Source organism: Globicephala melas, chromosome 9, assembly GCF_963455315.2.
Source record: "Globicephala melas chromosome 9, mGloMel1.2, whole genome shotgun sequence".
NCBI classification, from domain to species: Eukaryota; Metazoa; Chordata; class Mammalia; order Artiodactyla; family Delphinidae; genus Globicephala; species Globicephala melas.
Window position 1 is genome coordinate 69,740,269 of NC_083322.1, and position 288,358 is coordinate 70,028,626.

The window sequence follows — 288,358 nt, forward strand, 5'->3', positions numbered from 1 at the left end:
ATTACCACCAGGAAGTGGCTAAATCTGGTAAAGGTTTCTTTAAACTTAAAGGAACAAAACTGGGGGAGCAACCAAAATCTTAAGAGCAAATAATTTAAGAATTTCTATAAATCATGTAATTAGTTTAGCGGGTCTAAAGGATTTTCCCTAAGTCACCATCTTCTCAGGCTCAGAATAATACATTTAACTTGAATCATAATTATTGCCTCCGCTTGCTCAACATTTTACCATCTGAAGGTCCTTGAAATCAAATATCCCATCACAATAAAAGTATTTTCAAGTCACGCAGTCTTAAGGATTATGTTACCACTAGGTGGCAATGTTGACCCAAAAGTGCTAGAAACCTAGGCAAACATCCTCTTTTTAACCATATTTTGCGGTTTATTTAAATTTGTTTTTCAAAGATCAAGACATCTAGAAAGGTTAGAAATTGCACTACTGTGCAGTGAAGACCAAGAACTGAAACATGTAAATGTAGAAAATCATCAATGAAAGACAACTGGAGGAGAAAGAAAGGGAGCTGCAGGAAGTAACAGACTGTCTGAAACAGCAGGCGGCCCAGGAATTCACGGGATGGACCTGAGAAAGAATTCAGTGAGTCTGGACCACCAGAGAATTCCTGATCGTGGTAATGTCCCCAAGGAGCTCGCTGCCCTGTAGAACTCGATGCTAATATATCTCCTTTGCTTAGTAGCTTGAGAGGGCCCAAGGGAAACATATATTATGAGGTCTGATTGCAGGCAACCACATCGTTCATCAGAATTTTCCTGACTTGCCCTGTACCTGATTCCTAGCTATTACCTTCAATGTCTGGCTTTGCCTGTGGGTTCCTGACCTTGCTGTGCTCTAGGACTTAGGACTTCAGCCCTCCCCTAGGAATCCATGCTACTCCCCCTACAGCCTCACCTTGATGTTACCTCCTGGACCTTAGAAGAACTTGACCCTAACTCAGACGATACTTGCATCCCTTTCCAGACCCCACTCCTGCCAAATCTTGTTGCACCTTAAAACTCTTTGCTTTGAGCAAAGAATCATCAATTGTTAGAGCTGGAAGTAATTTAGAGGTATCATCACATCAATCCCTTTTACTTTTCAAGAGAAATCAAGGGAAGAGGAACAACAATAATAAACACTTAATAAATTTCAGGCAGAAGTGAATTTACTGTCTCCTGGAACAAAAGTCCTGAAGCGGGCGGCTCCCAGGGGAGTTGATTCAGTGGCTCAACGACATTATCAGAAGGCAGCTTGCCTCCACTTCCTCTACTCTGCTGTCCCCAGCGTGTTGCCTAAGAGGTCTTTGTGGTACCAAGAAAGCTGTCTCAACTCCAAGCACCACATCCTCACACACCAATGGCCTAGGCCATTTTCCCCTTGCACATCTCTTACTAAAAATGAAGAAAACTTTCACAGAATCCCACTAGCTGATTTGCCTTCACAATTCATTAACCAGTACTGGGTCACCTGCCCAATCCTCCTTGAGTCTCAGATGAGGGAATGGAAGTATCTTAATGGGTTGTGACAAATCAGAATCTGACTTACCTGGAGGAGGGGCGGGTGCTGGAAAACAATCTTAGGTACTGCCAGGATACAAAAAAGGGGAAATGCATCTTGGGTCAGCCGGCCGGCACTGACAGCTGCACCGGGGCAGTGAAACCAAGCACGAGGATATTGACGTGCTTGAGAAATGGGAGAGATGAGAAAACAGGGACATCCAGGCAACTCAGAGTCAAAGAGCATCCCTTAACATAGGGCATTAGTCCCACAATGACCTTCACTAGTCAGCCGATAGGAAGCTGACGGCCCCTGCTACGTTTCACATCAATTTCTCAGCACCGGCATACCTTGCTCAGTTGCATGCAGCATCATTCACTCGTCAAGCTGCCATGAGCAGAAGTTTCTCACAATGAACCTGATGAGAGTGGAAGGTCAAAGGCAGGCTTCTAACAATTCATCCATTGATTCATGCACTGAGATTGGGCAGGCATTACTGCAGGCTCACTTAACAAGAGTTACACTCCATCATTCGGTAACTCTAAAAGCCCTATTTTATAGCTGAACCAACAAGTGTCAAGAATGAAGAGAAGCCCTCCTAGAACTCCCTCTAAGCCAGTGGTTCTCACACATGGACATGCATCAGAAGCATCTGGAGGGCTGGTTAAAATACAGATCGCTGGATCCATGCCTAGAGTTTCTGATGTAGTGGGACTAGGATGGACCCCCAAATTTGCATTTCTCACAAGCTCCAGGAGATGCTTATGCTGTTGGTCCAGGGATCACACTTTGAGGACTACAGCTCTAGGAAAGTCTGAGAGACTCCAAAACTGTCCTTGGAGCCTAAAGCTACTACAGCCTTGGCTGTAACCATTAATGTAGTTGAAACTTTCTAAATCCCAAAGGCTGCCACAAGGCCTAGCTCACTCACACACAGTTGATTTAACTTTTACATATTTCAAAGGCATTACATTATAGCTGGTGGATCCTAAACCTTGGGTACATTTCTAACTCTCTCTCTCTCTCTCCCTCTCTCTCTCTCTCTCTCTCTCTGTCTGTCTCACACACGCACACACACACATACACACAATTATTCACTTATTTATTAATTAAAGAAAATATTTACTAAATGCTACTGTATGCCACACACTGTGCTAGGCTTTTCTAGAAGAAATTATTACACATATAGGCCCTTCCCAAAAGGCCTTATATAACATTATAGAAGACCAAGCATGTTCACACATAGTTACATGGGTACCACAAAATGCAAGCTTGCAATGAAAGCCATAAAGGAATTACAAAGTGAGATGAAATTTTGGAAGGTGAAGCAGTGTTTTTAACTCAGGAGAATAAAAGAAGATTTCAAGAAAAGATGGGCTTCCCTGGTGGCGCAGTGGTTGAGAGTCCGCCTGCCGATGCAGGGTACACGGGTTCGTACCCTGGTCTGGGAAGATCCCACATGCCACAGAGCGGCTAGGCCCGTGAGCCATGGCCGCTGAGCCTGCGCGTCCAGAGCCTGTGCTCCGCAACGGGAGAGGCCACAACAGTGAGAGGCCCGCGTACAGCCAAAAAAAAAAAAAAAAAGAAAAGATGTGATAGTTAAGCTGGACCTTTAAAGAAAGGGTAGAATTGGGACACAGGAGACCAGACAAAGGCCACTTCAAAGTGTAAACATGAGTCAACATAAGAAAAAGTGTTAAGTATATAAGGAAGATAAGCAGCTCAATATTACTGGGGTGAAGATGCCTGAAGATAAACTATATAGGGAAAGTGTTGGAAAGGCTTTTTAACACCAAGATAAGAAAATGAGTGAAAGTTTTAAAACAAGGAATTGAAATACTAAGGAATATTAACCCAGCAATAAATAATATGGGAAAGACACACTGTATGAGGGAAGGACTTGGAGTCAGTTGGGAGCTAGCTACTTTTAAAAAATAATCAAGATATAAGAATAAATAAAAAATTCAACTGAGAATTCCCTTGAGATAGTTAGGAAGTCATTCAATGCATGATACCTATTTTTAGATGAAAAAATTAATACTAAAATATCTATACCTGGCCCATACATGCAAAGAAACCCTAGACTAAAATTTAACTTACTAAAAAAGGCATTTATTCAGGGCCACTATAATAGAAAAGAACAGCATATCAGAAGTTAAAACCTTCTTGAATTTTAGAGGAAATCACGTATTTAATGCTTTTTTTTTTTTTTAGCATTAAGTAAAATGAACCGGTTGTGACTTTCTCATGGTGATATCACAGTCAACCAGAAATGCCATTTTGTAAACAGCAGCTTTACACCTATGGGGGTTTTTTTCAACTAAATTTCCCCAGAGCTTTTTTTTTTTTTCTTTTTTTCTTTTTTGCGGTACGCGGGCCTCTCACTGTGTGGCCTCTCCTGTTGCGGAGCACAGGCTCCGGACGTGCAGGCTCAGTGGCCATGGCTCACGGACCCAGCCGCTCCACGGCATGTGGGATCTTCCCGGACCGGGGCACAAACCCGTGTCCCCTGCATCGGCAGGCGGACTCTCAACCATTGCGCCACCAGGGAAGCCCGAGTAATTATATTTTTATTTTAATAGTTACATATTTATTTTAACATGTGATGAAAAAATATAACCAGCCTACCGGACCCCTTAGTTCACAGATATTATTTTTTTAAACATATATAATTTTAAACATGAGCCAACCTAAAGAAAACATTAAGTATATAGTAGTATTATAGACCTATTAAATACCAACTATTCCAGACCTGTTTTGTCAGATCTTTGACACCTCTGGGGATATCATATGGCCCTAAAACAAGAGCTGGAGATGGTCATTTTATCTCATGCCAGTATGGGGACCACGTAAAACAGGGATTCCACTTAAGGGCTGTGAAGGGGAAATTACCTTAAAGTTCTTTTAGTATTTTCTTTTTAAGCCTGATTTGATCGAGAAAAAAAAAAATTGCGGAGACCTCTGGGCGTGCAAACGTGTCCTGAAGCCCCTTGAGGTTGATGTTGCTGTTTCTCTTGACGAGGTTACTCCCAGGATAACAAACAAACAAATCAATCAATATAATAAAATAATAAAAGCTGTCATTTTTTTCAGAAGCAAATGCTGCTGTATAACACCAACAGTCCACGGTTGGTGGACTGTTCAGTCCACCAACCATGGAATTCACATGGAATTCACCCCATGAATTCCTGAAAATTAAAACACTTCCCTCCTCATATGACAAGACTCTATGTATTAGTCAGCTTGGGCTGCCATAATAAAATACCACAGACTGGGTGGCTTAAACAGCAGAATTTTTTTCTGACAGTATGGAAGCTGTAAATCCAAAATCAGGATGCTGGCAGTGGTTGGGTTCTAGTGAGGGCTCTGTTCCTCGCTTGCAGAAGACCACCTACTCACCGCATCCTCAAATGGCCTTTCCTCAGTGTGCACGTGAAGAGAGAGATTTCTCTCTCTCCCTCTTCTTATAAGGTCACCAATCCTATAGAATTAGGATCTCACCTTCAATGCCTCATGTGACCTTCATTACCTCTTTAAAGGCCCTGTCTCTTCTACAGTCACATGGGGGTTGGGTCTTCAACATACGAATTTTAGGGGAAACCAATTCAGTCCACAGCACCCAACTTTATAGCCTTGCTGTAATTTCCCAAGGACTCTACCTCCCTCTCAACACACACACGATTCTCCACCATCTGTCCCAATGAATCTGGGAGTCCGTTTTTCCAGCTTGCTTTCCATCCACTTTGATAAAGTGAATTTTGATGAAGAGAACTACTGTACTTGGAACCACAGGACTCCAAAGGCTCTCCCAAGAGCTGTAAATCAGCAAGAATTCTAAGCTACTGCAGGTGTGAACTAACTGGCAGTTTTCCCCAACCCTTCTATGTCGTGGCAGCCACAGCGATTCTTGGAACACATTGAGATTCTCCACTTCTATCTGGTTTACAGACAAAACACTCAAACCCAGGAAGATAACCTTGTTGAAAATGGTGGCCACCTCAGCCAGTTCTCAGATGCCCGCACTACCCTGACCCCATAAATTCAATAAATTGAAATCATTTTCCTGATGAAACAAGATAAAGCCACATCTGCCAGCCTTTCACTGCACTCATGATCGGCTCAGCTTTGATGCTAACCTGGGAGCTTCACCCTTTCTCTAATAGTATCTGAAGGCCTAGTCAATTTATTCTCAAGCCTTTTTCAAAACACAGATATTCTCTGCTTACTTATAGGTCATTCAATACTGGCTGAAGGTTTAAGCATTTAATTGTGTTATTTGTGTGGTGTGCTGGATGTTAAACTCAAATAGCTCTGCCCTTTATATCAACGACCTTGAGAAGTACATCAGGAAAAAAAGTAGATTGCTTTTATTTCTAAGTCATACAATACCCAACAAACAGCAGCTTAATCAAAAGTTAATAAATTATCTCATATAAGCCAAGACTGGAGAGAGGCAACACCTGGCATTCTTTGAACAGGCTTCACTGTGTTAGGACTGGTGCCTAAGATTCTCCTGGCCTCTTCTTTGGGGCCCCCAATATTAAATCTGGCCTTAGATTCTCTTTTGATCACTCAAAGAATATTGGTTGAACACGACCACATTCCAGGATGATGCTAGGCCTTTCTGGGGGAAATACACACAAAGGCCCTGCCAGTAAGGCCTTATAGGACAGCAGAGATGAGCAAACATGCACACACAGAACTTCAGTGAAAGATTGCATTGAGAACCAGAAAGAAGATATAGATAATGTGCTGTGGAAATATAGAAGCTGAAATAATCACTTTAGTCAGGAGGACCAGAAAAAGGTTTCAAGGAAAGAGGTAATAGTTGAGATGAGCCCAGAAGTCTGAGTAGGACTGGGACATGGGTTGGGGGTGAGGATAGAGTAAAGGCCACTCCAGAGAGAATAAATGCCATGAGCCAATGAGCATCACGGGAAAAGCATTAGGGACCTTGGGAGGAAAAGCTGCTCGGCATTGCAGGTGTGTGAGTTGCCTGAAGACACAGACATCCTCAAGACGGGAAGAAAAGGGTGATAAAATCTCCCACAGAAGTTTCCATCACCCTCCTACTTGTCTCATAGCCAAACACTGTGTCCCCGGGCCACCCCTGGCCATCAGTGAGGCTGGGAAAGTGACTCTTTAGCATTTCCAGTCTTTACAAAGGAGACAGATGTGAGAGAAAGAAGTGGGCGAGTGTTGGAGATTAGAAGTCAGCAATGTCGATCACAACAAGATACCTCATCTTTCCGGACCTCTGCTTCCTTCTCTGAAGCAGGGAATAATGGTGCCTTCGTGGGCCTATTATGAGGATTAAATGAAATGCAAAGCACCTGGGTGTCCCAGCAGCTGACGTATAACAGGGACTACATGTGTTCCTTTTCTCTCCTAGTTTATGTCCCTCCATCATATATAGTTTCTGCTCCGGGTAAATATGGAGCAATGCGACATTTATGATTATAACAGGTTAACTGACAGGCTAACTTATTTTGCTCTCACTACAGAGTGAGTCTTCTCTTTCTTATTCTAAAAGGGTAGTCAAGGTTTTTCTTTCCTTATCTCAGAGGTTTTGTGTTACAGGGATGCATGCAGCATTGTCTGGTATCCCAAAATCCACGTCCCACCACCACCCTACCTCACTCCTACTGGCCTTGGTTATTTATTTATGGAAAACTCAACCCACTCAGAAGAATTATACCAGATAGTCTGAGGAGTAGGAGGGATGAAAGAATGGAGTTGGACTAGAAAACGTGGGCATGTCTGAAGGAGGCATAAGATTTTGATGGTTTTATCTCAAGATTGGGAAGGGGGTGAGGGCTTTGCTGGTCTCTACAGTATACCTTAGTAAGGCTCCTCGTCTTATCTCAGCAAAGCCCATGATAAGGCTTGACCAAAAGGCAGACAAGCTAAGCAACTTAAATGTCCATCAACAGAGGAATAGATAAAGAAAATGTGGTACAAATGTACAATGGAATATTACTCGGCCATCAAGAAGAACAAAAGAATGCCATTTGCAGCAACATGGATGGACTTACAGATTGTCATACGGAGTGAAGTCAGACACAGAAAGACAAATATCATATGATATTGCTTATATGTGGAATCTGAAAAAAAGGTACAACTGGGGCTTCCCTGGTGGCGCAGTGGTTGAGAGTCCACCTGCCAATGCAGGGGACGTGGGTTCGTGTCCCAGTCCAGGAAGATCCCACATGCCGCAGAGCGGCTGGGCCCGTGAGCCATGGCCTCTGAGCCTGTGCGTCCAGAGCCTATGCTCTGCAACAGGAGAGGCCACAACAGTGAGAGACCCGCGTACAGGGAAAAAAAAAAAAAAAAAAGGTACAACTGAGCTTACTTACAAAACAAAAGTAGAGTCACAGATATAGAAAACAAACTTATGGTTACCAGGGGATAAGCAGGGGAGGGATAAATTTGGAGATTGGGATTGACATATACATATATACATATTGTACATATCCCATATGTATAATATGTACATATCGCATACATATTGGGATTGACATATACACACTACTGTAATAAAATGGATAACTAATAAGAACCTACTGTATAGCACAGGGAAATCTACTCAATACTCTGTAATGGCCTACATGGGAAAAGAATCTAAAAAGAGTGGATATATGTATATGTATAAGAGTGGATATATGTTAACTTTACTGCACATCTGAAACTAATACAACATTGTAAATCAGCTATACTCCAATAAAATTTTTTTTAAAAAAGCTACTTACCTTCATGGAACCAAATAGGTCAAGATAATTTAAATACCAATATTGAATACTATAAACTCAGGAGACCACAGGGCCTTATTTAAATGCTCTGGACAATAAAATACACCTGGGATCACTCATATGACCCTGGGGTCAAGGTAAAGAAGACTCCAAATGACAGAGAAGTCCCTACCTACCTTGCTGAACAAGAAAATAAGTTAAATTTGATTTAAACAAATAAGAGAAGCATGACTTTTCTTATACCTTGTATTATGAGTGACATTAATACCCCCTCCATTTTACGCATAGTCCCACTTTTTAATTTTTGTTTTTGTTGCCTTTGCTTTTGGTGTCAAATCCAAAAAAATCATCAAGATTGATGTCAAGGAGCTTACTGCCTATGTTTTCTTTTAGGAGTTTTATGGTTTCAGGTCTTACATTCAAGTGTTTAATCCATTTTGAGTTTATTTTTGTGTATGGTATAAGAGAGTGGTCCAGTTTCATTCTTTTGCATGTGGCTGTCCAGTTTTTCCAACACCATTTATTGAAGACACTGTCTTTCCCCATTGTATATTCTTGGCCCCTTTGTCGTAAGTTAATTAACCATACATGCATGGGTTATTTCTGGGCTCTGTTCTGTTCTGTTGATCAATGTGTCTGTTTTTCATGCCAATCCCATACTGTTTTGATTACTATAGCTTTATAATATAGTTTGAAATTGGGAACCATGAAGCCTCCAACTTTGTTCTTCTTTCTCAAGATTGCTTTGGCTATTCAGGGTCTTTTGTGATTTCATACAAATTTTAGAATTGTTTATTCTGTTTCAGAGAAAAATGCCATCAGAGTTTTGATAGGGATCGTATTCAATCTGTAGATTGCCTGGGTAATATGAACATTTTAATTGTTTCAGTCTATGAGCGTGATGTATCTTTCCATTTGTTTTGTCTTCTTCAGTTTATTTCATCAATGTCTTATAGTTTTCAGTGTACAGGTCTTTCAGTATACAGGTTAAATTTATTCCTAGTTATTTTTTGATGCAATTATAAACGGATTTTTTTTCATAATTTGTTTCTGGTAGTTCATTATTAGTGTATAGAAGTGCATCAATTTCTGTATATTGATTTTGTATCCTGCAACATTACCAAATTTATTCATTAGTTCTAACAGTTTTTTTATGGACTCTTTAGGGTTTTCTCTACATAGAATTATGTCATCTGTAAGTAGTGACAGTTTTACTTCTTCCTTTGTAATTTGAGTGCCTTGTATTTCTTTTTCTTGCCTAATTGCTCTGACCAGAACTTCCAGTACTATGCTGAATAAAAGTGGTGAGAGTGGGCATTCTTTTCTTCTTCTTGATCTTAGAGGAAAAGCATTCAGTTTTTTATCGAGTATAATGTTAGCTGTAGGCTTGTCATATACGGCCTTTATTATGTTGGGGTAGGTTCCTACTTTGTTGAGTTTTTAGCATAAATGGATGTTAAATTGTGTCAAATGCTTTTTCTGCCTCTATTGAGATGATTGTGACTTTTCTCCTTTGTTTTGCTAATGTGGTGTATCACATTGATTGATTGTGGATGTTGAAACATACATCCCTGGAATGAACCCCACTTCATCATGATGTACGATCCTTTTACTATATTGTTGAATCTGGTTTGCTAATATTTTATTGAGGATTTTTGCATCTGTGTTCATCAGGGATATTGGCCTGTAATATTTTTCTTGCGGTGTCCTTGTCTGGTTTTGATGTGAAGGTAATGCTGGGCTTGTACAATGAGTTTGGAAATGTTCCCTCCTCTGCCATTTTTTGAAAGAGCTTGTGAAGGATTGGTATTATTTCTCCTTTGAATGTTTGGTAGAATATACCACTAAAGCAGTCTGGTCCTAAACTTTTGTTTGTTGGGAGGTTTTTGATTACTGATTCAATCTCTTTAATAGTAATATTTTTACTACTCAGATTTTCTATTTCTATATTATTCAGTCTTGGGAAGTTGTATGTTTCTAGGAATCTATCCATTATAGGTTGTCCAATTTGTTGGCATAAAATTGTTCATAGTTGTCTCTTATGATCCTTTGCATTTTTGTGTTATGAATTGTAATGCCTCCTCTTTCATTTCTGATTTTATTTATTTGAGTTCTCTCTTTTTTTTCTTGGTGAGTCTAGTTAAAGGATTGTCAGTTTTATTTATCTTTTCAAAAAGCTGTCTCTTGATTTTATTAATCTTTTCTATTGTCTTTTTAGTAAATATTTCATTTATTTCTGCTCTGATCTTCATTGTTTCATTCATTATGATAACTTTGGGCTTCATTTATTCTTCTTTTCCTACTTCCTTGAGGTGTTAAATTAGGTTGTTTATTTGAGATTTTTCATATTTCTTGAGGTTACCATTTATTGCTGTGAACTTCTCAGAACTGTTTTTGCTGCATCCCACATGTTTTGGTATGTTATGTTTCCATTTTCATGTGTCTTAGGTATTTTTATTTCTCTTCTGATTTCTTCATTGATTCATTAGTTGTTCAGGAGTCTGTTGGTTAATCGCTGCGTATTTTCCAATAAATTTTCCTGTTTTCTTCTTGTAATTGATTTCCAGTTTCATACCACTGTGGTTGGAAAAGATGTTTGATATGATTTCAATCTTCAAGAAGGTAAGTCTTTATTCAGTTGCTAGGATTATCATTGTCACTTTTATCTTTATGAAATAATGATTACAGATTTATCTCCTGGCTAATTTGGAACAGTAGCCACACATAAAAAGAATTCTCTCCTTTGAAGAAGAATGTGTAAGTTAGAATAAATCCTTTATGCAATAAGATGTATTGGTGTGTTTTAAGGTGATCTCTGTCAGTATATGATTACAAGACTTTCACCTGGAATACTTCCTTTTGGAAAACTTTCATCTGGCTTCTCTGAAACTCATTTTCCCCAGCTCCCAACCCCATCTGTCCTGAGACTACTCTAAGTTTCTATAGTTGATGAAAGCACAGTGGGCTAGAAAGAATAGCATAGGGAATGTGGTTTAGAAAGTCATTTCCAGAATTATTCTTGGCATGAAGCACCACTGGTATGGTAGGTATTCAGGGCTGAATCTACCGGGTTTTCCTCATGCTGTGCACTCAGACAAGTCTGAGATGGGTGATCTAAAGCCACTGACACTGCACTGTGATAACATTACTTCTCATTAAAGCTGCCATCCTGCTCAAGTAGTCCTCAAAAAACAGAACCATTTCTAGGTAGAAAAACATGTTCCTTGCTGTGGTCTAAAACCACCTCTCTCCTCTGGGTTCAGTTACAATGCACAGGGCGAAGTGCATGTCTCTCCCACGCCCCACCCCCTACTCTGGCCCATCCCCCTTTATTACCTGACCTCTAGTCACACCCCCCAGGTATTTTTATCCCAGACCAATTTAATGTCTTAAGGGAAGAAGAAATATTTTGGCAGTCACCTTCTGTCCAAAACAACAATGATAAAGCATACATACACAGGGCGTACAAAGTGCTCCCACACATACAATTACATTTGATCCTCACAATAACCCTATAAATTTCTTACCTGTAAGATTGTCTGTCATAAAATTCTTATATGTATATGTCCTTGCAGGCATATATCTGCCATGTGACAATCCTCCCCCTTGAGAGGGAAAACGATGCACTTGACATCACCAGAATGCATAATACTCCAAGGTTTGGGCCATTTCGTTTACAAGAGATAATTTATATAAAACAAAAAAGGGAGGAGTGGAAAGTACGCAATTACTGCAGTCTTTGCTTTGCCTTGTGTCATAAAAGTTTTTCCAGGCTCATGTCTCGGAGACCCACATGAGAAAGGAAAGCATTTCTGAGAAGATACCATCATGGTACATCAACTTAAGTACAAAGGAAGGAGGCAGTCACTTTACCCTGGGAAGAAGAAGTGAACAGGCCACATACCTGGAGCTGCACCATGGATGACTCTCTCCATGTCTGTCTCCCAAGACTGGTGGGTGGAGGGAAGATATTCGTTATTCCAACATGTGAACCAAAGTGGAGAAAACTTCACCAACAGAAGGCTGAGAAAACAGTATGGGCAATGTCTGATGTTAACTAATGTTTTTGAGTATTAAAGACTTTGTTTAAAATAAAAACCCTTCTACCTGATGTCTATCTTTTAGAATTCTGAACCTTTTATTCATGTCTTATATAAAGAACTTGCTGGTTAATTTAAGGCTTGACAAGAAGAGAGTCATGCTTGAGATTTAGCCTAAACTAGTTACGAGCTATTACATTTATTTTGCAAATGAGAAAACTGAGGCTTAGAAAGTCTAGAACTTCCTCTTTCCTCACATCCTTCTCCACATCAGGGGACACACAGAAATTGATCACTTTGGTACAGTTCTTCCTTTCTCTCATTGACACAGCAATATCAAATTCTCCAAAATAATGCAAGCTGACTTTCAAGACGAAACAAGTTTTTTACATCAAGTATTTCCCGATAAAGATAAAGCTCTAATCTGCAGAGGTGCAGGCATTATTAGAAGAGTCAGTGAGCTTGAATCCTATTAAAATGACCCACCAGCCAAAATGGGACAGAAGTGTCACAGATATGGAGAGAGTAATTAGAAACAGGCAGGTGGACCACTGCCCTCAGGAGTCCTACTCAGAACGCCCGTTCTAGCCCCACATCCTCCTGACCACCCACACCTTGGGCTGAGCTCTGTACATATTTGGGCATCTGGAACATGAACCACCCCTCTGCCACAGACCATGGGCCACTTGTCCATGATGGGCGTGGTCCTGACTGTCCCCGGCTGCTGAAGAAGTCCTATTGGTGGTACACAGAGTGTGACAAAGGAGCCATGAATGATGACATAGCTGACAATGCTCACCTCCTGAGATACCGTGCACCTGGAACACTGTAGACTCTGCTAGGTCTGCCCTCGAGGTGGCCTGGACAAGCCTGCTGACAGTCAAAGCTGCTCTTCCTCGGGGCTTCAACCACCAGGGCCCTGAGTGACCCCAAGGGTGGGAGAGATCATTAATTTGAAAAACTACTTGTAACTCATTCAACACTGTGGTTGGGAGGCTCCAAGCTCTGTCTCACAGATAATAAGGGGTCGCTTTATGATCAATGTTTCTGATTTCTGATTTCATCTCTTTCCACTGCACCATTATGCTACAAAGGTACTGAGAGTGAAGGCCAAGGTCAAAGGAGTGATGGTCTTGGAAGAACTGCAACAGTTGGCAAGAAGAAGAAAAGCTGAGTCTCCTTAGCAGACAGTGTGGCACATAGCACCCAGTACATTGACTTCAGAAGCAACCCTGCACCAAGAGATGCAGTCAATCAGCAAATGTCAACTAGACAGTCACAACCGAGGGAGAGGTGTCAGCACTCTAAAGCCTCGGGGTAGGAGAGGCTATCAAGCAGGTCATATTAAGTCCCTCTCACAGCTGGCCCTTTCCTTTCCACACTACTTCTATCTTCTCTGGGTGTCTACAGTCCCACGCATTTCATTTAGTTCATCTCATTTGTTTGTAGTTCAGAGGTGGTCACTTTCAAGTGTCCTGATCTTTCAAAGGAGGTAAATGGTTGTTGGACGAACGGAACAGTCTTGAAGAATAAATAGGGATGGTCCCTTTCAGGAGATACAGGTGAGATTTGCAGGCGGGTGTCGCTGAGCAGCCCCAGGTGCTCTCTCATAAGAACAAACCCTCCGCTGTAGTCCACTTGGATTCTACAACGCTCCCTTGTGCAGAGCTGAGCCGTCACTCAAAGAGGATCCCCTTCTCCACGGGTTGGGCGAGGGTCCCCCCCAGCACAGGAGGCCATCGAGCCCCCTCACCTAACCTCTCATCTTTCTATTTTCATGCTTGTTGATTTTGCTGTTTTTATTATTGCTGCTATTATTATTATTATTGAAATATAATTCATATGCCATAAAAGTCTACCCTTTTAAAGTGTACAATTCAGTGACTTTTTCAGTGTACTCACAAGGTTGTACAACCAGCTCCACTGTCTAATTCTTGAATCTTTTCACCACCTCAAAAGAAATCCCTTACTCATGAGCAGTCACTTCTGCCATTCCCTGTCAACCAAGAATTTACTTTGTGTTTCTATTGATTTACCTGTTCTGGACATTTCATATAAATAGAATCATACAATATGTGGTCTTTCATGTCTGCCTTCTTTCACTCAGCATAATATTTTCAAGGTTCACCCATGCTGTAACATGTATCAGTACTTCATTTTCTTTTATGGCTAAATAACATTCCACTGTATGGATATACCACATTTGTTTATCCATTCATCCATTACTATACATGTAGGTTGTTTCTACCTTTTCCCTAGGAAAAATAATGCTGCTATGAATGTTCGCATACAAGTTTTTGTGTAAATACTAAAAAACTTTCTGATTTGCTTTTTATTTGTTTACAAAATCTTTTTAAAATACGCTCAAATAGAAAGCTTTAGCTTTTACATTATATTGTCTCTTAAGTTTCTTTTGGTCCTATTATCATGTCACAGCTGAGCAATCTTCCTTTCTTATTCTTAAGCATCTCTAGAAACGTTGTTTTCCCAAGGCAAGAGATTGAATTGAGGAAGATTTCCTATGGAGGCATTCACAAGAGAAAGGATATTAATATACTTCAAAATAGCATTAGACAATACATCAATGATGTTCTTTCAAAATGACACTTGTGTCCATTAAGCTAACCAGCAATTCTCAAATTGCGGAAAATTAACTAACTAGACACCAACTCCCATTCCTTAAATGCGCTTTTTAAGAAAAACCAAAGCAAGATGTATTTTTGACCTGCTCTACAACATTCATTACAAAGCCCAGCAGTGCGCCGAAATAAGTTTGGAATAAATAATTGTCAAATAAAAACATTAAAAATGAGTAAATAAATGTACATTTGATAGGTAGGAGACTCATCATGGGGGAAATTAAAAACTGTTTAGGCACAATTTCTTTAGAAAAATGCCAATCAAACACTAGAGATTTTTAAAATGTAAAATTTTATACGTTAAAGTAGTATTTCTAGAAATACAAAGTATTAAGGATTAGAGAATGTTGTTGTCTTTCAGATCAGTTTTGCTGATACTATTTTACTGTTCATAAGAATAACGATGAGCTGTACAAGCTTGTTAATACAAGCCGTAGGTCCTTCACCTCCTGGACCAACACAGGCTTCCTGATGGAAGAGCCATCACTCTTGCTGGGCCCAGCTCATTGGCAAGAGTTAAGAATCAATGAAACATAACATGGAAGACAGGAGGGAAGGGAACAGAAGAAGATACTGAGAGAAATAGAAGGCAGCTCGTCGTGATGTCAGGAGCTGTTCATGTGTCACAGATACATTGTCTCTGCTCTTTCTATTCGTTTTTAATTAATTTTTATTGGGGTCTAGTTGATTTACAATGTTGTGTTAGTTTCAGGTGTACAGCAAAGTGAATCAGTTATACATATACATATATCCACTCTTTTTTAGCTTCTTTTCCCATAGAGGTCATTACAGAGTATTGAGTAGAGTTCCCTGTGCTACACAGCAGGTCCTCATTAGTTATCTATTTTATATATAGTCGTGTGTATGTGTCAATGCTCATTCTATGCTTGACATGACCTGCAAGCTACTTGGTGGCACTGAACACATCACTTCAAGTTCTGTTGCCTCAGTTTCTTGGTGTATAAATTCAGGCTAACATCACTCCCACTTAACAAGTTCCCATAGCATGCGAGGAAGAAAGTTGGAAAGGCTCAACCTGTCCCTGTAAAGATTTACAGCTCCCTGGAGCAAGGCAGGTTGGAGCGAAAAGTATCATTATTTTTGTAGTTAGAAAGTCAGAATCCACCCTCCATCATGCTTTAAGCCTTTGAAAGAGCTCTTTGTTTTTCTGCCTAAGCTTTGGCCCACCGGGAAAAATATGCTGTCTTTCAAAAGGTTTCTTTCATAAACAGGTCATTCTTTTTAAGTGGATTTCACTGACTATGTTTATTAACATGTAGTAACACTTAAGGAAGGTTTCATTTGGTCCTGGGAATAAAGCGATGTGGGCAGCCTGCCACCCCTTAGCCTAAAAAGAAATATTGTCTAGAACAAGGCCTGAAGCGTTTGGGGAGGCCAGCACTGTTGCAGGTTGCCGCCTGGGTCTTGCATCACTCAAAGCAAAGCAGTGCAAACAATGATGTGTGTCCCGGAGGGGGGGCGGGGCCTCATCCTGGTTAAGGCCAGTGGAGGAAGGCTTTCTTAGTCACTGAAATGATCTCACCAGAGAGAAATCTCTATCAATTAAAGGGAAGATGAAGATATTCGAGTTCACAAACAAAAGAAAATTTAGCTTAACAAGCTGTCGGTCCACGTTTTCTTTCTGTCCGCATTGTTAAATTCTTCCTCTGTTCTCTAAGTTAAACATTCCCATCTTTGATTTATGTCATGATTGAGTCTGTTAACTCTCCCTGTTATTTTTTTCTGATCTCACCTCTCACTACTTGTCTTAATTCAGGCCTTTTTTCCCCCAACATACAGAAATCTTTTTGATGAAGGCCATCCTTGGAGATTCCTGGGACTTCATAAATCTTACAGTAGGGTTACCCATTAAATTCTCTACAAAGGTAAAGTCAGATTAGAACGTGTCTCTAGGGCTCTCTGGAATGAAGACTGTAAGTGAGGAAGGGCAGCCTGTTGCCCAAGGGGTGTGTGGGAAGAGTGTGGGTGCAGCAGAGGGGCTGAAAAGAGGTGACCAGCTGGGAAGGCCCTTCGCTTCCTTTCCACTGTGTCTTTGTCTCCAGCAAAGCCTAGTGTTTGAAGCAAATGTTCTGCCTCAATATAAGGATATGCACTGCCTGTCCTTTCAAGCTCCCACCCCTTCCAGTTTCATTCCAGAATCATGAAATTCTGCCCTGCCATACGAGCTCAGAAACTGACAGAAGATTTACTGGAAGCCAGAAAGTTAAACTCTGACCAAGATTTTTATCCAACACCCTCCCAGGGCTGGATGAAGATCTTCAGAAGTCCTGAGCCTGAGACCTGATGCTCACCACCACCTAACATATGTAATAGCATATTTTTTTAAAGATCTAAACCCCGAAGTAAGTAAAAGGAATTTCAACGAAGTTCAGAATGTTAACAAGATAATGCAGTCCCTTCTCTAAAACACCCATTTCCCCCCAGTTTTTGTCTATTTGTTTGTATGTCCCTACCTACTGGTGATCTAAGTCTAAGCTTGGCCTTTCTACCGGGGATTCTCCATCCGCCAACACATACCCACCAAGTGTCTTTCATTTGATTGGTTATTTGTACCACAAGCTTTTCCACTGGAACGACCATCCTTGACGTGACCATCTCTTTCTAGAAGGAACTCCAAAGAAGTAGGAGGAGATTTTTTTCTGGCATTTTAAACATAGACTCAGTGTATTTATTTAATACGTATTTCTTGAGCTCCCATGATGTTCCAAGGAGGACCCAGAAAGTCAGCTACATTACAAGGATCATTAATGCTAGGGGCAATGTCACATGTGGACAAGATCTTGAAAGATGAGAAGTGAGTTAAGTGAAAAAGGCGTATGACTCTCCCCAGTGCAGGGAAAAGCATCTGAAAGGAACTGTTTTAGTCTGCTTGAGCTGCTATAACAAATATATCACCCACAGTCCGGGTAACTTAAACAATAAACATTTTTTTCTCACAGTCCTGGAGGATAGTAAGTCCAAGATGAAGGTACAGGTCCATCATATGGGTTCAACCCTCATGACCTTACCTAAATCTAATTACCTCCCAAAGTTTCCACCTCCTAATACCATCACATTGGGGGTGGATAGGGCTTCAAAATATGAATTTGGGGAAGGGGGGAAACAAACATCAGTCCATAGGGACAGAGGCAAAGATAACATGGAGCATTGAGGAACTGAGAAGAGATCCACAGAACTCAACAGCAGGGTATAAAAATGGAGCTCTGAAGACAATGGAGATGGCACCATATTAGGAATTATCTTCCAGGCTTTCAAAGAAATTTTTTCTGAAAACAATGGGATGCAAAAGGATTTTAGGCAGGGCACACCATGGCGAGTTTTGAGTTTTATAAGAATCATCCTGACCAGCTGCGTGTGAAGATGGATTGGTAGGATGTAATTGAACTAACCTAGTGGAAAGTTGGCCACGACTCTCCAAGAAACCTTTGTACCAATCAGAAAAAGTCACCAAGGCACCCTCTGTGGGCAGAGGAATTAGAGGAAAAGATCTTCTTTGAGCAACACAACACTGAAAAAGAGCCCCTTTGTGAAAAGAAAGATTGCCCTTCCTCCCACCCAAGGCGGACTTGTGCCAGGTGCAGGGCTGGGTCATGGCTTTCAGCCACATTCACCCCGTCGCCCAGGCGACCTTGCACAGTACACACACTGTACACGTCTATGCACAGTGGTGGGGCTCACAGAGAGAGGCAACAGAATGGAGCAGCTGAAGGATGCAGGGAGAACAGAGATGCCTGGGATGACTCACAAGTCCACAGCTTGGATTTCTGGGTGAGACTGATGCGTCTAGACTTGCGTCATACTGCAGGTGACTGAGATATCCAAATGGGCCATCAAATATGATCTGCTCCCACTAGACTGCAAACTCTGTGAGAGCAACGATAGTGTTTTATACGGGGTTGCCAAGTAAGGTTGTACGGTGGGCAACCCACATGACCCTGAGAAGCAGCCCTAGAAATGATTCTTAATATACGGCACTGAGTGAATAAATAAGTAAAAGGAAGCTCAGGAGAGAACTGGGCATTAACACCTTAACTCCTCATAATACATCATTGAACCAACCTCCAGTTTCCGATTCGGCCATACACACTTTTCAACCAGGGCTTGTGAAGTCTGGTCTTTTGACCAGACCTAAGCATTGGGAGATAGAGTGGGGAAATGCGGTAAAACAAACAAATATGGTCAATCTGGGGGAAAGACCATATAATTAGGTCAATTGGTAATTTTTAAAGCACACTTCAGTCAGCAACTTAAAATAGACAGGGGAGGGCTTCCCCTGGTGGTCCAGTGGTTAAAACTTCACCTTCCAATGCAGGGGGTACCGAGTCAACCCCTGGTCGGGAGCTAAGATCCCACATGTCCCGGGGCTACAAAAACAAAACATAAAACAGAAGCAATAGTGTCATAAATTCAGTAAAGACTTTAAAAATTGTCCACATCAAAAAACAATCTTTAAAAAAAGAAAAAACCCAAAACAGACAGGGTAGGGTGTAGGGGATGGCAAGAGACAGAACAGGAAAGCAAGAGGGAGAAGCACTCCTCTCTATTCCATAGTTTCAATACCCCCTTTCCTCTTGAGTAAGGCTCAAACCACTGCAGAATGCCCTCTCACTATTTCCTTGCTTAACCTTTCTTGCCTTCTTACATCTTCATTCTTTTAAAAATCAACGTTTTCAGGGGGAAGAAGGATTAGGCTCAGGGAATAGAGATTAAAAATGAGAGTCGGGCTTCCCTGGTGGCGCACTGGTTCAGAGTCCGCCTGCCGATGCAGGGGACACGGGTTCGTGCCCAGGTCCGGGAAGATCCCACATGCCGCAGAGCGGCTGGGCCCGTGAGCCCTGGCCGCTGAGCCTGCGCGTCCGGAGCCTGTGCTCCGCAACGGGAGAGGTCACAACAGTGAGAGGCCCGCGTACCGCAAATAAATAAATAAATAAATAAAAATGAGAGTCATCTTTGATGGTTGAGAAACTCTCCATGTTCAAATGTTCATCACAATACCAGTCTATCAGTTTGATGGAAATGCTACATAAGTGGCTGCTGCCTTTAAGGAATTACATCCTGTCTTGTCCTATAGCAATAACAGGGCTGAACCAAGACACAGAGAAAAGGACTCCAAATCGTGTGCGTTGATAATTCCCGAGTTTCTCTGGTCCTCTGGTTTCTCGCCCACAGAAAGGAGTGGGAGCGACTCTGACAATAAACTGAAATCTACATCGATTGTCCTGCTTTCATGCATCTAGTCCATTTCCTGCTGTCATGAAGCATTCCTTACTGAGTAACACCACACCTGGTATTGTTTAACTATACTCAATTGGCGAAACACCTTGAGGTTTTAGAAATCTAAGAAACATTAAATTACTGGGGGGATGGGGAGGCAGGTCGTGATTATGAGAACACCGGAAATGTTCTTGTTCTTTTAAGATAAAAACTTAATATCGGGGGCTTTGTGAACCTGTGACGGCAATCTGTGGTAAAAACAGGTGGTTCACAAAATTTAGGTACCTGTTAGACTATACAGTTTTGTTATAAACAGACAGCAGCAGTGGCCCTGAGGGTACTTTTTTCAAGCCGGTCATTTTTTGAGTTTGCCCACAAGAGGGCAGTGCTGCGTAACAGTTGTAGCCTTTGTGTGGGACGTTGAGGGCAGGCTGGGCAACTGTGCCCACCTAGGTAAAACTTGAAGACTTTGGTTTTGTCCGTGGCCATGTATTAGGGAAAAATCTTAGCAAAAGTTACCTTTTGTCGTCTCAGAAATTGACAGAGTGATCCTGGCTTAATAAATAGCTACACATTCTCTTGCTTCAACGCTGGAAATGAAGAGAATTGAAAGAGTATCATTTGGTTAATGACAGGATAAGTTGGGTTACTGAAACCCTTTTTGGTGATCTAATGCACTTTATGGGCACTTTTGGAGACTGTAAAAATTCATGAGATACACATAAGTATCCCTGAGACATGAACCTATCCTCAGAGGAGAGCTAAAAAACGTTTTACACAAGTACATTTTACAGGACAATTTAAACCTTATAACATTCTGACTATGTGAACAAAAGGAAAGTTACTAATCAAACTTCTGAGTTACAGTGACTGAAGTCTAAAGAATAAGACAGTTTCCAAATGCTTTTAGAAATGAAAGCTTTTGTGTGTCTCTCTTAATGTGCACTAGCCACGATTATGTCACTGACAACTTACTACAAGGATGAACACATATGCTAGACCTCCTCTAAAAAGAGTAAATTCAATTTCAGAAGTATGAGTTCAAATTTTGAACAGTTATCAAAAATTACCTACATGGCTTTAAGGTTCCCTCTAAATTCTTCATGTCACAACAATCATGTTTTCTGTTAAGCCATATTTGAGAGTGAATTTCTGAGAGCTATTTCTATCATATGTAAATGTCATATCTGGTCAAAATAGAATGTGTTCTCCAGCAATGAACAATCCAAACCTTAAATTAAGAAAACTACTCCATTTATAATAGAATCAAAAACAATAAAATTTAACAATTTAGGAATAAATTTAACAAAAGAATTGCTATACTTGTTCACTGAAAACTAAAAAATATCATTGGAAATTGAAGACCTTACTAAATAGAAAATTATCCCAAGTTCATGGACTGGAAGACATTGTTAAGATCTTCCAAACTTCTTAAGATGGTAACACTTCACAAATTGGTCTACAAATTCAACACAATTCCTATAAAAATTTTAGCTGCATTTTTTGCAGGAATTGACAAGCTATTCCTAAAATCCATATAGACATGCAAGGGATCGAGAAGAGCCAAAGCAATCTTGAAAAAGAAGAACAAAGTTGGAGGTCTCACTTCTTGATTTTAAAATGTACTACAGAACTACAGTAATCAAAACTGTTATTGACATAAGGATAAACATTGAGTAATGGAAGAGAATTGAGAATTTGAAAATAAACTTATACACTTATGGTCAACTGATTTTGACAAGGGTGCCAAGATAATTCAATGAGGGAAGACAAGTGTTTTCAACAAATGGTGCTGAGACAACTGTTATCCACATACAAAACAATTAATTTGGGGACTTCCCTGGTGGCGCAGTGGTTGAGAACCCGCCGGCCAATGCAGGGAACACAGGTTTGATCCCTGGTCCAGGAAGATCCCACACGCCGCGGAGCAACTAAGCCCATGCACCACAACTACTGAGCCTGTGCCCTAGAGCCCGCGAGCCTCAAATACTGAGCCCACATACCACAACTGCTGAAGCCTGCACGCCCTAGAGCCTGTGTGCTGCAACTACTGAACCCACATGCCACAACTACTGAAGCCCACGTGCACTCTAGGGCCCACACGCCACAACTACTGAAGCCCACGCACCTAGAGCCCATGCTCCACAACAAGAGAAGCCACCACAATGAGAAGTCCATGCACCACAATGAAGAGTAGCCCCCGCTCGCCTCAACTGGAGAAAGCCCGTGCACAGCAATGAAGACCCAAACACAACCAAAAATAAATAAATATTTTTTTAAAAAAGAATGAAATTGGACCCTATTTCATACCATGTACAAAAATTAACTTAAAATGGATCAAAATGTAAGACCTAAATGTAAGAGCTAGAACTATAAAATTCTTAGAAGAAAACATAGGTATAAATCTTTGTGACCTTGAATTAGGCAATGATTTCAAAGATATGATATCAAAGCACAAAATGCATAAAGAAAAAAATACATACACTGACTTCATCAAAATTAAAAAGATTAGTGCTTCAAAAGGACACTATCAAGAAAGTGAGAAGACAACCCAGAGAATGTGAGAAAATAATCACAAATCATATATCTGATAAGGACCTAATGTCTGGCATAATTAAAGCACCCCTAGAACTCAACAATTAAAAGACAAACAGCCCAATTTTAAAATGGGCAAATGTTTTGAACAGAGATTCATCCAAGAAGATATACAAATGACCAATAAATACACAATAAGATACCCAACATCATTACTTGTCATGAGGGAAATTAAAAACAAAACCACAATGAAATACTACTTCACACCCACTAGAATGGCTATAATAATAGTTTTTAAGAAGACAGTAACAGATGGGCTTCCCTGGTGGCGCAGTGGTCGAGAGTCCGCCTGACGATGCAGGGGACACAGGTTCGTGCCCCGGTCCGGGAAGATCCCACATGCCACGGAGCGGCTTGGCCTGTGAGCCATGGCTGTGAGCCTGCGCGTCCGGAGCCTGTGCTCTGCAATGGGAGAAGCCACAACTGTGAGAGGCCCGCGTACCGCAAAAAAAAAAAGAAGAAGAAGAAGAAGAAGAAGACAGTAACAAGTGTCGACAAAGATGTGGAGAACTGGAACCCTTATGTTGCTGATGAGAATGTAAAATGGTACAAACTCTTTAGAAAATAGTTTGGCAGTTCCTCAAAATTTGAGCCCAGTAATTCCATTCCCTAGGTGTATACCCAAGATAGTTGAAAACATGTGGTCACACAAACACTTGTACACAAGTGTTCATAGCAGCGTTATTTATAGTAGCCAAAAGGTGAAAACAACCCAAAAGTCCATCAACTGATGAATAGCTAAATATCGTATGATATATCCATACAATGGAATAGTACTCATCCATTAAAAAGTAATGAAGTGTTTATATACGCTACGACACAGATGAAGAATTGAGCCAAATGAAAGAAAGAATTTGTTTTAAAAGGCCATATATTGCACTCCATTTAAATGAAATTTCCAGATTAGCCAAATCTGTAGAAACAGAAAGTAAACAAGGGCTGGGGGTAGGGTGGAATAGAAGCGACTACCGATGGATGTGGGATTTCCTTCTGGGGTGATGAAATGTTACAGAATTAAATAGTGGTGATGGTTGTATAATCTTGTAAATATACTAAAAACCATTGAATTTTATGCTCTAAAGAGTGACTTTTATGGTTTGAGAATTGTATTTCAATTAAGAGAGAGATGGAGAGAGAGAATGAACTTTGGCATAATATTGCCAACCATGAAGGAGATGCAAGTGAAAATGAGGTCGTTAAAATTTTTTAAATACGGCGCAGTGGATGAGAGTCCGCCTGCCGATGCAGGGGACACGGGTTCGTGCCCAGGTCTGGGAAGATCCCACATGCCACAGAGTGGCTGGGCCCGTGAGCCATGGCCGCTGAGCCTGCACGTCTGGAGCCTATGCTCCACAATGGGAGAGGCCACAACAGTGAGAGGCCCACACACCACAAAAAAAAAAAAAAAAAAAATTTATATAAGGAACAGCACTGGAAATTTACTCTCCATCCAGGTCCCAAGAACATTGTTTGCTGAAGACAAAAGCTTGACGTTTTTCAATATATACTGGTTAGAAAATGACAGCTATTGACCTAAACAAAAAGAAACCTAAAAATTGTATTATGGTTTCTCTTTTTTCAGCAAATATTTCTCTTACTAGTTAATATAAACAAATACTCCTGAACAGGAAAATTGATTAATAAAATGTATTAATGTAAGGAGTATTATACAGCAGTGAAAATGAATAAATCTGTATTTCATCAACATAAACATGACCAAAAAGCAAATAACAAAATAATATATATATATACAGTATGAGATCATTTATATAAAAATTTTAAAATGGAAAGCAATACTCTCTTACAGAGTTATATATATATTATACAGTATTCACATATTTATATGCATACACTAACACATATATAGTAATATATTTACACTATATAACATATATAGTATTAAAGAATTAAGTAGTAAGGATTATACATAGTAGATGGTATAATGTATATATACTGAAAGATTAAGTTTTAGATATATATGTAAAGTATTAAGAAGTTCATGCAGTGATAAGCATCTGATTGAAGAAATGGATACTCTTGGAGGATAGAGGAGGGTTATGAGAAAAAGGAGTAGCACCCACAGGACTATTTCAAGAACATTAATAATATTGTTTTCCTTAATCTGTGTCATAAGCACATGAGTTTATATTACTTTATTCTTTATGTTTTTGGTCTGTCAGAAACTTTCTAAAATAAACTCTAAAAAATTTTTTTAATTTAAATAATTATCATGACAGCTTTACTGTTCACCTTAAAATCACAGCCATCACACTACAGATGAAGCACTAAGAGCTTCTCCAAAATACTTGGCAATTGTCCAGGGGCAAGTATCAAAGCTTTAGAATATTTTAAAAAACGAAAGCAAGAAACCATGAGGTGGCCTGTCTAGGGTTCTCTTTCCATTGTCATCTGCTGAAAATATTTCTTAGTGCTTGAAAACCAGTAAAGAGCTGGTACCCCAGAGCATCAAGTCAGTAGTCAGATCTCCTGGCCTGTGACTGGATTCACTCCAGCCCTCTGGTGCTGTGTCCACCTCCTGCAACCCAATTCTCAGTCCCACACCCATTTGCAGCGTTTTAGACGATTGAGCCAGAAAGTATCCAAATTTTCGATCAAGTGATGAAAAGACTGTTCTTAATCTAAGTGTTTGCAAATATATGAAAGACATGTGTGTACAAACTGTCTACATGAAACCAGTTCACAAAATTAAATTTTTTTTTTTAAATTCAGTGATCTACCATTTCAGCTTCTATGACAAATTATCTAACTGCTTGCATGATTTTTTTCTCCAAACGGACCAAAGTTAACAATACTGGGGGGTGTTTTAAAAAGTATTAATGTGTGTCTCTTATGAATGTTAATGGGTGGTTTTTTTTATATTTTTATATGACTACTCTGTAACGTATACTTTTTAAATCAATTCATTCAAGCTATTACTAGGTAAGTAACCCCTAGAAGTAGCCATGAAAAAGTTAAACAGCAAAAATCCCAGGGCAGCAGCAAGTAGATAGCCTTGGCTGTCAGGGCTCTTGTCAGGGGCATATTTGTTAGCAATAGACTAGAAAACAACCGCAGCTGAAAGGACTTCTGGGTGATGCCCAGCCCAGAGGTATCTTTTTCTTGTCGAAAGCTAGAGAGATTCATAAAATTGCCATCTTCCCAGCATTCTGAACCAGCAGTTTTTCCCAAGACCTCAGTTGAGTGCAGTGGCACTGGGAAAGAGCCCCTCTTCCTGTAGGGATCTTGTTGACAGCTCTGCAAAGTAACAGTGATCAACGCAAACAGCCAGTACAGATGAAATCCAGCTGTTGATGTCTTCCTAATAAAACCCAAAAGGTATTTCTGTATTTCAACATCTCCAGCAATTACAAACCAGACCTCAAGTCCTTCCTGATTGAAGAGGTTGCCGACCTGATTGAGAGGGAAGGACGGAAGCAAATTAGAAGACAACACAGGGTCAAGTAAGAGTGGAAGAGAAATGAGACTAAAGCAAGATATTGATAGAATCCCTCTCTCAGTCTCTGTCCCAACTGAATTTTTCAACTATAGTTTTCATTAAAGTCTAACATGCATATAGAAAAGTACATAAATGATACAAGTAGCGCTTGATGAATTTTCTCAAATCAAACATACCCCATGACCACACGTAATCTAGCTGCCCGGAAGCCTCTTCCGTGCCTCATTCCAGTCACTTGTTCTTCTCCAAAGGCAACCACAATTCTGGTTTCCACCATCATCAGTCAGTTTCACCTTCCTTTGAAATTAATGCACTCTTTTGTATTGGGCTTCTTTGCTTGACATTATGTGAGTGAGATTCATCCATGACCTTCTGTGTGGCAAGTTTGGTCATTGTATGAACAAACCGCAGTGAATATCGTCATAGTCCTGTGGATGAGCATTTGCTCATCTCCGAAGAACCAAAGGTGCTGACACCTTTTCTAAGATTTCTAGATTTTCTAAGATCGGAGGATTTCTTCTGCAGTGCCAGAGCAGCCTTGATTTAGCAGGTTTGGGCCTCCAGGGTTGGAACAACAAAGAAGCATTTCCTTTCGTTTTTTAGTTTCAAAGGATTTCAAATGCATTGAGTCAAGTTGTTCTTAATATCCTCTCTCTCTTTAATGTCTGTGTAGTAATATCCTCTCTTCAGCCAATAGGTTGGTGAATTTTGCCTTCTCTAATTTATTCACGATCAATCTTACTAAGAGTTTGTCAATTTTGCTAGTTTTTTTTTGAAAACTTTTGGCTCTATTGATTTTCTCTCTGATACATTGATTTTCATTGTCATTAATTAGTGTTCTTGTCTTTAAAATTGTTTTCTTCTCCTTTCTTTAATTTGGTGATTTTCCTAACGTTTGAGATGGAAACTCACAAGTTAGGAATGATGGAGATCACTGATTTTTCAGCCTTTCTGGTTTCTAATATTAAGTTTTCTAAATTAAGGTGTTTTTTTTTCCATCTTCAAACTGTACTCTATGATGCTGGAACTTTTACTATGCAAACGACATTTCCCCTCCCCCAACAGGTTACACTCTGCAAATAGGGAGAGTTGGAGGAAGACAGCAAGGCTGGAGAAGGAAGAAGGGCATCACTCCTTCCTGTCCCCTTGTTCTCCTGTCAGCATCTCCCCAGCAACAATGGCCTCTCATCCTAGCAGCACCCAAAAGCACCTGATTCTTTTCAGTTCTCCTGGTCCAGCCTCATGATCATTTCTCAGCCATCTATCTCAACTACATATAGCATCTCTTCCTTGGTCTAAAGTCTCCAATTTCTTCCCTTTGTTCCCTCAGCCCTAGGATGGAAGCTGTTCCCTGCCATTGCTAGCCCTGTGTCACCTAAGTGTCCCTTATTAGCTTTTTCTTAAGTAATCCCTTTATTAATTTCTTTCCACTAAGATAATTGGTTTGGTTTCTGTTTTCTAACTGGACCCTCACTGCACTTGCCCCCAAACCACATGAAGCAAAGTGAAGCATATTCAAAAGTGGACTCACAATCTCATTTTCCTCTCCCCCCAAATTGCTTTTCCTCCTCTGTTATGTATCTTTGTTGGGAAGCAGCCAACCAGAAATCTGGGAGTTTTTTCTCATGTTTTTCTTCTCCCTTCGTCTGTATACCCAATGTTATCAAATTCCATTGACGCTGCCTCTTGTATATTTCCCTGGAATCTCTTGCCTCTTTTTATTTCCATTGTTACCACTTTAATTCAGGCTCAGGTCATTTCTCACCAGGCCCAGTTAATTAGTCTCTTGGCCTGAGGCCTCACTATATACCAATCCCTATTTTGATACCAAAATCATGTCCCATAAAGGCAAAGCTGTTCTCTTTAAAACACTCCAGAGGCTCCCATGGCTACAGGGCAAAACTCAAATGCCACAGTAAAACATTCATCTTCCAGCCTCTCGTGGGCTGATCTTCACCCACTCCCTCAGCTTCATCTGTCACTAATCCCCACCTCCCACCAGCGCAGCCTGCCCATCCCACCACACACACCCAGGACTCCTGTCTCACCGGGCTGTGGCTTTCTTGAGATAAGGAGCATCACACACACACAACTTGGCAGTCAGGGCATCAAGAAGCTTCCATGATGAGAAAATGATATTTTCCCTGTTTCTATATCATCTTCATATTCATAATTTTGAATAACTATGAGAGTTCACTAAACTGATGCCCACAAATTGATAAAACATTTCTCAGTTTTTAGGTATGTAACTATACTAGTTGTGATGATTAATGTTAAGTATCAACCTGTAGCCACAGTACCCAGATATTTGGTCAAGTATTAGTCTAGGTGTCTCTGTGAAGATATTTTTTATTTTATTTTTTTGAATTTTATTTTATTCATTTTTTATACAGCAGGTTCTTATTAGTCATCAATTTTATACACATCAGTGTATACATGTCAATCCCAATTGCCCAATTCGTCAGGTATTTTTTAGATAAGATTAACATTTAAATCAGTAGACTTTGAGCAAAGCAAATTCCTTTCCATATGTGGGTGGGCCTCGTCTAATCAGTTGAAGGCCTTAATAGAAAGAAACCTAACTTCCCCACAAAAGGAGGGAATTCTGCCAGCAGACTATCTTTGGACTCAAATTGGGAGTCTTCCCTTGGTCTCTTGACTGATGGACTACCCTGCAGATTTTGGACTTGCCAAGCTTCCATAATCACAAGAGCCAATTTCCTAAAATCAATCAATCAATATCTCTCCCCCATATATATGTATATGTACATGTATATGTATACACACACACACATACACACACCTTGACTCTGTTTCTCTGCAGAATCCTGATTAATATACTGGTCTTTATATTTTAGGTTGTTTAATGTGTTTGCTATCATAAATACAATTTTATACTGGTGATGTTTATCTCAAATAATCATTTAGGATTGCTATCTAGGACTAGGTTTCAATTTTAAAAGGATGAATGTTACAATGCTTTTAAATAAATATTCCTTGATTTCCCTCCAAAAATGATTGCACCAACATATGATGCCTCAGTGTTGTGTGATGTATGTGGGTCCCCACAGTCTTGTCAGCACATTTCACATTTTAATTTGTAATTCCTTAACTATTCTCTAGGTAGAACATGGCTCTGTGCATTTACTTATCGGGTATGTTTCCTATTATATAAACTACTTTTTTACGTATCATTTGGTCATTCGTCCCTGGAGTTTTAGAGGTGTTATATGATTTCTTCACGGGAACATTTGTTATGAGAGAATAATCCTTATAAGCAATAGGTCTACATGTGTCATGGTTCAAGTACATGAGGAATCTGTTCTCTGCTTATGGAGGACACCTTCTATACAATGACTGGGACCCCAGACCATAGAGGCTATGCCATCTTCAGCTCTAGGCTCCCAAGTTGCTTTGCAGTACATCTCCATTCCAGTCAGCCAGAAAAGGGAAAAGAAAAAGATGAGTATTCATAGGATAATTTTTTTTAGGTCAGGCCTGCATATGGAACACTTCTTTCCACCGTCAATCCATTCAATACACTCAGTCATAAGGCCGACTCGGCACAGAGGTTCTGGGAAATGCAGTCCAGCTGTGTTCTTAGGAAAGAGAAGATAACATGGATCAAGTGAGCAGCTGATGGTCTGTACATAGTGTGGAACCTCTGTGCTTGGTGGTAAGAACGTAGACTCTACAGTCAAACACACCCATCTGACTATCATATCAAGCAAGCAAGGTACTTCAACTTTCTGGTCCTGAAGTTTTTATTTTTCCAATCTGGCCATAAAAATAGGGGCCTTGTGGGGCTTCCCTGGTGGCGCAGTAGTTGAGAGTCCGCCTGCCGATGCAGGGGACACGGGTTCGTGCCCCGGTCCGGGAAGATCCCACATGCCTCAGAGTGGCTGGGCCCGTGAGCCATGGCCGCTGGGCCTGCACGTCCGGAGCCTGTGCTCCGCAACGGGAGAGGCCACAACAGTGAGAGGCCCGCGTAACACACACACACACACACACACACACACACAAAATAGGGGCCCTGTAGGGCAATTGTAAGGATTCAGAAAAATATGTGCAAATTCCTGGCCTATAGTATATATACATATGTATGTCATATATATATACATATATGCATATATAATGCATAAAATACATATTAGACTCCTTTCATAATTTTTCAGTTATATTTTTGGTAAATGTGTGTTTATATTTTGAACTTTTTGTCATTTGCGTTCATGTTCTTCTGTTTGGGGATGTTAAATTGTCATGTTTCTATGAAGTTTTTAGTCATCTTTCACTTCGTGATTCCTTATGTTATTTCTAAGAGTTCCAAGCTATCATTCCTCCACCGTGGAGTAGGATGTCTGTTCCGTTCCTTCCAGTTTGTCTATGGTTTGAATTTTTATTTTCTTCTTTGATTCCCATGAACTGCATGTTCTGAAACACCATCAGGATCCTTCCAAATGTCAAATTCCAAGGGTCAACTATGAAATAAGTTGAGTATCTCTCCTACCAGACTATACCAGGTAAGTTTTCCCCTCCCTTTTTTCCTCCCTTGAGTGTTGCCCCATCTTCCCCCCGCCCCCTCCTGAGCGCCCTCTAGATCTCTTCCCCACCGAACATTTGCCCAGTTACAGCAGCCCAGTTATGACAAAATGACTACTAATGGATTGAAGTAGTAACTGTGATCTTGTTGGGGAAAAAAATCACCTGGGAGCTTGTTAAAACGTAGAATCCCAAACTTCTGATTCAGAGGGCTTTGGTGCCAAATCTTTATTTTAACAAGTATCCTAGGTAACTTTAAAACAGCTAGTCCCACACTTAGAAAAAGTAGCTTACCTCCATGTGTACATAAGATCTTAAACTATATAAAAGAAAAAGTAATACCATTATTTCAGGCACTTGACAATGAATAAGAAAGCTTTTCTGGGGAGAGTGTAAGTCTCCTTTATGCCTTCAAAACTGCAGATTCTCTTCTTTATGCTTACCCAGTACTGTAACCACCTCTTTTTCTTATAGCTAAGAATAAACACTCACTGTCTGTGGCCTTATCCAAGATCAAACCACGTGTTTTCCAGTCAACCTCTTCATGGGCTATGTGATTTACTGTCTAAGAAAACTAAAACCACTAGACCTCTCAGTTGCTTTGTGATGTGCTATTCTTATAGCCAGGCGGGAAATCAAGCAGGAATAGCAAGTTACATGTCCAAATGTGTATTTCTCTGAATGCTCCAGCCACTTCAATCTTATTATTGAGTCCTCTAGCAATTTTTCTCATTCTAAAGAAAAGATGTTCCTCTCGTTTTCTTTTTTCTAAAAGAAAATACAGGTTTTAAAATAACACATGCTTGTTTTCTTTCTCACCACATGAGACTTACATTTCCCAAACCCCCTTACGGGGTTGAGTAGATAAAACAAAACCTTTCTTAATAGCACAGTGAGTGTGACAATAGAAGAATCGCAGGGCTTGACAGAGTCAAGTTACATGAGTGGCTTCGTATAGTACCAGAGGCGTTTCACCCCAAGTGACTGCCATTTCAAGCATCACCCAACAGAGGCCTGATCTTAAAAGCACTAAAGGAAAAGAACAATAATTTAAATAGTACCCCGATGTGGAAGAAAGTGCATACACGGTGCGCTAAGACCTGTGCTGCTGACAGAGTGAAAGAGGACTGAAGGCCGAGAGCCTGCGGGATATAAATATTCTTCTAAGGACCGTCTAAGACATCTCTAACAGAATTATTAGTGGCTCCGTTTGATCATCAAATGAAAGGCTGTCATAAATCAAGAAGATAAAGGACAGTTTTTATCCAGAGGACTGAGAAGTCTTCAAACATCTGGTCTGGAAAAGTTCAGTGCAGTGAGTGTAATTCGGATATCCTATTGGAAAGTAGATTGAAGGATTGCAGTTGGCGCTTGTCTTTATTCAAGGTACAGGGATTAATGACCAGATAGGAGAGCTAATGACCCAGCCGGAGTGGATTATTATTCAGCCTGGCTGGCAGAAGTCCCTTTGAGGCTATCCTTTGTCCCACATTGTTCCATTTATTAAATGATCTCTTTTTTCCCTTAAAAGGAAAATTCACCTGTATCCCCCGCCCCAATTATTTTTAATTTTATTGTGGTAAAATACACATAACATAAAATTTACCACCTTAACCATTGTTAAGTGTGCAGTTCACAGGAATTGAGTACAGTCACATTACTGTGCCTCACCCTCCCCAATTTATTTTTAAATTATTAAGCAAACTACTGCACTGGTCAAGGACAAAAGAGAGGGTCCCGATAACAGTGGAAAATGGTGTCTCTGTCTCTCTCTCCACCTGTGATCTTAGGACAAATAGACAATTTTAAGTGCTTCCTCCCATATACCCTCCCCCCCACACACACAGACACATACACATACACCCCACTACATAATGATGGAGTCCCAGGGGAGTCTCAGATGACACGAATGCCACTTGTTCTGTGTTCCGTCACTGCCAGAACTGCTGGCACCAGAGTTGCCAATCCACCAAAGCAAGGCTACAAGATTCCTTCTTCTATTTACACAGTCCCCAAAACATAGGCATCTCAAGTCCCTAACGGCTTGGTGAGACTTTCTGTGAACCCCTCTCTTTCTGCTCTCCTCAAAGCCTCTTCCCGTGAAATCGATTTTGTGGGCTGGGCTGGAAGAGACCCCAAATGACGGTGGCCATGTTATTGTCAGTTCTACCCTCCGCTCCCAAACCAGAACCTTCTTATTAGAACAGACCTGTGTCTTCTGAATCTCTTACTACTCAGGATGTATACCTTTCTTCTCCTGCAACCACTCACTTCAGGACCCCCTGCCATAACCCTGGGTGTTGCTAGGCATTCCAGAGCAAGGGGAGCCCGCCTAGGCACAAAGCTGATCTCCAGTCTGCTCACCTACCGTGGGCTAGTGGTTGTGGATCTGAAGATGTGTGCCTCTAGCAGTCCTTTTACCCAGAATTGAAAGTAATTGTCAGTATGGATTGATATTAATAATGAACTTATTTGCTACTGGAAGAATAAAACTGAATCCTTGGACACTTTCCAGTTTTTAAATAAACAATGACTTGAAACAGTCACCATATGCCATCATCTCAAAGGTCAAACCTCACATTCACTCCACAAGTGCTACTCCCCCGGCCACCAAAGTAAAAACTGTACGACGGCGTAGATACAGAAAACATACAATAACATCGTACTGCTCTGTAGCTACAGCAGTGACAGAGTGCCTTACATTTATTTCTTTAGGTCTTTGGAGTATCCCTGTTGCTTGTCTATAGATAGGCACAGTATAATTTAGCACCTCTGTCAAGGTGAGAGGGGAAATATGAGTACCTCCATTTTACAGATGTTGTCGTGAAACAGAACCTGAGATAAAATAGCTGATAAACAACCAACCTAGGAGAACGGCAATCTCTTCGATCTCTGTAAAAATACGGTAATGCCTTAATGTGAAACTTGAAGACAGGAAAATTGACCCCCAGATTATTCCACTCGTCTCTCCATCCCATTTCCTACGCATCCTCACCAGTTCACTCCCAACATATTCAGTTTGGGCCAACTGTTATTTATACAGGTGAGACCTAAGGTAAGTGTATGAGTGTCACAGAAAAAGATTTGCAACAAAGGTTTGACTTTGGGTTTTCCTCAAGAAACCACTGGGATCTGACCAGAAGTCCTCATTGCCTAAGAACAGCATTTTTACACTTAAACCAACTGCAGTAGGTAAAAGGCCACTTGTAGGGGGTACATACACAAGCAAACAACATAGTCAATGGGATTTGGTTTTGACATATTTAGGCTTGAGCAACAGAGCTACTATGTCATAAAATTCTTCTGACAGTTTTCTCTTTCTGATAATTTACTGGAAAACACCATAAACCTTGTAAACTTTCCACAGATGAGAACTGATCCTGTAAAATAATTCAATAAAAACAGAGTAAGAAAAATCGAAAAGGGTTTTAAGTGTGCTATGTAAAAATTTTGACCAAGTAATGACATTGAATTAAAGAAATTTGTGAAAAGTCTTCAATGTCGGTACAATTCCATTAAAATGTAATCATCGATCATTTCTTAAAACATTTTCATTGTGAAACTGGGGGTGTTCCAAACATGAATGTGTGAGCTTGATTACAATGGCTGGTGGGAAAAAAATATTATAAATTTGCCCTGGGGAGGTGGCAAATGATATCTTTTAAAAACCGGTGCCTCAAGAACTGGAATTGCTAGGTGAGGTAGGTAGGGCTCATTAAGTAAGAAGTCAACCTGAGAGAAGGCAGAGAGGACCTGGAGGATGTGTCGCACCAGAAGGAACTGGAGAAAAGACCTGAGTCATAGACTCTCATTCAATTCCCCAGGAAGAGGAAGTCGGCATGGTCAGCACCCTCCATTCTCCCACACACACAGTTTCAGGGGTCCTGCTTTTGAAGCAGGTGCCAGTACTTTTACAGCACTATTGTCATCAAATCCTGTGAGAGAGTAATTATTACCCTCACTTTATAGATGAGGAACTTGAGGCTCCTAGAGCTTAAGAAACCTGTCCCAGGCTAACAAAACAAAGCAAGACTCCATCCCATTAATCCCCTGGATTGCAACATCCTTTAAAATGTAGTGTTGAGAGAGCACCAAATCCTAACCACTGGACCACCAGGGACCTAGAGATTGTCATACTGAGTGAAGTAGTCAGACACAGAAAGAAAAATATGATATGATATCACTTATATGTGGAATCGAAAAAAAAAAAGGGTACAAATGAACTTATTTACAAAACAGAAGTAGAGTCATGGATGTGGAAAACAAACTTATGGTTACCAGGAGATACAGGGGGTTGAGGGATAAATTGGGAGATTGGGATTGACACATACACATTACTGTATATAAAATATATAACTAATAAGAACCTGCTGTATAGCACAGGGAACTCTACTCAATACTCTGTAACGGCCTATACAGGAAAAGAATCTTAAAAAAAAAAAAAAAGAGTGGCTATATGTATATGTATAACTGATTCACTTTGCTGTACACCTGAAACTAACACAACATTGTAAATCAACTATACTCCAATAAAAATTTTTAAATATATATAGTGTTGAAAACTCCAAGATAAAAAGATCTTTAGCATTATTCTAGGCTCTGAATTCTGTAATGATATTGATTAAATTAAGGAGATGCATCTTTTTTAAGAAGTTGATCTTACTTTCCAGTTGTCACCAGGAAGCGGAGAAATCAAGATTTTGTTTGTTTTGCTTTTAAATAATTGCTAATGAATAATACATAGATCAAATAATTGTTGTTGACAATTGTGTTAAAGAGATACACTCAGAATAATAGGTACACTGCTGGCCATTTGATAAATGATTAAAATAACTTGAAAATTATGGGTGAGTCCATATGAACTTTACAACTGTGTTCTTATAACATAAAACTTAAAGGAAAAGTGCCAAGATGCATCTGTGCTGGATTATAATGTGGCAGTTGTTTGTTACATGCAGAAAGAGGCCCAATTTAATAATGGCACTGAATAATGTTTGCTTAATGGTATCATTCTTATTGGTTATAAAATCATTAAAGACCATGGGAAGTCAAGAGGTAAAGAGATCACATCAGCGCCTCTGGTTTGAACTAGGAGCCCAGTCTGGTGTGTGTGTGTGTGTGTGTGTGTGTGTGTGTGTGTGTGTGTGTGTGTGTGTGTGTGTGTGTGTGTGTGTGTGTGTGTGTGTGTGTGTGTGTGTGTGTGTGTGTATTTAAGGGGACAAGCAGGGGTTGGGGGAGGGTCTGGAGGGGGGATGGGGGCGCCCTGTGAAATGAAGCTCATCACTTCAAAGGGGTGGCTCTCAGAGAGCAGGTGGGCAGCTCTCTAGGGAATGTGCGGGGACAGTTGCTGTGCAGCAGTGCACATGTGGCCGGGCAGCAAATGAGGGGGGCTGGAAGATCAAAAGGAAACCTGAAAATCACAGGTCACCCCCAATCTGTACCTCTCAACTAGGATTACAATGTCAGACATTTGAAAGGGAGTGCCCGATCTTTACAAGGTCAAGAGCCACAGACTCCGGTGGGTCTGTAATGGATCTGATTCAGCAAGTTTCATTACTGCCAAGTACAGAATACATCCTGGCCTGAGAAATCAGGTAGTTCCCAAAGCCCTTTAAACTTTGTGGAGGAAACCTGCATTCCACAGGCTTCCACAGGCTCTTTTGAAGTATCTCCAGGAGCTAAACAGCCTTTCCAGAAGGCTATGCTCATAAAGAGTGATGAAAGCTCTCTCACTTGGCCCCATTTTGTTCCTCCAGTGCTGCCGTCCAGGTAGAAAGAGGACAATCTCCTGCCACTTTGCCCTAAAACAAGGTCACCAGTCATGCAGTGATACCATTTCCAAATATTTCCTGTATAAGTGACATCCGAGGTCAATATACTACTCTTTGAGCCCTGGTCTTTTTTGTTGGTTAGGGAAAAAAAAGACTATGTTTCTAGGTTTATGTAGATAGAATTTCTTATATGCAATTTTAGCAGAATCAAATCCATGAACAGCCCATCTTATGCCGCTCTGTGGTTACAGCAAAGGGTCTGATGGGATTGTTTCCTTATACATTATGAAAAACAAAATAGTCTAGTCATTGATTCTGTTAATTAACTTTATGAATACAAGCAATTCTCTATGGCCCTCTGTGTTCTGGTTTCTTCCTTTTGAAAGCCCCTTACCCAGTCTCAATGGAGGTATTTATGAAACATTTTGCCTAGTTCAACATAACATCTTAAATGCTGTGTTAAGGATTAAAAAGTCAGTTCAACGTTTTGTTCATGTAAGTCTTATAGATTCCATTTCCAAAATTACATTTTTTGATTGACTTCTACTGTTTTTCTTTAACTAAATACATTGAAAACATCTGCAAAATGTAGTCACAGTTTTGAGGTTCCTTGGAGAAAAACCCCTCTGGCTGAAAAGAATCCATTTTTTTCTAGCTGTAATCACACTTGTACGGGTAATATAAGCCAGCATTACTCAGGCCTTTTCCTCCTCAGGTGGTGCTAAAAAGTCTGGAAAGCTTAGATAAAAGTATATTTTGCTCTGTGGCTAATACGTGAGGTTTATTACATTTCATATCTCATCTTGCATGGTTCAGTGTGTCCATCAGCACAATTTCACAAAATAACAAATCCAGTCTAATAAATGTTTAAGTCATGTTCTCTCTGCTTGGGTACCTAGAAATGTTAGCTTATTTGATTTAATTACAAAAGAGCAAATCAATAAACACTATCACCAGAAAATTTTAAGCTATGCACACTCAATAAATGTATTCATTTAGTTGCCAACAAACATGCCAAATACTCTGGCAGAAAATTCAAATTATCTGATTATATTTGATTAAAACTGAAATAAAACCAATGGGGAAAAAAACATCAGTCGTTTGTAGTGAAACCCCAACAGGGAAACAGCTTACATAATAATTAAGTTTCCTATTGGACAATGTTTAAGATTCATTGTTTGAAAAACCAGGTCTTTATAAACAACAGGGACTGAAAAAAATCAATTCAATTAAAAAGGTCTCTACTTCTGAAATGCAAGTATTATTGACTTTTTATGATTTTCAGCAAAGAGTAATGATGAGACATCATTACCCAATGGATGCGTGAGGCAGTTCGGCATGGGGAGGGACGTGGCAGGAACAGCAGGGCCAGTTGTCTGGGGACAGGTACAAGGTGGCAAAGCTACCAGCAGTGATATCCTAGGTAGACCATCCTGTGTCAGAATTTTGGCTGTGATTTACCTGTCATGGTTTTTGCCCAAGTTGTTTTTCCAGCTTCCCCATAGATTCTGTCAGCCTAGATAGAGTTTTAACAAATTCAAGTTTTACTTAAGTTAGCCACAATTTTACCACTGTTTGCAACAAAGCATCTTTTTTTCTTAACATTTTTATTGGAGTATAATTGCTTTACAGTGGGATGTTAGTTTCTGCTTTATAACAAAGTGAATCAGTTATACATATACATATGTTCCCATATCTCTTCCCTCTTGCGTCTCCCTCCCTCCCACCCTCCCTATCCCACCCTTCTAGCTGGTCACAAAGCGCCGAGCTGATCTCCCTGTGCTATGCAACAGCTTCCCACTAGCTATCTATTTTACATTTGGTAGTGTATATATGTCCATATATACACTACCACTCTCTCACTTCGTCCCAGCTTACCCTTCCCCCTCCCCATGTCCTCAAGTCCATTCTCTAGTAGGTCTGCGTCTTTATTATTCCCGTCTTGCCCCTAGGTTTTTCATGATCTTTTTTTTTAGATTCCATATATATGCGTTAGCATATGGTATTTGTTTTTCTTTCTGACTTACTTCACTCTGTATGACAGACTCTAGGTCCATCCACCTCACTACAAGTAACTCAGTTTCGTTTCTTTTTATGGCTGAGTAATATTCCATTCTATATATGTGCCACATCTTCTTTATCCATTCATCTGTCGCTGGACACTTAGGTTGCTTCCATGTCCTGGCTATTGTAAATAGAGCTGCAATGAACATTGTGGTACATGACTCTTTTTGAATTATGGTTTTCTCAGGGTATATGACCAGTAGTGGGATTGCTGGGTCGTATGGTAGCTCTGTTTTTAGTTTTTCAAGGAACCTCCATACTGTTCTCCATAGTGGCTGCATCAATTTACATTCCCACCAACAGTGTTTGAGGGTTCCCTTTTCTCCACACCCACTCCAGCATTTATTGTTTGTAGATTTTTTGATGAAGGCCATTCTGACCGGTGTGAGATGATATCGCATTGTAGTTTTGATTTGCATTTCTCTAATGATTAATGATGTTGAGCATTCTTTCATGTGTTTGTTGGCAGTCTGTATATCTTCTTTGGGGAAATGTCTATTTAGGTCTTCTGCCCATTTTTGGATTAGGCTGTTTGTTTTTTTAATATTGAGCTGCATGAGCTGCTTGTTAATTTTGGAGATTAATCCTTTGTCAGTTGCTTCATTTGCAAATATTTTCTCCCATTCTGAGGGTTGTCTTTTCGTCTTGTTTATGGTTTCCTCTGCTGTGCAAAAGCTTATAAGTTTCATTAGGTCCCATTTGTTCATTTTTGTTTTTATTTCCATTTCTCTAGGAGCTGGGTCAAAAAGGATCTTGCTGTGATTTATGTCATAGAGTGTTCTGCCTATGTTTTCCTCTAAGAGTTTGATAGTGTCTGGCCTTACATTTAGGTCTTTAATCCATTTTGAGTTTATTTTTGTGTATGGTGTTAAGGAGTGTTCTAATTTCATTCTTTTACATGTAACTGTCCAGTTTTCCCAGCACCACTTATTGAAGAGGTTGTCTTTTCTCTATTGTATATTCTTGCCTCCTTTATCAAAGATAAGGTGACCATATGTGCGTGGGTTTATCTCTGGGCTTTCTATCCTGTCCTATTGATCTATCTTTCTGTTTTTGTGCCAGTACCATACTGTCTTGATTACTGTAGCTTTGTAGTATAGTCTGAAACCAGGGAGCCTGATTCCTCCACCTCCGTTTTTCTTTCTCATGATTGGTTTGGCTATTCGGGGTCTTTTGTGTTTCCATACAAATTGTGAAATTTTTGTTCTAGTTCTGTGAAAAATGCCAGTGGTAGTTTGATAGAGATTGCATTAAGTCTGTAGATTGCTTTGGATAGTATAGTCATTTTCACAATGTGCAACAAAGCATCTTAAATGTACAAAATATGATACAGGAAGAGGAGGTAAGGCAAATAAAGGAATGTAAAATGTGAATTTATTTGAGCGGAAAATGTAAGGAAGAAATAAATGAGAACCCAACTAATTTTTTAATCTGAGAAATTGGCAACTTATGAAGTTGTGAAACAGCTGACAAAACAGTTGATTTTTTAATCTTAGGGTGACAAGGCTGATGTATAAAGAGAAATAGGAAAATTTTAGGATGTTGGAACATATGACTATTTCTCCAAAAAAAAAAAAAAAGAGGAAGGAAGGAAGGAAGAAATGTGGGCAGATGGTAGCCTATTTGGAAGCAGAAAGCTTAAACATGTTTCAACTGCGGAATCCACCAACTTCTGGACTTCCTCTTACCTGAGTTAATACACTTCTGTAATGTAACACCAAATTATTTTCAGTTACTTTTCATTATCTATCTGAAGTGCCTCAGGCCCATAGCCCATGCCTCTTCCCTCCTCCCCCAACTTCGCCATTGCTGCTAAAGCGGGAGAAGCCAAGGACCTTCTTAAAGATCAAGCGAGTACACCCTGGAAATATGGAGTTAATATCTTGTGAAGAGTTAATATCCTGTGAGGTAAATCTTTGACCAATGGGAAATGGGGCTTATCAGATAAATTCTTTCCTAAAATGAAATGTGGCCAGCTCTGCAATGCACTTCCTGGCACTCCCCCACCCTCTCTTCCTCTGCCTCATTTTCTATTTTCCTCTCTCCTTCTTCTCTGGGATTGCACTCCCAAATAAAGTACAGTCTTCTCACATTGCTGGGGATGCGGGACCCGGGGAGGGGCGTTGGTGGGGAGGATGCGCCAGGCCAAGTGCGCTATGCTATTTTATAGAAGGGACTTGAGCATCCGCAGAGTCGGGTATCTACTGGGGTCCTAGAACCAGTCCCCCCACGAATACCGACGGACAACTTGTATTCAAAGATGAAAGCTTCTGCTGCCTCTGTTTTCTACCAAGTTTGGGCTAAAATACCCCCAGATATTTAAAAATAGATCACATACTTCCAATCATCTTATAAAATTTCAACCTTGGCATCTAATTTGCCCCCTAAATTAAAAATGTACAAGCAAGTTGGATCTGTCAGCTTTATATTGAAGGTTTACGTATATCTAATAATTTAGGGGACAGTCTGGGAACCAAAGCAGTATTTGTTTGGGACCAGATCCCAGAAGAGGCCACAGGAAGGTGCCAACACTACCCGTTTACAGCCTTGGGTTCCTTGTCCCTGTGGTCAGGCTGTGCCACACACTCCACACAAAGCTTTTGTATATGTGTTCCCAATTCTTGGAATGCTCTTTAACTACTCAAGACACTTCTTCTCCAGTCTTGCACGCACATGTATTTCAACTAATTATTCCCAGGGTTCCTGACGGCTCACCACCCTACCCACACCAGAGATAGACTCTGACCTTTGAAATTATATTAGCCTTTGGAACCCACATCCTGACCATCTTGTCTTTATTCATTAAATATTAGTCTGAACTGGGCTGGTAGTGAGAGATTTCATCACCAGAAGACACTATGGTGTCAGAGCTTCTTAATCTTTTCCAATAGTTCAGAAGACAAATTTGTGAGTACGTGTATCAACTGCACTTTCTCTCCTCATTAACTTCTATTTTCCTGAGAACATTGATAAGAAATAATAAAGTGACTAACGTTTGTTGTTTGTTTGTTTGTTTTTAATATAAACACCTCTTGTCATAGGAGAGGTAAGGTTAGAGATAAGATAAAAACAGCTTAAGATTTCTATACCTGAAGCATCTCATTTAATATGGGCCTGGTTATCCTTACCAAAACTTCTTTTACTGAGGCACTAACAGTACTTCTTTAGTTATTAAAGCCATTACACAATTAGAATACATTTGCCTGAAGTCTAAATAACATGCTCTTTTTGCCACATATTACATATTTTTGAGTCTAAATATCACCATCAATAACATATCAACAGATCTGAATCTCGGGGAAGAATCAACATTTCATTTCCAAATGATAGAGATTAACAAAGACATTGTTTTCACCAACAAATATTTGGACTAAATGGCTTCTTTCTCTCCAACACGTTGATGCTCCAAGTTTCTGCTAGAAACCATTTATCTCCAGATAGCAATTTCTATTTTCAGAAATAATCAGATACTGAAAGAGCTTAATTACTCCTACATAAAAACAAAACTCTGGTAATCAGTCCAAGAATTCAAGGAGTGGCATGACAAACTGCTAAAAAATAATACATGGTTGGCTCAATTTCGGAAATTGAGAGGAAGAGACTTACATAAAATAGAAACTGCGCATAAAATCTTTGAAAAATCAAGGTCCTAAATTATAGTGGGGCAGAAAATCACCATAGATGATGGCTGTTCTCTCAGCCATTCACACTGTATACATCCTGGGAAGAATCAACCAGCCCCAAACTCCCATCCTCAGAGAGCCTCCCTGCTTGGAAGCCAGCCATCAGGCTGAGAGCACACAGCAGGCAGATTTCCTGAGAAAATACCTTTCCTCTAAAGTGGACAGCAATACCTACTCTTGATTAGGCTGTTGATAGGATCAAATAAAATTCAAAAATGTAAAATAATAATCACAGAGCCTGGCACAAAGTAATTCTTCAATAAATTATACCTCTTTTATTATTGTTATGATTATGGAAAAATCACATATGCTCACAAAGTTTCTTATTTCAAATAATGTCCTTACTGCTAAGTCCTCTTGCCTGTCCCCTACCCTGCAGTTTTGGTCTCATTTGGCTCACATTCTCTGTTTATATGGAAATAAAACAGATTATTCTTTTCTGGCTTTTCAAAGAGAACAACTAAAGCTACATGTTTTGACTCAAGTCTTCTTGATGGGCCAAAGCAGGGGATATACTAGTATTTATAATATAAATTAATCCAGTATTTCTCAACAGGGACAGTGCCCTTCATGGAAAACGTTGGAAACTTGTAGACACGTTTTTTGTTTGTTTGTTTGTTTTGTTTTTTTGCGGTATGTGGGCCTCTCACTGTTGTGGCCTCTCCCGTTGCGGAGCACAGGTTCCGGACGTGCAGGCTCAGCGGCCATGGCTCACGGGCCCAGCCGCTCTGCGGCATGTGGGATCTTCCCGGACCAGGGCATGAACCCATGTGCTCTGCATCGGCAGGCAGACTCTCAACCACTGTGCCACCAGGGAAGCCTTAGACACGTTTTTTGATTGTCCCAATGTCTGAGAAACACTGTTGCTATTTAGTGTGGGACCAGGGATGCTAGACAGTCCAGCACTACAAAAAAGTTGTCCCACATTCCTCCAAATATTCAAATATTTCTCCAGACAGTCATGTGGATAAGAAAAAAATACATTATACCTGCTCACAAACATCTGAGCCCAGATTCTATTTCTGTTCCATATGTAAACACAAAGTATATCTGAACACACTGCTTTAAAAACTCTGAGACTCGGAACAGAGGTTATTTACCAACTGGAATGGGAATATTTCATTATTTAACAACTGCTATGTCCATATTGGAATAAACCAGCTCTCAGCTCTGCAAAAATAGCTGTGCTTTTTTCTGTATTTTTTTTAATCTGAAGAAATGAACCTGACAAGATGAACTGAACATTTTATAAGAAACACATTAATAAAGTTGGCAAAAAGTTATCAATCTTTGTAAGAATATAAAGAGAAGTTTGAAAACTGTAAATATTGCCACTGAAAGTTTTAAAAAATTTTCTAGTCAGAAGGATCATCAAATAGCACAAATGATAAAGGATGGAATAAGGCACCCAAAGTTGCAGAAAAGGTGATCCTACTGGGTGTATGATAGCCTTCTTAATGTGAAGGAGGAAAACAAATCTAAGTGAAATAATGTATTTTCTTCCATTAATGAATAGTACTGTTTTAAGAGTAACCAATAACATGGCAAAAGTCAGCTGTGTAATTAATAGCAGGCAAATGAGCAAGACTTCTGTGTAATAATGAGGACTTATACAACAGTTTTAAGGAGAAAAAGTAATATAAGAAATGACTTTTTGGTTACTAATAATATAGAAAAGCTGTCAATGTACAAAACCTTTACAATTAATTAACAGGGAAAGTATTACCTTCCCCAATGTTACTTATACAAAAGGTAAAGTTGCACCTCATTGTTTAGCCACATAGGTTTACAGCAGCTTTTAAAAAGTAGAACCAAGTATTGTACCTTGACCATTAATTGCTAAGAATTGTAGTGAGAAACTCAACAAATCAGTAGATGCTATTAGTTTTATTCATAAAATTAAGAGTAACCCCTTAAATGATAGAGTATTTTGTAAAATACTCAAAGATATGAAGAAGAGTTTGTATATCTCATCCTACCAAAGGAAATAAGTTGATCCTCCAAAGAAAATCATTTGAGCTTGCTGGTTTCAAGTTTGATACTACTGTTGAATACTATTGTTGATTTTTTATTCTATCAAATGAAAAATTAAGGAAAAGAATTAAAATGTTGTGAAATTACATGAATTCCTCTAAAATATATTTTAAAACTTAAATGAAATCCTTCTTAAGCTGGAAGGAAGTGAGATTATTAAAGTAAAAGAAAGTTTAATGGGAGTTAATAGAGAGTTTTACACAATTTTAAAGTTAGCTTGGTCACAGAATTCCCGGATCTTCTGTTTTTGCAATTAGAAAATGATTAGCTTAAACTATTGATTTGAAAATGCACTCCCAGTTAAAAGCTCTTTAAAACATTTGATGATGACATTTAAACATCTATATGTCCTTTATAATACCATTTTCTGTGATTTATCCATTTTTTTAAAAACATGGAACATATTAGCTAATATTTTCAAGAAGAATTAATTAAGTGAAAAATTGACTTTAGGAGTAAAGCCTAATTTTACTAGGGTAACTGAAAAAGAATTGGATCCATTAAGACTTTTATACTTATTTCTTTAGAAAGAATCTAAATTATTTATTTGTAGCATTTTCCATTTACATACGTGGTTGGAAAAAAGTTTCACTGAAAAAGTGAAATTATTGCAAAATGCCAAAGCAACAGTGCATTGTAACAGAAGAGATAGGAGACTCCTTCTTCTACAGATTTACAACAAAATATTATTAAATTAGCAGATACACACAAAATGCTGGGATATCATTGAGTTTTACTGCTAAGATTGCTTTTTAAATATTTCACATCATTGTCATACTTTAAAAATTTTTTGAAACGTATAGAGAGGGTGTGGAGAAAAGGGAACCCTCATGCACTGTTGGTAGAAATGTAAATTGGTGCAGCCACTGTGGAAAACAGTATGGAGGTTCCTTAAAAAACTAAAAATAGAGTTGCCAGATGATCCAGCAATCCCACTCCTGGGCAGGTATCTGGACAAAACTATAATTTAAAAAGATACAGGCACCCTATGTTCATAGCAGCACTATTTACAATAGCCAAGACACGGAAACAGCCTCAATGTCCATCAACAGATGAATGGATAAAGAAGATGCAGTACATGTATATAATGGAATATTATTCAGCCATAAAAAAGAATGACATAATGCCGTTTGCAGCAACATGGATGGACCTAGAGATGATCATCCTAAGCGAAGTAAATCAGAAAGAGAAAGACAAATACCACATGATACCACACATGAGGAATCTAAAATATGACACAAATGAACTTATCTATGAAACAGAAACAGACTTGTGGTTGCCAGGGGGAAGGGGATGTGGGGAGGGATGGGTTGGGAGTTTGGGACTAGCAGATGCAAACTTGTACATATAGGATGGATAAACCAACCAGGTCCTACTGTATAGCACAGGGAACTATATTCAATAGCCTGTGATCAAACATAACAGAAAAGAATATGAAAAAGAATGTATATACATATGTATAACTGAGTCACTTTGCTGTACAGCAGTAATTAACACAACACTGTAAATCAACAATGCTTCAATTTTAAAAATTTAAAAATATTTTTTTGAAACATAATAAGCAACCTAAGTTGTGAAAATTCTATTTTGAGATTATTTCTTTGCATTACCCATTGTTTTTCAGTGTTGCTCCACTAACACTGGCGGGGACAGACGTTCAGACCAGACAACTTTTCTATTTGTGCTTCCATTTCCTTCTCCAATCCACACTCTGTTCCCCATTACTTTTCAAAGGTTATGGTCCTCAAGGCCTTTTTCTTTTTTCATTTTTAAATACTTCTCTAACTGATAAATACATTTTAGAAATACAATCAATGCTCCATTACCACATCTAAAACTATGACCATAAGTTGTTTGGTCAAATTTGATCATTTCGTTTTTCAAATATCCTGTGACATTACGGGTTTATTTTGTACACTTGTTCTGTTAGTTACTGAGCGAGATGTATTACAGTCCCCTACCATATCTGTGGATTTGTCTACTTTTGTCATTTGTCCTGTCAAGTTGGTTATATATATTTTTAAGCTGAGGCTATATTATTAGATGCATACAAATAAAAAGTATACAACTTCCTGGTGTATTGATCCTTTTATCATTAGGAGGTGTCCCTCTCTATCTCAAGAAACACCTTTACTAAAAGAAAAGTAAAAGAAGCTTCAGGAGATAAGCTTATCTGATATAAGTATAGCTACAACAGCTTTTTTTTTCTTGGTTACCATTTGCATGCACATCCTTTCATCCATTTATTTTCATTCTTTCTTTTTCTCCATACATAAGGTGTATTTCTTGAATGTAGTGTTTTATTTTTAAATCTAGCCTGATAATCCTTGACTTTTTATTGAATTGCAATTATATTTAATACAATATGTGTATTCAGGTTTGAGTCTAACATCTCACCTTTTTTATTCTATTTGGTCCATTTGTTTTATGTTACTTTTTCCTTCCCTTGTTTGCCTTCTTTCGTATTAGTCAACTATTTTTATCCGTTCATTTTCCCCCTCTGTTAGCTTGTTAGTTATATATTATTTTAATCTGCCCTTATTTGTTATTACAGACTATAGCATGCATCACTGACTTATTACCTTTATCAGTTCCCAGACATTTCAGGAATCTTACAACACCGCGACTCCATTATTCACTTTCCTGTCTTCTGTGCTGTAATTATCAGATATTTGCATTCTTCCAGTTTTAAGCCCCTAAAACATTATTCCTAAATGCTGTAAATAGTTATTTAAATTTACCCATCTATTTACCCTTTCCATTATTCTACAATCCTTTTTGCACTTCCATCTTTTCACCTGGGATCATTTTCCCCCTTTCTGAAAACTCACTTTAAATTTTTCTTTTAGTGTAAGTCTAGTGGTACTGGCAAATCCTCTTTATTTGTGAATACATTCACTTTGCCTTCATTTTTGAAAGATCTATTCATTGAATATATTAGTCTAGGTGGGCATCTACTTCTTTTAGGACTTTAAAGGTGTTATTACCTTGTCTTCTGTTTTTTACCATTTCTGTGGAGAAGCCAGCTTATCGTTTCTTCTGTGAAGGTAATATATTTTTTCTTTTGGCTTCTCTTAATATTTTCTCTTATTCTTTGGTATTTAACAGTTTTACTAGGATGTGCTGAGGTGTGATGTCTTTATATTTATCCTACTTGAGGTTAATAGAGCTTTTTTAATGTGTAGCTTGATATCTTTTATCTGTTTCACAGAATTCTCAGTCAGTGTCTTTCCAAATATTGCTTTTGTCCCATTTTGTTCTCTATTTTGGAGACTACTATTAAGTGTACGTATCTTAGACTTTTTCAGTGTGTCATGTACCTTCTATCTTTTTCCTCTTCATCTGTATGTTTTCTCCTACTTTATGTTTCTGTTCATTAATCCTGAGATGCCTTGTTAAACTCAGCTATAAAATTATTTTTCAATACTTGAATTTCCATTTTATTTTGTATAAACCTTTTATAAAAATAAAAGTTTTTGATGAAATACCCTCTCTTCTCTATTTTATTGAAATAATACTTACAGTTATTTTAAAATCTGTGTTGGAAACCTCCAACTGAATCACCTATTGATTTCTAATATATTTTTCCTTTCCGTTTTTAGTCATTTATACTTTCCTGCACAATAAAATGAATGAATGGAATGATAAATTCTAGAGATAATTTGAGCCTCTGGTTGACGTTTTATTCCTCCAGAGAGGATTTATTTTATTTTTTGGAAGGGAGGACATGGAGATAGACATAGTATTGGTAGATCATCTTGGTCCAATCTGGGCTTTAACTGTTTCAAAGCTGGGTTTCACTCTTTATAAAGGCTGGTATTTTTCCAAATACCCTTACTCCTGGGTATAGTTCCTTTTGATATCCTTACTGGAAGTGTGGGTGTTTCCAGTGTTCCTACTTTTTGGTGGACGCTGAAATCTTCATTTTCATCTCTGCACCCTTGTGAGATAGCTCAAAGCTCTACTCCATTTTCTAGCCTCTTAGCAGCAGCTGTCTGACTTCTAAGCTTCTTGGTTTAGTGTCACAAATGCACTATGTTTTGAGGGGCAAGGTACACACCTCAGGGAGCTTCTCTTCTCCCTGGGCTCTTGGTGCCTCCATTTCTGATTGCCTCTGTAGTGATCTAATGTCTTAAAACAAACGTTTGTTTCTTTTGTCTAGCATTCCTAGATGTGCTCAGTGAGAGAGTTTGTCTTCAATTAACTACTCTGTTATTGCCAGGAGCCAAAGATCAGTCCTCCTGTTTCAGTCCCTACTGTTTTCACTTAGAAAGCTTCAGGATGGAGTCATGCTTTCTCTTACCATATCCAACAATAATGTGCACCAGGATCCTACAGACAGGCTTCATCACAAAGAAGTTCCTCAGCTCTGCCCGTTTATATCAGTGTATAAAGCATCTTTTTGACTCTCATCCTTTGGACTGAGGTTCAGTAAATCAAGTTTTAATGCTCGTGGTTTAAAGGTTCTTCCATTCAGGGTCCAATTCAAGATCCCATCTTGCCATTTCATATGAAGATTTAATAATAAATTATACTGTGGAATAACACTGAAGGCTGTCAAAGATTCTACTCTCTCAGATTCACAGAGCAGTCACAACTTTAACGATAACAATGTATTTGTAGTTTGAAATTGCATTCTCATCTATTTTTATATTAATTTCTTATAGGGGAAATGAGACACAAAGAGCTTAAATTTTCTGATCACAAGGCTAGCTAGTGAGAGTTAAGACTGCAATCTATTTATTTTAATATATAGGCTATGTTTTCCACATTCAGCTACACTCTATTTTTTGAACTGACAGTGTAGTTTGTTAGGTGATCTCTGCTTCCATTTCAATAAATCTGCATAAGACGTCTGTGACATCTGTTACCTAATGGTAGTCACTGCAGGAGGTATCATCTGCACAGAGGCCTAGTACTTCTCAGACTTCAGCATCTCTTCCCTTTGTAATTCCTGCCAGGGCTCCCAGTTAGGCTTCTGCAGCTCCGATGTTCTTGCCATTGCAGCACACACCAGTGCAAAGTGGGGAATCCCACGCACACAGCTTCAGTCTCCCATGCTGTCGCCAAACATTTTCTGGTTCTCTCAGTAGTGTCCCACACTTCCTTAAGTGATTTCACTGCCTTTGGCCATGATCTAAAAATGGAAGTGAAATCCCAGTGGGGCAATATGAACCAGGCTTTGTGCTCCCTACTCCTTTTGAATGCAATTCAGTGGCCCATGCAGAAGCCTTTGCCTTGCTTCCAGTACCATATAAACCTAGCCTGGCATTTTCTTGAAAGATAAGAATCTCTCTCTAAGCAAGTGGCATTCATAAACTACCCCTATTTGGGCTTCCAGTTCAGTTGTGCCAACATTCACATCTGTACGAACAGCAACCAAGCTGCGAGTTCTCAGCCCAAGGTTTGCTGTTGGGCGGCACAGAGGTGCGACATTCAAAGGAAAACCTCAAGAATCCTTTCTGTGTAGGCAGGACTTTCTGCCCAATTGGGGTGTCCACGTGTGTGTGCCATTATGAAAAGGGCCTCAAGTTCGTTCGATTTTTTTTAAGGATTTAAAAATAATTTTTATTTTATATTGGAGTATAGTTGATTAACAATGTTGTGTTAATTTCAGGTGCATAGCAAAGTGATTCAGTTATACATTTCCATGTATCTATTCTTTTTCAAATTCTTTTCCCATTTGGGTTATTACTGAATATTAAGCAGAGTTCCCTGTGCTGTACAGTAGGTGCTTATTGGTTATCAGTTTTAAATATAGCAGTGTGTACATGTTAAGTTCATTCAAACACTGGTTTTTGGAAAGCAAGTAGAACATGCCCAGTACTGTTAATGCCAATGGATACTTTTCTTTTCAATATTTTCTCTTTGGTTTCGTGGCTCTGTCACTACCACAATGTGATAATTGGTTAGTCAGTAACTAAAATTGCCAAAAGTAAATGATCAAACACAGAGTCAAACTCTAACATTAACCTGTCAAAAACCAGGAACTGTTTTTATTCCTCCCCAGGCATTGCCATCAGGTTCAGATAGAAAAAAAAAGTGGATCCTATATGCTCTGGATTAGCAGACTCTGTGAGCCCACATGGTCCCTTGGGACACATAAAAAGGAAAAGGTTTAATAAGTGATTGGTATTTTTATGCTTTATTGAGAAAGTTTAATTTTCACTTTTGTCAAGCTGTCCAGTTATAAGGATGGAGGTGGTAACAAGCAGAAAAGTTATATGTGTGCAAAAATCCCTTGAAATTAAAAAAATTAATTTTCTTTTGCTTATTTATGGATATCCCAAGAGAATTTTAATACTTTCTAGAAGGAGGAATATACCTCTAAAAAAAGATAACGGATTCATACCAACAGTGGGAAAAGGCAGTCATGTGTGGAGAAAAAAGTGTCAAATACATATTTTTATATTTAAATGTGCTATTGTTTACCATGAGAGATTTCAGTCAGTTTGTTCCAGAGGTTTCCTTAAACCTTACTAATAGTTCATTTATCTGTGAATAAAAAGGATTTGCTCTTTCTCATTATTTCTGCAGATCAAGTTGAGCATTTCTCTTGAGAAACAACTCATGTTTTTAGGACCAGCTCTCATGTCACGGGAAATAAAAAACACCATGTTGCAAAACAAAATTCCTTCCACCAAATTTCTTTTTTAGATTAATTTACCCCTTGTTCTTGATTAGAGTCAAGAATTCCAGTCTCATGTGCATCCCCCAGTGTAAAAGCAGAAAGTATTCTGTTGAATTCCCTGAAGATAAGGAAAATGATTATTGGGACATAAAGTTTGGCTTCAAAAAATTCTAGAATTTCTGTCAGTGAACGTTTATGGGGACATTTTTAGTGTGTGTTTATTACAAAGTACGAGGTTTATAGGATAGCTTGTAAGTTAATTCTTGCACCAGTAGAAATTTAGAATTGCAGAGTAACTCAGAATGACAAAAAAAAAAAAACCCTGATATTCTGTCCTATGTATAAAAAATTAACTTAAAATTTATAAACTCTCAAATACCATGATCTTCATTTCTAAGGACTTTTACACATTCATGCATCTAGAAAGCACTCATAAAATTTTTGACAACCATGCTATTCTCTGCACTGCTAAAGAATTATGGTAAATATTAACTGTTTATCTTTTTTTTTTTCCTGACCGGGGCACGAACCCATGTCCCCTGCAACGGCAGGCAGACTCTCAACCACTGCACCACCAGAGAAGCCCTTAACTGTTTATCTTAATCTATTTTTTATTAGCTTTGCAACAAAGAAGGGAAGAAAGGGTAGTGACATAAATATCAATGAAAATTTGGGGATCTGTTTATTTGGGATATGTACTTTAAGATTTGAATTGTTTTTATGCTTCCTATATAATGGTGACTGTTATGAAACTGTGGAAAATCAAACCTTCGTTGTTGTTTTTTTTCATTAAAATGATGTATTTTCTCCCTAAAACATGGGGATCTTGAAGATATTGATATCAAGTTTACACGGTATCCTGTATGGATTGCATTACCGATTTATGTAAACTTGTATAGGAATCTCTCCACATGTACATAGGCTCAGAGTCATATCATATCTGGGATTGTGTTCATCAAAGTATGAAATAATGTTTTCCTCTGGTGGAAAGACTTGAGATGAATTCTAATTAAAATTTCATATTTCTCTTGATTATCTGACTAGCTTTCAAAGGAAGACACATTATTTTTGTCACCATAGTCAAACCATGTATTGGATGCCCCCAAATGAAAGTTTCGTTCCTTGGGCCACTGCTGTGGTTTCCAACTTGAAGCAAGGCCTCCTGGTCTCCTCCTGAGACAACAGGTAGGGGTCAGCTTCTTGAACACAGTAGCTCTCTGAGCACCTCCAGGGCCAGAAATGTAATAATTTCCCGGGAGCTTCTTAGTTAGCAGCGCCTATTTGCAGGAACCTGTCAATTATCATCGGATTCTCTGCCCTTATCCCACCCAGCTGACAACACCAGGCAACGATGTTCAGTTTTTGACTCTGTGTCTGGGGTGAGGTCTGGATATCTGTATTTTCAACAAGATTATCAGGTGATACTGAAACACACGAAAATTCCAGAGCATTTGGACTCAGCTTTTCCCAGTGAATGTTCTCTGCCATGGAACAGAACTTTATATGTCCCACACATCAGTTCATCTCGCCAAAGTCTTAGCAACCAATGAATAACTCCAGCATCCTGAGATGACTCCTCAATGAAGTGGTGAACCAGAGTCATGTCAGAATAATCTTAGAAGCCAGGCCTGACCATTAAGAAATAGCTCCCTCCCTAGCAGGTCTAAGACCACAAGTGCCTTGTAAAAGCTACCTCAGGTTCTCTCTCTAGCTCAGGAAAGCCTCATAGCATTAGAACATTCTGGTCAAGAGTCCAGGCTTTGGATTTGACAGACTGCTTTTGAATTCTGGCTCCATCACTAGTTCATTTGGCCTTTGGGAAGGAGCAGTTACTTTATCTATTCAATAGAAATAATACCTACAGCATAAGATTTTTTGAATTTTCATTTATTATCAGTTTTACTAATATATAATTTGCACATATAATCACACGTTTAAAATATACAATTCAGTGATTTTAGTATATTCACAGAGTTGTGCAACCATCACCACTGTCTAATTCCAGAACATTTTCATCACCCTGAAAAGGAACTCCATACCCATTAGCAGTCATCCTACAACTCCCTTTCTTCCCCCAGTCCCTGGTCACCACTAATCTACTTTCTGTCTCTATAGATTTCTCTATTTGGGGCATTTCATAACAATGGAATCATGCATTATGTGGCCTTCTGTGACTACTTTCTTTCATTTTGTATGTTTTCAAGGTTTATCCATGTTGTAGCACATACCAATATTTATTCCTTCTTATTGCTGGATAATATTCCATTGTACGAATATGCCACATTTTGTTTATCTGTTCATCAGCTGATGGACATTTCTGTTGCTTCCTACTTTGGGCTATTACGAATAATGCTGCTATGAACATTCATGTACAAGATTTTGTGTGGACATTCATCTTCATTTCTCTTGAGAATATACCTAGGAGTGGAATTACTGGGTCGTATGGTAACTCTATGTTTAACATTTTGAGCAACTGCCAAACTGTTTTCCAAAGCGGCTGCATATTTTACACTCTCACGAGCACTGTATGAGAGTTCTAGTGTCTCCATATCTTTGTTGTCTGTATTTTTGATTAAAGCTATTTTACAACTGAATATGAAGTGGTATCTCCTTGTGGGTTTTTGTGTGTGTGTGTGTGTGGTACGCGGGCCTCTCACTGTTGTGGCCTCTCCCTCTGCGGAGCGCAGGCTCTGGACGCGCAGGCTCAGCTGCCATGGCTCACGGGCTCAGCCGCTCCGCGGCATGTGGGATCTTCCCGGACCGGGGCACGAACCCGTGTCCCCTGCATCGGCAGGCGGACTCTCAATCGCTGCGCCACCAGGGAAGCCCCTCTCCTTGTGGTTTTGATTTGCATTTCCCTAACGACTAATGATGTTGAGCATCTTTTCACATGCTATTGGCTATTTGTATATCTTCTTCAGAACGATGTCTATTCAGATCCTCTGCCCATTTTTTATTTGGGTAATCTTTTTTTCAGTGAGTTGTAACAGTTCTTTATATTCTGTATACAAGTCTCTTATCAGATATATGATTTGCAAATATTTTCTCCTTGTGGGTTGTCTTTTCACTTTCTTGACAGTGCAAAACACTTAATTTGGATGAAGCTCGATTTCTCTATTTTTGCCTTTGGTTTCTTATGTTTTTGGTACTGTTGCCTAATCCAAAGTCCTGAAGATTTATTTATTCCTCTGTCCTATAGAATTTTGGTGAAGATTAACTGAGATTATGTATGTAAATTCTAGATATGTAAATACCTGCAGAAAGTAGTTATCATATTTAATATTACTATTCAGAAAACTCTGGGCTCTGCCTTCCACCCTTATCTGGTTTCTCTTGTTTCCACCCCAGTGCCTTTCTCCTGGATTGTCTTCTTAGTTGGACTGGCTATCTGGCTTTGATTTCAGACTCTTTCTGAAACACTGCCTCTGGAAACCACATGACTTTTAACTTGAAGCAAGTGAGCTGACCCTTGCTTAATCTAAGTTCTGGACTGTCCAGGAGGGGGCATCAGACAACCAGAATAGAATCACCTGGAAAAATCAGCTTTAATCAAATAATACCTACTATTCACTGAGCACCTGCTGTGTGGCATACTCTTTACAAATATGGTCTCATTGGATTAACTGTAGGCATTAAGTATTATCATCCCGATGTTATAAATGAGCCAACTGATTTTCAGGAAAGTTTAGTAACTTTCCCAACATTTCTCACCTTAGTAATTGATGAGCTGAGATTTGACTGAATATGAAGCCTGTGGTCTTTCTTGCATGCCACCAAGCCTTGCTCTTACAGGGTGGCAAGAAATCTTGAAGCAGCATTAGAACTTCCTTCTTTCTTTAGCAGCTCTGAACAGTATGAAAATATTAATAAGAATGACCGAAGAGAATATGTCCTGGACTTGGAGGACATTGAAGAAACTGGAAATCAAATTCATGGACCTCAAGGACTTGCAATATAAATTAGAATACAAAACACTAACAAGCAGCATATCTGAAGGCAGTTACAAAAGGATACTGCCTCAATAAACGCAGCATTTTCTCTTCTGGACTGGTTTAGGATGTTTGTTATAGTTAAACACTGGCTTAACTTTTAAGAAACTTGAACCTGACCAATAAGTCACTATGCTTACAATTCAAATACACAGCCAGGGGACGGTTAGCAGTACTTTCTCAAATTCTTGTCTGACGCTTATTCAAGTGCAGATTCCAGAGCTGCTCTCCACATTTACTGACATCCAGGCCTCCTGCCTGTCATGCTGCCTTTCTAAGCAGCTCTTCACTAAAAAGCAAGAAGCAGCAAGTAAGAGAGTTATTTCCTCATTGCTGGATCCCACTTTTTGCCCTTAGAAAACAGCATCTCCCCGTTCTCTTTTACTGAGAGTCCTAAACATTATGAAATCAGATGTTGTTTATTTAAAGCCAGTAAAATGTATATTGTTTGGCACATAGTGGCAGTAATAATAACTAAGACTCCCATAGCAATTATCATGGGCCAGGTACGATTCTAAGCCCTTTACCTAGATATTATCACATTGAATTCTCACAAAAGTCTCATCTTGTTGATACTATTATCGTCAAACCCGTTACACAGATGACGAAACAGAGAGGTCCAAGTCAAGGTCAAGCATCTTGAAATTGATAATAGCCAAAATCGGAACCTACAGGCAATCTGGCTTCATAGTCTAAGCTCTTGAACATTACAATTCTTTTTCTTAAAAAATGATTTAAAGCAAAAGAGTAGAAATCAAACCCATATGTCCATTAATAGGGGACTGGGTAAAGAATTACATATTCCCCAAACAATGAAATACAGAGGTGAAAAAGTATGAAGAAGCTACCACTTAAGTAAAAGTCAGATGCAGAATGTGCTGCCTTTATGTGTAGAAAAAATCTTTTTCAAATTCATTTTTGAAAGATCTTATGTTCTGGGAATTTAGCCTTTGGTTGTTACAATTTTCTTTCCAGTTTATCATTTGATTTTTGATATGGTTATAGTATAATTTGCCATGAAAACTTATTTTTACTTTATGTACTTGAGTTAATCTTTCCCTTTACAGCTTTTGGATTTTGAGTCATCACAAGAAAGACCTTCCTCACTTCAAGGATACAAAGAAATTCTCCCAATATTTTCTTAGTGCTTTTAAGGTTTGTTTTTTTTTTTTTTTTTTTTTTTTTGCGGTGTGAGGGCTTTTCACTGTTGTGGCCTCTCCCGTTGCGGAGCACAGGCTCCGGACACGCAGGCCCAGCGGCCATGGCTCACAGGCCCAGCCGCTCCGCGGCATGTGGGATCCTCCCCGACCGGGGCATGAACCCGCGTCCCCTGCATCGGCAGGCGGACTCAACCACTGCGCCACCAGGGAAGCCCTAAGCTTTCTTTTTAAATATGGGACTTTTAATGAATTTTAAGTATATCATGATATACAGGTGAGCTATGAACAAGCTATTTTCACAACACCCATTATTTTTTAAAATTTATTTACTTATTTATTTGTGGCTGCATAGGATCTTCACTGCTGTGAGTGGGCTTTCTCTAGTTCTGGTGAAGAGGGGCTACTCTTCGTTGTGGTGTGCAGGCTTCACATTGCGGTGGCTTCTCTTGTTGCAGAGCATGGGCTCTAGGCACGTGGGCTTCAGTAGTTGTGGCTCGTGGGCTCTAGAGCGCAGGCTCAGTAGTTGTGGCGCACGGGCTTAGTTGCTCCGCAGCATGTGGGATCTTCCCAGACCAGGGCTCGAACCCATGTCCCCTGCATTGGCAGACAGATTCTTAACCACTGCACCACCAGGGAAGTCCCACAACACCCATTATTAAATTGTCTTCTTTGCCCCACTGGTGTGAGATGCCCTGTTTATCATAAGTTGAATTCTCTTATGTATTTTGTATTATTTGTGGATTTATTCTGTTCTTTTGGGGACAATGTTTTTGATTTACAGGGCAGCCAGAAGCCATTGCCTTTGTACTCAAATATTATTATTTCAGTCCTGGAGATAAACTTATGGCCTATTTAATGTACCATATTACTGCCAGCATCCCTCATGGTCCTGGGGAAGTTACAGAACTAACAAACAGTGGGTTTATAGTGATGGCTTCAGAAGCAAACAGATCTAGGGAAACACTGGCCCTGTTGATAAAGATATTGTGCCATTCCCCCGATGAGATTTTCTAATTCATATCATTCTGTCCACTCAACTCTACAGGTACCTTTGGACAATAGCAGCCACGAGGATTGGGATTAGATTCACATTGTCTGTGGCCCAGAAGAAAAAGAACCACCTCCATCCATTCGCATGTCCTTGGCATTGTGTGAAAGCGCAGGATCAAACTCAAACATTTCCAATTTCCAGACTCTTAATTTGGTGTGTGTGTCTCTGCTGTTGGCTTCCAGGATCTGCCCATATTCCTCCAAAACCACAACAAAATGGCAGCTTGACTCAAGAATATGGTGAGAATGCCACAGGGCCTACTTTACCTAAAATCACTTTTCATATCACAAAGCTCCTGCATGGGCCACTCTGTGACCCAAAGTCCCTTTAATCCCCTAGAAAGCCTGTTTGAATGGCATAGACTTTCTGACAGTTTTTGAACTTTACGGACTCCATATCATACCCCAAGTCTAAAGTTACCCACGAATAGTGGGACAAGGCAGTGGGAGAGCTGGGTCACAAGACCTCCATGTGATGGAGCCAATGTTCTTGGTTCAACCCCTGCCCTTTGTTAAGCTCCAATAACCCTGAATGAATGTACGTGCCCTCTTTAGGCCTGAACAGCTGGGAGGAAGGGGGTCAGTCACAAATTTAGGACGTGTAAAATGCTGTGGGAAGAAAAACAAACCAAGATGGCAAAAACAGGTGCCAAAGGGCATTTGTTCACAATTCCATCACAATTTCATTTCTTTGTATATGATAAGCAGCTAAGCTGCATTAAGGAAAATTTCATGCTTCTTTGACCCTTTGATGTCCTGAAGAGAGGAAGAAATAACACCTGTTGCTGAAAGATTTTACAAGAGAGTAGTAGGCTTTGTTCACCAGCAATCTCAAGTGCTTGACTATTCAGCACTGTGTATGAACTTAAAGATGTGTCTTTTAGATGTGTCTCTTCAAGTACTAGCTGAACAGTATAACTGTCCCTTTGTTATAATATTCCAATAGTCAGGATTATTTATTCTTAAGCCTGAACTTTTTATTAGAGAGACTTTAGAAAGTTTCAAGCTTACATCACAAGAGCACTGACTGGTCTGTCGTGGTCCAAAGCATCTCTCACAGGCCCCTGATGATTCATGAATTGTAAGTAGGAGACCCAAAGCGCAACACTTCTAGAGAACAGCCACACAGCTGTATTCCCAAAGAGCTTTGCCAGCACAGCCTGCAAGTAAACACTGGGTTGCAATATAGCCACTAGTGATTGGCTCTCTGGCTCCATTCACCCTTGCTGGGGGAGCTGCACATGCTTCAGTTTTCCCTCAAATTGTTCTAGGAGGCATCTCATGTGTCCCTTGGCCTGGTCTTCCTGGCTACCCTCCAGCACTCAGCCTTTTCTTCCTTGCCCACTCAGCTGCTAATTAATGTCTGTAGAAGGTACCACCATGGCTGCAGAGGCCCTCATGGTCACATCTGTGTCCAGATTGCAAACCAATGAGCTCCACACCGAGAGGTTGCCTCTTGGTGCTGACAGCCAAGTTCCTGACATTTCACGCCCTCAGGATGATGGCTTGATTAATTTTTGACCTGTTCTTTCATTATAGCCTTTACGTTCAGACTCAAAGTGGAAATAGGACTTGAGGGCCATCTAAATGAAAGATAGACATCCTACTTTTCCCTTGAACCCTTTACCCTTAGAAGAGGTTCTAAGAACTTTCTTCCATCTCAGAAGGCTTCTCAGTCCTTCATGCCAAGGGAGCCCTGGCCAGCCTGTTCCCAGTCCTTTACGTAAGTCTGAGTCCCAGGACAAACTTATGTAGGCCTTCTGCTTTGAGATTAAAAGCAACACCGACACAAAACAACTTTGGAAATGTTATTTCTTCTTGAAACTGGCATTCTGAATATATAATCCTACGGGTGCAGAACAACAGTTTTATTTCCTTTCAAATCATTGGAGCGGAGCAAGAATCGGTAATTCAAAGGAAATGGTCTGCAACCATGACTGTCACTTCACAGAAATAGGCCCACTAATTGATATGCAGCATTAATGATGTGTTACATTTCCCGTGCACAGCCCAGGTTCCTGGAAGATATTGTCTTCAAATATCAGATATTCACTTGGCCTCCCAGATCCATGAACCAGTCAACCTCATATGCTCAGACCTCGTGGGCCATGGGTTTTCTTGTCCTGGCCATTTGTCCCCACTGTGATTCATGATCCAGTCCTGTTTTCAAGCTTAACTTTCCACCCAGTGGCATTCAGCTCACTACTCAGAAGCAAGATGGAATAGTGATTAAGAGCAACTTGGAATTCTTGGTTTAACCAAGTCTTAAATGTATGACCTTGCACAGAGTACGTGCCTTGTCCCTGTAACTGAGTCTCTGCAGCTATACAGAATGGAGATAATAATAATAACAATAATAATACTTACCTCATGGAGATTTTTCAAGAATTACACAAGGCAAAATATGTAAAGCACTTCAAATGTCAAGCACTCACTAAATGTTAGTTAGGATGATTCTTCTTCTTCAGGAAAACGTAAGCCATAGCTATCGATAAAGAGCAGTCTTGTGAATCGACTCTGAAGGGCCACTCTGAAGTACACAGTAAGAGGATGTAATGTAAAAATAGCTAGTTATTTTTTTAATAGTTTGTGAACTGCTTCACGGTAAACTTATTTCCATGACAACTCAACGGAAATAAATTGACTCCGTAAGTTAAAGGCTGTATCATTGTACCCTTCACGCACCAGCATGACAGGGTGGCTCTAAGTACCAGCTGCAGATGGAATGAAGGAGAACAGAATCATTCATTTCTTTACTATTTATTATTTGATGCTGTTCTATCCACATAAGAAATCTGTAAGTAATCTGTAAGCTCAGCAATAATTCAAGAAATAGAAATGGCTCTGCAAAAGAATGTGTGGACATCATCTAGAAAACCTAGTTCCTAACAGGTGAAAAGTCTCGAAAGGAAAACAAATGATTCAGCCTAATAGGAAAATAACTCCTAAAGGAATGCACACAGGAAGAGCCAGGGCCCAGAGCTCTGCTGGGCCTTGCGTCCATCAGGGCTGTGCTTGCCAGTGGTTCACAGGTGCCCGAGAAGTGCTTTGATCTTTAAAGCCCCCAGTGCAACAAAGTGGTCCTGCTGAAGTGAGGGGAATTCATCTCAGTGCCATTTCTGAGCTATGCTGTCAGTTACATGAGTCCCAGATAATTGTCTGTGACTCCAAGGTTTTGCAGAGATTTGGAAAGTCCCGTCTTTGAGATGCCCTTTCTGATCAATGGGCAATGGGCAATGTTATTTGACCAAGCTTCTAATCCAGCCTCCCTCTTCACTTGGGACACATTATCTTCCAGGAGGTTCTTAAGGACTCTCCTTAAGTCAATTACACATGCCTGAAAGCATCTGATTCGAGAATGAGCACAGCTGGGGCTCAAGCTGGCCCCAGCCCCAGAACGATTTTGTCAGTGACCAGGGTTACAGAGTCAGTGGGTTATAGAACTATTACTGAGAATCTTATCCCAACGTCCTTTCTCTCTGTTTTCCCTCACTGCATACTGCCTCACTCTGTGAAATATCACAAGGCAAGTACAAGTAGGAACAGTAGGCAGGAAGGAACAAGGTCTCACTACAGTTAATAAAGGAGTATCTTTCCCCTCAATTACCCTTCAGCAGAGGGGATTAATTAGTGAATTCCTTAAAAGCTGTTTTCTATGTACTGACTTCAGACAAGCATAGCTTTGGTGGGATGTATGATGCTATTGTAATAGGAACCCAGACCTGGTGTCTAATCTTCGGTATATTACTAACTACATGATCGTATGTATCACTTAAACCATCCTCTGCCTCCTCAGAGGTAACTCTATCCTAATTCTACCTCATATAAATTCTAGGTAAAATGTAAGTAACTGTCTCCTATGAAGATATGGACACCCAGAGGATGGATGAGCTTCTCTACAATATTTCTGGGATTTAGGACAGGAGTATGAAAATTATCTTATTTCCCTCTCCCAAAAAATGATTTTACTTTTCCTACTTTGCCCTCCCTGGTAACCTGTATTGGACAGGAGTTTGCCATGCTTGGGATGCTGGCTGGCCATGCCTATGACATCTATCAGAAATCTCCTTGCCTCTGATGCCTGCTGAGACAAGCAGCTATAGGCATTCATGCTCTATACTACAAAGCCCTGCCAAAGACGACTGGACAAAGAATGGCTCCTGACCCAAGGCTAACTTCTGAGGTGGGCTGTCCTGAAATCTCCACCCAACAGGAATGCCCTCAACTGGATGCTGACTGGATGAATCAATCAAATCCTCTCTCCTGGACTGAACACAGAGACCAAGGAATGGAAACAAATCCCAGAAATGTGTTATGCACATAGACACATGCACGTCCACATACAAATCTAGACACATCATAGCCAAACTGCTGTAAAGCAAAGATAAAGAAAATAATCCTGAAGGCAGTTAGCATTTTTTAAAAGGATGCAATGTATGTAAAGAAACAACAAAAAGAATTACATCAGACTTCTCATCCCAAAACATGCAAGACCGACAACAGTGACATTTTAAATAATTATTAATAGACTTTATTTTTGTTAGTAGTTTTAGATTTACAGAAGTGAGAGACAGTACATAGAGTTCCATATACCCAGCCCCTCCCTAGGCTTACCCTCCAACTCTGCACACAGTTTTCCCTATTATTAACATCTTACATTAGTGTTGTACATTTGTTACAATTGCTTATTGTAATGTAATAATTAATGTAGTTAAAATAATTACATAATGTACAATTATAACAATGTAAACGATGGACTACATTAACTATAGTTCATGGTTTACACTAAGGTTTACTCTTTTTTTTTTTTTTTTTTTGTGGTACGCGGGCCTCTCGCTGTTGTGGCCTCTCCCGTTGTGGAGCACAGGCTCCGGACACGCAGGCTCAGCGGCCATGGCTCATGGGCCCAGCCGCTCCGCGGCATGTGGGATCCTCCCGGACCAGGGCACGAACCCGTGTCCCCTGCATCGGCAGGCGGACTCTCAACCACTTGCGCCACCAGGGAAGCCCTAAGGTTTACTCTTAATTGTTGTTCTGTGGGTTCTGACACATGCCTAATGACATGTATCACCATTTGATTTATAAAAAATAGTTTCCCTACCCTAAAATCCCCTCTACTTCACCTATTTATCCCTCTTTTGCCTCCTCCCAAACTCCTGGCAACCACTGATCTTTCAACAGTCACAGAGTAGCATATTTAAAATACTGGGTGAAAAAAAGCATAGTCAACCCAGAATTCTATGCACAGTGAAAATATTGTTCAAAAATTAAGGTGAAATAAAGACTTCTGTAGACAACTCAATGACAGTAGATGTGTACCACAGCAATGTTAATTAAAAATTTTCAGGCAGGAGTATTATGACCAAATGGAAACTTGGATTTGCACAAAGAAATGAAAAGTACCGTAAATGGTAAAAATGAACATAAATATACTTTTTCTTCTTTTTAATTACTTTAAGAGATATTTGACTAACATAAAATAATTAACAGTTTACTGTAGGGCTTATAATATAGCTAAAAACAAAATGTACAACAACAGTGAAGGCGGGAGGAATTCAAAATATACTGTTGTATAATTTTTACACCACACATAAAGCAGTTTAATATTATTTTAAGGCAGCTACAGCTATGATAAGTTACAGTTATCCATTTTAAATCTTAGAGAAACCATTAATATTTTTAAAAGATAAAGCTAAAAGCCACAATAGAATATAAAATGGATTCATAAAAAATAATGCAAAAGAAGAGGGAAGAGGGAATAAAGAACAAACGTGAAAAAATAAAAACAACCAGCAAGATGATAAATTCAACCATTTAATAATTAAAGCAAATAAAAATGGTTTAAATACTCAAATTAAAGGCAAAGATAAAAATACATAAAAAAACCAACAATAACAACAAAAACAGTCAACTATGTCTTATCAACAAGAAACTTTCTAACACAGGGGTCAACAAGGATTAAGGATTTAGCTCATAGGCTAAATCTAGCCTGAAGTACTTTTTAAAGGCCTTTATTAATATTAGACAAAGTAGACATCAGAACAAAAGACATTAGCAGGGATAAAGAGGAACATTAAGCAATGATAAATGGGTCAATTCATTATATAGACATAAAAATCTTAAATATGTATGAACAAAGCCTCAAAAACATGAAGCAAAACCTGAGAGAACCAAAAGGAAACATAGAATCACAACTGCAATCGGAGACTTCAATACCAACACTCCTCTTTCAGTAACTGAAAGATAAAGCAGGAAAAAAGAGGTAAAGATATAGGCCTGAACACTACAACCAAACAACTTGACCTAACCAACAATCACTGAACACTCCACCCAATTACAACAGAATATACATTCTTTTCAAGTGCACACGAAAGATTCACCAAGATAGATCATATTCTGGGCCACAAAACAAACCTCAACAAAGTTAAAAGAATGGCAAGTATATAAAGTATGTTCTCTAACCAAAATACAAATAAACTAGAAATCAATAGCAGATATATGGAAAAATCCCAAAATGTTTAGAAATTAAACACACTTCTAAATAACCCATGGGTCAAAGAAGGAGTCAAATAGAAATGAAATATCTTTTTAATTGCATGGAAAAGAATAAAAAACAAATCCAAATTTATGGGATGCAACTAAATCATACTTAGAGGGAAATTTATAGTATTAAATGAACATATGATGAAACGAAGTTTTCAAATTAATAATCTAAGCTTAAACCTTAAAGAACTAGAAAAAGAACAGCAAATTCAACCTAAATCAAGCAGAAGAACAGAAACAGTAAAGGGCAGAAATAAAACCAAAAGCAGAAAGTCAATGAAACCAAAAGTAGTTCTTTGCAAAGATTAATAAAATTAATTAAACTCTCTAGCCAATCTGATGAAAGAAAGAGAGAGGAGGTAGAGCAGGAAGAGGATGGAGAAGGAAAAGATACATATTACCAATATTATAAATAAAAAAGAGATCCCACAGATCTTACAATACATTAAAAGATCAGAGGGGAATACTATGAGAAACTTTATGCCAATGAACTTGTTATCATAAGTCTGTGGTTCCCAACCAAGAGCAGACACTTGGCAAAAATATGTGAAGACACAAGTGGGGGACTTGCTCCTGGCATCTAGTGAGTAGAGGCCTGGGATGCTGCTAAACATCCCATCATGCACAGGACACCCTGCCACGACAAAGAATCATCCTGCCCAAACATCACTTTGGTTGAGAAACCCTGACTTAAATGAAATGCACAAATTCCTTGAAAGACATCAACCACCAAAGTTTTCTCAAAAGGAAACAAATAACCTGAATAATTCTTCTATGAAAGACACTGAATTCTTAGTTTAATATTTTCCACCAAAAAAAAAAAAAAATCCCACAAAACTCTAGGCCCTTCTGGCCTCACAAGTGAACTCTAACAGTTAGGAAGAAATAATACCAATTTTAGATACATTCTTTCAGAATATAGAAAAAGAGAGAATACCTCCCAACTCATTTTATGAAACAATTACCCAGTTACCAAAACCAGACATTACAAGAAAACTAATGACTAACACACTTCATGATCACAGGCATAAAAACAAATGTAATAATAGTGGTTCAAATCCAACAATTTATAAAAAGGATAATAAATTATGAGCAATTGGGATTAATCTCAGGAAGACAAGGAGTATTCAACATTGGAAAATCATCAATGCAATTCGCCATATCAACAGATTAAAGAAGAATAACCATATGATCACTGAAAATGAGGCAGACAAAGCATTTGAAACCCTTCAACATCCATTTGTGATCAAAACTGTTAGCAAATAGGAATAAAAGGAATCTCCTGAGTCTGGTTAAGGGTATTTACAAAAAGCCTACAGCTCACGCCAAACTTAACGGTGAGAGAACAAGGAAGGGATATCCACTCTCATCATTCCTATTCAGTGTTATACTGGAATTCTTAGTCAGTGAAGTAAAGCAGAAGTGAGGGGGTGAGGGAGGGAGATGGGGAAAGGGGACATACACATTGGAAATGAAGATTTAAAATGGCCTTTATTTTCTCCCTGTCTCCAAAATCTCAAAGAGTCTTTAAGCAAGTTTAGCAAGGTCACAGAATATAAGGTCGATATAAAACATTGTATTTCTCTATACTAGTAATGAACAATGGGAAGTTAAGTTATAGTACCATTTGCAATAACATAAAAAATGAAACACTGTTAAATCTAAAAAATGTAAAAAACTTGTTCAATGAAACTAGAAAACACTTATAAGTCATACCAATTCATGGACTGAAAGATTCAATATTAAGATGTCAATTCCTACCAAATTGAGCTAGTGATTAAATACAATCCCTATCAAAACCCTAAGAGGGTTTTTTGGTTTTGTTCGTTTTGTTTTACAGACAAGCTGATTCTAAAATTTGTACAGAGAAGCAAAGCAGTCCGAACAACTAAAACTATTTTGAAAACTAAAACCAAGTTTAAGGACTCATACAACTTAATTTCAAGACTTACTATAAAGCTATTCAGTATTGACATAAAACAGATATATATAGCTCCTTGGAACAGAAATCGAGAAATAGAACCACACATGTATGGTCAATTTATATTCAACAAAGGTGCCAAGGTAATTCAATGGGGGACAGGATGGTCTCTGCAACAATGATGAAGGAATAATTGGTCACTGATATGCAAAAAAACTTCAATTCATACCTCACACCATATATAAAACTTAATTTGAGATGTACCAAAGATCTAAATGTAAAACCTAAAACTATAAAACTTCTGAAAGAAAACACAAGAGAACATCTTTGTGGTATTGAATTAAGCAAGGAAAGCTTTCTTAGACAAGACAGAAGAAACAAAAAGGAAAATCTGATAAACTGCACTGCATCAAAATTTTAAAATCATGTTAGCTGAAAGACACTGTTAAGGAAATTAAAAGATAAGGCACAGACTGGGAGAAAACCTTTGCAAAACACACATCTCTTAAAGAACACGTTTCCAGAATATAAAAGAATTCTTAGGACTTATTAATAAGAAACCAAACAACCCTATTAAAAAGAAATGAGCAGAAGATTTGAACACACAATTCACCAAAGAGATAGGATGGCAAATAAGCATATGAAAAGATGCACCAAATATTAGTCATCAGGAAAATACATATTTAAGTCACAAAAAGAGACAACCATACACATATTAGAATGACCACACTTAAAAAATAAATAAATAAAAGGCTTATAATACCAAATGCTGACAAAAATACAGAGAAACTGAAACTCTTATAAACTGCTAATGGAAGCGCAAAATGCTACAACTACTTTAGAAAATAGTTTGGCAGTTTCTAATAAAATTAAATATATACTTATCAAATAGCCTAGCAATCCCTCTCCTGGGAATTTACCCAAGAGAATGAAAGCATACGTCTACACGTAGACTTGTACCGAGTGCTTATTCTGACACCAGCTGGTGTACTGCAGTACAATTTTGGTGCTAACCACTAGCAGTTAACATCACATTCCACAGGTTTAAAGGCACAGTCTCCAACCCGACTGCCCTTACTCCTGATGCCAGCCATACTTGGGGGTGCCCAGGCCACTGGTACTTTTGATTAATTGGCTACAAATCCAGGGGTTACCACAATTCCCTCAGGTTTGATAATTCACTAGAACAGTTCACAGAGTTCAGAAAAGCAACAAATTATGATTACAGCTTTACTATAAAGGATAAAAATTAGGACCAGTCAAGTGAGAAGACAGAAAGAGTGAGGTCTGGGAGGTCCCACAATATGGAGCTTCCACGCTCTCTTCCCTTCCCATGGAATCAGGGTGGGTGGTCACACTTACTGGCACAGCAATGTGCTCTCCAACCAGGATGCTCTACTGAACTTTGATGTCCAGAGTTCTTATTGAGGTCATCACAGAGAGATATGATTGAAATCACTGGCCATTGACTGAATTCAATCTCCAGTCCTCCTCCTCTCCCCAGAGGTCAGCTGGCTCAAAGCCCCAAACCTCTAATCACATGGTTGATCTTTCTGGTGACAAACCCCATCCTAAGTCAACTCATCTCCTTAGCATAAATTCAAATGATTGAAGGAGCTCATGAATAGCAAAGACAATCCTAATGCTCACAAAACTCCATGGACTTAGAGTATACCTCCCAGGAACCCAATTCTTTATTATACAACAATGCCTATAGCAGCTTTATTCATAATTACCAAAAATCTTAAAATAACTAAATGTCCTTTAACTGGTGAGTGGATAAAATAATTATAGTATGTCCATATTATGGAATAGTATTAACAAGAAAAAGGATGAGTTATTGATACATGTTAACAACATACATGAACTTCAAAAGCAACATGACAGGTTTTTTTTACATAGGCATTGTAAATGCAATAACTATCTACATGGCATTGTCTTATGATCTGTAGCATCAGAGGAACATATCCTTTTTCTATAATAATTACATTTAGTTCAGGGTTTTGCAACCTCAGTGCTATTGACAATTTGGACCAGATAATTCTTTGCTGTGGGGTGCCATATATAGGATTTTTAGCAGCATATCCCTGGCCCTACTCATTAAGATGCTATCAGTAATTTCTCCAGCCCTGACAGTCAAAAATGTCCAGATATTCCCAAATGGTCCATGAGGGGTAACTCACCCCCAGTTTAAAACTGCTACTTCAGTCAAACACAGTTTTTACAGTTTTCATAATCTTAAATATTTTGTGGAGACAAACATAAATTACATCAATGTAGGAAGCTGATAGCATTCAAATTATGCTTTCCATTGGAAAACTCATCCAAATTTTGTATAAGTTAGAAACTTTAGAATAATGTTACTTTTCACACCAGAGCAAAAACATAGTCATTTTAAACCAAAATTATTAAAACTAATTTGTCCAAGTATTCCCCTTGTTTAGTAATATTATCTCATATTTTTCTACATTTACATACCTAATTATTAAAACAAGGACTACCATTTTTCTTATTTCTTCTTGTTATACACATACAACATATGTATACTTTTGTTTCTTATGTTGTATCCTAGGCAATCAAGGCCATTAATTTAAAGAACAGCTAACTTTTTTCACTCACCTCCTTCAACAAGTATTTGAGTTTCATTAAAGTGCTAGCAAACTTGCCCATTGGACTTCTTTGCTTTCTCTCTGAAAATTATTTTGTTCTTTCATTTTCAATTTATTTAAGTCTGGATTAGTTTATTTATGCAATCAAAGCAAGAGCTCCATTAACTTTAAGAGACTTTATAATTAACTTATCTATGGAGATAGGCAAAGGCATGTAAGTCTATCAACAAATACATTTAGAAAATACTTCATACTCATGTGATAAAAGAATTTCATCCAACTTTGAGCAAGCTGAGAGGACTCTAGAGGAGGTGACTGATGGATTTCTTGTTACTTCAGTATATATGCGTGTGTATTTTGTTTTGTTTGTTTTTAACACAGAGCTCTCTTTCATATTTTTACCTGGCTCATCATGGAGTTTTGTTTTTAAAGAAATAAGAAAGAAAACTCAGGCTACTCAGCACCCTTCAGGTTGCACAGAAAGTCATGAAGCTCGTAACAAACCAGAAGTAATCTTTTCCATTCAACCTGCAGTCCCATTCCACCATACATACAGACTCATTTATAAAACTGTTATAAAAACCAAGAAAAATGCTTAATTTCAACCACTCTTACTCTAAAACCACATAAAACTAATTTCAATTTTCCTTAAATTTTTGTACGAACTCTCTATTTGATGGTTAATCTGTATATCTGAATTAGATATCCTCAGTAGTGCATATAAATGATCAATTGTTGTGCTCACTCAATTCCCAGAACTTGAGACAATAAAGTGGATGAATGCCACCGGTGTATATAGTATTACAATTATGTAGAGACCATTTGTAAAAGGCTAATTACTTCTCTTCTACAAAGACAGAAAAGGTTCCCCCCACACTTACACACACACACACACACACACACACACACACACACACACGTAGCAGGCTTACTTTTACAACTTTATCCGTGAATCAAAAATAAAGAAAAAAACTCACCGATTTGTTGTGGCAGCTTTGGAAGGAGGGAGGTCAGAAACACAAAGGATTGCAAGGAGCCACCATCTTTCAAGCAGGCACAAAAACTTTTTTTCTTTAATGTCTTTTTTAGCTTTCTGTGCTGTGCAAATAAGACAAACAACATGGAGGATTCTACCTGTGGCAGAAGACACACAATTACTGGTGTAGCCTGCAACGTAAACTTCTTAATCCCAAGGCGAGACCTGCTATTGGCCAGACTAAACCTATGTCTGAAATGCCAGTACGTTTTCTTAAGAATCCTCAAGATGTGCAAACAAAAAAAGCAAATGGCTGCTTGAGAGAGAATCAGAAGGTCAGACCACAAAAAAATCAGCTTCCCAACATCGCTTCCACCAACAGAGAAATAAAAAATCTGTGCACTAATCAAAATCAGAACCAGATTGACCTAGACTCAGAAAAAGAACCAGAGGGAAGAAAAGTAGGAAACAGTCAGCAAGGGTGAAAGCTCTAATTGTTGAATGAGGTTCATCCCCGGAGGCAAACTCAGTTCACCTGGGCATCCCAGGGGAACTTTCACTTGTCAAAGGAAAACGTAGATACAAGAGCACTTTAGGAAAGGCTTTTACTTATAAAGAAGACTGCAAAAGAATTTTCAGGCTCTAGAAAGACTCACTAATAAAAAGGACAAGAGTTGAAAGTAAAATATCCCAGAAGTATCAACGTTACTGAGTTAATAGCCTGGTCATGGGAGTAAAACAGCAATTTTCTCATGTAATCATTACATCTTTAAACATCAAGAAAAACCCTGCTTTTCTTGTTTATCTCAGTTGCAAAGTCCCTCTCTTCCCTTCCCCTTCTTCCCAACTATGGGATGCCTACTTAAATCAAGACAAGTTAAAATATTTGGTTTTGCTGCCTCTAGCTCTAGCCTTCTCCTCCTCTTAAAGCAGGGCTAGGCATCCCATTTACATTCTCCCTGTGACCACCTAGAGGGGTGGGATAGGGAGGGTGGGAGGGAGGGAGATGCAAGAGGGAAGAGATATGGGAACATATGTATAACTGATTCACTTTGTTATAAAGCAGAAACTAACACACCATTGTAAAGAATTATACTTCAATAAAGATGTTAAAAAAAAACACAAATAATTCTGTAACAGAAAAAAAAAAAAACTAGCCGCAGATTCGTCAGGTGTTAGCTTGTAGAGAAAAAACAATACCCAGAACTTAAGTCTTCAGTTCCTACTTTATTTTGTAAGTGAGAGCACAGATCAGTGGTTCTCAGTTGGCGGCAATTTTGCCCCCAGACATAATTTGGCAACGTCTGGAGACATTTCTGGTTGTCATAGCTGGGGATGGGGGAAGTGCTACTGGCATTATGTAGTAGGTAGAGCCCAAGAATGCTACTGAACATCTTTAATGCACAGTACAGCTCCCACAAGGAAGAATTATATGCAGCCCAAAATATCAATAACGCCAGTTGAGAAACCGTGGCACAGACTCGAGTAAGATCACCTGTGTTGACATTTCAGCCTAATCACTTACCAGCTCTAAAACTTTGGTATGCTTGAGTTTTCCCATCTATAAACTGAAGAAGGTAATAGTATCTACACCTCAAAAAGTTGATTAGTAAGTGCTGTATAACTGTTGCTACGGGAATCTTTATTGGAAATACACAAATATGTTCCTCCAGCTTCTTGGATTGCAACATACATTCATAACATTATCACTATCTTTTCCCCTTTCATCTGCATCTGAATTGGCATGTTTCCACTTCCAGGTGTGGAGGCTTCTACACAAGGATAAATCTTAAAGATCTTCAGTGCAACTCATTGCTTTCTGTTAGCCATTTCTTTGAATCAAGGGGTTTAGTTGTGTAGAAAAGAGTTAACATAGAAGGTATGACTGCTGTCCTTTGAAAGGCCTGCTTATAAGGTTGGCCTTTGTTCTCAGCTATCTGAGAACTTAGATTTTAGGAGTACTCCTACCATTCCCAAAACTGATAGAAGTGGATCAGTATGTGTAAACCGTTTGTACAAAATATATGGTTTATGTGGAACACATGCTTTCCTTCCAGGAGTCCAGAATTTTGGTGTTAAGCAGAGGGTGCCTACATGACCTGCCCCCAATAAAAACTGTAGGCAGGGCTTCCCTGGTGGTGCAGTGGTTGAGAGTCCGCCTGCCGATGCAGGGGACACGGGTTCATGCCCCGGTCCGGGAAGATCCCACATGCCGCGGAGCGGCTGGGCCCGTGAGCCATGGCCGCTGAGCCTGCGTGTCCGGAGCCTGTGCTCCGCAATGGGAGAGGCCACAACAGTGAGAGGCCCGTGTACAGCAAAAAAAAAAAAAAAAAAAAAAAAAACTGTAGGCAGTCTTGAATTAGCTTCCTTGATTGGCCATGTTTCACACGTGCTGTCACAACTCATTGCTGGGGGGAATTAAGTGTATCCTGCAAGACTGCATTGGGAGAGGAACTTCGGAATCTCGTGCCTGGTTTCCCTCAAACTTCACCCCATGCACCCTTTCCCTTTCATCTTGTTCTATATCCTTTTGCTGTAAGAAATCTTTGCTGTATGACTGAAGGCCAAATCCTGAGAGGCCTCCTGGTGAATCACCAGGGGGGTGGTCTTGCAGTTTTCCAACAATTAGACCTATTGTTTTATTCCACTCAATTATATGTAAAAGTTCATGTTTGCCAACTTAAAATGTCACATTTCATACAATTCTCATACACTGTGCATTGGGAAACAGACATTAAGTATAATTTCCATTCTATTGTTTTTCTTGTGAAGTACTAGGTTCTTAGCTGCTGCCATTGTTCCTAGAACATAGCATCTCCCTATTATATATGGATTAATGTCTGGCACATATGTTAAAATCTGACCTATATTACATTTCTCTCTCCTCTTTGCATTTCCTAGTTACTACTATTTTGATCACCTCAGCAAGATAAGGATCTTTAAGAAGTAGCAAGTATTTTTCCTGCTTCTCAGGAGACATACTCTACTATCCCTCACTGAGTTCATTATTCTGGTATCCAGTGCCAAATTCAACTCCAATATCTCCTGTTAATTTTTCTAACTGTCCTTTTTCTTTCAAACACTGAACTTCGTATACGAATGACAAGCTAAAAAAACAGGAAAGAAAAAAACCCCAAAACACCATCTCCCAAATTCATGGGTTTTTCTATATAGAGTTTAACTAAAGATGCCTCACCTTTTTTTCTCCCCTACTAAGATTTTTTTTTTTTTAACCACGTTCCTTGGGAACACTATCCTCAAGCTATTAATAGGTATTTATGACAAAAGATTCTGTAGTTAACTAAGTTTGGGAAGTCAGGAAAACAAAGTTAAACAGAGTTATTCATTATATAACTTTTCAGAACCTTTGATACAATCATTTGAATTGTGAAGGAACATTTTAGGGTTTTGAATAGCATGTAGATTTACATAAGTTACATAAAAGTATAAAATTATTCCTTCAGGAACATCTTAAAGGGACCACTATTTTACAGTATGCATTTTGAGAAACACTATGCCTGCCCCTGGTAGGGTAGGAGTAATCACACTGATGTCTGAGAAGTCTTTGGATATAGATCCAAGAAGCCTGCAAAGACTATCGCCAACTAGGCAGAGCTACATTTCTGAGTATTGAGTCTTATTGCCTTTAGAAACGAAACCTCTAAAATAGCAGGCAGGCCAGGAATTTAAAATGAGATCAAACAAAAACTGTTAATGGATTACTTATAGATCTTCCTCTCTATGAGAAAATTATAATTTTGCATGTAGGGAAGTATGAAGTTTCTTTAACAAGTGGTAGTAAATTAGCTGCCCCATAAAAGGAAAAATTAAATTCAGTTAGCTGTAAGTCAGTTATCATTCAATAGTTCATCTATCAACCTGGAACTTGAATTGCTTGATTTCTAAAATGAAAGGAAAATACACACAGATAATAAAGATAAGACAAGTGAGCAAGCATTTTTTCAAGTAATAAAAATACATCACTACTAAATAAAATTCAACAAAAAGGTTTGTTAATACTTTATTAGTATTTTCTAATGGACAAGACATAACGCAAACCAAATAAAATTTTTAATCTTCTTTTTAGTTCAATAAAAATAACTGACATTCTGATTGTTGTTCCTTCTTTGTTAAAGAAGTATTGATAGAATAGTTAGGCACACAGTTGACACTTACTGTACAATGAATGATATGCACAAGTTATCTTTTAACACTTATAATCCTAAAATGTGCTCTTTATATTTTTCCCTTGTAATACAGGAGCCATGCTCCTATAAGCAAAATTTACTAATAACAAAAGAATTTTACAAGGAGTGACAAAAAGACTTTTAAAACAAGTCCTTAAATAAAAGGATGCAGCAACAACGGAATGTAAGTTGTTGGGTTAAGAAGACAGCTTAAACTAGATCTCAAAACATTAAAAATTCATTTATTTTACAATTACTCAAATACACATGCATTAAATGAAAATATTGCACAAATTAAAATTTTAGATTGTGAAATTTTATATTGTTCTTAATTTTTTTAAAAATTGGTACTTTCCTGGTAGCACTTAACTGTTTGATTTTTTTCCAAACACCAAAGCACAAACTTAAAATGAAGGAAGTGAAATATTCAAGGTTTTAAATTTAAAAAGAAAAAAAATTAAGGCTAACCAAGTGCATCCATTAGTCAATGGCACAATTGTTTTCAGCAACTATCAGAAAACCCTAATCATAGGAAATGCCCATCTAACCGTTATATATAAATCATACAATCAATTTTTTAGGTGAATTACTATAAGTTAGTAGTGATGGTTTCTAAAGTCTGTTACCTGAAAAGTCAGAAAACCCAAACAAAGAATGATTAATTTAGAAGGTTCTTGCCTAAAGGCACCACTGACTTAAAAACACATTCAAAAATCAAATATCAGAAGACATAAAGCCTCTTCATGTATATATTCATATATGCAGTAAATGCATTAAATGTAATAACTTTATTAAACATAGTACACTGTACTTGACTTATGGGTTAAATATTTTACACACAGCTCGACCAAGTCATTCAAAAAGTATCTCTAGTTTTAGCATGACCACGGCTCTCTCTGATGTAAAACATAGATGTGCAAGGAGAAGATGCATAACCATTTACACAGACTACCATTTGACATTTCTGCTTTTGAAATATAAACTCTTTTAAACAAAAATTATTTTAAAAACCCATTTACTCAAACAGTTTTTGGTATGATTGCAGTTCTCTTGCAGGGCTCCATGAAAATTCACAATCCTGCATGACCTTTCTTTCCCTGGTTGATGGCCAGCGTTCCTCACATTATCTAGAAATGCTTTTTCACATGTACACACTAGGCTCTTACTCTTAGATTTATTTATGGCAAAAATATACTTGAAATGGGCAGGGGTATATCTGAAAATCATTGCACTTACGGCCATGCTGATGCTTCCTACAGACATGTTTCACATATCTTTTCTTCCAAAGCCTGGGGCATGAGGAGAGACCAGGGCAGGAAGACACATTGAGAAGAAGAAATATTATATCTTCCACCAGAGTCAATAAGGATCTTTTCTCATTTGGAAGTTTAAATGAAAGGGATTTCATTTATGTAATTCTGAAGACATGCAACACAGGCTGAAAATATGCATACTATAAGTATGCACAACAGCATTATTAATAAATATGATTATTATTATAAAGCTTTAAAGGAAGGCTTTATTCTATTCGGCTTCACTTTGTAAGTAGGATCTCAGTGACAAGACAATAACATCTTGTTCCAATCTTAAAGCTCCCAAACAACTGGGATACCAATACTCTGTCCCTTTATCTTAAGCACCCGGATGTTCTTTTAATACCAGCATCTTGGCTCAGTGGTCTGATAAATAGCTTCACTATTTTAAGGTTTTAGTGTTAAATATTTTTAAAACAAAAAACGCTGACACACCCAAACCCTTAGTCAGTGGAAGTATTTAAAACTATGCAGAAATCCTGCATACAAAACATATGAAGACTTCCAAGATTGACAAATGGAGAATGAGAAAACTATAGGAAATGCAGAGGCTCCAAAACTGGAAAAGGTATTTCGTTGTTGTTGGTATAAAATTATTTTAGGGACTTAAATGTATACACCGAGGGGTTTCGCCAACTTGCTTTATTTAGTAGAATTTTACATTATGCAAAATATAAATAAAGCCTATTTTAAAAAATATTATAGTTCTGTTTTATTTATTTTCATATATGTACACTATAATAGAGTTAAGAATTTGTATGTTTACATACGACTAATAAACTCATTTAATCCTTTGATTTGCTATTTTTGCAATCACCTAACGTATGTCTAGATCACAGTTTAAAATCATCATATAGTAACTTTCAATAGGGTACTGTTTTTTAAATTTCCACATTTTTAGAAGTATTCGGCAGTTCTTTCAACAAATTATAGCCCCTATTACATAATCAGTAATCTCTTAAAGATAAAGAAAACTGTAATAATTTTGTAACTTAACTAAGAGCCATCATATGCTTCTTTTTACACACAGAATGCCAAAATAAAGCTTATGACTGAGTACCGTTAAGAGCAAAATAGAGCCCTTAAGACACATAAGAATCAATTAAAATCTGTTTTCTACCAATGAATAACAGATCCAATGAAATTTTTGTTTTCACTGGTTTTATTTTATACTAGGTTTTTACTTTATGTCACAAAACTGTAATTTGGATATAATGTTACTTCATACTTTAAGGGCATTCTGTCACTTTCCCTAGACCTGAAACAGATGTTCCAAAGATCACTCACCTGGCTATCTACACTATATCAAAATTCTGAAAAAGACCTATAAAATCATTATGCAAAACAAATCCCTCCAAACAGCACATTGCACAGTTTCCCACTGTTAAACAAATCAGCCAATTTATCTGTGAACTCTTGTTTTGTGCTTTCCTTAGCTCTCATATCTACACTCTGGCACTTTGTCATTGCTGGAGAATGCTGATTAGTTTGAAACAGAAGAGACCAACGTCATTCTTGCTTGAGATGGGGGCAGTATCCTCTCAGTGTTGCAAAAATATGCACCAAATCATTTAAGACACAGAAATCTCTCTTGGTAGTGGCTGGATTATAGACAAGGATGAGAAGAACCACAGTCTTATGGATGTATTAATAATCTATTTTGAGACACTAAAAGACTGGTGCAGACACAACAGTATATGAGTTAAGCCCCAGAAGATCCGTCCATACCATCAGTCCTGGACAAAACGAACACCAGCTTCATAGATTGGAGTGTCACCTTTTCTGTAAAGAAGGCGCTTGAGTAGTATGAAGTTTCTGTTTATATTTCTGCATCTGCTTTGACCGTGAATGCAGTCTGTTGAAAAGTTCACGGAATTTATACTGTGGAAATAAGCTTTCCAAAAAGCCTTCCAAAAAGACATAAACCATCCTCCTATTTAACTGGTTGTGCTGAAACATTTCAAATACACGAAGAATACCTTTCCGTGTTGTCTCAGCCCCAATAATGTGCTTCAGTTCATCTAAATGAAGCGGGGGAGAGGGGAAATAAACACAATTCATTATTCAAAGGAAATCCAAGGCCTAAACTATGCTAAGTATGTAAAGTACAAAGCAGAGTAACTGATAAGTAGCAAGTATTCAGTTAATGACCTTAATATAAGTTTAATAACTGACTTAAAACTTATATACGTTTGCAAGCATGCATGCACTTACACAATAGATACTGTGAGACAAATACAGCACAGGAGAAAGCAGGAAACCCCAAATTAGAGTTGTAATCTTGTCCCTTAATACCTATATGATAACTTACCCACCCTGAGTTTGCATCCTCATCTGTAAAATGGGAATTTATAATAACCAATATTATTATAACTGTAAGAATTTATAAAGCCTTGATGAGATAATGTGAAAAGTGATCTGTAAACTCTAAAACACTATACACATACTTTTACTACATTTAATGCAGTCAGAAATACTATAAGAAAATGTGTGAAAGCTCATCTATGATTTCAAAAAACTTGCAACACAGAAACAGTGCCATTAAAATACTAAAAGCATAAAGACACTTACAAGGAGGGAATGCAACATGAGATAATAAGGAAAGGTTCCCTTCAAGGAAGTGACAACTGAAGTAGATTTTGCTACCTGGGCAGCATTTTCATAGGTGCAAACAGATGAAAGATTTAAGAACAGGAATGAGCAAATGAGCACTAAGTGGAAACAAAAACAAGACAGGCTCAAGAAATGGGGTAGTAAAGTTTGGTTGAATTTTAGGATTCCTGTAAGAGAAAGTGGTGAAAAAAATGGAAAACTGACAGTGCTGTGACTGTCAGGGTAAGCAAGTTCGGAGTTTACTCATAGGCAACATGAAGTTACTAGAGACACGTAAATATGGGAGCACCATGTATTATTCTTTTTTTTTCTCTTTTATTCTTGAATTTTATTTTATTTTTTTATACAGCAGGTTCTTATTAGTTATACATTTTATACACATCAGTGTGTACATGTCAATCCTAATAGCCCAATTCACCACACCACCACCACCACCCCCCGCTCCTTTCCCCCCTTGGTGTTCTCTGCATCTGTGTCTCTATTTCTGCCCTGCAAACCAGTTCATCTGTACCATTTTTCTAGGTTCCACACATATGTGTTAATATACGATATTTGCTTTTCTCTTTCTGACTTACTTCACTCTGTATGAGAGTCTCTAGATCCATTCATGTCTCTACAAATGACCCAATTTCGTTTCTTTTTATGGCTGAGTAATATTTCATTGTATATATGTACCACATCTTCTTTATCCATTAGTCTGTCAACGGCATTTAGGTTGGTTCCATGACCTGGCTATTGTAAATAGGGCTGCAATGAACATTGGGGTGCATGTGTCTTTTTGAATTATGGTTTTCTCTGGGTATATGCCCATTAGTGGGATTGCTGGCTCATATGGTAATTCTATTTTTAGTTTTTTAAGGAACCTCCATACTGTTCTCCATAGTGGCTGTATCAACTTACATTCCCACCAACAGTGTAAGAGGGTTCCCTTTTCTCTGCACCCTCTCCAGCATTTGTTGTTGGTAGATTTTCTGATGATGCCCATTCTGACTGGTGTGAGGTGATACCTCATTGTACTTTTGATTTGCATTTCTCTAATGATTAGTGATGTTGAGCAGCTTTTCATGTGCTTCTTGGCCATCTGTATGTCTTCTTTGGAGAAATGTCTATTTAGCTCTTCTGCCCATTTTTGGATTGTGTGGTTTGCTATTTTAATATTGAGCTGCATGAGCTGTTCATATATTTTGGAGATTAATCCTTTGTCCACTGATTTCTTTGCAAATATTTTCTCCCATTCTGAGGGTTGCCTTTTTGTCCTGTTTATGTTTCCCTTTGCTGTGCAAAACCTTTGAAGTTTCATTAGGTCCCATTTGTTTATTTTTGTTTTTATTTCCATTACTCTAGGAGGTGGATCAAAAAAGATCCTGCTGTGATTTATGTCAAAGAGTGTTCTTCTCATGTTTTCCTCTAAGAGTTTTATAGTGTCTGGTCTTGCATTTAGGTCTCTAGTCCATTTTGAGTTTATTTTTGTGTATGGTGTTAGGGAGTGTTCTAATTTCATTTTTTACGTGCAGCTGTCCAGTTCTCTCAGCACCACTTATGGAAGAGACTGTCATTTCTCCATTGCATATCCTTGCCTCCTTTGTCATAGATTAGTTGACCATAGGTGAATGGGTTTATCTCTGGGATTTCTATCCTGTTCCATTGATCTATATTTCTGTCTTTGTGCCAGTACCATATTTCCTTGATTACTGTAGCTTTGTAGTATAGATTGAAGTCCAGGAGCCTGATTCCTCCAGCTCCGGTTTTTTCCCTCAAGACCGCTTTGGCTATTCGGGGTCTTTTGTGTCCCCATACAAATTTTAAGATTTTTTGTTCTCGTTCTATAAAAACTGCCATTGGTAATTTGATAGGGATTGCACTGAATCTGTACATTGCTTTGGGTAGTATAGCCATTTTCACAATATTGATTCTTCCAATCCAATGACATGGTATATCTCTCCATTTGTTTGTATCGTCTTTAATTTCTTTCATCAGTGTCTTATAGTTTTCTGCATACAGGTCTTTTGTCTCCTTAGCTAGGTTTACTCTGAGGTATTTTATTCTTTTTGCTGCAATGGTAAATGGGAGTGTTTCCTTAATTTCTCCTTCAGGTTTTTCATCATTAGTGTATAGGAATGCAAGAGATTTCTGTGCATTAATTTTGTATCCTGCAACTTTACCAAATTCATTGGTTGGCTCTAGTAGTCTTCTGGTGGCATCTTTAGGATTCTCTATCATGTAGTATCATGTCAACTGCATACTGAAGAATCCTTGCATCCCTGGGATAAATCCCACTTGGTCATGGTGTATCATCCTTTTAATGTGTTGTTGGATTCTGCTTGCTAGTATATTGTTGAGGATTTCTGCATCTTTACTCATCAGTGATACTGGTCTGTAATTTTCTGTTTTTGTATTATCTTTGGTTTTGGTATCAGGGTGATGGTGGCCTTGTAGAATGAGTTTGGGAGTGTTCCTTCCACTGCAATTTTTTGGAAGAGTTTGAGAAGGATGGGTGTTAACTCTTCTCTAAATGTCTGATAGAATTCAACTGTGAAGCCATCTGGTCCTGGACTTTTGTTAGTTGGAGATTTTTAATCACAGTTTAAATTTCATTACTTTGTGATTGGTCTGTTCATGTTTTCTATTTCTTCCTGCTTCAGTCTTGGAAGGTTACACCTTTCTAAGAATTTGTCCATTTCTTCCAGGTTGTCCATTTTATTGGCATAGAGTTGCTTGTAGTAGTCTCTTAGGATGCTTTGTATTTCTGTGGTGTCTGTGGTAACTTCTCCTTTTTCATTTCTAATTTTAATGATATGAGTCTTCTCCATCTTTTTCTTGATGAGTCTGGCTAATGGTTTATCAATTTTGTTTATCTTCTCAAAGAATCAGCTTTTAGTTATATTGATCTTTGCTACTGCTTCCTTTGTTTCTATTTCATTTATTTCTGCTCTGATCTTTATGATTTCTTTCCTTCTACTAACTTTGTGTTTTGTTTGTTCTTCTTTCTCTAGTTCTTTTAGGTGTGAGGTTAGATTGTTTGAGATGGTTGTTGTTTCTTGAGGTAGGATTGTATTGCTATAGACTTCCCTCTTAGAACTGCTTTTGCTGCATCCCACAGGTTTTGGATCGTAATGTTTTCACTGTCATTTGTTTCTAGGTATTTTTTTATTTCCTCTGTGACCTCTTGCTTATTTAGTAACGTATTGTTTAGCCTCCATGTTTGTGTTTTTTATGTTTTTTTCCCCTTAATTGATATCTAATCTCATAGCGTTGTGATCAGAAAAGATGCTTGATATGATTTCAATTTTCTTAAATTTACTGAGGCTTGATTTGTGACCCAAGATGTGATCCTGGAGAATGTTCCATGCACACTTGAGAAGAAAGTGTAATATGCTGTTTTTGGATGAAACGTCCTATAAATACCAATTAAATCTATCTGGTCTATTGTGTAGTTTAAAGCTTGTGCTTCCTTATTAATTTTCTGTTTGGATGATCTCTCCATTGGTGTAAGTGAGGTGTTAAAGTCCTGCACTATTATTGTGTTACTGTCAATTTCCTCTTTTATAGCTGTTGGCCGTTCCCTTATGTATTGAGGTGCTCCTATGTTGGGTGCATATATATTTATAATTGTTATATCTTCTTCTTGGATTGATCCCTCGATCATTATGTAGTGTCCTTCCTTGTCTCCTGTAACATTCTTTACAGTCTATTTTATCTGATATGAGTATTGCTACTCCAGCTTTCTTTTGATTTCCTTGCATGGAATATCTTTTTCTATCCCCTCACTTTCAGTCTAGATGTGTCCCTAGGTCTGAAGTGGGTCTCTTGTAGACAGCACATATATGGGTCTTATTTTTGTATCCATTCAGTGAGCCTGTGTCTTTTGGTTGGAGCGTTTAATCCATACACATTTAAGGTAGTTATCAATATGTATGTTCCTATTACCATTTTCTTAATTGTTTTGGGTCTGTTTTTATAGGTTCTTTTCTTCACTTGTGTTTCCCATTTAGAGAAGTTCCTTTAGCATTTGTTGTAGAGCTGGTTTGGTGGTGCTAAATTCTCTTAGCTTTTGCTTGTTTGTAAAGATTTTGATTTCTCCATCAAATCTGAATGAGTTCTTTGCCGGGTAGAGTAATCTTGGTTGTGTGTTCTTCTGTTTCATCACTTTAAATATGTCATGCCACTCCCTTCTGGCTTGTACAGTTTCTGCTGAGAAATCAACTGTTAACCTTATGGGAGTTCCCTTGTATGTCATTTGTCGTTTTTCCCTTGCTGCTTTCAGTAATTTTTCTTTGTCTTTAATTTTTGATCTCTGAGCTTCCTGGACTTCGGTGGCTATTTCCTTTCCCATGTTAGGGAAGTTTTCGACTATAATCTCTTCAAATATTTTCTTGGGTCCTTTCTCTCTCTCTTCTCCTTCTGGGACCCCTGTAATGTGAATGTTGTTGCATTTAATGTTGTCCCAGAGGTCTCTTAGGCTGTCTTCATTTCTTTTCATTCTTTTCCCTTTACTCTGTTCTGTGGCAGTGAATTCTACCATTCTGTCTTCCAGGTCACTTATCCGTTCTTCTGCCTCAGTTATTCTGCTATTGATTCCTTCCAGTGTATTTTTCATTTCAGTTATTGTATTGTTCATCCCTGTATGTTTGTTCTTTAATTCTTCTAGGTCTTTTTTAAACATTTCTTGCATCTTCTCGATCTTGGCCTCCATTCTTTTTCCGAGGTCCTGGATCATCTTCACTACCATTATTGTGAATTCTTGTTTAGGAAGGTTGCCTATCTCCACTTCATTTAGTTGTTTTTCTGGGGTTTTATCTTGTTCCTTCATCTGGTACACAGTCCTCTGCCTTTGCATCTTGTCTGTCTTTCTGTGAATGTGGTTTTTGTTCCACAGGCTGCAGGACTGTAGTTCTTCTTGCTTCTACTGTCTGCCCTCTGGTGGATGAGGCTATCTAAGAGGCTTGTACAAGTTCCTGTTGGGAGGGACTTGCCCACCAGAGCAAAAGAGCTGGCTTTTCCTCTGGTGGAAAGAGCTCAGTAAAACTTTAATCTGCTTGTCTGCTGATGGGTGGGGCTGGGTTCCCTCCCTGTTGATTGTTTGGCCTAAGGCGACCCTACACTGGAGCCTACCTGGGCTCTTTGGTGGGGCTAATGGTGGACTCTGGAAGGGCTCACGCCAAGGATTACTTCCCAAAACTTCTGCTTCCAGTGTCCTTGTCCTCACGGTGAGCCACAGCCACCCCCCACCTCTGCAGGAGACCCTCCAACACTAGCAGGTAGGTCTGGTTCAGTCTCCTACGGGGTCACTGCTCCTTCCCCTGGGTCCCGATGTGCACACTACCTTGTGTGTGGAGTCTCTGTTTCCCCCAGTCCTGTCGAGGTCCTGTAATCAAATCCCGCCAGTCTTCAAAGTCTGATTCTCTAGGAATTCCTCCTCCTGTTGCCAGACTCCCAGGTTGGGAAGCCTGACGTGGGGCTCAGAACCTTCACTCCAATGCGTGGAATTCTGTGGTATAAGTGTCCTCCAGTATGTGAGTCACCCACCCAGCAGTTATGGGATTTGATTTTATTGTGATTGCACCCCTCCTACCATCTCATTGTGGCTTCTCCTTTGTCTTTGGATGTGGGGTATCTCTTTTGGTGAGTTCCAGTGTCTTCCTGTTGATGACTGTTCAGCAGTTAGTTGTGACTCTGATGCTCTCACAAGAGGGAGTGAGAGCATGTCCTTCTACTCCGCCATCTTGAACCAATCTCCTATTATTCTTAATTATTCATAGTCAGGACCCTATAGCAGGGGCCTCAAAAGCAATACTTTATTGCTCTCGAAAGAAACATGCAACTTCCAAAATGTATATTTCTAACTAGGGTACAATATAATTTAAAGCAAATAGTTTTTAAATTTACTAAAAAAGAGGTGAGAGATTATGTATATATAAAAATATATACTTTTACATCTATCCTCACTTCCTTCACATAAGTGTCTTCATCTCAGGGAGGCCCCCAATGGCTACCCTATCTGCAACTGCAACTCAACTGATACCTCCCTTTTCCTGCACTATCTGTCTCCTCAGCACTTACCACTATCCAACATACTGTGGTTTATCTATTTCTTTCATCTGTTTTCTGTGTCTCCCTAGTAGAATGTAAACTCCAAGAAGGCAACGATAAGTGTAAAGAATAGTGTCTGGCTCATGAAAGGCTCTCAATAAATATTTACTGTATAAATGCATTAAGATTTCTTCCAGCCACATAACTGAGTCAGTCTATAGCACCATCTGGTTTATTCTAACAGTATATTAATATCCTACATTATTGTTTCTTTTTATTTTTCTAAAATGTTATTTCTGTCACTTGCTTTTTATCTCCAAATGCAACAGTATAGTCTATAGGGCAGAATAAATAGCTATGTGGCAAATTTCCAACTTGTCAGAAGACAAAGTTGATTAAAATCTATGATGAAAATATAGTTTAAATTAAAAACAAAATTATATGAAAAGAAATAGATATTGAGAACTTAAATATTTTTCTATTCTCTACATCCACAATTAAAATGTGGAGAAGAGATATCTAGGTATTTTCAAAGATATTTATAACCAAAGAAGAGATCAAACAACCACCCAACTACACAAAACTGCTCTTATTGAGAGAAGACAAAACGGACAAAGTGAATCTCAATTAGTGAGACAGCAGTGTTCTAAAGTAACTCAAATTAGACCAACAGAATGCCACTATGTACACTTTCTTTAGGATCATGTTTTAGTAAAGATTAAGAATGGGCCAATCAGCTGTTTCAAAGGGATTCTTTGAAAAAATGTGTTTGTTCTCTTAAGTAGAACAAATATTCTTCCTGAAAACCTCATACTTCATATACTTTTATCAGCCCTTTCATCTGTCACAGAATTTATCATCAACTTCATTCTCAAAATTCTTCAAGGCAGCAAAGTGAAGTGGTTAAAAGCAACACTTTTTCTTCAAATGGTTGAAAGCAATGGCTTTCGGGGAACTCAGAGCTGAGTCAGAGTCCCAACACTCACTTACTAGCTATAAACCTTGGGTGACTCACTTAACCCCTTTGAGCTTCTGTTTCCTCACATATAAAGCTGTGATGTTAACAGTACCTTGGCTTCATAATGTTGTTATGAGGGTTAGTTAAAGATATGTGAGAAATGCCTAGCACAGTGCCTAGTATATGATAAGCCATCAAATGATAGTTATTATAGTCAAAAGGCAGCTATACTTAGCATGCTCAATGCCTTAAATTCAGAAGAAGTACAAATTAATAAGATTTATACTAAAAATGTTCACTTACCTGGCATAATTGAAAGTAATTTAGTTTTTCCTGCAACTCTTGTTCTCATTCGAATAGCTTTATCTCTGCATGGAACAGTCTCTGCTAAAATGCCATTTGGCCAAAAGGCATCTCTATTTAAGAAGATTAAATAAATTTTGTAAACATTTTCATTTTCTAATGATACAAGTTGGTAAAATTATTCCAATTTTCTAGAGAAAACACAAATGTAAACAGAAAAAGGAAACACTTCTGCAATTTTATATAGGTGTGATATTCAACAAACAGTAACTACATATAGGGTTCAATTTTAGGTGTAAAAGGATATATACAAGAAAAAATAACAGAAGTATGCCCTGGAACAACTTAAAACTAAGCCAATATAAAACAAATTCTGCACCCACACCTTAGAGCTGTATTGATTACAATGTTTCTTTCACACATTTAATCCATTCTCCTTTACTTTGACAGTGTGCTTGATTCCTGTTCCCTAGTTCTCAGGCCAAAGGTAGGAATTGAGCACAGTAACTAAGCTTCCATCTGGGAATTTGGTCTGAGAGAAAGAGACTGCCCAGAGTAGTCCTTCTTAACTCTGACTGCACATTAGAAAACACCTGGGAGCTTTAAAAGAGCTTAAGGACCAGGGCCTCCACCAGATTAATTAAATCAGACTGTTTGCAGATGGGACCTAAGCATGAGTACTTTTTAAAGCTCTCCAAGTGACTCCAGTGTGCAGGCAAGGTTGAGAATCAGTGCTCCAGAAAAACAATATTTACCCACCCTGAAACAGAATGAAGGTGCCAGGGCAGGTGGTACAGCTTTTAGAAACAGTATGGTATTGTGAGGAGAAATTTAGCTTCAGATTAGAGAGACCTGTTTCCCCACTATCCAGCACATGAGGCTTTGGGCAAGCTGCTTAACTTCTCAAACCCTCAATTTCCTTGTAACAAAATGGAGACAAAAATCCCTATCTCATAAAATAGGATAAAATCAGAAAGTGTACATGAAGTAGTTAGACAGTGCCAAGTAAACAGTGTTCGTAGTTCCCTTCTTTCTGTTACTTCAAAGTACGTGATGCCATGAATGTTTATGCCTTGCTTATCTCTCGCTTTTAGAAAAGTTGTTTGTCTGCCATGGTATGCTTTCCTTGAAGGGACTGAACCTTACCTCTCAGTTCCTGGTAAGAGGGCTAGACACAGAGAAGGGGTTCAGAATATTTTTGTAGAATGAACATATGAATTGGAGTATCACTACTATTAATCTGAACCTTTTCAGAGGTTCAAATAGTTAATAAAAATTTCGACCATGGACATACATATTTCTAAAATTCTTCATTTAAAAACAAGGTTAGCAGGGACTTCCCTGGTGGTGCAGTGGTTAAGAATCCGCCTGCCAATGCAGGGGATATGGATTCGATCCCTGGTCTGGGAAGATCCCAAATGCCATGGAGCAACTAAGCCCGTGTGCCGCAACTACTGAGCCCACGTGCTGCAACTACTGAAGCCTGCCCACCTAGAGCCCACGCTCCGTAACAAGAGAAGCCACTGCAATGAGAAGCCTACGCACCACAATGAAGAGTAGTCCCCGCTCGCGGCAACTAGAGAAAGCCAGCATGCAGCAATGAAGACCCCATGCAGCCAGCCAGCCAGCCAATCAATCAATCAATCAATCAAATCAAGGTTAGCAAATACAACTGAGAAAAATTAATCCTGGAAACTAGGTAACCTGATTATATGACCATGCCATGTCTACATTAATATTTCAATTATTTTAAAGCCACATTACTACGATAAAATATAGCCTAACATCTTAAAGATTTTTCATTTACACTTTTTTCTATTCTGGTTTTAAAAAAACAAAGATGAATAGGTCCATGGGACAAATGTTTATAATTCTTGCAAGTCTTTTTGCTCATCAGTGATGACTAAAACCAACTTTAAGGCCAGGAAGAGAAGGAATGCAATGAAAGTTAGTGATAACAATGCTCAACTCTGTACTATCTGAAAGAAGTGACTGTGTCTTAAGACATACCTGAAACGTTTCACTAAGTCGGCTACTTGCTCAGGTGAGGTCATCCAGTCAACATGGTCAACTATTTTTCTGAAAGTAAAGAAATTCAAATAAGTAAGGTCAAGATTTTAGAAGGTGAATAAAATAAAGAAACATTACTTTCATGAAGTAAGCAACTTAATTTGTATGAAGATTATCTCTGAGAGCAATAGTCTGCTTTAATGATCTTCAAAGACCCAGAGAAGGAAATTCACCTACAAAAGGTTGAGCAATCTACTTCCAGAAGTAAAACTTCAAAAGCTAAGTAAGATCAGCTCTAAGTAGTTTAAGAAAAAAAAGTGGTACCTATTAATAGTATCACCATATGTGGCTCTAATAAGCTGTTGAAGTAGGTTTTTGATATTCCTTCGCAACCACTGATTTCTCTCTTTTAAGTCGAATACTTCATCCATGAGAAGCAGCATTACCCTAAGTGGAATATTGTCATCCACCTGACAAAATATGGGAAGAAATAAGGATACGTTTATTTGAGTTACCTATCTACTATGAATGGCTAATTTTGCTGCTTTTACCAAATGACTGTTACTATTTACAGGTTAGAGAACAAGTTCTACTATAGCCTTTGTAACCAATATTTCATTCTAATTTAGAAAAAATATTTTTAACAGTCATTTTGACAGAATACAGAATTTTACAACTCTACAATGATGAGTAAATTCCAAGGCTGTAGAGAAAACAACTTCTCAAACTGGATTCATGATGGTCTTAGGAAAATATGATTTGGGATCTTGCAGTAGAGTCTGTATTAGTTTATAAGGCAAAGGCTAGCCCTTTGCCTATTCTCTGGGGCATCTTTTTCAAATGAACAAAATATTCTCAACATTTCTCTTTATTTAATAGAACAAAATACAATCTACACAGAGCAATCTGTTTTGCTCGGTTACTGCGTTGTATGTATATAGGTATTTTCATGGAAAAGAAGCTGAAATAAAATCCAGCTAACATTACAAAAGGCAACTAGATTACTAGAATTTTCTTTTTATTTTTAAGAAGTAAAAATTTGTACACTTTTATCATGGGAATATTCAATTAATGATATAAAAAGTAAAGAAAGACAACTAGAATGCTTTGATGCCGAAATACATCAATATACAATAGGGTGCAGGTTTAGATATGCAACAAAACTGCCATAATTGCCAGTAATTTTGTAATTCTTTCATCACTAAGCTACTCTTTCCAATTATTTCCTCATCAATGTTGTAATTTAAATACTTAAATTTTTTCATGAGAAAACAGCATGAGTCATACATTTTTCACTGTGTTGTAAGCATTTTCTTAGCATACCTTCTCTTTCACATATTTTTCAATAGCTTAACCACTTTGGAGGCAAAAATCACTACTGCTCTATTCTCTGATCGAGTATAGTCATGAGTCTGATGCCACATGACAATTCTAATAAACAGTTAAATTGTAAAAACCCTTAACAAAAAGTATAATGTTATGGATATTACAACAGTACAATGCATAATAAACATTCTAAAATATTCTTAAAAAAACAAAAATATTATCTTTAAGACAGTTTATTATAAAGAAATTCAATGAGAAACTGAAGAGAGATAATTATAACTTTAAAATAACTCTGCCTAATAGAATAGAATATAAAGCCCAGACCCAAATATATAAAATAAAAAGATTTGTGACAAGGAAAAACCATACACTGGGAAAAGAGGGTCTTCTCAGTAAATGGTGCTTAGGTCAACTGCACCCCTACCTCATTCCATACACAACAATTGATCCTAGATGAATGCAAATCTAAGTTTTGGCACGGTAAACAAAAACTTTTTTTTTTTTTTTTTTTTTTTCCGGTATGCGGGCCTCTCACTGTTGTGGCCTCTCCCGTTGCGGAGCACAGGCTCCGGACGTGCAGGCTCAGCGGCCATGGCTCATGGGCCCAGCCGCTCTGCGGCATGTGGGATCTTCCAGGACCGGGGCACGAACCCGCGTCCCCTGCACCGGCAGGCAGACTCTCAACCACTGCGCCACCAGGGAAGCCCAACAAAAACAATTTTTAAAGAAAATCATAGGAGAACATCTTTGTGACCTTGCAGTAGGCACAGATTGTACACAGAGCATAAAAGCACACAAAGTAGAAGATATTCACAATACACAAATACTTATATCTGACAAAGAAACAATATTCAGATTATACAACGCACTCTTACTAATCAAAGACAACCAAGCCAACAGATAAAAAATGGGGGAAAGAGATAGACATGTAAGACAGGACACCCAAATGGCCAGTAAACTTATGAAAAGAGGTTCAACATTTTAACAGTCATCAGAGAAATGGAAATCCGCATGAGATACAAGAAAGAGAATGGCTAAAATTAAAAAGGCATAACATATTGAGTTTTGGCAGGCTGTGAACCACTGATTCTCATGCATTGCTGATGGCAGCGGAAGCAGTACACACACTTCGGCAAATTATTTGACAGTATCTATTAAAATTGAATTTTTGCATAACCTCTGACCAAGTAATTCCATTCCTCGGTACAGAAAGAAATATGTACTTATTTATTTAATCAAAAGACAAGTACCAGAATGTTCACAGGAGTACAGTTCGTAATATAGCAAACATATTGTACTATATTTACAAAATGTAATTGTACTATAATTACAAAATTGCACTGTAAGGCCACAAAAATGAAGAAACCACAATCACACGAAACAAACATGGAAGATTATCACAATGTTGAGCAAAAAATGCCAGACTTAAAGGAGTACATACCTCACAGTTTCATTTATATAAAGTATAAATGCAGGGTAGAAGTCAGGATAGTGTTTATCCTTGGCAGGGGAGAGGATAGTGACAGGAAGAGAGCATTAGGGGCTTTCTGGGGTACTGGTAATGTTCTGTTTCTTGTTTATAGTGCTGATTACATGGATATGTTCAGTTTGTAAGAATTCATCAAACAATGTTTACAATATATGTACATTAATGACAGATATACATATTATACTATATTAAAAAGTTAAAAAGATCTGCCAAGTATGATGTGAATTTCAACTGAATGCTACCAAAATAAAATTAACTCACAGTATCATCAAGTTGAGCTGAAACTCGACAATGTTCAGGATCTGAATCAGTCTTTGGAATTAAAGGAGGAACCTAATATTTAAAAAAACAAAAAACACAGTAAACACACTAAAGCAGAAAATGAAAGAACACAATACAATAAACCAAAATTAGTAGTATCAAATATAATGAACAGCATTTGATTTGATTTTGGGGACAATATATAAACAAAATTTATATAGCATTAACAAAGTATTGACAATCTACAGTTAGAAACCCAATATAAAAGGGTAATTATTTCATTACCAACAGATTTTCTTTCCTTTAAAAAAGGATTCATTTTGAGGTGGATGGAGATATTACTCAAACTCCCATACTTTTTAGAATTTAAAGGTAAGTAAGATTAAATGATTTAAAGACCAAAAGTTAGTAGCACAGTAGGGGAACAGAACTCCAATCTTTTTTCTTTACCATAAAGAGCCTGACAGTATGCTAAGAGGCTTAAAGGAACTAATTAACTGACTGTTATATAATGTAAGTTATGGAGGAAAAGGACAGAAGGACCAGTGCTAGTTGATAACCATTTCTCAGCACAGGAAGGACCATCAAGATCACCTATTATAACCCCTTCACATTACTGGTGAGGAAAAAGAAGCCTGGAAAAGTTCAGTGACTCTTGTAGGAAGTCATATGGGTAGCTATCAGCAGAAGCAGCACAAGACAACCCTCACTTCAGTGTTAGTGTACTTCCCCATGATTAGAAATTAGGATGAAACATCAGAAAAGGTATGAGAATCAATAGAAAGTATGATTTACACACACTGTATTTCAGGAGTTGCCTCTTACAATAAAGAAATTCTATCAGTGTTTATATATATTTCCTCTTCATTGAAACATTCTAATAGTTACATGATTTCTTTTATAGTCTTGATTATAACCTTAAACAACTAGGTCAAAATTATTTAAAAAATGTAAATTAGAAGCAAAAAACTACTTGGTCAACTACCTCTTCTGCTAGCGAAATGAAAAAGCTTCCCAAGAAACTCTTCTATGCCTCTCACAGGTATATACACAGTAAGATACGGCTGCAGAGACTGATGATGTTGAAAGACTTTTCCTCTCTTTGATCTCGTGAATCTTGATCGTGTGACTCAGGAGAAATTAGACTTTATGTTTGCTGATGAATACTAGTAAAACTAATTTACACAACAGCACATACCTGTTTTGTTATAAATTTTAATGACACTATAGAATAAACATGGCTGAATGGAATAAAAGAGTACAAAGCATGTTAACTTTACTTATTTTAAATATGTGCTTTAAATGGATTTTAAAATTCTACTGTAGTGGAGACTGAGGAGTGACTGGATTTTACAGTATCCATTTTCGATAAGAATTAATTCTCTTTAGTTTTTTAATTCTTTATGAGACTATGTGTCTATAGGGCTTTGGACTTACAAAGTAAAATAAGGTAAATCTAAGCAAGAGCTCAGTAAATCTTAGTTGACCTAAAAATAGTTTCCTTTAGGCATTACTGAAACATCTTACCTTGAAAAATGATTGCCTTATGTCTTGACCTAATCTTTCTGACATTTTGCCCATGTTGTCTGACATTTTAGTCATTCCCTCTGCGAAGCTATCAGGAAGGGATTTAACTGCATTTGAAACATTCCTCATAGAATTTCGAAGCGGATTTACAAAAGTGTCCATCTAAAGGGGAAAAGATTATATATCATGACTTCACTGTATCAGATTTGTTATTCAACTGAGAAGCATGGGAAAATAGAGTGCAACACATGAAAGATGTAATAATTTTCCAGTCTATATTATCTCATTGCATTTTAAAAGGATAAAACTGTTGTCTTCAGTGTGTCTTTAAAATCTATTTTCAGACATAAATATATGAATAAAATTTTTGAGTGATATGGTTATTGGTAGAAATGAATATAAACCTTGGGTTGCCTTCTTATTAAGGAAAACTCTGAAAAAATGAAAATTTTTCCAAACTAGAAATTGATGCAAGTATAAACAGCTACAACATACTTCTGGCACAAATTCAAGGCAACGATGACATAGATATTTTGAGGTGATATTAAAAAGCAAACAAGCAGATAAAATAAACAAACAGCTCAAATAACTAACAAGTAAGATTTATTTTTTAAAAAAATAATTTTTAGGATATGTTACATGCTCAATTACAATATATGGAAGGAATCTGGAATCCATTAGGAAGAAAAGAAGCTGCAAATCAGACACGTAAGCCATACTTTATTAAGGGAGAATAGAAAAACCATAAAGAAAATATGACAAGAGATATAAAAAGAACTGATCTCAGAGGGACAGGAAGCTTTAAAATTGACATTCTGAGAGGAACTTCAAGATGGCGGAAGAGTAAGACGTGGAGATCACCTTCCTCCCCACAAATACATCAGAAATACAACGAACTACATGTGGAACAACTCCTACAGAACACCTACTGAACACTGGCAGAAGACCTCAGACCTCCCAAAAGGCAAGAAATTCCCCACGTACCTGGGTAGGGCAACAGAAAAAAGAAAAAACAGAAAAAAAGAATAGGGACTGGACCCGCACCAGTGGGAGGGAGCTGTGAAGGAGGAAAGGTTTCCACACACTGGGAAGCCCCTCCACGGGCAGAGACTGCGGGTGGCGGGTGGGGGGGAAGCTTCGGAGCCACGGAGGAGAGCGCAGCAACAGGGGTGTGGACGGCAAAGCGGAGAGATTCCTGCACAGAGAATCGGTGCCAACCAGCACTCACCAGCCCGAGTGACTTTTCTGCTCACCCGCCGGGACGGGCGGAGGCTGGGAGCTGAGGCTCGGGATTCGGAGGTCAGATCCCAGGGAGAGGACCGGGGTTGCTGCGTGAACACAGCCTAAAGGGGGTAGTGTCCCACAGCTAGCCGGGAGGGAGCCTGAGAAAAGGTCTGGAGCTGCAGAAGAGGCAAGAGACTTTTTCTTGCCTCTTTGTTTCCTGGTGCACGAGGAAAGGGGATTCAGAATGCCGCTTAACGGAGCTCCAGAGACGGGCGCGAGCCGCGGCTATCAGCGCGGACCCCAGAGACAGACATGAGACGCTAAAGCTGCTGCTACAGCCACCAAAAAACCTGTGTGCAAGCACAGGTCACTATCCTCCCCTCCCCTCCCAGGAGCCTGTAGAGCCCGCCACTGCCAGGGTCCCGTGATCCAGGGACAACTTCCCCGGGAGAACACACGGCGCGCCGCAGGCTGGTGCAACGTCATGATGGCCTCGCCACCGCAGGCTCTCCCCGCACTCCGTACCCCTCCCTCCCCCCAGCCTGAGTGAGCCAGAGCGCCCCCGAATCAGCTGCTCCTTTAACCCTGTCCTGTCTGAGCGAAGAAGAGACGCCCTCAGGCGACCTACACGCAGAGGTGGGTCCAAATCCAAAGATGAACCCCGGAAGCTAGGTGAACAAAGAAGAGAAAGAGAAATCTCTCCCAGCAGCCTGAGGAGCAGCGGATTAAATCTCCACAATCAACCTGATGTACCCTGCATCTGTGGAATACCTGAATAGACAACGAATCATCCCAAATTGAGGAGGTGGACTTTGGGAACAAAGATAGATATATATATATATATTTTTTCCCCCTTTTTCTCTTTTTGTGAGTGTGTATGTGATTTTGTCTGTATAGCTTCGCTTTTACCATCTGTCCTAGGGTTCTATCTGACCGTTTTTTTTTTTTTTTTTTTTACTTTAAAAAATTTCTTTCTTAATAATTATCTTTTCCTTTTTATTTTGATAAATTTATTTTATCTTTCTTTCTATTTTTTTCTCCCTTTTATTCTCACCCGTGTGAATGAAAGGCTCTTGGTGCTCCAGCCAGGCGTCAGGGGTGTGCCTCTGAGGTGGGAGAGCCAACCTCAGGACACTAATTCACAAGAGACCTCCCAGCTCCACGTAATATGAAATGGCAAAAATCTCCCAGAGATCTCCATCTTAACGCCAAGACCCAGCTTCACTCAACGACCAGCAATCTACAGTGCTGGACACCCTATGCCAAACAACTAGCAAGACAGGAAAACACTCCCATTTACCATTGCAACAAACAGAATAAAATACCTAGGGGTAAACTACCTAAGGAGAAAAAAGACTTGTACGCACAAAATTATATGACAGTGATGAAAGTAATTAAAGATGACAGAAATAGATGGAGAGATATACCATGTTCTTGGATTACAAGAATCAACACTGTGAATATGACTCTACTGCCCAAAGCAATCTACAGATTCAACACAATCCCTATCAAACTACCACTGGCATTTTCCTCAGAACTAGAACAAAAAATTTCACAATTTGTATGGAAACACAAAAGACCCCAAATAGCCAAAGCAATCTTGAGAACAAAAAATGGAGCTGGAGGAATCAGGCTCCCGGACTTCAGACTATACTACAAAGCTACAGTAATCAAGACGGTATGGTACTGGCACAAAAAAACCAGAAATATGGATCAATGGAATAGGATAGAAAGCCCAGAGATAAACCCATGCACATATGGTCACTTTATGTTTGATAAAGTAGGCAAGAATATACAGTGCAGAAAAGACAGCCTCTTCAATCAGTGGTGCTGGGAAAACTGAACAGGTACATGTAAAAGTATGAAATTAGAACACTCCCTAACACCATACACAAAAATAAGCTCAAAATGGATTAAAGACCTAAATGTAAGGCCAGAAACCATCAAACTCTTAGAGGAAAACATAGGCAGAACACTCTATGACATAAATCACAGCAAGATCCTTTTTGACCCACCTCTTAGAGAAATGCAAATAAAAACAAAAATAAACAAATGGGACCTCATGAAATTTAAAAGCTTTTGCACAGCAAAGGAAACCATAAACAAGATGAAAAGACAACCCTCAGAATGGGAGAAAATATTTGCAAATGAAGCAACTAACAAAGGATTAATCTCCAAAATTTATAACCAGCTCATGCAGCTCAATATCAAAAAAACAAATAACCCAATCAAAAAATGGGCAGAAGACCTAAACAAACATTTCCCCATAGAAGATATACAGATTGCCAACAAACACATGAAAGAATGCTCAACATCATTAATCATTAGAGAAATGCAAATCAAAACTACAATGAGACATCAACTCACACTGGTCAGAATGGCCATCATCAAAAATTCTACAAACAATAAATGCTGGAGAGGGTGTGGTGCACTATTGGTGGGAATGTAAATTGATACAGCCACTATGGAGAACAGTATGGGGGTTCCTTAAAAGACTAACAATAGAACTACCATATGACCCAGCAATTCCACTACTGGACACATACCCTGAGAAAACCATAATTCAAAAAGAGTCATGTACCAAAATTTTCACTGCAGCTCTATTTACAAAAGCCAGGACATGGAAGCAACGTAAGTGTCCATTAACAGATGAATGGATAAAGAACATGTAGCACATATATAGAATGGAATATTACTCAGCCATAAAAAAAAATGAAATTGAGTTATTTGTAGTGAGGTGGATAAACCTAGAGGCTGTCATACAGAGTGAAGTAAGTCAGAAAGAGAAAAACAAATACCATATGCTAACACATATATATAGAATCTAAGAAAGAAAGAAAAAAAAGGTCATGAAGAACCTAGGGGCAAGACGGGAATAAAGACACAGACCTACTAGAGAATGGACTTGAGGATACGGGGAGGGGGAAGGGGAAGCTGGGACAAAGTGAGAGCATGGCATGGACATATATACACTACCAAACGTAAAACAGTTAGTGGGAAGCAGCCGCATAGCACAGGGAGATCAGCTTGGTGCTTTGTGACCACCTAGAGGGGTGGGATAGGGAGGGTGGGAGGGAGGGAGACGCAAGAGGGAAGAGATATGGAATATATGTATAGCTGATTCACTCTGTTATAAAGCAGAAACTAACACACCATTGTAAAGCAGGTATACTCCAATAAAGATATTAAAAAATAAATAAAATAAAATTGACCTTCTGACTGTACAAGTGTCAGATAATTTCAATTAAGAGAGCCGTCTAAAGAAACCAAAGTAGATGCATATGGATCTCTCTGAGATTTTTTTTTTTTTTTTTTGCGGTACGCGGGCCTCTCACTGCTGTGGCCTCTCCTGTTGCGGAGCACAGGCTCCGGACGCACAGGCTCAGCGGCCATGGCTCACGGGCCTAACCGCTCCGCGGCATGTGGGATCTTCCCAGACCGGGGCACGAACCCGTGTCCCCTGCATCGGCAGGTGGACTCTCAACCACTGCGCCACCAGGGAAGCCCTCTCTGAGATTTTTAACAGACTAAAACAAACAAAAGAAATGAAAGAAAGAGAGAAAAAGGAAGGGAGGGAGGGAGGGGAGAAAAGAAAAAGGGGACACAATAACCAAAGTCAAAGAAAACTGTACGACTATTTTCCAGAAAGTACTGAATCTCATAAAAACTACCACAGATATGAGTTATGTTGTATACAAAAAGAAAAAAAATAAAAGCAGTAAGAGCAAAAAAATGGAACCCCACTGCTTAAGGAACACAATGTTAACAGATGATATCAAGAAGATAAAACTCTTTAATATGCTTTCATGGTTTTCAACAAGAAAAATTAGAAAAGGTGAAATAGGTACTGTAATAAACAATAACAACAAAGAGTTTACTTCAAGATAACTGTAAAAGTTTTAGTAATTCCTTGGGTTAAGCAGACCCAACAGTCTTATAGATATGCTTGCTGGAATATACAACCTTGAGGAGGGACACTATCACAGCACAACAAATTTAAAGAAGAACCAAAGGACAGAAAGGAAGAAGAAGGGCTTGAAAACCACTACCACTGGTGAAGAGAGATAAAGAGATTACAAAGGGTAAAAAAGATGAAGTTAACTCTCTTGTGTGTGCACACACTTATGTGTACAATTATATATTTGGGTGTAAAATTACATATATGTGTGTGTGTAATTCTAATTCTATATACAGTAGTTCTGAGTTAACCAGAACAGTGTGTTCAAATCAATCAGGACATTATTTCCAACACTGACATTACTGCCAAGTGTTTTTTTTAACTGTAATAACTCTAAGTCATAAGAACACAAGTAGAATTTTTAAGAGAGGTAAACATGAGAATACCACACTTAAAATATACATTTTTTATGAGGTAGAATTTCAGAAGCATAAAAGGCAAGAATTTCACTTTAATCTTAACCTACATTAAAAACTGAACACCGTCAAAAATATTTTAGAATTTTATGTATCTTACACTTCGCAGTAGAAACATGGGTTCAACTAACATAACCTTAAGTTGGTTAAATGAATACAACCTCAAATCCTATCTAGGCATAGGGCTAACTACCACTGACACTCTTTCAAAATAAGAGAACTTAAATCTATATCATGAATTAGATAACTGAAAAGAGTTGCCTGTGCACCAGTCCCAGAACTACAGAATCCATTTCTTTTTCTTTCCTTTTCTTTCTTCCATGTTTTTTTTCCTCCAATTTCTGAGGGCAAAGCTTAATCATCTGTGTTGGGGGTGGGGAGTGGGGGAACCAGGGGGCATGGAAAAACCTCCACACGTGATTATGACGCTCAACCCTGAAAGCAGCAGAATTTAGAAGCATAAAAGCAGCCCATCACAATATGATAATGTTTCCAGAATCAGGATTCGTCTTAAAACAGATGTTTAAAGCAAAAAAAAAAAAAAGAAAGAAAATTGCAAAATTACCAGGCAGAAGAGTAAATTATGGATTGCCAGCAAAAGTGTACACTTAGCCTGACATACATAGATGTTGTCTATTCATTCAATTATCACCTCAGTTGAGTTATTTGTATGGGTAAAAACACGAACAAAGGAATTTTAACTTAAATTTAGGTCCCTATCTACAGCTTAAAACTGCCATCACACCATGATACAAAACTGGATAGAAAGGTACTGTGTACATGGAGGAAGACCGCTTGTCAATTACTTCTTCTAGGAATTGGCCCATAAATTTTGCAAAGCTAGACAAATTGTGTGGCCAAGTTAATGTGTTATAAAGTATTATTTCTCAACCTGAGTAGCTACTAATAAAATGTTTACAGATGATTTTCTCTAATAGCTATTTCATTTCCAATGAAATATAATTAAGGAAAATATTAAACTACAATTTAGCCAAAAAGGAAATGTAGCTGAAAACTCCTAATTCTTGATATGCATGAAAATTATTCTGACAATCTAAAAGAGGTCAAGATGAACTTGGTAATTACCAATATGATTTATGAAAAATGTATGTTACTGTGGATTTCCAGAAATGATTGAGAAGGATTTTTAGACTCTAATTTTTAGACTCTAATGTGTATATGTGTGTGTGTGTATATATATATATATTGGGTTGGCCAAAAAGTTCCTTCAGTTTCTAAGTAAAAATAAAAGCCGTATTTTTCATTTTCACCAAGAACTTTATTGAACAACGTACTTACCCATTTGTTCCACTACCTTTTGCCATTTTTCAGGCAACTTCATAATTCCATTCTCCCAAAACTTTTTATCTTTTTGAGCAAAGAACTGTTCCAGGTGACTTTTACAGTCTTCCAGGGAATTGAAATTTTTTCCATTAAGAGAATTTTGTAATGATCTAAATAAATGGAAATCTGAAGGGGCAGATGAATCAGAATTTCCCAGCCAAGCCGTAACAGTTTTTGCCTGGTCATCAAAGAAACATGCGGTCTTGCGTTATCCTCATGGAAGATTATGCATTTCCTGTTGACTAATTCTGGACGCTCTTTGTCAAATGGTGCTTTCAGGTGGTCTAACTGGGAGCAGTACTTGTTGGAATTAATCGTTTGGTTTTCTGGAAGGAGCTCCTAATAGAGGACTCCCTTCCAATCCCTCCATATACACAACATGACCTTCTTTGGATGAAAACCGGCCTTTAGTTAGTTGGTGGTGGTTCATTTCACTTGCCCCACCATCTCTTCTGTTCCACATTATTGTACAGTATCCACTTTTCATGCCCATCACAATTTGTTTTAAAAACGGAACATTTTCGTTGTGTTCAAGTAGAGAATCACACACGGAAATATGGTCAAGAGGGTTTCTTTCTCTTATGTGGAACCCAAACATCAAAGCAGTTAACATAACCAAGCTGGTGCAAATGATTTTCAGTGCTTGATTTAGATATTTTGAGTGTGCCAGCTATCTCCCACATGGTACAACGTCGACTGCTCTCAATTAATGTCTCAATTTGATAGCTATCAACTTCAATTGTTCTAACCAACCCGACTGTGGAGCATCGTCCAGCGAGAAATCTCCAGAACGAAACTTCGCAAACCACTTTTGACCCATTTAGTCACAGCACTTTCTCCATACACTGCACAAATCTTTATTTGCGTTTCAGTTGTGTTTTTACCTTTCTTGAAATAATAAAGCATAATATGCAAAAAGTGCTATTTTTCTTCCCTCTTTAATATTAAAATGGCTACACAAAAATTTACCAATTTTGATGTTTTTTTTAATGCACGCCGATATGACAGTTGTCACAATACAATCTAACAAACTTGTTTTGAATGAAGTTAAAGACAACTAAGCACTACTAGAGCCATCTTACGGAAAAAATGAACTTTTTGGCCTACCCATTACATATATACATGCACAACTGCTGGTTGGTAAAAAAGACATTGTCTACATTTAATATAATGCTTCTTTTATCTCAAAAAGCTCTTATCAATTTATTAGTTTATCTTAAAATTGATACAACCTTGAGAGAAGATAAGGTAAACATAAAAAAGATGGAATACTGAAATGCATCTCTATTGACAATAAAGCCATTTAGAGCTGGAATTTAAACTCAATCACTTCAATCACAAAATATAAAGATAAGTCCACCATATTTTTTTCCTACCATTATAAGGTACATAACCTGGAATTTCTTATTAAAATAAAACATTCCACTTAGAAATGTTAACGTTCACTTGGATGTTAAACCGTAGTATCCTTGAGAAATCACATGAAGTTCTTATGCTTACAGTTGTTAATCTTACTTATTTTGTACCAATTCCTTAATCTTTTTTAAGCAAGTTAGCCTTTTTAGAAGAACGAGTGGTGGGGAAGTCTTTTACTTTTAATTTTCATTTTGAAATAATTTCAGACTTTTAAGAAGTTGCAAAAATAATCCACAGAATTCCCACTTCCAGCTTTCCCAACTGCTGCTACAGCTCCTGCTACTACTGTTACTACTTCTAAGAGCCAACGTTTATTCAGACAGGCACTGTAATACATAGATTATCTCATTTGATCCATACATGCTCTACACTGAGGATTAACACCTTCAATCTTTAGAAAATTAAAAGCCCAGAAGGTTAAGTAACATTTTGCAGGACACAGCTAATAAGTGGCAGAACAGGAATTTGAACCAAAGGTTGCCTGATTCCAATGTTTGTGTTCTCACCCAGTGAGCCTATCTTGCCCAATTTGAGCAGTAAATCATTTATTGCCTTAAGCTAGCATCTTAATAGGTCTTGTGTCCCCAGAATTTTAAACAATAAATATTTCACTCAAAAGGCACAAATACTTTCAGGAACATATCCTATTTAACATTTTTCTTATCCTTACTCCAAATAAAAGACATTTCCTCCCAATAAGAAGTAGCTCCTACTCAAGCTAACGAAAGCTGTGACCTGTCTTAGGCCAACTCTCCTTACTGTATCATTTCAAAAGCTTTTTTTTTCTTGCAAGCTTTTGCTACATTTTAATCAATATGTAAAGACAGGAGTTTGTATTTATTAGATATACTTCAATAGTAGGCTTAATAAAGCATAGAAGATAAACATGCCAAGGAGCATTTAATAAAGTTTTCTAGTTTTAAAACATACACACAAATACAAATTTATCTTCTTTTATTAAAAACAAAGTATGAAAACAGACCTATAAAGAAAACCAATGCATGGTCTGCTTACCTTACGAGCAAAATCCCCTTTCCCTTTACTGTAGGCTTTGTTCTCAAGGAAATCATACACATAGTGAGCCAAAGCTGGGGATGCTTTCATCATTTCAGGAGTTAACAGTAACTAACAGGAAAAGAAAAGAGGTATCTTATATTGATAGTATACTGAAAATTAACTATTATTTATAATTTCATCTGCTAGAAAGTTAAGAATGTATAGTAAAAATGTTATTTTTTTAAAAAAATTTTAACACATTTTTCTATCTACCTATCTACCTGCCTATCTATCTATCTATTTTGGCTGTGCCACGCGGCATGTGGGATCTTAGTTCCCTAACTAGGAATCGAACCCACACCCCCTGCAGTGGAATCACGGAGTCGTAACCACAAGACGGCCACGGAATTCCCCCAAATGTTATTTACTATTCCATTTTCAGGTTTTATAGCTTATACTAAGAAGACCCACTATCAGTAAACTGTTATGTTTTTCACATTCTAATTTTAAAGTTAACATTAATAGAAAGTACATAAAATAATTCAAATTTTTTTAAGTATTAGAAGGCCCAAAACAAAGTATTGCTTTTACACTGTTAATGATACAGTCTAACATTCTAGCTTAATCTCTTCAATTAAAGATGTTTTGACATATTGAGATCATTACCTAAGAAGTAGACAGTATAGCCACAATTAAAATACATATTTATGGCCCCAGATTTGGAAGAAACGTGCTTATGTTCTAAATTTTATAAATAACTGATACAGATTTTAATGCAACTCAAGTTAATACATTTTAAAAAATCAAAATGTTTGACAAGAGTCATATAAATGATTTCAGATATTTAGCCTTAAGCCAGAAGACAAAGGTGAGTAATAGTAGATGTATATGTTTTTCCTACCCTTTCAGTAAATTATAATGCCATGGAATTACAATTATGGTTATAAACAAACCCAATTAAACCTATAAATGTTTAAGAGAGCGAAACCTTCCAATCAAAATATCAAGTACAGTATTAGCTAAGTTTCACTAAATATAATACTAAGACATGGTCGGCAAATTTTTCCTGTAAAGGTGCATATAATAATTATTTTAGGTTTTGTGATGCATGGAGTCTGCTGCAACTACTCAACTCTGCTGTAGTAGTGTAAAAGCAGTCATAGACAGCAGTAAACTAAATGGGTGGCTGTGTTCTAATAATAAAATAAACTCTTAATAAAACAGGCGGCAGGCTGGATATGGTCTGCTGGCTGGAATTTGCTGACCCCTGTTCTAAAGAGAGAAGTGGGGAGCTAATAGATGAGAAAAGTTTATAAATCATTCATTACTATAAAAAACCATAAAGTGATACTATTAAAATCTGGCATTTGGGTACCCAGGTCTAAAACAAAGTTATTTCTGATAGTCCCAACGGCTTATGCAGTACGTAACCTATGAGACACGTTTTATTATCCCATTATTCCAGAAGAGAAATCTACATGCTTAGCATGCTACACTTCTGAAAAGTCCCTTGGATCTATTCCTCTCTTGAATTATCCTGTAATTTTTAGAAGCTTTAGAATCATTCTGGACCATGGCAGGCAGCTATTCACTTTATCTGAGAATAAAAATCTATACAGGGGACTATATTTAATACCATGTAATAAGCCATATGGAAAAGAAAAAAAAAGTCTACTAGCTTTGGATACATCATGAAGAGCAACTATTTACTGAACTGGTAACATTTAACTGTCTGCTGTAAAATACCTAGACTTCCTAGACTTTACAGTAGTGTAGAATGGATGTGTGCCTGCCGGTGTGTGTGTATATTCATCCAAACCTGAAGAAGCAAAATTCCTAGCACTGAGTGTCCAGAAAACTTCTAAGTTAATAAACAAACAGAGAAATAATATTTATAAATTACTGAGCAGATTGCATGTCACATCTCAGCACCTCAAAAGTGGCTGCTATCCCACTATTATAGTACAAACATTCTCTAATAAAGAAATCAGTTATATTTCTATGCTATATTGAAATGAAAATCTATGGGTAATAATAATGAACTTACCTGCAAATATGCATTTAGATCCTTTTTTCTCTTTTCTAAAAAATCTCTATCCATATTATTAAAAGTCTTTTTACCGGGAAGCTTTAATATGCTTGACAGATTTTCAAACTAGAAAACAAAATACATTCAGTAATCTTCATTTTTTTTTCAAAAACAGAAAAGTATTTTCCAACTGACAATTTCTCTACATATCAAAAGCATCTAGAACAGATTCTGCAATATATTAAGCCAAAACCAGAAAATATAAAATACTGTCCAAATATGTCCAAACCACAGTTCGAATGTTATTTATTATAAAGAAGTTATTTTCTAAGAATGACAAACATGGATTGCTGATGAAGATGGGTGATATCCACATGGAGTTTCATTTTATACTCTCTCTGATTTTAAGATTGTTCAAAAGTTTCATAACAAAAGGTTTTAAAAAATATTTTGCTATTCAATTGGCTAAAAAGAACTTACGATACAGTACTGAATACTCTATTATTATTTGTAAATTATGTGTCTTTAATATTATTAAAATTAATAATAAACGTAAAAAAAATATTTTGTTTAACAACGCTTTAACTTGTGAATAAAGTATTAGCCAGTAAATTTTTAATAATCAAAGTTGTGAGTTCCTGGTTTGGTAAAAAAAACTCAAAGAAATATTTTATATTGATGACTTCAAATCAGTTAATCACTGTAATAGCTAATTATTAAAGGAATAAAAAGCAAATTTCAAAACATAGATTACAGCTATATCATAACTCTCTATATACAAACAGTACAACACATACTTCTACATGAAACTGCATGAAAAATAAACTCATAGATAACTAAGAAAAAAACAAATTAAAAGCTATCAAGTACGTATCTTATCTTTGTAAAGCCACAAACAAAAAAAACTAAGTGTACATACTTGAAATCTAGCATTTACAGACTCCACCTTCAAAAGTCCAGATATGTAGGAATCTACTGTGCCTTGATGAAGCACAGATTTTAACCACACTAGCTGCTAACAAAGTGGAAGAGCAAAGTCACTGAGCAAAGAATTGTGCTTGGCCAGCAATACCTAGTATCTAAAACTTGAATGAGCAGCCTCATTGCTTTTCCTTTGTGATACACATTCAGAAGTGCAACAAACTTTCTAAAACCATTCTTTGTTTAAAAACAACAAGGCTTCTGTAAAGAAAACTCATTCCTGGTGCAGAGATTAAAAAAAAGAGGAAATGAAAAGGTGTAGGATAATTTTCATCCCTAAACTGGAAGATTCTGATACATTATTAAATGGAATGGCAGATCAGATGGTCGCTTGGAGCTATAATGAGAACAAGTTCATTACATGTTAATGCATGAAACTTAAAAGCAGTTCTTTCGCCCTAGCCAAGGCGAAAAAAAAAAAGGGGGCGAGGGGGAGGTCATTTACAGCAGCGGTCCCCAACCTTTTTGGCACCAGGGACCAGTTTCACAGAAGACAATTTTTCCACGGACCAGGGTTGGGTGGATGGGGGTATAGTTCAGGCGGTAATGCAAGCGATAGGGAGCAGCAGATGAAACTTCACTCCCTTGCCCTCTGCTCACCTCCTGCTGTGCGGCCCAGTCGCAGACCAATAGTGATCTGCGGCCTGGGGGATGGGGACACCTGATTTACAGGGCAAATGTTATGCTGTAGTAATAGTCACAAGTTTGGTGGTTCACAAAATATTACAATGGGTCAACAATGAATGAATGTACAATATAGAGTACCTGGTTTTATGAATTAATTTTTTTAAAAATGACACCTTATAGAAGTACATTTACAGTTTTCAAGGTGTCCTAAAAGATATTTAGTTTCCTAGAATAGGACTTATCCATGGTATCTTAAACTACTGACTCAATTTTATAGAATGCATAGTTTATTCAGGCATTACCAGTATGTTTTATTCCCTCAAAAATCGTATGTTGAAACCTTAACCCCCAATACTTCAGAATGTGGCTGTATTTGGAGACAGGGCCTTTAGAGAGGTAGTTAAATCAAATCAAAGCCCTTATAAGAGGGAATTTGGACATACAAAGAGACACAAAGGATGCGACCACACAAAGAAAAAGTCATATGAGGCCACATCAAGAAGGGGGCCATCTGACAGACAAGGAGACATGCCTTAAGAGAAACCAAACTTGCCAACACCTTGATCTTGGACTTCTAGCTCCCAGAACTATGGAAAAATAAATTTCTGCTGTTTAAGCTACTCAGTCTATGTTATTTTGTTATGGCAGCCCTAGCAAACTAATACACCAAGGCAATATAACAGTACTCAGCAAAACAACAATTTATTTCCAAAACTTTAAAACATTAAAACTTATTAATAAAAAATTAAATGTAACAGTTATTTTGTTAGAGTCTAAATTAATCAAACTCCTCTTAAAATTATCTGTCTGGAACAGAAAAAAATTACAAGTATTCACAGAAAGAAAATTTCGTATTATACCAAATTCCCATAAATATGCAAATAAATAAGAGATATATGTGCTGTTTTTTACAATGTATATCTTAATTTAATTTTACTTTTTTAACATCTTTATTGGACTATAATTGCTTTACACTGGTGTGTTAGTTTCTGCTTTATAACAAAGTGAATCAGCTATACATATACATATATCCCCATATCCCTTCCCTTTTGCATTTCCCTCCCATCCTCCCTATCCCACCCCTCTAGGCGGTCACAAAGCACCAAGCTGACCTCCTTGTGCTATACGGCTTCTTCCCACTAGCTATCAGTTTTACATTTGGTAGTGTATATATGTACATGCCACTCTCTCATTTTGTCCCAGCTTTCCCTTCCCCCTCCCCGTGTCCTCAAGTCCATTCTCTAGTAGGTCTGTGTCTTTATTCCTGTCCGGCCCCTAGGTTCTTCATGACCAATTTTTTGTTTGTTTGTTTTCAGATTCCATATATATGTGTAAGCATATGGTATTTGCTTTTCTCTTTCTGACTTACTTGACTCTGTATGACAGACTCTAGGTCCATCCACCTCACTACAAATAACTCAATTTCGTGTCTTTTTATGGCTGAGTAATATTCCACTGTATACATGTGTCACATCTTTTTTATCCATTCATCTGTTGATGGACACTGAGGTTGCTTCCATGTCCTGGCTATTGTAAATAAGGCTGCAATGAACATTGTGGTACATGACTATTTTTGAATTACGGTTTTCTCAGGGTATATGCCCAGTACTGGGATTGCTGGGTTGTATGGTAGTTCTAATTTTAGTTTTTTAAGGAAACTCCATACTGTGCCCCATATTGCCTGTATCAATTTACATTCCCATCAATAGTGCAAGAAGGCTCCCTTTTCTCCACACCCTCTCCAGCATTTACTGTTTGTAGATTTTTTGATGATGGTCATTCTGACCGGTGTGAGGTGATACCTCATTGTAGTTTTCATTTGCATTTCTCTAATGATTAGTGATGTTGAGCTCCCTTTCATGTGTTTGTTGGCAATCTGTATATCTTCTTTGGGGAAATGTCTGTTTAGGTCTTCTGCCCATTTTTGGATTGGGTTATTTGTTTTCTTGATACTGAGCTGCATGAGCTGGTTGTAAATTCTGGGAATTAACCCTTTGTCAGTTGGTTCACTTGCAAATATTTTCTCCCGTTCTAAGGGCTGTCTTTTGGTCTTGTTTATGGTTTCCTTTGCAGTGCAAAAGCTTTTAAGTTTCATGAGGTCCCATTTGTATATTTTTGTTTTTATTTCCATTTCTCTAGGAGGTGGGTCAAAAAGGATCTTGCTCTAATTTATGTCACAGAGTGTTCTGCCTATGTTTTCCTCTAACAGTTTTATAGTGTCTGGTCTTACATTTAGGTCTTAAATCCATTTTGAGTTTATCTTTCTGTATGGAATTAGGGAGTGTTCTAATTTCATTCTTTTACATATACCTGTCCAGTTTTCCCAGCACCACTTATTGAAGAGGCTCTCTTTTCTCCACTGTACATTCTTGCCTCCTTTATCAAACATCAGGTGACCATATGCGTGTGCGTTTATCTCTGGGCTTTCTACACTGCTCCATTGACCTACCTTTCTGTTTTTGTGCCAGTACCATACCGTCTTGATTGCTGTAGCTTTGTAGTATAGTCTGAAGTCAGGGAGCCTTATCCTCCAGCTCCGTTTTTCGTTCTCAAGACTGCTTTGTCTATTCGGGGTCTTCTGTGTTTCCACACATATTGTGAAACTTTTTGTCCTAGTTCTGTAAAAAATGCCATTGTAGTTGGATAGGGATTGCATTGAACCTGTAGATTGCTTTGGGTAGTAGTCATTTTCACAATGCTGATTCTTCCAATCCAAGAACATGGTATATCTCTCCATCTATTTGTACCATCTTTAATTTCTTTCATCAGTGTCTTATAATTTTCTGCATACAGGTCTTTTGTCTCCTTAGGTAGGTTTATTCCTAGGTATTTTATTCTTTTTGTTGCAATGGTAAACGGGAGTGTTTTCTTGATTTCACTTTCAGATTTTTCATCATTAGTGTATAGGAATGCCAGAGATTCCTGTGCATTAATTTTGTATCCTGCTACTTTACCAAATTCATTGATTAGCTCTAGTAGTTTTCTGGTAGCATCTTTAGCATTCTCTATGTATAGTATCATGTCATCTGCAAACAGTGACAGCTTTACTTCTTCTTTTCCGATTTGGATTCCTTTTATTTCCTTTTCTTCTCTGATGGCTGTGGCTAAAACTTCCAAAACTATGGTGAATTAAGAGTGGTGAGAGTGGCCAACCTTGTCTTCTTCCTGATCTTAGTGGAAATGCTTTCAGTTTTTCACCATTGAGGATGATGTTGGCTGTGGGTTTGGCTTTATTATGTTGAGGAAAGTTCCCTCTATGCCTACTTGCTGCAGGGTTTTTAATCATAAATGGGTGTTGAATTTTGTCAAAAGCTTTCTCTGCATCTATTGAGATGATCATATGGTTTTTCTCCTTCAATTTGTTAATATGGTTTATCACATTAATTGAATTGCATATTTTGAAGAATCCTTGCATTCCTGGAATAAACCCCACTTGGTCATGTTGTATGGTCCTTTTAATGTGCTGTTGGATTCTGTTTGCTAGTATTTTGTTGAGGGTTTTTGCATCTATGTTCATCAGTGATATTGGCCTGTAGTTTTCTTTCTTTGTGACATCCTTGTCTGGTTTTGGTATCAAGGTGATGGTGGCCTCGTAGAATGAATTTGGGAGAGTTCATCCCTCTGCTATATTTTGGAAGAGTTTGAGAAGGATAGGTGTTAGCTCATCTCTAAATGTTTGATAGAATTCGCCTGTGAAGCCATCTGGTCCTGGGCGTTTGTTTGTGGGAAGATTTTTAATCACAGTTTCAATTTCAGTGCTTGTGATTGGTCTGTTCATATTTTCTATTTCTTTCTGATTCAGTTTTGGCAGGTTGTGCATTTCTAAGAATTTGTCCATTTCTTCCAGGTTGTCCATTTTATTGGCATACAGTTGCTTGTAGTAATCTCTCATGATCTTTTGTACTTCTGCAGTGTCAGTTGTTACTTCTCCTTTTTCATTTCTAATTCTACTGATTTGAGTCTTCTCCCTTTTTTCTTGATGACTCTGGCTAACGGTTTATCAATTTTGTTTCTCTTCTCAAAGAACCAGCTTTTAGTTTTATTGATCTTTCCTACTGTTTCCTTCATTTCTTTCTCATTTATTTCTGATCTGAAATTTATGATTTCTTTCTTGTGGGTCGCCTGTAGACAGCATATATACCAGGTCTTGTTTTTGTACCCATTCAGCCAGTCTATGTCTTTTGGTTGGAGCATTTAATCCATTTACATTTAAGGTAGTTATCAACATATATGTTCCTATTACCATTTTCTTAATTGCTTTGGGTTAGTTATTGTAGGTCTTTTCCTTGTCTGTGTTTTCTGCCTAGAGAAGTTCCTTTAGCATTTGCTGTAAAGCTGATTTGGTGGTACTGAATTCTCTTAGCTTTTGCTTGTCTGTAAAGGTTTTAATTTCTCCATTGAATCTGAATGAATCCTTGCTGGGTAGAGTAATCGTTGTAGGTTTTTCCCTTTCATCACTTTAAATATGTCCTGCCTCTCTCTTTTGGCTTGCAGACTTTCTGCTGGAAGGTCAGCTGTTAACCTCATGGGGATTTCCTTGTATGTTATTTTTCCCCTGTTACCTTTTTTTCTTTTGTGGTACACGGGCCTCTCACTGCTGCGGCCCCTCCCGCTGTGGAGCACAGGTTCTGGACGCGCAGGCCCAGCAGCCACGGCTCACGGGCCCAGCCGCTCTGCGGCATGTGGGATCCTCCCGGACTGGGGCACAAACCCATGTCCCCTGCACCGGCAGGCTGACTCCCAACCACTGCGCCACCAGGGAAGCCCCCTTGCTGCTTTTAATGTTTTTTCTTTGTATTTAATTTTTGATAGTTTGATTAATATGTGTCTTGGCGTGTTTCTCCTTGGGTTTATCCTGTATAGGCCTCTGTGCTTCCTGGACTTGATTGACTATTTCCTTTCCCATATTAGGGAAGTTTTCAACTATAATGTCTTCAAATATTTTCTCAGTCCCTTTCTTTTTCTCTTCTTCTTCTGGGACCCCTATAATTCGAATGTTGGTGCGTTTAATGTTGTCCCAGAGGTCTCTGAGACTGTCCTCAGTTCTTTTCATTCTTTGTTCTGTATTCTGCTCTGTGGTAGTTTTTTCCACTATGTTATCTTCCAGGTCACTTATCCGTTCTTCTCCCTCAGTTATTCTGCTATTGATTCCTTCTAGAGAATTTTTAATTTCATTTATTGTGTTGTTCGTCATTGTTTGTTTGACCTTTAGTTCTTCTAGGTCCTTGTTAAATGTTTCTTGTATTTTCTCCATTCTATTTCCAAGTTTTTGGATCATCTTTACTATCATTACTCTGAACTTTTTTTCAGGTAGACTGCCTATTTCCTCTTCATTTGTTTGGTCTGGTGGGTTTTTATTTGCTCCTTCATCTGCTGTGTGTTTCTCTGTCTGCTCATTTTGCTTAACTTACTGTGTTTGGGGTCTCCTTTTCGCACGATGCAGGTTCACAGTTCTCATTTTTGGTTTCTGCCCCCAGTGGGTAAGGTTGGTTTGGTGGGTTGTGTAGGCTTCCTGGTGAGGGCACTGGTGACTCTGTTCTGGTGGATGCGGCTGGATCTTGTCTCTCTGGTGGGCAGGACTGTGTCTGGTGGTGTGTTTTGGGGTCTGTGTGACCTTATTATGATTTTAGGCAGCCTCTCTACTAATGGGAGGGGTTGTGCTCCTGTCTTGCTAGTTGTTTGGCATAGGGTGTCCAGCACTGTAGATTGCTGGTCGTTGAGTGGAGCAGGGCCTTAGCGTTGAGATGGAGATCTCTGGGAGAGCTTTCACCATTTGATAGTACATGGAGCCAGGAGTTCTTGGTGGACCAATGTCCTGAACTCGGCTCTCCCACCTCAGAGGCACGGGCCTGACACCCAGCCAGAGAACGAAGACCCTGTCAGCCACACGGTCTGTTCCAGGCTGTTTTTGGTGCAGGTGACAGAATGGAGTACAAGAGAGATGAGATCCTTGCCTCAGGGAGCTCACGGTCTCATGGGCAAGATGGATAGGAAAATCTGGAATACAAGACAGTGGAGCAAGGGAAGTTCTCAAACTCAGGAGATGAGCCTCTTGGTTACTTAAATCGAGCTCTGAGAAGCAATGGCAGGCTGGCATGTGATCTGGGAGGAACGTAGGACATCAGTAGCACCGGTGATGTTCTAAGCCAGGCCAGGGGTCGGAAGACGTTTTTAGATTGCTGGTTTGTTGTAAAAGGATATAACTCAAAAACAGCCAGATGGACGTGATGAATAAGGCAAGATATGGAAAAGGGCATGGAGCATCGATGCCCTGTCTGAGCGTACCACGTGTTTGCCAACCCAGAAGCTCCGAGCTATGTGATTTTAAAACAATATGAAACAGGTAATAACATAAAAAGTAAATACAGCAATTATTTCTTCAACGTGGGGCAGAAAATTCTTTCACCTGTGCAAACAAATCAAGCTAAACATGAAGAAAAGATCTATTCAACAAGAACAACAGAACAGTTATGTCCAAAGTTAGTAATTTCCTTATGAATATATTAAAAAAGTCCAGTTAATATGGGCTCAAAAGTGTTTAGAGACCAGGCTTAACCTGGTCTCTAAACACTTTTGAGCTATTAATAGTTTATCTCACTCTATTCACGAAGTACTTTAATGAGATTATCATGGTGGCAACCATGTATTTTCCACTACCCTAATTGAAAAATATACTCTCTGGGGCTTCCCTGGTGGCGCAGCGGTTGAGAGTTTGCCTGCCGATGCAGGGGACACGGGTTCGTGCCCCAGTCTGGGAAGATCCCACATGCCGCGGAGCGGCTGGGCCCATGAGCCATGGCCCCTGAGCCTGCACGTCCGGAGCCTGTGCTCTGCAATGGCAGAGGCCACAACAGTGAGAGGCCCGCGTATAACAACAACAACAACAACAAAAAATATATATATATATATATACTTTCTGATTACTTAAGTAGTAAACTGTCATTTCAAAGCTTGAGTCCACCCAATCAAATGTCACCATTAATTATTATTATTTTATTGGCTTAATAATAATTGTTTATTTTAAAACCCTGAAAGAAGGATTCTCATGACTTAAAATAAATGTCACAGAACACCTATTCCAATTTATCCTGTGATAAGTTATTTTGTTCTAAGTTAAAAAGAAAAGAATATTTAATAAAAAATAAAACAGAGAGGGCTTCCCTGGTGGCGCAGTGGTTGAGAGTCCACCTGCCGATGCAGGGGACACGGGTTCGTGCCTCGGTCTGGGAAGGTCCCACATGCCGCGGAGCGGCTGGGCCCGTGAGCCATGGCCGCTGAGCCTGCGCATCCAGAGCCTGTGCTCCGCAACAGGAGAGGCCACAACAGTCAGAGGCCCACGTACCGCAAAAAATAAAATAAAAATAAAATAAAACAGAGAAATAGTTTGTTTACATTCGTTATGTTTAAGAGTCCTCATACTTCTATGAAACAAGAGGGTTATATTTGTTAAGAATTAAAAACATTATTTGGTTAACGTTAAACTTAATTTAGATTTTGGTTCTTCATAACTTAATGGATCAAGGATTTAACTGTTAACACTTGGAAAAGGACGCCATTTTAAATAACCGTAGTTTTAAATTATACTGCCAAAAATAAAACCACCAAATGTCCAGTGATCCCCATCCCTACTTTAAACCAAACCCAAATACCTCTGCAAAGCACAGCACATACACACACTCTTAATATCAGAAATATACACTTATTCTAATTTTCCATGGTATACCACTGATACTTCATCACTAGTCCACAATGGTTAAGACTGGTTAAAATTTGATTGGTTAAATGTGCAAAATCATTATAACATTCATGTTGCTTATAAAAAAATTCTTACCTTATTTACTTAGCTTTGGTCAATACCTTAGCATCCCTCAGAGCTATTTAGAATCAAACATGGAATCAGGAAACAATGTAAAGTACACAAACTTTAAAAACCTCATTACCTGTTCAGTGATCCTCATGTGGAAGTCGTGGAAGTCACTATAACGACGGTAGGTTTTCCACATCTCCTCACTGTTTAGACTGCGCCGGTGTACAGTGATGGCATATAATGCGTATGTCTTGCCATGATCATTACAAACGCCTGCCACAGCATATGGGTCATAGTCAGCATATACTAGTCATTTAAAACAAAATGAAAAGGAACAAAAGACACAGAAAGGAGGAAGATGAAGAACAAAAACAAACAAAAAGGACAACATGAAATGAAGAAGAATTTGAAATGACAGACTGAGACGAAAGGATGTCACCAAAGGATAAAATAGATTCCCATCCTCTGTACTCACATCCATAATGCGTTATATATGATGGCTACATTACAAAATGATCTACAAGTTTATGATGATACTGCCAACCACACAGTGATGTCTACTTTGGACTCTCTTCCCAATGAGCTTTTATTTATTATCAGTAATGATAACACAGTACCACCTCATACTATAGTATTAGAGTCTCTTAAATTTAATAGAAGAAAAACAACAGAAACAAAATAATAACCTCTGTACTAGCCTTCACTATTCAGCTCTAACTCGATAGCTTTTTAACTGAACAGCAAGCAAAAGCTATAGGATAAGACCTATCTTCTCTTTTGGCAAATCTCTTTCTTGTTTAAAATATTCAACAATTTACAAGTGTAATTTATTCTGAAGACTGTTCTAAATAGTTATTTTCCTACTTAATTGACACAAACCATCCAAGCCAGGTAGTCTCAAAAATCAAAACCTATTCCTATTCTGTACTAATCTTAAGTAAAAAGACATATTTTGAATCATTTTGTCTTTCTCATGTTCCATTTTTTCCCTCTGTGTTGTATTCTATTCTAGATCATCTCTTCAGGTCTCTAAAAGTTTATCAGTTTCCACTCATTTGTACCTGGTCTGTTCCTTAATTCAGCCACTCACCTTAATTTCAATAAGTAATTTTTTTTACTTCTATAATTTCATATGGTTCTTTTTTTATAGTGTGGTATTCTTGCCTCGTTTTATCTCTACAAATATTTTTAACATACTCTTGGGCTAGGAAACCCTGTGGTACACAACCACTTCAGGATGGCTGAATCTAGACACACCAATATCGCGATACAAGACAGGCTTTCAATTTCATATGGGTGATAGATACCATTCCCAACCACAACCTTGACATTCTTCGTTCTTTCCTTTGACAGTAGGCTAAGTTCTGGTTCCTCTTTCACATCAAGCCACCTCTGTGACTCTGGGCTTTATGCAAATGACTGTGTTCCAGCTTCTCCTTGCCTTAGCCCATCCTGCCTCTTCTAAACTTGAGGGCATGAAAATGCTGTCAAAATCAAGACAGCAGTCTTCACGCTCCTATAAGCTCCTTGGCTTCAATTCCTCTTCATTTCCCTAAATTTGCTTTTCCTCATGGTCTATTACACCTGTAGATTTCCCCTTTTAGCTATTTTTATTCTGTTGTTTTCAGCCCTTAGATGTGTGGGAAGCAAGATTTCCCACAGCAGTTTAGACTACCATGTTGACCAGAAGTATAAACTGCTCTTCTAATAATAGATTATACTGATCCATAATTACAAAAAAAAAAAGTGGCCAAGCTTTGGAGCTGACTAAATATTTGTATTTTGTATATAATTAGGCAAAGAAGGGTCTGTGCAGCTTCTTAGTAAATTATTTTAATAATATAATAGCTACAAATCTATACTGGCAAACGTAGTTGGACAGGAACCTCTCCCAGCCTTTCATTAAAATTTTTCTAAGATTTGCACTTTCTATTCAAAATTGTCCTTCATTCCCTTACCATCTAATATCAGTGTTCCTGACTTGACAAAATAGAAGACTAGGGATAGACCTGGGTCATCTTGCTGTCAGAGGCTTTAACTCTAATATTCACTGTTCACCTCTTTCAAATATCCTTCACTCGGAGGAACAAAGTGTACAGCAATTTTTCGACTATGTGGAACAAAGTGTACAGCAATTTTTCATCACCCAAGAGAACCACCATCACTCAACAGAGTTAGCAAGGCAACAAGGGAATGGATTCACCTGTTGTGTTCAAGATACGTTTGGGAAAGGATAATAGGAAGCAGGGGCCAATTAGGCAGCAAACCATAACCAATTAGAAGTTAATAAGAACAAGGAGAATAGCAAGAAATAGAAAAGGAAAGAAGAAAGGAATGTAAGAAAGCATTCTAAAAAAGAATGATCAGATTTGTCACAAATTGATAGGCAAGGGAGATCATGACTAGGATGCATGCACAATAGGAAGAATAATGGGGCTATTATAAAAGAAGCACTAAGACAGAAAGGTAATTTGATTTTAAAAGATAATGAGGTTACATATATTTTGAGATGATGGTGAGATATTATAGTGGAAATAACAGGTTTTGTTTGCATTAGGACAATGTTACTACTCATAACAGGTGATGTGCAACCTCTTCGTTCCTAATCCATAGCCAGACAAGGAACTAGGATCAGAATATAAATAAATCTCATCACTAAACACATTGCCTAACGTAGCCAGTATTTTTTAAAACAAGATTTCTCAGTGAAGAAGCCAGTACACTGTAGTCTATGGATCACTCCTTAAATAGCATTGGACTCTTAAGTTCTACTTCCCATCATACAGATGTTAAGGACATGGGATCCAGACTCAAAGAGACTCTGAAGCCCAACTCATAAAAGAAATCTTTATTGAACAAACACTAATATATAATGCCCACCATGTAATTACGAATACAGTTAATTAGTCCCATAACAATCCTATGAGGCAAGTATTATTATTATTATCATTAATATTCCATTTTACAGATGGGGAAATTGAGATACAGAGATGTTAAGGAACTCAGCCAAGTTCACCCAACTACTAGGTGGAAGAGCTGGAGTTTGAACCTAAGCAATTTGGACAAAAAGCTGTGCTCTTAACCACTATACTATGCTGCCCCTTTAGTGTTTATACATAAATTTGTCTGACAGAAATTACAATTTATTAAAAATGCTTAGTATTATGCTTCCGTATCTTTTAAGAAGCTAATAAATACTTGTTGAATGAACGGACAAAGCAGCTAGAAAACTAGACCCCTCAGAGAAGAGAAAGATCCACATAAGAAATATGGACATTAGTATCTTCTTCTACACACAAAAGTTTAAGGACTTGAAGAAAGAAATAAAAGGACAAATTCTAAATGTTGCACTTTAACAAAGGCTTTCCTATTTCGAAGACAACTCAACAAAGAAGATAGTTTTTTAAAAGAATTTTAAAATTTTAAGGAAGGAAAAAGTGAGACAAATGTATCAAAAGCTAGAAAGAAACGCAACTAGACCCTCTGGTTTTATTGACAACAACGTATGCACCAACTATTTGGAAAAGATAAAGGAAAAACTGAAAAAGCAATTATAGATAACTTATTACAGAAATCTGGCAGAAAACACAATGGAAAATTAGACTCCAGCTCCAGTGAAAAGAAAACAAGATCTTAAAAAAATAGATGCAAATGATCTTTTTAAAACTACACTTGTACTATTAAATCTCTTTCCAAATTATCTAAATTATAAGTATGAAATTGAACTCAGGTATTTACCTGTACGTTTATACTTCAGTATGTAATCTGACAAACACACTCCTACATTGTAGGAATACTGAGAAGCCAAATAAGAAAATCGGCATTGGCATTATCTAATAACCCAATAACAATGATGGAAATTGATTTTTTTCCTCAGTTCACTAGCCACTTTGCACATATGCTGATTCAGTCATGAATCTCACCTCATCCAAGCATTTGTTGAACTTCTATAAACTCCTATACCAAAAAGCTTCATTTATCCAGATATCTAATCTGACTTTGCATGTATGAAAACAAATATTAAACTAAAATCTGCCCCAAGACAATTTAATAAGAATTATGCAGACAATTATCAGCTAGACTCAAAGAAAAAGAAGACTGGTTTCAAAGTTTACTAGCCATGACAAAATGCTTAAAATTTAACCTTTTTCAAACGATAACAGTGACAACCTTAAAGAAAGGAAACACCCATGTAATAAACATCATAGAATTTAATGAAGAACATGTTACAGAAAAAAAGTAATTTGAAAACATGACTACAGAACACAAAAATGATTTATAAAAATAAATGTGGAAAATAATGTAGGAGTAGTAACAGTCAATAGTTTTTAAGTAATAATTAAACCATGAAGTCTCTTACCAGTGTCTGAAATGTAAGCATGAAGTTGTACTGAGTCATCAGAAGACACATTTGAAAGGTCATCTAAAGACTGGGTGATGGAGGGGGGGAATCAGAACACAAAATTGTTAAATTTTACAGGAAAAAAAAATGTTAAAGAATTCTACATCATATATAACATTACTCATCTTTGCCCTATGTAAGCTTTATATTATTTGTATCTTTCCCCCCCAAACAATAATCCTCTTTATTTATACTAATAGGAGAGAGAGAACCTAAGATTAAGAAACTATAAAACAAAGTAATTTAGTAATCAACTTACTACATCAGATTATTTCTTCCTTCATTACCTGTCCACATACTATAATTTGCTTCTTCTCAATTATATATATTCAATACATGGCAAAAAAAAATGTGGATAAAAATAAGCAGACATATTCTTAAATCAACATTTCAATTTTAATGCTGAAATATACTAGAGCCAACTTTGTATTCTTTAACTTAACACTGTTGTTAACTTAGAAATAGTTTTAGTTAATTTAGATTCCTTATCTATAAAATGAGAACAATCGTACCTACATCAAAGGGTTATGTGAGGACTAAAGGAAAAGACATGTAAAACATTTAGAAAACTGCCTAACATAAAAAATGTTAGCCATTATTATGATTACTCACTAAATGAAGTGAATCCACAGTTTAAGATATTTTAAATAATTTTCAAAAATTATTCCATAAACAAAAAGTATTACTGATCGATTCAGAATAAATCTTTTGTAACTATGGACTTTAGCTCTAAACTTAAAACTTTTTTGCTACATATCCATACACCCACACATACAAAGAAGGGAACATAACGCATATAATGAAGGCAGACTGTATGGAAAAGAATTAACACAACAGACTTGAAGTTGCTCTCGTTAGAAAGGACTGCTTTCAAGGTTGGCCCTTGGACAATATCTGGGAAGTCAGATTTAGAAAAAGTTCCCTCCATTCCCTAACTGCTAAGAGTGGCTCACTCTACGTAACTATCTGTACAAACAATGTGGTTTATGCTGAATACCTGCTTTCCTTCTGGGAGTCATTTTAGTATATGCTAGGCAGAGGGTGTCTGTGTGATCCACCTCCAATAAAAACCCTGGGCACTTAGTATCAGATGAGCCTTCCTGGTGGCAACATTTCACACATGTTGTCATATTCACTGCTGGTGAAATTAAGTCTGTCCTATGTGACTTCCATGGAAGAGGATTCTTGGAAACTTGTGCCTGGTTTTCTCTGCACTTTGCCCCATGCACCTTTTCCCTTTCTTGATTTTGCTTTATATCCTTTTGCTGTAATAAATTCTAGCCATGAGTATGACTATGCCGGGACCTGTGAGTCCTCTTAGTAAATCAATAAACATAGGAGTGGTCTTGGGGACCTATAACACACAGACATTATATGATTCAGACATATTTTACACTTAGAAAACCACAGGATTGAATGAACTTTGGAGTATTAATGTGATATTACCAGTTATTACTAAGAGTCATCTAAATGACTTAAATGAAGCCATGCATATGACACAAAGCCATTTAAATTAAACAATTACAGTCTAAGAAGAAAGCCAAAATTCTACCTACTAAAGACTGATCATCAGGAGAAGCAAAATTTGATAATTCCATACAGATTAACCACAAATCAAGTGGGAGAACCATTCAATTAAATTAGGTCTAGTCCAGGCTTCACCACTGATACCTTAAGAGACTTTAGCCATATCAACTAGTCTTTCCTGTTTCTCAGTTTTCCCAATGTTATAATGGTGTAATACCTGTTCTACAATTCTATCAGGATATAAAGTGAATGAAAATACTTTGAAGAGATATAGAATGCACTTATTTTTTTAAGTGCTCACCTGACCTACAATAAAACATTTTGACAGAAACAGCACAACTTTTGTTTTAGTATTATTTTTACATGAAAGATAGAAGCCCCAGAGGAAATGGAATATTCTACAAAATTTAAGATTGTTATCTACTGTAATCTTCTTCTAATTACAAGCTAGCACCAAGAATATAAAACAATCACCTTTTTCAAAAAAATCATCATTATTATTGGTAATCTTCCCTTGCAGGTAACATTTAAAAAGCTAAATGCCGCTTACTTATTACTTTAAACACGTTAGCATCTTATATACTATGCAACCCAGAAATTGTTGAAAAACTCTGTATAATATATAAGTGTCTTTTTAGCACATTTAAAATATGCAAGTAATATTATTTTCATTAAATATGATTTAAAAAATCCAATGAGATATCTCTTAACCATTAGTCACAGTTACAATGCATATGTAACTATCAACTAGACTACATAAAGTTACAACTGGTGAAATAATAACTACAGAACTACATTGTGATTTAGAACTATAAGTATTGATTAGTCATAGAAAACTGTGATTTCAAAACAAGTGCATTAATGCTGTCCTGAAATAAAATCAGTTTGTAAAGTAATTCTTGGGTTAAGATTCTTGAATTCCTTACCAAAAAAAAAAAAAAAGTGCTTTTTTTTTTAACACTATGCTAAGATAAAAACCAAAAATTCTAATTTACTATGATAATCAATTGAGCAAACACAACTACAATGGCACTTCTAAAAATGTTTATAATTTATGTGTCAGTTTCAATCACAAAATGAGTAAACCACGACATTAAATATTTTCTTTGCTTAGTATACTGGAATAAACTATTATGATCTAGTTTATAATTTTAATACAATTAATAAATGTTATCTTCATCAAACATGAAAAATATCTGATGGTTTTTAAAACAATTCTTTATAATCTTAAACTATTTTTTAAAATGCAGCTATTCATTAAAATCTATGTATTAAAAAAATAGAATTGAAAACAGTCTAGCTACTTAAAAGCTTAGATTTAACAGATGTGAAAACCAAAAAACTGTAAGTCACTGACCTCAAGTGTGACCTTTTTCAATCCACACTGTTCTGGTTTATATCACTATGTGATAAAAGGGATCTCTTTTACAAAAAAGCATTTATTCCCAATAGGGAATGAAGAAAAAAATATTTTTTACTAGTGTTCAAACACTTGTACAAGCACTACAAAGGTGAATATTAAAAAATTTCAAACCAAGGAAAAGTTTCATCACATTTGGAAACTTTCTATATAATGGGCATTATATTGCTAACACTCTTCATTCTCTAGGACCTATTCCTTTTCATTATAACTCTGTGGAATATGAGAAGTAAATGGTAATGATACCAAATAATTTAGGAAAACATTTAAAATGTTACTAAATATATGACATAACGCTATGGCTGATTTGCTTTAGTGTTTTGTTAAAGGTTATACGTTGCACAATAATAGAACATTTATACAATAATTTTAGAAATAAATGTAGTAGTGAGGAACATAAGACAATGGACCTCTAAACTATTTAGCTATCACAAAAAGTTTGAAAGAAAATGTGTTGTAGGTAGAAGGAAAAACAAAGCAAACAATCTCCGCCCATCCCCCACAAATTCTGGACTGAAACTTTCACAGAACACTAATATTTCTTTCCAGCAGCATTTTATGAAATAAGGTATTCAATGGCAAGGATGGATATATAAAAGAACTGAAATGTTCATTGTTTCACACTTCACCTTGAATATATGAAATGTCAATGACAGTTTATATGCTAAAAACATGTCATTCTTAAACCTGTAATCATAGAATACAGTTGCTTAATTCTTGTAAAACCCTCTAAGCTTAAAAAAAGGGTTTTTTTTACAATAACTTGAATCTTTTATAGTGTAGACTTTAAAGAAATATCTTTTAAGTTTTCAGATATCCCAACTAATTTTATATTTCTTTTCTAAATACAAGAAGAAAAAACTAATTCCAGTGTAAACATTTGTATGTCACAAATTTACTGCCCATCATAGCACTGATCAGAGTCATTTTCAAACATTAAATACTGGGGTTGAAAATAATAAAATCATTTTTTATCACCTGCAACTAAATCATTCAGGTGTGGCTTAAGCACATTTTTTAAAATGAAAAAAAATTTCATGTCATTTTTAAGTTCTAATTAACAGATCCCTTATTTGTGAATTCAATATTTCTTTAAAAGCGTAACAACTTCTTACAAAGGATGACTTGGGGACTTCTAATAAATCATTTATTTACATATGTTAAGGCTCAGTCTTTCACATTGTTTTCAGTCCACTTTATTAATTAAAGTACTCATAACAGTACTTACCAAATTTATGCTTCCTGTAGGAGACCCATTAAAAGATTCTGTGAGAAGGGAAATTCAACTTAGTATACAGTAAAAAACTTTTGAAACTGCTTTATCTATCTAAGGTTCAAACACCAAGAACAAAAGTCACACAAGCCAAGATATAACAAAACAGTAAATTGTGGTACACTATTCCCAAACACCTATTCCCATTGTTTTCCAAGCCAGATATTTCAGTGAAAATAGTTATGTACCTAAGTTGCTCCCCCCCCCCAAAAAAAGGTATTTATGTACAGGAAAGCAATTATTATATATTTTATTCTCACAGTATCATATTAAGTTGTCTAATACAATGTAGATATGAGGTAAAACCTGCAGAGTGAAGTCCACTAGGAAATGTCAGAGGTATTTTGCTATTTCTGTCCCACTGGATTAATATTACAAATAAAATTATTCTTTAATATGAAGGATAAATAGATTGACTTTTAATATATCTATAAAGTCTACTTATTCTTGGTTGATCTGGATCAAAAATATTCAAAATCTAGATTCTTAAATGAATATACAATTAATAGAACAAAAGATACATAAAATCCCATGTGTAATGTCATTTAATTAAAAAGCAACTAAAATTATTTTTAAAAATTAACGTTAGAGACTAAGTGAATTATTAAAATTAACATCTTTCCCTCAGAATTTTAGTCTATATCTGAGCAAATTAGGTTACCAATTAAGATATCCCTCTGTTAAAAACACAAATGAATATATGGTAAAGCAATATTCATAAACAGTTTAAAGTTAATGTATGGCTTGTAGCCCTTAAGAGATTATTTATAATTTGGATCTCTAGATGGGCCTTCAAAGGAAATTTCTATTACTCTTGAAATAGGCAGTTGGTGTTGCTTTCCAACTTAAACAACTCTAAATGCCCAAGAACACTTCTCGGTTCCTCAAAACTTTGGTCACAAAAATAGGAAATCCCACCTAGGATTACCCCTTGGTTAACAGCAAGGTGAAAATTAAAATGAGTAAACAAACAGTTCTCTAACCTCCTTATTCAATTATATGCCTCCTACCTCCTTCTGTGGTCTGCCCACCTCTTAAGTCTTCCCACCAAAGACATGTCAAATTAAAAGAGAAACTAGGAGCAAAACAAGGCATAGTTTACTTTCTTGATCAATAATAAGATCCAGAAATAGAGTCTAAAGCCAATCTAGGTCCACATTTAATCAAAACTTTAATAACTGGTTATTAATATTAGAAAACAAAAGAAACTATTGTTTGACATGATGAGAAAAACGTGACTGAAATTAAAATTTAAAACAGCACAATTTAAATATTTTTAAAAGGCTGTGAAAGTATGTAGGAAAAAATACTCTTAAAATAATTTAAAGCTGAACTAACTAAAGAAGGCAATTACGAACAAAGAAAGAGAAAAGGAAAAAAGGGGAGGAGAGGAGGACAGAGAGCATGGGTTAGCACGCCATCCAGCCACCTACCTACCTACCTACAGAAGTCTAGTTAAATAGGAATGAAATTTCTTCCACAGCAAAGAAAAACCACCAGCAAATACTATTACACATGGTAAGATTTGACCCACTAATTCTGTGCTCAGTTTAGGCTGCATTTTCTTAAAATCAGCTACATATTAAACACTAGATTAGGTAATTATTTCAAAATGTCTAAAAAGTAGCCAAAACTTCAGGACTTTAAAAAATACACAAAGTGCCAGGAAGCTTAATTTGAAAAGTCAGACAATGAATTTATAACCAGAAGATTTAACAAAGGCCTATTTTTAATTAAACAGTCTTATAAAGACAAGAAAATCATAAGCATCACTATTTGAAAAAGTTGTCACAAGTGCCTAAAACCTAAACACTGACAAAGATAATATACCTAACTGCCATTTTTAATAATAATGTTTCATATTTTACCCATCATTCCACATACTTTTTCAAATCATTTCAAAAAAGGGTTAGGCAATTTCTCAGTTATAAAATATATAAAAGCTCATCAATTACGACACAGAATGTTAAAAAGCAATGTCCTAGAAAGACGAAAGAGATATATATATACACTAATTCCAAACTACAATCAATGATTCTGGTGTGAGGGACTACTCAATGACTGATATATAATAGAAGTACATTTACTTCAGATCAAAACTAGTTGCAGAAAAAAAACTTTTAAGCTACTCTGTGTTTTAAATAAGTATGAGGTTTTGAGAAGTTTGAGACAACATAAATAATTTGCTTCCATTAGTTGCATACAAGACAAATATAAATGGAAGCTAAAAGTCAATTTAGAAGAATTTGAAGTTCTTACACTATAGGATCAAAACCTACTCCCAGAGAATATATTGTTACTGTCATCATTATATAATATTTAGACACTCATATATTAGCTGATTATGATTCAATTTATCCTCTTTCATCCTGGGTCAGATAGCAAATCTGTTTTACAATACTAAGGAAACTTCTAAAGTAGACAAAATCAACAATAAAAACATTTTAAATAGTCCTTTCTGGAAGTAGAGTTCCTACTGCAAATTTCATAGCAGCTATGCAAAAGATTTTTCAAGAGACAGTAAATAGATATACTATATAACATACTTGAGGTACACTGAATTTTACTATTCATCTCCCACAGAAGTGCTCTTAAAAAAAAACACTTCCTCAATTATGCAATCAAATCCAGTTAATAAAATATTATCCCAATTTTACAAATAACCAAGATATTAGATCAACAATCAATATAAAAGTTATTACAACATGGAAACTTCTGTAACTAGATTTCTTAGATTATTTAAAAAGTAAAATCTTGCTGGAGAGGGTGTGGAGAAATGGGAACCCTCTTGCACTGTTCGTGGGAATGTAAATTGATACAGCCACTATGCAGAACAGTATGGAGGTTCCTTAAAAAACTACAAATAGAACTACCATATGACCCAGCAATCCCAGTACTGGGCATATACCCTGAGAAAACCATAATTCAAAAAGCGTCATGTACCACAATGTTCATTGCAGCTCTATTTACAATAGCCAGGACATGGAAGCAACATAATTGTCCATCAACAGATGAATGGATAAAGAAGATATGGCACATATATACAATGGAATATTACTCAGCTATAAAAAGAAACGAAATTGAGTTATTTGTAGTGAGGTGGATGGACTAGAGTCTGTCATACAGAGTGAAGTAAGTCAGAAAGAAAAAAACAAATACCATATGCTAACACATATATATGGAATCTAAAAAAAAAAAAATTGTTCTGAAGAACCTAGGGGCAGGACAGGAATAAAGACGCAGACGTAGAGAATGGACTTGAGGACACAGGGTAGGGGAAAGGGAAGCTGGGACGAAGTGAGAGAGTGGCATGGACATATATACACTACCAAATGTAAAACAGATAGTCAGTGGGAATCAGCCACATAGTGCAGGAAAATCAGCTCGGTGCTTTGTGTCCACCTAGAGGGGTGGGATAGGGAGGATGGGAGGGAGATGCAAGAGGGTGTGGAGAAAAGGGAGCCTTCTTGCACTATTGATGGGAATGTAAATTGATAACAGGCACTATGGGGCACGGTATGGAGTTTCCTTAAAAAACTAAAATTAGAACTACCATACAACCCAGCAATCCCAGTACTGGGCATATACCCTGAGAAAACCGTAATTCAAAAATAGTCATGTACCACAATGTTCATTGCAGCCTTATTTACAATAGCCAGGACATGGAAGCAACCTCAGTGTCCATCAACAGATGAATGGATAAAAAAGATGTGACACATATATACAATGGAATATTACTCAGCCATAAAAAGACACGAAATTGAGTTATTTGTAGTGAGGTGGATGGACCTAGAGTCTGTCATACAGAGTCAAGTAAGTCAGAAAGAGAAAAGCAAATACCATATGCTTACACATATATATGGATTCTAAAAACAAACAAAAAAAAATTGGTCATGAAGGGGCCGGACAGGAATAAAGACACAGACCTACTAGAGAATGGACTTGAGGACACGGGGAGGGGGAAGGGAAAGCTGGGACAAAATGAGAGAGTGGCATGTACATATATACACTACCAAATGTAAAACTGATAGCTAGTGGGAAGAAGCCGTATAGCACAAGGAGGTCAGCTTGGTGCTTTGTGACCATCTAGAGGGGTGGGATAGGGAGGCTGGGAGGGAGATGCAAAAGGGAAGAGATATGGGGATATATGTATATGTATAGCTGATTCACTTTGTTATAAAGCAGAAATTAACACACCATTGTAAAGCAATTATACTCTAACAAAGATGTTAAAAAAATATATAGAAAAAAATTTAAAAATAAACAGTAAAATCTCACTAATATAGACTAGGGAGTGGGGAGGATAGGTAGAGAACACGGGAGGCTGGAAAGCTTCCATAATAGAGGTATTTTTTAAAGCAGTGCTCACTATCTAATACATCTATTATATCTCCAACTTCAAGTGGTCCTGTCCATAAAATCTATTCATAAGTAAATAAGCATAATTAAAGCACTCTCTTAAAATAATTCCTTAGTCCAGGGCTTCTCTGGTGGCGCAGTGGTTGAGAGTCCGCCTGCCGACGCAGGGGACACGGGTTCGTGCCCCGGTCCGGGAAGATCCCACATGCCGTGGAGCGGCTGGGCCCAGTGAGCCATGGCCGCTGAGCCTGCGCGTCCGGAGCCTGTGCTCCGCAACGGGAGAGGCCACAGCAGTGAGAGGCCCGCGTACCGCAAAAAAAAAAAAAAAAAATTCCTTAGTCCAATCTTTCCCATTTACTTTGTATTTACATTGCTTATTTGCTGGAAAGTTTATCAAATACTAGATATTTAATTAGAGTTTAATAAGTACTTCTGAACTGAATCACAAGTAAAATGGTCATCAGGTCTAAAATCTGCAAACTGTACTCTAAGTGCTGCCTCTCCCACTATTCTTAAATAACAAATTATTTACTGCTAATAAAAACTTATATTTGCGTTTTAGTTTATATTTCATTTTTATATACAGAATTCCATTAAAATATGACAACTCTGAGGTAAGATATTATTATGAGAAGAATATTATTCCAGATTTACAGCTGAGAAAGAGGCTTAAAGAAATTGTTTGGCCCACATCACACAGGCAATAAGAAAAGGATTAAAATCTAAGTATTATGACAAAGTCTGCTTTCTTTACTATAACATGTAGATAGAAAAAAACTGAACGATTGGAATAAATGACTCTTATAGCTTCTCCCAGCTTATACTGGGCAGGATTTGGAAAAGGGTACAGTTAAAGAGGGAAAAAACTGTATTTTTATGTTTTATAGTTTATGGTATATTCTCAGATTCATCACTTGTTATTTCATTTAATCTTCTCAATAATCCTATTGCTAGTCATGACTATTATTACTTATAAACAAAAGGGAAACTACCATAAAAACATTGGGGTGACACAACTCAAGAAAACATGCTTCTTTAAGAATTCTATTTTCAACAGTTACATTCAAATTTGTTATTAAATTTTAACATTTTAATTTAGTATAGTAAGTAAACTGTCATTTAATTACAGATTTTTAAATATACTACAATTTATATTTGGGTTTCAAAAACATTTTTTATCTTATTTGAAAGGACTTTTTTCGGTAAGCAGAATATATACAGGAAAATACATATACACATAAATGTACAACGTGTGCCACCTTACCTCCATCACCATCATCTGATCCTCTGAAACTAGGATCTTTTAACATATCCAGCTCGGCTAACATGCGCACATAAAGTGCATTCTGCCTGAAGGAAGGATAAAATCTTTCATCTCGTAGCATCAATTCATATACCTTATTGAAATAAATCAAGATATTCAATCATTAATGCAGATAATGCAGTGATTTCCACTAATAAGATTTCAACGAAAGCTAGATAGAGGTCTTACTGTAATAAATTACAGGTTCCATATTAACAAGATGTCAGTAATAAGACTATGTCACAACCAATAATTTTTTTCTGGTCCCTCCAGCACCCAAATTGTACTGAAACAGGTCCTACTGCAACACAAGTCACACGACAGCAGGTTACATAAAATGTTCCAGAAAGTAGTACTCTCTAAGAAACAAGTACACATAAAGGCTCAAGACACATATTCAAATAAATGAATCATGTTATTTATACATCATCAATTCATAAAATTCTAGAATCTATATCTGGCCCTGCAGTCAGATTCAAATTAAACAACCCAGCTAAGGATTTTCCTCATTTGTCAATTAAATAAACAAAGAAAAACTGGCCTACCTTTTTTGTAATTGTGAAGTACTGATATTATTACCATAACTCATCTTTTTAGTTATCACCGTACTTTCTTAATGCTTCAATAACCTTTTATAAACAAATTACATGCATATAGAAATATACATTGTTTTCGAGAAAGATATAATGATAAATGTTGTACATAATACCTTCCTTTGAATGTCATCAAAGATTTCAGGAGTTGGATCTTCATGATTCAAAGTATCTGCTAATTTTGCTACCAAATAATCATCAACAGTAACTCTTGGAGATGCCTGACAGAGAAAAATAACAGTAGTATTGATCTTTGGATTTTCTATATACAAGTTAAGCCTTAATAGTAGGAGAATAATGGAATCATATTATTGAAACTAAATGCCAGAAAATCCTTGGTTTGTAAATGACACCCTGATGATTAAAGGCTGAAATAAGAGCTAGAACCTTCTTGTCATCAGGTACTACACAGTCGACGTTCGACAAACATGGATTTAAATCTTGACTTTTGCCGAGCAACTTACCTCTCACTAGGCTTCACTTAATCTGCAAAATGGTGGTAAATACCACATATGGTTATTATGAGGATGAAAAGAGATTTACGTAAGGCATATGTGTCTAGCACATAGGAAACTCTGTCATTAGGAGTTAGTGTTGAGCACTCAGTAGTCCTAGATGTGTATTTAATAAAATACCAAAAGAATAATCCATTTGTTATTTATCATTTAACGTTAGAAACAATCCTTTTGAATGGCATCTAAAAGAGACTATGCTTATCTTAATTTGGTTTTATAATACTGCAGCAAAGTTCCCACATGATACAGGATGGAAAAAATCTGAAAAGTTAATTTGTTCCAACAATTTCCATCTCAAGGTGCATAATGTGACAGATACTACACAGAAATATAAAATATCATGTTCAGTGTGAAAACTTACTGAAAGAAAATAACGCTGAGAAGCTAGAAATATGGTCATCTTTGGCATGTCAACTTTTGTATTTTTAGTTCTGAAGGCTCTAGAGAATAAATGAGCAACAAGGATGGTAACTTTTAGAGAAAGTACCAAAAGAATGCATTGTTCAAGGATTTCTCTATGCTAATAGACTATCTAAGGAACAGAAAAGAAGATATATCAAGAAAAGAAAAAAAAGTAAAAGTAAGTAAGTAACCTGGGTATATATACAGACAAAACTATAATTTTAAAAGATACATGCACCCCATGTTCAAAGCAGCACTATTCACAATAGCTAAGACATGGAAACAACCTCAATGTCCAACGACAGATGAATTGATAAAGATGTGATAAATATATACAATGGAATACTACTTGGCCACAAAAAAGAATGAAACATGCCATTTGCAGCAATGTGGATAAATCCAGAGACTATCGTACTAAGTGAAGTTAAGTCAGAAAGAGAAAGACAAATACCATATGATATCACTTAATATGCAGAAGCTAAAATATGACACAAATGAACTTATCAACAAAACAGAAACAGACTCACAGACGTAGTGAACAGACTTGTGATTGCCAAAGGGGAGGGGGGGTGGGGGAGGGATGGATTGGAAGTTTGGCATTAGCAGATGCAAGCTATTATATATAGAATGATAAACAACAAAGTCCTACTGTATACCACAGGGAACCATATTCAATATCCTGTGCTAAACCATAATGGAAAAGAATATGAAAAAGAATGTGTATATGTATAACTGAATCACTTTGCTGTATAGCAGAAATTAACACAACACTGTATATCAACTACACTCAAACAAAATTTTTTTTTTTAGTTTTCTTTCAAATAAGTAAACAGGAGGCAAACGGCTACACAACTTCTAATGCTCCCTTGTTAATTCAACACTCCTGGTAGTAAACCCAAGTAGGTTGTGTGGTGGTTGTTTTTTGGTTTGTGTGGGGTTTTTTTGGAGGAGGAAGAGAAGGATACTTACCTACTATTTGTTTGTGTACGAGTGTGGTGTTTTGTGGGTTTTTTTGCGGTATGCGGGCCCCTCACTGCTGTGGCCTCTCCCGTCGCGGAGCACAGGCTCCGGACGCGCAGGCTCAGCGGCCATGGCTCACGGGCCCAGCAGCTCTGTGGCATGTGGGATCTTCCCGGACCGGGGCACGAACCCGTGTCCGCTGCATCGGCAGGTGGACTCTCAACCACTGCGCCACCAGGGAAGCCCACGAGTGTGGTGTTTTTTTGTTTCCCCCGAACTAAGAACAAGAGAACTAAACAACTTCAACTATGTGACAAAGATCAGAGACGAACAAGATTTAAGTTAGTTTTGTCCTTTCATTTGCCCTCTAAGCTCAGTAAAACTCAGTTTCTAGGAAATAAGAGAAAAATTTGAAAATAATAACATTATCTATTTATCTAGTTTAATTTTTTCTATAATCTCTGGAATACAGAATTGGATTAAGCCTCATCCTTGGAAGAGGGTGACCAAAACTTTCAGAGAGCCCACCTTTCAAAAAAAGTAATATGGAAGAAATACTTATACATATGTTACTTCTTTAACATAAAAATACAAAAATGGGTGTTTTTCCAAAATTATCTATTAATCTGTATTCTTTACTCTTCTGTTACACAAATGTAGTTATTTAAACAAAACAAAAGGACTAGTTAACAGTGGCAATTAGTAATTAATTGGACTAATCAAAAAAATGTCTGAGATTAATATACTTAATGTTTCTGTACTCTGATACAGCAACTTATTTTAACATATTTTAAACTTTTTACTTTTAAATTTAAATATTGTAGGTGCTATATTATATATTCTTAAAATATAAAAATGTAAGACTTTTTAATAAAAAGTAAACAATTACTTTTCTTTTTATTCCATGATCTTGTAGGGTATTTTTGTGTTGCCCTTTTAAACGATACTTCTCTGATCTGCCTGCAGCCTTCAGGATATTATTTTATGCAGTGGTATAACTAAGTACAATCAACTATAAAATAAAATTCACTATGACTTTCAGCTCTGCTCTTAAGGCTATATATCACACTTATTTCTCTAACCAGTGCAATGTCATGACATCAAGTAAATATCCCTTCAATAAAACCATTTAGGCAAAGAATAATGGGATTTTACTCACTAAAAACAGCAGGTTTTTAGACCTGTAGGGATTTGTATCTCCAGATTTGTTTCATAGACCAGCTGTTTGTCTATCAGGTCCTTTGCATCTATGAATTCATCATACAGGCTACCCATGTCTAAAATGCCCATTTTTAAGTACTTCGAAGCATAATGAATGTCATAAGTTAAACCTCTCCTTTTCAAGGAAAATGGTTTTAAAACACACAGATCATTTAAATGTGGTAAAGGTGCATTCCAAATAAATTATAGTTTTAGTAAAGAAAGTGAGAAAATCCTCTTTAAGCTAGCTGTTCCCTTCTGGTGATATCTGAGTTCTCAACAGCCTTAGTTCCAAAAAGTGAGTCATTTTTTTCATTATATGAGTTTTTGTTACAGCCTACACATAAAAAACTCAGTTCAGTCCATCCATTTCAAGGTTTATTTTAGTCCCTCCAAAAATCATTCAATAGTTTTAGAGAAAGCATATAAATTTCTGTTTACGTTAATTTATTTCACCATACTCATTCTTGATGCATTTTCAAATGAGAGGACATTATTCGTGTCCCATTCTTTGAAAATATGATTTACCGCAGGCCATTGTTGGCATCTTTACTATGACTGGCAACAATGATAGCCATCTGGAAGGCACGTGTCTAAAGTTTTCTCCTGACATTTTGGTAATGTCAAAATCTCAGAAAGCTGAAGCAATAATATTGTTCAGAACATACAGGTATAATAAAACTGTATGGGAAAGCAAGTGAATAATTACAGAAAATGGGCTTCATCAGGAAGCAAGGACAGGTAAAGAATATATAGGGATCTTTAAAACTATAATGAATGTTCTATTTCTAAAGCTGGATGGGGTATAAAGGTGTTTGCTCTACTATTATTCTTAAAACTGTGTACTCTTTTAAGTAGGGTATATTTCATAAGGCAAAAATGTAAGCAAATGCACAAATAAGCAGTTTCCAAGTAACATTCATACTTAAAATTCAAATACAATTTTTGTGTTAAGTATAAATTAAAAGGTTATTATAGCATAGCCATTAAAAGTACTGGAGTGTGAGTAACCTTGAATCTTGAGGATTTTTGTGTCCATATTCATGAGGGATATTAGTCTGTAGTTTTCTAAATGATGTCTTTGTCTGACTTTGATATGAGAATGACACAACTCATAAAATGAGCTGGGAAATGTTTTATTTTTTCTCTATTTTCTGGAAGAGTTTGTGAAGTATTGGTATTATTTCTTCTTGAAATGTATGACAGAATTCATACCTAGTGAAACCAGCTAGGCCTGGGCTTTTTTTTTTAATTATTTAATTATTTTATTAATTATTTTTTTTAATTATTAATTAAATTTATTTACTATATTTTCTGTTTCTTCTTAAGTCAGTTTGGCAATTAGTGTCTCTCCAGGAATTTGTCCATTTCATCTAAGTTGTCAAATTTGTTGTCATAAAGTTGTTTGTAATATTTCCTTATAGGCCCTTTAATTTCTATAGAGTTGGCAGTGATGCCTCCTCTTTCATTCATGATTTTGGTGATCTGTATCTTTTTTCCGGGCCAATCTAGCTAAAGGTCTGTCAATTTTGTTGCTCTTTTCCCAACTTTTGGTCGTACTGATTTTTCACTATTGTTTTTTCTGTTTTCTATTTCACTGATTTCCATTTTGATCTTTACTATTTTATTTCCTTCCTTCTGTTTGCTTGGGTTTGTCTTGCTTTTCTTTTTCTAGATTTTTAAGGTGAAAACGTAGAATGTTGATTTGAGATCTTTCTTCTTTCTCATTAGGCATTTAAGGCTACACATCTCCCTGTAAGCACTTCTTTAATTGCATCCCATAAATTTTGATGTACCGTGTTTTCTTTTTTTTTTTCTTTTTGGCTGCATTGGGTCTTCGTTGCTGCATGCGGGCTTTCTCTAGTTGTGGCGAGTAGGGGCTACTCTTCTTTGTGGTACGCGGGCTTCTCGTTGCGATGGCTTCTGTTGTCGCGGAGCAGGGGCTCTAGGCGCGCGGGCTTCAGTAGTTGTGGCTCGCGGGCTCTAGAGCTCAGGCTCAGTAGTTGTTGCACACGGGCTTAGTTGCTTCGAGGCGTGTGGGATCGTCCTGGACCAGGGCTCGAACCCGTGTCCCCTGCATTGGCAGGAGGATTCTTAACCACTGCGCCACCAGGGAAGCCCCGGAAGTCACTTTAAAGTAAATGTACTTTAAGAATAAAGGAGTCTGGAAGCCTGGGTCACCCTATTATTCACTGCTTCTCGCTCTCCACTCCTCACCCTGCCTCACTGACTTTCGTTGGACTGTGGCATGAGAGAGAAATAAACCTTTGTTGAGTTAAGCCACTGAGAATGTGGAGAGTTCTAACGGGTTTATAGGGCTGTTCAATTCTTGTATATCCTTGGTCATTTTCTGTATAATTGTTTTATCAGTTTTTGAGAGTGAGTATTGAAGTCTCCAACTGTTATTGCTGAATTGTCTACTTCTCCCTCAATTCAGTCAGTTTGTGCTTCATTTACGTGGGGGCTTTGTTGTTTTATCATCCTTATCAACTGACCCTTTTACAATTAAAAAATGTTCCTCGTTTCTCTAGTAACAATTTTTTGTCTTAAAATCTATCACTAATATTGGTGTAGCCACTCCAGCTCTATTTTAGTTACTGTTTGCACGGTTTACCTTTTTCCATCCTTTTACTTTCTACCTATTATCTACAGTGTGTGTGACCTTGAATTTTAACTGTCACTTTGTATCTGCATGACCCTGGACAAGTTAATTCAATTTTCTAACTGAATCAGTTTCTTCACCTATAAAATGAGGATAATACACAATAATACTATTACCAGGATTAAATAAGGCAATGTAAGGCAGCTGTGCATAGCAGCATGAATAATGGATATTTACAAGTACTACAAAAATCATTATTAATGATACTGCCAGAGAAGATAAGAAAACAGTAATCAAAATATATTCTCACCTTTTCTGATAAATACTGTTCATAAATTCCAACAGCAGCTGCTCTTAAAAGACCTTTGGTTTGGTTGGTTTGATGTCTTCCATCTTTCTGACGACTTGATAAAACTTCTAGCTGTTGTTGGGCTGTAACCCGGTATCCTTCCACTGTCATCCAGAAGAAGAGATGTGCCTGACCTCCAGTTTGCTGCATGTAATCTACCAAAATCCATAACAACATAGATATTAAAGTTACACATTTTTGGGTGCATACAGATGTATGACAAGTTAAGAAGGATTAAAGTTTCAAATACTTAAAACTCCACATTTTGAACATGTTTAGAAAATGCTTGAGGTTAAAAAAATATATATATCATAAACTGGTTAGGCTGAGAAGACCAGTTATGCAGAAAAAACAAATGGAAACACGTATTTTTTTTAAAAAATCTGATTTTTCACTAAAATATCTCTAGGGGATAAAACTGCCAGAGAAGCCTTCATCAGAAATAAACTACTTCACCAACATTCAGCTTCCATTCTCAACAAAGATTATTAATCACAATATTACTATTATCATAAATATTAAAAATAACGTTTGGGCTCTTCAATAAGCCATGCATTTGTTTTTGATCGTGAAATGAAGAATCAGGGAGTTTTGCTGGAAATGTCCCCCAGATAAAAGCAATTTTGATGTAATATTAATAAAATTAATAAATATTTATATATTAAAATGGCATAAAAACAAAGCCCTCTCCCATTCATGCACCAAAATGATATACACAGGTTATACACACCAAGTATTCCTGATAAAGTATTCTTTCTCAAATAACTTAAATTTAAATTCATAGTAGAATCTCCTGGGGTTTATTTAAAAGCAGATTAGCAAATGCACATTGGAGTTAAAATAAGCATTTATTTGCTCGACAACAAAATAAATCTCTGGTTTCCAAAGAAAAGGGAGTATTTCAGAGACTGAGGGGTGGAAGAGAGATATATATGCCACACCTAATACCACGTATTTAAAATTTAACAATATTTACAATTATTAAAAATTTCAAGGTTATATTATTTTTTTTTTTTTTTTTTTTTTTTTTTTAACATCTTTATTGGGGTATAATTGCTTTACAATGGTGTGTTAGTTTCTGCTTTATAACAAAGTGAATCAGTCATACATAAACCTATGTTCCCATATGTCTTCCCTGTTGCGTCTCCCTATTATTTTTATAAAATGGATTTACCTACCCATAAAAAATTGTAGTGCAACATTGTCTACAAGAATGCTGTCCAGGGGGACTGTGCAAAGTTTCCCAAAGTTTGCTGCCAGTTTCACAGTATTTATTTCCTACAAATAAAAGTTAATGTAAATTAATATTTCATCTATTCACTCACTAGGTTAAAGATCTTTACATAGATGTAAAAATTTAAGTTAAAATGGAATAAAAATAAAGGTTTCTCTTCTTGTACATGTGGGTGCCCAATAAAAAGTATCAGCTCACTGAATTTCCTAGAGTTATTTTAAGAGCTGCTTAGTAAATATACATTAAAAGTATGATAAGCACTCATTTCTTCTAATAAAAAAATAAATCTAAATGTATTTTCATGGATTCTCTAACTCTGTATATTCCAAACAAAAATGAACATTTTAGGAGCTAAAGGGGATATTTGGATCACCTTAATATGTTCAAGAATAAACAAATCCCAATATTTTCAAGTACAGATTGAAGTCTATCTACTGGGAAAACAGAAAATATTCCCGAGTTAATCTGCTCCTAACGGAGTAAAAATTCTATAATCTTTATAGAAAGTGTATTTCTTTTCAGTCTACCTAAACAGTAAATTACATATACTTCAAAGCAAGAGAGCTACATAGGGTGAAAAAAAAATTTGTTAACAGGTTCAAATTTAGAGAATCTACATGTCCAGCATTGTGCTAGGTGCATTATACACATTACTTCATTAATCTCCACAGCAATCCTATTGGATAAATACTACCAATCCCACTCAACAGATAAGAAAGTTGAGGATCGGAAATGTTGCCTGGGGTGACAAAGCTGGTTAGAATGAGTCAGTGTCCTCAAAACCTGCTGCCCCTTCCACAAAGAGCCATAGTGTTTCCAGGAATGATTTTCACCAGCTTCTCTGCGTTCCCAAATCCATCTCTCACAATCCTCTATTTTTAAAAAAAGATAGACAGGTTTTCTGAAAGTTAGATAGGCTGCCTTATTCAGGAGCAGATATTAAATTAGGCATAGGAAAAGGAAGATGTTTTGAAAAAAGGAGAAAAAAGCTTTCTCTGTAATTAGTATCTCTCCTTCATATAAGTACTTAATAATAACAGATTACCAACTTAAAATGTCTGGGGTAAAGCAATCTAGTCCCAGCGCATGATTTCTCCTAAGTCTTCCTTCCTCAGATTTTATCACCTCTTTTTCCTGTCCAGCAGCACCTCTATAGACAGGGAATGGAAAAGAGTATTCACTATCACTTTATTTCTGATAAAAAGAATAAAGCACCTCCTAAGACTTTAAGATAAGTAGCATGGTTAAAAAACTACATCTCTGCGAAGAGTGTGAGTTTTCTTCCAAAGGAAAACACTGTATGACTTGAGCTATTAAAAAAGGTAAAGGTTGATATTCGAAATAGAATTGACAAGCTTCCAAACAAGGTTTCAAAATTTCAAAAGGATTCAATATCGGAAGGTGTTTAGGCAAACAGACTTTAAATAATGATGCGTATGGATCATTAACTCTTAAGATCTAGGTAAGGTAACTAGATAAAGAAACAGTAAGAACAAGTGAAACCATATTATTCTTCTATTCTGAATTTACATGCACGTATAAACTCACTTTAAAATATAGTTAACTGAAACAAAGACAGACATACACCCGCACACACATATAAATGACAAATGTGGGCCTCAAGTAATGTAAGTTATAATTAAACTAGCAAACTAAACTCAAGATTTTTAAAAATAAGTCTTCCATTCCTTAAGAAATTTAAGTACACTGCAAATTACAAGACCAGAGAGTCACAAATAAATTTCCAATAGAAAACCAGCGTGAAAAAGGTGACTACATTAAAAACTAAATGTAGTAAAAAATGTTTTTGTTACGTTTTAAAGCCCCAAATCTCTGCTTCTCCTTTACAATGAAAGTCTTCCAAACAGCTACCTGTAATCACAGTTTCTAATTCACCTCTTCCCATTTTCTCCTGGACTGACTCCAGTCAGGGTTTCTCTCCACTATTCCACCAAAATGCTATCATCAGATCATCAATAATCCCCCTGCTGGCAAACCCAATAGTCAATTCTAAATCTTCATCTTACTCAACTTATTAGTCGCCTTTGATATACCTGATCTCTCACTTCTTTAAACATTTTCTACACTTGGCTTCTAGGATATCACACTCCCAGGTTTTCCTTCAATCTCACCAGTCACTCTGTTTCTTTGGCTAGATCTTTCACTTTGTCTTAAACACTAAGTAACTGCAGGGCCTCAGGACTAAATCCTTGATATCTTCTTACTTAAACTCATTCTTTTAGGTAACCTCATCCAGTCTCTTAACTTTAAATAAACATCTGATAATCCTGAGGATTCTCAAAGTTTGTTCCATCACTAAACATTCCCTTGAACTCGAGTTTACGAATTAGCATGTGTACTTGAATGTCAAACCGGGATCTCAAACTAAAACATTCAAAACTTGATTCTCTCTTCCAGACTTCCTCCTCCCTCAGCTGTATCCATTTTAGTAAACAACAACACTATTCATACAGTTGCTCAGGCCAAAATACTCTGGAATCATCCTTGAGTCCTTTTTTCCTCTCTCACCCTGTATTTAAACCATTAGCAAATCCTGTTAGCACTATATCTAGTCTCTAATTACTTCTCACATGAACCTCCACAGACATCTCTTACTGAACTAATGCCAACAGTCTTGTAAGTGATCTGTTTCCATTCTTGTTCCCACCACTCCACCACAATCTATTCATCACAAAGAGTCCAAGTAATCATTTTAACTCATAAGTCACATCATGTCACTTGCCAGGGCAAATCTCCAATGGATTCCTATCACAATTAGAATTTTTTAAAATCTTACTATGGCAGTAAACCCCAAGGTTCCTCTCTAATTTCATTCCTACTACTACAATCCTTTTCATGCATTCCATACCAGACAAAATGACCTCCTCTAACTCACCAGGCACTTTCCTATTCCAGGGCCTTTGCATGCTCTCACCTTTGCCTGCAAGATTCCTTTAAAAAAAAAAAAAAATTCACAGGACCCTCTCCTTATTCACATCTCTCTCTGCTCAAATGTCACCAAATCTCTCAGCATATATCTAAAACATTCCCAGACATTCTCTATCACCATACTTTGCTTTACTGATTTTTTTCACATTTACTTATTTTTTACATTTTTTACATAATACATCAATTTATATATTGGTTAATTTTCTGATTCTGCAACTACTGGGTTGGCCAAAAACTTCGTCCGGGTTTTTCTGTAAGATGTTATGGAAATGTAAGCTCCATGAGAGAGATTTCTGTTAGGTCCATCTAAAAAAAGGTGCCCAGTGTACAAAATATAATAAATGTTGTATTTTGAATAAATAATACATGAGTAGATAAATATATAAATCAAGAAATAAAATCTTTAACTACTTCAGTATTTTTCATGCAGCATTTTAATCTCTTTAGCTTGTTTTAACAAATACTTACACTACATTGTGTAAGATAAACTTTTTTCTAAATTCTTAGTTCTTTTGTAGAGTGCTACACTGGTTAATATTCTACCTTTTGTCATTTGCTAGACGTTTTAATGAATATAAAGTATTTATAACTAAATATTAACTCAAAAGTACTTTACTTACCTTGCCTGACTGCAACCGTTGTATTCTTGAGTCACATACTTTCTTTACAAATAATAAGCTATTTATTTGATTTTTGATGGTGTTGATATCTAAAAACAAACAAATTGATTATGAGGTAGAAAGTGGCAGTGTTACTTGTGAAATACTTTAAACATACATTTACTATAATTTAACATAATAACCAATGAATAGAGTAATTATTTTATTTAATAAAAGAAAAAACTGGAAACTTTACAGTGAAATTATTTAATTAAAATTAAACCATGCCAATTATCTTTACTTCAGAGATAAATGCAATAATAAGAGTCTCATATTCAGAAAATTATCGTGCTTTAGTCTCAGCACATATTAGCATAATAAAAGTCAGATTTACTTAAGGTGAAAACAACTAATAGCATCAAATGACATTTAGGTAAATTAAAGTTTTGTTTGAAGACACAGTAATCATTAAAGAAGTAAAACATTCTTATGCTTAAATAAATTATCAATACTTACCATCACCAGCTGTATCTAGAGATCGAAGATATTGTAATTCTTCTGCTGCTTTATCTCGGACTGCTTCTAGCTCTCCAATATTGTCACTCAATTTAATAATGTTCATAAAGGCCTCATAGTTGCAGTTAGAATCACGGATCTGAAAATAAAGTTTAAAATACAGATGGGAGGGAGACTCGCTTAGGTGAAAACAGAATCTTGAGTGCCTACCATGGGCCAGGCACAACTTTCCTCTATATCCCCACTGTTTATAACAAAGCAAAATGAAAATCTCTGTACTCTTGGTACTTAAATTCCTGTGGGTCACAGACTATTAACAAAGTAAGTAAGATATATAGCACAATACAAAGTAAAGAGCATGCTCAGAATGTCTGATAATAGCAAGGAAGCCATGATGGCTAGAGCTAAACTAAAGAAGTGTAGAAGAGTAATGGAGATCAGTGGTAATGGAGGGCAAATATGGTAGGGTTTAGTAAATATTTTGGCTTTCACTCTGAATGGAATAGTTACTGGAGAGTTTTAAACAGAAGAGTGGCATTCTCTGACATAAATTTAACAGAATCACCGTAATGACATAAATAACTGTTATTTCATCTTTTTTCTCCAGCCACTTGCTATTCAAGAATAGGAATGGAGTAGAAGGTTAAGTTGGATTTAACCAGAGTGTGGTTTCACCAAGCAAATAATAAAGTGAGAGAGACAGGAAGGTAGTTGAGGATGTTGTGAAGGAATGTATGACCACCAACAAAATTTAAGCTAAGTGAAACAGTAAGGGGAGCTATGAAAAGGTAGCCAACTTGGGATACTGTCCATTCTAAACAAGGAGTCAAAGCACTGGGGATTTGTGTAAGTCTGGAGGTACGGAAAAAAAAAAAAAGGCCAATGAGCACATGAAAAAATGCTCAAAATCATTAGTCATCAAGGATGTGCAAGTTAACCATAAGAAAATGACAATGCCAAATGTCTATCAGAATGTGGAGAGACCAAACTCTCAAACAGTGCGAGTGGAAGTACGAAATTATAACACAACTTTGTAGGACTACTTGGCAGTTTCTCTCACTTGGTATAAATTTTACTTCAATAATACAACAAGAAGTAGGTTTTTAAAGACCTGATTTTTCTAAGAATACATTAAGAAACAAGTTAAGTAGCTGTTCACTTATCTGCTCTGGGGGGGGTGGTAACAATATGAACCAATTAGGTACTCTATTCCACAGTCAGAGATAGGACTTAACATTAACTAGTTTGTCTTAAAAAGAAATAAAATATATATTTCGAGATGAATAATGCAAATCCGTCCACACTGTTTTTAGAAATGACTTAAAAATTTTAAACTATTGTTGGGTAACACGAACACTTTACATAGATAAGATGTATGTTACTACTACACTGCTCTAAACTTTTCCTTTCAAATAGAAATAAACTATACAATTAGATATCATTTAAGAACTGAGCCAATTTTAATCTTTATAATACCTACACATGTAAAGGGTTTTCCACACAAATAATGCCAAAAGTGTGCAAACCAGACAACAAAGTAGGCTAAAGATCCTTTATTGATATATTCTTCTCTTTTAAACATATTTTCTGATATTTTATAGCTAAGTACAATAGTGATCAATTCCTGTTCATTAGATAACAAAAAGACCCACCCATCATACACAATAATAGTACCAGCCCAACTGTGGGGAGAACAAGTAAAAATTTGATGGTCTGAATTCTTTTTTGAGTATGTGTTAAATCCCCCCAAAACATTTTTCCCATATAACTAATTATATACTTAATATAAGCTTAGCAAAAGAAAAATTGAAAACTGAAGAAAAATATAAATAGGAATAAAAATAATTCCTAACCTCATGAGTGAGAGATAACTATAACATTCTGGTAAGCATGCATCCTTTTCTGTACTATAGGTAAGGTTATACAGTACTGTACCCTGATTATTTAAGGTAAGTATACAATATCCATTTTTGTGTTACAAAAAAATTTTTTTTAATGTCATTTACTCTTGCTTTATTACTTAAATGTTTTTAAATTTGACCTGTGTTTCCTACTTCTTAAAAAATCATTTTGTTACATAACCAATACTCCTTGTGAGTAAAGTGAAATATATAAACAAAAGAGAAAAATTAAAACTTTCAGGATCCTACCTCTCTATTAATATTTCAGTCAGTATACATCTTATCAGAATCACAGTCATTCATAAATATATAATTACTTATATATTTATTTTTTAAAAGATTAGATATCTATACATACATCATTTTAAATTATGTTTTCACATAAAAATATACATATCTTTTCATATTCATAAAGATACACTACCATAATAATGGCGGCATAGTATTTTATTGTATCAATATGCCTAAATTATCCCTCTATGTGGGACAATTAAATTGCTTTCAATTTTTTAGTATTACTAGCAACACTGTCATTAATGACCTTAAATCGGATTGTTGCAAACTTGCTTATTAGCACTTTAGAATAAATTTCAGGAGTAGAATTCCTAAGCAAAGGACATGTATTGTTTAAAATTTTAATTAAGCGGATATGCATATTTTTAAAGCTCTTAGAGCCTAGCAGTACTCTGAAGAAGCTGACAAAGGAAACAAAAAATCAAGTTCTGTGACCTCCATGAAAGGCTCTAGGAACACAAAGATAGTAAGATTAATTTCTGCCTGCAGGTAACCCACCATCTGATGGGAGAGACAAATACTGCAACAGGAACAACAATAAAAAATGGCAAGTCTGATAATGGATATGGTTAAACAAAGAACAATCAAGTAGTTCCTTCCTAGGAAAGCTAGACTGAGTTAACAGAAGACACTGTGGGGAAGAAATTTCAGATTCAAAAAAAATGAATCAAAGACCTAGAAGTACCTATCAACGTATTCCCAGTAATAGCCCATTTACACTCTTCCTCAGCCATGAATTTATTGAAAGCACATATAACCAGAAAAAAAAAATCAGAGCTAGTAAACTTAATAACCACTAACCCTTTGATATATCTGACGAATAAGAAAACTGAGTTATCTTATAGACATACTAAGCAACTTACAGAAACAAATTTAGAATAAAATGTAAAGTACATACTATTTAAGTAGTTCAGAACACAGCTGTATTTAAAATCAAATAGTTTTTTAAAATACTCATCATCTATATACACACAGACAATAAAATATCCTTTTTTAAATTTAAATAAGTAGAAACAGCACCAAAATTGTAAGGAAGATTACCTTATCAACAAACTTTCTTACAGAGAATTTGGCTGGTACATTCAACACATAAGCAAATAGAAATACTGAAAATATAAAGATTATCTTTAGATGTATTTTTACTTAATTTCTTGAATAAATTATTGCTTAATCATCCTGACCTCCAAATCATATTTGTACATTTTAAAAAACTGTTTTAAAAACAAGAGTTGTAATTTTACAAAGTACATACCATCCATATGATATATTGATTAATATAATCAGGATCACTGAGTTGATTTATTAATGGAAGAAGAATTCCTCGTGCAAGGATTTCCTGGACAAAAATTTTAAAACACAAAAACAAACTTAATCTAATATACTTCTCAAATCAATAGCACAAAGTAAATTTCCTAACACAATGCTGTTACTTAAGAAAGGTAAGGTACATATAAAAGTAAAACTTCATAAATGACATGATTTTACAAAAAGGTGAGCTAGTACACCTCATTTAAATGAGATGAAGCCACCTATATCAACTTGGATACATGGCCACAATGATAAGTAGAGTTGAGTGAAAAAAGGCAAAAGGATACTTCTAATATGTTAGCATTTATACTCATTTTTAAAAGGCAAAACATGGCACTAAAAGTGTTTATGGATTCCTACATCTACATTAAAAGTATAAAAACAAACAAGAAAAGGAAAAGATACCAATCTTAGAATAGTGATTGCCTTCAAGGGAGGGACAGAGCAACTACAGCAAAATATTAACAGTGGTTAAATCTGGGTTGTTGGTACATAAATGTCTATTGTATTATTCTCTATACCTGTCTGAGTTTGAAATTTACCTAATAGAAGATAATAAAAATAAAATAACATAGGTTAAAACAATTACTCAACATTCTTTAGAATATACCTTCCCATTCTTTGCAGCTGTTTATGCTCCTACCTATTAAGATTCTGCCTCTCCTTCAAGGACTGAATCCAGAATTAATTTTCCAATTAAATAAACCCTGATCATTCCAGCTGAACACTTTTTCACTTATATGTTTAAAATACACTAATGCCCTGTATTTAAGCCATTTATCACATACCATTCTCTATGTAATTTTGTGTCTTCTACTTCTCTCCTACACTACAGCTCTTCAGGAACTTTTTGTATATGAGTGAGATTAGTTAATCTATTGATTTATCTATCTTCAAAAATATTTAGCCTCTTCTTCTCAAGGTCATTGTCTTAAACATGGATGGAATTTGACAAATATTAAATGATGGAAATGAAGAAACTAAGAATTTAATGCTGATTCTACTAAGACAATATTTTTACCTGTTATTACTCTTCAGTCCTTTATGCCTGTGAAATCTAAATTTATGAAATATCATTTCTTATGAATACTGGAGAGGCTAAATAGCTACAAGTTTAACAGGATGTTTCACTTTTCTAAGTAAAGGACCAATTTATTTACTTATTCCTTTCCAGATCTCTAATTTATCTGTGCCATTTTCTGGTGTAAGTTCATAGAAGGTAGCCTTCACTTTATTTTCCTTTAAAGAAATACGTTATTTAAATTCTACTTTTGTAAGTTGTACAAGTCTTTTGACAACGTTTCCCCCACGATGAATTCGTATTTCCAAAAGGCACTAATGGAGGCTCCAGTAACTTTCTGAAATCTCTTTTGAGACACCATACAGTCTCAAAGTAGAAGAAATTGCTTATTCTTTCAAGGTTAGCTTTAACTCTAACTTCTTAAAAATTATATTTATTTATAGAATCCCTTCCTTCAAATTATGTATCTGACCACAGAAGCTCACATTTTAAAATGTACTTTGTAAGGAGAAAATTCACAAACAAGTATTTTTTGAAAGTTTCTTTTCAAAGTGAGAGAAAAAAACATGTGGACAAAATTTCTGAATAAATCTAGTGCTTCTTATTAGTTAATGCAAACAGTCAATATATCTCAGAAAACTACGCTGATCTCCTAATCTGCCTCATGAAAGGGTTTGGTTAGTCTAAGATGTAATCATATGACTCAACAATTCCTCTACAGGTTTTAGTGAGAGCTCTAAATATTCCAAAATATGTAGCAATTTCCAGATAATTTTCATATACTTTAAGACAAGCACCAGCTGCCAAATATGAAGGCTCAAAAGATAGAGTCATTGAGGCCATGAATCTCTAAACCAATAAAACACGGTAATGGAAGAAAGGAGTAGCAATTAAACAGCAATTATCTCAGTCAAATACTGTGATCTGTACAATCCATACAAAGGATCCATCATATAAAGGAAAGAACTAAGAACTCTCTAAACTGTTATTTAATCTGAACAAAATGTCTTTTGGGAAAACCTAGATTTAATTATCAACAAAAGAAAACTGATAAAGAACTATCAAGTTAAAAGAAAAACAAACTGATTGCAGTGCTCCAACAATTATACTCAACTCAATTAGACTCAAGCAAAAATAAATAAAATATTGGTCTAAAAGAACAATCTATGGCAAAACATATTTGCTCTTTAAACAGTCCTACTTATTTTAAACTATAACCCCATGTAACAAGACTCATCTTCATTCCTGTCTCCTAAAAGTCAATTTAATCTTTAAGGAGCAGCAATAGCGTGTCCACCACAGCCAGCAAGAAGGACAAATAGGTTTCCTTTTGCATTAAACCCAATTCTCTGATTGGGTATGTGCTATGTGGCAGGTACTGTGATAACCACTAAGTACATAATCATGATAAATACAAAATATGGTCCCCGTCTTTATAGGACTTAGGATTCTACTGGGGGAAAGAGGCATCAAGCAAGTAAATGCAACAACCAAATTGTCATTTTAAAATATGGTAAATGTTATGAAGGAAAACAGTACTTACCTACACTAATAGGGAATTATGAGGGGGCTTTTAGATTGGAGGCCTTTCTGAGAAGTGAGATATGTGGGACAAATACAACTTAGCCAAGAGAAGAAGGAGAATCATTCTAAGCAGATGAAAAAGAGTACGAGACAGTCCTATGGTGGGGAGAAATGGCACTTCTGGAGAAGCCAATGTAGCTGGAACATAGTGACGGCATGGCATGAAGGCCAGAGAGGTAAACAAAGCCACATCATGCACAGTCTTATTGTAAGCCTTTTAAAAGGACTTGAGATTTAAAACATTTCCTGGATAGTTATTACTGGGATGAAGAAAAGACTTATAAAAGGTAGACAGGATCTGGAGGCAAGAATAAGATTTCCATCTTGGGCATTTAAAGTTTAAAAGGGCTGTGAATCAATCAAATAGTGATTTTAGTGGGCAGCTGGTCAGAGGGGCCTAGAGCTCAGAAGGGAATCTGGCCTATAGACATCAATTTTTATTAGCATTTGGCTGGTGTTTAAAGCCATAGGAATGGATGAGCAAGAAGAGGGCTAAGAACTGAACAACTTGGATATTTAAAAGTTAAGAAGAGGAATTAAAGCATATAGAGGTGACTAAAAAAGAGACCGAAGGAGGAGAAAAAGAGAAGACAGTAATGACGTGGAACCCAAGAAAAGACAGAGTTTCAAGAAGGAAGACATGGCCAGCCATGTGAAATGCTGCTGAGATACTGCCTAGCAGTGGCTCTCTGGAGTACCAGGCAAAGACTCTGCTGCCAAATAATCAGCATGAATGAGTATGATGACTGATTAGCAGTATCTTCCTTCAGTGGTAAGTGTGAATCTAGTGATAGACATGCCAGATATTCACCTCCCTTGATAATGACTAGCCCAAATGATTGGTCTTCACTATATATAATCTAGCAGACTCTTCCCATCAAAATCAAGCATTTTCTTCTCACTTCACAGTACCATTACCCTACCTGAGAAGTGCACTGAACTCAAGTTAGAGAGCTATTAGGAAATTGATACTGCTTAAATAATAACAAACAAGCATTAAATAACAACAGACACCTTAGGAATTGGTGTATCTGTTCTGCAGAATGGTAGACTAAAGAGATCATAAGCTTTCATTTTTAGAAAAATTAGAAACTTCAATTTTACCCATTCAGCCAGGGTAAGGGCTAATGTTAGCATTAGCTAGCATTTCTCAATCACAACCAGTAGCCAAAGCCAAAATGTTATTCCTTTACATGTGTACAAAGAATTTTACTCCAAAGGTTTATACCCAGGAAATAAATGAGTCCAAGACTACTGTTCTCATCTGACTTAACTTATTTTCCAATGACAAGAAGCAGAATCTTAGCTACCCAGGTTTTTTTGAAAGTTTCTATCCAGAAGTGTTACTTTAGTCAGTCTAATTTAAGTAAATTTATAGGTGAAGCTATATTAAAGAAAATTTAAAACATATCTTTGTTATAACCCAAAATCCAAGTATCTAACTCTAACTCAGGCAGTTTTCAAGGTGTTGTCCAGGAACCTCTGGGGTGTAGGGGGAGACAAGCATACAGTGATATTTTCAAAAAGGAACATGATGGTGTGATGATACCATTAATGGAATGTGGGCTGTGTATTTGTGTTCCAAAATTTCTTAGTTTTAATTTACAATACAATAAATATTGATAGATAAAGCCCACATAAACAGAAGCTCTTTGGGGTCCTCGATAATTTTTAAGAGCGTAACAAGGTCCTGGGACAAAAATTTTAATAATTACTACTCTAAGTTTCTTTACAGCCATGTATTTTGTATGAGCTTAGGCTTACCCTGACAAAGTATCGCATGATCTTGTTCTGGAAATCTCCAGGAGGTAGCAATAAATATAATAAGACCTCACACAAATCCCTTAGGAATCCTAGAAATAAAAGAAGTAGCTATAACAACATTAGAAAATATGAAGTCTCCACCTACTCTTGATATAAAACACAAATAAAGGTAGAAATAAGCAGTTGCCTGATTATACCAGCTTATTACCTTAGTAATCAGTATTCACTAAAAATCCCTTTATTATTCTCCAAATAGCAACTATTCATTAATCAAACGAATACATATTTTTTATTCTGCCCAATTCTAACCCACATTTTGAATTGTTGAGAAACTTCAATTACAAAAGTGTTTTCCCCAAGAAGTTTTAGTTGTACCATGTATTCTACACTTCTACCACACATCTTTGCATACTTAAAAGTTATTTGCACATTTAAAAATACACTTGTAACTATTTTTCCAGGAAAGAACTTCCATTGTCTTGGCAGGTAATAACAAGAAGAGTATGCGCTTCTATTGGGTTGGCCAAAATGTTCGTTTGGGTTTTTCTGTAACATTATGGAAAAACCCGAACGAACATTTTGGCCAACCCAATATTTTACTGATTGAGGAGGGCTTGATTTACATAAAAGGACTGTACATTATTATATCTATTTCTTACATTTAGTTATTTCATATTAGTGCTAATGAAGTAGCAGTTAAGAACTGAATTGCACAATAAATATAAAAAAGGAAAGAAGGAAAAAGGGAAAAAGCGGAAAGGAAGGCAAAGAAATAAAAAAGCTGAGCACATTTTTTAAAATCTAAGAAAACAATTTCCACAACCAGAAATGCGTTTCTGAATTGTTCATATGCTGACACTTCCCGGGAATATAATTACTGGGTCAGAACGAACTTTTTGGCCAATGCAATAAACAGCTAATCAGAAAAATGTGCCAAGTAGCACAGACTCCTAGTCGTTGTAAAACTAGGAAAAGACAACATCCTCAGCTAAAGCTTATCGGGTCTAACCTCTCAAAAAGAAAAGTACATTCAACTCTATAAATTTCATTTGAAATATTATAATCATTCCCTTAGGAAATATTCAGGGTAACAGGTGTACTCTTGAAATAGAAATAATAAATTCAAGGGGAAGATAAATTACTATAGATCAAAAAAAGTAAATTTATAATTATATAATGTTTCAGTTTGCTGTATTTTAAAAGATGACGAAAGAGGTACTCTTTAATTGCCATCTTTAAATTTTAAAGATGACCTTAAAAGAGAAAAAAGAATCTGGAAACTATTTTAAAGAGTTAAAAAATACAATAAAGTGAATAGTAGCAGTGTCTTTACTATGCTGCCTGTCCTGTAAGAATAATTTCACTCTTAGATTTTACACTTATATTTGTTCACTGATTCTGCTAACTTGTCTCCAACCAATGTGAACAGTTACTGTTCTCAAAAAAGTTAAACTGAAAAGAAAACCTTCTTCATCTTTGGGAGATGTGCACACTAGGTCACGGCAAACGTCCTTCTCCATTTCAACTTCAACTTCAAAGAAGGTATCTACAAGATCTTCTGCTGTACCTGGACAAAGAAGGAACAATTCAAGACATACAGAATAATAAAGAAAAACAGATTTAACAATCCGAATTTTCAAAGGGGATAAAGATATTACCTTTTACTTGATCATCTTTCTCTGTTATCTTCTGTTGAGCCTTTCTGAATACTCGTAGGTGTGTGCCAAAATCATCTACAATGCGTGTAGTAAAATAAGGTTGCCAGTCTATTTCTTTTGACCTTACAAAAAACACATGACATAAAAGCATTATATAAATGCTTTTTTAATCAAAATATAAGTTTATTTAATGACTACTGAAAGACATGATTATCAAAAGAGACTGAATTTATTTATACTGAGATTTTACTCATTTAACCACTATTACACCTTAGCATTCCCTTTCAAGAGACCCAGTTTATCAAATCTACTTAAACCCTCGAACAATATTCTTTGAAGTATTTTATGTGCCAAAGCTTAAAAGTACTATCTAAATGCTTAAAATAAATAAGAGAAAAAACAACAGGTATATTATGCAATTTCTCATCCCAGACATAACAATATATTAGGAATTCAGAATGTTTTTGCTTGCTTTTAAAAGAGCAGTTGAGATATTTCTTGGTTCCTTCTGAACCCTTTCTGAATTCTCCACATTCTTCCTTTTAGTTATACGGTCCAAGTTTTGAACCAAATATCTTTGGTATGAGCCTGACTGGTTTCTGTTTGCATATAAAACACTTAAAAACTTAACTATTTGAAATAACTATAGTCACATGGAAATGGTTTAAAGAGTAATGTAAAATACCACACTTACCCATGAAAAAGGTGATTACTAAGTTTATTAAGTTACCTAGTACTCTTATCTCTAAAGCAACAGACCTCAACAAACATCACTAATTTAGTAAACCAGTGAAACAGATAACAAATACAACAGATAAACCCAGATTATACATCTCCTTGGATTAAGTGATATTTTTAAACAAACATGTTATTCAATGCTGTTTTCCTTAAGTTAGCACTAAAATTAATTCACCCCTTTAGGAACATACCAAATAAACAGAAGATAAAGAGGCTACTCATGAAGATGCTAGACAATGGGGGAGCAAAAAAAAGTTACCATAATTCATTATGCTAATTCACCATACCTGTATAATAAAGAAGCTAGTGAATAAGTTGACTTGATTACTGTCTTTTGAGAAAAAACTTTTAAATGTGGTAATGGCATTGAGGAATATAACAGATGGCTATTTTTAAACAAAAACATAAATTATTAACACTCATAATTTCTAATGCACAATTATGATTTTGTTATATACATGGAAAGAAAGAGTAAATTATAAGTACATGAATACAAACAATTTAACAAAAATAAATGTAACCTGAGCTCTGGGATCTGAGGAGAGGTTACCATTACTCAGAATGTAAGAGCCATGTATATAAGCATACACTAAACTTGGTAACAATACTCAGTCTCAACATAAAACCTAAAATAAAAACTTAAACCTAGAGGTCTCTAGAGTCTCTTTTTGCCCTTATTTTAGAAAGAAAAGCACAATCTGTGTAAGCATCTTTCAAAACTCTTTACATGAATATTTGTACAAAATCATCCAAACCTGAAAATTTTATAAGAACAAAATTTACTTGGTATAGGCCATTAGCTCATTTAATCCATAAAAGGTTCATTCTAACAAATTTAGAAGAAAGCAGAATATATAATCTTTCAAATTACATATGTTCTGTTTCATGGTACAGTGCTATTTACAGAATTTACTGAAATTTTCAAACAAAACAAAATTTATTAATTTTAGAAGGCATTTTAAAACCTATCTCAATTCATTATGGAGGATGTAATGACATTTAAAATGACTGAAAGTTAACAAGTAATGCAAATACATGAAAATTATTTTAAGTATTAAATACAGATTTCTACTTTCAATATACAAATATATTGAGGGTGGGGAAAACAGGGAACACAGTATTTTATATTCTCTATCCAAGGTCATCATTTTCCCTCTGCTTGACTCATTTACCCTGAATACATGCAAATCTATTGCAAATCTCAACTCAAAGGAACTGTTCTAGGTTAGGAAGATAAGAACAACAGTAGTACATGACTTCCCATTTACATAATTAGGAAAATATCTACTAACAATTTCTAGTAGTATTTGTCTTAAAATTTGAAAGCCACACTTCCTTCTATTGATCCACAGGTAGTTTTCTATTAGAGCTCTTAATATTATTTATTCTTAAGTCATGCCTACAGTCAAGGCTCTTTTTCACTTTGTTTAAAATATTCCCCCACATGACTCCTAGTAAAAACACCTGGATTATTACACAATGAATCCTATTATCTACACTTTCATTTTATTATTACTTAGAGGCTTTCACTTCTTGAATTTAAAAATGAGAGCATACTTCCTATATGACCAAGAGAATAAGGGATATGTTCAACCCTACCCTGAGAATATACAATTTATATTAGGCCCCTGAAGCTTATATATCTTGACAGAATGCTTGTAAGAATTACGATGGTTAATTAGGAATGCAAATAAGCAATGAAGTCTTCATTAAAGAACAAAAGGAAAAGTCAAACTACCAAGTGTAGCTCTCTGATACATTTGGCAGGCCTTATCTTCATCTCTAACACCGTCATCTTATTCCTGGCCTTTTAATTGATCTCCCACGTCCACTCTAGTCTACCCTCCATTCTATTTTCCATACAGCAGCCAGACTGATCTTTTTAAAAATACAAATATGATGATACAAAACAAGAGCCGTAAAAACCCTTTAGTGACTCTCCGATCATACACAGCTGGGACCCTGCTTACTTCCTCATCATTTGTTCCACTGTCCTTCCTTTTCTGTTCTGTGTTTACCTCAATACCTTTGGACAGACTATTCCCTCTGCCAAGTTTGCTCACCCTGTCCACTCTCCATAAATTTACCTTCGCTCCCCCACATTCCTTTGACAATTCTCACTTATACTTTAGAGTTCACCTAAAATGTCAATTCCACACGGCACTCTTCGTTGACCCTCACCCTTTGCTTTATTCCTTCAGACAAGGTCTGGATCTCTGGTTACATATTCTCATAGCAGCACATTTTTCACTTTTTATAGCACTTACAACCTGCAGTTAAATAATTCAACTGCTGAGATAAAAATCTCAGGAAGTCAGGGATTTTGTCTGTTTTATTCCACTATGTTTTATTCACTACTTGTGTTCCCCAATGGCTAAATAATATGTTAAACACTGGAGGCACTTGATACATACTGATTTATTGATTTCTCTTTCAGGGTCAGAGCACTGTTAATAGGTGCTTGGAGAATGGCCACATGAACCACGTACAGCAACTGCTTCTTTACTCCTTAAAGTTCTGAAATAGGACATATATTGAGAAGCTCTTTTTGCGTCTCTAAACCCCAAAGCTACTTAATGCTAATGCCAAAAAAAGGCAATGAATGTCCCAAATATGTGGGCTGAGACTGAGATTACATAAATTGCTTCACTGGGGCCATCTATTCTAAGCAGTATACAGCTCATCATCAGTAACACAAAAAACACATCAAAATCAACTAAGACTGAACTGGACTGAATACATGTCCTTGATTCAAGTAAATGATACACCATTTCATTAGCTGTGAAATTCAGCAAGTCACGTCACCACCCATGGTTTTTCTCTAGGGACACTTACAGCTTTAAGAACCTATGATTAACTACATACCCATCCCAATACACACACATGCGCGCGCGCAGGAACACAATACATAGAAAAGTGGTAACTGGTAAGTAAATCGAAATATTTGATCAAAAGAAGGAATCATGAATGTATTTCATTTTAACTTAAATCATATAAATCTTTCAGTGTAAGACTAAGATAAGACCTTTTGATTAATGTTTTGCTAAGTGTTATTAATGTGGCCTTTGTCTTGAATAAACCATTCTCACATTGAGGAAGTTATGGTTTCCAGTTTCTTTTAAATGGCATTAACAACTAACGACATCTGTGAACAAATCCAAATGCAGAGTAAGAGTCTTTCAAGGCTTTTCACCAACATTTTATAGTTGTCTTTCACACACCTAATCCTACTGTGATCTATTTAGCAACTAGCTGAGTAAATTCCAAAGCAAGTGACCTCTTTTTCATAGGAACTACCCTGTCATACTCATATTCTTTAATCTATGTAGAAGTAAATTAAATTATATGATTATAATAAAAAGTATAAGCAGGGTACACAGGTTCAGAAACAAATACAACTTCCTTTTTTAACACACTCAATTGTCTTCCTCCTCTAAAGCATCCATGCTCAGCTCATACCACAAAACAATTATATCAGACTTTCTGTGCCCAAGAATCAACAAGTAACTTCTGATAAGTTTAGAAGTCAAAAGGTAGGGACAGAAGTGGACAGAAGTACTAGAATGTAGCCTATTAGCCTAGCTTTAATGCTAAGGGCATGAGTCAGTATGTCTTACAAAGGGAATGGAGAATAACTGGCTAACTAAAGAGAATTTCTATTACAGTAGTACAGAACTGGTACCATTCTAAAAATAGCTTACAATTTTTTTTGATGATACCCACACACAGAAATAAGTAGAAGTTAGTTAAGTGCTATGTCGTAAGTCAAAAAGGATTAATTAAAGAGGCCACACTACAAACATATTTTGATGAATGACTAGTATTTAAATGGGGTAAAGAAGGATATAGGAACAGACAAAAGAGGGATATGAGCATGGCCTATGCAAGAGTCATCACGTAGACCTGCCTAACTAAAGAAGTGGGTGACCATTTGGCAATAGAGGCAATCTTCACACACTGGGCAGAATACTGCCCTGGAAAAGGTCCTTTATGTCAAAACGATAAAAGTAAAAACTGATTTTCCCACAGAAACAATCCTATAATAAATGTTACATTCCTGATGCTGTATTATTTTTTCACAGAAATGACTACTAAGACCTTATTTTAAAACAGTGAGAATGACATAGTAGGGACCTCCCTGGCGGTCCCAGTGGTTAAGACTCTGCACTTCCAATGCAGGGGGCATGGGTTCGATCCCTGGTTGGGGAGCTAAAGATCCCACGTGCCGTGTGGTGCAGCCAATAAATAAATTAATTAATTAACTAATTAAATAAAAAAAGAATGACACTGTATCTGCATAGTATGTATGTACGTATATGTATGTATGTGTATATATATACACACACACATATATATAAAGACTTTTTAAATGTGTATTAATCAATAAAGGTGATGTAATAACCAACTGCATAAAATTACAATAATATGTATTAATCTCCTATATGAGGTCTTTTACCTTCTAATTACAAAATTCAGACATTTAAAAAAATCATTAGTATAGTAAAATTCCTATACTAATGATTTCTAGTTTTTCTGGGTAGATTTTGACAAGCATCTTTGAAGACATTTTGAGAAGTTTTATTCCACTAGAGGATTTTTAGATCACTGACTCAGACATCTTTTGCTGAAATTGGGTGTCCTATCTGTGAAAGAAAAAATTCCTTCCTTGAGTCACGGAATCAGACAGTAACTTCCCCCTCAGACTTCACTATTATAAAGGATATACTCTTTAAAATACATAAACCTTTACATGTTTCCGTCCTTCAAGAGTCCTTGAGGGAGTACGCTGTTAGCGTCAAAAGCTTCAGCCTAAAATTGAATTTGAGCAATATTTTAAAAGCAGAGAATTATAAACTTGCTCCTAAATCCATTAAAAGATTTTCCCTTCTTCCAGTCTCAATTTGCTCATATTATAAATACTTCACGTTACCATAACCACCTCCCTAGAGCACCTTTGTTTCCCTTTTAAAATCTACTTTAAGGATGTAGTTATAAGGATTGAGTATAAAATAATGAAACTGAACTTACATTAAATTTACTATTACTCTATACCATAATTCTTAAAAATATATGGAGAATTACTCTTTCATGGGAGCTAAATTAGCAACCACACGAGGTAACAACTTTCATTACTTCATGGTTGCTAACCTGTCTGCTCCCTTCCCTTGGCTGCACTGTTGTATGCTGAGTAGGAGAGCCAAAGGTGCACATCTCTCTCCTAACTCCACATTCAGTGACTTCATACTGACAGCTTAAAAATCAACCATGGTGGGAGTATTTACACTTCACAAAACTTAAAGGAGTCGACTTATAAAACTACAAATTTATTGTTTTCAGTATTCAGTACAGAATAGTACTAGTTTGGATAATCAAATAAAAATTTTTAAAGTTTCACTGATACAAGACTTTTAACTACAGAGAAAAGACTGGTCTAGTAAATATCTTTCAAGTTTAAGTCTTGTATCCTTTCTGACCGTGGAGAAATACAATAAAAGGTTTAAATAAAGTTTATCATCACCCTACTCTAAGATCTCCTATCAGTAAAACAACAGACTAGAGGAGTACTTTAATCCCAAAGTAAATTAAATCTAATTAGCAACCCCACACACTATAAAAAATAACTCCCCAAATGGTATTCAAAATGTGGGGTGTGATAGAGAATGTGAGTGAGTGTTTTGAAGAGGAAGTATGAGTGAAAACAAACAAATCAAGATTAGTACCAACCATACCAGGGAATCTCAGTCTTTTAGAACTGAAAGAGATCTGAAATAATTACCACAAACCCCTGTAATTACAGAGCCAAAACTTAAATTACTTATTCTAGATTATATAGTTATTGAGATCAAGGCTTTGTTTAAAAAAAAAAAAAAAACAGAAAAACAAAAACAGGGTTCCTAACTTTCAATTTGGTGTTTTCTCTGCTATACCTTAACAACACAAAACCTTCTGACTCATAAACGTTATAAACAAATTGGTAGAAATGGAGAAAAATTTAGGCATGCAGTTTTATATAACCATAGTAAAGGAAATGGTATTTAGTGAACTATAACTCCACCTAAGAAATCCATCCAGTTCTACATCCTGTGCCCCAATGCTTCAAAGAGGTCAAGGATGCATAACTTTTAAAGAACTTGGATCTTCAAATATAAAGAAAAACTTAGATAGAGGAACACACATGAAGCACACTCTATTTTAGGGGTTGAGTATAAAGAACACAGAGCTGGAAGCCTTAATCAAGCTACAGGAAAAGAAAAAAAATAACCTGGGGCTAAGTGTGAATCTTCTTAAGTATAATGTTAAGTATTAAATATTAAATTCATGCTATTAAGTATTTTAATAAATAAGGTTTTCAGTAAAATTTACCTGATAAATGAAAAATTCCTAGACCCAACAGCGAAATATATTAAATTTTGTGGAGAAAAATTACCAAGGAAGTCATAAATGGAAACTCAATTAACAATAATTTATTGAGTATTCACTACCTTATCATGTACAAAACACTATATTTAAGCATTAGTTTCAAGATAACTTCCCAAGGAAATAAAGATTCAGTGGCTACCTATACAAAAAATGTCATCTACACCTGAAAAACGGTTTATTTTATTTATGTGTTTGCAAGAATATAAAAAACAGAGAAACAGGAAAAGGAATTTAGTTGCAAAGTCATCCTAGATATTTTTATTGCTGAGCAACAAATGTTTCTGTCTTGGGCTATAAGAATAATACATGCCCGTTCTGTAAAATGTAATTTCCTTCTTTAGATTTTCTGTATCAGCTATAAATTAGCCTTAAATCCACAATCCAAAGATCACTGTTAATATTTTAGTGTTTTTCTTTTAGTATCTTTGCTATGCTCACATACTTACAATTTTTTACACAGCTAAAATCATATAGCGTACACTACTTTGTGTGCTTTTTATTCTAATGTATTTCCTACTTCGTTAATACTACGTAATATTTTAATGTATGCAAATCTATGTATTCCAGGGGTCAGCAAACTCTTTCTCTAAAAGAGCCAATTAGCAACTATTTTAGGTTTTGCAGGCCACATCATCTCAGTCAACTCTGTCACTGTAGCACAAAAGCAGCCATCGACAAAATGCAAACAAATGAGCATAACTGTCCAATAAAACTGTACTTACAAAACCAGGCAGCAGTACAGTACACTCAATAATAAAATGACAAATAACCTAATTTTAAAATAGGGAAAAGATCTGACAGACATTCTCTATATACAAATGACTAATTTGCACATGAAAAGATGTTCGACATCGTTAGCTATCAAGGAAATGCAAATCAAAACCATCATGAAATACCGCTTCACACCCACTAGGATGGCTATAATCAAAAAGACAGACAATAACAAGTACAGGAAAGGATGTGGAGAAACTGGAACCCTCATACATTGTTGGTGGTAATGTGTAGCCACTTTTTAAAAGTTTGCAGTTCCTCTAAAGGTTAAACTAAGTTACCATATGACCAGGAACTCTACTCCTAGGTGCACATCTAAAAGAAATGAGAACATTAAGTCCACACAAAAACATGTACATGAGTGCTCATAGTAGCATTCTTTATAAAATCCAAAAGATAGACGCAAACCTACTGTCTGCCAACTGATGAATGGATAAACAAACTGTGGTGTATCCATACAATGGAAAATTATTCAGCAATAAGAAGCAATAAGTAATAATATATGCTACAACAAGGATGAACCTTGAAAACATCACGCTAAGTGAAAGAAGCCAGTCACTAAAGACCACATATTGTATTATTTCATTCATGTAAAACGTCCAAATGCATAGAGAGAAAAAGTATATAATTGACTGCCCAGAGCTAGAAGCTTTGTGGGGGATATGGGGAGAGACTGATAGCGGATATCAGGTCCCCTTGCGGGGTCATTAAAATGTCCTTAGGGCTTCCTTGGTGGTGCAGTGATTGAGGATCCACCTGCCAATGCAGGGGACACGGGCTCGATCCCTGGTCCAGGAAGATCCCACATGGCACGGAGCAACTAAGTCCATGAGCCGCAACTACTGAGCCTGTGCTCTAGAGCCCACAAGCCACAACTACTGAGCCCACGTGCTCCAACTACTGAAGCCCGCCACGCCTAGAGCCCATGTTCTGCAGCAAGAGAAGCCACTGCTATGATAAGCCTGCACACTGCAAGGAAGAGTAGCCCCGGCTCACCACAACTAGATAAAGCCTGTGTGCAGCAACGAAGACCCAACACAGTCAAAAATAAATTAATTAATTAAATTTATTTTTTAAAAAAAGTTCTTAAATTGACTGTGATGAAGGCTGCACAACTCTGTGAATATACTGAAAGCCAATGACTTTAAGTGAGTGAACTGTACAATATATGAATTATAAAAATATACAGTTAACCACCCCTGGTCTATTCTATAGATATAAAAACTTCAACTTTTTCTCCCCTTTTAAATATTTAGATGGTTCCTAATTCTTTTTGCATCTTTCTGATTAACATCTCTTTTGAGCTAAGTTTTCAAATGGCAAAGAATATAAAATGACAATAGTATAAAACTTCACTGTTGCAAATGTCCATTATTGTACTTGCCTTTTGGACAAGTCTAGGAACATACGATTTACATTTCTATGGCAAAAGGGAGTGAGAAAAATGGAAGACAAACTAAAATCAAGCAGGACCCTTGGGAGCTTCCCTAGACAGATCCCACCACCACCACCATGTCTTCCACCTGCCTCTTGTCTGTAGAAAAACTTCAGGCAAAGAATAAATTTAATCAAAGAAATGAGAAAATACAGAAACAAAGTAAAATAGTCAAACAGGACAAAATAATAATAGTTCAGTCCTTAAAGTCAAGGACCTTTAGTTCCTCCTCAAGGGCTACAGATAATATTGAGCCATATCCTCTGAGTTGTTTTACAGATATTAAAACCCCCACCAGGTGGAAAAAGTTAACTACTTGATGACCAGACTGTAGCCCTGACATAAGCTGCTCCATCTTACACAATTCTAAGAACTGACCTCAAGGAAATGGGAACAAACTGACCCTGGAACTGAAGATTCACTGTACTTAAAGCAATCGAGATGATGCTAATCAGACCACCTCATGACCAATTTCAAGATGACTATCAGAGCTTACTATGCTGCTCTGCACAAAGCCCCCTCCCTCTGCCTATACACACCTGAAACTCCCTTTTAAAAGCTCTTGCCCCCTGATCAGCAATGGGGAGTTGGCTTCTGGACATGAGTCCACCTTCTCCCCGGGTTGCCAGCCTCCTGAATAAAACAACCTTTCCTTTCCAACCAAAATTTGCCTCTCAAGCAGCGAGCAGTGGGACCTGAGTTCAGTAGCAAAACCCCGTTATTCCAGGAACAGTGATACCATCAGCATCAGAACCACTGAATCTCAGAACCTACATTTCCTATGTCCTTACACCATGGGAAAACCCTTCAGGAAGGAACACAGTAGCATTAGAATATATCTCCTTTCCACTAACCCTAGGGTTCAGGGAAACAGATGTGTAGCGTTAGTAACCACATTTCACTTTTGAGAACAACAAGGTTCCTTGTTCACTTGTACCTCCTCATACACTAACCTTATCCCCCTTCTGAGAACTGTGCTCAGATTATTCCTTTTGCCTAACATGTCCTTTATCCCTCCCTCTCCATCTCAATACACCCATTCTTGAAGTCCAGTTTTGGCCTCAATCCACATGAGGTCTTGATCAGTGACTCTGGTCCATTCTATCTCTACATGAAATCCTCTAAATGCCACACAAATCACCACTTTATTTCTCTCCATTTCATGTGCTTTAATTTTGTCTCCCTTTCCCTTCCCCCTCAAAAAAAAAAAAATAGAGCTAAGAAGACAAGGTCAAAGAATCTGTGTATATATCCTAGGAATGTAACAAATAACAAAAACAACAATAACAACAAAGAAGTTAACATTCACTGAACACATGCTATGTGCCAGATCCTATGATGTTTTACATGCACTTTTCCCCCATATAATCATTACAACAATCCTATGAGAAAATTACCCCATTTTACTGATGCAGAGATTTAGGCACAGAAAGTCAAATAACTTGCTCAAAAAGTCATTTATTGGTCGACAAATACTTTATGAAATATTTCATGCACATCATCTCCTTTGCCCCTCACAAACTCAGAGTGTGCTACAAGTTCAGCATCACTGCTGTACAGAGTTGTTAAGAAATGTTCTTTTAAGTGCATTATAACTTAATGGTACAGGTAGAATTATAATACAAATCTCCCAGGGCTTTCTATCCTATATCATACTATCTTATTTGAAGAGAGAATAAAAATACATGGGTTATCACAGATTCATCTGCTAAAGCTCCAGCCTAATTTATGCCCAGGCTCCACAGAGAACTCAAGTGCTATGGGAAGGTTTCCTTCCCTAAACTGTTACTAGAATAACAGGTACTAATGTTAGTATGAGGTGTTATCATTACAAAGTACTCTCTCACATGCGATGTCATTTAATCCTAACAACAACCTGATAAGCAGACATAGGTTATCACTAGACTCAAAGAATTTATGGTTTTTACCCATTCAAGGCCATAGAGCTTAATAAATAATAGAGCTAAAGCTCAAAACCAGAACTTCACACTCTAAGTATATCCTTTTCTTCCTGTTATATCTCAAAATGAGTATTTTGTTTTATGTTGATGTTCTGTAATTGTTTCCCCAAGCTGATGAATAAATATGAACACTAGAATTTGGTGGTTCTAAATCTTTTCTGGGTTCATAGGCCCTTTTTGAAAATAAAATCTATGGAATCACTCAATAGGAAAAATAACAGACAATTTCGCATACATCTTCAGGGCTTCATGGGCTGTTGGTTAAGAACCCTATGCAAGATTGTAATTTGAAGGAGAGAAGTGATAACTTATGCTTCACAGTGCACAGCAGACAAGAATAAGAATTTTTAAAGTATTTGAGTGATTATAACCAGGCTTAATTTTCTTGATATTCACATTGGAAATAGTCAAGGAGCCTCTGTGAAGACATACATTTTAGTAGTAACAGAAAAAGCCAATGAAGGACAAAAATAAAGTCATTCACAGAAAAGGCACAAACAATAACTGAGCTTTACTGTATGCTACAGGTTTTACATCATATTGTTTTTTAACCTGAAAGCAGCCTCAAAAGTAGCTTATTATCAGCTCTTTACAAATAAGGAAACTAAAGCTCAAGAGAGGCTGATTAATTTGCCCAAAAACTTAAGACCAATGAACAAGCAAAGATATAAATTCATATCAGTCTAGTATGGAGGAAACCTGGCTCTTCCTGTAATCACCCAAATACTTAGCTTGAAAGCACAGAATATTAGAGAAGGGGGAAAAAAAAACTTATGACAGGAAGTTTAAAGAAAAGGTGGTTATAAGATCAAAAACAGGGAAAGCATTGCAATGATACGAAAGAAAGGTGGGAGAAACTAAGATTAATAATCTAGATCATAATATATCTGGTAGCGAGTGGAGGAAAGAATACTAACTATTAGGAACAATCTGATTCTAATTCTCGCTCTGCCCCCAACTCAACAGATAATCCTAGACTAATCGCTTAATCTTTCTGGAATTTAGCTTCCTTGTCTGTGAAATTATGGATGTTGGACGGCATAAAAACTTAAACTTCTAAATTCCTTCACAACTTTGAAAACATTTTCACAAGAACTATTTTCATTACATTCCACTGAGCAGGGATTTTGCTTTATTCATTGCTGTATCCGCAGCACCTGGCTGGTACAAAGTAGACACAAAATATTAGTTGAATGAATAGATGAATTTGATCATGACAATAACCCTGTGAGGAATGCAGTACTGGGCAGGTATTTTTTATTAGGCTTATTTCACATGTGAGAAAAACCAAGATCCAAAAAATTTTTAATACTTGCTCACAGTACTGCGGCTAAATGGTAGAGCAGGATACAAACTCAAGTCTTCCAATTACTAGTTCAAAGTTCTTTCTAGGTCTAAAATTTTTTATATTTTCATATACTCTTAAGCAGACACAAGAATAATGAACTCTTCTTATTCCCACTCTTCCAAAGGGAGAAAAACATCATTAGGATGGTGTTACCATAAAAAGCAGTGAATGACCGATTCAAAAGAATGATCTTAAAAAATACCTAACACACAATAATGTTATATATATGAAATAAGGAGATAAAATCCAATTTCTGACTTCTTTGATTATACTTTATTATATTTTCTGTGTTCCACAGTTAAGTCTACACTCCTAATTATGGCTGGCTACTTTACAATGTTTGCTGTTAATCATAAGGGAGAAGGAGCTCAAATCTATCCAAGTAAGGTTAAAACTCAAACCATGAAACTTACTGTAGGCCTCCTCAGTGACCTCAGGCTGAGGAACTCACCTCACACTCTAAAGCTTAAGATCAACTGAATTATAGAAGAAAAAGTCTTGACAGGGCAGCATGAGCTAGAAATATCTATGTGAACAGAGATGGAAACAAAGTAACAGCCCTAGGGCAAAGCTCTATTCTCCAAGACTCTCAAAAGTACAAAAGTATATTTCAAGAACCTAATTAGGGAAGAAGAGGGGTTGGTTGGAGAATAATACCTTCAGATTAGACAGTGTACTCCTGGCATAGCAATGCAGCCTCCTGCCTTGAGGCCACAGGCTCATAGGAAAATCACTCTGTGTACTGGGTAGCAAATTCTTTTATTTAAGAAAAAAAAAGATTGCAAATTCGCCCAAAGATAGAATCCTTTCTTTCAAAAATAAATAATTTCTGCATATGAAATGCCCTCCCCAAAATCAAGCAGTTTAAATACAAGGATATAGACCAAAATATTTTGTTATATGGGAGGCAGTATGTAAGGGGTGTTTGTAAAGTGAGAATTTTTGTATACCTCAGAAAAGTTTCTTAAAGGAAACTCATTAAAATACACTTCTCTTCTGAAAGTAAACAAATAAACTGAATACGTATTCTCCACTGACTTATGCTCCTTTGGTTTCTTCTTCCTCTAAGAGGACCCCGCTAGGTATGTGCCAAAAGTGAGCAGTTATGCTGAACTATTTTCAGAGCGCTTGAATAAAACAGAGTATCTGGGGTCATGACCTTGGCATCTCAGTGAGCCCCAGTCTATGCCGCCATGGCCACCTACAAGGTGGTGCTGATCCCACACAGGAATAGCACACAGAACCTGTAGAACAGCTTCAGTGGCTGGAGCAAAGCCAACATGAGCCCAGGAGGCATGAGGAGGTGAAGCACCACATGCAGGTGCTACAAGATGCTGGCTAGGAGTTTGACATCTGCTTCACCACGGTGCAGAAGAAAGCCATTTGGATCTTCTAGACAGCACTGGATGCCAATGACCAAGTGTGGCTGCCAATAGTGAGGACTTGACTTCAATAAAGCAGAAACTGCTGCCAAGCATGACGAAACCCAGGTAAAGATCTGGACATGCTATTATGTCCTACCACCTCTTATGAAGCTCAACCACCCTTCTACAGCAACATCAATAAAGACTGAGGTATGCAGACCTCACTGAAGATCAGCTACCCTCCTGTGAGAGTCCGAAGGACACTATTGCCAGAGCTCTGCCCTTTTGGAATGAAAAAATAGTTCCCCAGATGGAGGAGGGGAAGGGGGTACTGAATACAGCCCACGGCAATAGCCTTCAGGGCACTGTCAACCCTCTGGAGGGTCTCTCTGAAGAGGCTACTGTGGAGCTGCACCTGCCCACTGGTAGTCCCACTGTCTATGAACTGGACAAGAAGCCCATGGAGTTCCTGGGAAATGAAGAGCCCATGTGTGAAGTCATGGAGGCTATGGCTGCCCAGGGCAAGGCCAAGAAGTGAAGGCAAGCAAGCAGCCTACTTTCCCAAGGACACCCCCCTCCCACCCCATTCCTCTGCACCTCTTCCCTGCACATGTCTGTGGGCATCTTAAGTTGTAGCTCCAGATGGGGATCAGTGGCTCCCAATTTTCTTTTAGCCATTTTGTCTCCTGCTCCCATTTCCTTCATACAATCTAGTCAGAACAGCACCTATGGGGCAAAGGGTCCTCAGTCCAAGTCAAGGGAAGACTTATTCAAGAGGGTGGAGAGGAAGTAACTCTGGGACTTTTTGCTAGTGCTTCGTTTATTACTAAGGCCCTGCTTGAGTAGAAGATAGGCAAGAACCATGCTAAGATGTGACCAATGAGGAGGAACAAGAGAGCTTATTTGTGTTCCCAAAAGCTAATCCTGTACTATTTTGTAGTCATGTGACTGTCTGGGAGGCTCTAGTTATTCCAGTAGAAGATGAATGTAACCTGCATGGTGATTCAAACAAACATTTCCTCCATTACACCAGAGGAACTCGCTCCAGAAGATTAGGATCAATCCTGAATGTTTAAGTGTTGCATTTACTTTTACAAAATATATATATAAAATACATATATGTTGTGTCTATATTTGTACATATTATATATATTTCATATATTATTTATATATGAATGTTAAAAATATCAACAACAACAAAAACCTTCCGGGGATTTTAGTGGTGCTTAACAGAAAACAAACTATTCCTTACACCAATATGAGATAAGCTCCCTGACTCCTAAGGTATAGGACTTCACCCTGTTGTATGTTTCAGAACCCCTCCCCTGCCTTATTGTTCTATGGCCATAAAATGCCTCTTGATCATGTCCAAGCATGTCTTTCACTGTGTCAGATTTCCGAATCATGTTCCAGTTGTTTGGCGCTGCCACTTGGCCCAGTACTCATTTTGAGCATAACTGTACTAAATCCTATTTCCAGAACAGTATAATAAGGGAGTGATGCAACTAAAAACAAAATAAAACAGAACAAGAGTATCTGGGTAAGAGGGGAAAAAAGTATTATCGGTAAGTGGGATGAAAGACTTTGAACAGTCACATGATTGGACAACTGGACCCTGAGGAAGAAACGGACGTACAGACTAAGAGAACAGGTATTAGTCAAGATAAACATTCTGTAAATGTAAAGGAACAAAGGTTTTTATGACTCTAGTTCTATAATCTAAGAGTTATCCCACAATAATAATCTACTGTTCTACTTACCATGTAATAAATCAATTTTCTCCTTCCATTTGAAAGTTATTTTCCCTATTGATACAAACAATATTTAAATTTTTCTGCATAAATACAATGCAGTGACCTTACCTAGTAGCAAACTGAATGAGTGCATTCTGAAGAGTCTGCCTAATTTCAAGAAGAAAAGATTCATCATCACTTAGTGTATAATACCAATACTGGACATAATCCCTCAAGGAAAATTGGATAACCTAAAACAAAAATATGGAAAAAAATACAATTTTTTAGGATTTAAAAAGTAACAGTGGCAAAGTAAAACCTGAAAGGATTATTTGCGATTTATATTTACTTGCTACATACTAAATTGTAGTGGTAAATAACTGCCTTCATTAAAAAAGCATCAATATACTAAAACACATTTCAAAAATTTTTCAATTATTTTGGTAGCCCAATTCATCCACTGCCCAAATTTTTTAAAAAATTAAAGAATTATCTATGGCGAAGCCCCACCCAATTTCAGATGAAGATGAAGCCTGCAGAAAAAATAAATTTCCAATGCTACAACATAATGAAGTTTTAATCAGTTTGATGGAATGAGATGCAAAATAATGTCAAGAGACGCTAATAATCTTGGAAATGTTTTCTTTTGAGAATATCATCAGAATCATTGAATCAAATTATAAAAATGACAATTCACTTAATTCTAATACCGGTGATGCTGCCAACAGCACTGTTAGCCAATAAATAGCAAATAATACAGTTTAATGTATTATGTTTTTGCAAATCAGACAAAGTAAATATGGGTTCATCTAAAAAATAGTATTACATTTTAAAGTATACATTATTTGTAATAATCACAAAATCAAGAATCGATGAAAAATATTTTGGAGAAGAATAATTTGAATTCTAATTTTTAAAATATTTTTGAATGAAACCATAAATATCCATTTAAAAAAGTAATTAAACTAGTAGGAAAAACATCTGATTTATCAAACCACTAAGCTTGTTCATTAGCTGAAGAGTAACATTTTAACTATAAAATAATTAGAAACATTATCAGATGTCAGTAAAACCTTTTTTTCCTAAATGTAAATTCAACCAAAAGACTTTAATATCGTATTAAGCAAACACCTTATTATAAGTAAGTTCATAAGTAAGGCAGCATCTTTATGTACAGACTCCAAGGACAGCATTATAATGAATTTCCAGCATATTACACAAATAGCAAAAATTCTTCTTTAGTATTTTCAAAAGAAATGCACCTAGCACACAACATATGGAATTCAAATACCACATACTGAAACTCACTTGCTGGAGAGGTTCATCAATTATATTGGCACCTGTCAATCTTCTATCGATCTTTATAGTCCTGGCTTCCCGTTTCATTTCTTCTAAGCACTGAAAGGAAACCATAACATTCTATTACATAGTTTCTTGATTTAAAGTCTCTGTAGTTTACTTCTAACTAAATATTCATTGTAACTTCCCTGTCATTATTTTCAAGTTAATAAATAACCTTATTTCTTGAGACTCGGGTATAAAGCAAACACTATTTCTCAAATTAACAAAACTAGACATCTAGAAAAAAAATCTTGTGTCATCACCAAAAACAATTATCAGCAAACATTATTTAGAATGTGAGAAATTGAAAATATCAGATATAATATTGCCATATTTCAATGAAACTTTAAAATCATAAGTTAGTGTTTCAGGTGAGTCAAATAATTGTCTTTATTAAACACACCCCTATTTCCTCCTTCTCCCTCCCAGCCCACAACAGTATACCAGCTGCCAAATGAATATATTTTAAATTAATTTTACTTAGGGATGGTTTTTAGCAACTAAAGAAAATAAATATTTCTCTGTAGTCTTCAGAAAGACCAGTGACCTGGAAATCGGGTGAAAAGTAGTAAGACACTCTTCAATTAAAAATACAAACCAAAGCACACATACATATAAAAAACATATGCCTCGAGTTATCACATGCAACCTCTAAGATTTTTTCATAAAATATACTTAGGAATCATTTTAGAAATAGCAATCAAAATCACCATTTTTATACCATATACTAAAAAACAGATTATAAAGACTTAACCAGTCTTGACTATGATTTATTACTGTTTAGGATCTTAATTCTTAAAATATTTTGCATCCTCTCTATGTACCACTCAAGTGAGTGGAAAATATGGATGGCTAGGAAATGATTCAAAAAGAAAAGGCAAAAAAGCAAACAACCCAATAGAAAAATGGGCAGAAGATCTTAATAGAGATTTCTCCAAAGAAGACACACAGATGGCCAGTAGGCACATGAAAAGATGCTCATCACTAATTATTAGAGAAATGCAAATCAAAACTACAATGAGGTACCACCCACCTTACACCAGTCAGAATGGCCATTATTAAAAAGTCTACAAATAACAAATGCTGGAGAGGGCATGAAGAAAATGGAACCCTCCTACACTGTTGATAGGAATGAAAGTTGGTATAGCCACTATGGAAAACAGTATGGAGGCTCCTCAGAAAACTAAAAATAGAGTTACCATATGATCCAGCAATCCCAATCGTGGGCATATACCTAGACAAAACTACAATTCAAAAACACACACGCACCCCTACGTTCACTGCAGCACTATTCACGATAGCCAAAGACATGGAAACAACCTAAATGTCCATCAACAGATAAATGGATAAAGATGTGGTACATATATACAATGGAATACTCCTCAGCCATCAAAAAGAATGAAATTATGCCATTTGCAGCAACATGGATGCAACTAGAGATTTTCTTATTATATAAATGAAGTAAATCAGAAAGAGAAAGACAAATAGTACATGGTATAACTTATATGTGCAATCTAAAATACGGCACAAATGAACCTATCTCTAAAACAGAAACAAAATCACAGACAGAGAGAACAGATTTGTGGTTGCCAAGAGGGAGCGGAGGAGGGAGGTGGGTGGACTGGGAGTTTTGGGTTAGTAGATGCAAACTATTACACTTAGAATGGATAAGCAACAAGGTCCTACTGAAGAGCACAGGGAACTATGTCCAATCTCCTGGGATAAACCATAATGGAAAAGAATATTTAAAAAAAGAATGTACGTATGTGTATAACTGAGTCACTTTGCTGTACAGCAGAAATTAACACAACATTGTAAGTCAACTATACCTCAATTAAAAAAAAAAAAAGGTTCATTTCCTCAGAAAGATCTGTGAGCAAACTCAAAGAATACACACTAAAGGGAGTTTTAAAGGGAGACAGAAGTAAGTTTCAGAGATTACTTTAAAAGTTACAGTAAGTATTAGAAAAAAATGTATTTATCAATATGAAAGTCTTATTAGCACATAATGGATAAGTTAATAATTGTAAAATTCAGTTACTGGCATCAACTCCAGACCATTGGCCTCTCTTCATACAAGAAAAACCATCCTAATCCCACAATAATAATTGAAGGCAATGAGAATCTGAAGCGTACTTCTAGTACACAATTCCAATTTTATTTAGAGTATGATATTGAAAACAAAAGAATAGGAAAGATAATATAAAATTGGACTTGAATTATTAAAATTATAGAAACTGCACAGCCTAATCGCAAGCTCTATTTTTCAAGTGAGTTAAAAGAGAAAGTGCCCATTTTCCTCCCTCTGGTTCCGATGCATTTATTTCATTCAAAACAGTATATTCATTGACATTTCCACAAGTCATACACATGATGCACTGAAATTCTAAGTTAAGACAGCAGGAAAAGACCCCAAATTTCTATCTTTTCCTCAAATTTGCATTCTCACCTTTAACATCTAACATGCATTTTCTAAGCCTGATCAGATAGACTCTCATAAATTTATAGTGAGCATTAGTGAATTATAGGAAAATCTGCCAAGCCATATAAAGATGATCACATATCATCACTGCGTACAGCAGGACTTTAAGGTTTCACATTCCTTTACCCTTCTTACCTTAGGAATCCCAGTTGATGTCGGAGGAAGAAATGAGTGTTCACACTGCTCTAGGTACTTCTCTGAGTTTGTTTTTCCAAAGAGGAGAGTAACCACAAAACCCCTGAAAGAAATTTAATTATAGATACAAAAACAAAACTTCACTACAATTTAACACATCTATTTATTACCAAATATATTTTTCAGATTTAATTGATGGCTTACCATTCACTAAAAAGTCAGTTTGTGACTTTGACGAGGCGCAAGGAATTGGCAGATTTTGTTAAGTTCTCAAGTTTAAAACAACTATAAACATTTTGTGAATTTATACAATAATGCCTTTACGAGTTTTCATCCAATATATTTCACAAAGAATCTCAGGCAACATTTTCAAACTTTAGAAAAATAAACCTTCATTAAATAAGTAGGCAAGCTAATAACCAAAGACAAATGAGATGTACATCTATAGCTATACCCACATTTCTATAATTCTGTTAACTAATTAAAGAGAGATATAACTTGCCACTATGAATACAGAATAAACAAAGGCTATACAGGAAAAAAAAAGATCCAATTTACGATTTGTTTAAAATAAGACTGGAATTTAAAAAAGAAATATAAATACATCCCCAAAAGTTAATTATTTTTAAAACAATTATGGAGTCAAGGTAAGATAAAATACTGGTTTAGAATACTTTGTATTGACTAAATGCTATCAGTATTTCCTACATTTAAAGTTTCCCAAATAAATCTAAGCACTACTAAGTAGATAGGAAATCCATAAAAGAATATTAAATTTTAATTTTATAATGATTTACAGTAATCTTACAATGATTGAAAGAGTGCAGTTGGGGACTTCCCTGGTGGCGCAGTGGTTAAGAATCCGTCTGTCAATGCAGGGGACACAGGTTCGATCCCTGGTCCAGGAAGATCCCACATGCCGCGGAGCAACTAAGCTCGTGTGCCACAACTACTGAGCCCACGTGACACAGCTACTGAAGCCCGTGTGCCCTAGAGCCTGTGCTCCGCAACAAAAGAAGCTACTGCAATGAGAAGCCCACGCACTGCAACAAAGAGTAGCCCCCGCTCGCCACAACTAGAGAAAGCCCATGTGCAGCAACGAAGACCCAACACGGACGGACGGACGGACGGAAGGAAGGAAGGAACGAAGGAAGGAAGGAAGGGTGCAGTGACAAGAAAGGAACAGTAAAAAATTAAACACAGTCAGCCTGAGCTATTGAAAGGAAGATTCTCAAGGTCCTCTGCTTTTCGTGGCTATCTGCCATTTCACCACTCTTCAGTACAGGCACCACATAAGCAAGGAGGAGGTTGGAGAAACAAATAAAGTCAAATCAACTCATGTCATCAATTCTGTTTCTGTTTCTTTTTTAAAAGGTTGGCCTCAGAATTATCAGTAAATTTCACATATCTGTGTTCTATCTGACATTATTACTAAGAATCAAGTTGGCCTTGTATTTCAGTTTTACCTAGCTGTAAGCATATTTAGACACAATAAAATGCTGATACTAAGTTAACAATGCATTTCTAAAAACATTATCATAAAATAAACGTTCACCTTTGCCCACAGTGTGACAGTAGGAAAGTAAGCTAAGGAATAATATGATCTTAGAAAGAACCTTATTAATAGCTTCAGCCTTGAGGTTTAAGTAAAAATAGGTGCTACAAATGATTGCATAACCAAACAAACATAACGGGAATGCCATTAAATAACTCATATCAGTACTGAAGGTATCCCAAAATAACCAGAAAAAAAAACCCACCAAAATTCAGAAAAACAAAAACCAAAAACTTCTGAGTGGTTTTCTTTCCAAAGGGTTTCTTTATTTTAGAAAATAAGGGGTTACCATTGACTATAAGCAAAACATATACATTATCAACACTGTATACAGGTAAACTGCAGAACTCAAAAACTTAAGTTTTACTAGCCAAAAAAAAAAAAAAAAAGATAGTTTCCATGAGAAAATGTATTAATTCCTCTCTGACTTGCATTTTAACTAGGAAAAAGAACAAAAACAAATCTTTAAAACTTACACAACAAAAACAAAAAAACACTAAAACTAAGAAATGATTTTTAGTTATATGTAATGTAACTATTTAAGATTGATATATAAAAGCCTATTTTTGCTCTTAAAATTCATAAGGCACTAAACTATATAAATAAAGCTACATTAAAGAAAGGACAATCATTCTTCATAATTAGAGCCAAAATTAGAAAGATTTTTGACTCAGGAATTGTGATACTCACTGACTGTAACTGAGTAACCTGGGAATGCTTAATTAACTAATCCTCTGAGATGATTCTGGATGCTTGTTAGTATATAAATTGAAGTCCCCTTACTGTGGCACTATATTTCCTGACATCAGTAGTCTGGAACAGAATATCAAATCAATTTATGACATAACATGAACTTGGAATTTCAGATCCTTCCATGTGACTTAATATTATCTAAAGAGTTTATAGTGGCCCTCCCACACCTACCAATATCCCAACTTATCTAAAAAAATTCACAGAACTTTACAAATATCCAAAAACTTTCTTGAAATTATTCCTTAATAAATTAGCAGACTCAAAAAGGGAACAACAAAGGTTCCTGGGACTTCGAAATGAATGGACTCGTGACCCTTTTCCCTTTCCCAAATTTTATATGGAGCAGTTGAGTCTAAGAGAAAGGATTCTCACCCCTCTACCTTCATCTGTAACGCTGCAATTTCTTCCCTTTCTGAAGTATTGTAAAATATTCTGAAATCCTTCCTCACTTTTGCCAAAGGCTTATTCAATTAGTGAAATAAAAGAAATCTTTCCTTTGTGAGAGAAACATCTCCTCAATTTCCTTTCCAATAAATAAAAGCAGCCATGACCTTGTGGGGGAGTAGTGCAACCATGAAGGTCTGGCCTTGATTTGTGACTAAAGAATGTAATTTAGGAAGCCCAAATGGCTGCAGATCTGTAAGTCTTCAATCATCTTTATAATCAATAAAGATATTCAGAACTCCATTTATCTGATTCCTATGGCTTATTTCTTAATTGTCTCAGTATATAATACCATATCCAAGCAATTATAAGGAAAATATTAAATCTAATATAAAATACAGTTTTATGAATAGTCCTCGATGTAGCTTCCCAGTTAAATTAATTCTCACTTGTTCAACAATCAGTGGGTGACCTCCCTATAAAATGGTTACACATGATTTTCAAACTCATAACCTGAAAAATGTGACAGGATGACAGCCATCCCTTCAGTGTCTTATACAGTCTCTCTCAGGCCACAGTTTATATATGCTATTCAATTCAGCTAAGTCCTCTAAACCTATAGGCTCAAACAATTCCTCCAAATATTTGGGGTCTCAAAAGGTTTTTCTGAAAGAACTCATAGGTATTCACTGCACAAATAATTACATAAATGTATTACACATATACAAATACACATATATATACATACACACATAAACATTAACAACAAAATGCTCATTTCAGCTAAACTACCTTGTTCAGAGTACCTAAGTAGCAAGCATCTCTCTTGTTTATACATTTTCTTACATATAATTCATATCTGATACCAAACATTCTACATAGGAAGCTATACTAAATCATGACTGAAACCTCTCCTGTAAAGTTTTATCAACTCAAGGTAAAGCATAAACACTGTAAACCAAATAACCATGAAGAGAAAAATGGCAAAATCAGGTGTTTGTTGGAATTTTCTAGAACAAAATGACAGCATTCACTAAGGGAAATAATTAACACAATAATTAACATTAACATAATAATTAACATTAGTGTCTGAAGTCTAATCAATGAAACAGTCAGTATCTTCTAGTCTGTAAAACTTGATGTGTCATCTCAATTTAACTTATTTATCTTATTATTATAATAGATAAGGAAATTTCAACCTTAAAGGGGAAATAACACCAAAAGGAATAAAAAAATCTTAAAAACTTTTCAAGTTACACAAAAAAGTTTATATCATCAGAAATTGAAATTTATTTTTGAAGATGATGACCCATATTGCTGGTACAAATCATAACCATCATCGTTTTTATTTCTATAGTTATCTTAATTTTACTATTTTTAACTCTGGTAAAAACAATTTGCAAAAATAGCATTCACAAATCATACTGCCATTTCTCATGATCATTTTTTTTTCTTATTGAGGTCTCATGGTCATTTGTTTCCATTTTGAACAACTGAACATGACATGAATTATAAAATTATCATTGAGAATACTTACCCACCCACAAAGCAGAGGATATAAAATGCCAAATAAAATATTACAAAGGGTCCAAACGTTATTAGAGAAAGGACAATGCCAAGGCTTCCCCATCCCCATATGGACAGACTGGTCTGAAATAAAGCAGGAAAAAAAATCTTTTTAATAAATAAATAATTTTCCATAGGAACTAGAAAAGAACCAACAAAACTTTTACATACTTTATGTTTCTCCTTTTAAGCATTCATGGTATTGTTTCAGTAATTTTAAAAATATTTACTTTTGAAAGTGTTAAGTACATTCTTGGAAATTTATCTCCCAGAAACAATATACAAAATCTATATGTAGAAACAAATTTATAGCATATCAGCAACGATTTTAAAAAACAATCTATTGGCAATATAAATGAACAAATTACATAAATTGTTGAATGACATGAAAAGTGATAAAGTATTTATAATAAAAACATTTATACATTTATATATGCAAAAGCATGTATGAAAGCTTAAGTAGACAACAGATTGTACTTGTTTATATTTCATCTTAAAACTACAGCATGAGACTTTTTAAAAATTAAAATATCAAGGTAAAAAACCCATGTCTCACTAAAAATTATATTTTTATTTACTCAAATTATTTGCAGAAATTTGTAAAATTATAACTGCACAACTTCCAACTTCCCGTTACCAAAATTTACCACGAGTTCAACAAAACATCTCTAAAAATTCTCCATCCTGTTTCCCTATTTCGTTTAGAATTATACTGTATTATCTATTAAAAATACTCCTTTTGTTGAAGGCAAACTGGATTTTAGCAATTTAAGTCATTATGAAATAAATAAATGTATTCAGTTCAACAAGTTCCTATATCCATTTGCCTTGTACTGTGAGGTATACAAAGGATGCATTTGTCCCACTCCTGCCATCAAGAAGCCCAGAGAAGAATGTCTTACAGGAATGAAACAATTAGACACTGAACCAAAAGAAAATAATAGAAAGCATTATAAGATGCTAAACTGAACGAAATTAATGACAAAAAAACTATGGAATAGACAATAAGTGCTATGGACTATGAGAGAAAGCACAGTTTTACTTATTTATTCATTCATTCATTCATTCACCAGTCATTGACTGCTTCCTATGTGCTGTAAGTTCAAAGTGCTGGGGATATCACAAGGAATAAAGTATACCCTCATAAATCTACATTTTAGTAAGGGAAGAACAACAAGCACACCCTCATAAATTTACATACCTTCGTAAGTTTACATTCCAGAAGAGGAAAAAAGACATATAAATAAGTAAATATATATCAGATGGGGATAAATGCTATAGAGAAAAATAAAACAATTACATGTGGTTGATCTAAGAAGCTTTCAATGATTAAGTGACACATGAACAGAAATCTTAGATAAGATATACGGAAAATTTATAATAGTCTTCCTACCCCCAAATAATATTTTTCCATTTATTCATATCATCTATGTCCCTCAGTGAAGGGTTTTTTTAAATTTCTTCTATATAAGGCCTTCACAACTCTTGTTCATTTGTATTTTTATTACCTTTTTTCCTTATCCTGGCCACATCTTTTTAACCAGAGGACAGAATGCCTACTGATGTTTCTACCCTGCCTTCATGATCTCCTCCTTGAATCAGCTAGGGATACTATTGCACCTATGAAGTGGTCTCCCCTGACTTCTTTCCAAGAGCTGAAAGTAGGCCATGGTGGTTTAGAATAAAGTACAGAACATTTCAGTCCCTCTGACAATAGTTCTGCTGAACATTCGGGACCTGATCCACACTATAGTACCGCCAGATGGCCAACTATAAAAAGCAGATGTGATTTCCCAAGATTCATTCAAAACCTTTTCCACTGACTTTCCTGAAAAGAGTTCTTACAAACTCTCAGGAAAGCTCAGACCAAGACTATGACCCAGATACTTTATCCAGCCTACCTTCTTCAATGATATTTGATGTAATATTAGCAATATTACTCTTTCTTTACAAAGTTATATTTATGCTTGCTCGCCATTTTTCATAGCTAAACAACTTACTGTTCAAGGATCTATTCAGAGGTTTGAACAATGAAACCAAGCAAAATGGCTATCTCTGGAGATAAAGGAAAGAAGGGAGCATGCAACTGGAGGACAATACACAGGGGGCTTCTCAAATACTCAATACTCAAATGTTCTATATTTTTTAACCAGGTGTTTGCTCTAAACTGTATAAATGTGTTATGGCTCCAACTGTATGACTATCAATTAAAGAAATTTAAAAATTAAATTTTCAGGGCTTCCCTGGTGGTGCAGTGGTTGAGAGTCCGCCTGCCGATGCAGGGGACACGGGTTCGTGCCCCAGTCTGGGAAGATCCCGCATGCCGCGGAGTGGCTGGGCCCGTGAGCCATGGTCGCTGAGCCTGCGCATCTGGAGCCTGTGCTCCGCAACGGGAGAGGCCACAACAGTGAGAGGCCCGCGTACCGCAAAAAAAAATAATAATAAATTTTCAAAAAAGAATCACAATTATATAATGTGGGAAAGATTATTAACTCAATTATTTAACAAGGGGAGATGCTCAATTGTCTAAAAGCTCAAATTTTCAGAATCTTACAAGTCTCTTCTTACTCATTTGAAAATGGCAGCAAAAATCATCAAAAAACAAACTCTTATTCATTCAACAAATATTTGGGAATAGCTACATGCCAGATGCTAGTGATTTAACAGTGAACAAAACAGACATTACCGTCACATGAAAAAAAAAAATCTATGGAGAAGAATCTTTCCTTAATTAAGTTTGAGAGGAATTTCTATATTCCAGGGACTAATAAAATTAAACATTTCTAATCAAGCAAGTCAGGTGCTCATTTGTTTTGTGGTTAATCTCATAATATTTAACTTCAAATAAACTATTCAATGAAATATCAGAATAGAGAATTGTCCAAAATTGAGAAAGTTTCATGTTATATTTAGTGTTCCCATTTACATATTTGGCTAATATTATAATCTTAACTGGTGAGATTAAGAAGAACATTTGATCTAAAACCATTTAAAATTTTTGAGTTCTAATTATTTCCTAAGATGATACAGGATGATAAAATTTACAAAAATTTTGCACTACATCAGAAACTTTTTACAAATTCAGAACGGAAGCCAAAAAATATAAATAAATCCACTTCACAGTGATTTACATTAAAATAATACTTGATATGTTACTATTTTCTTCTCCAAACACAACAATCAACACTGAAATATTCATGTGTCTGGTTCCCTAAAATCACCGACACACCAACTGTGAGATGGAAGAAACCTTCGTGATCATCTACGGCAGTACTTCTCAGACTTTAAGAATCTTAAATGTAGGTTCTTAAAATGCAGATTCTGATCCATTATATCTGGGGTGGGGTCTGTGATACTTTTATTTCTAATAAGCTACCAAAACTGTTCAGAACTAAGGACAATTATATATTTATAATTCTCCTAAATTAGCCTCTAGGTCCACAAAACCTTACAATTCCAGAACCCAAAACCTCTGAAAATCAAAATTGTACCAAGTATTCTATATACCTATCTCATTTACTCCTCAGAACAACTTATGAAATAATCAAGAAGGTAATACAGCATAGTGCTCAAAAAATATGAACCCTGGAGTTTAACTATCTGAGTGCAAATCTCACGTTTACTATTTATTAGCTGTGTAACCACTCCACGCCTTCATTTCCTCACCTACATTACGTGGTTTTTTGGGGAGTAAATAAGCCCATGGTCTAGTGGTCGATTTTAGCTTAATCGTTATTATTATCCCTAGTTTAACAACATAGAAACTAAAATACAGAGAAGTTTTTTTAAAAATGGCCCAAGGTCACACAGTTAGTATGAGAGTGGGATTTGATCCTATTCAAATCCTGACTCCTTAATGAACCTTAAAATTTGTCAGCTGACAACTGCCTGAAATTAAAACTCACAATAAATAAAAAAGGTTAAAATCATAAATGAGTGCTTTCTTTTATTTAAATATTCATCAGCTTAATATGCCTCCCAAGAAATTAGTCAGAACACTTGTAATGAATGTTATAAATTCCTGGTTTGAGTATCAAGTACATAAATATAAAGTATAATTTTTATTAGACAATCAGTTTATCTATAAATAATGAAAATAATTTCAGTTTCAAAGGGTATCAATTTTATTAGCATGCCCTGGTTCTTATATGTATCAGTTTGGCCTTGAGCAGAGGGACACACAGATATAAAAAATGACTCCTGCTGCCAAGATGCTTAAAATCGAGAAGTGACAATGTAAAAAATCTTAAATGCCTCCTGATAGTAGAAAGCAAATGGAAATAATTTACATTGTGGTATTTTATGCCTATCAATTCATACTACCATTTATCTTATTTCATCCTCATCACAGACTTTTATTGGGCTGGCCAAAAGGTTCGTTCAGTTTTTTCCGTAAGATGGCTCCAGTAGCACTTAGCTGCCTTTAACTTCATTCGAAACAATTTTGTTAGATTGTATGTGACAGCTGTCCTATCAGCATGCATTTTAAAAAAAGACTTACAAAAATTGGTGAATTTTTGTGTAGCCCTTTTAATATTGAAGATGGAAGAAAAAAAGCAACATTTCCAGCATATTATGTTTTATTATTTCAAGAAAGGTAAAAACACAACTGAAACGCAAATAAAGATTTGTGCAGTGTATGGAGAAAGTGCTGTGACTGACTGACTGGGTCAAAAGTGGTTTGCACAGTTTCGTGCTGGAGATTTCTCGCTGGACAAGGCTCCATGGTTGGGTAGACTAGTTGAAGTGGACAGTGATCAAGACGTTAATTGAGAACAATCAACATTATACCATGTGGGAGACAGCCGGCACACTCAAAATATCCAAATCAAGCGCTGAAAATCATTTGCACCAGCTTGGTTACGTTAATTGCTTTGATGTTTGGGTGCCACATAAGTTAAGTGAAAGAAAACTTCTAACCGTATTTCTGCATGCGATTCTCTACTTGAACGTAATGAAAACGTTCCATTTTTAAAACAAATTGTGACGGGCGATGAAAAGTGGATACTGTACAATAATGTTGAACAGAACAGATCGTGCGTAGGGCAAGCGAAATGAACCACCACCAACCACACTAAAGGCCGGGTCTTCATCCAAAGAAGACGATGTTGTGTATATGGAGGGAGTGGAAGGGAGTCCTCTATTATGAGCTCCTTCCAGAAAACCAAATGATTAATTCCAACAACGACTGCTCCCAGTTAGACCACCTGAAAGCACCATTTGACGAAAAGCATCCAGAATTAGTCAACAGAAAACGCATAAACTTCCATGAGGATAAACGCAAGACTGCATGTTTCTCTGATGACCAGGCAAAAACTGTTAGGGCTTGGCTGGGAAGTTCTGATTCATCTGCCCCTTCAGATTTCCATTTATTTAGATCTTTACAAAATTCTCTTAATGGAAAAAATTTCAATTCTCTGGAAGACTGTAAAAGGCACCTGGAACAGTTCTTTGCTCAAAAAGATAAAAAGTTTTGGGAAGACGGAATTATGAAGTTGCCTGGAAAATGGCAGTACATAGTGGAACAAAAGGGTGAATATGCTGTTAAATAAAGTTCTTGGTGCAAATGAAAAATGTGTCTTTTTACTTAAAAACCGAAGGCACTTTTTGGACACCCCAATATGATAGGAAAGGTAGCAGAATACAGTACTAAAAACATAGAATCAGAAATTACAGGTTCCAGTTTGCCACTAATGTTCTATGTAACCACTGCAAAATCACTAACCACTTTTTGATCCAGAACTCACACTAGCGCATGAAGAAGCTGAGCTGTGAGACCATCCCTCAAGTCAAGCCTATCTAAAGCAGACTTGATTAAGTAACTTGGATGCAGAGCTACGCAGAGATTCTCCCAGCTACGTGTGGAGAATGGGGCTAAGTGCAAACAGCTATTTTATATATTAATAGATCACATGAAGAACAGATTGTCAGAGCTCCCAGAGAACGGACCTTGGACTCTCATAAGAGTCTTACTAGAGTGAGTCAGCCACTCTCAGTTATATTCACCTGATATGTCTCAACACATTACATGGCATAGGGCAGCCAGATAGGGCTGAGAATCTTAAAGCTGATATTACTTCAGTGCCAACCTGGATCACAGAAATTATATAAAAGAATTCAACAACAAAAACAAGTACCCATAAGAAGAGTCGCTTTATTGAAACTATAGATTGTTTTCCGTCCACCTTATTCCACCTATAATAAATTGGAAGTTCTTCTCCAAGTAATTTCAGTAGAATGTGCTCCTGACACAGAACTTTGGCTCATTCAACATTACATAATAATTTAACCAAGGCCTGCTACAAAGAAGCTGCTCACTAAATACAGAACTAATTAATTAATTTACTAACTAGAGAAATTAAATAAGGGAGGGAATGGAAAGAGAAGGAAGGGGAGAAAAGAGAGAAGAGGGGAAAGGGCAAGAAAAGGAAAAGGGGAACGCTAAATTGAAGTCCTGCCCCTCACTCCCACCTTAGGACTTTAGGCAGAGTTATACATTCCTACCAGCACAACCTTCACCAAGCCCCCAACCTCCAAAAAAAATAAATCTCCCAAGAGCTTGGTCCTTTTTCTCCCATAGAACTGATGTACAGAAATAACATACTTTTGACTGTCTCAACATAACCTACAACAGCCTACATCACAACTTCCCTTTCAGGGAGGCAGCCACGAAGAGGCAGCCACACAGGGATCATCAGTACATTTAGCTAAGTTGGTCCCCAAACCCCTCTTTTCATACTCCTGGGACACGGAAGTAAAGATCCTCTTCCACTCACGTGTATTTAAGATACCTAGTATATCCTTGTGAGGATGATTAAAGACTAGCATGATATGGTGCACATTTTCAATCCAGCTGTTGAGCCAGGAGGGATAGAGGGTCTTGTCTCCAAGATGGCTAACTGCCCAGCTGGCAAAGATAATGGCCACTGGCTACCTGTGGAGATTATCCTCTCTCTCCCAACTAGGGGTGCCCAGAATAATTAGGTTATATACACACATATACACCAGCCCCATGTATTTTTAGTTCTTTGGTAACAGAACCCTCTCCCTTAAAACAGAAATCTATTGTTCAACTTTTATATATTTTCAAGAATTAATTATGTACACATATGTAGGTAACTACTTTAACAAACCCTTCAATGTTATATTAGAGCAGTAGTTATAAAAGATCATACACTACTACATAATTAGGACTCCTAGCATCCAATGATGAAGAAAATACAAGAAAACAAAAAAAGCTACAATTATTTCAGTGTTTTTTAAACTAGATACCATCAATTACAAAATAACTATACAGTCTGAAACAACAGCAGGTACATTCATATGCACTTGTTTTTTCAGGATACAAACTAAGTTAGGCTGCACAACCCCTCCCCAGCCCATACATTGGGGATCACTGGAATTAGAGTCTAAAAGAAATTACAGTACTGAAAAAACAAAGGACTGTATTTACTGAGTGCTTTCCCTTATAAAGAATAATACAAGTATTTAAAATGTGGATGGAGCAGTATAGCAAAGAACAGTCCTGACAGGCTTCTAGTAGACTCAAAGCCTCCAACTTCAAAACCATGTTAACAAGGTTTCCTGAATTTCCAATTAAAGGTCCAGTAGATACACAAAGCTGAAATAAATTAATCAAAGGTGCTTTCTAGAAGCTGTATTTTTATAGTTATACATAATGTTTTTGTGCCTTAATAATAAATAACTGCAGGACTTCCCTGGTGACACAGTGGATAAGAATCTGCCTGCCAATGCAGGGGACACAGGTTCGATCCCTGGTCTCGGAAGATCCCACATGCCACAGAGCAACTGAGCCCAACTGCCACAACTACTGAGCCTGCGCTCTAGAGCCCATGAGCCACAACTACCAAGCCCACATGATGCAACTACTGAAGCCCGCACACCTAGAGCCAGTGCTCCGCAGCAAGAGAAGCCACCGCAATAAGAAGCCCGCGCACCGCAACAGAGTAGCCCCTGCTCTCCACAACTAGAAGCCCGCGCACAGCAACGAAGACCCAGCCCAGCCAAAAATAAATAAAAAATAAACTAAAATTAAAATAATAATAATGAAAAAAACTGCAAAAAATCATAGTAAAGACTTTTTAAAACAAACGTTTAACCTAGAGGGATGGGATAGGGAGGATGGGAGGGAGACGCAAGAGGGAGGGGATATGGGGATATATGTATATGTATAGCTGATTCTCTTTGTTATAAAGCAGAAACTAACACACCATTGTAAAGCAATTATGCTCCAATAAAGATGTTTAAAAAAAAGAGAGAAATAAAACAGATTATTTTCCTTATGTTTCCATTTGACAGATAAATGTCTATTTTTAATTTACATATACATCAGTCTCATTCCTAAACAAATACATATGTATGTATACATGTATATATAGATAACATACAAAAAGGAAAAGTATTCCCTTAAAAACAACTGATTAAAGCAAAATTTTTAAAGCTACTAAAGAATAAGACAGCTAAATTTCTAATTATGTGAACTAAAAGAATCCATCAAGATATCAGAAAAAAAATACCAATCCTGGGCATTTTGAACAAATTTTTTTGTATCAGCATACTTAACCTGATTATTTTTTTAATCCAATTACATACCAGTAGAGGAAAGCATGTATAGCTATCATTCATCTAAGGAAGGGAGGGTGAGAGTTATAAATTTATAAACATTTGCTTATTTTTTTTAAATATAAGGATATACAGAAAATTTTTTAAATGACGATCTTTAAGGAATGGAGAAAATGGGGTAGAGGGGACAGGGATAAGAACTGGACACTGAAAATACCTTGCTCTGTAAATCTGACTTTGTATCAGTATAAATATTTTACATATAAAAAGAATTTCAAAAGCAATCTCTAAATTTCAAAAGCAAAGTGAAATTTAAAAATCTAACTCAATATACTAACAATGTTGGAATAACCACACAGAGAAAGCAATATAGTAATTTTACTGTGAATCATTGCTTCGGTAAAAAATAGTGTTGATAGTTCCACTAAAACGAACTAGGGCTATTGGAGGAATGGCTGATTCCAAGTCTGGAGCAGGAACTGAGTTTAAGATGGGCCTGGAACACTTTGCCATACCAAAAAGCTACCAAAGATTACTAAGAATATGTCAAAACTCAGCAGACAACCTGAAGAGGCTTCACCTGGCTAAAGATGGAATCAGTTACACTAACAACTGCAATGTATTGGAGCACTTCAAATATTTGAGTTCATGAAATCATAGAAAGATTTTTAAATTTCATTGATCACCTTTGAAGGGTTCTAAAGAACCAGCTCTTTTTGAAAAGTGGTAGAGAATTAGGCATTTATCAGGCTAATCAGAGAGTTGATGAAAAATCGGTTTCTCTTTAAGGAAAAAATCCATATAAGAAGAAGAAATGACAGAATATTGCCATATTGCAATCCCTAACATAGTTAGGGATCTACCAGTCTAACATGTGCAAGGAACGGATGGGGGGGGGGAGAGAGAGAGAGGATGAAAGAGAGAGAGAGGATGAAAGAGAGAATATGAACCAGACATTACATGCCTCTTGAAATAAAAATACACATCACCATCTATCAAAAAGTTTTGTGCGGGTGGGGTTGGGGGACTCGAACCTGAATCTGACTGAGGAAAAGCAGAAGACTGAGAAAATGTTACAATACATCATGGAGATGAACTTAGCAAAATTCAGACTGTGAGAAACACTAAAGGGCAAAAGACCCAATTCCTTCAACAAATAAAGGGCAAAGGGAAAAAAAAAAAGAAAGAGGGAAGAGGAAGGTTGAGGAGAACCTGTGGGTTAAAACTGCAATATGTAGAACTTATTCAACTTGATTTTAACAAAAATACAGTGGAAAAAGAAGAAGAATGAGGCGAGAAAGAAGGAAGAGAAACTGGGTAATTCTAAATATCTTCTGAATACTTAATGACATTAACAAGTTACTGCTTATCTTTTAGCTTAAATAATGAATGGTGCCAGCTATTATGTTATAGCAAAAAGAACCCTTATGTTTTAGAGATGCATGATGAAATATTTAAAGATGAAATCATGTATCTCGAATATGCTTCAAAATAATTCTTAAAGTGGACAGTAGAGGAAAAGTGAAAAAGGATATAGACAAAATATAATTAGGCATGAGCTGGTAAATGTCTAAGCTGGGCGTGACAGAGGAAGTTCATTATACTAATCCTTCTACTTGTAATGTTCAAAATTTTTCACTAAAAACATTTTTTAAAACACACACAATAATCACAAAATTCACTTACATAGTAAATGTACTTGCATTTCTTAAGGAACCAATGCAGGAAATAAACAGTGCACAAACATGCTACATGTTCACAGCCCAGAGATTAAACTGGGATTAAAAATTTCCTGTGATTAGTTGATAGTAGAGCAATATACACTTGGCTATTCAATTAAGAAAAAGATTCTTTTAAATATGGAACTACTGTGAGTAATGACTTTTAATATCCCATTTTATGTGTGGGTTATGTATTTATTTTATATAAGAATTACTGCCTTTCAAAATAATTATTTGGAGGGGTTACACTGATCCTATAATAATTAGATAACCATGTATTGGACTTTAGTTATACAAAGATGAATCAGGCAGTTTCTGCCCTCAAAACGTTCATAAACTAAAAAGGTAAAATACACATGTAATGATAACACAAATGCGGTAAGTGCCATAATAAAAAGTTACAAAGTGTTTGGGAATACAAAAAAGATAAATCCTCCAGAGCTTAAACAGTATTGACACTCCTTTAAAATTGGTTTCCAAAGGCAGTTTTGCAGTTGAACAAGAAAAATCAATCTCTTTTCTTTTCAGTTACCCACTTCTTTCCATCAAAATGGTATTACCCGAAATTAATTACTCACTTGATTTACTAAAGTTTTGGTAATTTCCAAAAATAAAAATTCCAAGTGAACAAAGATTCACAACTGCTAACGCTACATAAGAGTGTGCCACAGGTAATCTTTCATACAAAAGTAGGACAGAGAATATCATTTGTTTACTAAACTTCTCAGCCCAATGCTCAAGGCTATTTATACTTTTATGTGTAAATGTATTTAAAGATTCCATTTATAAATGGCAACAAAGTAAGTTGTGAGAGATAAATGCACTATTGAAGAGTTTCCAAAAACTACACATAACCAAATACAATCTTTTCAACAAATGGTGCTGTCACAGACATCCACAAAGAAAAAAATTAATCTAAGACACGGATCTTATACCTTTCACAAAAATTAACTCAAAATGGACACAGACCTAAATGTAAAACATAAAACTCCAGAAGAAAACTTAGGAGAAAACCTAGACAACTTTGGGTATGGTGATGCATTTTTAGATATAACACCAGACATAATCCATGAAAAAAATAATTGATAAGCTGGACTTCATTAAAATTAGAAGCTTCTCTGTACTTTGTACTTTCCTTTTAATTTTGTTATAAATCTAAAACTGCTCTTTTAAAAAAGTCTTTAAAAAAACTACATATAATCACAAATACAAGATGATTTTACAACAGGAGAGAATGGTAACAAGACAGCACCAGTCATGAATTATAATAAACTGATACATAGTCATTATCAATGCACAAAAGTATGAAACTCAATCGTCAAACTGCTCAAAATTCATTCAACTTTATAAAAATGTAAAGAAACCTATTTTTACATAATGTTAAAATTAACTATTTAGGGGCTTCCCTGGTGGCACAGTGGTTAAGAATCCACCTGCCAATGCAGGGGACACGGGTTCGAGCCCTGGTCCGGGAAGATCCCACATGCCATGGAGCAACTAAGCCGGTGCACCACAACTACTGAGCCTATGCTCTAGAGCCCACGAGCCACAACTACGGAGTCCGTGTGCCACAACTACTGAAGCCCACAAACCTAGAGCCCCTGCTCCGCAACAAGAGAAGCCACCGCAATGAGAAGCCCACACACCACAACAAAGAGTAGCCCCCGTTCTCTGCAACTAGAGAAAGCCCGCATGCAGCAATGAAGACCCAATGCAGGCAAAAATTTTTTAAAATAAAATAAATTTTTTTTAAAAATGTGCCCTTTAAAAAATAAATTAACTAGATTCATTTCATAGATTTCATAATCTCTTATCTTAGGACAGGAAACAAGAGGTCAACATCTCTGATACAGAAAACCTTAAGAGAAACAATAAACATACACAAAATATGTATAATGTAATTAAGGAAAATTGAGGATCAGAATTTTAGTTGACATAATACATTAGCACATACTTCAACTACCTCCACCTAGACCCCCCTCCTCCCAAAGAAAATCACACTGTCTTTATTCAGGATACCTAGTGTATGAATTCCTCTCATAATCTACTCTAGTGTGGTCTAACATTCTAACATTTTGTGGCACAGTTTTTTAAATATAATTTTTACTTGTGAGGTCTAATTTTTAAACAAATGGAATTTATTTACAAGGGAAAGCTGTTGCTAAAAGGGAACATGTGCACTCAAAACTATGTAAGTTCCACTTGCAGGAATAATTACTTTTCCCTCCCATGGAGAACAAATAGAAAATCCAAAGGTCAGTTCCAACATATCTCCCTGATTTTCCTATGGAATGAGGATATTTTCTATAAAAATTCTTTGACTCAACAAAAATAAATAAATACAGTAAGCCCTAACAAATTATACTTTGAGTACACTGAGTAAATCAGGTGTTCAGAACTTGAAACCCACCAAGTGACAGAAACATTATTATTCACGTGGGTTACATTCTGGTGACAAAACACCAAAGCTGGGTGTGGGGATGGGGGTGGGTGTGTGTGTTTAATTTTGTACTTAAATATGCATGATAAAATAATAGAAAAATATCCTCCCTAACTAAACACTCCAGTTTCAAGTCACTGATCACGGTGCCCAGGATCAAAACCTCAGCAAATAAGGAATTGAAGATAGGGAGGATTCATTACCAGAATACTTACTGCAGATGGGATGGGAGTCAGCCCATCTGATTTCATGACCCTTTATTACTCAATCGTCCAAATCAAGCGATTGGGCCTGTCTCCTTTTCCACTACAGTCTTCTGAGGCTTCCAAGTCAAGTTTCCTCTCTTACCCTAGTATGCAATAGAACCAAACACACCTCAGACATCTCAGTAGGTGATGATGGTTGGTCTTTGTTACAAAGAATTTAAGGTTTGAGAAAGGGATCAAAAACTGCCAGCATATTTTAATTCAATAAACATTTTTTAAAAATCAGGATTTCTGACTTTTCTTGAAAAACAGAAAAATCTGGCATCAGTGGAATCACCTCCCTGCAAGGCAATAATGGAATGAAGCTGAGTGGCAACAATCCCCATGAAAATGAGCCACAAACTCCTCGGTAGTGCCACAGTCCCAAAATTTGCTATAAGGTGTACCAGATGTGAGTCCAAGATGTGATTTATCACCGTAACTTTACAGTTGTTTTAATGAAAGAAGCAAAATATTTATCTGTATCTATGTTACTATCAGAAGAGGAAAAACAAAAGATAAACCAAGAAAGTAATATGTTTAAAAAATGGCAGACAACCTATTTCTTAGTGGAAGTAAAGTTAGAAATACATATCCCCATTTCATGAAGGGATGTGAATTCACATTAAGCGTTTCCTTTTCCCTAGTTTAGTCTGACAACAGACACTTCAAAGAGGAATAAACTAATAGCCTCAAGAAGAATCCAGTGGAGTAAAGAATGGAAGGAACAAACAGGGGCTGCAAAGGGGAAATTTCTGAAATCTGTTAAAGTGGGAAAGAATAAAAGGAAATTAAAGAGATCAAAAAATTTTCTACTGCTTTGCAAGTATACCAGATTATCTTTAAGCAGAAGAAAGCCTGCAACGCCCAGGATTCTGTTTTCACTCTCCTACAGTCTTACTATATATGCAATCCCTGAGTAATTTTGTTTTCTAATCTACCACTTTTAACTACCTCATACGTACCATGACTTCCAAAACTGTGCCTCCAGCCCAGATATACCTCCTGAATTTCTAACACTTATATTCAACAGCATACTGAACGCTTCTGCCTGAATTTCTCATGGGTACCGCAAACTCATCATGTCTAAAATTAAATTCATTCCATACCCCAATTTCCTATATTCCCTCATTTACATTAAAAGGAGGAGACGTCGACATAGAGAATGGACTTGAAGACACAGGATGGGCAAGGGGAAGCTGGTAAGAGTAGCATCGACATATATACACTACCAAATGTAAGATAGATAGCTAATGGGAAGCAGCCACATAGCACAGGGAGATCAGCTCGGTGCTTTGTGACCACCTAGAGGGCTGGGATATGGAGGGTGGGAGGGAGGCTCAAGAGGGAGGGGATATGGGGATATATGTATGCAGACGGTTGATGCACTTTGTTGTACAACAGAAACTAACACACTATTGTGAAGCAAGTATACTACAATAGAGATGTATTAAAAAATTAATTAATTAAAAGGAGGCATCACTGCCTATCCAATCACTGAAAAGAGAAGTCGTAAGAGTTACCTTGAACTGTCTGTCCTCTTAGAATTCCCACATCCAACTAGTTAGTTATATTTTACATCTTAAATATCTCTTGGGGCCCCCCTCACCACCAAAGCCTTATACAAGACCTTCATTACAGCCTGCAAGACTACAATTCCTGCCTCTCCTCTGTTACATCCTCCTCACTGCCAAAATGACTTTTGAAAAAAAGAGTCTGAAATACCTGGCTTTTTCTTGAGTAGGACCTGTTCTCTTGCTTTTGTTCTCTAGGATGGATCACCTTTCCTCTCTAGCAAAATCTCTATCAAGTTCCCTTCAAGAACCAGATCAAATTTATACCCTCCATAAAGCGAGTCTTCCCTCATAGGCACCTCTCCCTCTTCCCAGATAGAATGTTCAGTCCTTGCATTCTCTGCCTCCACTGCACTATTTAAAGTTCTATAGTAATTATTTATGAATATCTGCTTTTTCTAAACTAGAAACTTCTTTCATTCATTGGTCAAACATTTATTAAAGTCTAGCATGTGCCCCCTATAGCCAGGCTCTGCAATAAAGGATTATTCTGGGCCTCAAGAAGCTCACAATCTTGTGGAAGAAGAGAATTACATATAAAATTATACAACAATACAGTAAGAAAAATGATAGACATGCATCAGCTATTACAAGGCTCTAAAAAGAAGGAGCAGGTAATCTGACCCAGCCCGAAGGGGAGGAGGGGCAGCAAATCAGAGGAAGCGTCCTGAAAAAGGTAACACCTAAGATTAATTTCAGAGGATAACAGGACTCAGCCAGGTGAAGAAGAGGGCAACTGATAAAGAGAAGACAACAGGAGTGGGCATTGAAGCAAGAAAGAGGGTCCCATGGGGAAGGCACTGAAGGTTGTTTTTAAAAGGTAGATTGTGAGAAGCATATGGAATGTTCAAGTTAAACCATTCTATCAATTATGTGCAAGATTTGAAATAGGCAGGAAAACCTATGAAAAGCAATTACAGTCATACTATCTAAAAGCCAGAAACAGGTCAGAAGTAGTGGGGATGAACACATGTCTGCATAGTGGAGAGATATCGAGATGACCAACCAATAGATCAATAGATTGCATGGGGCATGACAAAGAGCCATCATCACAGCTCTTTAAGCTTGAGTAGTATCTGGCTGAACAACTAGTCACTCCAAACAAGATACAAGAAAGAAGGCTGGGGGATGGTAAGTTTGTTGTTTTGCTTTGTGGATGAAGAAGTGAAGTTCAGTATGGGACATGTTCCGAGCAAAGATACATACAGATCTCAAGTGAAGACAGACAGCAAGCAAATGGATATAGTGATACAAGTTATTTTCAAGGGAATCCTCAGGACTACTAATACATAGAATCAGAATTGATTACAGTCATCTAAAAAAAATGAGACGGGCTTCCCTGGTGGCGCAGTGGTTGAGAGTCTGCCTGCCGATGCAAGGGACACAGGTTCGTGCCCCGGTCCGGGAAGATCCCACATGCCACGGAGCGGCTGGGCCCGTGAGCCATGGCCGCTGAGCCTGCGCGTCCAGAGCCTGTGCTCCGCAACGGTAGAGGCCACAACAGTGAGAGGCCCGCGTAACGCAAAAAAAAAAAAAAAAAAAAAAATAGTAGTTAGGAATTCTAATCCTAGCTGGTTTCTACTCCTAGCTCTGCTCAAAGATCATGTGAACCTGAGCAATCAAAATGTCTCTCAACCTTTGTTTACTCACTTCTAAAAGGAAGTGGATTATAGACTTCTTATATATACTTAAATGGCTTAAAAATTAACTTGAGATGATAGTATGAGGGGTGTGTGTATGTGTATATACAACCAATTCAAAGATATAGTCAGTGCAACTCTGGAAGTCTTTTGTGAATTTCTGTAACTGCAAGAAGAATGTTAACTTGGAGTATAAAAGGGCTCTTTCCTAAAACGCTTAACTGGATTATATGTAATAAATTATTTTTCTATTGAGATCATCACTAAGGCTACCAGAAATTCAAAAAGCAGTACTCGAAGAAAAATGTAGTATCTATGTGAAAATATGAAACTGCCGTTCAGGACAAAGTATTCATCTACTACACTGCCTCCCTTCTTGGACTTCTTAAAAATGCCTACCTACTATGGTTTAAACCATCTTCTGAGGGACTCCTTAAGTACAGATCACCATGCTCTGAATTATAAGAATGACTCCCACCACACTGGGCCACAGTTACAAGGGTGGACTTCTAAGGCTGGTTTACTGGTCTGTTAGACAGCCTGACAAAATAGCTCTATCAAATAATATAGGTAACCCAGAGTAAATGGTGACTCTGATCTGGCCAATAAAGTCTTCTCTTGGGGCTGTCAGTTGATGGTGATGGGAATAAAAGCAGCAGTGACGCAGTAACAGAGTCACTCAGGATGGCACAGCACCAGCACAGGCACTTATAAAAGCCTAATGCTAGGAGTGTCACAGGTTACCCACGTAGCTAGATCTGTATTATATATATTGTACATGACCTTCTGGTGGCCAGATATGTGTTGTATCCATAACTCCAGTCTACATCTCAATCTATCTGAAACCATGCAAGGCAGCCGTTTCTGTTGTATTGTGAAGTCTGGCTATCTAATAAGGCTCTTCTTTCACTGATTTCACCACTACCTTATAATAAAATTCTTGTCGACTAAGGGATTATTCCAGAATTCCTCTGTGCCTTACACCCTTAAAAAAAAAAAAAAAAGTCTACCATACCTAACACTTTTCAAAAAGCTAAATGCATTCTATGTACCTTTTAGTAGGTCTCTATCTTCTAAAACTAAAGAAATAAAAATAATGACCTTCAGATTCTTTCCTCAGTACTAAAGATGTAAGTTTATACTGTTTTCTCTGTTAACAGAAGAACTCAATTAGATCTTCCAGAGCTGACATTAGCTTCTTAACATTTTTTTCTTTCTTGGCAAACATAATTTAGTGAGGGTCATTTTATGATAAAAAACAAATTAAAAAATGAAATATTGAAAGAAATAGGCAGACTTCAGTAATGTCAGAAGGTCATTATTTAGTCCAAACTAAATCAAAATTAGCCTTATCTAAAAAACCTCAGATATCTGATGACTATTTAACCTATCTTAAACCATTTACTTTAAATTTTCTACAGTATCCATTTATCAAGTATAATACAAGGCACTATTTTCATAAAGATGTTACAGTGAAAGGATGGCCCCCAAATGTAAAGAGACTCAAAAAACAATTCCCAAACCCTTGGCAAAAGTAGAAGACAAAGAAATGTGACCTGCACTAAAGTCAGTTAAAACCTAAAAATAACTTCTTGAAGGTTCCCAAGACTATTTGTGTTACTGTTTCCCCCTATTTTTTCTTTTTCATTATTTTCATTTTATCTTGCACAGTAGGGAGATTTACATTTACTTAGACCTCTAAAACCGTTCTCTGGGTTCTATGAACATAAATAGAGTGAGAGAAAAGAAATGAAGGAGCACAACTTCACTTCAGTTTGAATGACATGAACAAAGCAAAATCATATTCAATAAACAAATAAACCACTGGAACAAAGATAAACAAACCCGTCTGAAAAATCTACTGTATAAAATGTACTAAATAAGAGTTGATATCCTAAAAAAACAACAACAACAAAAAACTGATCTTTGGCTCATTTTCTTTTTCAAGTCACCATGATCTTACATAGGAGAGTAGAAGGGAAACAAATAAACAAACAAAACTGGGGTTATGTAAAATGGTACAGCCACCATGTAAAATGGTTTGACAGTTAATCAAAAATTTAAACATACAATTACCATATGACCAAGAAATTTCACTCCTAGGTATATATCCAAAAAGCCTAAAAACTCAAATACATATACATACATGTTCACAGCAGCACTATTCACAATAGCCAAAAGATAAAAATAGCCCAAATGTCCACTAATGAATGAATGGATAAACAAATTGTGGTCTCTACTTACAATAGAGTATTTATTATACAATCATAAAAAGGAATGAGACAGTACTGATATATGCTACAACACGGATAGCACATTATGCTAAGTGAAAGAAGCTAGGCACAAATGGTCAAATACTGTATGATTCCATTTATATGAAATACACAGAAAAGATAAATTCATAGAGACAGAATGCAGAAAGGTGGCTGTCAACGGCTGGGACGAGAATAAAATGGGGAGCAAGTGTAATTCGGGGTGATTAAAATGTTCTGAAACTATATAGAGGTGGTGGCTACACAACATTGTGATTGTACTAAATGCCAATAAATTGTTCACTTATAAAACGGTAACTTTACGTTATGTCAATTTCACCTCAATGTTTTGAAAACTTAAAAAAAAACTGGGTCAGCTGTTAGAAGACACAATTTCTACACCCAGGTTGTAGGCCAACCACTTATAGCTGACCTCTCTGAGCCTCAATTTCTTCATCTGTAAACGCGTTGGGAACAGATGATATCCAAGCTTCCTCTCATTAACTGATGCTCTATATCTGCAGCTCTGAATTTTTAAAGAATTGTATCATATAGGAATATATCTGAAAAACAAAGCATGAAGTACTGGTTTATGTTCTCAGCAAGTTTTACAGGAAAGTCATTAGAAAGTTTAACAAAATTGCTTCTCCTAATGACTTTAAAGAAAGTGGACATAAACATTAAAAGGCACGTCAATGAAGGCAACTCTGCGAGAAGTAAAACTAATGTGTTCTAAGATTGTAATTTTCTAGTAGTCAAGCTATATCCAAGGATACAAATTAGAGAATTTAACCACAATTATAAATAAACAAATAAATAGATGAAATTTGAGAATCTAAAAGAAAGACTGGATTAAATAACTCTCAGGCATTTTCCCCTAATATCAATTCTTTCAGGCTTTGAGAGGTGCTGAGAATCATATAATCTGCGGTCACTGAAAGTGGGTAGTCTATATTCCGATTTAGAGTTAATCTATATACACCTAAAAATAAGGTAAACCATAAAAATTAAAGAGCCTAACTAGTGTTCTCACAACGCTACTTCTACAAGTTAGCAGACTAAAGCCACATAAGCAAGCCAAAATTTTCCTCAGGAAGCAGCTTTGGATATATACTCTAACACAATAAATGTTCAGCTGAGTTATCAGAATTTACCACCATACAGTAGAGCAGAAATAATTTTGGCCTAGAAAATTTAAGCCAAATGATGTCAGCTGCCACAGCCAAAGAAAAATCTTATTAACATTCCTATGAATAGTCTAAATCTGTATTGGCAAAACTAAACTATGAAATGTCCCCACAAATGACTGAGACAACTGACTAGCTGTGCAGAGTTTTTTAATAAATATCAACTGACTTTTAGAAAAATGAGAACCATTCATACCCACCTAAACATAGGTAAATCAATGAATGCAATCCAAAAAGAGAAAAGGAAATCAAGCACCATTTAGCATAATTGCTCCTCAGTTTTCATTTTGCTAATAAGCACATCTGAAAACTATGAATACAAAAGATACATATAAAAAAATACATGTCACAACCCAGCGTTAAAAGCATCCTTTTGATGTAACCTAAATCCCTATGACCCATCATAGGTATCATATGCTTGGTGTCACAACCTCAAAAAGTTACTTTTACTTTCATAATTCAAACACACGTGAAATAAAGTCACTGTATACAAAATCATCTACTTTTAAAAAGTACAAAAGCTTTGGGCTTCCCTGGTGGCACAGTGGTTGAGAGGCCACCTGCCGATGCAGGGGACAAGGGTTCGTGCCCCAGTCCGGGAAGATCCCACATGCCGCGAAAAAGCTGGGCCCGTGAGCCATGGCCACTGAGCCTGCGCGTCCAGAGCCTGTGCTCCACAGCGGGAGAGGCCACAACAGTGAGAGGCCTGTGTACCACAAAAAAAAAAAAAAAAAAAAAGTACAAAAGCTTTAATCATGGACATATATTTTGCTCAGTAAGGGCATATGGGTTTAAATTACTAGTTGACATGATATACTGTAATTATGCAAAAGTATATTTTCCACTAAGCATACAATTTTCTTATTTCTACATCAGGCTATTACCAAATTTACTACTTTACTACTTACCCTATTCTGACCAAAAATCTATTAACAATTTTTCACAATGTTTTTGAATGAACTCATCATTCAAAAGTAATTCCACAGTTCATTTGCATAACTAGGGTAGCTCTTGAACTCTGCAAGTATTATACTTTAAAACACTTCCTTTAATTTAAAAGAAATATAAATTTTCTGCACTCCACTGACAGTGATATCTGATGTTCTCATCTTCCAAGTTTAACAATGCAAAAAAATCAAGTTACATGTCAAATTAATCAAATGAGTTGCAGTAAACCAATTTATTCTGACAACAAATTTGAATCAGTGTAACAATTATAAATTTCTAGTCTCATATATAGTTTATACTTTAGGGTGAATGGTTTCTTTGTGAAACTGACTTCAATTCTCTATGCGTAAAATTCCAACGTATAAATAAGGGAAGTTTGCGTAAATAATATACAAGGTCCCTTTTCACTGTTTCTAAGTCTATACCATTTCTTCAATGTTGAAAAAAATCTGGAATTGGGCAATTAAAATTGTTCCTGAAAAGCATCAAGTGTAAAAGTAAAGAAACAGCAAAGGCTTTGCCATTGTTAGGTACAGCAAAGTGTCAAACTCACACAAGCAAGCACGCTCGAGTGAGCAGAGCTATGCTCTGCAGACCTAACCAAGCCTTGACACTCCACAGCCTCCTCCTGCCAGTGTCCGGACAAAAGAGACCAGGCCCCTAACCACTCACCTAGGAGCCTGTGGAACAGCAGCATGAAACTCTGGGCCTCTCCATGGATCTTATGCAACCAATTCAAACCCCTTAACAAAGAGAAGAATACAAAGCTAGGACTTCCTACTAAGTTCAACCCCAGGTCTTAAACTGACTCCTGAGAGCCACTCATCCAATTCCCAACTTTCATCCACCATGGGACTGCAGAATGTATTTTCCAGATTCATTATGAACCCACTATGCCCTGTTATCTTTGGTCACTACCAAAAGATAAATTTATTACAGTTATCAGTCCTCTCCTGGACTCTAACCACTGTACTGTTCTTGTTTTTTCCTCCTTTATCCAACCTCCCACTGCTTACCTTCCTCCCAAAACCTCCCTCTAGGTTTACTCTGCTCCAGGGTAAAAGTAAACGGATCTATATCATCAACAATTTCACTGTTTGCTTTAAGTAAAAGCTGCTTCTCCTGCCTCACTCTCAAAGGTTGCTTATTCTTTCATTTATCATGTACTCCAACTTCATGATGCAGGGTCATGTTCCTAACCGTAACTCCCAGCCAGTTTCCCGTAAAAAGCAAAAAACAAAAAAACCAAAACCCTGCCACTGTGCAATTGCTGCACATTAGAATTCCCAGGGGCATTTTAAAGCCCCACTGCCCAGGTTACACCCCATACAAATTAAATCTGAATAGCTGAGGATGGGAGCTAGCCATTAGAATTTCCAATGTGCAGCAAAGTTAGGGTAAGAGCATTAGTAGTTTATAAAGTTCCCCAGGTGATTCCAAAATGCAGTCACAGGTGCAAACCACTGCTCCCCAGGGCACTACTAATCATTCACTCAAAACTCTTGACATGCTTCTGTCCTAAGTACGACATAACCTTGAATTATTTCAACATGCATCCACCCAACATTCTTTTTCTTTCTTTTTTTTTGGCCACGCCGTGCAGCTTGTGGGATCTCAGTTCCCCAACAAGGAATTGAACCCGGGCCACAGCAGTGAAAGCGCCCAATCCTAACCACGAGACCAACAGGGAACTCCCAACACTCTACCTTTAATATCATAAGCATTTCACCTCCACCGACATTCACTGCAAGTCCATTTTAGCCACTTTAAGACCACACTCCAGACTTCATCACCCTGTCTTCTCTGAATGGGAAATGTGAAAATTAACTATCTTACTCTCTGATCACAATCTTCCAGTTCTAAATTAGTTAAACCTACTGCATCTATTTTTCGTTATCATTCAGAATTGCAGACACTTAATTCTACTTTCTCCTTACTTAGCCCACTTCTGCATTCACTTCCCTATCTAGACTGGACTCCACAGTTCACCATTTCAACCACTCTCTTGCCAATATCTTCATTTATCACATTACGTTGGCACTGTCTATTTATTTTCCTGTATATACCATATACCTAAGTCTCATGAGATCATAAAATGTATATGCTTTATTCATTGATGTATTCCTGTTGACAAGTATAACATCTGGCACATCCAGTATACTCTGAATAAGTATATATCGAATCCACAGATCTTCTCAGTAATCATCTAAATCAATGTGATATACACATCAATATTTTTTCCTAGTGATAATCTTCACCAGATTACCTTCCTTTCTTATCATTAATTGGCATCTTAATACTTCAATTTCACTTGCCCTTTGTTTCTGTGTCAAATCAATTCAGTGAGCACCTATCTATATGGCAGAGGGAAGGGGAGAAGACAGGAGTATAAAGTGTAACAATAAACACTACTGGAAAAATTAGATAAACACTTGAGAAACTTATAAAAGTGGGAAAAGATAATTTACAGCACCACTTTTAAGAGTAATTTTTTTAACTTAATGAAAATTTTCTCTCGTGTATTAAATATAAAGAAAGGTATAGAAGTATGTACCCAGACTGCTTTTAAAACAGAAAAAGCAAATACTTTCACTTCTTACTAAATACACTTCTGCACTGGTTTACTCTTCAAGCAGCATGAACTTTTTAAAAAATATATATTGCAAATAATACTTTATTCTTTTTAGATTACACATACCACTTTTCCTACAAAAGACACACCATATCCTTAACTCATTTTATTTACATTCAATTAACAGTCATTTAAAATGTTTACGTGAATACACTATTATGGATGTTTATTTCTATCAAGCAATGATCAAAAAGGCTGTCATAAAATCTGTACTCCAGCAAGTGAAAAACATGAAACTAACATCTTGTTTGAGAAAGCGACACAAAACAATTGGTCAAATTATGGTAATAACGAGGGAATAGCTTAACACACATAACCTTTAAAATGAACTGGAAAATCTTAAAAAACAGATATGTATTTGTATATTGTCAAAGTTTAATTAGGTAGTAAATAAAATTTTTAAAACGTTAATAAGTATAAAAGAAGGTGGAGATGATGAGAGCAGACACATTGCTGCAAGTGACTATGAAGAGGCAGCGGGACCATAATCAGAGATGATCCTCAAGAATATCATGACTGAGCTGTGATTCCTGGACATGTAGTGTTGCTGAAAGAATAAGCCGGCCTAGTTAGGGACCTGCAAAGTCAAGACCCAGAGACTCAGAATGTGCCGGGAGAAAAAATAATGGATAAGCACACCAATAATCATGAAATAATAGAGCCAGGAATTCAGGAGAAGGTAAACAGATTATTACAGACAGAGAGGGCAGGACTAGAAATAAATAGTCTCTGCTTTTGGAGGATTCCTCCTCCTCTAGGGGGTGCGGTTAACCATGAAAACACTCAAAGCATGGCAACTGAGGATTGGAACACTGCAAAATTTTAGGTTACTGTAGCTAGCTACTCCACTACAGAGCAGAGTGGTTTTTAATTACCTAGCACTGCTACAATGTAAACCAAATGCCTCATCACCCTCAAATTCTCAGTAAAGTCTTCTATCAACACACACACACACACATATCTAAATATGATAATAAAATTTAAGAAAAAAATTATTTTTTCAAAATTCAAGTTGGGGAAAACTATAATGGCTTAATTTCTGCTCTATTTTTATGTATTTAGTTTGTCTTGTTTATGTGATCCTTGATACCATTTCCTGAAGCTAATTACAGAAAATATATTACAAAATTTAAATATTTTTGACACAAAAAGCACAGTCAACAAAAGAAAAATAAATTGGACTATGTCAAAATTTTTAAATGCTGTGCTGCAAATGATACCCTCAAGAAAATGAAAAGCCAACCCACAGAATGAGAAAAAATATTTGTAAATCATATACCTAATAATGAACTTCTACCTGGAATATACAAAGAACTGTTAAAACTAAGAAGGACTTCCCTGATGGCGCAGTAGTTGGGAGTCCGCCTGCCAACGCAGGGAACACAGGTTCGATCCCTGGTATGGGAGGATCCCACATGCTGCAGAGCAGCTAAGCCTGTGCGTCACAACTACTGAGCCCGCGCACCACAACTACTGAGCCCGTGTGCTGCAATTACAGAAGCCCACGCGCCTAGAGCCCATGCTCCGCAACAAAAGAAGCCACCACGATGAGAAACCCGCGAACCACAACGAAGAGTAGCCCCCGCTCACTGCAAAGAGAGAAAGCCTGCGCACAGCAACAAAGACCCAACACAGCCAAAAGTATATAAAAATAAATTAAATAAAAACTAAGAAATAAATAATCTAATTTTAAAATGAGCACAAGATTTGAGTACACATTTCTCCAAAGAAGATAATATAAGTGGTCATAAAAAGCATATGAAAAAATGTTCAACATTATTAGACATTAGGGAAATGCGAATCAAATACACTACAAGATATCACTTCTCACCCACCGGATGGCTATAATCAAAAAGACAGATTATAACAAATATTCTTGAGGATGCAGAGAAATTAGAAGCCTCCTATATTGCTGGTGGGAATAAAAATAGTGCAGTACTTCTGAAAACAATTTACAGTTCCTCAAAAGGTTAAACATAGAGTTACCATATGATTCAGCAGTTCCATTCTTAGTATATACCCTAGAGAAATGAAAACATGTCCATACAAAAAAGTGTTCATAGCAGCATTATTGATAATAGCCCTAAAGTGAAAATAACCCAATATCCATCAATAAATGAAAGAATACACAAAATGTGGTGTTTCTATACAATGGATTACTAGGCAATAAAAAGAAATTTGAAATACTGATGCATGCTACAATATATATGAAACTTGAAAACATGTTAAGTGCAAGAAGCCAGTCACAAAGACCACACACTGTATGATTCCATTTATATAAAGTGTCTGTAACAGGCAAATCCATAGAGACAGACTTGTGATGATAGCCTGGGGCTCAAAGCAGGGAAGATTTGGGAGTGACAGCTAAAGGGTAAGGGTTTTTCTGTTTGAGGGTAATGAGTTCTACAACTTACTGTGGCAACAGATGCACAACTCTGTGAACATACTAAGAGCCACTGAACTGTATTCATGAATGGTATATAAATTACATGTCAATAAAGCTGTTTTTTAAATTACTACTTACTAAACAACAAAGAGAAGTAAAATAAATAAGCAAAAGATGCTAAAGTCCAGACACACAGATCAATGGAACAAAACAGATTCGAGATAAAAACAATTCTAGAAATAAGTATCTAAAGAGATAAAGTGCAGAAAAGGCACTATCTTTACTGCAGTGGTTCTCAGCCAAGGGCAATTATTTCCCCAGGAAACATTTAGCAATGTATGGAGACATTAATGGTTCTCAAAATGGGGGGTGGGTATCACAGACGCTAAGGATTTTGCTGTGTGCATCCTACACAGCATCCTAATGCACAAGATAATCATCCACAACAGTGAAGAGGAGAAAGAGGATGAGAAAGAGGAGGAGGGACTTCCCTGGTGGTGCAGTGGTTAAGAATCGGCCTGCCAATGCAGGGGACACGGGTTCGAGCCCTGGTCCAGGAAGATTCCACATGCCTGTGAGGGATAATACAGGTTATGCTATTCCTGTACCTAGGTCAATGTATATGGATAAAGAAAAGAAAAACTAGATTTCCACCAACAGTTTGTGAGAATTTTGAAACGGCTGAAAATTATGTTGCTTGTAATTCTAATCATATTCTTAGAAATAATTAAACACACTAAAACTTGTATTTCTTCTAAGACATTTAACAACAAAAAATTATTTTTTAAATTACACTTAAATCATTCCTTTAAAAAGCTCTTTTTCTGAATAACAGAGTTCTAATTCATTACATTTCTTGAAACTACTACGGGAATATTTTAGTGAGGAAGGAAGCTTTATTCCACTATATTTTTCAAGGCCAGAAAGAAAACATCAAAAGGAAATTAAAATGTTGAATGCCCAGGTTTCTCAATAATTCTCCTCCTGTTCCATAAATATCTTGTTCTCTTTAGATTCTGTCACTTTAATACTACTAAAATAAAATCTATTATTTTGATATAATACAGTATTGCACTTGGCATTTCTAACCCAATAATTTGTCTACAGCCTACCCACTCTATTTGAGCCACATTACAGTAAGTACATAAAGATCTTCAGGGGCTTCCCTGGTGGCGCAGTGGTTAAGAATCCGCCTGCCAATGCAGGGGACACGGGTTCGAGCCCTGGTCCAGGAAGAACTCACATGCCACGGAGCAACTAAGCCTGTGCACCACAACTACTGAACCTGCGCTCAGCCCACGAGCCACAACTACTGAGCCCACGTGCCACAGCTACTGAAGCCTGCGCGCCTAGAGCCCGTGCTCTGCAACAAGAGAAGCCACCGTAATGAGAAGCCCACGCACCACAGCTAAGAGTAGTCCCCACTCTATGCAACTAGAGAAAGCCCACGTGCAACAAGGAATACCCAATGCAGCCAAAAATAATTTTTAAAAAAATCTTCAAACACCAAGGTCATTCTCTATCATTACCTCATACTGAAAAATAAACTCAGTCACACAGCAATTCACCTTAAGCTCCTTTTACAAAAGTGAATCAGAAAGAATTAATTTAGTTTATACATTAGAAGACTGTTATTTACCAAAGTGTTCTCTACTACAGCACACAAAACTTTTATTACGGCAGTTAAATAGTGCAATGCAAGATAAAACAGGCCATATTCATAAGTGGCCCCCCTTCACCTCATTCATATAAGACTGTAACAATACAAGAATAATAGTCCCAATATTGACAATTCAACTTCTGCTTTTCCCCATAATATATAATACAAGGGGAAACTACAGTAAACAGGGTTAAATGTTCAAAGTACAGCCTAGCACTGAACTGTCACCAATCTCCTACCTCTCCCTTTCTTCTTATGAAAAGGAGCATCCTCTGAAACAGCAGGAGCCATGATGTATTAAGTGTTAGTATTAACTGTTTAGTGCTTTGCTAACCACTTTATATAGATTTCTAATTCTCACAACTCTATGACATAAGTTATATTACTAACTCTATTCTATAGATGAGGAAACAGCTAAGTCACAGAAGTGGACCATGAACTGAACTTGGTTTAAAATTTAAGCATGGGGCTTCCCTGGTGGCACAGTGATTAAGAGTCCACCTGTCAGTGCAGGGGACATGGGTTCAAGCCCTGGTCCGGGAAGATCCCACATGCCATGGAGCAACTAAGCCCATGCGCCACAACTACTGAGCCTGAGCTCTAGAGTCTGCGAGCCACAACTACTGAGCCCAAGTGCCACAGCTACTGAAGCCCACGCGCCTAGAGCCCGTGCTCTGCAACAAGAGAAGCCACCACAATGAGAAACCCGCACACCGCAATGAAGAGCAGCCCCCACTTGCCACAACTAGAGAAAGCCCATGCACAGCAACAAAAACCCAACGCAGACAAAAATAAATAAATAAATTTTAAAAATAAAAAAAATAGGGCTTCCCTGGTGGCGCAGTGGTTGAGAGTCCGCCTGCCAATGCAGGGGATGCGGGTTCGTGCCCCGGTCTGGGAAGATCCCACATGCCGCGGAGCGGCTGGGCCCGTGAGCCATGGCTGCTGAGCCTGTGCGTCCAGAGCCTGTGCTCCGCAACAGGAGAGGCCACAACAGTGAGAGGCCCGCATACCAAAAAATAAAAAAAATAAAAAAAATAAAATTCAAGCATGTCCTGAACCATTATTTTACACCAACTCTTAAGTAGACTTTTTTAAAAAAAAGGATATGGAGGGGGATGGGCAAAATTCTGCACATATATCTAAGGAATCAAATAAAAGTGATTTATTAAGATTTAAAAACTCAATTTATTGGGCTTCCCTGGTGGTGCAGTGGTTGAGAGTCCACCTGCGAATGCAGGGGACGCGGGTTCGTGCCCGGGTCCGTAAGATCCCACGTGCCGCGGAGCGGCCGGGCCCGTGAGCCATGGCCGCTGAGCCTGCGTGTCCGGAGCCTGTGCTCCGCAATGGGAGAGGCCACAACAGTGAGAGGCCCGCGTACCACAAAAAAAAAAAAGAATTCAATTTATCATAAAAACCTGAAGTAACTAAACTGACACTAATATCTTAGTCCTTGGTACCCCTTAAGAATCTGGTGTAGATTTTGTAGGTATTAGTATTCAGATAACTTTCAAGGTATATTCTAGACTTGGTACAGGTTCAAACAAATTTCCTTCATGTTCCTGAAGGCTGTCCAGTAACAACTCCACATCAAAACAATGACCCTGAAAGTACTACAAGATGCTCTTAATTCACAATAAAAAATAAAGCTCAACATTGTTCTCTGTTAACTCAGAGATTATGAGGCTTTTTAATCAATATAAATTCAGACAAGAGGTATACAATCACAAAATGAAATTATACTGAACTGTATTATTTAAAAATATATACAAATTGTTGTATACATTCGCCTTTTAAATTTTTAAGCAATGGAAAGTATTTTTAAACCCATTAAGTGGAGTATAACTTAAAAAATAAAAGTTAAATTATTGTGGCCTCTTTAATTTGCTGGAGGTGGGGGAAGGAAAGGGTGAAGGTTAGGGGAAAAAACTGAGAAAGCAAGCACGCCTACAGACATAGAGGAGAATAATAAAAGAGGTGAGGGAAAAAATCAACACATCCACAAAGCAACAGCGACAAGGGGGAAAAAATAAGTATAGTAAGGAAAATAGAGACAGACACAGATTCACCCACAAAGGACCTTGATGGTATAATCTTCAGCTAACTAAAATGTTATTATCACATGAACACTCCACTCTTTTTTTTTTTTTTTTTTTTGCGGTACGCGGGCCTCTCACTGTTGTGGCCTCTCCCATCGCGGAGCACAGGCTCCGGACGCGCAGGCTCAGTGGCCATGGCTCACAGGCCCAGCCGCTCCGCAGCATGTGTGATCTTCCCGGACCGGGGCACGAACCCGCGTCCCCTGCATTGGCAGGCAGACTCTCAACCACTGCGCCACCAGGGAAGCCCAACACTCCATTCTTTGAATATAACAATGTATTGTACTATTACATGAATGCAGATAAGCAGCTCCTGAATAAAGGAACTGAATTTACATTCTTAATACCCATATTTAGATGTATAAGTACAAATCTTATTTGTAATAACTTAGCCCTAAGTCTTTTTCTTAACCTACTACACAGTATACTAATACCAATCAAGCTAACTACATAATTTTTTTAAACAAAGTATTTTAACATTTCTCATCTTTCTATTCCCTATAAAAAGGAACAATTCAAGAGAAAAGCTTAAATAAATTCTGAGCTACTTTACACAGAACTTTATCAAATTGACAAGAACCTTAGTACTTCCCATAGCAGAAAACTACACAACACTGGCATCTTTTTAAAGCATGTGAGATTATACTACAACTTTTCCCTTTCACTTCATCTATTGTAAAACCTTTAGTGGGCAGAAGAAATTATTGTTCAGTCAAAAGTTCTAGTTATGACCACCGTATACAAGTGTCACCTCTCTTGATTTCCTCCTGATATTTAGTCTAGATCTAGCTCTTAGTGCAATACATAATTTAGAAAGTTAATAAAAACTGAGAAAGGGAAGAATTAGATCATCTGCATCAAAGGGGATTATTTTGTTTAATTTGACATTTTAAAACTTCCTCAATAAAACAAAGACAAAATACAAAAAACAACTTCAAACACATTCTAAGTTATAAAAAATAAACCACTTGTTATTTACTTCTGAGGAAATAATAATTAAAATCTAGTTATTTCTTGAGTTTTATTGTGGGAAATACTGTGTGCAGTACTTAACATGTTATTTCACTTAATATTTAGAACAACCCTATAGGGTATCATTAATTTAAAAGTTACACAGATGAAAAAACTGAGGCTCAAAAAGGTTAATAACTTTCTAAGGTCAAAATACTCTGAAGTGACAAAACAGATTCAAATCCAAATAATCTGACACCAACGGCCACTCTTAACCAAAAGCATACACTCTTCTTCAGAAACTAAGAATGTCCAATTTGTGATTAGAAGATATATATGTGGCAGGGTTGGGGGGAGAGAGAGAGAAGAGAGAGATAGAGATGATTAACACTCTGAGTCCCAGTACAAAGGCAATCTCACTAACTTCTGGAGTTCTATAAATTTTGCATTAGTGCCTATTATTTGTTTGAATATTCTGAGCTATCAGACACTAACTGGTAGAGCTTTTATAAATTATAAAATATTCTTAAGCCTAATTGATTTTTCTAAAATTTTTATATAATCAACACACCCACTATTTGTAAAGTCCATTATTTCAGTTTCTTTTTCTGTACCTTTGTTGTGTTCCACCTTTCAAGTTGTCGCCAACCTCCCTCTAGACCACTTCCTCTTATTCTGCTAACTCTTACCAGGATTAGACTATTTCAACGGTTTGAGTGTTGAGCACTTAGGTAGTACTCAAGAAAAAGTGTATGACGTTAGTAATTAACACTGGACATTAAAGGAGCTAGTTATACTAACAGTTGTGATCTGATTAAACACCCTGAGGAAAGTTCTGAGGAAGAAAAAATGCCACCTCAAATAATCTCAGGAAGAGAAATCAAGAACAAATTCTAAAGTACAATATTACGACTTGGAGAAACATTAGATAATACATAATATCATAGTATCTTAAAATCAGACCATTATTTCCCAAAATCTATGTAATAACTAAACTGAGGTGAAATTTTATTTCAGACTTAACTCTTCCATTAAAACTGTACAACTTCAGTTTTATAACTTCCAAGCCTCAAATGATCGTGAATCCAAGAGCCATTCTCCATACATATCCTGTTGTCACACAACTCTGGCCTGAAAATAAAAGATGTCACAATACAAAGAATCACAGACTGGCTCACCTGCCAAACCACAGCCAGGCTAAAGATAGCTCCAGGGTTCCAAGAGCAAAACCAATTCAGGTTTAAATAGAGTAACATTCAAGGACTCTCCAATAATGCAGGGCTAAGGTCGAAACAGGATTCACCGTAGGAATTTCACAGCTGCATCAGAATTAAAAGGTCCCTCAGGAAATTGGAGAAAACAGTGCAGTAATCTAACAATGGTGAATTATTCCAGATGATTGTATATGAGCCTCTGGTACTAAATGAAAGATCATTAAACCAGCTGCAGAATTATTTTATTGAACTTTTCTGGTACATATTATTTCTGAATATACAGTGGAATTATAGATGGGTGAAATGATCTAACAATGCTCTAAGAGTGACATTGAGAGGTATTTTAGGTAAGAGATCGTGGTAGCAGCTGCCCTCCTAGAAAAGGTACCCCCCAAATGTCCAACTTTTTGAAATTCATGACTAAATTTTTACTCTTACTTGCAACTTCGAGACAACATTAAAGGTCATACAAACACGAAACACTCAACAAAGCACCACAAAAATCTGCATTACTGTACTATTATAAACAAAGCTTTAGGTTTATCTAGTTCAGGAATACAAATGAAATCATAAAAAGTAAGTAGTAAAAACACAAAATAAAATCCAAGTTGTTCTTGCATTTATGATTTGTTACATGAAAATAACATCAATCTAATCAGATTCTTCTCTGTAGGAAAAATTAAAACAGAATTACATTCTAACTAAATGCTTAATGTTCACCTTTTTTTTTGGTCTAACTTTTGTGTGCGTGTTTTGTGATCCCAAACATAGTATTCAACCACAGTGTACTATTTTAAAAAGCCTAATGGACAGAGATAATAACCAGTCCTTGAAGGGTAATTAATGTGATAGTTTAAATTTATCAAAGACGATTTTTGTCTTAGTAATTTTTCAATTTTACTTTCATTTTGCTGGAGGGAATATTCAACATTCTTTTATTGACAGATATTTAGTGAGGACTAAGCGTGAAGCTCTCTTCCAGGCACTGGGAATACAATGGTAAGCTGCACATTCAGGAGTTTACACGAATATGTAACATACAGGAATATGTAACATACGGGGTAGGGACCAAGTACTACTTTTACCAAGGTAATGGAATTCAGCTACGTCTTTCAGTAAAATCTGGTAGACCTCTTAAGGAGATATAAAGAGTCTTTTCATAAAAACAAAACAAAAGACAAATTCACTTTTTTTTTTTTTTTTTTGCTCCTCTGTTCTCTTGTGTTTTTTTTTCCACTTCTCACTGTGAATTAGCTTGGAGCGAAGAGAGACAGTAGAAATGGGCTGACTCTTCAGTTGTAAGAAGCAGCTCATTTTAGAGCAGCCATGTCATCCAAACTGGTAGTTTTACCTGGAGTTAACTAAAGCAAATGCAAGTAATTACCTTTTAATTACATTCTCCAACCTTTTATTCCTCTTGATTTTTCACCTTTTAATTACGTAATTTGTTTTATTCTGACAAAAGACCTCAAAGCTTCAGCTGAATGATGGCCAAAGTGGCACCAGTTAGCTCTGATAGTGAATTTTCTGAGGGCAGGTTTCAGGTCAGACACAACTGCAGCACCAGAACTTAGCATGTGCCTACCACAGAGTAGGGGTATTTATGTTTGGTGAACAAAGTGATCCACAAAAATTAATCTCCATTAGTACAAGTTACAACCAAAGCCTTATAAAAATTGTATTAAACAATTAAGAATTAAGAACTTATTAATTTATTTCTTAAGAATCGACCAGGATTTTAATAATTTACCAGGGTTGATTAAAAATAAAGGATTTCTTTTCCCACGAATATTTCACACTGTGTATACACAAATGACTACTAACCCTCAAATAAGTAACCTTTTTCAAAATATTTTTTGGAACTGCCCTTTCAGAAATTCTCTGGAATCAATTTACCAACCACACAAGAAGCTATCCTTATTATTACTCGGCAAGACATGCTCTCAGTCTATTTTTTTTCCTTTCCCTTCTTTTAGTCTAGTCCCTGCCTCTCTGTAACTGCACCAATGGCCAGGGGATACCCTCTTTCTCCTGGGATCCACTGAGAAGCTAGTGAGCCATAAAGCTATGGAGCCTAGAACCTGAATTCATATTAGTGCAAGACATATAGAGAACAAAACTGATGTATTAACCACTAATATTTGTATAATGATTGACAGTTTACAAAGAATTTTACTCCCTATCATTTTATTTGATCTTCATAACAATGTGAGAGTAGCTAGGAAGGTGCTATTATTATCCCAATTTCATAAAGAAGGAAACTAAGGGTCAGAAAGTTCAAACAACTTCCCCAACGTCACATCATAAATAAGTGGTGAAGTTAAGACTCATCCTTAGAAATGCCTAACATATAGGTCATATTCGTGTAGCCTCACTATTGTGGTAGTTGATAGACAAAGTATGCATCACCATGACTTCAACCTATTACTCAAGTTTCAACCATTTTTTAACATGATAAAACAGAGTTGTCCACTTGCTTTAATTCAAAGTTCCCTCTCCTCACAAATATATAAGGCATTGTAATATGAAAATTAAACTTGACTCAGAAAGTCAATGTTAGAGTTCCATCAACTGAGGGAGCACTTGATGGTCTGTGAAACCGCAGAATTTCAAAACACAATTTAAAAAACCATACCCTGAGAACCTCACTCAGGAATGCCATAAAGTCACTTAGCTTTGCCACCAAATGGCTAATTAGTGAGTAGCCAGCATTGGAAACTCTTAACGATGATAGAACCTGTTTTCTTCCTCTTCCAGAAGCTCATGCTCCCTCCTTTTCCATTATTACTCAGCTAACAGAGCTTACTTGATCCACCTAAAACGATCTACTTCAAACATCCTCGCATACCCCTTTTTTTCTCTCTTTACTCTAGACAATACTCTTTATTCCACAGTTAAACTAGAAATGACACTAAACATAAGCATGAGCACATCTAATAACGTGATTAAATTAACAGATAAAGCACCCTTTATAATCTGTAAAAGTGTATAATGTGCTGGTAGTTACTACACACAGAAATGTAAACCCACACACTTTGCATTGGCCTTATGATTCACAAACCAATGCCTTGTACCTTTAAAACTACAAACGTCTGTATTTTAATTCCGTATTTCCTCAAATAAATAAAAGTAATTTTATAAACTTGTAGCAATTAAGGCAAAACTTTTAAACACAGTGGACTAGTTAAGAAACTTTTATCAATTTCTATGAAACACTGGTCAACAAACTTTGGAACAATCCATCTGAACACTGGTATCTCCCTACCTAGGACTCCCAAGGATGGTTATGGAAATCTAAAACCTCTATTTTAATATTCTGAAATGCCAAATGGAAGACCTACATTTATCTAATATAAAGTTGTAGAGTTTAACTAAAAAATCACACATTTGCTTTTGTTTGCAATTCTGTCAACCAGCTAGCTAGTTGATAATCAGAAGTGATGAAAAAACGGTATATGCGTGCTAGAATAAGAAAATATAATGAAAATAAATACTAAACAAATATAGTTTATTTATAAGTTCTCTGAAAGTCTGGAATCAGTGGGAGGAAAATAAAACAAAGGCCCTTTAGAATTCTTGAGAAATGGTTGGCAATACTCAACTTGGCTTGTCAAAAGATGTAGAGTGGCAAGCCAGCCTCATTCTAGACAGTAATGTCCTTCTTCCCTTATAAAATCTCTTTCCCACCTCTTAACATCCTTTGAATAGCAATGGGCCTATGCTTCTTGTTCTGGTTAGTAGCCTTTATAATGTCATTAACTAATAATGAAAGAAAGAGCTCACGTCATGTAAGGAGTAACCCACCCCAAGAGTATTTCTCTTAACTAATGTATTAACCAACAAAATCAAGTCATAATTTTTTCTTAAGCACTTACTATGGGCAAGAGTGTGTGTGTGTGTCTTTAAAAAGAGCTCTGAAAGTCCAAAGACTCTCCCTTAATGCACAACTCATCACATCTCAGGATTTCCCAAAGCGAAATACAAGAAACTCTGTAAGTATCTGTATTCGTCAGGGTTATCCAGAGAAACAGAACCAATAGGAAATTTTTTTAAGATTTATTATGAAGGCCTGGCTCACAAGATTATGGAAGCTGAGAAGTCCCACCATCTGCTGTCTGCAAGCTGGAGAGCCAGGAAAGCCAGTGGTGTAATTCAATCCAAAGGCCTGAGAATCTGGGGATCTGACGGTATAAATCCCAGTCCAAGGGCAGGAGAAGATGAAATGAAATGTCCCAGCTCAAACAGTGATGCAGAAAAAAAAGGGGCAAATTCTTTCTTCCTATTGTTCTACTCAGGCCCTCAAGAGATTGGATGGTGCCCACCCACACTGGGGAGAGCAATCTACTTTAACAAGCCCACCAATTCAAATCCTAATCTCATCCTCATCCAGCTGCACCATCACGGTGGTACCCAGAAATAATGTTTAATGTGGCACCCCAAGGCCAATCAAGTTGACACATAAAATTAACCATCACAGTCTCTATGCAATTTGACACAAGTTCTAACACATTCTTTGACAGCAAATCACCTATCAAAAGCTATAAGAAGTCCTTTTTAACTTCCGTTAGGCAAATCTTCCAAATTTATTTGAACTACAAAATTTTACTCCCTTAATTATTAACCTGGGACCTCTAAAAGTACAGCAGTTTATGCCTTACCCATCTGTACCATATTTGTTAACCACAAAATCAAGAATGAATGTTAATATATTAAAAAATCAATAAATCTAGATGGAAATAACTTAGCACAACTACAATTTTTATGTAACATTTACTAATGCTCCACATTTACACACAACCCAAACAACTACTAAGTTTAAATAAGTACGATTTTTATTCACTATTTTTGAAAGCACAAGTGTCAACAGGCTGGTAACTGGTTTTTATGCACAGACAATCTCTAGAGTATGCCACAGCAGTGGTGCAAATTCAGTATATTTTCCTACATCTTCTATAACTTTAGTTCTCTATGATAATACATGCTCAGAAATAATAACCCCAGTAGCTTTTTAAAGTGTGTGTAATGAAAATTCACTAATAAATATTTCATTATATTTGAATGTTGTGAAAATTCAGATTAATTGAAACAAGTTCTCAGGTAAACATCCTATACCCTAAGTCTGATATGTGGAAGTTCACTCCTATTTAAAAAAAACGAGTGGGTGGGGCTTCCCTGGTGGCGCAGTGGTTAAGAATCGTCTGCCAATGCAAGGGGCCACGGGTTCAAGCCCTGGTCCAGGAAGATCCCACATGCCACAGAGCAACTAAGCCCGTGCGCCGCAACTACTGAGCCTGCGCTCTAGAGCTCGCAAACCACAACTACTGAGCCCATGTGCCACAACTACTGAGCCTGCACTCTAGAGCCCGTGCTCCGCAACAGAAGCCACAATGAGAAGCCTGCGCACCGCAACAAAGAGTAGCCCCCGCTCTCCGCAACTAGAGAAAGCCTGCGCGCAGCAACGAAGACCCAATGCAGCCAAAAATAAATAAATAAAAGAAAGATAAATTAAAATAAATAAATAAAATAAAATCTCTCAAGAGAGCTGAAAACTATCCATAGAGAGGAAAATGGTCAGAGTTCTATACTGAGAGTCAGGAGATGGGATTCTAGTTTTACCTTTGCTTCGAATAATTGTTTGGCCTTGGATAAGTCTCTGGGCTTCAGTTTTCTCATCTATAAAATGACTACTCACAACCACAGATGAGATCCAAGTACCATTTAATGTGGGCCTTACTTTGGAGAGGTAATCCAGTGTAGTGGTTAATGATAAACTCAGCAGAGACTGCCCAGGTTGGAATCCCGGCTCTTCCACTTAAAAGCTACGCACAGCACGCACGCACGCGCGCGCACACGCGCACACACACACACACACACAGCAATAAAGCACATCTAACTACTATCACTGACTTACTGTTTAAAATATTTCACTGAAAGATGAAATTATTTTAAAATACAGAAGCTTCAGGGAGTTCCCTGGTGGCCTAGCGGTTAGTATTCCGCGGCTTTCACTGCCGTGGCCCGGGTTCAATCCCTGGTCAGGGATTTGACATCCCGCAAGCCGCGTGGCACAGCCAAAAAATAAAATAAAATAAAATAAAATAAAATACAGAAGCTTAGAAAGTTCAGCCTTTCCAAATCAAGACTCTCATTTTACTAGCAAGCACTGAGTTCATGTGAAAGCAGTACAACTCTTCAAAGGCTGCTAACCTAAGCCAAATTTAACCAAAAGATTATCTCATAAAATACTGTACATTAGCAACACCACTGAAAATTTATTATAAGGCTAATTATTCCCAACAAAATATCACACTAAAGGTAAAAATAGAACTTCTGCTACTTGCCTTTTTTTTTTTAACCTAATACTGCTAATGACAACAGAGCTTATGATATACCATAATCTCTGTGAATAAAATTAACCATGGGAATAAAATTAACTACAGGAATGAAAAAAATAATCTGTAGAATTCAGAAATATAAAGTGAACTACAAACTACTAGAAATAAGTAGTTCATGAGTTAAAAAATCAACCAATAAGTATTTACCAGGCCCTCCTACACCAGGCTGTGTGCAGATTATTAAGTACAAATACCAAAGTATGAAGTTCCTCAGAGTTAATAAGGCTGGAAAGGCAAGTCCTTTATTATCACATTTTCACACAACAAAAGCCACTCATCTACAAACATTTTTATGTCCTCGTTAGCCCAAGTAGGAATACTTCTCACTGCCCATTAAAATTGTTTGCTATCCTTAGTTCAGCCCACAAAGATGCCCAAACTAGTCCGTGACAGCTGACATTGGAAGCTTCACAGGACTTAAAGTGAGTATAGCTTCTAAGATATTTCCTCAAATCCACAAGCTTCAGAATTTATCTTCAATGACACCCACACTAACATATACCACAACACATAACTGTTAACTTAGGTCAAGTACCTACTTACAACAATTTCGTTCTTTCCCTTAAAGTACTGCTAGTAAAGGCAAACTCTACTTCTTCAAAAAGTCTGCTTTTTGCAATGGTCATCAAGCACTAGAAAAGGGAAATCGATTGGCTAGTCATAGTTGCCCTACTTCCATTTCAGAACCAAGGGAAAAAACTGTTCCACTGAGAGTACCAAGGAAGTCTTAAGCAAATCAAGAGGATAGATGCTAAACTCAACTTCCAGATTCCTACGATTTAAGCGAAAGGTGACAGGGTGTGGGAGAGGGAGGTGATGTAACTGGGCTATCGAAGTATCCCCCTGAGAAAAAGAGGTCCTCTTCACGAAGCAGTCAAGGTAGGGGGTGGGAAACAAACCGGTCTGGCCCAGTGACAAACCCAGGATGCTGACCGAGCTTGGAGGTGGAGGGCCCTGGAGGCCAGAGACCCGCGAAGAGAGAGACCTCGAGAAAACCGTAGGGGAACAGGAACCAGCAGCAACGCGGAGAGACCGACACTGCCACAGACCAGCGTGTAAGGGGACGCCACGAAGGGAGCGGCGAGTTAGGAGACAGCGACGGCAGGAGGGAGACCAGTGCCAGGGGCGACGAGCAAGTGGCAACTGCGAAAGAAGAGGCACAGGCAGCCGGAGGTGGCGGGACTGTTGAGTCAGCACAGCTCCTCTTCAGGGGGCACTTGTAGGATCCCCGCTCTACTCGGGCCCCGCGGCCCGCTACCAAGGGTCGAGCCCGCAGGCGGCGGAAATAATGTTATCCGACCGGCAGGCGCCGGCCCCTTCCCCATCTCACAGGTAAACACTGGCCGCCGTCGCCGCTTACCTCTGTTAACATTATTACACCCCGGGGAAGTGAGCTCCTTCCTAGCCTCGCCGCATGGCAACAGCCGTAGCAGCAGCGAAAACTGCCTGAGCCGCCGCCAACGGCGGCAACAGCTCCTTCAGTCCTCTCCCGGGCGGCGGCTTTACTCGGCTTCGCTGGCTTCCCCCCGGCCCGGCAGCTCTCGACGGACGCGCCGCCATCTTGGAAGAGCGACGTCCGCGTCTCCCCGCGACGTGCGCTCCCATTGGCGGGCGCAGGGGCAGCCGGCGTCTCGTGACCGTCGCCATAGCGCCGGCGCGAGGGGAAGTGGAGGCGGGTGGCCGGAGACCCAATCGGCGCCGGCTGAAAGGGCCCTGGGGCAGAGCGCAGAGGCCGACTTGGGACCGCTGGGAGGGCAAAGAGGCCCCAGCGCGATGCCGGCCCGGGAGTCCGCGCGCGCGTCCGCGGCGGCAGCTGATCCTCCGCCGCACGCCGGGGTCGGTCGGCCCTGGGGTACAGCGAGACGGGCAGAGGCCGAGGCTTCCATGGATGGCGCTGCGGACCTCGCGCGTCTCGGGGACAAGGCGGCAGATGTCCAGTAGAAAAACTTCCCTCTCGCATATCTCCGGCCCCGCGGCGACCCAAGAGCAGGAGGGGGATGTTCGGCTTTCTCCACTGTCTGGGGCTTAAATATGAGCTGAAAGTGCTCCCTGCTCAGCCCCTCTTTCCTTCTAAACTTTGACAGAAACTTTCCTTTGTCCTTACCAGTCCTCAGCGTCTTCTCTTCTGGGGTGCGCGACAGGTAGTAGAAGTGATACAGGCATATCAGCTTTACCCCGGTCGTAGCAGAGTGTCGCTGATTCGGTGTTTGGCCAGCACCTGTATAACAATGAGGGCTTGGTTTTGCTCTTCCTAAGAGACCTCTAAAAAATGTAAAGCCAATTTTACTTTTTAACTGCGGTCCGTACAACTTCACTGGCTTCTTGATACAGTGTGTGCGTGTGTGTGTGTGTGTGTATCATGATGAGGAAATTTCAGCACGTGTCATTGTCAATAGTCCTAACTTAAATGGGACTGAACTCTGGAACGCAGGGTGCATAGAAGCCCCTGTTACTGACACCCTTCTGAACCTGCCACTAGGCAAGTTACAGTGTGTGAAACTGAAGGCAGTCACTTCTACCTGAATTGTAATGAAAGTAATTTACCTGAACCTGCTGTCAAAGTGAGTTACCCTGTTGTATGTTAGAAACCAGTTTCCAAGGAAATTGACAAGTAAATTTTCAAATTTGACACGCAGAATCCTTCCACCTCTTTTAAGGGGTTACAGAGGCATTTGGGAAAGAAGTTCCTTCCCCTTAACCGGAGTCCCCCCTTCCCTTAACAATAGTACTATTGTGTAAAATGAAATTTACCTAATACATTACTCTTATATTCTCAAAACATTAAGTAAAGGCATTAGAAACTTTGTGTTACCTCTGTTGTGTCCTTATCAAGGAAAGAGAATGATTCATTTAGGTAGCCAGGTAGAAATTCAAGATAAATCCTGATTTTACTCAATTCAACTAAGTGAGGCAAAGTAATTTTGCTGTTGTTTTAATCTACATCTAATACATAATTTTCATATTACTGGGCCAGCAAAATTCTGACCTCTGCAACAGAATAAAATGTGTTACAGGGATTGACAGAATAGCCATGAATAGAAAATAAGATTGGAAAATACTCTCTGGCCTAAGATATTAAGGAAGCGAAGAGATACTAGAGACAACAAGGAACCTGGAAAAAGATAACTGTTCCAACCTATAAATAAGAAAACAGAGGAGGCTCATTAATATTTAAGATACCAACTAGTAAATTAAAACTGTAATTTAGGTGTCTGGCCTGAGTATTTAATTTTCACATGTTTTTCCCATTCCAGAAGGAAGGCATTTTCACTTATTTTAAAGGTGATAAATTAAGTGTAGGCACAACTTGAGGTTTGTACCAACCTGTAATATGACATGGCTATGCTTTTAACATTTAGAAGTTTGTCCGTAGACCTAGGAGCAAGCCAAAATCATTAGCTCCAAGTTTTCTCCGCCAGAGTTCTTTCTGTGACCTAAAAAACCTTATGTTATCTAGCCTCCCCAGTCCCACCCCACATCCACCTCTCTGACCTCATTTCTGCTAAGCACTGCTCCTATAACAGCAAGGCATCCTCTAGCCCTGGGGCCTTTGCACTGAATATTTATCTGGAAGGATCTTTCCACCAGGTACCTGCATGGCTAGATCTCTCACTTCTGTTCCATCTTTGCTCAAATACCACCTTTTTCAAGGAAGCCTATTCTGACCATCCTTTTAAAATGTTGCCCCTCCCCCAGTGTCCTCCTAAAAGACTCCCAAGGAAAAGGCCTAATTAAAAATGAAAACAAAATCCTTTGTGTTGAAAGAATTTTTTTTTCAATTGACCATTGTGTGTTCTTATCTTGCAATTAATGGGGGAATTACTTTTACTGTCACTAGAATGCCAGAGAGAAGTTTATGACAGAATAGTAAGCTGAGCCTTTCCCTTAAACTTATATTACTGCTGATATTTTCAATGGTGATAATGGGATGGGAGGATAATAAAGATAAAATATGTTTAGAAGAAAAGCTTTCTTGGGTTTCCGTGGTGGCGCAGTGGTTGAGAGTCCGCCTGCCGATGCAGGGGACACGGGTTCGTGCCCTGGTCTGGGAAGATCCCACATGCCGCGGAGCGGCTGGGCCCATGAGCCATGGCCGCTGAGCCTGCGCGTCCGGAGCCTGTGCTCCGCAACGGGAGAGGCCACAACAGTGAGTGGCCCACGCACAGCAAAAAAAAAAAAAAAGCTTTCTTATGTATATATACATTGGCATGAGTCAAAGTTAATTTGCTAGCAAGGGAAGCAACAAAGTAAATAAGGTATGGCATTTCAGAGATTTATGGACGTTGGGAAAGAGAATGCTTATAGAAGCAGCTAGCTTCAAAAAAAAAGTAAGCATCTAATTTGGCACAGATTACAGTTTCATACCACGTGGTCTTAAAAACATCCTATCAGTTGTTACAGAGGAAACCTGGGACAGGCTGACCTGAGATGCCACGTTCTTTGGCTATCAATCAGAAATTTGAAACAAAACAAAACTATCCATCTTAAGAAACACATGATAAGGATACATCTGTGGTTGTTATTGCAAAAGGTTTGATTCCTCAACAAGCAGTGTCCAGTCTAACACAGGAAAGGATGACAAAAAGAGGTCAGAGGCAAAAATCAAGTGTGTGATGCTTTTAAACAGGCCACTGCCAGTGATTTCCAAACCTCCGAGCAACAATTCCAAATATCCAATTTGCCTAATTTTTTAATTTTAAAGCAAAGAAAAAAAATTCATCTACATATTCAGGTTGTCACATGTTAACTATAATCCTTTTTGAGAAACTGTAAAAGTATAGCATCAATCTCCCAAGCAAATTGCATCTATCAAACAGTTGTCACATTTAATCTTTTGGTTTCTTAAACCATATTATTGACTCCAGTTTCTTCATAATGCAATGTCATCAGTGTCACCTACCACCTGTACCGAGCATTAAATAGTACCATACATTCATTAACAAGGTCCAATATCACAGCCAGTGAATCAGTATTAAAATAATGCATTGGCAACAGAGAAGACACATTCTAAGAACAGACAGCAGCAGGGTATCCTGATTCTTACAGCTTTAGTATGACAACAGTAAAGCAGAAATTTCAAGGCATTTAAGAGTGTTCTGAAGTCTAGCTTTGAAGAGCTCTGCAGGTGCTTTTTTCTTACACAGTATTTTTTGAGGAAATACTGAGGCAACTCAAGACTAAGAGAGAAGCAGTAATAAGGTGAAGTTTTGCTAACAGCAGATGCAGCCATAAAATAATAATATTCACAAGTCCACAATGGTACCAAGATCTCAATAGAAAGGACCATATTACAAATATGTAGAGTCTGTAGTGTATTTCAGAGATTTTACTAGATCACTGACAGCCCCAGTCAATAGTTTTTAAAACAAGTATTTTTACACCATAAAAATCAGCACTTTTCAAACAGTTAATTCTCAATTTTGAATACTATTTTTCAATATATGGGCCAGGTGCTGTGGGAAGCATTTCGCATATATTGAACAATTGAAAAAGACCATCACAGTAGATCTTATTACCCTCCAGGACGTGAGTTTAGTAACATTCCCAGGATCACCTATCAAGGATACATGCTATCAACAAGATCTTGAAGCTGACCTCAGTCACCTCCTTCTCTTTGAGTATAGATCTACATAAATTATTTCAAATTATTTTGCATAGGTGACTTGTCTCTTCTCCATTTTTTATTGATTCAATCATTTCTTTATATGCGTATGTACTCGTAGATATTTATTTTATACTTTGGGTTAAATCCAATACTATTTTATTTGGTTGTTCAGATTGCCTCAGCTTTGGCCACTGGGAGCTCTTTCAGTTGTCCTATGTCCTTTTAATATAATCCCATCACTGTGGGATGGTTTTTTGTTTTTGTTTTTGAGTACTTCCTTAATTTCTCATACTACAAGATTCTTCAGGCTCGTCATACCTCTGTCCTAGAATCAGCCATGTCTCTAAGGAACTTTGGTTCCTTTACTGGAGAATGGTATTAGAAACCAAGATCTGTTCTTGGTTTCTAGAAACTAGAAACTAGGAACACATCTAAAAACTAGATGTGTTCTTTGCTACTGGTGGTGCCCTTTCTTTTCAGCCCTTGCAGTTAAGAAAGCAAGGAAATATATGCATGTACACTAATCTATATATATACACCTATCTATATATATTTCTGTATGGAACCATCTGTACCTATATTAAACTAAACACAAATTCATAGTGATGTCTACAACTCTAACGCATTACCAGAAGGATCATTCTAGCCTCCTTCCTTGGCTTATCTGTAAATTTTCACTCCAGCAGTGAGAAACCTGATTCCTACTATCAGCCATCCATTTATTTACTTGTTCAATTCCAGTATGCATGTATAGCTGTATCAGAATTGTTAGCCCATAACCCCTTGTGAAATCAATTAGAGTACAGTCTCTAGGTGCAGTTTCTTTTATCTTTAGTCTTACAAACTTCAGTCATTTCCAAAGTTGCTTAGTTCAGTACCTTTCCTCCCACCCTCTTCAGTGAGGTCATTTCTTATATTGGTAATATAGTTAGATTCTCTTGTTGCAGTCTACTTTCTTTCTTGAGATTCCCCCAACCTCCTAAATAATTTGAATTTTTAAATTCGCATACCTTAAGTTTCACTCTTTGTGCTGATTTCTGACAAACGCATAATGTCACATCATACAGAATAGTTTCACAGCCCTAAAACATAAAGAGAAACGCATAGTGAAATTACTTTTACATTTTTATGCACAGACCCAAACAACTAATGATTTTATAGAAGAAACCTCACTTGGATATAGAGATATCATAAATATATATACATCTATATTATATACATATATAATATTAGATATATTAGACATATAATCCTCTATAATACCTGATATTAAATTCTTACCGTGTGCCAGGCTCTGTTCTAAGTGCTTCACAACAACCCGAGAATATAGGAACTGTTATTATTCCCATTTTACAAATGAAGAAATTGGGCCCCAGAGAGTTAAATTTTTTTTTTTTTGCGGTACGCGGTCCTCTCACTGTTGTGGCCTGTCCCGTTGCGGAGCACAGGCTCTGGACGCGCAGGCTCAGCGGCCATGGCTCACGGGCCCAGCCACTCCGCGGCATGTGGGATCTTCCCGGACCGGGGCACGAACCCGTGTCCCCTGCCTCAGCAGGCGGACTCTCAACCACTGCGCCACCAGGGAAGCCGGAGAGTTAAATTTTTTGTCCTAGTTGCACAACTAGTAGTAGAGAAAATATTTAATGAAAAAATTAATATATACATACATGTATGTATATATATACACTGTATAGTTATATATTTCAGAATTATATGTGTGTATATATTGTGTTTTCAAGTATATTAAATCAGTTAACTTTAAAAGCTAAAATTTTTCAGTGATCCTGTCCCCAGTTTCTTATGTGAATCATAAGAATAGTGACTGGCCTTTGACCTCCTGTTTCTGCCTTCAGCCAAAGGAGGAAATGAGAAGAGGAATCAGTACTCACAGACAGAACCTAGTATGTCCACTTATTTAAGGCTTACCTCAACTAGTTCCATTTTTACAGAGTAAGGGTGAAATCAAAGACTGCTATTATATTGCTTCCTACTTTACTAGCTTAACAACGAAGGTAAAAAAAAAGTTACCAGTGTTTTTAAATGGTTACATATTACGTTAATTGGCATAAAGTTAATGAGACCTGCCTTTACCCTTGCATATATGGTAATCTTTCTGTTTTCAATAAAATTTTTAAATTTAAAAATAACTGTAATAGGCACTTCCCTGGGGGTCCTGTGGTTAAGACTTCGACTTCCAATGCAGGGGGTGCAGGTTCGATCCCTGGTTGGAGAGCTAAGATCCCACATGCCTTGCGGACAAAAAAACAAAACATAAAACAGAAGCAATATTGTAACAAATTCAATAAGGACTTTAAAAATGGTCTACATAAAAAAAAAACTTTAAAAAATTAAAATAAATTAAGAAAAACAAAAATAACTGTAATAGATGTACATACAATTGAATGGAAGAGATATTAGACACATGCCCCATAATATTGGCCATGGAATGAGAAGAGTAGAAACCTGAGAAGATTTGCATTGTGGTCCTGTCTTTGCTATTAAATAGGATTAAACCTTGAAAGTGAAAATTCATCATTTTTTGAGCTTCACTGTCTTTTTCTGTAAAGTTAAGAGCTTGAAACATATAATTAGATTAACACTAATATACTGTGTACATGAATACAGTCAGTTGTTGCTTGAAGCATTGGGCAATGCACTGCGACTCAAGATCAAATGCTCTCTAAGGTTTCTTTCAATTTTAAAACTGTGGTACTTATGATAGCAAGTTTTCCTATCACTTTCCTTCAACAAGCATATTCATCATCACCTTTTTCAAAAACCTTGCTACCAAGCAGAGGCTGCTGTGAACTGTTTGTAGTGATGAACTCCTTGAATTATCACCTTTCCACTTAAAATGAGACACCTCCTACCTTGGAACAGCCATGTCTGCAAATATCCGTGAACAGAGAGATCAGCAGAAATGTCAGGAAGAGTTCTGGTGTATAAAAAACAAAGCAAATAATCAAATAAAAAAGCACCTAAAATCACACTATTCTTGAAATCGATAGGACATTCACCTATTTTGGATAGATAAGATTTATCTTGTTCACTTAATCAGCAAAATGCTGAGGGTTTCACATTTTATCTTTAAAAATAGATGTCCTTTTTGGGTTTTCCTGTTGCTGGGGAAGTGTACTTTCTGTTGCTAACTGAGAGCTAAATGTTCTGCTTTGAATGGAAGATGTTTGTTTTTATCAGTAGGAGTGGCAGAAGGATGAATGAAGGAATCCCCCCTTTTTTTAACTTGTTTCTGTAAGTGAAATGTCTGCCTTCTGGGTAAAAGCATATGATTGGCTATTTACCAGAGTATCCTTTAATAGAATCATGGAATTTGCTCATTTGTTTACACATTACTTTATTCACTAAACCTTAAATGAGCTAACTATTCAATTTTTAAAGATCACAGGGTTATGGAATTCTTATTGAAACACCTGTTATCACTCAATCTCTAATGGTTAGAAGGTACAAAGAGATTATCATCTTTGCATTTTTGTCTGATATAATTTAGTCTCAAAAGGGGGAGGGGAATAAGAAATAGATGAGATCTGACTTTCCTTTCAAATCTTATGATCATATAATTAAAATACAAGGCATCTTCCTCTCCATCTTTATGTATTACTGTTTGCACTATTTAGGGCAGGAAACTGAAAGGGGAAATATCACAGGCAAGCAAATTTGAACAAAATATTACTTTGGTATATTTACTTTCATGCTTAAAACTGCATTAAAAAAAAATATACCCATTCTGGCTATCCTCAGCTTAAGGTAAGAATTACAGAATTATTTTTTAAATGTAATTGTCTTAACTTGAAATTAAATTCTATATTATCACCATCTTAATTGTATTGTAGTACTCTGTGAAAAACTGTTGATTTCTTAAACAAGGACTTCTGTTTTGTTTGAAGCTGTGTCTCTCGGTAATTCATCAAGTTTATACTTTATGGTTATGCCAGAAATTTTGGTTACACTGAAACTCTATGCTGTGAAAAATGTAATTGAGTTTCCATCTTCCAAATTTCATTTTTTGTCTTTAGAAGTAAATTGTTAATCTATGAGCCACTGGCTTTTGGGAAAGAGAGAATATTTCATTATATCTCTCTAAATCATTCTGTGGCATGATGATGTTGCCTTGGCCTAGTCATTTCATTTTCCTCCTGGGCATTGAGGGAGATTACAAATCCTGCCTGTCTAGGTGGGGTCCAGTAACTAGCTCAATGGAATGTAGCAGTCTTCCTCTCTTTCCACCTTCGAAGGTGACCTTCCATGCTATGCTAGATAATAGAGACGAGTTGGAAGGAACCACACAGGAGAATCTGCCCACCAGATCCAGAAAGAAAATCTTTGGACTTTGCACAAGTGACAAATTCTTTTATTATCTTGGGTTGTTGTTACGGTGTTAAAACCCTCTCTCACTCTACTTACTGACAGTAGTAAGTGTCTAACCTGAGAAATCCCCCCCTCCTCGCACCCTCCCCACCCCCTGCAAATGAGGGGACTGTTTTAAGTGATATTACTTAAGTAGATCCTCAATAGTTCCACTTTTTTTTTTTTTTTTTTTTTGCGGTACGCGAGCCTCTCACTGTTGTGGCCTCTCCCGTTGCGGAGCACAGGCTCCGGACGTGCAGGCTCAGCGGCCATGGCTCACGGGCCCAGCCGCTCCGCGGCACGTGGGATCTTCCCGGACCGGGGCACGAACCCGTGTCCCCTGCATCGGCAGGTGGACTCTCAACCACTGCGCCACCACGGAAGCCCAGTTCCACATTTTTTTTAAGGAGAACCATTTTAAAAGTTACGGCCTGGGTGTTACAGATTAGACAGACAAACACACACGCAGGCGTGCGCGCACACGCACATACACCAACACACACACACATAGGCACACAGAGACGGCTCCCAAAGATTTCTGGGAGAGGCGGATGAACTGAAGACCCTGTTCCATCCAGTCTTCTCAGAAAAGAAAACCAGGGAAGTTAATGGAATAGAAAAAAGAGTGAGTAATAGACAGGCATGAACCAGAATCAAGGACCAGTTAGTTGCTCTGAAAATCCTGAGAGCCTTCCCGGAGAGTTCTAATAGCCACTGCCCAAGTATGCAACCAAATTAGGAACTAAGGAGGGTTCAGACCAGACCAGTGTTTGACTCAGGAATTCCACCAAAGAATGACTTCCTGGTCACTTGGAAGGTTTTGCCCTGGGGATGTCTTACAGGTACTCCTCACCTCTGACAGAGTCTCCCACACTGAACAGTTCACCTGGGAACAAGGGAACTAATGTTTTTAAACTCCTCTGTGCCAGGTGCATTCCGTACCTTATCTTTAAACCTCATAGTAAGCAGTGTTAGCCCCATTTCTAAAATGAGGAAATTATGGCTCAGAAGGTTATTTAATTTGCCTGAGTCTTCTGCTAATAAACAGCAAATCTATTTCAACTTTCTGACTTGAAACTTATCTCTTTTTTTCCCACGATACCTCCCCCAAGCTCAGCCTCAGATCTAGGATACCCTTCGAATGGCCAATAAAAACCTGTCTCTTTTCCCAAGCATTTCCTGCTTTTTACAGTCCAGATCTCTTGAGGATCTCTTGGAATAAACTATCATTTATCTAATGATGACTTGTTTTTCCAGTTTACTCGCTTTTTCCTGCCTCTCATATAAGAAGAGACAAGGGTATGAGCCCAATAGCATTTTACCTGATTTCTTCTGTTAATTTGTCAAATATAACCATAGTTCTTCTCTAATGTAAACACGCTTTACCTCTCCTGGTTGTAAAATGCTAATCTCACATATTTATTGAATTTTTCTTATTGATTAGCATGCATTCCACGTTCATTATTATCTTATAGAGCGCGCTCGAGGCCTCTTTATCATTAACAGCAATATGATTTTCATATGTCTGCCTCAGGCCTATTGACCTCTGCCTAGGCCATACCTGTACCATAAGCCAAGGGTATATGGTCTGTTTCTTTCGTTCTGCCTTCCTTTCCAAGTGAGGCGCCAGACTTTAGCTGTGTCGGGTCTGTTCTCCTTCACTTTTCTCCCTCAGAGGCTTATGGTTTTGTGTTTTTCCAGACGAATTACATCTCCCTCTCCTCACCTGCTTCTGACATTGACGACTCCATCATTAATCAACTCTTTCTCCTTAGGCCAGTCCCTAGTCCCGAAAGTATCCTTCATGACCATGGTCATAAGCTGCCTCTGAGCCCCATTAGAGCAGAGAGGGATGACCCTGTGATTTGTAAACACCAGAAAGAGCAAACCACAAAGTAGAGGTTGTAACTTCATCAGCAGGCCTATTTTGCTGAAGCACATTGACATTTATGAGAAGTTAAGTCCAGGTGGTTTGCAAAGTCTCCCATTTTTGACATCACAGACTACTAATGTAAATTTATTTTCAGTCATTTCTGGTGATTTTTCTCCTAAGCTCCAGATAATCTTTTCCTATGTATTAGTCTCATTCATTATCCCTTTTCTTTTTAACCAATTCCTCAGAAACACGTTTGGTATAATGTATTTCACATAATTGTATGGGGTTTTTTTGCTTTGCTTATCTTTAGAAATAAAGACACTAAAATGTTAAATGTACACTGAGGAAACCAATAAGGTTTAACACCTGTGCAACGTTTGAAAGCAAGTCTATATACAACATCAAAGACAAAATAATTACTAAATAACACAATTACTATCCAGTTTCGAACATAATTTATTTAGTAATTATTCTCATTTATCCACTTCTTTTACTGATTAAAGCACATGAGTGTTTGAGTCACCAGAAAACCAACAAGTAGACACCTCTATAGTCAATGCTAAATACATAAAAGTAAAGTAAAATATCGAAAGTGTTTCTCACTCTTATTTTCCTTTATTCCTATTTCTTGGCCAAAGCATACTCACTAAAAGACAGCATTATATCTGAAATAAACAACATTTTCCTAGCGTTCATTGTCTCGCTTTGTCTAGTATTTTAGAAAATTATTAGAGTGTGAAAGAGATTCTGATAAGAGTTTATAATGTGAAGAAATAGAGGTCAGATTTTAATCACACACATCAGTGAAGGAGCAGAAAAGGCTTTCAGAGATTCTGCTTTTGCTTCCTTTTCTAACTAAAATCTAAAGCTTATGGAATTTACACTTTTTACAAATGTGATAAAATAACCTCTCAATCACTTGCACTAATAAAAAGAGAAAATGGATTTGAAAAATCCCAAATAGTGAATAATCTAAAACTTGTCAAACTACAAAGTAAAGCCATGGAAATTTGAATGTATCTAATGCTGGATACCCACCTAGCTATATTTACTGAGTATATTGTTTTAGATAAATCTAGAGATTTAGAGATGCCATGGCAGAATCTTGATGTTACATGTCGGCTCGCTATTTTACGATAACTTCAAGTTATTATTTCTTAACTGCCTTTTCTTCATAGTAATCATGCAGACCATCACTAGTGGTGTTCTGGAGCTGGTTCAGACTGACTCATGAACTCGGGGAATTGTTAAAATTCTTAGAATTTTGCTAGTTAATTTTTAGATACAGTAATTATTAAAAATTAAAGTATATAAACTTATAATTAAATACATTATCTATAAAACAAACATAATAAGTACTCAAAAATCTTCACTTCCTAATTATTTTACTACTTTTTATTATTATCTATGTTTTGAGGTTATTTATGCTTAGAGTATGATGAAAATACTACAGAATAGTGTGCTAGTTCTCATTTCTTCCCAACTCTTTGTTTACTGATGTCCTATTAGTAGCTTAAAATAGGCTGTGGTGGGAGTATTTACACCATGGAAATTGGCAATTATTACAAGTCAAGACGAATTATTGTTTTGCTGATTTTCTAGAGTTAAGGAAGTGCTCGAGAACACGTTAATAATGCATATTAAACTTTAAAAGTGTCATGACTAGCTGTTACATTGTGAATAACACAAAAAAATATTGAGGAACTATCCTTCCACTATTCAAAAATTATTATCCAATTCAGCAAAGAAATTGTTCACACAACTGACAAATGAGTGAAGTTCTGGCATTTTACTAGTTAACGAAAAAGAGAATATCAGCCAATATTCATGTTCGTCAAACACTTGTCAATTGCAACCACAGTTTAGCCAGGATACAAGAACAGCAAAAATCAACAAAAGCATCAAACGAGAATCAACTGGCTATATTCAAATAATAAAAGTCTTGAACACTGTATCATTTTTAATAAGTTGTGTGCCACTCATTCTTTATATCAATAAAACGTGTAATAAGTTTATATGCATCTTTTAATATATGCATGCATGTTTTCCAGAGAGCCAGTGTACAAGCTCACTACTGTCTAGCACTTACACTCTGACCCCCTTCACACAGCCTCAGTTTATTAATCAGTTGTCAGCTTACTCCCCTCTCCTCCAGTCTCACGTTTGATTGGTTATGGCCTGAACGATAAAGTCGTTCTCTGGTTTTGATACCTGGCTGCTCAGGAGCGCTGTTCTTCCTGGGGTTGCCAAGCTGGATCTGCTGGCAGGTATGTTCTCAGCCACATGAAGAAGGCATCCCTGCAACAGGAGAAAATGAGATTAACATGCCAAGAGAAGTAGAGACAAGCAGAAATATCTGCACTTCAAGGAGTGCAGATAGAGTATGTCCTGGTGATGCTGACTTCCCAGATCCAGTTCGTCCTATAGGCATTACTTCCTATAGCCATTTCTTTGACTTACTTCAATATCTTCCCAGCTACATGGCCCAATACCTTTATGTTTGCCTTAAGATAAAATGAGCTGGTTTTCTATCACTTGCAATTATAGAGCCCTGACTAATACAAATCCCTATGCAGTTAATGGACAGACTTCAGCAAGTCTGTAAACTGCCTGAAATTGTATGCAAGATTTTGTGTGTTTGTGTGTAAGTGCATTTTCCCCCCTGAGAATAGGGTTCATAGCTTCCCTCAGATTCACAAAAGGATCTATAAACCCACAAAAGCTTACTTAAGTTAATGTGAATCGAAATAAACTAAACCTGTATCTTTCTGTGTCAAAACTTGCTAGGCATATATACTACACCAATCTAGAGGTGATTACATTCACCTGAGTATGAATTTGAGTTTGTCTTTGTCTGATGTTTTTAACCTAGATTTTAAGGCCTCCTAAGAGTCTTAAATCCCAAAGGCACTTAATTTTCACTTAATTCCTTCCTTGTTGTTACATTCTTCACATACTAGCCTATTTCTATATGTGTGATATTGTGAACATAGTTCTCAAGAGAGACTAAAGTGGGAGACACTTGTTATTCATTTGACTTTTACGAAATGAACATCTGATAAGAAGCCAGTATCTATATTCTATCAAAGCTTTAAAAATGACATTTATTCACCTTTAGAAATAACTTTCAAGGAAGTAATATCAGGCATTAAATCCAAATTGGATAAATACATATCAGTTGTTTTAAGATTATTTTCTAGGTTAAGAGGTTAAGGAAATTAAGTTATAGGGCAGGAAATATCTTTATTGGGGCAAATTAAAACTGGGTTCAATATGAATAAGAAAACAGTAAAAGGTAAGAAACCCATCTTGTTGTCTTGTGATGTTAGTTCTCAAGTGGAAAATAACTGTATTCGATAAAAAGCAAAATAAAGTGTTCCCAGTACTAGGCATTCAATCCCTTTACTTCAGCAAAAGCTAAAGCAATTTCCGAGGATGATTTTTGTCTAAGAAAAGTAATTTATTGCTTGGATAAGCATGACATAGAAGGCTGTGCAGGTACCGCTCACCTAACTGAAGCAATATTTTGTTAGCCTCTGTAAGAGTTTTGGTTGATTGTACCTATTGCACTAAAAAGAAATTATTTAAATCATATTTAAAATATAACAGACACAATAAAGTAATATAGTCAAAATGTCTTTGAAAATAAATTTGGTTTGAAAATTAAAATGTGATACATTTAAATTTCTAAAAAATAAAAACACTTTGTCATCAAAGCCAATAGACAGCATTATAAATATCCCATCAAGACAGAAGTGAATAAACAATGTTTAAGGCTTATACGAATACAACTAGACTAAGATATCTAGTCTAGTAATGAGAGCTTAGGAGCTAAAGCTATCAAGTTAAACGGTCCATTTTAAGAAAAAAATGACTACATTTAAACTTTACTCTTAGTTGAAATTTAGTGTTGCTTCTTTAAATCACATAAACTATTAAGTTGAGAATGATTAATCAATGCACAGAAAAAGAATTCTAAACTTAGTTCTAAGGTTACAGTAGGTTATACCTATTTAATGGGTAGTTGGGTTGGTCCAACCTTTAAGGCTAGAGTTTATAACTGCCTTGGAGTCTATAATTCTCTTCATAAGTACTTCTCATGCTATTGGCTATAATGTTAATCCAAACATGTACAAATGGATTGATAGATAAGCATGACACAGAATACTATGAAGGCCTTGATCACCAAACAGAAACAATATTTTACCATCCTTTAATAAGGCTTGGTACAATAAGAGTAAGAAATTGACCCCTGGATGTTTCTGACTACAGAACTCAGATTTTCATGATAGTTCATTATAATAGAAGTGCAAGTTAACATGGCTCTAGGTGTTCAACTCTAAGAAGAAAAAGTTATATGCAAAAAATTGGTTTGGGAGAAGAAATATGTAGTTCCTTATTCTTCATTATCTACTTATCGATATTATTCATTTCTTCCATAAGATGCCTTACACTGACATCAAAAGTGGTAACTTGCCCCAAACTAAAAATATCCTGTAAACTGAGCTTGACACCTATTTAAGTCATTATTCTATGTAACCTGCAAATAGAGTCTAAAGAGGCAAAATAAATAATCAACAGAACCATGTGGCAATTCCTCACAATAAAGACTTTATAGATATTGAGGAGTATAAAAAACAATACACAGGGCTTCCCTGGTGGCGCAATGGTTGAGAGTCCGCCTGCTGATGCAGGCACACGGGTTCGTGCCCCGGTCCGGGAAGATCCCACATGCCGCAGAGCAGTTGGGCCCGTGAGCCATGGCCACTCAGCCTGCGCGTCCGGAGCCTGTGCTCCGCAACGGGAGAGGCCACAGCAGTGGGAGGCCCGCGTACCACAAAAAAAAAAACCAGAAAAACAAAACAAAAAAAATACACACAGCACTGACTAAGAGTTAGGATATTTTCATACTATCTGGGTGAAAATTACAAGCAGGTGATATGCACAGTTCATCGATATGCTTAATACACTTACCCTGTGAAGTGTACAGAAACTATCAAAAAAGAAATTATGAACAGTGTTTCAAACATTTAAGAAGTTAATGTTATATTTCAGAAGAGTAATGATTAAGCACCATTTTCTACTTCATACAAGTTACTTAGATATCTGCATAAGTTTTCCTCCTACATATAAAAAGTTGATAATACTAAATAGCAAAAACCAATCACTGATGCCACTAATATTGACATTTCTAGAAGAAGGACAAATAATGTATCACCTTTCATAGCAGACAGGATTCCTACTAGAGGCCTGGGGGATTGTTCTCTACTGGGTTTCTTCTTTTTCCTATTTCTCATTTGCAAGCTTGTTCCCATAAAATAACAGCCTAGCCAAATGAATAACCTTTGTTTCTGAAAAGAGCCTCTGCCCTAGGTCCCTCACTTTAATAAACAGGGATCAGTAAGCTAGAAAAAAAATCATTAAATATTCTTTAGTAGTATCTCCTGAAATACAGCAACTAGAATTAGTCCCAAGTAGCCATCCTGGTGCCTTCTCTTTTATACCATACCCTGACTTCTTTATCTTTTCTAATTCACGAGTAACTCTCAAACTGTGACCCAAGAGATAGAGAGAGAACCTGCAAGGGAGGAGAAAGACATACAAATGTTGCAACAATTCAAGCCAAAGTACATAGGAGGCCCAAAGTTTACTTCACCATGTCTAATTTTAAAATTTTGTTTAAAATTTTAAGTTTAAAATTTCATCTCCTTTTTCCAAAAGTTCCACTTCTATCCCCCACCCCAAGCATTAGGACCATCTTTTCTACTCTCCCCAAATTTGAAAGTGGTTGAGAAATTTTAAAAGAATGAAGTCAAAAGGCACTGGGAGGGAAAATATGGGTCTCAGAGTTGATTTGGAATCAGTACACAATATTTAACATATTAGTGTAAATCTATTAACAAAAATAAGAGAATTCCTTTGCTTTCAAAAACAATTATTTACATAATTTTGTTTAATAGACAACTGAGTGGTCTTTGATGATAAAATAATTATGAAAACACCAGGAACTGACAAATGAGGTAGACTGTCATAATCAATTCATCTACAATTTGAAAATAACACGAGGGGGGAGGGGGAAATAAGATAGGAAATTTAGAATTTCTGTAGGACATCATCATAACATTTTCAGTTAGTGACTACTGATGAAGGCCAATTTTGAATAATTTTTAAAAGCAGAGATTAACAGATAGTATTATAGGACACAATTTTGTAAAACTTAAGAGTAAATATTTCGGTAAAGCCAACTTTCTGCAAAGGTACAAGTAACGAAACACTTTCTACAATGTAATAATTCTATTATATGCAATCATTAGTGTGTAGGTCTTTCTCTTCTGCTAAATTGAGCTCCTGGAAGGAAAGACAGGCTTAGTCTTTGTTCTCACAGGTTCTACACCAAGTGTGATTCAAATGTTTGATTAATTTACTTAACTGATATCATATATCCTTATGGAACATATACTCAAGTTACTCAAGTTAGAGTTCATACTATATTAAAATCACTTTCAAAGCTTTTTATAAAACAGATGCTTAGGCCCCAATCCATACACAGTCCTAAATATGTTTATTTTTTTATTTTTAAACATCAATATATATGAAGTTTATTTTTTATTTTTATTTTTGACCGTGCAGCACTGCTTGCGGGATCTTAGTTCCCCAACTCATGCCCTCAGGCAGTGAGAGAGGGGAGTTCTCACTACTGGACCTCCATGGAATTTCCCCTAGATATGTTTAAAAAGCTCTAATTGGTACACCTTTCCATAACATGCTGAATATACAGAAAACCACTAAAAGTATTACCATCAAAGTCAGAAACAAAGCAAGGATGCCTATTAGCTCCACTATTGTTAAACTTGGATCACAGGTGCCAGTTTCAATCATACAAGAGAGGATAAGCAGAAGCTTAAGAATCAAGAAAGAAAGAGCAAAACTATATCTAATGACATATAATGTATTTTTACACCTAGAACACAGAAGAGAATCCACGCTAAGACTAACACAAATAAGAAAAAAAAAACTTTTAATAAAGGAGCAGTTGTTAAATTAACATACAAAATCAATAGCTTTCACAGATAGAAAACTAACCACTTAAAATATATAACTAAAGAAAAAATATTTATAATAACATCCAAAATATAAATAATTAGATATAATCTTAACAAAAAATGTGTTTAACTTCAGGAAAACTTTAAAATACTCTTCGGCTCAGAAAGTAGACCTAGAGAGATGGAAAGACATCCCTTGTTTTTCAACAGGAAAACTCAGTATTATAAAGATATAAATTCTCTCCACGTTAATATGTGAATTTAATGTTGTCCCAGTAAAAATTCCCTGAAGTTTGTTTGATGAAAATGGGTGATTCTAAAGTTCATATGGAAAAATAAACATGCAAGAATAACTAGGGAAACTCTAAATATAGACAATCTGAGGGAGGACTAGCCCTATGTGATACAAAACATACTATAAAGCCTCTATAGTTGAAAATGTGGTGAGTAGATGCATGAATAGAGAGACCAATGGAACAACGGAATACCGTGTCCAGAAATAGCTCCAACTACCTATGGAATTTAGTAAATGACAAAGGTGGCAGTTTAAATCTCTAGGAGAAATGATGGACTTTAAAAAATTGTATGAGAATATTAGATAGAATTTTAGAAAGATAAATTTACAGGCATACCTCACCCATACAAAAAGGAAAACTCACCAGATAGCTAAATGTAAAATATTAAATCATATACATACTAGAGAAAAACAAGGGAAATTTATTTAAAACTCTGTTGTATGGAAAACTTTTCTAACTATGACTCATAATCCAGATGCATTAAGAGAAAATATTTGACCTCATAGCCTTTATTGCTGATGGAATCTCTAGTCAACGGGAGGTTGAGCCTATCCTCACAAGAACAGAGAAAATCAGGCAGAGGGGTCAACGGTGAATCCTGCAACTGCAGGACCAGTATCTTAGAGTGTCCGTGCACTGGGGCAGATGTGTCTCCAAGTGCAGCCTGCTTCTACCCCTCACAGTGCTTCTCACTTCAAATACCTGGGGTTCTGCCTTTGCTTTCCAACCTGGCATTCCACTAAGACTGGAGCCTCTAGTCTGCTTCTCTAATAGCCAGAGACCCTGCATAGAATTTACTACCATCTTCCCACAAAAAAGGTCACGTCCTATTCCCCAAATTCCCATACCATAAGTCACTGACTGAGGACCTGTTGTGAAATAATAACCCAGAACCATCAAACTGACTTCTTCCAGTATTTACATTTCCCTGTAAATACTGCTTATTACCTTTATGTGTCATGGACTCCTTGTATTGCCGATGATTCCTATTATTACTGCACAATTTGCTCTCCTCAAATAATGGCTCCTGTTAGAACCAAGCCCAGGGGTTCTTTCAACTTTGCAATTTGAACTACTGGCCTGGCTTCCTCAGCATCTTACCCAATGGAGAAGTCACTTTTCTCAGTGACCCTTCCTCCGTGAAATCCTGTCTTCCTTCTCCATGTCCAGTCCTTGTTGATAGAGTTGGTTGGCTAAACCCAGGTCATTTGACCCTTAGTTTAATCACCAAATTGCTTTTCATTATGCTATGGTAGACATTACAATGCTCACCTATATCAGTTCTTTCTGGAAACATCATACATTACACTTCTCTGCCCACCTTTTAGTTAGGTGGCATTCTCATAGCTTGAGCTCCCTAGATGCAGCTTCTAAGACAAGAACGTGTGAGCCTGTGCACCACAACTACTGAGCCTGCTCTCTAGAGCCTGCGAGCCACAACTACTGAGCCCACATGCCGCAATTACTGAAGCCCATGTGCCTAGAGCCTGTGCTCTGCAACAGGAGAAGCCACCGCAATGAGAAGCCCACGCACCGCAGTGAAGAATAGCCCCCACTCGCAGCATCTAGAGAAAGCCCGCACACAGCAACGAAGACCCGATGCAGCCAATAAATAAATCAATTAATTAATTTTTTTAAAAAGATGGATTAAGAAAATATCCTCCAGAGAGACTGGTAAGGAAGTGAGGGAAGCAAAACAAGGAATGAAATAAAGTCAAACAAGAGTATAAGCTAAGGCAAATGTCCCATAGAGGGCAGGCTTTAGCGTGATCCCACAGGAGAATTCTGGAGGGTAAGTGATACCTCTGAGTTGTCCTAAGCTGAGGAAAGAGAGTTGAGCTTGTATTCCTGCACAAGACAGTCATTCATAAACAGCCACTGGGGGTGTATGTCCTTGTGAAAGCCAAGCACTTCTGGCTCTCTGTGCAAAGGAGTTCCAGTAGCTCAGAGGCAGGCTGCTGAAGAAGAGCCCATGGGTGCTGGTCATTGAATGCACACAGACTAGGGATTTAAGGGGACACGCCAAGGAAAGAAAGACACTGTCTGTGTACCTTAGGTGCTATGTGAGTACTTCTGGCCAATAGTGTTTCAGTGGAAATTACTATCACAGGTGAGTTTAATTTCCAGTGTGTAATCTTCCAGCATTTTATTCTCTTGTCTTGGCAACCTAGAAGTCTACCTGCTTCAGACAATCCAGCACCACAAGGTGGTGGAGTTTTGTCAGTCTGTATCCCTGAGTCATTGGGGCAGATCCTCCTTCTGATCTGCACTGGACATTTCTACTAAGTGAGAAATAAACTTAGGCTGAGTTTGTTATTATGGCATATCCTCTCCTATCCTGACTAATGCACATATCATTTATACATTCTTCATTCAAAAATATTTGTTGAGCAAATACCATCTGCTAGGTATTGTGCTTGAGAATATAAAGACAGAATAATTATTTTTCCCCTCAGAAAGCCCATTGTTACAGTAGCGTATAGTTAGTACCATAATAGAGATACAGTGTGGGATCCAGAGTGCTATATGAACAACAAATAGGAGACTCTAAATCAGACAGTAAGTTACGGAAGCCTTCTTAGAGGAGGTTACATACAAGTTAAGTTACAAAACATGAGTAGAAATTAGCTAGAAAAATAAGGAGACTAGGGAAAGAAGGTCACCTCAGGTAATGAGAATAAGAGATGCAAAGCTCAGATTCATGAGGCACGGGACAGGATACACCGATGACTCACAAAGTATAACAATATGCAAATTAGTATTTTGATATTTTGTTTCTTGTAGCTTGGCCTATCAGGTTGAATCACAGACCAGTTAACTGACACAGGAAGTCAATTCAAATGATGAGCTAGTTCATGACCTAAGGCAAATCACTACTTTACCTCACTATATCCTGTTTACCTACTCTGAAAGATAAAGGTACTTACTGACCTGCTTCATAAGGATGTTGTTTAATTAATATTGGAAGTTGCTTTGAAAATACCAAGCACTTCTCACACATGAAGAGCTAGTACAATTTCCTTGGGAGATGTCTTGATAAAAGGCAGCATGATTTTTAAATCTTTAGACTGGAATAAATGTAAAGAAGAAAATAATTGTTGCTTCCCTTCCACTGACGCTAAAGGACTTTCTACTGCCATGCCTTTCTACTTCCATGACCTCAGGCTAAAGAAAATAGAAAAGATATGATGATTCCATGACAAAGTTGAAACGCTTTACAGCAGATGTGAAAAATTTTAAGATGAGAACATTTACAAAGTGACCATCATTGGTAGGGGCTTCCAGGGAATATGCACTCAGATGGTCTGTTTTTAAATTTAAGTGCAAATGATGATGATGTTTATGAGAATGAGAATGAGGATGATGATAACTAATATCTAATAAGCAAATTCTGTGTTCTGGAACTGTTCAAAGTGCTTTTCCATGTATTATCTTTTAAAATTCTCTAGACAACCTTACGCCATAGGTTTATTACTATCTCTGTCTTACAGATGAGGAAATGCAGGCCCGGAGAGTTTACTAATGTGGCCAGGGCCACTCAGTAACCTTGATAGCTCATGGTTTCAGCATTATTCCTGAGTACTCATGTGGCTCTGAAGTCTGTTTCTTTATATCTTTTCATGCTACCCACAGTTTCACTATTGATCTCATGGGCAGAACAATGCCTTTAAGGTATTACCATACTTGGGGCAAAACTTTTGTATTTGTGACTGGATTAATAAAAATAGTTATTTTAGAAGGCAACCTATACGGAAAAGTTAATTTGAATTCATCTCTTCACTGATCACTTTTCTTGATCATACTTAGTTGCTCCATCTATTTTCCAATTCAAGTGCCCTCAAGGTCATAAGGGATTTCTGATTCTTTTCCTCAGGAACAATTGTGAGTGTGCACTTTTTTGTGCACAACTGCTCCTGAATTTTCTGCCCATATCTGATGCCACGTCCTAGAATTCAGACAGAACCAGAAACTCTGCCATAGGTCCATTTTACTGACCTGACAAATCCCCAGGTTTCTTCTTTGCCCGGACTAGGATATGACGTTAGGCAATAATGCACACGAAAATAATCCCCTAGAAAAATATTTTTGGTTCTAAGCACCTAGAACAGGCACTTTTTTCTTTGGCTGCACCACGTGGCATGTGGGATCTTAGTTTCCCGACCAGGGATTGAACCTGCACCCCCTACGTTGGAAGCGCAGAGTTTTAACCACTGGACCCTAGTCCCCATGCACCCGTCTATAGTGTATTTTCATTGTTCTCAAATATATTAATGTACACAAACAATCTGAGCTACATATTTATTAAGCAATATTGATATTGGGTAAAGTTCCCCATTTCAGGATATACTCTGAGAGCCCTATTCATTCTATAGCATTTTTACAAAACCTAATATAGATCAAAACACAAATAAATTATAACTGGTGGTGTGTGAGTTGTATAGTCTATTACACCAATCTGAAAAGATACAGCTATGAGAGCAGAGTTGTGTCTACTTCTCAAGTGGGCATGTCCTATTGTTTTTACTTGCATAGAACATTAGTCAGGTTTTGAAGAGTCAAATGATAGATTCATAGGACAGTAATGAAAACAATAGGGGGCCGTGTGCAGAGACCTTGCACCTACTGCAAAGTATTAGAGGTCCTGGCGCAGAACCGCTGCACCTGACACCTCAGCTCTGCAGGCCACCTGCAGAAGAGCTGCCCACGACACCTCAATTGAAGACGGAGGTGGCGGGCCGTGCACAGTGACACTGCACCCGGCATTGCAATCTGGAGGGATTAGCACAGTGCCGGGGACCCAGGAGAACCCTTCTCCCTCTCCTCCCTTGCTGTGAGACCCTATGAAGTAGCTCCACCCATGGCCTGTTGGGAGAGCGTGTGCTCTAGGGCTGGAGCTCACACGTCTCCATTCTCTGATCAAAGAATAATTTCCCTTTGCTTCTGAACTGAACTCGGTCTCATTCTATTGGCTCCAGCGACATCGGACAGGAGGACCCTTGCTGGGCCCCGACTTGAAAGAGTCGATAACAATTTGATTTGAATTATCTCATCTAATATCTCCTTAAAAATATGACTCATATCATATATTTATATACCGTGTATACTAATTGATACATGTTAAAATACATGTGTAGATTTGCCTAACTTTCCCATTATGTAGACTGAATAGGTGTCTCGATGATATGATTTTATGAGAACTATGGAAATTCTTCCAATCACTCTGCATTGAGATGGAGTTTTCCCATTTATCACTTATTTCCTATAGAAAATATCCTTTGCTCTCTAGGGGTTTACTTATTACTTCTAGCAAGTTTTTTTGTTTTTGTTTTTGTTTTTGTTTTTGCAGTACGCGGGCCTCTCACTGTCGTGGCCTCTCCCGTCGCGGAGCACAGGCTCCGGACGCGCAGGTCCAGCGGCCATGGCCCACAGGCCCAGCCGCTCCGCGGCATGTGGGATCCTCCCGGACCGGGGCACGAACCTGTGTCCCCTGAATCGGCAGGTGGACTCCCAACCACTGCGCCACCAGGAAAGCCCTAGCAAGTTTTATTTAAAAAGTAGCCTTTCATTTAGCAGATGTTGACAGGAGTCAAAAATTACAAGAGTGAACAATTAGGGAAGATTAGAGAGGGAAAAGACAGGGTCTGGGCCTCCAGCCATTTATCAGTTCAGATAGCAGCCAGCAAAAGCACAGTATTAGATTGGAAGAGACACGATTGGGAGTAGAAAGGGGAAGAAAAAACATAGAGCGTTAACTTTGTATTCAAACCATAACACAGGCTAGATAGAGACAGATACCTATTTCCATTCCACAGAAGAGGAACTAGAAAGGTCAGACAACCACACGAAGTCACACGGGTGGTAGATCCTAGAATCAAATCCCAGTCTGTCTGATTCCAAACCCTTCCTACCATTTCTCTATTTACAGTAGTGCTGCCTGAACCCTTGGTGCATTCTTATTGCAATAGTCTGAAGTGATCTGAGTTTCCCAGCCTCTTCTCAAAGCAACCTAAATCTAGGTTGTCTGACATCTTTTGAAATCCAACACTAGTGCGCAGTAGAACTAATTAGGAAGGAAAGTTAAGAGAAGTGCTGAGGCGTGGAAGCAGTGGAGCCTAGTGACTACTCTATGGACTCTGGAGCCTAACCTCGTGATGTTCAAATTCCAGCTTTACTACTTACTACCTGTGTTCCTTTGGGCCAATTACTTAAATTTTTCATGCATAAGTTTCCTTATCTGCTAATTGGGGACAGTAATAAAACCTAGTTCATGGAGGTTTTTTAAAACAAGAAGTAATAAATATTGCAAAGCACAGAGAATAATGCCTTTCACACAGGGAGCGTTCAATTCATGTTGTAAGATATTTCAACATAAATAGCAAGACACTAATATTATGGTTGGACACAGGGCTAGGAACCTAGAGGGCAGTGAAGACTGAGGATTGATATCCTCTACAACAGACAGAAAAGGCTTAGTGGAAGGGGGAGAAGAAAGAAAAGAGAAAGTGCGGAGAGACTTCTAGGCAAGTTGAACCAAAAGAATAAGGTGCAAATATCAAATACTGAGAAATAAAATAAAATTTAACAATACAGAAATTGCTAGGGAGTGAGGAGGAAACCTCCTTTCTGGCTGATTGTAGAAGCAGCAAAGGCAAGAACTTCCTAGGGGAAGATGTAAGAGATGCAAGGACACCTACGGAGAACTCAGAGGAGATGAAAGAAAGTTATGAAAAATAGACAGGATCAAGCACAAATACACCCTCAGGGGATTGGGCCACGGAGGTCACAAAGAGAATAATGGAAATGAGGGGGAAAGGATTGTTGAAAGAGAATTTTATGGAAAAGAATGAGGATAATACATCTGGGCTGGGAAAGTGGGTGGGGAAAATAAAATAAAAATTTACCTTTAAGAGACTTAAAGATAAATCAGGTACGTGGCCAGGTTTGAAAAGTAAAGGTAGTTGGGTTATAAACATACAGTCATAGAATTGTGCAGGCGCACAGTTACATGCCTTACTTCTAAACCCTCGTGTCATAGACATTCTCTGCCTGACCCAGAAAATCCATACTCACAGTATGACACACACACAGAATTACAGCTTGATCCGTGCTGCATATGAGTGGTTAAGACCTAGGAATCCTTTTCACACTTGTGGGTAGGTGCAAATTTAGAATGAGAATGAGCTGTTCACCATTTATTAAGCTGGCTGGGTTGTATTATAGCTACTGTATTAATTGCAGGGTTTCTGACAAGGGTATGATTTTAGAACAAGCTAGTTAAGGAAGTGAAAATTCAGCTTTTCAGATCTTAGAACAGATAACTGTCATATATAAATCTGAATAGTTCACTCAGATTTTTTGGCAGGGATCCTGATGTACAGTAGAAGCCTTTGACCTCCCATTGTGGCTGTAAGTGAAGCAAAGACATCAAATACGTTATGAATGAAAGAGTTGGGCTGAATATATTTTTGTTCTAGGAATTTATGACATAAGGCATCCTAAATAATTTGACTTTTTTGGAGCACATACATATGTTAATACATTAAGTATATTTTCCCAAAGACTCATTTTTATAACTATAGCCAATAAAAATCAACATGTTTTACTTCTAGTAGACTTATATTTTCCTCATAAAAATACTACATTTTTCGGAATAACTTCCAAATATACAGAGACATTAAGTTTTGGAAGTAAAGGACTGCTGTGTACGCGTAAATATTAAGGCATTATACAATCTCAGGTTGTTAGAATCATTTTTATATTGTATTTTGAACTGAATTAAAATTTCAACTCTAGGTGGCAGTTTACTCCATCACTTACTTATGTTCTTTAACAAGCAGTAGATTCATTCACAGTTTTTCATGTATGCATAATTTTGTGTAAAAATTAGTCCCTGGCTCTCAGTAGCTGTTAAAAATAGATTTGATTTTAGGAATAAAATCATGGCTTGAGATTCAGGCTTTGCGTGTATCTTGCCATTCTTGGTTTCATTAAGTTGATGCGATGAAACAAAAAAGAATAAAGATGAACGTTTTAACTAATTGTTTTTGAGGAATATTATCCTCAAATCATGGCAATCATTCTGTGTCAACGTTGTGTTTGTATCACGCAGAAGAGAATTTAGGATGAATAATTTTTTCATGAATACACTAATTTTCAGAAATATAAAGGATGTCCAAGACACTGAATTTTCTGAGATTTTTTAAATGATATTAATTTAGGTGAAGGAAAAATACACCATAAAAAGGAAGATGACTCATACCTGTGTTTCTCTTTGCATCTCATTGATGGAAATAGCTAAAGCTAGAGTTTATTTGGGTCATCAAAGACCAAAATACTCAGACTGCCCGATTAAAAACTATGTTTTCCCTAAGCCACTCCATGTGAGGTGTTTTGTTTTGTTTTATACATTTATAAGGACCCTAACAATGGGTTATGCAGAATACCTCCAGGCATTTGCCACCCAAATAACTTGCTACAGTTCATAGTCTGTATGAACTACAGTTCATAGTCTTTCATTTTTTAGTCCCAGCAAGAGAAGATTTCATTTTTTAGTCCCAGCAAGAGAAGAACGGATAAGGATTTAAATTGTCCTAAAATTAGATTTCCTTTAAAGTGGGGATAGTAACAGTACCTACTTGACAGCATTGTCTCGAGCATAAAGTAAGATTATGTTTGTACACAGTAACTGGCACCAGACATTCCATGCATATTAGTTATTCTTATTTTTACTAATCCTTTTTTAAATTAATAAAGTGTATCAACTAGAATCTCAAAGAGACTGGTCAATGTGACAACCTCACAAAGAGTTCTTATTTATGGAGTTGCATGCCTTTAGCTCCCCTGGGCCAAGCGCTGTCTCCATACTCTCCCACAAGTAAAAGGAACATAGGAAAAAGCCATATGGCATGGGCGTAGGGGGTGAGAATATTAGTCACTGAAGTGAGAAAATGAACAATTTCCAAAATGTGTCTAATTGTTTATAAAAATGAATATAAAATTATATTTGGTAAAATTGGGTTTCTGCATTTCTCCTTTATATATGTATATGTCTATATATATGTGCGTATATAGATATATATATGCACATATATTTATAATATGTGTGGATGGAGAGATATATATGCACTGAAATATCATCATCATCTGCACTCTCATCTTATTGAATGACACTCTTCAGGGTTTATATAGAAATCAAAGATACTGACCCTAATAATAGAATGTAATCCTTTATGTCACTCAAGTTCCATTTCTAAATCATTCACATAAATATGTCTAAATAAAACATCCCTGTGGCAGAGCTTCCTCACTGCAATAGCACAAAGGGAATAGATAATAAGTATGCTGTCATATTGCTCCTTGAAGGGGTCAGGGCTCCCAGGTGGGGCCTGGAGCAGCTCTGTATGGAGGCAGCTGCCCTCAGCATATGCAGCCTCATCCATTTAACCCAGGGTGCTCTACAGATACTACTTCTGTGTATACCCTTATGTGAAAAAGTTTGGAAAGGACTATCCTAGCATCATCAGGTATTCTCACTGTCAAGGGCTGAATATGGTCCATAATTATATGACCTCTCAATAATATTTCCAAAGAAGAGTACTGATCATATACAAAAGCTTTTGATGACTCCCCATTGCCTGTTGAGCAAAGCCTAAACTTTTTAGGGTGGTATTCAAGCCTATACACTGTCTGGCTCCCAGCTACCCTTCCAGGTCTATTTCCCACCAATACCCTTCCATACCTGACACTGGAATGTCAGTCTCATTTCCACATACCCATACCAGGATTGACTCACATGTCCACATCTAGTAACCAGGTCAGCTGAAAAGGCAGCCTTTATTCCACATGGCCACATGCCTAATTAAAAAAAAAAAAATAGAGGTTATATTACTAGAAGAGAAAGAGAGGATGATGTAGGGGACAACTATTAATCTCCACTTCATTCATCCATGAGAAGTATAAACTTTTTGAAAGACAGATTCGTATTTGATTTAACCTTGTAATCCTGGAATCAGGAAGAGTACCTTATATATATTAATATTGAATGAATGCATGCATACATAAGAGTAAGACATAGGGATACTAGTCATCAATTCTTTTATTGACTCCATTACTACAAGTGACATTGAATACTGAGTTTAAATATGTGGAGTCGATTTTATTTTAATATGCACACCTGACTATGGCACATTGAGAACCAAAGTGATATTTAAATGCAGGGAAGTGAAATGAAAAGCGATCACTCTGAACATTTGGACAATAGGAATCTGAAAATCACATGCATTAGACTTGTGTTAACACCAAATTTGAATGTCATTATTGGCAAGCTTATTGTCGTTGCTCTACTCCAACTACCTGTATAGACACAAGTAAATTTACAAATCAGGACTCTTTCCTAATTATTGGAAACATTGGGATTGTCAATTATAACTTAAAAGAAGAGGAAATGTGAATCACTCTCCTTGTTCTTTCTCTCTGAGGCCAGTGACAAGTTGTGTCACTGTCACTAACAACTAGTCAGATATGAAGTTTTCTTAAATTTACCCCTCCCACTTCCCACCCTCATCAATGGAAGGTGTTGGCTTTGGAGAAGTGAAGATATATCCCTATAAAAGTTCTCCTCACATACTTTATAATTTATAATTTGATGTCCCTAGCTTCATTCTTAGATTGTGATTTTGGTAGAAGACTGTTGGATTTCACTTTCTAGTTCTTTTTCTATGGGTCATTATTTAGGCCTGTAGAAATTTCTATTGTGTTTTACATGAAGGTTTAAAACATTCCCTTAACAACACACAGACACATTATTGTAAGAAAAGGACCTTTCATTTGGGCAAGAACAGGAAGAAGAGGGGAGTAGAAACTAAAAAACTACGGGAACTTAAAAATAAGTTGTACCTCTCTCTCTTACATTCCCTCAAAAATGGCTACAATCTCCTAATTTCCCTTGACTTCCTTTTAATTTCCCTTGACTTCCTTTTAGAGTAGACTTTATTGTTAAAATTTGAGATTTATTGCATTTTGATTAAGATCAGAAACTTAACCGTCTATAAACTGACAGGAAGATTTAAAATCAAATCCATCCATCCATTCAACACATACTTGAGTGGCCATACTATGTAAGGTGCAAATATCAACATCTAAAATAAGTATAGAGATGGATCCCATATCAGGTTGGCTCTCAGGAAGATGGCCACACAAAATAAGCATCATATAAGAGGTTGTGGTCAGCATTAGGTTTAAATGTGAGTAACAGGAAAACTCAAAACAGCAGTGGTTTAAGGAAGATATTGCTTATCCATTTTAAGAATTCGAGACTTGGTCAGTTGCAACAATGAACCATACCTGCAAGTTTACTCTGCTGTGCTCTCCTTCCATTTCCAAGGCTCCTTTATGGTACCATGTTGCTTTTGGGGTTGCAGCTTTTATTACCAGTCAGCAGGAAAGGGGAAGGAAAAGAAGAATGCATACCGCTTGTATTAGTTTCCTAAGGCTGCTGAAATAAATTGCTAGAAAAGTGATGATTTAAAACAAAAGACATATTCTCTTACAGTTTTGGAGCCCAGAAGTTTGAAATCAAGGTGTGAACAGGGCTGTTCTCCCTCCAAAGTTCCTACTGGGGAATCCTGCCTTGCCCTTTCAAGCTTCTGATGGTTCCAGGTGTTCCTTGGCTTGGGGCTGCAGAGCTCCAAGCTCTGCTCTCTCTTCACATTGCCATCTCCCCTGTGTGTCTCTGGGTCTCAAATGTCCCTCTGCCTTTCTCTTATAAGGACACGGTCATTGGACTCAGGGCCCACCCTAAATCTGGGATGATCTTGTCGCAGAATCCTTCACTTAATTACATCTACAAAGTTGCGCTCATCACTTCCACTTTTATCCCATTTAATAGAACATATTTAGTACCCATACCTAGCTACCTGGGCAGCTGAGAAATGTAGTTTTTGTTCTGGGTGACCACGTACTCAGTTAAAAACCAGGATTCCCATTAATAATCACAACGAAAAGTGATATTGTTTTGATAAAAATTATTTAGAAATGTTATGGTTTAATATAACATCCTTGTCCATTTGGGCCAATGTTATACTAAGAAGTTAGACTTGTAAGCATTATAAAAAGTTTAAATAGTATTTACTTCTTATAAAGAAGGAACTGTAAAAACCCTGCTAGGAATTTTGTACGCAACCGATTCCATGATGGCCACATTTTCCTAGGGAGTTTGTGAGTTTTAGTGAAGCTACTTTATAAAAGCCTCTTCAGCTCCTCTTGCAGTTGCTTCTTGTGCCTTAACTCTAGTTCCTAGTAAAGTCTGAGAACCACAGACTTGTTTTTTAATCAAGAAAGAAATCAGTTCATGGTTGAGGAGAAAAATCTGTTAAACTCACAGACCTATAATTTGGGGGCAATACAGTGTTTCTTTTCGTAAAGAGGTAATCATCTATATACTGGGTCGAATCAGAACCGTTTGCTATTGAGTTGAGAAAGATAGACAAATAAAGCCTTAGAGTTTAAAATGAATTGCACTAGATGAAGAAACATGTCTGGCACTCAGTCAGCAAACAGCCTGATAGTCAAGGTTCTGAGCGGTGGATCTTGGTTTATAAACTGGGAAAAATAAAGCCGCCAAGATACAAGGATCTAAGCGTTCATAAACCTATTGACTAACTACATTGCTCTTGTAATCTTAGAATTTTCTCTTATTGTTAAAATTTTCAGTCAAATTTGGGTCTTCTCACAAAGATTTTATGAGGGCTTTGTGCCTATTTTTTGCTTGTTTTTTTTTGTGAGCCAATAATGCATTTAGAGTAGAACATCAATTCAAAATTATTTCTTCATATGGTCCCCTTTGCTTGGCTAAATATTCTTTTTACTGCTCTCCTGAGGTTCTCTTCTTGTATCCCAAAGCAGAATGCCTCACCTTAAAGAAGTATCTTGCACTTGCTACATGTTGCACATAGAAAACTGGTTTGAAATGATACACAATCTCATATGAGGAAGTGAACAGGAGGAACAGAAACCTTTCTCAAGGTACTTGGAACATAATTTATTTAAATAATTATTGGCTGTCAAGAAGTTACCAATCAGATTTAGACTCCTCGGCCCAAGCTATTGTTCTTGACTCTGTAAAACTGCCCAATAGGGCAGACTCTGGTATATGAAAGGGAAAGGAACACTTCCCTTCTTGTCCAAAGTATCCAGCTCCAGGATGTTAACCATCAAAATGGCAAAAACTCCAAGCTGTAAAGCTGCCACTCCCTGAGCATATTATATGCTTAGTCTTGTCCACATATATCCCACGTGTTACCATTGAGAAAGTGCAGGTGCTGTTTATAGCTAAGTTTTGTGAGGAATTTTCCATTTAGCAGTTAGTGCTCTACATGGTCAGTTCTTAATTTTTAAAAGCCTACCTAATTTTCAGTATCACTAAACTTTAATACTGTGGTATTAGTCAAGCTTATGACAACTGCTAGAAAGTCTAGTTTTCTTTTCCTTGTTTCCTTGGAAACAGGAAAATTTTGAAATAAAAAAGCTTCTTGATTCCCGTTTAGTGTCCTTTTTTCCCCCACTATCTCCTCCTATTCTGCTCAAATTCTCAGTGTCTTCTTTCTGCCCTAAGTGCCTTTTATAAGACCTCTCTGAGGCCATCCTATTCCCCAGGGCGCTCACTGTTCCCAGTTATCTTACCTCCCCTCGTGGAGTCCAAACTCCTTCCCCACAGTCTTCCCTTAGGTACTATGAGGAAAGCAATCTGATTGAATTAGTTTGAATTCTGTGTCAGTGAGTAATAGTTTCTTTAGTCTCAAGTTATTCACTTTATTAAAGGAGGAGGCTTGTTACCTAATAAGAATGGCTAATTGGAAGAATTTCATTCCGGAAAACAAAGTAAAATTAATTATACAGTTCCTATAATAAGATGGAGTTAAACTGGATGACTTTTAATGCTCCCCTATGTTCTTTAATTTTATGACAAAATAGGAGTTGTATAAGGGACAGAGATTTTTGGCCACAGGCCATTTTCCCTTCCCAGGAGTTGCTCCCTGGATCTTCCCCAGGCTCAGCTCATTGCAGTTCTTAGGACCAATTGGGACAATTGGGCTAGAAACATGTGAGAACCTCTGTCCAACAGAAATATAGTGAATCACATATGTAACGTTGAATGTTCTAGTAGCCATATTTTAAAAAGTTAAAAAAAAAAGTAAATGTAATTTAATTTAACCCAATATATCTAAAATATTAGCATTTCAACATATAATCAGTATTAAATTATTAATGAATATTTTACATTATTATTTCCATAGTAAGTCTTTCAAATCCAGTGTGTATTTTACACTTACAGCACATCTCAGTTGAAACTAGTAACATTTCATGTGCTTTAATACACAGGTGTCAGGGGTTACCATACTGAACACTGTACTTCTAGACCATGAATCTCCACCATCGCTGTACATTAGAATCATCTAGTGACATTTTAAAAGCGCTGATGTCCAGGCCAAACCCCAGACTCATTAAGTCAGAATCTATTTGGGGTAGAAACTGGACTCACAAATTTTTTAAAGATACCCAGGTGACTACAATGGACAGCTAAGGCTGAGAAAGGGCTAGACTAGTGTTTCTCAACTTTGGCTTAGAACATTTGTATAGTTTTTGTTTTGAAGAGCTATGCCCAATCTACAATGCTCCAGAGGTTCTGATTTTAATTTGTTTAGATTGGGTGCTAGCTTTGTTTAGATTCGGTACTAGGCAAAGATATTTGCTTAAATTTCCCCCAAGAGACTATAATGTACAAGCCAGGTGGACAAACATTGGTGGACACTTTTTTCATTTCATTTTTTTAAAACTGAAGTACAGTTGATTGGTGGACATTTTTTTTTTTTTTTTTGCGGTACCTCTCACTGTCGTGGCCTCCCCCGTTGCGGAGCACAGGCTCCGGACGCGCAGGCTCAGCGTCCATGGCTCACGGGCCCAGCCGCTCCGCGGCATGTGGGATCTTCCCGGACCGGGGCACGAACCCGTGTCCCCTCCATCGGCAGGCGGACTCTCAACCACTGCACCACCAGGGAAGCCCTGGCGGACACTTTTGAATTCAGTTTTCTATTAACAGCTTTCTCTATTATCTTCCTGATCAGCTGATTAGGCTTCCATCTTGATTCCAAGATACACTTTCCAAACTCTACCTGGAGTCTTATAGTTGGACCCTTGTTTTTGTTTCCCTACTTTGGCCCCTACTGAACCCACATAGTATTCCATTTCTCATAGATCTGTCATCTGTTGCCTTGCTAGTTTCCCCTTCAGACACTAGAATTCTCTCCCAAGACCCCAGCCAGTAAATAGGTCACCTGCTGACAGATATCCCCTGTAATAGTTGTCTGCCTGCTGGGATTCCCAGGTATTAACCTTCCCTGAATTTTATATCATTGATTGGTTGCCCATTGGACACTTCCCTCAGATCACCATAGATTTTCCCATTGCTGGGGATTTGCTTCTGCCACCACCTCCTGCCTGTCTCTATCCATTCCAGGTGCCACAGACTTCCTCAGCCTTTAGCCGTGTTCATCACCTCAGCCCAGGTGCCACCCCGGTACTAAATCCAGGTTATATATTCTTTCTACTCTGCCTCATTCTTTTTTTGGGGGGGGGAGTTTTAATTAATATATTTAGCAAATTCTCTTTATAAAATATACCTTTTTTTTTTTTTTTTTTTGCGGTATGCGGGTCTCTCACTGTCGTGGCATCTCCCGTTGCGGAGCACAGGCTCCGGACGCGCAGGCTCAGTGGCCATGTCTCACGGGCCCAACCGCTCCGCGGCGTGTGGGATCTTCCTGGACCGGGGCATGAACCCGTGTCCCCTGCATCGGCAGGTGGACTCTCAACCACTGTGCCACCAGGGAAGCCCAAAATATACTTATTTTAAAACCCCAAACAAAAGCCCTGACATTCATTTCGAAAGACAAGTCATTTCATTGCTCTTCCTTGAAGTGCCTGCAGTTCTTTCCTCTGGTCTCAGAGAAGGGCATGGACGCGTGCTTCACATCATCAGGATAAAAATCCAGGAGGGAGAAATCCTGTTGCAGAGGGTAGCTGTTTTCATCTAACACAAAGAGGCTCTGCACCTTCGGGACACAAGGTGCCCTGCTGCCCAACAGCAAGGCATGGAGTAGGTCCGCGGTGATTAGGCAGTAGGTGACGTCTGAGGGAAGGACCATAACTCTATTGAGCCAGTCAGCAGAAATGTTGAGAAGAATCTTCTCTGTCAGCTTTGATCCTACATGGATGCAAACCTTATATATTCCATCTACTGTGGTCATTAAAGCTGGCGATTTTAGATGCTATCCCTTCCAAGGTAGTTGCCCGACCAGGTGTTAGTGCCAGAAAAGTTGTCTGTCGCAAAGGAATGGTATAGGAGGTGTCCACACAGTGTTGACACTGAGCGGGAATTGGTCTAACTAGTCTCAGGACTTAATGAAGCTCAGGTTCTTTAAGTCTCATTGCAGAAAGAATTCAGTGAGAGACAAAGTGATACTTAGGAAGTGGATAAGGAGGGATACACATTCCATAGACAGAATGAGGTCCATCTCAAAAGGCAAGAACGGCCTTGGGAAAAACACACTCCACAGACAGTGTGGGCCACCGCAGAAGGTGAGAGGTGCACTCTGCCTCATTCTGATACAGCCAAAATATCTCATCAAACACATGAGAAGGAATGTCTTTATGATTGACACACATTTTCTTGTCAGTCCTCCCTCCCTGGAAGCTCACTAAATTCCCTTATGCTGTTGATTATAGTTTCCTCCCCTAGTTCTATTTTTATGCCCAACTGCACTTATGATCCCATGTTTCTCAAGTTAGCTCCTTCTCTTATTGGCTGCATCTCAGGTACCGCTATCACCATCTACACATTTACCTAAGCTGGGAGAATTGGGAATGCTCTTGGCTCCCTTAATCCCTACCTGCAGTTTGGTCACCTTGTTCTTTTATTTATTTATTTATTTATTTATTTATTTATTTATTTATTTATTTATTTATTTATTTATGGCTGCGTTGGGTCTTCGTTGCTGTGCACGGGCTTCTCATTGCGGTGGCTTTTGTTGTTGCGGAGCACGGGCTCTAGGCTCGCGGGCTTCAGTAGCTGTGGCTCGAAGGCTCTAGGGCACAGGCTCAGTAGTTATGGCACACGGGCTTAGTTGCTCTGTGACATGTGGGATCTTCCCGGACCAGGGCTTGAGCCTGTGTCCCCCGCATTGGCAGGCGGATTCTTAACCACTGCGCCACCAGGGGAGCCCCACCTTGTTCTTTTTGATTCTACCAATTTTCTTTTTCACATTGCAGTATTTCTCCACAGAACTTATCTTTATAAAATACATTGAAGCATCACACATTTGTTTAAAACTTCCTGGCTGCCATCTGCCTACAAAAGTACAAATTTCTAAGCATGGCACATAACAATAAAATTAATCATGTATACGATTGTCAGGACTGGGTGATGAACCTCCCATTTTTCAGTCTTTCCTCAAGCTATGTGTTCAGCCTCATCTCATTACATTCGTGCCTTGTACCTTCTGTCCAGTCACTCTGAACATGCACTGTGCATTCGGGACTTTTCCCATGTTTGCTATTCCTCCTGCCTGGAGTACCCTTCCTTCCATTCTTTGCCTTGGAAACATTTATTTATCTTCAGAGTTTAAATGGAGTAGCCATTCTAAAATTCTGAAATTTGACATTCTTTCTCTATGGATCTATAGCTCTTTGCACTGAATTACATTACTAGCATTTACTGAATTATTAATTATTTATGTCTGTCTACCCAGGTAGGATGTGAGCAGAAATTTCTCATCTATCTCTGTGTTCCCATCTCTGGCACATGTTAGATGTTCAGCAAATGTTAGATATAGTTATTGCATAAAAGGATCATGGTCTCTTTTATACAGAACTGTGTAAATCCTTTTATTTTCACCTATTTGGGGAGTTAATTGTTGGTACGTATTCTGAGACCATTTAATAGGAAAATACATGAAGATTTTAGTCCCAGGTTTCTTATTTTTCTTCTTGTCAAAAGCATCTTACCCAATCACCCAGTGCTATTCATTGTCTCGGAGGAAGATGTGATCGAATCTAGAATAAAGCACTAATACTTATTTCTGAAAATTTATAGCAAAGACAAATAGTAGAGTAAAGCAATTTGATTTGCTAGAGCCAAACAATTAGAAGGAGACAAATATTTTAGGTTCCCAAAAGTCAGAGTTTGGAGAACTGAAATTAGTTTATACCAGAGCCTGTCAATTTTTTTTTTGATAGTAACTCACAGAAATAAATATGTATCCAATATACAACACACACAAACATACACAGAAGTAAACCAGGAGTCTTACAAAACAACAGTTACTCTTATTATGTGATAGAGTAGTATTTTCTATTCAGTTTGATTCTATTTAATTTTTAAGAAAAATACATTTATTTTATAACCTATTTATGAGTGACAATTTATGGTTTGAAAATCTGATTTATACTGCAAATCCTAAAATAGAAAGAATTTACTATTTAATGTTAGGTCATTTTTCTCACCACTATGAAAAATGATAAAAGTTCAGCTAGCTGTCCAGAAGAAGATGAGAGGCGCATGACAAAATTTAGATCCTCTCTTACCTAGAAAATCCAAATAGGTTTAGAAGGAATTCAAGGAAGAGTGAAGAAGAACGCAGGCGCTTTCGAGAAGCTCTGCAGGAACCTCAGTGCTCTAGGACTTTGATGTCCGTCTGTGGCTGGAGGAGGGGTCTGGGCAGCAGAGACTGGAGTCTCACAGAGGGGAACACACATTCCAGCGTGGGAGAGGGAAACAGAAGGGCTATAGAACAGAGGTATACAGTAGAGCTGAGAAACCTGGAGGACCGGAAAAGGCCTGAAATTAGGATGAGAAAAACTCCAAATGCATGAGATCTTGTGACCAGGCACCGTATCAACACCATATCTCAGATATCAGCAGCAGACGCGAGCTCACAATACCCAAAGGCCCAGTAAGGGCAGCCAGACCACAGCAAGTGTCAGGTCATGATACCTGAAGGCCAGGTGGGACAAGGGACAGCTAACCAGACCACAGCTTTGGACCAGCAATTCCCTCTCCTCACCCTCAACACATAGATACACAAGGCTGATACGTAAGTCCCCAGCGAACTTAGTTCACTTAGGGGAGAGAAGGGGAGACTGAATAGGAGGAGGAAGAGAAGAAAGGAAACTTTTTTTTTTTTTACTACCTGCCTCAAGGACATTGAATTTTAAAGACATTGAGTTTAAGACATTGAAATGGCAAAAATACGAGATGTTCACCTTCATTTCTGTACATGTGAGTAATGACTGCACATTTTAAATCTACTAAACACAGCTAACTGCCAAAGTGATACATTACCTAATGGTGAGTGTCTCTCATCGTCCATCTGTCACCAGAAGAGTTTTTCTGATTGATGTAGGTAAGGGTGAAAGTTTTAGCATTCTTTCTTCTACCTCAACCAAGGCCAGGCAGAGGGAGGAGACATTACACCAGCCACTGACGGTGATCTCTTGAGGCAGCTAGGAGCACTTCAGCAGCCAGGCTGAGGCAGGGGAAAGCAGAAAGGTTCATGGGTGGAAATGCTATTAATCAAGAACAATCCCAGGCTACACGGGGATCTGAAGGGAAGGGTTTGACCAGCACCTGGAGGCAGAGCAATGGCTTGGGCAGGATCCCAAGAGAGGACACCCCTTACTCATGGGGACCCAATAATGGGAGAGAGAATAGAGTTCGACACTGGGTGGTCAAGAAGTACCCTGAACCATCTGAGAAAGGCAGTCAAATTCCAGCGGAGTAGGAGACAGGCAGTACACATACGCTGGGCTGGTCAGGTGCAGCTGGAATGTTGACCTTGTGATGTGGGTTTTGCTGACTGTATTTTGGACTCTCAACCAGCCCTACCTGCCTTCAAAGGCACACTGCCCATGGACAGGGAACTCTCATGAGTCACTGCTCTCCATGCTCACCAACCACTTTGTTTCCTCACTATTTAGATGGCTCATTCTCACTTCCTCTGTACCTGCCTTCAAGGACTTCAAGGACATCTGCATTCTCTTAACGTCTTCACCTTTATCTGACCATGACTCTTGCTTCTCTTTAGACAATGTACCTCACAGTGCATGCAGATCTCTCACCAGCACCTTTAAAGCTTCTTTGGCCAACCCTTCCTGCAAATTTTCAACTCTGTATCAATTGTATGATTTCTCTCTCTTTTTTTTTTTCTTTCCTGTCATATCCAGCCTGCAAAACGTGGTTACAAAATATTGCCTAAGTGTATAGAATGGGGCCATTCCAAATGTAGGCCACCCAATCTCAGTTGGTCTTTTAATACTGTATGAAAATCCTTTTAAAAACGTAGTGTGTTGATATACATTCTCCCCAAAGCTCTGATAATCTGTCAGCCCATTTACTTGTAATGAAACAAATAATAGCTAATATTTATTGAACACATTGTGATTGGTGTTCTACAAGCATTACCTCATTTAACTTTCACAACCACATAGTGACAGGAACTATTATTGACCTCATCTTACAGGTGAAGAAATCTAGAATTAGAGACATTTGCTCCTGGTCACAGTTAGTATATGAAAGAGCCAGAGTTCAAATCATTTCCTCTCTGATTCCAGAACAATGCATATTAACCACTAGGCGGCTCTGCGTACTTCTCAACAGGATATTTTTTTTTAATTATTTTAAATTATTTTTTTAAATTATTTTAATTTTTTTATTGAAGTATAATTGATTTACAATGTTGTGTTAGTTTCAGGTGTACAGAAAGTGATTCATATACATATGTATATAATTAGTTTCAACCTATTTCTGTTCATAATCTTGATATCGGTGGGCCCAGATTACCTCAGAGGAGGCGAGTGTAATTTCTATTCACTTGGGAGGGCTCTAAGTGATGACATCATATCCTTTCATGCCCCCAAAATGCAACTGTCTTCCTGATGTTGTTCTCATTTTACACATGTTCCTTAGGGCCCAGTAAAATATAGAACCCTGAATGGTCAAGCTACATATTTGAGTTTAAAGTGTTAAATGTGTAAAACGTTAGGTTGAACTCAGATAATCAAAACTCAAGTTGTATGCCCCATTGTCTCTGCAATGGGAATGCAACAAACTCGGTACCAAAATTTGCAAAACTCACAATCTGAGAGCTTCAATATTAGAATTTTATGCAGTTATTCCTGCCCTTTCCCACAATACCCACTGTTGGCTTTCTTCTTACTCCTTGCTCATCCCACCCCCATCTAGTCGACCCTCCTGTCACTCACTTTTTGGCATGAGGAACTCGGCCTCTGCTTGTGCCTAGGTTCGTTATGTGGCAGCTGTTTTCATTACCATCTCATTATTTCACTGAGGGGGAGATGTTTCCATGGTGATGCTGAATTGCATAAGTAGAGATTTTACTACACTGAGCTTTTGTCTACTCAGTGTTCCAGTTACAGGGGAATTGAGCTAGAACCTTTCCAGTAGGAAAATAGATTGTAAATCTCCCTTTTGTTTACTGTTATGTCTGTGCTTTTTATCAGTGAATGTATGTTGTAATTATGATTTCTAAACAACAGATGGAAGTTGATGAAGAAAACAAGTAGTTGTTTCTTTTTATTCTAATTAACTTGACCTTTTAACATATCCATGGAAGTTTCCAGAGTAGCATTTCATGGGATAACTGACTAGTACTTTTAATATTTTTTTAATAGCCCCACAAGGAAAAGAGAATTTGGAATCCCTGGGAAAATTCTATACGGCAACGAGACCCAATTACTAATGTGATTATTGACTAAGCTTTGATTGCTTCCAAAGTTGTCATTGCCCAGGGAAACAAAGGTCACAACAGCATTGAAATGACTATTTAATACTTTCTTCACATGTGAATGAGTGACACAGCTTTTCATTAATTGCTTTGTGGCTAATCCTACATTTGCAGGAAGATTTTTATTAATACATTTTCCCTTGCAGTAAACCTTCAATAATTCGATCTTACTAGAAGTAAATCTATCCATAGCTGCAGATTCCTTTTTCACCATTTGCTTTTGGACTTTTAGCCAAATCAAACCACATTTGTTTAACTCTTAAGTTCTTAAGCTTTATATTCTAATTTTTAATGTAACAACTCTGTACTAACTGAAGTCCAAGGCAATTAAAAAGTTTAGAATAAATAGCATTGACATTGACAGAATTATTAAGGACATCCATTAAACAAATGCACCAATAAGGTAAGTACATTGGAGCAGGTTAAGGTTAATACAGAGCATGATCAAACCAATCGCGGCCTGGAATTCAGTTTAATATAGATATATTTCTCTTTTTTTTAAAAACATTAACTCACACTATTTTAAAAAATTAATTTATTTTTGACTGTGTTTGTCTTCGTTGCTGCACGTGGGCTTTCTCTAGTTGCGGCAAGCAGGGGCTACTCTTTGTTGCGGTACGCGGGCTTCTCATTGTGGTGGCTTCTCTTGTTATGGAGCACGGGCTCTAGGCATGTGGGCTTCAGTAGTTGTGGCATGCGGGCTCAGTAGTTGTGGCTCATAGGCTGTAAAGCGCAGGCTCAGTAGTTGTGGTGCACGGGCTTAGTTGCTCCGTGGCATGCGGGATATTCCCGGACCAGGACTCAAACCCGTGTCCTCTGAATTGGCAGACAGATTCTTAACCACTGCACCACCAGGGAAGTCCTAGACATATTTCTGACCGAATCCAATGGACTTTTGATGAGAATATTCTTTTCATATAGTTACTGGTATTTTAGCATTAGTGCTGCAGAGATTCTCCCATGGCTAATTTTGAATAAACGTAACCTAATAGGTGGTACAGTAGGATACAGTGCAACAGAACACTTCTTGAGGAACTATTATGTATTAGAAACAATGGTAGATCTTTTCCTACATTACCTCATTTACTCCTTGCACCAACGTGAGGTGGATATTACCATTTCCTCTTAAATGATTATGAAACAAATGTTTGGATGTTTACGTAACTTGCCGAATGTCAAGCATCCAGTCAGTATTAGCATTGGGGTTCAAATTCTGGTGTTCAAGTCTATCGTTCCTAACACCTCATCAGAAGTAACTGTGGAATTATAGTAGTCACTGTCGATCTCTAAATAAACTAAGAAAGCTTTGGGGGGTACTGTGTGAACAATTTTAGGGTGAGAGCATGATGGAGAGCCATAGAAGAGATAGCAAAATCTAGCACAAAAATCTGCTTTTATGAAGAATTTTGTGTGTGAATAAGTAATAGCAATACTTTAGGCAAATAAATCACATATTAAAATGAAAAATAGATTTTTTTGCGGGTGAGAATTTGTTTGGTGGGCAGTTCAAGCTTAGTACAGTTTCTCCTATGAGGCCTCATTTCAAATCAAAGGGCATTAGAATTGTTCATCACTGTTTATTTTAAGCTGCTTCTATTTCAATCAAAGTCCCACTTCTAGGGGAGTAATATCTCCTATCTGTACATGAAATTCAAGTGCTCTCTTCCTTAAGTGCTTAGATATAACCCACAGAATGTCATAACCTGTACATTTGAAATACATGTAGGTTCAAGACATGATGGTCTTGCCTTAATATTCCATCTGGTATTGAAAGTTCTATTTCATTAACCCACTGAGCTAGATTAAGTAAAATTCCATCTTTCCTTATTAGAACATTTTATTTTTATTAGAACATTGCTTATTATAATTATTTACTTTCCCTGTAAAACTTTGTTTTCTATATTTTAGGTTAAGGAGAAATTGTGGAGTTGAGGAAAGAGATGTGTATTGACATAGGCTTATCAGGATAGCCTCTAGTCAGGGTATTTCCAAAATATGCAAGGTGAAACTAACAAAACCAAAGTGTTCAGTCAAGTATTTGTAGAACTGAGTCCTTTGAAAATTGTAGTTGTAGACAAAGCAGAGCTCCATCTGACTGGGAGCCAAGTATCACCTGGTACTATTTTTGTACAGTCTATTATTATCATGAAATATCTTTACAGAGAGTGAAAGGATAATGACCTTTCAGTCCTCTAAATGTGGATAAGAGCTCAATGTCAAAATACATTGCTATGCCTCACCACATAACTGGAAAGAAAATTAATCAAAATTATATGTGTGCAGATGGAAATGCTTAAGCCAGTTTTACAAACCAATTACTTTTCAGTTCCAAAATCCTGTAACTTGTTCAAGATTTAATACACGCTGAACAGCCTCAGAACTCCTTGAAGAATAATAATTCACACTTAATGTAGAATATAAGTTGACTACTATTTCTGTGTTCTTTAGTTTCTATATTTTTCAGTTAAGTTACAATTCAGGACCACGCAAGAGGTGCCTTTATAGAATATGTTTTCTGCTGATTGGCCGTTTTACAAAGACTTATGCAGCATATTTTTCATGATGTAGTACCGTTGCTATTAGGGGGTCTGATTCTGCACTCCTTGTTCAGAATAAATATTCTGAGAATCCTGGATAAAGACAGCTGAATTCAGGATTAGGAAGCAAGGTTTTATTTTAGCATTTGTCAGAGCTAAACCTTCAGAATTACTATTAAAAGGTTTAATTCTGCAGGAATTTTTGTTGTTGTTGTTATTGTTTTTGCTTAGAAAAGCTGTTGATGTCCAGATCAAAGAACACACATTACTGTTTCATTTTAAATAAATTTTTGTTACAATGTAAATAATATGTGCTCATGTATAAACTAGAAAAAGAGATAAACAAAATGAAAATAAAAATCACTCATAATTCCACCACTCAGATATACCATTGTTAATATTTTAGTATTTAATATTGGTATATAATCAGATGAACATTTTAAAATAATAGCCATAATTTGCTAATATTGACAATAGTGTTAAATTTTTAACATTTTCTAGATTTTAAAAAGTGCATGTATCACATTATGACTGTCACTTAGTAAGCAATATATTTTGAATGTTTCTCCATGTCTTCAATAAGCCCATTTACAATGGTATGAAAATATTAAAGACTAAATATAGTGTCCCATAAATAAATCTTTAATTGTTTTTGTTTTATTATTTCCTAAAACTGTTTTGAAAAATTTAGATGCCCAATTGTTCATTTTAAGTCAATATTTACATTTTAAATCATGGGTTTAATAGTTACCAAATGTGCCATGTCCATAATATTAAAAATTAACATTTTAAATTAAAACTGTTAGGAGCTCTTTAGTATAGCTAATGGAATATAATATCATAGTGATTTGGTGCCACAACTGTACATTTGAAAAATACATCAACAAGATGATTTTGTCAGAAAGTATACATTGTTCCTTTTCCTTCTTATACTCATATTTCCATTACATTTACCTCACTGATTTATCCTAATATAAAATCTATTTTTATTTTTGAAGTATTTATGTTTTGAAAAGATTTATTGATTACATTTTTATACCTCTCTGAAGCAAAATATACACATAAAATGACATTTGAAAATTTACTTATTGTCTATTACCATCTGTTAGAAATTCTTTTGGATTGAGTTATATTTAGTATTAAATGATTGATCAAAGATAGCTAAATGCATTGCACTTTTCATAATTTACTATTAAACATTAACGTAAGATTTTATCAGAAATACATTTCTTTTTAAAATATTTATTTATTTATTTATTTTTGATTGCGTTGGGACTTCGCTGCGGTGTGCTGGCTTCTCACTGCGGTGGCTTCTCTTGTTACAGAGCATGGGCTCTAGGCATGTGGGCTTCAGTAGTTGTGGCATGCGGGCTCAGTAGTTGTGGCTCACAGGCTGTACAGCACAGGCTCAGTAGTTGTGGCGCACGGCCTTAGTTGCTCTGCAGCATGTGGGATCTTCCTGGACCAGGGCTCGAACCTGTGTTCCCTGCATTGGCAGGCAGATTCTTAACCACTGTGCCACGAGGGAAATCCCAGAAATACATTTCTAATTAAATAGATGCAGTTTTTTTCCTGCAATAAAGGTCATATCCATAGGTAAGGATGCCCTATTTCTAAAATGAAAGAAGTTCTAGTGGAAATTAACTAAATGTTCAGTTATAAGTGTACGGCTTACATAAAGTTTTTTCATTATTGTTTCTAAGTGCATTATTTATGATAGAATCCACAGCACATCTCCTCTAAGTTAGTCTAAATTGAGTAAGTATGTGGCAGGAATGAAAAAATAAATAGAGAAGTGGTTGATATGTGATGGTGAACAGGAGACCCACCCAAAGAAAAGACAAATATAAATTTATAATATCAATAATATTTTAAGAAAGGTTAATGAAAATATATATCCTATGAGTCTGAGTATATGCTAAAAAACTCTGAAACCCATTAACTTACCTCCACCATTGTTTTATCACCCAAGCTTGAGATAGTAATAGGAAGTAAAAATATATATATATATATTTCACTACCTCCTTCTTGAAATCATTTTTTTTAAATGTCACAGAGACCCAAACAGTGTCTTGATTAAAGGAGGGTTCACAGACACCAAAATTTTGAACTGTCCTTTGTTTGGCACCCCATAATCTTTATACAATCTGGAGAAATGCAGCCTTCGTAAATTCAGAATGGGCAAGAGGTACGCTTTTTTTTTTTTTTGTAAAGTGGAAAAAGGCATTAGGGAAAGTGAAGCTAGAGAAGGAAAGTAGACATGATATTTTGACCATAGCCACATTCTCACATTTAAGAAAAAATTTATTTTAAAAAACGATCTGGAAATTGATTTTCTTAACACGTACTGTCAACACTTGTGTTCCATACAGAGCGCCTTCAAATATCCCCAAAGATACTGAACCTTGGGCTGAACATCATTGGTGTACTAGGTCTTTAACACTAAAACATTTGCCTAAATATACTGACAAGGGATTAATATTAAAACAGATGTTTTTAAGATGGTTACTCAGAAAGAGGAAATTCCAACAATCCAAGCAAGGGTTTGTGGAGCTGCACTAATGCCACATTTCAGATACTCTGTTGGTCTTTCCTTATTTTGCACATCTTTTCAAACTTGTCTCTCCCACCAGTCTCTTGCTCACCCATCATCAGTCTCTCTTTGACTACTTCACAGCTTTTGCTAACTAATGCTGTCTGCTTCTTTATTACTTTAGTTTTCTCTTGGCCACTTCTCTGCCTCAAGACCTTTCTTTGTACATCCTTTCAGCTTCAATCTCGCTGCCTGATTCCTTCAAAATTCACAACTGCAATTTCCTTAGAGCAGGATTCTGATTGACCCATCTTATTTCTGCTTGGTCAGAGATTTTGATGCCAAGCCACCCTGAGCTTCTGGCCAGCTCGCAGACTGGCTGCCTAGTCAGATTTGGTAAAAGTGGAGTGTGTCATCAGAGGCTTGAAACTGTCCCTTCAGTAAGATGATCCACCTTGCACATAGAACACCAGTTTAAGAACACTGCTATACCCTCAATAACACTATTTTGCACGTTGATTTTTTTTGACAAAGGAATATATTATAAACATTCTTCATGGCAATAAATTTTTTTGATATCACCTTAATGCAATAGTTTCCAAACAATATTGCACATTGCAATTTGGGAGCTTAAAAAAATAATGATGTCTGTGTCTCATTCCCAGAAATTATGATCTTTAAAAAGTGACCCAGGCTTTGGAATTTTTAAAATATCTTCGGATAATTCTGAATTGCAGACAAGTTTGGGAACCATGGCTTTAATGGTTGCAGAGAGTCCTTGAATGGAGGCACTATAACTTATTTAATAAATATTTTCTCAATAGATATATTTTAAGATTGTTGTTAAGTTTTCACTACTTTAAGCAACACTAACAAGATCGTCCTCTTAGCAAAATTTTTTAGCGCAGCTGTGGTTACTTTCTTAGGACAAATTCCTACTACAGGAATCATTGAATCAAAAAGCATAAACATTTCCAAACTGCCCTCAAAAAAATTTACAAACTTATACTTTTGCCAACAATGTATATATTAATATCTTTGCCTATTCCAGCTAAAATTGAGTATTTAATTATTAGTTTTTTCTATTTGGAAGTAAAAAAAACTGTTTTATTTTAATTTTATTTCTTGCATTACTAGGAAGCTTGAATTCCACCCCATTCTCAGTTTATTTTGCCCTTTTTTTCCTTCTGTGAATTATTCATACCTGTTTTTGTTCATTTTTCTCTGAGGTGATCATCTTTTCTCTGATTTGTTTATTTCTCTTTGCATACTAAAGCTGTAGATCCTTTGTCATATATGTTGTGCATATATTCGAGATTGTTTGCTTTTCATTGTTGTTTAGCCATACAGATTCTTTATAAAGTTAAATAATTCGATCATTTAAAATTTTTTTAGTGCCAGTTTATTTTTAATGTATTATTAAATCAAGATATAATTGACATATTAGTTTCAGGAGCACAACACAATGATTCGATATTTGTATATTTTGTGAAATGATCACCACAATAAGTCTAGTTACCATTCATCACCATAGATAGTGGCAATTTTTTTTCTTTTTTTGTAATGAGGGTTTTTTAGATTCACTCAACTTTCAAATATGTGATACAATATTATTAAGTATAGTCACCATGCTGTACATTAATCTTCATGACATTTATTTTATAACTTGAAGTTTGTACCTTTGATTCCCTTCACCCATTTTGCCCACCTCTGGTAGCCACCAATCTGTTCTCTGTATCTATCAGCTTGGGGTTTTTGTTTTATTTGTTTGTTTGTTTGTTTTGTTTTATAGATTCCACAAATAAGTGATATCATACAGTATTTGTCTTTCTGTCTGATTTATTTCACTTAGCATAATGTCCTCAAGGTCTATTCATGTTTTCGGAAGTGGTAAAATTTCATTCTTTTTTAAGGCTGAATAGTATTCCAGTGTGTGTGTGTGTACCATTTTCTTTATCCACTGATGGACACTTAGGTTGTTTCCATAGCATGGCTTTTGTAAATAATGCTGCAATGAACATGGAGTACATATATATTTTTGAATTTATGTTTTCATTTTCTTCAGATAAATACCCAGAGTGGAATTGCTGGATCATATGGTAGTTCCATTTCTAATTTTTTGAATGACTTTCATACTGTTTTCCTTAGTGGATACACCAATTTACATTCCCACCTACAGTGCACAAGGGTTCTCTTTCCTCCATATCCTTGCCAACACTTCTTAGTTCTTGCCTTTTTGCTAATAGTCACTCTAACAGGTGTGAGGTGACATCTCAATGTGGTTTTGATTTGCATTTCCCTGATGATTAGCGATATTGAGCATTTTCTCATGCACCTATTGGATATCTGTATGTCCTCTCTGGAAAAATGTGTGTTCAGATCCTCTGCCCTTTTTTTTTTTATTATTTTTTGCGATATGTGGGCCTCTCACTGTTGCGGCCTCTCCCGTTGCGGAGCACAGGCTCCGGACATGCGGGCTCAGCAGCATTGGCCCACGGGCCCAGCCGCTCCGCGGCATGTGGGATCTTCCCGACCGGGGCACGAACCCGTGTCCCCTGCATCAGCAGGCGGACTCTCAACCACTGCGCCACCAGGGAAGCCCCTGCCAATTTTTTAATAAAAAATTTTTTTATATTGAGGTGTATGAGTTCTTTATATATTTTGGATATTAACCCCTTATCAGATATACAATTTGCGAATGTTTTCTTCCATTCAGTAGGTTGCCTTTTCATTTCATTGATGATTTCCTTTGCTGTGCAGAAGCTTTTTAGTTTGATGTAGTCCCACTTGTTTATTTTCACTTTTGTTCCCTTTGCTTTAGGAGTCAGATTTAAAAAAATCATTGCCAAGACTGATGTCAAGGAGCTTACCACCTACATTTTCTTCTAAGAGTCTTATGGGTTCAGGTCTTACTTCTAAGTCCTTAACCAATTTTGGGTTAATTTGTGTGTGTGATGAAAGAAGTAGTCTAGTTTAGTTCTTTTGCATGTGGCTGTCCAGTTTACCCAACACTGTTTTTTGAAGAGACTGCCCTTTCTCCATTGTATATTCTTGCCTCCTTCATTGTAGATTAATTGACCATATAAGTGTGGGTTTATTTCTGGGCTCTCTGGTCTGTTCCATTGATCTATGTGTGCCAGTTTCTTGGCTTAAAAAATACAATTTTTCATTAACAATTTTTCTAACCCTCAAAAATACAACCTTTATCAAGACTGAAATTTGTTATTTTTATGATAAATAAATGAGATCTGAAGAATACAACAGGTTTGTATTACTCAGCCATTATTTGTTTTGCATCTATTTCTTACCAGAAGCATAAGTGAATAAACACAAAAGACATGCAAAAGTTTAACTCCCAAAGTTTTTCCTTTTAGCAACACTTCTGCAATAGACACACTGAAAATTTCCCGGATATACTGAAGCAACAAGGAAACAATGGTGATGGTATAATAAAGCCAGATGATATTTAACTGAAGACTCTCTTGCTCATTTTATTTCATAACCAAAATCCCAAAAAGAGTTTAAAAGGGATTTGGTTCCCCATAGTGCTACCCTGATGTTTGTGTTTGTCGGTAATGCAATCCGTAGATATAGATCTCAAGTCCTGTGGAAAGTTAGCATTAAATTACTGGTTAATGTAACTCTGGAAGAATCGTGTTCAGTACAGCATGTCTTTGAACCAACTCACGTATCCTTATAGTTGTCCTCCAGTTTATGATGCTGAACATATGGTGCTCTAACCCTATAAGAAAATAGTAAAGATGAGATTGCCTTGTAGTCTCATTTAGACAGTTAATTTTATCTGTTTTCTTAAGTCACATTTCATTGTTCTTCTCAATGGTGCAAAACTAATTGGCTCTTATCACAGTTACATTACCATTACACAGGCATATAAAATGAATGCAAAGTAAAAGATCACTACAATCAGAGATATCTGGTTAAAAGGGAGACAGGCTTGCATAGAGTGGTTGCACAATCCACAGAAGGCTCTGGCAGAATAACAAATCACTACTTTCTCCAGGTTATCATCTTGTACTCTAGTTCATTATTTTGTATCATTTGTTTTAACCTTGGACTGTCCCCACTACATCTGCTCTGCTGTGATTAATTCTGCTGATGGAAATAAACTGTCGAAGGGCAATGCTGTGCTTCATGACTAATTAGCCTACCGAATTATGTCCATAAATTAACATTTTGTTTTTATTCATTTAAATAAATCAAAGTTGCCCAAACTTATTTTGTACAGATCGCTCTAATACCAATTTATTTTTGTCACTTTTTAGCTAGATCAGATTACTTACTTTTTGGTCAACTAATTCGTAAATGGTTTCTTACCTTTACATTTCTACAGCTACTATAGGTTATTGCCCCCATTGGCCCAAGTGGAAGAAAATATTGTTTTTTCAGTTAAGCTGATCTCCCCATCAGGCTTTCTGCTCTAGTTTACCCTTCCTCTGCTTCCTCCTACCCTCAGTCCTGGCCACAGCCCTTCATCCTCTGTTTTTACTGATTATATGAAAATGACTGTGCTATGGATTGAATGTCTATCTCTCCCAGACTAATATGTTGAAGTCCTAATCCCCAGTGTGATGGGCCTTTGGGAGGCAATTAGGCTTAGATTAGGACATGAGGGTGGGACCCTCATGATGGGATCAATGTCCTTAGAAAAAGAAGAGGAGACACAAAATCTCTCTCCATGTCATGAGGATGCGGCAAGAAGGCTGCAAAGCAGAAAGCATGCTCTCATCAGACATCAAATAGGCCAGCTCCTTGATCTTGGACTTTCCAGCCTCCAGAACTGTGAAAAATAAACGTTTGCTGTTTAAGCCACCCAGTCTATAGCATGTTGTTATAACAGTCCGAACTAAGACAGGTTACTACTGAGAAAAAAAAAACCACAACAAATTCTTCTCATAAGAATCTCCTAGAGCCTCTATCAAAAGAAAAGATTTTTTATGATACTGAGGTAGGGACCAAGACCTTGGTCTTTTTAGGCCTTCTCTGAAAACAATGGTTAGGGCCAACCAGGCTCACAGTAAACTTTAAAGGTCTGCTCAAGATTGCTATATGAAAGAATATTATCAGTTATAAAACAGGATATTTTAAGAACAGAAAAATTGATGGGAAGTGTTTCTATATATTCTGCAGCATTGGGTTGCTTGCCTCCAAAGATTATTTGAACATTAGAACTTAGTCTTTTCAGAATACTATTTCACTGGTCTTATTTTAATAAAAGCATTTAGGCCCTTTTCAATAAGGGGTTCACTCCCTGCCACCTCAGGAGACTGAATAATACGAGAGAACTTACAAGCCCTCAAGTTAATTTCAGAAAGTTCTCATAGTGACTGTCCTAAACTTATATGCAAGGGTGTGCTGGAGCCAGCTCCTTCCTGCCCACTGGACCTGATTACGCACATTCTTCCCAATTTTGTGTTCAGTGCGGGCAGATTGGTAGCTTGAATTTGGCAGTAGGAGTATTTATTCCATGAAAACATGCAATCAGTACCAGTCAGGACTTTCGTTTTCCAGAGAGCTGGTTGTTAAACCTTTACCAGCACCCCACTGTTTATAAGCCAGGTCAGTGTCACTAGGCGTGGGTCTCTTACCGTGTCTTTTCTGGTTAAACTGTTAACTGGTTCATAGAAGAGGAATCTTTATATTTATAATCATTCTTCTCCACCCCTTCTCCTCTCTCTCTTTTTCTTTCTCTCTCTTTCTTCCTGGGAACATAGTTCATCCTCCTCCACCTTTCCTCAGTCCTTTGCCCTGTTTCAAATAAATATCCTAGAAGTTCTCTCCGAGTGAGACAATTAGGGAACAGTTATTCCCAGGCCTTTCAGCTCAGCTGAGTCAGGTACCATCCCAGTTACCTTTCCAGACAGGTTTCCACAATTATAACACCTGTTTCTTCTTTACACAGGCAGAGTCCCCTTATGTTTTCTCTGATACTTAGATGGCTTAGACAGAGGAAAGCATCACATAATTAAATCACTATATCAGAGATAACCAAATCAATAGTCAGCTTAGCTGACCAGTGTGTTTTCAATGAAAGATTTGCATAAGGGTACTTGTTTTATCAGTCTGTTTCATGCCTCCTATTACTGTCCGAAACACTGTAGGGGATACGATGGTCATTTCTTACAGAATCCTTCCAAACTTCTTAGGAAAATCAGGACTAATGAAATATATGAAACAAACAGGAAAGAATTAGGTACTAAATTGTTGAAAACTGGGTTAATGTCAATAGCTGGAGGGATCAGGAAAGACTTTGTGTTGGGATTTCTTCTTGAGCTTGTCTTTGAGCAATGACTAGGACCGAGGCATGCAGAAAGAAAAAAAGGAGGGCAGTCTATGTGGGACCAACAGCATAAGCAAAGGACTTGGCCAGTGAGCAGGTCATAGCTTACTCTCGGGAATTACCGAGAAATTTGGAGGGATCCTCGGAGGTCCCTAAAAGCCAAAAGAAGAATTTGTTAAATGCAACAGGCAATAGGAAGCTATTATAGGGCTTCTGAACATCAGAATGATGACATTAAAAAGATGTTTTTGAAGGTTAATATGTCAGCATTATGAAGGTAAAGATATAGGTAAACATTAGTGAGTGGCAGGAGAACAAGTAGATGCAACTTAGGTGGGCCTTGTTAAAAAGCACATGGGGAGGGCTTCCCTGGTGGCACAGTGGTTGAGAGTCCGCCTGCCGATGCAGGGGATACGGGTTTGTGCCCCTGTCCGGGAGGATCCCACATGCCGCGGAGCAGCTGGGCCCGTGAGCCATGGCCGCTGGGCCTGCGTGTCCAGAGCCTGTGCTCCGCAATGGGAGAGGCCACAACAGTGAGAGGCCCGTGTACCGCAAAAAAAACCCAAAAAAAAACAAAACAAAAAACACATGGGGACATCATCAAGGAGCAGTTCAAGATCACGACTAGGTGGCAAGCTGCTTATTCACTGGGGCAGAGGTAAGGGTATGGGAAGTGGGAGAGTAGCCTCAGTGGGGTTAGATGGGGGCTTCAAAAGCATGGAATCCAAAAGACATGCTTAAGCATGATACTGGCAACTGCCAGAATCATAAGAGTTGATGTGATGGGCAGAACACAGTGATGGGAAATCTAGGTGATGGTGCAAGAGAGTTGACCAGATGTGGTAATGCAGCAGGTGTGGGAGAAATCATTCCAGCCTTCTCCTCAGGAAAGGATGCAGACACTAGAGCCAGCACACTTCTAGGGCCTTGACATCACCTGGGGTGCAGTATAGGGCCCTAGTCCAAATAAGAACCAGGGCACAGAGCTGACAGAATATGGAGAGGAGAGATAATGAAAGGAAAATCCCGATCTAATGGCTAACACAGGAGGAGTGTCAGAGCTTGCCAACCCAAGGAATGCCAAGGCCTGAGGGTTGGTCCTCATATAGCAGACCTTGGGCTGAGCTATGTTGATGGTAAAAGGGAGACAGAGGACATGTGGAAGGCCAACAACTGTGGGTGACTTGCATCACTGAGATCAATTCTAGGCCTACACCAGGTTACAGATTCAAAGCTGTTGATCCTGAGTTTTTAGGATTAGTTCAGAAACTAGCAAATCCCTATGAGAGTAGCTGAGGAAGGAGAGGTGGGAGACAAAATAAGGGTTGACCCTAGGAACTGATGCAATAATACAGGTAGTAAGAGTCAATAATTTAACTTTTTGATATTTTAACCTAGTGATCTATGTTTTGAAGAAGTATACATGCTTGAGGGGCAAAGGAAGCAGAGAAGTTGGAAAAACTTGAAAGGTATTTACATTCAACTTCAGTAAAATTTTGAATAACTATCATGTTCAGAGATTGTATTCTTCTGATTCATTTAGATTTCTGATTACTTAAGCTATGTAGAAATTTTTCAGAACATAAACTCTTCTATTTATTTTTCTTAGGTTAGCTTAACTTTCCTGACTTATGGTAGTATAATGAACACAATTTAATATTACTTCAATAATTGGAGATTTCATAGAACTCACAGTCATTACTCTTTCCTGAAAAAACTGAAAGTATTTTTAGACAATTCTTTATTAGCTCCAGGACTACATTTTTGTAAATGAGGCACCAATTTGAGCTTATTTTTTCATCATTTGCCTGTAGGAATTCAGTATGTTTTACTAAATATGTTGAGGGTCCCATTTAATTCTGAGGGACTGTTATTCCATGGTTTCCTTACAAGTCTAGGGTATGCACCTAAACACAAAAAAAGGGTTAATTGAGGATTTTGCTTGTTTGAATACATGTGAGCTATCAAACTTTGAATAAATAACATTTTAGAGTATTTCTTAAAATTTCCACATTATACTATCCAAATTCTGTTACCAAATAGAGGAACACAGGAAACAGTCTCCTAAGCGAGTCTATTAATAGAGGGAGATTTCTGTTTCAAGCGAAGGAAAGGAGGAAATCTAGGCTTTATTTCATGTACACACCATGTGACCAAAACTGTTCTAGCTGTTTCACACATGTTCATCTTGAATCACAACAATTGTGTGAGATATTTTGTCTCCATTATGGAGATGAGGAATCAGAGATTCAAAGACATATACTAACTGGGTGGTAACATAGCTGGTAAGCAGTACACCCAGGAATGGAAATTCAGGTCTATCTAATTCTAAAGCTAATTTTTATTTTCATTGCCCCATGCTCCAGAAATATGTCTGTATACATAAACTGTTATAAAAGAAATGTCAAAATCCATTTTTTTTCAGATATTGAAGCTATGAAGTCTATATCAATATATATTTCTGAGCCAATAAAACAAAATTATCCCTACAGATCACTCCCCCCCAAAAATACCTTTTTCTATGTAATAATTCAATATTGCTCAAAGTAAAAATCACCTGAGAAGTCTCCCTGGTCTAGAAATAACCCTACAAAAGGGATGTCATGTAAGTTTCATCTTCTATGCCAGGTCTTATCAATTGGCAGGGCTGCCTGGATCCCTGCATGGAGAAGAAATCTGAAGTTATGTCTAGAGTCAGCAGGAAGGAGCCTTGGGATCCATTAGAGATGAAGGCCATGGTCATGGGAGAGGAAAATGGCAACTCATGTACCATGTATTGCCTAGAACTGCCACAAGTATGTAATTTGCGAGGCTACTGCTCAAAATTGCCTTCCACAGTCAAAATTCTCTCTATTAATTTCACTTTGAGGACTTAGTATTTCCTAAGCTTGAATCATCATAAGAATCGTCTAGATTAATTGTTTGAAAATATTGTTTTCCAGGTCTCCCTGGAGATTCAGGAGGTTAAAAGTGGGAAGTCAGGAATTTTATCATCTGGCAAGTCTGGGAATACTTGAGTTGCTTTTGCATTCAGAAAGCCCCTGTGAAAGACAAACATTGCATTATTAAGCAGTAATGATTTAAGACATAATCTTCCCAGTAAAGATTTGAGTACTTACAGGCCAGGGGCAAACAATAGATCAATTTGATGGTGACTGGTGATCAGAGAAATTCAGAGCAGGTGATAACTTACCTACTTTATCTGGCTCTGCCCAACTTACTGACCTAATCTCATTCTGCTTTCCCTCTTGCCCACGCTACTCCAGCCAGACTGGTCTTCTTTCTGTTGTTCTAATACATGCAGGCTCCCACCTCAAAGTCTTTGCCCTTGCTGGTCCCCTGCATGGTATGTCATTCCTGGAGACCTTCACAGGGCCGGTGTCCTTTTAATCCTCTCTTAAGTGGTAGGGCTGTTAACTGAACAAGCCAAATGGCAAGCAAAGAGAAGGAAGAAAAGCACAGTTTTTGTTTGTTTGTTTGTTTTGCAGTACGCGGGCCTCTCACCGTTGTGGCCTCTCCCGTTGCGGAGCACAGACTCCGGACGCACAGGCTCAGCGGCCATGGCTCACGGGCCCAGCGGCTCCGCGGCATGTGGGATCTTCCCGGACCGCGGCACAAACCCGTGTCCCCTGCATCGGCAGGCGGACCCCCAACCACTGCGCCACCAGGGAAGCCCCAAAAGCACAGTTTTAAATCTGTGAAGCAGATTCATTGCCTAGCTGACAACCAAACTCTTTAATTTTGTAAAACAGAGGATCCTAGCTCTTTCTTTGCTCTAAGCAATGAGTTATGCCAGTCATTGCATAGCATCTGCAGTGAAATCAGGGTAAAGAAAGTAATGGTTTACCTAGAAAAGAAGGAAACAATGACAAGTATAAAAACAGAGAATAGAGTCACTGGTTGCAAAATAATTAAATTTGGGTAAAATGTATTATTTAAAACTGATCACTGCCTTATCTTTTCTGATTCTTGCAGGGTGCTCATAAGTCTAATCATCTGACTGTATCTTTGAAATAGAATTAGGATTTGGGAAGCATCTTACTAAACACTAACTGAAGCCACTCTGAAGAAAACATCATTAATCATGTCATCTGATAAGAGATACTGTCAGTGTTACGTTTAGAAATTACACTCAGAATGAATTCCAGTAAACAACCCATGTGTGCATTAGGGATTAGGAAAATGAGGGCTTCTTTGTTTACTATAAATCTAAAAAAATATTACGTTGGCTTAATTTCTCAAAATGGAGCCCACCTGGACTCATTTGGTCTCCCAGTTGCATAGGCGTTCTAGTCCAGTTCAGTTTGCACAATGCTGAGACATTCTTTTCAGAAAGTACTATTTTCACTGCAAAAGTCATCTACAGAAAACATATCGAAAAAGCTACAATAGTTCCCTATTGCTTTTTAAATAAATAAAAACCTTTAGGTTGGTATTTAAGACACTTAGACATTTTTAGGTTTACCCACCATTAGGTAAGATTTATATCAATTTTTAAAAATCAACTGAAGCATAATATCTGACTGCTTAGTATTAAACATTATAGGAAGCATCATAAAGGTACAAAGAATATATGAAATATTCCCAATCCTTAATGACTACCCAAATTAATCTCACAAGAGAAGGCAATGTTGTAGAGAATGCTGCACACAATAGGAATTTATGGGAGAGAGAAAGCGATCAGATATTGAGATGTTTGTAAAAGAAATAGGCCTTGAAGAAAGGTAAGATTTAGTCAAGTGGAGGATAATAGTGAGGCTACTGGAGGTTAGTTGAATTGTATAGAGGAATTACGGTAGAGATTTGCAGGTATTTTCTGGGGCAATGAATAGATCAATAAGAATGAAGTGGAAAGTTTATATTGGGAGTAGTGGACCAGATTTTGATGGCTATACATGAAAACCAAGGGTGGATTTTTCTGTAAATAATGAAAAAAAATAGAAACTTTTGATTATGGGATTAAAGTTATGAAAGTAATATTTTAGGAATAAGTCTGGCAGAAGTACAGAGGGAATCTGAAGGATGATATTAGGGTAAGCAAGTGCTTACCTTAGACATTAGTGTATGAAGAAGGCTCAACCCTTCTGATTTGCCCACAGCAGCTGAAACGAGCTATATCAGCGGGATGGCGGGGAAGAAGTCTGACAAGAGCCAAGAGTTGGGAGGAAAGTACCTGTACTATAGTGTCATAAAAAGTCAAGTGAAGGGGCTTCCCTGGTGGCACAGTGGTTGAGAGTCCGCCTGCCGATGCAGGGGACACGGGTTCCTGCCCTGGTCCAGGAGGGTTCCACGTGCCACGGGGTGGCTGGGCCCGTGGGCCATGGCCGCTGAGCCTGCGCGTCCGGAGCCTGTGCTCCACAGCGGGAGAGGCCACAACAGTGAGAGACCCGTGTGCCGCAAAAAACAAAAAACAAAAAAAAACAAAAAAACAAAAACAAGTCAAGTGAAGAAGGCACCTTGATAAGAAAATAGTTATAAATTTTGTAATGGTTTTTAGAAAGATCAAGGAGAATGAGGGAGGTCAATAAAAACAAATAAATATTTACTTAGTCTGAAGGGAAACCATCAGAAGACCAGAAAAGTAAACAATTCCCAGTTAATATAAAGTATATGGAAACCAATTGCCAGCTCTTTCCCAATAGAACTGAAGAGCTGGATGTTCATAGAGATAAAATAAGCCCCCAAAAGGAAGTTGTGTAGCAAATTTCTAGAAAAACTCTCAAAGGGTTATTGGGTATTGAGAAAGGGAAGGGTCTATGAGCAATTTATTGAATTAAATTAAAACATTAAAGAGCAGTGGAATGGTTGTGACTGTCTCCAACTTTTAGACCAGTAGACTTCAGAATTTTGCCACAAGAGACAATTTGTGAGTTTGGTTCTTAAAAGTGAGAGGGGATAACTTCATGTGGGCTTTTAGGCTTGAAAAGTGCAGTATCCAAAGTAAGTTATGGTCACCCCAATAGCTAGGAAATCTTTGCAGCCAGAAGTCAAAATATCCATCACAAAGGAAAGGCCCCCTGCTATACTTCTTTCTCTCCACTACTGTGTGTCCTCAATAAAACAGCTAATACTGGGAAGTAGAATTAAAAGTTAAATATAATTAAAATCTACAAAGAGAATCGAGATATTGTATTCCATAAAATGAAAAATAATGTCAATGATATCAACCATAAAAAAAAGAGAGGAAGCTGTCAAAAACAAAAGGAGTATGTGAAAATTAAAAGTAGGGTTGCTTGATATTGAAAGGAAATTCAATAGATGGGATGAATAATAAAATTAATTACTAATAGAATTAACTGAAGACTGAATTAACTGGAGGATCAAATTAAAGAATTAACCACCAACCCAGTGACAAAGAATAAAATGATGAAAAATATGAGGAAGTTATAAGATAGGGAAGATATATCCAGAAAATAAAATACCCATCTAATAGGGGATCCAAAAAAACATAAACAGAGAAGGGAAAAGATGCAGTGTAGTAGGTTGAATAATAGCTCCCAATGACAGCACTCATTTATTTTCTCCTGTCTCTGTACCCTTTGATTTTGTGCCTGTCATGGGGTCCCCACAATGAGATAAGAGGGTACCTTACCAATCCTTCCTGGATAACTATTTCCATTCCTGCCTTCTGCTGAGATGGTAGATTGGATCTGTGAGTTACATCATCCTCTTCACATCCTTCTGAGCTTTGCCTAGAATCTCCTTTCATGTCTCTATTTCTACCAACAGTCTCTTCAAAGTCATCTAGGCTTTTATTATCATGCACCTCAAAATTCTTCCAAGCCTTTCAGGAACCTAGCCAAAAATCATAGGCAGTGCTAAGTCCAAAGACAGTCCCTTTCTAGCATAAAATGATGACTTAACATCATAATTTAAATGTATTTTATAGTGTAGCAGACACACTACCTCATAAATTTGAAGAATGTTATTTTGAAAGTCATTTTATCATGTTTAAAGGGAAAGGCCATAGATCCAGTGGCTTACCAAGGTTAGAATTTTCTGCCTCGCTCAGTAAGCATTCCATAGATTACTACGTTATATTCTCTAAATTCATGGATGCTGAGCTGCACCGAGTTACTGTTACCCACAGAAATCAATTTTCTCATAAAGTAACTAATGATCGCACCCCAAGCTGCACTGCAAAATCCTCCATTTAGATAGAAGAACACCTGCAGCAAATCCAGAATGTCATAGAGAATGATGCCGTCTTCACCTTGAAGTTTGTATAGACCATCCAAACACAACGTAAGTTTGAAATCTATCTTCTGTTTAACTTTTTAAAAATAAAGAGTACATTAAAATAAACGTCTTCCAAGCCTATTCCCAATACTTAATTCCAAAGCCACTTCCACATTTTTAGGTACTTGTTACAGCAGCACTCCATTTCCTGGTATAAACACTGTATTAGTTTCCTACAGCTCCAGTAACAAATGATCACAAACGGGATGGCTTAAAATGACAGAAACTTATTCTGTCATAGTTCTGTAGGACAAAAGCCTGAAATCAAGGTGTCAGTAGACTTGGCCCTTTCTGGAGGTTCTGAGGGAGAATCTGTCCCATGCCTCTCCCTTAGCCCCTGGTGGCTGCTGTAATCCTTGACAATCCTTGGCTTGCAGATGCCTCACTCCAATATCTGGCTCCATCTTCATGTCACTTTCTCCTCTGCGTCTCTCTCTCAAATCTCCCTCTGCTTTTCACTTATAGGGACACCTGTCATTGTTTTTAAGGCCCACCCTAAATCCAGGATGATCTCATCTGAAACCTAAACCTAATTAAACCTACAAAGACCCTTTATCTCAATAAGGACACCTTATCCAAATAAGGTTCAGGTGGCTATGACATGGATCTGTCTTTCGTGAGGCAGGCCTCTATTCAACTCACTACCGTCTGCTCTCTAGCCCCTGCCAAACTCACATCTGTCCCACATCCATACAAAACACATTTACCTCATCCCAACATTCCACCAAAGTCTCAATCCATTACAACATCAACCCTAAGTTCAAAATCTCATCAAAAGTCCTAAATCTCATTATTAAATTATCTGAATCAGAGACAAGCGAAACTCTGAGTGTAAACCATCCTGGAGCAAAACTTTTCTCCATATGGGGACTGGTGAAGCAGTTATCTGCTTCTAAAATACAATGGTGGGACGGGCATGGGATATACACTCTCATTCCCAAACGGAGAAATTTAAAGGAACAAAGGGGTTGCACAACCCAAGAAAGTATGAAATCCAGCAGGGCAAATTTCTTTAGGTTTTAAGGACTGGGAGTAATTATCTGTGGCTTGATGCTCCACTTGCTGGGTCCACAGCTCCAGCCTCTGGGCCTGCGACAGTGGCTCCATCAGCCTCTGGGTTCACAGCAGAGGCTCAGTCAGCCTCTAGCCCTCTCTCAATGAAACTTCTGACCTCTGTACCACTCTTGTCATCTCTGCCCTTAGAGTCATTCTTTATTTTTCACAAAGGGTAGCACAAGTCTGCAACTGAGTAGCTCTATCAGCCTATTTCCTGCCTGTAGAATCCTAGAAGTCATGCCTCAATCTCATCTTATATAAATTTTTATAAATTCTCTATTACAAGAGTACAGAAGTTATTCCACATTTTCTTCCAGTGTTTTACAGTTTTGTTCCTTATAACCATTCCTTCTGGAATTTATTTTTGTGCATCATTTAAAGACAAAAACAAAAAAAAAAATGCTGCCCCAATTAGTAGTCAGTTATCCGGCATCATTGACTGATCAGTGCATTATTTATCCAATGACATGATATGCCAGTTTTATCATACATATGAGCTGGTATGTAATACTATTGAGTGTTTAAAACAGTTTTTGGTCAATAAGCATAAGCACACTATCGCTTTCAGCTATGGAAACTGCTACTTTGCTAACCATGAGGTGAATATATTCTGCAGTATGTGGTATTTACTATGGTATGGCCTCTTTCATCTATTTTGTATTCTGAGAACAGTTTGTCCAAAATGACTGCTTGTATGTGTAAAAGTAACATCAGATATGCTTCAGATAAACAAGGTTATAATGTTATAATGGTGCTTACGGTGGAAGTTTTAAGAAGGCTGGAAGTGCTTTCCAGGATATAGTCAAGAAAGCAGAAAGTTAAGATCATCAAGGAGCTAGATATTGATAAATGACAACTGACATTAAGAAGCCCATTATAAGCATCACTGTTTGATGAACATGTATATGAAGATACTTAGGAAAAAAATTATTTTAAATTAAAAATATTTTAAACTATTTTATTACAGATTTTAAAATAATTTGCTTTACATTGTGGTTCAATTTTTACGTGAATTTTATCTTAATAATTGTGATAATATTCATAATAATTTCACGAAAAATTTTATCAGTTTCACTTCTTTTTTTGCTCACCATTATCTCTTTCACTCCATGTGTTCCTCCTAGTTGTACATACTTGTTGTTTTCAGTATCCTCAAGTGATACTTTCAGGAAGCATTCATGGTGGTAAAATTTCTGAGTCTTTTAATATATAAAAATGCCTTAATTTTGTCCTCAAACTTAAATAATAGTTTGGCTAAGCACACAAATTTAAGTTAAAAGGAATATTCCTTTAGAACTGCAAAAATATTGTTCCATTTTGCTTATTACCTGAGAGATCAAATGAGAATTCTGACAGCAACTGAATATTATTTCTTTAGAACTATCTTACATTTTACCTTTCAGAAACTTTTAGGGCCTGTCTGAATTTTCTTGGGAATCAGAAATTTCAGGATATATCTTAATGTGGACTTTTTCTCACATACATGCAGACTTTTTATTGGTTTCCCCTACAAGAGACAATAACGTAAGTTTTAAAATATAAATCTGAAGTCATCTGAGAGGCAAGGAAGAAAGATTAAAATTAAATGCTTAATCAAAAGGTACTACAACACCACCTAAAATCTACTACCATGGCAGTAGCAGGCTAAGATTTAGCTACAGCAAAAACATCTGATGAAAATTTTAGAGACTATATAGCAGGAAGTGGATTTGCTTTCCAGAAGACTGGTACACTGATAATTTGGATCCAACAGGATGTTTGACCAGGAAAATGTCAAGATGATTAGAAGTAAAACTAAATCAAAAAGAACAGGTACACTGGAGAATCCAAAACATGTACTCTCCAAACAGATGGTGACAGATTTATCTTCTTCCTCTCGTGAAGCATTTGCTGCACTTTGCAGTCTTTTCTCATAATCCTACCCAATGGCTGTTCAAGCTGAAAGCTGCTGCTCTCGCCTTGCAGATGGCTCAGCAACCACGTGAACTAGGTTTGGGTTGCACAGGACTCTTGATTAATTTAGCACGGATCTTGGAGAACTTGTGACAAATGGGGAAGAGGGGAGGAGAATACAGGGAATAAGAGGGGGTTGGTGGGATTGAGATGTGGTGGTGGTGGATTGGGTTGGTTGCATTTTTAGTTGTTCTGAACAAAGTGAACCCTGAAGCATTCACATGTAAAGTAGTCTAAGTTTCCCCAATTAATTTCATACAACTCCACACAACACCTTCAAAGTCTGAAGTCAGCAGCTGAACTGTAGTTACAGCTGCAAGGCTCACAAAATCATCAAAGAAACCAGAATGAGACAACCCAGATAGGATATTCCAGCAATTATTCTTAATCTGTCTTTCTCCAATCTAAAATAAGCATCTAATATACATGATGTGGGATGTAGAAAGCCATGCTGGAACAAACAGGGTCTTCTGCCGAACTTTTCATCAAACACAAAGGGAAACCAACGGTCAGGGTATATTTTTATTTCATCTTATTTTATTTAAAATACAACAACCCCAACGTTATTCTGTCACAATGGGACATGGCTGAACAGGTAGACGACAGATTCCCCATTGTGAGTTCTTCTGATGGCTTCGGCAAGGATCATGGAGATGTCGATCACCTGTATTTTGGAGCAATGCTTCACCTTATCCTCCTAAGGTATGGTATTGGTGACTACTACTGCTTCAAAGCCTGCACTGTTGATGTGAGTAATGGCCGGGCCAGAAAAGATTCCGTGAGTCAAGATCGCATAAACTCTGGTGGCTCCAGCTGAGAAAAGTTTGTCAGCTGCATGGCAGATTGTATCACAAGGGTCAGCCATGTCATCCACAAGGATAGCCACACAATCCTTCACATATCCCACTAGTACCTTTCGGTCCACTTAATTGGCCTTCTTCGGTTCTTTGTGAATCAAGGCAAAGTCCACATTCAGTCTTTCTGCAACGGCGGTCACTCCCTTAGCTCCACCAGCATCTGGAGGGACAATCATGCCGTTCCTCCACTCAGAGATATTTTCCTTTATCCACTTCAGGACAGCTGGATCTGCATACAAATTGTCTACTGGGATATCAAAAAAGCCCTGAATTTGAGAAGCGTTGGCCCATAGTGATGATACGATCTGTACCTGCTATAGACAGCGTATTTACAAGTTTGGCGGAGATTGCGGCTCGGCTCTTATCCTCCTTATCCTGCGGGCACAGGGGAAGCACGGGATGACTGCAGTAACTCGGCTGGCTGGAGCAATCTTGCAGGCATTAATCATGATGAAAAGCTCCATTCGATTGTCGTTGATTTCGCCACAACCACTCTGCAATATGTGGACATCCCCTCACACTCTCGCCTATTTCCACGCAGGTCTCCTGGTTGCTAAATTTCTTAGTCACCACCTTGCCCAGCTCCTGGCCCAATCGGTCGGCAGTTTTCTGGGATAAGTCCTGGCGGGAGCTGCCGCTGAAGATTTTGATTGGCATTTTGGTCAACTGCCCTAGGCTCTCTACGTCCGGTGATCACCCCTGCAGTTGAGAAAGGAACAGAGGTCAGACCATAGACTATTCCAGCTCCTAGAGAGGCGCGAGAGCTCCGGTTGTTACTCAGCTGTTCCGGTCTCTTCCGGATGTGCGCCGCTCTAAACTGCCTTCTGGGTCTTCAAAAAAAAAAAATTCCTTCTTGGCATCCAGTTCACGCTTCAAAACTAAAGAATCAAATCTTGGGCTTCCCTAGTAGTGCAGTGGTTGAGAGTCCGCCTGCTGATGCAGGGGACGGGGGTTCGTGCCCCGGTCCGGGAAGCTCCCGCGGAGCGGCTGGGCCCGTGAGCCGTGGCCGCTGAGCCTGCGCGTCCGGAACCTGTGCTCCGCGGCGGGAGAGGCCACAACAGTGAGAGGCCCACGTACCGCAAAAAAAAAAAAAAAACCAAATCTTTTTTCAGTTCGTGGATTTTTTTTTTCCTCCTCTATTAGTGCTTGTATTAGTTTCCAAGGGCAGCTTAAATCTGAATATGTAAAAATGTAAAATTTCTACAAGGCAAAACACGTAGCTTTGAAAGGAAAGTTCTGGACTGGAGGAAATGTGGAGAACGTGCCCAGAGTTCTTCCAACTGAGTGAGAAAAAGATAAGTAGGAACAAACGTATGAAAAAATGCTACAAATCAAGAAATTGATGTTCATTTTCACATACCAGGTAAGCCAAAATTATAAAATAGATAACTCCTTCTAGTCTAATGGAAAGTGTAAGTGTGTAGATTTTGCAAGGGAAATTGAGTACATAACATACGGCTCAACGTGTCTTCTAGGAATCTACTCAATAGAAAGATTCACAAAGTATATTGATAACAGTATTTTTTGCTGTATTAATCCATTTAGTCAATATTTCCCGAGGTGTTCTGTGTCAGGTGTTGCCCCATTTACAGGGTATAAGATGATGAATGACAAACAGTAACCTCTCTAGAATTGCTTATAAAAGCAAAATATGGAAACCAAAAATGTCTGTCAATAGCTAAATTATCAGATAATGTATTGTACATACACAGGCAGCCATTAAAGAGACCGCAGTAGTCATATGGAAGAAGTCATATGGAAGTGTCTCCAAAATATTTTATTTACTTTTTTTCATTTAAAAATTTTATTTATTTTTTTATTGGAGTATAGTTGCTTTACACTGCTGTGTCAATTTCTGCTGTACAGCAAAGTGAATCATATACATATATCCCCTCTTTTTTGGATTTCTTTACCATTTAGGTCACCAGAGAGTACTGGGTAGACCTCCCTTTGCTGTACAGTAGGTTCTCATTAGTTATCTATTTTATACATAGTAGTGTATATATGTCAATCTCAATCTCCCAATTCATTCCACCTCCTCCCCCTTCCCCCTTGGCGTCCATAGGTTTGTTCTCTACATCTGTGTCTCTATTTCTGCTTTGCAAATAAGATCATCTATACCATTTTTCTAGATTCCACATATATGCATTAACATACGATATTTGTTTTTCTCTTTCTGACTTACTTCACTCTGTATGACAGTCTCTAGGTCCATCCACGTCTCTGCAAATGACACAATTTCATTCCTTTTTATGACTAAGTAATATTCCATTGTATATATGTACCACATCTTCTTTATCCATTCCTCTGTTGATGGACACTTAGGTTGCTTCGATGACCTGGCTACTGTAAATAGTGCTGCAGTGGACATTGGGGTGCATGTTTCTTTTTGAATTATGGTTCTTGGGTATATGCCCAGTAGTGGGATTGCTGGGTCATATGATAGTTCTATTTTTAGTTTTCTAAGGAACCTCCATACTGTTCTCCATAGTGGCTATATCAAGCTATATTCCCACCAACAGTATAAGAGGGTTCCCTTTTCTCCACACCCTCTCCAGCATTTATTGTTTGTAGATTTTTTGATGATGGCCGTTCTGACCAGTGTGAGGTGATCCAAGATATTTTTAAATGTAAAAAAATCATTCACAAAAATATGCATAGTATGATATTTATGTGTTTAAAATTAAGTAATAGTCAAAGCATCAAATCATTAAGGAAGTCCTTTTTATTATGATTACCTTTGCAGAGGGGAGTAGGTTGGTTGTACTTGGGGATGAATATGTCACAATTTATTGACATCTATTAATGTAGTATTGAACTTTCATTACTTTTATAATTTAAAAAAGACTAACAAAATATATATGTCTTTTTTAGGAAATTTTAAGTACACAGTTTCCAAATGCATTGGGGGTTGGAGTAAGGGCTAAGAAGTGGTAGAGATCATAGATACCAGGAATTTCAACAATAAACTGTGTCATAAAAGTAGTGGAAACATCAGATAGAGATCATAAAGTTTTATCCTACTAATTGTGTGTTTAACATTTGGTTCTGGGATATTTTTATTTAGCCTAAAACCAAATCATCATTTTATAATATTTTGAAATTACTAAATAATTTGTTGAATGTATCTTCACACCCCACTTTTGAGCTTCCCTGCTGGGTTTGGTTCATGGATAGGATAAGATCAGGAATGAGGTAAGGAATGGGGGGAGGCAACAGAAATGGATAAGATTTGGCAATTTCTGTGAAACACATTGCTAGAAAACAGTGTTTTTATATATTAAATGTGCTTAGTATAAAACATAAAAACAGCTATGTCAAAAAGGCTAAATCAAAATGTCCTGCTGCTGATCCAACCACATCTCTGGAGACATCAACATGCTTTTCTCTTCAGTTCAAACTCTTCATGGTTGACCGTATATGCAGGCTCATTTCAGTCCACAACTCTTCATTCATGTTCTTTCCTATTATAAAATCAACAGACCCACCTATACAATATAATTCTCATCTTCAGCCAAGACTACATACAGTGATTTCTAAAGAAAATTCTGTCTTAATTTAGCAACACTAAAAAGTACTTGCAGCTTTAATTAAAATGATTCTTAGTGTTCTAAATGTGTCACACATTTTTCAGTTTTTAAAGAAAAACAAAACAGGTTTTTAAATCGACTTATTATTACTAAATTGGACTGAACGCTAATGTAAACTTTAAAAACCGATAGTTGCTTGCGTTTTCCTTGAGGTGTTAAGCAGGAGAAATTTTTGTGTTGCTGCCATTTTTAATCCATGCTCTGGCTGTTGCAACACCTCACAGTTTCAGGGATTTGTCTAGAATCATAAAATGTTAAAGATGGAAATGACCTTAGAAACCACCCGGTCTAGCATCCTAATTCACAGACAGGGAACCGAGGCCCAGAGAAACGAAGCAAGTTGCCTGGGATCTAACAGCTAATTAGAGAGAATATGGATTAGAACGCAGAATCCCTGAATTTCCAAACAGGGCTTTTCTCACTATACCATGTCTAGGCCTTTTCTTTGAGGTTTATCAGAATGAAGGAAAAAAATCAAAAGGTTATGTAGAAATTGTTGCACAAAATTTTACTCTTTCGTCGAACAACTACAACAAGGAACAAAACTCCAAAGCTGAGACTGGAAAATTCTTTTGCTTTTAAGAATTATTTCCAGAAAGAAATGAACGATTAGCAGTGTCATGGAAATATCTTCATTACTCTGATATTTCTGTTACATGGGTCTATTGTAAGGGGATTTAGCTCCTGTTTATTTTAGTCTCTGTAGGTTGAGAAAGACATCTATCTTATCATTGACTGTTTCTGACAAAGGTTATAGGTAGGAATGATGCCCATTGAACAACACATTCTCTCTATTTAAGATGTTGCTAATAAATTACTCTGGAAACAAAAATTGTGGCATAGAGAAAATGCCTTATCTTTCTCCTTCCCAAGGCAAGCATATTTAAATGTCATCTCTACAGGTCTGTGAGAATTGTTGTATTTTGAAGGTCTTTTGAGTTAATACCCAGAATATATCTATTACCTTGGGAATAGTTTCTTGCTTTACCGATTATTCTTTTACCCTTCACGATTCCAACATAAATAATTCAAAGAGAGCCCTGATGCAGCTTGATCAACTAAGGAGAAAAGAAAGTCAGTCGGTTCTTTCAGAAAGTGGAGAAAAATAGTTGTTGTATTATAAGTAAAATAAATGCTTTCACTAAACACGCTTGCAGTTGACAAAATGCTAGATGCTTAGGTGACAATTACAGGTCTTTGATAAACTGTCAAATCTTGTCACAACACATGTTACAAACAAGGACAGATTTAGATGTTCTTTATGGCAGCTTTGTGTAGTTTGAGAATGTATGGCAGTTAATTTCCAAAAGGAACATGTTTTTCTTTCCAGCCGTTATCTGCTTGTTTATTAGGAAGAGTTTCTTTGTGCCTTTAATCCTCGTTTGACTCAGAGTTCCAGATCATTATTGTAACATTACCTTACCTCATTTCTTTTGTTCATAATAATCATCTATAATACTTTGAGAAGACAGTTTCCCACAGAGCTTTACATTGGTAGAAATGCTTTAAAGTTTGTTTTGTGATTGTTTACAATTTAGGTTGACTACCGTGTTTGTTTACTGAGTTTTTAGTTGGAAATCTGTCATTTTATACAATAGACGTGAAGATGGTGATTAGGTAAATAAATATGAGTGAAACAAATAGGAGAAAAAGACAAAATTTTGTTACTCAGAAATGCGACTTTAATTTTGAGTATTATGTTAGACTCGTGACGGTATTTTTGAAACACACTTTGGAATTAAAAAAAAATTTCTAATGAACTTAAAAATCTTAGTATGAAATAATAGTCTTGGAATAATAATGAGGTTAGGTGTGCTGAATAATACATAATTGTAATGACAGATAAGGCAATGTATGGAGAGGTTCCATAACTAGTAAATTGCAAATAAGAAAATATCTCCCTAATATTTATGTGAAATATTTTTAAGTATTTTAAAGCAGGTATGGATCTTTCCCTTCTCATGTAGAATATTAGTTTCATGAAATTAGTAAAAAGATACTCATGTTAATTATATTTTGACAAAATGCAAGCTCCATTTATGCTATTTAAACCTATTTTAAGTACTTTTTATTTTTTCTCTTCCATTATGATAATTTATTTAATCTTCATAATAAACATTAAACCCAGTTGTCCATTCACATGAGAAAAAAAGAGTGCAGCGTGGTTTGAAATGGTTCAGTGATTCTCCAACTTCAAGGGCAGCAGGGGACTTCCCTGGTGGTCCAGTGGTTAAGACTCTGCACCTCCACTGCAGGGGGCATGGACTCAATCCCTGCACACCAAAAAAAAAAAAGAAAATTATATTAAGATTCAAGGGCAGCAGGATCACCAGTAGGGAGTGTGAGATATAGATTCCTGAGCCTCATCCCCAGAGTTACTGATCCGTAGGTCCAGGGTGGAAACTCAGACTTCATGTTTCTTACAAGACACCAGGTAATGCTGATGCTGCCATTCTGGTGTCCACACTTGTGAGAACCACTGGTATGCATCATTAACATTTATTTATTTTGGGAAAATAAAAGGTAATAGTTGATTTATTTTGCTTCTGCTCATTTCACTAGCCCTTGTAATTTTGCATATTTTATTTGGCTTCTAGATCTTTTCATGTTCTTTTCTACATATGAATAGTGCTTTTGAATATCACATAATTCTTTATGAACAGTACACATATATCCTTCAACTTAAAATACCTGTATTATGTTACAGAAATACTTTGACCAATATGTGTAAGATGTGAATTCTTGTTATTTGGGGAGTTTTAAAAATCCATTAGATATTTGAACATCTAAAAATTAATTTCTACCTATTAGCGCACTAAGAATTGATTGAAATTAAGAGGCTCTCCTATTTATTATCCCATTTCTCCTCCCTCCTTGAGCCTCTTACAGTGTTCATCACTGAGAAGGATCTTTTTGTCAAACTCTGAAAACCACTTGTCTGTCCATGATGATACCAAGTATTGTACAGAGTGAATACTTGCTGATTTGATTTGATGTTGCCTTTTGGGAGGAAACCATTTTTCAGACTCTCCAACTTATGCTGGTTCAACTAACAATTTTTCAACTTTACCATGGTGCAAAAGCAATATGCATTAATTAGAAACTAAACTTCGAATTTTTATCTTTTCCTGGGCTAACAATATGTGGTACAGTACTCTCTTGTGATGCTGGGCAGGGGCAGCAGCTGCAGCTCCCTGTCAGCCATGAGATATGCACTTACAACAAATTTCTACCGATACAGCTGTTCAGTTTTTCACTTTCAGTACAATATTCAATAAATTACATGAGAGGCTTTGTGTTAAATAATTTTGCCCATAGACTAATGTAAGTGTTCTGAGCACATTTAAAGTAGGCTAGGCTAAGCTGTGATGCTTGGTAGGTTAGGTTATTAAATGCATCTTTGACTTAATGATATTTTCAATTTACAGTGGGTTTATAGGGATGTAACCACATCGTAAGTTCAGGAAGGTCTGTATATCAGTTTATAAACAAAACGAAACAAAACAATAAGTAAAAACAAAAGAATTTCTCTATTTAAATATATGTTAGAATGAGTAGACCCCTATGGACTACATATTGTTCTTCCTCAAGGGTATTTTGTTCCCATGTACTCCCACATACATTTTAGAATTTTGTTGGGATTTTGATTGGAATTACATTAAATCTGTAAATCAATTAGGGAAAATTGACATTATAATATTAAGTTTGCAAATCCATGGACATGCTATTTCTCTTTTAAATTACTCTTTAAAATGACAGTAAGTTCCTGTAATTTTTCTCAGATATACATTTTTCCATTTTTCCAGGTACTTCATTTTTATATGATTTAAATGATATCTACTGGAAATTGTATTTTCTGTTACACAGTAATATAGTTCATAGTTTAAATTTTGTGTCCATTCTTTTTTTTTTTTTAACATCTTTATTAGGGTATAATTGCTTTACAATGGTGTGTTAGTTTCTGCTTTATAACAAAGTGAATCAGTCATACATAAACATATGTTCCCATATGTCTTCCCTCTTGCGTCTCCCTCCCAGTGTCCATTCTTAAAAGTCATTTGTGGATTTTAAAAGTTTCTATATAGGCCATATATCATCTGGAAATAAATGACAATATGGCTCTTTGATCTATTTCTTATACTTTTCCCCCTTCTTGCCTTGTGATGCTGGTTAGGACCTCTAATGTCAGGTTGACTAGAAATGGTGACAGTGGCCATTCTTGACTTACTTCTAATCTGAAAAGGGAAAACTTTTAATATTTTGCCATTATGTATGATGTTTGTGTGTTGTATTTTATCAGGATATACTCTATAAGGTTGTTTCCTGTTATTAGTTTGTTGAAAGTTTCTTCTTCGTTTTTTTTTTTTTTGATCAAGAAAGGGACTTGGATTATGTCAAGTGCTTTTTTTCTGCATCTTTCATGATTATAATATGATTTTTCTTGGTTATCCTCTTAATATTGTAAATTACAATGATTTCTTTTCTAATGTTAAACAGACCTCATTCATGGGATCAACCCAATTTAATCATGATATATTGTCCTTTTTATGTATTACTTGATTCAGTTAGGTAATATTTTATTTAGAATGTCTTCATGTATCTTTATGAGAGAATTTGGCCCATAATCCTTTGTCTGTACTTATTAGGTTAAGAAAACAAGATTATACTAGCTATGTATGAGTTGGAGAGCATTTCATCTTTTTCTGTCCTATGGAAAAGTTGTAGAAATTATGACATTAAGTGGAACTGGACCAGAAGATATTTGACTACTTATTCGATTTCGCTAATGGTTATCAGTTACATTTAGGTTATAGATTATTGGTTATATTCAGATTTCCATTTTTTGGTCAGTTTTGTTGTTTTATTTTTCTACAAAATTTCCTACTTTATCTAAATTTTCAAATTTTACTGACAGTGCTTCCCACAATATCCTTTTATTATGTTTTTTGTATCTGCAGCATCTTTATTTAATATGATTCCCTTTGTCATTTCTGGTGTTAGATTTTTGGAACTATTTTTTTTTTTTTGATCAGTTTCACCAGAAGCCTATTCATTTTATCAGTCTTTTCCAAAAAAACTAATGGTTGAAATTGTTGATGCACCCTCACTGGCTGCTTATTTCAAACTTTGTTGACTTTAAGATTATTTTTAATTATGTCCTTTCATCCTTTCTTTGTGTTTATTTTGCTGTTCTTTTTTAAAATTCTTGAGATATATGCTTATTTATTAATATTCAAAGGTATACATTTTTCTTCTAAGTACTGCTTTAACTTAAGATTTATATGTAATATTTTTATAGTATTTCTGTTGGTATTCAGGTAAAACTATTTTCCAGTTTTGATGATGATTTCTTTGTTTCAGGGACCATTTAGTTTATTTCTTAAATAACAGATGTATAGGGAACATCTAGATATCTTGTTGGTGTTGTTTTTAGTTTCTAGCTTAATTGTACTGAAGACAGAAAACATACTTTGTGTGATTTAAGCCCTTGGAAATTTGCTGAAACTTTTTTTATGGTCACTTTTCATAAGTAGTCCATGTGTGCTAGGAAGAATATGTACTCTTGAGTGGTTAAGTGCTGTATACATACACACACTTTCAGTTTCCTTTAAAAAATTTGTGTGTGTGTGTGTTGTATTGTGCCTCTCTTCTTCACACCTATCTTCTAGCTTACTCGTTCTCTTTTCATGTGTCTATTATGCTATAAGACCAGTTTATTGAGGGTTATTTATTTATTTATTTATTTATTTATTTATTTAAAGACTAATGGAGACAACTTCCCACTGCCTTTTTGGGTTTTTTGTTTTTTGGCTGCATTGGGTCTTCGTTTCTGCACGCGAGCATTCTCTAGTTATAGTGAGCAGGGGCTACTCTTCATTGCGGTGTGCAGGCTTCTCATTGTGGTGGCTTCTCTTTGTTGTGGAGCACAGGCTCTAGGCACACAGGCTTCAGTAGTTGTGGCACGTGGGCTCAGTAGATGTGGCTCGCGGGCTCTAGAGCACAAGCTCAGTAGTTGTGGCACACAGGCTTAGATGCTCCACAGCATGTGGGATCTTCCTGGACCAGGGATCAAACCCGTGTCCCCTGCATTGGCAGACGGATTCTTAACCACTGCGCCATCAGGGAAGTCCCTATTGAGGGTTTTTTAAACAACTTTATTTTTTTTAGAGCAGTTCAACTTTACAACAAATTGAGAGGAAGGTACAGAGATTTCCCATGTACCCCCCTGCCCCACACAGGTATAGCCTCCCTTATTATCCACATCGCTCACCAGAATGGTACATTTTTCTTTTTACCAAGGATGAACCTACCTTGACACATCATAATTACCCAAAGTTCATGGCTTACCTTAGGGTTCATTCATACTGTTCTACATTCCATAGGTTTGGACAAATGTATAATGATATACCTCCATCATTATAGTATCATACAGAATATTTTCACTACCATAAACGTCTTCTGTGCTCTGCCTACTCATCTCTCCTCCCCTCCCTCACCTCTGGCAACCACTGATTTTTTATTGGCTCCATAGTTTGCCTTTTCCAGAATGTCATATTTTTGGAATCATACAATATGTAGCCTTTTCAGATTGACTTCTTTCACTTAGTAATATGCATTTAAGTTTCCTTCATGTCTTTTCATGGCTTGATAGCTCACTTATTTTTAGCACTGAATAGTATTCCATTGTCTGGATGTACTACAGTTTATGTATCTATTCACCTACTGAAGGATATCTTGGTTGCTTCTAAGTTTTGGCAATTATGAATAAGACTGCTATAAACATCCGTGTGGAGGTTTTGTGTGGGCATAAATTTTCAGCTCCTTTGGGTAAATATCAAGGAGTGTGATTTCTGGATCGTATAGTAAGAGTATATTTAGTTTTGTAAGAAAATCGCCAAACTGTTTTCCAGAGTGGCTGTACCATTTTGTATTCCCATCAGCAATGTATGAAAGTTCCTGTTGCTCCACATTCTCACCAGCATTTGGTGTTGTCAGTGTTCTGGATTTTGGCCATTCTAATAGGTGTGTGTAACTACAGTTTTTAATTTTCATTATTGCATTTTTCATTTGAAGACATTTTGTTTAGTCCTTTTAAAGTTCTACTGGGGCACTTTTTAGAGTTCATTGCTCTCTGAACATATCTTCAAACTTGTTCTTATTTCAAACTATTTTTAAAAACATAGTATAATAGCTGTTTTATAAGATGCATTTGGTAATTTCAATGTCTGAAGTTTTTGGAATCTGTATCTGCTGTCTATTTCTCTTGCTCATGCTGGCTTTTTTCTTTTGTGCTTGTTTATGCTTAGCTATGTACCATTATGGCATATGTACCATTATAGCATATGAAATCTTATTTGAGGAAATTCTTTGAAGTCTAGAATGAAAGTTTTTCTTCTAGAGAGAATTTGCTTCTGACTCCTATATGGAGTTGCTATTAGTCTGCGACTACCTTAAGTTTCCCTGGACTGTCAACGTGATATAACCCCAGGCTGCAGAACTATGTAAGGGTAGCCTAAGGTCACAACTTCTCAGGAATCCACACCTTCCAACCCTTTTACCCCTGTTTCTTACACTGTTTTTCTCTGCTGTCTGCTGTGCTCACCAACAAACCATCCCACCCTCCTATAGACCATGGAGGCAGGTTTACTTCTGATTCACCATTATTCTGAAGATAGAGAGCTTTGGGGTCCCAATTTAATGAGTAGAAAGTCTCCTATGAGACTCCTCACCTTGGGCAGGCCCTGGGCCTTAACTTGCATTACCCTTGACCCATGAAGTCTATAAAACTGAAACCTAAGATAATTAGAGCTAGTCTTAGCTCTTGTATCCAGAATATAGGATGAGCCTTTGCTCATATTCCCTCCCTGAGGGCAGAATGGTGCAGGCAGCGAGCAGCAGTTGGAACAGGCAGAGAACACTTGTCGCTGTGGAGAAGCCATGTTAGGAAGGCTAGTGGTAGCAGAGATTGTGCCGTGGTGGCTGATAAAGAGACTGGACTGGACAAGTCTGCAGGCTATTTAGCAGAAACAGAAACTGGAAATCTGAGAAATTGTCAGAAATAGTTCACTGTGGGACATTCAGACACGGGGCTCATTTTTTGAATTAGCTAGAGTGTGCTTGCACCATGGTATTTACAGTTCCAGCCTGGTTTTCCCATGTCTTCTAGGACCTTTGAAATCAAGGTTATTCTTATATTTATGATAAACTTAAGGTCAATGATAAGAGAGACTAAATATATATAATGAATGTATATTCTGTGTACTACCTTCTAGTAATTTGTCTTTAAAAATATTACTTGTGATTGTTGTTGACTTTAGCAGTTTACTTCACCAACAGTTACTTTTTGTGTAAATACATTCTGCTTCATATCCTTATATGTTAATTTACTTCTTATCAATTCAATTCATGAGCTCTCTTTTCAAATACACTACTGTGAAAAACAAGAAACAGCTTATTAGTGTCAATCTGTTTCCTTCCTTTTGTAGACATAAGAAAAGAGGTTTTGCCAGTGGATAAATTAATTTATGACAATGAGGTATTATTTTATCTTTTGAAAATTATGTATAAATAATTTAAAGCAATATTTTATTTTCACTAACTTTGGAGAGTTCTGTGCTGTGTTTGGTGCCTAGAAAATTAGTGACTAATGATGTTTCCAAGTATAAGGAGTAGAATAGAAATAGCTGATTTCTTATTTTCTGTATGTTTAATCCAACAGCAGAGGGGATGGATGTTTGATGTTATGGATTTGCACACAGACTCTGGTGCCAGACTGTTTGCGTTTGAATCCTGGCTCAATAGCTTAACATCTCAGTGGCTTTGGACAAATTACTTAACTTGTCTTTGCCAAAGTTTCCTCATCTGTTAAAAGGATGACAATAATAGTACCAACCTTTCAGGATTGTGAGGATTAAATAAGTAGAGCAAATATGAACCATCAGTAACAGTACTTTATATATTATATGTATGTTGCATGTAAATATACACTTTATAAATGTTAGCTATTTATGTGTACAGAATACAGACAAGCACTGAAAGTTTTGAAAAGTGATAGCAGGATTGGTCTACTGGAGACCTGCTCCAGGTTCTTCTCTCACTTGCCACATATCTTCCTCCTGGAGGGGTGATAACAGTGTAGTAGAGCCAGCAAACTATTGCTGTGTCCATATCTCTCCCATGGGATTAGAGAGAGCTGTAATGAGAGGGTCACATGCTGAAGGTATGCCTGTTCGTTACATAGAGAGCTTGGTTCCATCTGACTTCTTGAACTAGAGTGAACCTTTACCCAAGTACTCCTCTATCAGGTGAGAGTTGGGAAGACACTGACAGCTTAATGCATCCTGATGATAGCAAGTTTTCTCCAGATATAAGGATAGAGTTAGGTCTCTTTAAAAAAAGTTTAGTCATAAGGCCATGTAGAAAATTATTGGTTAACTAAAAGAGGATGGTTTCTCATTTTCCATAGTTTATCTAACCGGGATTAAGCATATTTTAACTATAGATCATAAAATCTTTTAAATATTTCAATGTTTACTTCTTATAACTATATAGTAAGTCTCCATTTTTAGAATATTTGAAAGCAATAAATGGTGATTGGGAAACATGATCTTCCTATCCTGAGTTTCAGTAATAGTAGACTATTCCTCCCAGCAAGACATCACTGAAACATTTTGAACAAGAATATATACATTACTTATACATATCTCCAGGGAAGGAAATCCCACAGATCCTTTGAATGATTTGCTCTTTTTAAAACTATAACTGATTTGAGATATTCTCTTATATCTCACTTAAGTCTGCTCTCTTGAGAATTAATCTTATTCTTACTTATTCATTCCTCAGTAAAGATGGAGAGCAGCTGATACCATCCTCTTCACATACTTGAGAACCATTATTAAAGAATTCCTTTGCTGAATAATCTCATTTTGTCAAGGCTTTTACTATAGGTTTTGTTTTTAAATCCTTTGATCCTTTTTACTGCTCTGTACATCTCTTTCTTGAATCTCTGAATCTAAACAATTTGTGCTCACGTGGGTCTGACCCATGTTTTATTTATTTATAGTTTTATTCTGGATGTGTCACCTCACATTCCTAATGCTTAACTACTATTTATGCATCGCAGTATCCCACTTGCTTTTATAAGAACAAAAGCATTTCAGTGGAGGTGGTACATTATCTCTGAGCATTTATTTGTATCACAGGTAAACTAAGCCCATTTGAAAACAAACAGCCTCCCTTCACACGCACACACAGAAGTGTATATCTCGATTGTAAATTTTTTCTAATTAAAGAAGTTTTTGTTTGTTTGTTTGTTTGTTTGTTAACAGTTGTTAAAGAACAGCACTATGTTCCAGAGCTACTTGGGGTTAATTATGGTTTATCACACACTGAAGAAGAAAAACACAGGGTGCAAAGTGGATAAAAAGAATGAATTTTTAGCAATTAATTAAATTATATTTCTTTAAAAAAGATAATATATCTGAAATAAATAAACAAACAGATTTTGGGTTGAATTGTTAGATTTTACCAGTGGTATGCTTTTGATCTTTCCACTTTAAACATGGTATATAGGCATACTGTTTGTATTTGAAGTTTGCATCTGTCATTGGTATAGTTAAATAAAATTGGGATAATTACATTATGAAACTGGAACCAAAATTGGCAAGGTAACTCATTGAAATTTAAGATTTCCTTCATTATTGTATTAACTATCAGATTATATCTTGAATTTATGATTAATTCAAAGAGTACATGACACAGATTGTTTTCTTACTTTAATTATGTTTGCATGATAGGTTTATGATGTTGCCTTGTTGAATGACAGAATTTTATTTGCTTCTTTCAGTTGTGTCTTTGTGTCTTTAAAGAGCTTCTACCACTTTCTAAAAACACTGCAATCAGAGAAGATTTTCATTAAATCCTTCTTTCCATAGTTGCTCTCTTGTTTTTCTGATGAAATCTTTGTTTACTTTTCTTTGGGAGGTTTAGATTATGGCCAACCATTTACAGCATGTTCATAGTTTATTTATGACTCAAAATAAAATAAGACCAAAATTTAGTGAAACTTAACACTTGAAAGGTTCCATATGTTTGAATGTGCTCAGATTATTATTTTTTGCCTATAACTAAGTTACAGATCACTGAGATGTAACTTATGTGCAGGCACTGTATGGGATTTCATGAATATTTAGTGCTTTGTTTCTATTTCTGAGTCTGTGAAGTTTCATAAATCAGCACTGTTTTTGCTTGGTTGCTACATAGCAGTGATTTTTGTGCTGTCTCTTCTGTATTAAAACGGCTGAGTTTCATACAGTTTGCCTATGGAAATAATTCCTGGTAGGAAAAGACAAATTATGTTGGCTCAGTGTTAAAGGTTATGATTTAAGTATAATGGAAGCAGGAAATAGACATTTAAATTTTACCTTAAACCTCCAACTTTAAACATTATTTACTAACCTATGTTGTCTATTGGTTAGTAAATAATGAGATCTTAAGAATCTGTTTCCAATTTTGTGATCTGGAATCCAAACTATTACCAACTATTTTTTGTCTGAAAGCTCCACTGGCAATGTTTCTTTAGACTTTGTAACTATAAATAAAGGCTCTCAGCTATTTTAT

At 37.1% G+C, this 288,358-nt stretch overlaps 2 protein-coding genes and 1 pseudogene across 2 annotated transcripts; 1 reads left to right on the forward strand and 2 right to left on the reverse strand.

Annotated features, from left to right (window-relative positions):
* Positions 1-73,184: 73,184 nt before the first annotated feature.
* Positions 73,185-211,212, reverse strand: SNX13 (sorting nexin 13). The gene is made up of 26 exons (XM_030857129.2): positions 210,998-211,212; positions 171,682-171,794; positions 167,453-167,555; positions 164,803-164,892; positions 163,624-163,745; positions 147,725-147,846; positions 147,532-147,633; positions 146,067-146,155; positions 141,642-141,725; positions 138,195-138,333; positions 137,700-137,788; positions 134,075-134,174; positions 132,858-133,051; positions 126,985-127,089; positions 126,237-126,369; positions 120,569-120,606; positions 116,352-116,421; positions 112,125-112,264; positions 102,595-102,702; positions 100,566-100,676; positions 91,194-91,355; positions 89,667-89,738; positions 86,915-87,060; positions 86,591-86,659; positions 84,581-84,693; positions 73,185-76,697 (listed from the first exon to the last, which is right to left on the reverse strand). Exons 1-26 carry the CDS (start codon positions 211,007-211,009, stop codon positions 76,450-76,452), a joined length of 2,874 nt encoding a protein of 957 aa, XP_030712989.1. The 5' UTR covers positions 211,010-211,212; the 3' UTR covers positions 73,185-76,449.
* On the forward strand, positions 161,591-162,299 carry LOC115853624 (phosphoglycerate mutase 1-like; annotated as a pseudogene).
* A 61,651-nt stretch (positions 211,213-272,863) lies between the features above and the next one.
* Positions 272,864-273,824, reverse strand: PRPS1L1 (phosphoribosyl pyrophosphate synthetase 1 like 1). Its single transcript, XM_030856951.2, is given in 4 exon segments — positions 272,864-273,437; positions 273,439-273,529; positions 273,532-273,662; positions 273,664-273,824. Coding segments are annotated over 4 exon segments (939 nt in total). The 5' UTR covers positions 273,807-273,824.
* Positions 273,825-288,358: the final 14,534 nt, after the last annotated feature.

Bases quoted from the DNA above. Each gene is read 5' to 3' on its own strand.
- SNX13 (XM_030857129.2), bottom strand. The intron at 89,739-91,193 runs GTAAGATGTTTC...TTTAAATATTAG, and splicing joins TAAGGCAATCATTTTTCAAG to GTTCCTCCTTTAATTCCAAA. The intron at 76,698-84,580 runs GTAAGTGAACAT...CGCTTCATTTAG, and splicing joins ATTACTTTCAATTATGCCAG to ATGAACTGAAGCACATTATT.